We start from the raw sequence: 288,358 nt of genomic DNA, 5'->3' as shown, positions 1-288,358 counted from the left end.
CCCACACGAGACTTTGAATTCAAGATGTGGTTACTCAAAGAAGTACCACCTAAAGCCTATCTATAGAAGGCAGCAGACACATCAGCCTCTCTCCTCACTGAATTCATAATCTAGTGTGTTCCAAATAGGTATCATTGGACAACTGCAGTAGAGTGAAAGAACTACTCAAATTAGGACATATACATAGCACTTAAGGCAGATGCTTTCAGGGGAAATTATCAAGGAGGTGCTGCTTGAGTTGGTTCATGAAGGATAGGGTTTCCCAAGAGGGTAAGGAAGGAGATAGCTCAATAATTGTTACCTATTATTATTATTCTTACCAAATTTGAGCCAGACAGACATGGATTCAAGTCACAGCTCAACTGGGAAGGTCAGTTTCCTCACCTATAATATTGCCTTGTTTGGTTCAGCAAAGAATAAATAAGATGATTTAAGTAAGGCACGCACTAAAATACCTGACCCACAGGTTCTTCATAAATGCTATTTCTTTTTCCATCTCTAATTTCCTTTTTATTTAATTGAAATGCCCTTCTCTCCATTTCCATTATAGAAAAATCCTACCCACTATTCAAGTTCTGCTTGAAACACTGACTCCTCTCTCTAAAGCTATTATTTATCCAAAAGGCACAATTTTCCCTCCTTTGAAGCCCTGTTGAAGCTCATCTTGACCTCCATAATGCTTGGCTCATGGCTGGTACATGTTTGTTGGAATGAATTAAATTGCCACCATTCTGACCCCATTCCTAGTCTTTATGTCTGCTTGTTTTCTTTTTTGTAAATCCCTGCTATCTGTCTTGCCAGCATTATGACCATGCTGAAGCAAGGCTCTGAAGTGTCTAATGGTCCACATAACTAAACTACTATGTGTTTTTGATCCCAAAGTTCTGCATGCACCTCTAGTCCTGAACAGTCTCATTCCAAACTTGTCTTCCTCTCTCTACAGGATAGATCCCTCCAATAGGGGTAGAAGGTCAGTAAGCAAATAATAACACAAACAATGGCAATTATAATGATGCTACAATGGAAAATACAGACCAGCTTATCCTAGGCCCAGTCTGTTCCATGTCTTACCTCACCTAATCTCTCCTCCTACCTTTCCATCCTTTCCACTTTCATCCCATTGCCTGTATGCCCAAATTCTTATCCTTCAAGGCTTGTTCCAATGCCATCTTCTTCATGAACATAAGACAAGATAAAGAAGGGTGTACCATGTTAGCATGCAGGTAGCTTTTTATGCACGTCTTCTCACCCTCATGAGGGCAAGGCTTCCCATGCTCTATCTCAAGAGTGCCAAAGGCTCCCAACGCAAACCCAGGAAAAGAAATAAGCAGTAACTCTTTATGAAATAAACAAAGGGTCTTCTCCCTCTTTCTGACAGACTGTACTTAAAGAACCCTCACCTATGTTCCTCTTAGGAAATCCATTCAGGAATACAGTTGACCCCTGAACAACACAGGTTTGAACTGCATGCATCCATCTATACATAATTGTTTTTCAATAAATATTTTCTCTTCCTTATGATTTTATTAATAAGATTTTCTTTTCTTTAGCTTACTTTGCTGTAAGAATATAGTATATAACACATATAACATGAAATATGTGTTAATCCACGGTTTATGCTATCATTAAGGTTTCTGGTCAACAGTAGGCTATTAGTAGCTAAGTTTGGAAGGAGTCAAGAGCTATACATGGATTTTCAATTACACAGGAGCCGATGCCCCTGACCCCCACAGAGTTCAAGGGTTGGCTGTATATCCTTACAAAGGTAAACAAACACAATCCAGAGATACAAAGAACTTAGAGCATTCTACATTATGATTCCCTTGGTAACTACGGTTGTGCACAAAGAAGTCTGCCATGATAGTATTTTAATCTTATTGTTAATTCTGTGATTCTGGCTGTAATAAATGACTACCTGGGCTGCAAGCTGCTGAATGATATTCTGTATTTCTAAACCTACCGTTTTACTGCACAGATAACATGAATATAAAGTACTACTTACCAAAAGACCATCTGAGGTTGTTTCAGGGAGCCCTGGATCAAGCCAACACTTAGTGCCATCAATAAATAAGTAGGAACTTACAGTACATTAAGCTGCAATGTACACATATTTATTCCTCTGTTCGCACAGAGCTTACGGCTTTCCACCATTTTTGTGGTTTTCGTCGTGGGTGCCATGCATAAACAAAGCCATGTGCACTGCTGTGAGGGGTGGTGGATGTGCATGCCTCTGTTTACTTGGGGAATGTAAGAACTGTGGGGTTTTAATTACCCTGAGCTGGTAGAGATCAATTTGAAAAACAAACATATTAGTAAACCAAGCACTCTTTTGCTGCCAGAAGATTACAACTTGAAATCAGAGCATCCTAGGGCTTTAGAGCTGGAAGAAATGGTAGAGATTAGGAAGACCAAGTCCCTCATTTTGTAAATTGAAAATCTGAGCCCAAAATAGCATGCAGAGTGGTCAAGAGCCTGGGTTCTGTTATAAGACAGACATTGTTCAAATCCCAAGTCCACAGCTTACCAAATAGCCTTGGCAAATCACTTGACCTTTCTGAGCCCCAGTGGCCTCATTTAAAAAATGCAGACAATTGTAGAGTTCTGAGGATTAAATGAGATAATGAATATGAAATGCTCAGCACAGTACTTGACATAGTAAATAATTAATAATGCTAATATTTATCATTATTATCATCAACACTGTCTAAAGTCACCACTTATTAGTAACAATGCTCTTGCCTAAACGAATACTCTCTTACACATACCTGGGTTTGTTTATGGATAGTAAGAAATAAGTATTTCATAAGTCTTGTTCTAATAACCATATGGTCCAAATTACTTTCCAAATCAGTTTACAGTAACTCCATGTTCTCCAGCAGTCACTGAATCTTTCAATAATTGTATATTCTACATTGTCACAGTTCTGGAAATGTAGTTCACTTAGCATGAATATATTCTTGTCCTAAGTGTAGTCACTCAAGGACTATTAATAATTTACCAAGATGTTTTACTTTGAAGAGTACAGAATCTCTTAGGATATTTGACTAGAATTCTTTTACCCTTCCCAAAGGCCCCAAATTAACAAAATACGATGCTCTTTGTGGCTTGATCCAAATGAATCCGTGACTCAGAAAGAGATGATTTCAGAGCATGACATGCAAATACAGAATCCATGGCTGTTTGTTTAAAATCCAAGCCCTTTTCCTTGACTGCATTTACTATAATTAGAAGGCTGGCCGTTCTCACAAGGATTACACATACACCATTGGCAATGTCATATGTGAGATGCCAGAGAAAAGATTAATACTTTTTTGCTGAGTGGCTAGAAGCTGTCGGCCCCAACACAACTTGCTGTCTTAAAAAGAATAAATGAGCCCAGCTGGAGTGGTTTAGCTGGTTGAGTGTCATCCCATACAACGAAAGGTTTCGGGTTCAATTCCTGGACAGGGCACATACTTTGGTTGGGGGTTTGATCCCCAGTTGGGGCACCTATGGAAGGCAACCAATTAATGTTTTTCTCTCACATCGATCTTTCTCTCTCTCTCTCTAAGCATGTCCTCATGTGAGGATTAAAAAATATGTAAATAAATAAAAATAAATGAGATTCCAGAGAAGGAAAACACTGGGCATTTGGTTGACAAATAATACTTAAGGAAAGAGAAGGCTCTACTAGACTCTCCATGGGATGGTGGGAGAGAATGGAAGGACAATGTGATTATCTAGTTTAGAATAATATGGTGCTTTCAGTGGTAGATCTGAGTTTTGTGGTGCCCAAAGCTTATATAACTGAGAGGAGCTTCTTTAAGTAAAAGGAAATAGAATTATAAATAAAAACTACTGAGGCCTCTCCAAGGGTCTTGGGAAGGACCTTGGCAAGTGAGGGTCCCTGAAGCTTCAGCTTCATTAGCTTTGTAGTAAATTGGTCCTTTGGTGCTTGATAGTTTATACCATTAATCTCTGCAGTTCTCAGCAAAGTCTTTGTGTGAATTCTCTTTTGAGACAGAAAAAAAATAACTCCTGATTTACAGATTTCCAATTTAACATTTCAACACCAATTGTGTTCATTTTAGTTCTGCATTGTACACCTCACCTGACAGTAGCCTGGGTACATAATAGGTGCTCAATAAATACTTTTACTGAATTAATAAGACTTCTTTCCTGCCAGTGCCCCCATTGGGGCGTATGCGTCTGAAAGACAGATTTGAAGGATTACTCATTATTTGCTCCCTTGCCCCTTTCCCTCAAGTGATTGGCATAGTATCTAGTACATGCTAAGGGCTCTATAAATATTTGTTAAATGAATGAAGTATTAATGGCAGGACTGCCAGCCTTCATAGCTTCAAATTTCTTCTGCTCTCTGTTCAGGCCTTTTGCTACATAAATCTTTCATATGAGTGCGTTACAGTACTTGAGAATTCTCCATTTGAAGAGCTCACCAGAGAATATTTCCCATAAAGAGGAACAGGCCTTTATATTACCTTATTACTCACTAATTTCATAAGAATTGCTGTTTGCTGAATTCCCCCGACCGGCTTCCTCCTTGTTTTGCACTTTGCCTGCTACTATCTGCTTTGCTCTCAGAGAGGCTCCTCATTCTGTGGGAGCCACAGGCAGCCGCTAGGAGCCAAACCTCCTTCCCGGTGAAACACCCTCCTTCTGAAACATCTCTCTCCTCCCCGTCCCAACGTAGCACCCTTCCTGAACTTCTGTGCTGCCTTTCTCACTTTGGAGTTTCCACTTACCACATCCAGTAAGCACCTTTATAGATCAATGACTCAGCAACTGACTTTTAACACTCAATCATTATGTGCTGTGTTTCCATCATGTGATGGCTAAATTTAATTTAAGACAAAAAGATTTCTTCACATCCTTCTTCCATTTTGCTTCAGTTTCCAAAGCAGTTTGTGTTCGTACAGAAAGCAAATGTGCTCTCTACAGGCAGATGGAGGCTGGTGTGTTACTCAACAGGTACCTACTTACTGCTTACCTGCCTACTATCTACCAGCCTTCCCATCTTTCTAGTCCTAATTGTTCTGCATAAACCTGTTTTTTATTTAGTTTAAATGTATTTCATCTTATTTTATTGTATTTATTTTTGTAAGCTACCTTAATCCATTTGAAATAAGGCTATAACTCAATGGATATATATATAATATATCCATTGAGTTATAGCCATATATATATTTCGACATGCCTAGCACAGACACAGGACCAAACCTAAGCATAGCTCCTGACACTCAGATGCTTGGAGTCTTGCTAGAAAAATAAGACTTATTTGAACAATGGAAGGAAGTGAATGGCAGACAGAGCATGTATACAATAGGTTCGTAGAAGGTTATGTTTGAAGGGTCGTTCAGGATCATACAGCTGAGATCTGGGATTTGCCTGAAGTCACATGAGTATTTAGTGGCAGAGTTGAAACAAGTTCTTAGAGCTTCTGACTTTAAACCTTATGCTTATCCCAGGTCTTGATACCTCACCTGGTGCTTAGTGTTAAGGCAAATGTGTATAGTAATCCATTTAAGTAGGTCCCTCAACAGATGTGAAATAATTTGTCATCATAGAACAAACATCATGTATTCTCTAAGAGTTACCCAAGCAAATATCTGCCCTTAATCATAAAGTCTTTTTCAACATTTTTTCCTGAGTCTAATGGAACTTTGGTTACTATTTTGATTGGCTGAAAGACTCTCTACTTTGATTCAATTTAAAATATTTTTTTAAACAGTCATCTCTCCAAGAAGCATTTGAAGCAGCTTATGGAAGGAAAAATAAGATTAACAAAATAGGAACAAAAAAGGAGATACAGCCTTAGAAAACATTTGGTAGTAAGTGACAATAGTTGTACTTTAAACATGACTCTGAGCTTCCCTGGAGCCCAATCAAAAAGGGAAACACAATTAGTTGCATGGTTCTCTTTAGCTGAGAAGCAGAATTTCATTTTCTCAGAAGAAAAGAATTTCTCTTATGTCAACTTCTGATAATTTTCTCACAGGGAGCAATATATGGAGGAATGTAATAAACAATATTTTCAATAACAACTCTCAGCTAAACCAGGAACAAAATCCACTCAACTTTTTTGTATCAATTCTACCTAAGAGACCAAAGTAATGTCTTAAATTATATGAGAAAGATTCTGTGAGGGATGCAGCAGTCAACTTGATCAAAGGGGGAAATGTAGGTAATGTAGAGAAAAGAACAAATTACATGAGCCTTAAGTTATCTTCCCTCAATTTTTCTCTCATCCAGGCTCTTGACAGGTTGTAGATATTACACAATTTCAAGACCATACCCTCCAGCAAGAACACAGAGTACAGTTATCCTGAGGACTGTTAACTGAGAGCGAAGTTAAAACTTCGACAACATGTAAGCAGATGTTAAATTTGACATTGCCTCCTGCAAGCCTAGGCAATATTCTTGCCTGAGTGGAGTGCCTTCACCCAGAGACTGGTTAAACTTTCTAATCAGGAAGAAAATTTGACAGCTCCAAGTTGCCTTACTGAGGGCTTCCTCAGTTTCCTCATCTGTAAAATGGGAATAAGAGTTGCCCAACTCACAAAGTTGCCAGTGGAGAGTAACTGTGATATGTAAACATGCTTGGCATCTAGTTGATTCTCAATAAAATGTTTGTTGCATACATGAATAAATTCATAAGCTTCAATTGATACTATATATTTTCCACTGGATACTGAACATTCACCATCCCAAAAGACATCACAAAATCGATCTTTAAAGGAAATGCATGTTCTCTCTACTTTTAATGTATTGCTGTAACATATATCCAAGTATCTAGAGCAGAAGTTGGCAAACTACAGCCCTTGAACCAAATCCGGGCTGCTGCTTGTTTTTCTAAATAAAGTTTTATTTAAGCACAGTCATGTCCATTCATTTACATACTGCCTATGGCTGCTTTCTTGACATAATAGAGCTAAGTAGTTATAATAGAGCTAGTATGGCCCACAAAGCCCAAAATATTTATTATCTGGCCCTTTATAGAAAAGTTTGCTGAACTCAATGCCAAATATTATTTCAAATGCAACACATTCCAAATTAAGATTTCCTATCTGAACATGTGCATCCATGCACACACATGTGCACACATGGGGCCCACAATCCTCACCTTTCCCTTTTCAACTTATCAGTTCCGGCCTCTATAATTAACCCTCCTGTCTTCTGAACCCAGTTAATTAGTCAAATCCTACCATCCTCTTTCCCTTTAAGCACTTTCACAGCCTTTGCACTGTACTCCCACTCTACCCCTACCTCTGCTGACATAGCCTTTAATCCATCCTTTTTACCACTGCCTGAGCCATTGTCCTAAAATGCCATTTTTACACTATTACAATCCAGCTCAAGAGCTTACAATGGCTCCCACTTGCCTTCTACACAAAGTCCAAAGTCACTCTGCCTGTCTTTTGAAAGAGTCCACAATCTGGCTCCACAGTATGTGTGAAACTTCAAGTCCCGCCTGTTCACAATCTACACCGAGGACTCTGATCTGGTCCATCTCCGTTAGCATCCACCTTGCTAAATCTCACTTCTTCACTCCCAGCATGGTCCCTGTTCTGGTTGAACTGAGTCCCCTGAAATTCATATGTTGAAGTCTGGATCCCAATACCCCAGAATATAACCTTCCTTGGAAGATGGGTCACACAGATGTAATTAGTTAAGAGGAGGTCATACTGGAGTAGGGTGGGCCTTATAAGTGTCTTTATAAAAACAGAAAATTTGGAAGCAGAGACACAGGGAGAACACATGTGAATATCAAAGCATAGAGAGAGGGGTGCATCTACAGAAAATGCCAAAGATGGCCAGCAAACCACTAGAAGGTAGGAGAGAGGCATGGAACAGATTCTCCCTCACAGCCCCCAGAAGGATCCAAATCTGCCGACACCTTGATCTCGGACTTCTGACTTCCGTAACTGAGAGAGAATAATTTTTTTAATTGAATTTATTGGAGTGACATTGGTTAATAAAATTATATAGGTTTCAGGTGTACAATTCTATAACACATCACCTGTATATTGTATGTGCGTTCACCACCCCAAGCCAGCTCTCCTTCCATCTCCATTTATCGCCACTTTACCCTTTACTACCTCCCCACCCCCTTTCCCTCTGGCAGTCACCATACAGTAGTCTGTGTCTATGAGTCATTGGGGTTTTTTTGCTTATTACCTTCACCTTTTTTACCCAGCCCCCCAACACCCGCCCCTCTGACAGCTGTCAGTCTGTTTTCTCTATCTATGAGTCTGTTTCTATTTTGTTAGTTTATTTTCTTCATCAGATACTACATATAAGTGAAATCATATGGTACTTGTTTTCTCTGAGTGGTTTATTTCACTTAGCATAACAGGCCTCAGGTCCATCCATGCTGTCGCAAAGGGTAAGATTTCCTTCTATGTCACGGCTGAGTAGTATTCCATGGTGTAAATGTACCACAGTTCTTGATCCACCCATCTACTGATGTAAATTTCTATTTCTTAAGCTCCCCAGTCTCTGGTGCTTTGTTAGGGCAGTCCTAGCAAACTAATACAGCCTCCTACCTGCCCAAGGCTCAGCGGCTTTCTGGAAGCAGACAGCCCTGAAGGCCCTGAGACATGTGGCCATTTAAAGGAGAGAGGTGAAGGCAGCTGCAAATGGCAAGGGAGCAATTAATGAAGCACCAGACGTGCCTGGGTCCTTCCCTGCGCAGGAAGCCCGGGCTGCTCGTAAGTCCTGGAGGCTCTCCCCGGCCTCCTGCTGCTCCTGCTGGTGGGGGGAGCGCAGGGGGCGTGGGGGCAGCCCAGAGAAGGCAGCGCTCTCCCGGGACCTGCCTTCAGCGAATATCCAGGCTTCCTCGCCCTCCCTTCCCTCACCGAAGACTTTAAGCCACCACTTTTTTAAAGAGCAAATTCTGAGCGGGCCAAGCAAATGCACTCAGGAGCCCAGGCCTGCCCTGCTTCTGTCCTGGAAGCCTGGACATCTATCTGGAGAGGCCGCAGTCCCTGCGAGCGGCTGCCAGGGCCGGAGCATCGTCCAGGAACCTCAAGGAGGCTGGACTGGGACATACCAAGTCACACGGAGGCTTCTTGCAAGGGAGCCCGGCCCAGGGCCCGGTGAGCGGCAGCGCGGAACTCTGCAGTGCTGCTCGGCTATGACGGGGGCCCACATGACTCCGGCCCGTTGTCAGTGAGAAAATGAACCCCCTCCAAGTCGCCGGACTCCAGGAGGCCAAAGGCCAAACTAACCCTCCAGCCACCGCGTCGTCACAGACCATGTGTCTGCGAGATGTGTGATTCTCTTCCCGGAGGCCTTTCCTAAGTCCAAGTGGCCTGGTGAACTTCTTATCTAAAATGATGCAGGAGGCACAGTGATCACATTTCCTTGGTCCCAGAGAAAAAAAAAGAAGCACATGCGCTGAAGTGAGAACATGACTAGTTAGGAAGGCGAGGCCGGGCCAGCTTCAAGGTCTGCGATGTGTACACAGGCCCCACACATGGTTTCATGCTCTGTTCTTCCCACCTTAAAATTTTTAATAGTTACTGAACCAGGGACCTTGCATTTTCATTTCACTCTGATCCCTAAAAATTATGTAACTAGCTCTGGGGAGAAGCATGTGTGTATGTGTCTGTGCACACATGTGTGAGTATGTGCATGCATGTGTACATATGCATGAATATGTGCACACCTGTGTGAATATTTGTGTCTTCAGCCAGGGACGTGAGGGTGGATGATGAGAGATAAATAGAGAGTAAACAATGGGAAGAACAGTCAGTTCTCATTATTTGTGGTGGTTTTGTTTGATAAAGTTGCCATGAACAGTGAATTAGTGAAAACTGAACCATTGTTCCTAAGGAAAACAGAGAGTTAGGTTCCTGTGGGCCTCTGATCACATTTTCATCAACTTATCAACAACAAGCTACTTTTACACGTGTTTCTCTTTAAAGACGCCGAACTTCATGTATATTGTTGATTCATTAACACCGAACTCACAGCCAACAGCTCCATAACTCAAGTCTGAACAAAGCTTAACTTACACACATTTTCTCCACAAGGAACATCACAGCCTTTGTGTCCTTAGGAACACTGGCAGCACTTCAGCACTATGCTTGGGGGCCATTTTAAACAGTGAAATCACAAAAAAATTTTTTTTAAAGGCACAAAAATGTGAAAACATGGCACTAAACACACTCGTTTGCATTAGGAGAGAGGAAACAAGAAGCCAACATATAGCCTTGTTTTACCTCAGCTGGGAACATGCCCGTCCGGCAACTCGAATTTTTCACCACTCTGCACAGGTCCACAAGTGACTGTGAAGATGCCCCAAGCATTGGTTTGCAGTGACAAATAAATGTAAGCGAGTGGGCAAATTCCCAAACACAGAGCTGGGGGGTAGGGAGGGGTGAATGTATGCTCACCACTCAGTCTCTGCTCCGTCCCTCTTGTGTGACATTCGGCAAGTTATTTATCCTCGCTGTTGGCTTCTCCATCTGCTGGACTTCTATTTAACCTTCAGGACACGCAAACCCCACCACCTCCATGAGGGTTTTCCAGGAGCCTCAGCTGAGGGTGAATTGTTCCGTGTTTTCCCGAGTCACCTCCTTCCTTGGTCCCTGCCGTTCACCTGTCTCTGGGCCTCCGATGACGGCCGCTTGATCGGGGCGCGGGCAGCTTTATCCTAAACACACTGTGCTGCTTGGATTTTCCTCTTCCCCTTCTCTGGTTGCGTTGACCTCGACCTCCTGGCGCTTGTGGTCTATGACCACGGTGTGGCTGGGCGTCAGCCCCTGCTTCTGTCACTGTCATGGTGCAGAGACCTGTTTGGGTTTTATAGCTGGTGTCGATGCTGACCGTGTCTTCAGTGCCTTGCTGATGAACCGTTTCTTTCTCCCAAATATTCCTCATCATTTTGCCTGTTCTGCCATTATAATGCTGATGTAATTACGCTTTGTTATAATTCATTGCTGACCCTCTACTGTTCCAATAGGTAGATTATAAAATCGGTTAGGACAGAGATTACATTGTGTTCACTTTGATATCCACAACACTGCTGAGCCCAGTTTTTCAAAATGCAGGCGATGGGTAGAGATTTATTAACTTGAAATGGTAATAACAAGCCTGGCCTTATCAATCATCATTTCTTTATTGTGGTAAAATACAAATAGCATAAAATTCACCATTAGTAACATTTAGTACATTTATCATGTTGTGCAACCATCGCAGAATATCTCATTACTCCAAAGAGAAACCCTGTACCCATTAAGTAGTCATTCCCCATTTCCCCCTTCCCTCAGGCCCTGGCAAGCACTAATCTACTTTCTGTTTCTACGGGTTTGCCAATTCTGGACATTTCACGTAAATAAGATTATACGGCCTTTGTGCATGACTTCTTTCACACAGCATGATGTTTTGAGGGTTCATCTATGTTGTAACACATATCAGTACTTGGTTTCTTTTTATGGCTAAATAATATTCCAATGTGTTGGATATACCACATTTTGCTTATTTCATTCATCAGCTGAAGGGCATTTGGGTCGTTTCTACCTTTCAGCTTTTATGAACAGTCTGCCTTAATAATTTAATAATATGATTCACTATAGAAATGTTAGTGATAAATATTTTTGTTACATGAATGGATTGCCTGTTTACTTAATCTCCACCCCCATCCCCACTAGACTATAAGGTCCTGAAAAAAGCTTCGTCTTGTTCCCAATGGATTCCCCAGAGCCTTGGCTAGTTATGGACGAAGGACATGCTCAATAAATCTGTTGACCGATGAATGATTTCTGCTTAGAGAATTGATTGCCTGATCATAATAGATATGAGACATAGCAAAAGTCACTCTCATAAAATCATAACATATTAGACTTGAAGCAAGGACCATCTGGTCCAAGATTGTCATTTAATATTCTTGGCACCATCATTTTCTAGCTGTGTGACCTTGGGCAAGTTTCTTAATCTATCTGTAACTGAGATTCCTTATCTATAAAATAGGGCAATAACATGATCTACTTCCTAAAGCTGTTTTAATGATTAAATGACTTAATACATGTTCAGTACTGATTATTAGGAATGAAGAATTAAGATTAAAAAGGATTTAAAAAAATGCCCAAGATTGTAACAGCTAGTTAGAGGTGGAAGTGGAACTAGGACTCCTATTTCTTAGCTTTTCCATCTTCCATGTGGTCATTAGAAGGCTACTCAGAACCTGATGGGAAACAGAGCTTTCCTCTATAATGACTGTGCTTCCACAGTCACATTCTCTGGGGCAAACACCTCCTTCTTTGGATAAGTGGCCTCCAAGTCCTGTTTACTTTTGCTCTCCTTCCACATTCCAAATCTAACCTCATGTCTGCATCAGAAAGGGGAAAGATTCTGACTGTCCACCACTCAAAGCAATTTCCCCCCGTATGTTCCTCAAAATGTTTATTGTATCTAGGATAATTTCTAGGTTGGGGGGAAAATAACATTCTTGGCCAAATACGTTTGAGAAATAGGACATCTCTTGGAAAGGGAAGTGCAAATTAGCATATAGAGCCTACCAAGAAACTTTACATCTAGGTACGTGCTCACCTAGCAGTTTCAGACTGTAAATATGAAGCCTTTTCTCAGCACAATACCTATCACCATACTTGGAATGCCACTCGCCTCCATTGTTACCCTTGGCAATAATTGGAAGGGTCATATTTTGATGCAAGCTCTATGAGCAAGCAGGTTTTGACTAGTTTTTCACTGCTGGGACAGTACCTGGTACACAATAGAAATTAAATAATCTTTGATGAAGAAATAAGTACATTTTAATGGAAATCACAGCTTGTGATCTGAGGCATCAGCCACTGGTAGAGAAGAAGCCAACACATCAGCTATGGGGTCTTCAGCCTGGTTGTCCACAAGCAGAAGATCCCCATGGAATTGGCCGTCCCTCAAGGAGGAGGCTCCCAGTTACCCAGTACCGGCCTCTTGCCTTCCTGGTTCACTAGACTCCTTCCCCACCACACCAGCGTTTCCAGGGGCGCCGGTCTTCAATGACTTCCACACAAAAATCAGGTTCTCTTGCAGATCTGATCTGAGTCAACAGGCTCTAACCTGAACACTCATCAAAGAATGAGCTCCCCTTCCCTGGCCCCAGCCAGCCCCTCTGGGCTTATCCAGGCAGAAGCCAAGAGCACTAGGGACAGGGAGGGGTGCTTCTACTCTCCTGGTGAACTGGCCTTCCTTTCTAGAAACTTTAGCTCAGCTTAGTGGAGACACCTGGTGTTTATTGTTGCAACTTCAAGAACAATACAACAAAGGCTCCAGGCAGAAAGTCAGGCTCCTCATAAAAATCGTTTTGTCACAAAGACAAATGGTAGCTCATCTCACCCCCACCGGTCTTTCTTCCCCTTTCAAATTTTCTACCCTCTGTATAGTTTTCCTCCACATTCTTGCCTTTAAAACATGGAGAAAAATACAACTACAAGGCACCCCAAATCTGTGAGTAGCCAGGACAAAGAAATCTTCTCCTGGTTGCTTCATTTTGTCAGGTACTAAATCAGAGTGCTAACTTTTTGGGCAATAACTGTTTGGTAATACTTAATAAGTAGCCGGTGTAGCCTAGTTCCAAAACAGAATTTTTTTTAAGCCTATACAAGGCCAAAGGAATATTAAAGTTTCACTACAGAAGAAATATGGCCACTGCCAAGAACTGATTAGTCATAAAATCCACAGCATTATCTTCATCCATCATTGCCTTTCTTTTAATGACTGAACTAAAAAGAGAGACATCAAAGTTTTCAAAATAAGGTTATAAAAACGCTGTACGCAGATGAGGCCTCCAAATATTTTGATAGAACCTGAACAAAAAAAAAAAAAAAAATAGAGAAGAATCATTGAAACAAATCACAAAACATATGTTGTTATGTTTTGCTCTAAAAACCATGAAGTTTATCCAGAACCCTATTATGGTAACTGCTTAGCTTTTCATGCATTCCTAAATTACCATGTAATCTAAAACCTTGTTTTCAGCTGCTCTATATTGGAAAGTCCCTTAAAATAATCAGGATGATTACAGGCTAGTACTCAAAGAAACTTGCTTGTATTATTGTAAATGAAAGTGTTATTTATCAGGCAGGCTCCTTTAAAAAAAAAAAAAATCTACCTCAGAAACACAATGTATTCAGGAAATACCTAAACCAAGGACTGCATTTTGTGCTCTCTACATTTTCAAACACATGGATAGTTGGTGTAAAAATATGTTCTTTTCCTGCAGGGACTTGACTGTAATTAGTGTATGCCAAAACTCTCTCACAGAGATTTCATTGTCTTATCTACTTACATCATCTTAATGCGATTTTATTTTACTTTGTCAAAGTCATATTAATGTAAATGTGTTCTTGATAGCAGAGTTCTTTTTTATGCAAAACAGGATTCAGCTGACTCTAATAAAACAGCTTGCAGTCTATTAGACTATAACAGTAATGTGCTTATTTTGTTTCTCAAATCAAGACTGTGTCGGAAAGCTATAGATGGAGATTTGTCTTGTTTTTCACAATAATTGCTAGGGTGGGGTTACATTATGATCTTTAAATGAATAGTATCGCTTAGAACAAACACTTCATATATCTTTTATCTTCCCCTGCATACAGTTCTGAGTTTTCTTTGAAAATGCTGCGCTACTTTTCCACATAAGTCATCAGAATGTTTCCAAAGAATTTTAACTGCCAGATTAATTATATCTTGCAAACAAAGATAGATTGCTTACATTCTTTATTCAGAATTCCTGCCAGTATGGAGCAACTGGCAACAAATTAATTTCTTTTGCAACCATGCAAAATGTTTTGCTATGAAAATCTCTGGAAGGTAAATGGATCCTTTTAAAAAAATATATCAGGTTGCTCATTCTAAAAGGCTAATCTGTAAGCAAAGAACAGAGGATTAAATGAACTCGACTGCTCCCCCCCTCCCTTTTTTAGCATCTATGTTATAGCCTTTCGTTAATGTATTCAGTTAATTAAGTATTGCTGTGACCTGGTGGCAATTTTTGAAATCCAGGGAATTTTTCCCCTTTTCAATTCTGCCTCCCCCACAGAGCAGAATATAATCTGTTTCCAGTCAGTCTGTTTATGTCAGCTGTGGCTCCACTACAAGCCTCTAAAATGTTTTAATAAATTTATCAACCAAAAAATATTACAAACATTTCATTTCTTTTGATTCAGACACACACACACACACACACACACCCCAAAAAGAAAAAAGATAAAAAAAAGCTTCTGCCTTCATTGCAAATTCTTGCTGGTATGAATCATTCTAAGTAATATTTGCTTTAACTTTCGTGTGGTTCTACAAACAACCTTTATATGGCTGCACTTCAAAGCTAGGAGAAATAAAGGTTAGAAATGCGATAGGAGTAATCTATTATTAGGCATGAAACATTAAACCACTTTTAGCTATAAGTCTTAAAACCTGAATAATCTAGGTTTTTAATGTAGCGCATATTTATTGTGCTTTCACTCACACAGGCATTTATCACAGAGGACTGTTTGGAAGAGAAATATTTTCCATTGCACTATGCGCCACAATTTGGTTTAATTTTTCCTAATATTTAATTTAGAAAAACGGTAATATTATAACAGGGTTCTCATGTTTCCTGGCCAAAATGCTTGGTGTTCCTCACAGAGTAAAATTAATCTGTTACCAGCCCGCTGACCTGCAAGTCAGGTTTCAGTAAAGTAGGCACAGAGCGGAGGGGGAGGGCGGAGGAGGGGGGAGCCAGGGTGGGGAGGGAGATAAGATCTCTTTCTTTGACTAGGAGGGAAAAAAAAAGCTTAGAGGAATGTCTCAACCCACCCATGCCATCAAATGGCAGAAAATAAGCTGAACGTGTATTTGAGCCGAGGAGTGTTTGAAAACATTTATTAGCTCCATCCATAACGGCATCCACTGCAGGAATGTTAATTGTTAAAATCTGTACTGCAGTTATTTCTTTAAGCAGGGGGGCTGCATTGTGGGGAAATGCAGCTCCTTGTTTCTCTTTTTCCTCCACATATATTTGAACTTAAAAAAAAACAACCCACTAGTGTTATGAAATAAGTCAGATGTCAGATGGAGAGCTTTCTAGCACAAGGGAACGCAATACAGTGTTAAGGATATATGCATCTACAGGAACAAAAAAACAACATTGGTAACATTTTGTTCTTGATTAAATTTGTGTTCCTAATACAGTAGATTAAAAATAAGTCCAACTGTGAAACACATTAGTGTTCAGCCACTGCTGATGTGCCAGGAAAGCAGCTATCGCTCCGGCACTGGCCTGACTCTGTAGCCTTGAGGAGACGGAAGAAATCTGACCCCCAGGAAACCTGACCCCTTAGTCCATCAATGACCCTGCAGTTTGGGGATTCCTCATTTTCGTCTGGTGATTAAATCCTCAAACCTTCTTCGTATCTTCTCACCCTGTGTCCAAAGCTGAAAGAGAATTTGGGCTTGGAAAGCTGGAGAGAAAATGTTAAGAGCCAGCCACAATCAAGGCGCTCTTCAGGGAAAATTAAAGTTGTCTGTTGGACAATTATTTGTGAAACCTGTGTCCTTTAAGAAGATTGTTGTAAGTCCCACCTTCCGCTCACCAGGAATTTTATGATTGGGGCTATGATGGGATCCCCAAAATGCCTGATCTGAAAGACACTCTGGAGATCAGAGTCAACTCTGTCTTCCATGGAAGATGCCCAGGGAGGTTAAGGATGGGGCACCGCCCATGTGACATGGGGAGGCCTGACCTAGCTGGACACGGAACCCAAGTTTTGGTTTCCCCAAACCTGTCTGTCATGCGATATCACACCACCCTTTCAGTTTGTTCAAAGAGGCTGAAATTAAACCCATGAGTAAGAGAAGTAATATATTTCTTCAGGTAATTATACTAATGGCTATTTATTTAAACTGTGTTATTACACCTGTATTTTTTTTTAGAATATGTATATTTCTTTAAACAAAAATACTAGCTCTTCAATTCTTACTCCCTCCTTTCTCCCCACAAAATCCTCCCCTTCAGCTCCCTCTCCAATACTCTTTTGTGGTCTTTGGTCAATCCGGTTTAATAGGTTACCTGTGGCTGACACTCTCGTTTCACATAGAAGTGGAGCTCTCTGCTGTGACATGCTTTCTGAGAGCAGAAGGGTATGAGGCTGTGACATTTGTAAATCCAGGAAGTAATAGCTCCCCAAAAGCAATGCAGAGAGCTGCAGATATTGCCAGGAAAGGAGAGCGTTTAATTGAAACTATTTGGGGCATGCAGCATTGAACTAGGAGATGATTTCTGAGCAACACATATCTGAACATGGTTTCCCAAAGACCTGCACACTTTTAATTTGCTCTACAAATTTGGTTAGCCCAATAAAGTGTAAACATCAAACACTGGCCATGGAGAGCATTAAACATTAACCAACTGAGACCCTAAAGACTTGAGTAGAACATTAAAATTAGTAGAGAAAGATAGGCCAGGCAACTCTGGGAAATTAGGTTAAAACTCCAAAAGAGAATGTTTGTTGGCTGAGTAAAAATAAAGTAAAAACTATTTTGAGATTGGTAACCATTTGTCTCTGTAGACAGGCCTTTTCCCCCCTGAGATTATATTTTTAAAATCATGTAAACTTACTAAAGTCAATTTAATTTTCTGATTGTTCCCTAGGATGAAATGAATACCTGAAAATTAACCTTGAAAAGGGATATTTCAATTACTGTTTAATGTTGCTTAGCCTGGGGTTCAAACCTTGTAAGGGCTCAATAACTGATGTTGAATAGCAAAATGAAAATGCCCTCCAACGAGACAAGGATGGCTCCCAGGTTCACCCAACTGGACTTTTTGGACAAAGCCCAACAAAAACCTGCATGAGTACCAGATATATTCCCTTCTCAATAAGAGCAGTAAGTGCTTCCTTTGAAATATGTAGTAAGATCCAAGAAAAAGAAAACTATACCATATTCATGTACCTTGACCTCTAAATATCCTTTGCCCCAGTGGGTCTCAACAAAGTAAATTCCTATAAGGTAAGAACACGTTTTCTCTCAGGAAAAAGTGTGGTACCTTATTTTTTCAATATCTTCTAAGAGTCTAGGATATAGTAGGTAACAGCTCTCAATAATCCCACATACGTAATGAAGAGGCTGAGGTAAAAATAAGTTAAACCACCACTAGACCAAGAATTAACTCCTAAGACAATTTAAATATAGCTGCCTATCTTCATAAGATTCAAAGTATCCACTCATCACAGAACCGAAGATCCCTGTGGAGCCCTATCTTAGTTTACCTCAAAAGTAGACTCTGAGACAAGGATTTGAGTGCAAGAAGCTGATTTGGGGGGCAATAGAAACACCAGTTAGGGAGCAGGAAAATGAGACAGGGTAGGGAAGGCAGCCAGGGCGAGAAGTATTAATATGCCAGCTACCATTGTGGGCAACTGGAGCTTAATCTCAGTTGTAGAATACACACCTCGGAGTTATCCCAACAGAGAGATGGGAGCTGGGGTATTTATACACCATTTGCCACCAGCCTTTGGATGAGGTTGTTCCGTAGAGTCATTGGCTTTGGGGCAGTTGCAGCCAGCCACAGAGGCAGGCAAGGCAGGTTTTGGTAGGTAAAGGAAGGTCTCAAGCAAAGCAATGCAGGAGATGGCAGCTGTTGAGCAGGCCAGCATGCTCTAAAGTCATCAGGGTGAGGGACTACAGGCAGAGCCCTAACAAGCTCCTTTGGGGGGTATCTAAATATCAACAGTACCTTCTGAGAAAATTTAACTGCAGTTAACTTCGTAGGGACTTATCAATATTTGTCAAAGGAAGGACAGAATAAGAAATCAGTTAATAAAATTGTTTAATGCTCTATATATAGGGTTTATGTTCTGTCTAGTGTTGACCAGTTTCAACATTTCTCAGGAAGCGATGAAATATGAGCTCAGGCTTGGTATCAGACAGACCCAAAATTTAAATCCCACTTCCACCACTTTCTAGCTGTGAGAGCTTAAGCAAAGGACTTCACTTCTTTCTCCACTTGCGAAATGCCTATGTTATGGTATTAAATGATATAACACTGGACATGTAAGTAATATAAGGCTTGGAGCAGTAACAGGCACATGATAAGTACTCAATGCTAGCATAATGACTCTAAAGTCAGTTCTCTAATTTCGAATCCCACTTATGTCACCAACTATTCATATACCTTTGAGTAAGTCATGTGGCCTCTCTGGTGCAGGACTTTCCCATATTGAAAGTGGAGACAAAAATTGCCTGCTACTCATTTTCTAGAGAGTGAGATCCCAAGCAGATACCATGAGAGGGATAAGTCACACTTATTGAACATTTTATGGTTTACACAGTCCTTTTATAGATATCTTCTCATTTCTGAGCAGGAAAGGATTTTGTACTTACAAACCATTCTTGCAGTGTAGGGGAGTATGTCTCCATTTCTGCAAGTACTCCCAAGTCTTACTTGTGTTTGCATTAGGTTGTAGACTGTGAAATGATCCAGGGATATATAGAAGCGGCACATAGGTACCCAGAGGAAATTGGGTTTGACTCATCAATGCTTGGCCAGGCAGTCAGGGAGGGCTTGAGAGTCACTGTCCGGCAGGGACATGCCTAAGTGGATCTTACAGGCTCATGTTCAGGATGGAGTGTTTATAAAGATGCCAATAAATCAAAAGCAGAGTTTCTACCTGGACCCATTGAACCAATGAAGGCATGTAGCCAGGGATCTGATTGAGCCTATCTGGGATGGGCAGGTAAAGTGGGTCTCATGCATACCAAACCAGGAGACAGAAGCCTTAACTTAGCCTGAGGATGATTCCTTCAGAATGCCTGAACACTAATTATGCACCAGGCATGATAGTGGCTAAAAAGGTAAATGCCCTTTTGTTATCCTTGTTTCACAGTTGATAAAACTGAGGCTTAGAAAAGAAAAATTATTTGCCCAGATTCTGCAAAATTATAGTCCAGGTCTGCCTGATGCCAAAGAGAGGGTTTTAAACCACTGCATAAACACTGACTCTCTAGAATATCATAACATTTTTATACCATTCAATGTAACTATAATAAATAAAAACAAAATAAAGGAAATTTGATAGTATATTTTTTTAACTTTCAGTATCCTAAGGAAAAATTATTTCACAACAAAGCATTTGCAATCACTGGACTGGGCATTTGAATCATGAGTATACTCTGTAAGTGAAGACAAAGTCATGGTCACAACTCCCCAGGTGTTCTTATTCTAAGGTGTGGTTCAGCCTTCCACAAGAATTCAGTCAAATCAACAAGACCATTTTTAAATAATTGCCCTACTGGTGATCAGTTGCCTTCAAAGCACCTAAATGATCTCACTTTAAGAAAGGGGATCTAAGAATCAAATAATAATTGCTAACTTACTATTCATTTACTGAGACTATTCCTCTCAACATCCTTCTTGGGTAGGTGCTGTTGCTTTCCCCTTTAAAAGATGTGAAACTGAAGCTCAGAGAGGTTGAAGAACTTTTCCAGGATCAAGTTAAACCTAAGTGGAAGGAAGAACTGAGATTCAAACGCTGGCTGCCTGAGTCCAGGATTGAATCCATGGTGCTATGCTATCTCTGGAGTCTTAAGTCCTAGTAATGGAAAAGTACCCAATTTCATTTAGACAGTCCCTATTACATGGGACAAATATGGGCTTTTAAGAATTGTAAACAACTTTTTTTAATGTACTTGAGCAAACTTAGCTCCTAGGAATTCTTGAGAACAGAGTTTAAATTCCAAAACAAAACAAAGCTTCCCCAAACCAGCCTGTTCATAATATAATTGTACAAAAAAGTAGACTATACAATTGCATACAATATATTATTCCAATTTCATAAATATTTTTCAAAATTTTTAGTAAATATGTTTGCAAAATATGCTTTCAAAAAACATTATAGCTAATATGCAAGTTTATAATTCTTTTACTTAACCTTACTTTGTGAGTATACAATCTCTGTAATGTTCTGCATCAAAAAAATTCTAAAAAGGAATACACTGAAAGTCAAAATGTGATCTCTAATTTTTTTATCTAAAAGAACAAATGTTACACGTATCATCAGAAAAACACACACCACATTAATATTTGCTCATTTGCATGTATTAAGGGCAGGACTGGGCTTTTATAGTCATTGTCTCAGCTAATACCCACAACAAGCTAGTGCTGTAGCTATTGTTATGTCCATTTTATTAATAAATGAGCAAGGTTCAGAGAAATTAAGTGACCACTCCAGGTCATACAACTGAAAAGTGGCAGAAGCAGGATTTCAACTCTTCCTTACTCCAGAGTGAGTTTTTGCACTATAGCACAACCTATCATACAAAGCATTTATGTTGGCATCCATATGTGTCTCTGTGACAAGATTATTTCCTGAGGTATTAATTATGGCATGTTCCTGATTTTATAGATAACTGGAAGAAAAAAAATATTTTCCCCTCCCTAAATCAAAACTGGGAGAGTGCCTTCCCAAGATGGGAGAGAGTTGAGGGCAGAGATGATCTCCAAGTAGAGAACACTTGGACTTGCCGGAGGTGGGGAAAGGTGCTGGGTACCCGGGACGCTGCCCACCAGGCCCTAATCCAGACGTTTTGCCCAAAGATCCTGCTGGCTCAGATTACCTGCTGCACAGGGTCAGTGTGACTGCCCATCTTTGAAATAAGGAATCCTAGCATCTCTCAGAGTACAACTTGAAAAACTCCAAACTAAAGAATTAAAATAATGGAACTCTCTTCCTCTTTGCCAAGTCAGGGCTCAGACTTAGCAGTAAGATGGTTACTTGAACATAGGCACAAATCCTGCTTCACCAAGGCCTCGGAGGCACTGAACCCACTGGCACCATGCCAGGGAATTCATCCCCACTGGCGGCGACAAAACAAGACACAGAATGTGGTGAGTACTCCAACGGTCCAGCGCTTGTGTTTCTTTCAGAAGCTTCTCCTCGGGCCATGTGGCTGCCCTTTGGAACAGCAAGAGTTGACTACCTAGGAGAAAAGTGCCCAGTTCCACGGAGCTGGTGGGCCGCGCTGAACCCCCACCTCCGATGCCATTCTCACAGAAGCCCTTTCAGTCCCGCCAGCTACTCCTCTGGCTGTGGTCTGTTTCGGGGCTCCACTTCAATCATTATCAATAAGTAGGAAAATGCGTGAAAGCCCGAAAAAAAAGTCTCCTTTTCATTTACAACCCTGAGATTTCTTTGCTTGTGCTGTGGCTAACAGCAGGCCCCGACGTGGGCAGGCAGCTCCCCAGGCCCGCTCTGCTCCCAGGCTCGCCCGGCCTTGGCACGGGGCCTGCCCTCGTGCGTGCGTGTGTTTCGAAGCTGTTTTATGACACATTGTCAGGAACTCAGGTGCCGGGCCCCTTTAACTCCAGCTTTCAGCAGCTGCCTTTGCACTTCCCTTTCACGTAATTAAACACCCTATGGTACTTAACAGAGTAATAAGTAGCACATCAATAAAGCCATAAATAATTGTATTCAGGAAAACTCCAGAGCCATCATCCATTAACCAGCAGCTGTGAGCAATAGTTTTGATTAATCAATAAGGTGATATAATAGGAAAGCAAAAGTCGGTCAAGGCCCCGGGAAGAACCCACCAGGCTTCAGCCATGAAGGAGTCTTATCTCCGAGGTAACTTGCAGAGAGAATAGCAATTGGGAAGCACCAGCCCAGAGAGTAACTGCAACAGCAGGAAGCCCCACCTCCAGAAACTAGTTAAAATGCTAGTTAAAAACAAAGAAGCGGGACAATTGGGCTCTAAGGCAGGAGGGCTGCCCACTGAGAATATGGAGTGACAGCCCCATAAAAGAACCATGTTTCAACTTCAGAAAACAAATACCCGCAGCTAAACTGAGGAGCCAGGAGGACCACGGAGGGCCTGCAGCTCCATCTGTGTGCCCACAGTAAACTTGCTCAGGTGCCATATGGGGAAGGGGCTTCAGCCGCCGAGGGGGAGATCCTACAGGAATGTTGTTAGACCACAAGTCCGTGGGCCAACGCCAGGAAGGAACTGAGGGAATCATCTGGGTAACTGCTTACAGCCCTCAGGATCACCTGTGGGGTGCTGTTTCACAACAGTTTGCCTGGGCCCCACGCCTGCAAACAGAAATCAGAATCTCTGGAGGAGGGGCCCAGGAATATGTATTTTTAATGCACCTCCCTCCCCGCCCCCAGGTGGTTCTGCTTCCTTGCTGTTGGGGAGATCCTCTGGTCTGGCGACTTTCATGGACCTAGCGGGCTGGGTCAGCCCTGCCGCGTTGGGCCACAAGGCTGTGAAGTCCTTAGCTTGCGGTGTGAGACAGATCTCTGACACTCTCGTTTTGTAAAAATAAGTCATGAGCTTATTGGTTCATGACGCTAGACTGTGAACAGGTCCATGGTGCACAAAATGTCACGGGGTTGTGCATAGGCCTCTGCAGTGTAACATGTTCCCCCAGTGATTATGATGACACTAGCCCAATAACAGCCATGTCGAGAAGCATTAATTCATTCATTCCACAAAATACTGAGGACCTACTGTGTGCCAGGCTCTGTTCTAAACACTAGGGAGTCTTTAGGGATGAAAAGGAACAAAAATCCCTGCTCTCAGGGAGCCTGGCTCTGGTGGTGCCCAGGGATTTTCCAGGGCTCTCAGGGCCTGAGGGTGTGGGCAGTGAGCCAGTGGAGCCATGCACACACCTAATTCCGTTTTTTTTTAATCCTTACCTAAGGATATTTTTTTCCATTTCTTTTCAGAGAGAGTAGAAAGGAAGGAGGGAAGGAGAGAGAGAAATATCGATGTGAGAGAGACACAATGACTGGTTGCCTCCCACATGCACCCTGACTGGGGAAGAGAACCCACAACCCAGGTACATGCCCTTGACAGGGAATCGAACCCGCAACCCTTTGGTGCACTGGCCAATGCTCTAACCACTGAGCAACACTGGCCAGGGCCACACTTAACTCCATTTTAACAAGACAGCCATTCTTTCATTATAGAAACTTTAAAGCATATGTAAAAGTAGAGAGTAGCATAATGAACCCCCACATATCTCTCACCTTGTTTCAGTAGCTATCAACTCACGGCCATTCTTCTTTCATACTCACTTTCACCTTCCCCACTGTCATTCCCTCAACTGACTAGCATTCCCCTAACTGTCTCATCAGTGTATGCATTTAAATAAGGTCAAAATAAGGTCCATACATTGAAATTAGTCCATAGGTCTCTTAGGTCTCTTTTGCTCTAAAACATTTTCTCTCTCTGTTCTCTCTCTCTCTCTCCACGCCCCTCTCTCTCTCTGTCTTAAAATTTGCTGGAGTAACGATGTTCTTTATTCTGTGCAGTCTAGATTTTGCTGATTGCATTCCCATGGTATCATTTAATATGTTCCTCCTCTGTTGTGTGTATTTCCTGTAATGCGGTAGTTGGTTTTGATATTTTGGCAAGAGTATTTCAAAGGTCTATCGGGAGGTTTTTAATATCTGGTTGATGTTGAGCTCTTGTGATGTTAGCAGCTATGTATGGTCATTGCCTGGATCCCTTATTTCATTAGGGGCTCATGAAAGAATTCACGGACCACTGAGAGAATTCATCAGAATCATTGCATTAGATCCTTTATTCAGTTGGTGATATTCTAATTTTAATAACTTTATTATCAGATGAATACTTCTGTGATGAAAACTTCTCCTCATCAGCTTTCTGTATGCCCTGAAGTATAGGAAAGGCAGGATAAATGATTGATTTCTTTATCAGTTTTCAGAATTAATTGCTTCCTTAGCATCATTCAAAGGTGTGTTGTTGTTGTTTTATTAAGTGTCATTATAAACCCATGGATTCAAGCAATTTAATGTTTTTAATTAGTTGCAGTTATCGTCCTGGATGCTCACATTTTCACATCTCTGTGCAGTGGGAGCTGACTCAGATTGGCTCCTGGGTCCTTGTTATATGACTCTTATAGTCTCTGATAACTTTTCTCTAGTTGTATGTCAAGATGTTCTAGGTGCTTCTTGTACCGCTCCTGCCCCAGATCTGGAATTAGCCATTTTTCCAAAGAGCCTTGGTTTATTTTTAGTGAGCAGTGCTATTTAAAGACCACATTTTGCAGCCCCACTTTTATATCTATTGTATTTATTGAGCTTTGGCATGAGAGTCCCATTGAATAAAAGGTTTTGCTACTTAAACATTTCTTTGAATGTCACCTGTCTTTGGAAGAAAAAGTTAATAAAGAATCAATCAATATGGAATATATAAGGAGTCCCTAAAAATTAATTTAAAATACAAATAACTCAATAGATGTATAGCCAAAATATCTGAATAGGCAATTAAGAGAAAAGAAAATACAGATGCACAATAAACACAGAAAAAATGTTTAGCTGTCTAGCTGTCAGAGAATTACAAACTAAAGCACTAATGAGGTACTAGTTTTCAGCCTTCAATATGGCAAAAATGTAAAAATTTTAGAGTTGCACTTTAAGTGGTGCCAGAGGTAACAGAAATAGGCACTCTCATACACCAATGTTGGGAATGTTAATTGACTCAACTTTTTTTGGAAAGTGAAATTTTTAATGTGTACAGATTTTGACTTCATAATCCCATGTCTAGGAATCCAGCCTACAGAAATAAAAGCACACATATCATACTATTGGATTTTGTTGTAGCGTTGTTTACAACAAAATTAGAAAATAAAAAGCACTTAAATGTCCACTAGTAGCACACTGTTTGAAATTCATGATACATACTATAGAATGTTATGCAGCCTTTTTAAAAATGTTATAAATTTATATCTACCAATATGTAAGCATATCCACAATATCTAGTTTTAGACTAATATATGTAGAATGATCCTATATATATATATATATACTATATATATTATATATAGTAGGTAAATAGATGGATAGAGACAGAAAGACTTAAAAATATCTAAGAAACAATGCAGAGCAAATGTTGAGTAATTGCCTTTGGTAAGTGGGATGAAATGGGAATGTCATTTAAAAATTTTAATGTTTCATTTCATGTTACTGTTAATAAAAAGTGGTGACAGTATGAGTAGTTTTAAATCTTTTTTTGTTTTTCAATATATCAGCCCCCCAAATCTTATCACCAGCTAAGATAATACCATTTATCAAAAAACTTGACCTGGATGAATCAAATTTCTTCTTCATAAACCCATTATAGGTACTTATGTGAGAGCATTGTGCTGAATAGTAATGGCTACTCACTTCAACCTTAGTATTTGCACCATTACTTAATTTCTATGCCCCCAACGCCTCTGTGGTCATAGTAAGATGAGATATTCCTCAAGACACCCCTTTCCTTGCACTGAGGTGGCTTTCTGTGCTATTCCTTCTTTCTGTTCAGGTGTCTAGGAACCCATTCGCAACAAAACCATTGCCTCAGATAACTGCAGAGGCTTCAGAGAGTGGGATGCTGAGTGCTGTTGCTAAACTGTAAATTTGTAAATTGTTATTGGTTTCCTGGGGCTCTCCCATGACACACTGCCACTGATTCCCATGAAAGAGCCAAATAAGGGTTTTACCAAGGTGTTATGGAAATTGCTAAGAAGAATATAAAATGTAATCAAAAGCATTAGAAGGGCTAGTGGCTGGCACTAAGTTTAATGCTCTCACTTCGGTGCATAATAGCCTGTCCTGACTTCCCTTCTAAGTCCCACACATTTTCTGCAGGACAAGGTGGATATGTGACCCTTCATCTCCCTTGAAGTGTTTACAGAGCCCTTGGTCATTCGTGTGAGGCTAATCTAGCCCAACACCCAACGACATGGGTCAGGGTCACAACCTTAATATGCAGATCTAAACACTATACTGGCATTTCCTTGAGTCCTACAACATACTTCTGAATGTTGATCCTACCAATATTTGATCTCTTTCTTCCTGCCATTCCCAGGTCAATAAGTCCTCTTAATGTTTCCATTTTGCCTTATCATCAGTGACATCATCTCATTGATAGTCACCTCTTTTCGAGTTCCTTTTACCAAATACCAGCCACTTGCAAAATCAAACCCTTGTCTGATACCATTCCAATTCCTTTCCCAAGACTCCACAAGATGCCTCCAGCTCTTAAAGAAAAGGCCATGAGTTCATTTCTTTCAATTGATGGAGCACCTATGTTCCAATTGCTGTCTCTGTCCCAGCTCCCTAGTCCTGTAGAACACTGGGGCATTTTGGATCTAGAAGGAAACTTGACTGCAAGTAGGTCAGCCTCTTATTAAACACCTGAGTAAATAATTAGGTGACATGATTTGCAAAGTATCATAAGATCATATCAAGGATCATATCATGGTGGTCAGGGCTAGAAATCCACTAAACCTTGGTTCTCCTGACTTGGTCTAAGCACATATTTTATTCCACGGTGTAAATTCAACTCCTTCTCTGGCCTTTTTTTATTTAAACGTTTTCATGTTTTCTTCATCCTTTTGGTTCAGACTCGCCTCCAATATTTCCTTTCTTCCTACAAGCATTCTCAAAATCCAGTTTTTCCCCCAAGAAACTTTCTGAGCTCTTCATTCCTTTTAAATGATGATGTGGCTGAGGGTGAGTCTACACAACAGAAAAGGTTAGGGTTCTGGGGGATGCCTTTCCTTTTGCTTATCTGGACAACAGCAAATCCCTACTTATCCTTCAATACCCTACTCAAGTATTATGTCCCCTCTTAGCTTTTCTTGTCACACCCTTTATCTCTTGCTGGGCAGAATTCTTTTTCTTCATTTGTGTTTTAGTTATTTTTAACATGTTAGTCTCTTCTGCTAGACAGTGAACTCCCTGAGCAAGTTACCACATCTCATCCCTTTATTCCCCCTGGGGCCCAGCACAGTGTCTGGCATATGAAAAGTGGTTGGTAAATGCTTGAAGAAACAAAATTCAATGGATAGCTACCATCTCTCCTAATGAGTTCTTCATTTCCCCCAATATTTATTTCTTATCTATTTAACGTATAATCTCTCTATAGCACTGAATAGTTTCTACTTTTAAATGCTACTTGCTACTGAAACATGGTTGGGATTAAAAGCATTTGTAATCATACAATAGCATCAAAGAATGGGATGTTTCACAATAAAATTTTTAGTCTTCAGCAATATTTCCTTATTTTAATTAATTGTCGATAAACTTAGTGAAGAACATCATAGCCAGACTTCCTTGCTTTCTTGATCAGAATATAATGATTATAATGTACTGTTTTCCTGATGAGTTAGGCAACTTTATGCACAACAATTACTGTACTCTGATATCCTATAATGAAGCCCTTGGGGGATAGTAAGGCCAGTAGAGTTATTGGCCTCCATACAAAAAGATGCTAAGGTTTCTGTGTTTTTAGTACTTGAGTCTGTTATGGAGCTTCATGTTTCTTTATTCAAAGTATAATTGTTAGCATCAGGAAGTGAGATCTGTCCTTCCTTATTCTTATTTTGCTTTCAATAAGTCACTATTGAATTTGGCAAATTGGTTAAAAGGCAAGAGCTTTTTGACAGCCGCTCAACGCTTGTTCCCGCGTTCCAAGGAAAAGGAGCATTATTGATGTGAGAACAGCTAGTCAGCAACAGGGCAGGAAGAATATTATATAAGTATTGGTTGCAGGGCTCATGAGATGAGAAGCATTAGGTGAATGTGGGAGAATAAGAACATTCTAAAGGATTCTAAGGGGGAAATAAGCAGAATTAGCAAATGAACTGCACAAATGTTTTCACTCACTACGACTCTAATCTCTCCCACCAATTCCCAATTCTTACACCATAAAACATCACTAAGTCATGTTATCTTTCTTTCCTACTGAAGAAGGCCTTAAAATCTTTCTGGGCACTGGTCTCCAGAAAGCCACGATCCGTCAAAGATGGCTTTAGACAGAACACCTATTTATTCTTTAACCCAATCAGTAAACGGGGCTCATTCACTTCAGAAATATTTACTGAGTGGATACTATGAAGCAGGTACCATTCTAGGTTCTGGGGATCAAGGGATTAACAAATCCTACAGAGATATATAAGTAAATAAACTTATAGTTGTGCTTTGAGGGAATGATAAGGGCTCCAGAGAAAAATAAAGAAAGTTAAGAGACAGAGGACAGGGTTAGTGTTTTCAAATGTACTAGGGATTTTGTTTTTATTCAGATATAGTGAGGCCAACAGATCGGGAGATGGTTACATCGAAAAGTTAGTTTTTTACTCACAGCTCCCAAGAGGAAGGGGCACACCATAGCATTCAGGGCCACACAGGAAGCATCAGGGTCAGTCATGAGGCAGGAGTGAGGGAAAAGAGTGGGCGAAGGTCTTCGTTGTGGTTTTAGTGGAAATAAATGGGTGAGGCTGGTAAGCAGTTGTGCAGGTTTAAGATTAGACAGTTTGAATAATTTTGGTGGGCTCTGAGCTGTGCCGATGGTTTCCAGGACCTGGTCATGGTGAGCCCATGGAACATCTCTGGATGTCTTTCTAAACATCACCCTGGCTGCTGTGTGAACAGTGGGTTGTTGGGGGTTAAGAATAGAATCAAGAAAACTGTAAGGAAGCTGACCCAGTGCTCCAGGAAAGAGACAATAATGGCTTGACCAAGGATAGAACCAGTGGAGATGAGATAAAGTGGCCAGATTCAGGTGGAGAGCCAATGCTGATGTGTTGAATGTGGAGTGTGAAGGAAAGAGAGGAGACACAAATGACTCCAAGGTTCTGAGTAATTGAGTGGGTGAGAGTGACATTTACTGAGTTGTGGAGAACTTGAGGAGAAACAGATTTGAGTTTAGGAAAGATAGAAAGTAATACAGTGAAACAAAATCTTGATGTCTGAATTGCATCAAGAGATTTGAAACTGTTCCAGAGGATCTTAATAATCTCAAACTCAAGAGATGTCTAGGCTGCTAAAAATATCAGTCTTTTCTTTAAGTCTTTTTTAAAAATCTGTGGTTCTTACATAAAATAAGTTGACTCTTCTAAAAATTTAGAAGATGCCCAATTTCCAGCCTATCACCAAGACTACACCACCAATGCCATTTATGAGAGCTGTGACTGTCAGGACTCCAAAATGGCCACGTGAACCCATGAGGGAGACACATTAAGTCCAAATTGTCACAAATACCACATTTGCACATCTATGTAAAGCAGTCAAAGCTTTTAGAGCAAATCAACTGGGTCTAGACTATAAACTAACATTTCATGGATTCCAAGAGCAGCCACTTTTCTCCTTGTTGATGCAGTCATCCTTTCCAGGGCCACCGTGGATAGTTGTGCAGGTACAACTCTAGGGAGCACCATTCGCACTGTGGTCTGTGTTCTTCCTTCCCCACAAAATTTCACTTCCTCAAGAAAACCCAGAAGAGAAAAGAAAAGGCAACCCTCCTAGGTATAGTTGGTGGCTGTTCTCTCTGCAGCCAGAAAAGCCCTGAGCAGTTACTCTTCCTGCAGACTGCTGTCCCTGAAACACCTGCCTTTAGTCACACTTTTGTGGGCATGCTTTCAAAAACTGAAATAGAAACAGACTCATAGATACAGAAAACAGACTGACAGCTGTTAGGAGGGAGGGAAGTTGGAGGGGCTTGGGGGGAAGCTGGGTGAAAAAGGTGAAAGGATTAAGAAAAACACTCATAGACACAGTCAGCAGTATGGTGGTTACCAGGAGGAAGGGGGATAGAAGAGGGTAAGGGGGGTAAGTGGAGATGGAAGGAGATTTGAATTTGGGCGGTGAGCACACAATACAACATACAGATTATGTGTTACCTGAAACCTATATAATTTTCTGAACCAATGTCACCTCAATAAATTCAATAAAAATATTTTTAAAAATAAAATACCACTACTAATATATTCATAAGCTAAAAAAAAAAAAAAAATGCCTTTCACCCAAAGCTCATCAGAAGGCCTCCCTTTTGTTTGATGTCACATGACCTTTTGAATTTTACAGTCTCTGGTGCATTAAACCAAATGTAAGGTGTAGGGCAGCAGATATCACTAGGGGAAAGGGGGAAAGCAAACAAACTTGTGCATTGGGCAGGGCAGGTAGAATGTACTCCATTCTAGAAATGAGAAAATTGAGGTTTGGAGAAGACAAGTCATTTTCCCATGATCCCACAGCTTCTAAATCATGGGGTGGAGTTTCACAAACACATCTCCTGACTTCAGGGTCTTTGGGTATGGAGGAGCCTCTTACTTGAGGAATAGAAAGTGGTGGACCTCAAGCTTCAGTGGCATAGATATTTCAGGCCTTGGTCTTTCCCAAGGCCTTGCTGCAAAGCTGTGGTCTAAACTGCCATTCTTACCACCAGTGCAACAAGCCAAAAGTTGACTCTCCTTCCCCATGCTCTGGATGTAAGCCCCAAAACCAGTGCCCATCTTCTAAGGAACCTCTTTCCTAGAAAGTCGACATCTATCAGAAATGGCTGTTTTGGGTATCTTTTATAATGTACCATTTATTTCCTTCTAATTATAAAAATATTACAAGTTCTTTGTTTTTAAAAATGGAAAATATAGAAATGTGTTCCCTCGTTTCCAAGATAAAAGCGATTCACAATGTGCTATAAGTCATCTGGAATTATATAATACAGATGTTTCAATAACTAACTCTACATACATTGGGATCATAATGCTATTCTGTTTTATAGCCTGCTTTTTCAACTTTATAGATTTTGAGCATATTCTCAACCATTAAATATTCTATAAAAATATTATTTTTGACTTCTGCAGAGTACATTTAGCTACCATATGGAAGTACCATCATGTATTCAACCAGCTCCTTTTTAATGGGACTGTCAATTTCAGTTTTTGCTTTCCCTTTCTCCTTTTATCGTAAAAAAACCACACAGATCCATAAGCACCCCAATATTTGTCATGCACTAGACTCCTCCCTCCTCCTAATTCCACACATCTGACCAATCATCAAGTCCCACTGCTTTCTCTCCTCCCTTCTTGCTCTCTGTCTCTTCCCCTTCCACTCCTACTTCCAGAGCTCCAGTCCAGGCCCTCCCATGTCTCCCTTCTGGACCAGAGAAACAGCATCTTCCCTGGGCTCCCTGAAGTCCATCTGGGCCCACTCCTACCCATTCACCACTGCTACACAGAGTAATCTTCCTAAAACTCCAATTGTACCATGTCACTTCTCTGCTTTTAAGCTATTCAGTGGCCTCCCATAACCAAAGGATAATGCCATCTCCATTACATGGAATAGGAGCCCCTAAGTGATATGGCCCCTATAGGCATGTCTTCAGTCTCATCTCCTGCCACTCTCAGCCTCCAACTTTACACAGCAGATATAGTAAATGGCCCCCAGAACCCTCTCTTGCCCTCAGCAGTCATATTATATATTTTCTAGCTCTGTCACCTCTATCCATATCATTCTGCTGCCCAGAAAAAGCCCTATCACCAGGATGTCTCTTATTAATTTTTCAAAACTCTGATCAGGAAATTTTCCTTGGGGAAAACTTCTCTTGATACCTCTCCCCATATCTTCACCTATCTCCAAGACGGTGTTAGGAGCCCCTCCCTGGTACTCCCACAGGCCCCTGAGCATACATCTACCGAACACTTTGCACATTGTGTTGAAATAACATACACACTTGCATCCCTTGCTAGACTATAAGAAAATCCAGTGCGCAACCAACTCTCTTAAATTTCAATAACCATTGGCCTATACACAACACTTGACACATCATAGATGCTGAAGAAATGTTTAGTGAACTCAACAAATTTTTTCAAAGTAAGTTTCTGGGCGTGCTTAATCTAAAACTTGCCCTACCTTGTTTCTGAGTCCCATTTCTTGAGATTTACTTAACCTGATTATCTACTCTTGATGGTTTACTGATTGTCTACATGCTGTGCATTTTCATGTACATGACTTCATTTAATCTTCCCACGAACTGGTCATGGTAAACAGCTGGTATTTTTTGTCTCCTTCTAGCATTCATTCTCCTTTCATCTTGCACCCTTACTCCAATTTTTCTCTGTAGAACCATCCACCCCCTACTCTAGGACCAAGTGATTTGGGTGGAGTGAGTGGTGCTAACAGCACACAGCAGTGAATGGGCATGTGATCAAGACTAAAGCCAAATAACATATCACATTCCCCTGACCACAGTCATTGTTTCAGGGATGGGCACATGACCAAATGAGCCAATGAGGTGGAAAGAAACATGTAGCTGAGCTGCTAAGATAGACATACACTTTCTTCCCCCCAAAATTTACTGCCAGAACTGCTACAGCCAACTTACCCCCACCTGAGCCTCTGAATGACTCCAACAAAAAGGAAGGCAGAGCCCAGAGAGGGGAGACATGAGTCGGGATGATGCTGCATAAGCTCTGAACTAAGCTGGGCTTGGAGCCACTCCTATGAGCCGGGCCTATCATTTATGTGAGCAAATCAGCTCCTTTTATTTACTCAAGTCAGCCAGAATTAGGTTTTCTAAAACGTGCAAACCAAGACTTTTAATTTATAAGACTATAAAGGAAGTATTATTGAAAATAATTATTGTAAGTTAAGTCTCCAAAATATCACATTAGACAAATTATAGCTAATAAATAGTACAGCTAAGATTTAAATTTGAGATTTCCTAACTCTATACTTGGCTGTTCTCAGTCATGAGGTAAAAACCCTGACACAGTGTAGATAAGGGAGAAAACACACACACACACACACACACACACACACACAATCTCTACACCTTACCATGAGGTTTTTAAGTAAACTTTATGGGTCATTCCACTACACCATCTAATCAAGACATGCAATTATACTAGACAACTCTGGAGGTCTGCCTCACACAGTACAGATGAGTATGTATTCCTAAAAAATGGGAGCACTCATTATATTTTATTGCCCATTTTTATTGTACAGAGATAGTCTTTATTTAAAGAAATTTTTTGGTGATCCTTCCGCAAAGTGAAGAATCTTAATTTGAAAAGCAAATGAGTGCCCTAATTTATAGCTGGGCATTGATCAATCAGGATTTCTTAAAAATAAGTCTGGTTTATAATTTAAAGAGAAAGGGAATACCAACAGCATGTGGGTCATGTATAAAAGACCATTTCCCTACCCTCTGTTTCAAACTTTTGGACAAATAAACTATTCAAAATGTCCAAAATTCTTCTAAAGGTCTCACAGGTTAGAGAGATCCTCAACTCTGTCAGGAAAATTTGACAAAGCTTAGATTACAGCTGAGTTATCTAGTGGCCATTCATTTTTTTTTTTTTAATGTGGATGTTTATTTTTTTAGCATCCACTAAATTCCAAGGACCATGCTAGGTCCTTGGGACACATTATCAAGCAAAATCAAGAGACATTCTTCTCTTGGCACTTACGGTATAAAAAGCACCTTCTGTGTGCTGTGCTAGAAACTGGATATAAAGAGATGAATAAAACTGACCCCACTGCTGCCCTCACAGAACTTGACCAAGTACAATATTTCTAAACTTTTTTGATGGTTTCACTCCATTATTAGGAAAACTCTTAAATGTGTCCCTGATATATGTATATTTACTTGTTTATAAATTTTGTACTTGCTTTACTTTCAAATGTGTATAGTATAAAATACACACAGAGAGAAAGCAAAAAGAATGAAACCAGAATTTAATATAAATACATGCCTCTTGGGAGACCACTGGTCTAGTGGGCTGGACTTCCAATGTCCATGCATTGACCTAGCTTGAATTGCAGCTCCCTTTAGGCATGGTCAAGGATTGACCTACATGCTGGGCCTAGGGCTGGGCTGAGTATTTCTTATTCCCATCCAGGAAGCCACCAATCTATGCCTGGCCACCATCCCTGGTCCTTTCTGGGATCTGCAGACACGTAAAACCACTCTTGAAATCAAGGCAACCGTGGTCACATCAGTTGTTTGACTGAGTTTTCCCCTTTTAACCATTCATTTTGCCATTGGGTAGACATAATGCTTGAGTGAACAATCCTCACAAAATATCTCAGACACCAAGAGTAGCTGGTGTATTGACCAGTGCCAGAAAACTCAAGGACTAAGAAAAACCTCTGGTGCATTCTCTCTAGAAATACATTACCTGGACAAGGCTGGCTGCACACTCCAACCAGGCCTTCAGTTATAAAGCATCAGTATTCTTGTCATCCTTGATTTCCAAGGCTAAATTGTGCAGCCCACAAACTACAAGAAAATGTCATTTCCCTACACCAATGTCTACTCATATTTCTGCAAATTAATTTAACCAACATTTATTAAGTGCCTACCTTGAACAAAACACAACAAAGAGGAATTTATTTTTGCCAAATGACTTGAGCCAACACAGATATGTGGCTTAAGAGATCCAGTTATATACAGAGCCCCCACTTTAGGACAATTATTTCACAGAAAATGATTGCTAAATGGAGTTTGCGAGCCCATGCCCTGGCATCGTTGTGAGCATACATTAGCAGCCAACAGCATGCTTCCTTCCCACATACACTAATGAAAAATGATAGCTTGTCTTTCTAAAACCAAACCAATTATTCTTGTTTTTGTTGAATGGAAATTTAGCTTGTGTTCAGTGACAGAATAACTAAATCGGTCTTATTTGGAACCCAAGCGTCAACGTGGATCCTGTCGCTTTGCTGACAGGAAATGTAACCCAGATAGCTTAGTTGATAAAACAGGGCTATTTTGGCTTTGGAACAAAAAAACTCCACTCCTGCGACTTCAGAGCGAATGAGCCACGTGCCCCCGGCTCCATCTCTCTCTTTCCCTGGCCACGGTCCCCAACGCGGCACGTAACAAGGCAGCCTTTTCCATAACCAGCTGTATCTGCTCCGAGCTGGTGTCCAAACACCCACCTGATTGAGTATCGCCATTTCAGAACTGCTGCCTAATCACATTTTTTCAGGCTGTGTGAACAAAATAATGTTTCTTTAATTACGTGAACTCTTTAGTTTTGATATTTTAATGACATTTTAGGAGATAAAACTGCCGCTTCTCTTACACGGGGCTGTATTAATCAGGTGTGACAGCTGGTTATTTGATACATTTTTAAATCCCACTTGTGTTTTCACACAAGTAATCTGGGACTTGATTCCTCAGTCCTGGGTCTGTTATGTCGCTTGTGTTTCTGCCCATAATGATCAAAATAATTGAACCAAATTAGCACTATCTATAATTCAGTGCTAGCTTAGAGGCCTTGTTTTATTTTTTTAATGAAATTATAAAGCATCCTCCCCTCAGGATAAATGTTAATAAATAAAGGTCTGTGAGATCTGCATCCTCACTGGGTGTCGGTCCAACATACTTTTCCCCTGGGCGGCACCCAGCTGCCAGGCTGTCAACATGTAGTCTTTCTTCACTGAGCATGTGTTCTGTGCTGGGAAGTAGCTCAGACACTTGTGGGGGCTCTTTTACCTGGGTCAGGGTGCTGGGGACCATTCAGTGCATCTTGGAGGCTGTTTGGGGATCGCAGAGTATTAGCACCACATAGGACCTGGGCATGTGTTTGTCGTAAGTGCCACAATTGTTGATTCGTCTCTGTGGTGTACTGAACTGAGAGGGCCCAGAGGACTGGCACATGCTCTTTCTAAGGTAGTAGATGCTGTTTATCTTAATTTGATTGTTACATCAGAGAAACAAGGGCTAGATCTTCTGAATTTTTGGAGAAAATCTTTGTATTATGGACTTCATATTTGGAGAAGGAAAGGATGGTGAAAGATGGTTGCTATATAAGTGATAATCAGATGATGATATATAGATGACGGATGATAGATGAGATGATAGATGATAGATAGATAGATAGATAGATAGATAGATAGATAGATAGATAGATGATAGATAGATAGATGATAGATAGATAGATGATAGATAGATGATAGACAGATATTTTGGTGCTACCTCATAAGTTTTAGAGGTGGCAATTACCTAAGATGTTTTAAAACACTTTTAAGGCCACACATGAGCTGAATCCCGCCTCCAGTTTGCTACTTCTTTACAAACATGTCCTCACCAACCTTCAAAACAACCCCATGAGGTAAGTAAATATTATTATGATTACCATTTACCATAACGGAAATTGGCTTAGAACCACTCAGTACATCACTCCTCATAAGGAACTAGACAGAAGCAGAGCCTGACTCAAGGCAGGAATGGCCGACTCCAAAGTTCACTCACTACACAGCAGTGGTGATTGTTAGCAAGTCCTGCCCACATCTCCCCAGTCTCTCAAATGTACCCTGGACCATGGCTGATGTGTTCTGTTCCAGAGAAGGGGAAAAGAAAAAAAAAAAGAAACACCAATAACCATTAAAAAAAAGTTGCCCTCTAGGCAAACTCATCTGGCCCAAAAGTTCAAACGTGACACTTGGGCCTCCTGAGCGCCGTGCACTCATTCTGACCACAGGCTCTTTCCTCACATTGTTTGAAGGTAATGGAATGAAATAACTAAAAACACCACCTTGAATCTTGGAACTGCGATTCACTTAATGTATATAGGCCTTAATTTACTAAAATGCCCACCGTATTGGGCTAGTGTGAGAAATGAGAGTCATGCTCAGAAATCACTTAAACCAGGTAAGTAAGTGGCACTCAGTAAATTGCCACATATGTGAGTTCAGTCCCTGTCAACTCCAAGGCATCTCCCTCAGGACCTGAACACGGAATCTCTAATGTTCCTTGTATGTCAGGAGCTCTGATTCACAACATACCTTTCCAGGGAGCTAATCGAGAGGAAATCTCAAGACACCTGAGCAGTGCCAGCTGTCCCAGGATAATCATATCTAGTCTCCCTGCATCGTCTTCTCTGCCTCCACCACTAGCACCACCATTCTACCAGTGAAGGTAATGCAAGTGGAAAGCCTAGACTGGAAACAAGAGCAACCGGTTTGGAACCTGGTCTGGCCCTGGCAGTGCCAGCTCAGTTATACCATGAAGCTATTAGAGCTCAATATCCCCAATTGAAAATGAGAATAATAATCGCTATCTCCTAAATTTTCTTTTTGTTTTTGCAGGAATTAAATGAGATGATGTATGTAAAGTACCTGATACATAGTAACCACTTTGCAAATAAGTCTTTTAAGTGCTTTTTTTATTCCTATGTCACCTCTGGCCAACCTTGTCCCAGAATGTCCCTGGGTAAAGAGTGAGCAGATTATACCAAACTAGTTTTTCTCCAAACTTTGAAAAAAGAGGTAGCACCTTGTAAAAAAGGCAAAGTTATACCACATTCAGCCCTGGACTGGGAATCGAGAAATTAGACATTTATAAACAATCATGGAAGTGCCAGCTGTCACTCACCCCACTTTAATGATGGGGTTTAGAGAGGTCAGGTCACTTGCTCTGAAACAGGACTCAGAGTGTGTCATCCCCTAGTGGGTACACACCACAACAAACCATGTCATGTCATGGAAGTCTCAGTTTCTTCATCCATCAGATAAAGATATTGGAAATATCCAGTCCTATAAGAAGGTCGTGTTTTTTGTCCCAGTCCAGCTCTTCACTAAGCCTACACGCAGCACCAGGGATGAGGAGCCTCAGGCAGCAGCTTGCTCTCAGGTGCTCTGCTCTCGGGCAGTCGTGTTAAAGACAAGTCCTGTTTGGTGATCTGCCCAAGTCTCCTTTCAAGCTGGCCTGTGGGGACAGTTGAGTAGTCTCTCTTGGATCTAAACTATTTTCAAGTGGTTCAGGTTTCAGGATGGAAAGGATCCTTTTGATACAGATCAAGTTCAGCTTTGATCATTAAACCATTCCCTACTTCCCTGTGAAGGTCACCAAAGCAGGGAAACTGAGCCAATGCATGCCTTCCAGCTCAGAGGAGGGAGTCAGGGGAGACAGTGGTGTCCCCTAAGCTGCATGAAGACACCCCGTTAAGGCCAAAATCAAGGTGAAAAGAGGTACTTTAATTAGAAATCAAATATTGCTACCCCCTCTTTCTCCCTCTCCACTCCCTGCAGATAAACACTTAAGGTTTATGATTGGATAAAGGTTTGGTTTCATTCCAAGCACAGAAATGGGTTTAGAAGACTTCAGCTTCCTGTCTCCTAACTTTCCTGACCACAAATATTTTTTATTGTAAGCCATGAAAGCAAAGGGTTATTTAATAAATTAACACTTTAAATGCCTTTGGTTCAACCCTCAGTTAGTTCTAAGCTCCATTACTGGCCTCCCTTTCATTTAGCCCCTTCAGTCAGTCCCACCCCGCCTGTCTCTTAATTCCTTTACCTAGAAAGCTTTAGTTCCTATTCTTGCTATATTTTATGGTTTTCCAATACTTTATTGAATTGCTACATTGTAATATTTCTGCCCTTCCCCCCCTCTTCCAAATAATCCTTTATGAGGAAGCAGACACAGTCTGGAATGCAGTGAGGTAAGCACAGCAGTCTTTATAGCATTTTACAAATTTCTCTTGGCCTCAGAAATTGCAAAATAATCACTTTAAAAAAACCAAAAAACTAGCCTTTTGCCTGCAGGACAATGCATGGTTTTTTATTAAAAGAGGAATTTAAATTCCTTCTGTGCACAGACTGTTTTAACTATAAAGACTTAGAAAATTAATTTTTGCCTATAATCTCTTATAGATAATACTATAAAAATAGTTCCTCTTTAAGAAGCATATTTCATGCAAATATCAAAAAGCCTTTTATCTGTGTTCAAGATTTCTTGTTCTATTTCTGTCCCTTGTTTCCTTTTCTTAGCAGAGGATCAGACTTCTAGAGCCCTGGATCCCAGATTTTACTGCTGGGAGGCAGAGCTCAGGGGCAGCCACAGGTTAGCCTGCTTGCTGTTTTACAAGCAGAGAAACTGAGGATCCCAGCTGAACTTCCTACTGTGTGCTAGGCACAGTGCCAAGCGCTGGGACTGAGAATGGTGGGTTCAAAGGGCAAGGGGGGTAGGGGTCCAGACAGAAATATCACGAAGGCATAATGTTGGAGTAGCAGGTTGGGCTGGCCCGTGCCAAACGAGAAGAAAGGTAATGACACACCATCTTTTAAGCAGTATTACCCAAACTTCCCTCACTCGCAAGCTACCTCCAGGATTTTTGCACACCCCAGTACCACCTGTATTATTATTTTAAAAATATTTTTCTTTAGATGATTCACTATTTTCTTTTAATTTAGCCTCATTCTAAGCAATAATATTGGTGAAAGTCAGTTTAATGAGCTGCTATGTATGTTTTTTCTGAATACACATTAAATTAATTATGTAACTATTAAAGAAATGTTCATCTGGGTACCCTAAAAATTTTCTCAGGTACACCACTAGTCATCCCTACAATGCACTCTGGGAAACTGTGCTGTTCCGGACTGAATGTTTGTGTCCTACCAAAATTCATATGTTGAAATCCTAACCCCCAATGTGATGGTGTTAAGAGGTGGGGCCTTTGGAAGAGAATTAGGTCTTGAGGGTGGGACCCTCATGAATAGGATTAGTGCCTTTATAAGAAGAAACACCGAAGCTTGCTTTTCCCTGCTGTCTACCAGGTGAGGACACAGTGAAAAGACGGTTGTCTGTGTAACGGGAAACAGGCTCTCACCAGACACGGAATCCTCCGGCGTCTTGATCTTGGACTTCCCAGCCTCCAGAACTGTGAAAAATAAATGTTTGTTGTTTATAAACCATCCAGTCTATCTTATTTATGTTGTAAAAACCTGAACTGATGAAGACACCTGCCTTAAGATATAAAACAAGCCAGGAAGGGGGACCAATGAGGAACAGGTAGCTAGGACTTGGCGTCTGTAGAAACAGAGTTGCCAAATCATCTTTAGTGGTGGTGCGGGGGGACTTCCCATCCGCATGCATACACACGGAATAAAGCACTGAAGTCGGATGCTCAAGGCGCCTCCTTCCCCATCTGGTGTCCCTCTACCCTTCTGTCCCCGTAACAGACACCCCAGGAAACCTAAGGCCCAGACCCTGCAAACTCACACTGTTTGACAGGTTGGTGGGCCTGGGTAAGTCTGCCCCAATTCATCATGATCACTGGAACAAGCGTCCAAGCACATATCCTATCATTGTAGTCCATGTAGTTCCTTGGGAAGAAAAGCAGAGCTCATTGTTTCATTCAGCTGCCATTAACACAGTAAATTTATTGCTCACAAAGGATCTGATACCCTTCCATGCTCCAAGTATAGGATATTTGGGTTTGCTAATTTTCTGAAGGCAGCTATGGAATAGTAGAAAGAGCCAGGGTATAGAGTCACACTGACCAGATGTCTGATCTTGGGTAAGTTACTTAAATCTTGTGACTTTCAGCTTCTACATCTGTAAAATGGAGATAATGATACCTACATCTAACAATTTCTCATTTGAAAGGGAAAACAAAATGCTTAGTGTATGTGAAAATATAATGCCTAGCACATAACTTGAAATCACATAGCAAATATATTTTAATATGAACTATGCAGTCATTAGAAATAACAAAGTCATAGTAATGAAGATTATAAAAACAATATTTAAAAATCCTTAAGATAACTTTAAATAGTGCAAATATTCTAATATTTCAATTGTAGTATATTCCAGTGTGCCACTGTGTTTATGCATATTCACTGTAATTTTATGTAAGAAAATTATACATATTTATAGATAAAGACAGATAGAAACATGGAAAAATAAAGTTTTGTGTGTTAAGGCTGAGAGGCAGTTTGTTGTAGAAATAAAAAACATTAGCTCTTAAACTGGGCTTTAATCCCAGCTACGCCACTTCCTAAATATATTATCTTAGCTATATTACATAGTCTTGCTAAGCCTTAGTTTTCTTTTCAGAAAACCAGAGACATTAATAATAATAGCAACCTCCTAGGGTGGCTTAACTTGTATTAGTGAATTCTGGTGTTTAGTAAATTCACAATCAATAGTACTGATATTAAGGTGGTAGGATTATGATGATACTTTTTCCTTTTAATAAGGGATCTTTGTTCATAATAGAAACTGCAAGTAGCCAAATTACAACTACATTCTCTGAGTTTCTATTGTTCACCCCAAAGTTGCCCTGTGGGAAAGCGATAGAGAAGCAAAGGCATTGCCACCACTAAACTGCCCCATCAATGCTAACCCCCCCCGGGCAGCTTGTGACCAAACCAGAGGGACAAAGGTTCACCTCCCACCTGGCACAGTCAAATAGGACCTAATGATTCAAGTGCTTTTTTCTCACACAGAACAAATTCATCTGAAATATCCCTGGACTGTGCGCCTACCACTGCCACTTCCAATTTTACTTTACAGCTACATTGGAAAAATTTAAACCCTCTTCAATCGAGGCTGCTTTTATTTGTATTCAGACTAAGACAGAGTGTGTGTGCCAGGGGATAGCTTGACCACTGAAAAATATTCTATTTGACTGCATATATTTTTATCAGTTTGGGAAAGCTATCAAAGCAGGCATTTTCACTTAAAAGCTTGGAAATAAAGCTGATACCTGGTTGCGAGAGGACTGGGGAAATCACACGTAGAAAAAATAAAATCCTTTTGTGTACCCAGTCTTACTTTGCTGTTGTCCTGTACAGGATGTACATTCAAATGTGTTTGCATATTCTAAACTGACCATACATCAGAATTAGAGCTGCATTGTTCCTTTTACAGTGAAACTGTCTATATAGGAAATATCGTACCAAACATTCCCTGCCTCCACCCTGGTTTGTGACTGATTACAGAGTGAGATAAAAGCACTTATGTCCACAAACAGGACAAAAGCCGATATGCATGCAAGAAATCAAAAGAAGGTGTGATTTTAACACAAACACTATTATCAACAACAACAACAAGATTGCTAGAGCTTATGCAAATTCAGAGAAAGCAAAATGCAGGTACTTACACGCTGACAGTTTGAAAATTAGGGGTTGGATTAGATAACTGTAGAATTCAGTTTGGTTCAGTTCAAAACAGCCCCTGGATGCCCTTTTGTTTCCATGTGACCAACTGAATTAGAGTCATTTACAAGAGATAGATATGGCCCACTAAAGGGAATCCATTTCCTAATTTACTATGGGAAAAGGTAATTTAAAGCTGGCCACTTGGTTCTTTAGTGTATTTTCTGGAAGGGCTGAGTCGGTTTCAATAAGTTCAGCTGAATTTTCCCTCCTCCACAGCCAGCCATTTTTTTCCATCTTGTTCTTGCTCAAAAAGCTCGCTCCAAGTACAAAGTGAAATGGGAAGTTGGCAATTATCCTATAATCCGGGTTATGTTGTTAGGTCAACAGAATTGTAGGGCTGAGGGAGCTTAAAGGAATTTTAGAGATTATCGTATCCCACAGCTTTCAAACTTTAAATATTTTGTTAATGAAATCATGTAGAACTCCAACATATAAATTAGGTTTTAACAGTGTTTCACTAGTACAAATTTATTTAAAAAGCTAACCAAAAAAGTCCTAATTTTAACATTTACCTTTCATTAAGTCAACGAATAAGAATGATAAGACTGATTTGATAAATCCAAAATATTGAGATTTGGGATCATGAATGATAGTGAACATGCTTATATCTGCTTCATTATCTAGTTTATTTCTATTGCAAACATAATTCCTCACACAAAGAAGTAGTGGAAAATAGTAACAGTTTTGCCCTGGCCGGGTAGCTCAGTTGGTTAGAGCATCATCCTGATACACCAAGGAGGTGGGTTCAATCCCTGGTCAGGGCACATACAAGAATCAACCAATGAATGCATCAATAAGTAGAACAACAATCTCTCTCTCTCAAATCAATAAATTTTTAAAAATAGTAGCAGTTTTATATTTTTTAAACTGTGATCAGGACAATTCATTCTAAAATTTCAAATGTCAGAAGACATGCCATTCCAGGGTCTTCACAAAAACAAGGCCACTTGCTTCAATAAGATGATTGAGACTTTAATATATAGGATTTTAGAAAATATGAGTTTTGTTATTGTAGTTGTTAAAATTGAATAAAAATATACTTTAAAATAAAATTCAAATTAAATGGTTACAAAACCCCTGAATATGGTTTGAAAAACCACTTATCTAGTCCCCAACCTCCATTTTAGAAACAGAAAGACCAAGACCCAGAATTGAAATGAATTGCCCAAGGACATATTGCAAAGTAAGCAGCAAATCTTCCTCAGTTACCCCTCTTGTTCCTTTATCTCCCAATTCTCCTTCTCTATAAATTATTCCTTGAGCCCTAAAAAACCCCCCAAAAACAACAACAAAAAACCATTCTTATTATCTCTCAACTTTAAAACAAATCTACAAAAAGTCTCAATGACCCAATAGCCCAACATCCTTATCATCTTATTACTTACACCTTTCTACTCTCACTTTTCCTAAAAAAATCTACAAATACTATCTCCTCTTTAATCACCTCCAATCTGATCACCCCTCCAACTTTTCTACTAATTCCAAAGTCTAGTTTCTTTTTGCTAAACTTTATTAATCTTTCATCTACACTGGACTGCAAGCTTTATTTTGATAGAAATGCTTGTGTTTTGCTCATTAACACATCCTGATTATCTAGTAAAATGTCTCACTCATAGTAGGTGCTTAATAAATTTTTGTTGAATAAGCTAATAGGTCATATTAGAGTCCCTATCACTTGTGAATAAAGCAGATTACCAAAAATCTCTAAGGACAGAGTTCTATTTTCAAATAAAACTTGATAAGAGACTAAAAGATAAATGGTAGGTTGAAAGCAATTGCCTCAATTAATTTTTTTTAAAAAAAATTTAATTTAATAAATGGGGAAAAAAATTTTAGTAAAAAGCAATTGGCCAGTAAGGCTCACTACAAAAACAATCATTCAATGGCTCTGTAAACACTTGGATTGTTGTAAGTGACCAAGTACTAATCTGACTTTGTCTCCCAAGGACCCTCTCAGTTTTGTGTTTTATCACTGTACATGACAAACACTTCCTCTTCCATAAGTCTTGCAATTTAGAAGCTTATATATGCCCTTTTGACTTTGCCTATCAACCTGCCAGTTGATTTTGAAGTTCTTCTGTTTCTTGTCAAATGATGCCAATAGAACCAAAGCAGAGTAGTATTTTGTTTCCAAACTCCCATACTTCTAAGTAATCACAGATGATGTTTTTACCTCTGTATATTATTTTATTTCACCTCTGTATAACATAGGTTGTCATTTTTCCGTCCTTCAGTAAAAATTAACTGCTCATTAACCAGCCCCAAATAGCACATAGTTTGGCTATGCTTCACTAAGAAACTACCGTAACAATCTCAATATCTTATGATGATAAAGGCTTATTTCTCATACTACATGTCATGTACAGGACTCATGTCTGTTCCATGACTCTTTTTTTATTCTAGCATCCAGGCTCAGGGATCAGTGCTTATTAAGGACATTTCATTCTACTGACAGAGGGGGGAAAGCAGTTGTTCCTAAAGTTCTGCTCAGACATAGAGTATGACACTTTTGCTCACATCCTATTGGTCAAAGCAATTCACATGGCAAAGCCTGATGCCAGTGGAGTTGGAATATATTCCTGCTACAAAGAGGGAGGTCTTATAGAAGAAGAGATCATATAAAGATGGGAGCAATAAAGAGGACAGTAAATATTTTGAGAGGGAAAGTAATAATACTTCCCTCCACAGTTACAATATGAATATTGAGAGTGATGGAAAGACTGGAGTCAAGATGGAGCCCTATGTTTCTAGTTAGAGTAGAGCACATGATGGTGCCATTTCTCCAGTTCAGAAGTGTGCACAGAGGAGCAAGTGATGAACACAAAGATTATGGGTTCCATTTTGAACATGTTGAGTTATTAATGGCTATGAAATCTCTGAATAAAAAAATGCCTATTTGACACCTGATTTCACTAACTTAGGTTTGAGAAACAAGAACTGTGCCAAGATCTAGTTCTAGTGTCATCTTTATGTAGATTGTGGACGGAGCCACATGAGTGGATAAGATCTCCCAGGGAGTAGGAAGAAGGAAAGAGATGAAGACTTAGAAAAGTGCATTCTTAGAACTCCAAATTCAGTTGTCAGCAGTGGAATGAGAACCTACAAAAGAGACTAAGAAGAAGAAGGAGAAGTTACAAGAGAAGGCCATGCCATGGAAAGCGAGGGAAGATATTTCAGGAACTTGTCAACAATATCAAAATACTAATAACTACCTAATGTTACTAGGTACCAGTCACTGTTCTAAGTTCTTCACACATATTACCTCAATTGATATTCATGACAGCAAGTAGGTTTTATTTTGTAGATGAAAAAACTGAGATAGAAAGGAGTTCGGTAACCTGTCCACGGCCACGGTGGAATGACGTGGAACCAAATTGTATAGCTCTAGAAATCATTCTATAGCATTTTGCTATTTCTTCAACTTAGAAATACAGGTTTCATTCCCCAGCATCAACACTAGGTCTATTCCTCATTTACATATTCCACCACTCCCCAGGTACATTAAGTAGGCAAGAAACAGAATTTCAGCCAATGGCAAGCAGGGAACAGGGCCCATCTGTCTGCAGCCCCATGCCAAATCACCTTCAGGGTTAGTGTTCAACTCACCAAGGCAGCGTCATCAGCATTAGGCAGGCAGATGTCATGTCTCTAATCCTCACTATATTTCAAGGCCATGTAGAAATCTGGAACCAAAGGGCTTTACTCTCTCATGGTCACCTGCCAGTGCTACCATGGTCATTGTCAAAGAAGGTTACACCCCACCTCAGATTTTGGATCATTGAATGTCAGGACAGGGTAAGAGAGCAAGGCCTGGTTGGCTGTTCTCTGGTTCATTTTTTTCAGAAAGCATTTCAGTTTCTGAAAGAGTTTTGCTACTAAACAGCTACATAAATGTTTTTAAACCACTGAAGTCTCATGCTGCAAGTGACTTACTCTCTAATCTCAATTTTATCAACTATAAAATATAGGAAATAATATGGGGTTTTTTTCTGTCACACAGGATTGTTGTGATGCACAAATGAAATCATTTTCACAAATGCAGGAGGTATTATCATTATTATCTTTATCACTATTTTACTGAAGACTAGGTTCAAAATCATGTCATCAACAGGGCATATTGCAGGTCAACCATACTGGACATAAGACTACAATATTTCAGGTTTAAAATAGGCAGGACCTCTTTGAAATTAAGGTTTTGGATAGTAGTAAAGTCTCAGGAATCCAGACTTTGCAAATTCAGAATATATCACTCCTTGGAGGGAGCTTGAGTAAAATGTACCTTTGCCCCAATTATGAAATAACGACTTTATGTGTAAACAAGGCTTCGAGGCAAGTAGTGACCCCACTCTTCAGTTAATCTTCAAAGCATTTTGTGGAGAACTTTAAAAAGTATTTTCAGAGAACCTCTTCCTGTAAATAAGTGATACAGCAATTCTGAAATAATCTTACTTCTTTGTTATGGCAATTCCCATAAGGGCTAGTTCACTAAGCTTTTGTTAACTGAGTTTTCTTAATTAAAATCATATTTGCCAAAAATATTTTATAATTTAAACATTATACCAGGAATAAAAATTACCTCTTATTTATTTGAGTGTTCATTGATGTCAGGCCACTGTTTAAATGTTTTCACACACATAGCATCTCATTTAACCTTTATGACAACATGACAACCCCATGATGTATTGTAGAGGTGATTTTGGTTTTTTTTACCAACAGGAAAGCCAGGCTCTTGGTCAGTGTCCTAAAGCTAGAAAGTCTGATCCTAAAGCCCCTTCTCCTAACCATTTCTCTACTCTCTCTCTTCATTAAGATAACCTTTAAGATTTGATCAAGGCACAGCCGGGAGTGGCTCAGTGGTTGAGCGTCGACTTAGGATCCTGGCAATCTGGGTGCAATTCCCAGTCTGGGGCATGCAGGAGGTGGCTGATCAATGATTCTCTCATCATTGATGTTTCTATCTCTCTCCCTCTCTTTTCCTCTCTCTGAAATCAACAAAGATGTATTTAAAAAAAAAAAAAAGATTTGATCAAGGATAGGCCAACTTTATAGGGACTTTACTGCTATGAAATATGCTAAAAGTGTCAGTCTTCACACCATCAACTGGCATGTTCCTAGAAGACAGTAGCCACCCTTGATCAAATTTTTATTAAGTCCATTCAGCCTGGCTGGGTGTCATTATCTGTGGATGCCACAGGAGGTTTAATACTCATGATGACTTCCAAGTTCCTCTTTTTGCCAGACAACTGATAAGTTTAAGAACTGATGTATGTAAGATCACAAAATCACCCCCCCGCAAATGGGAGGTGGGTGTGGAAGTTTAGCTCAGGGTCTATTAGGCTCATCTACGTTCTTCCCCTTGACTCTCTGCTGACACTGCTCCATGCAGCAGTCCTAGCACTTAGAGAGAGGGTAAAGGACAAGAAGCATTCGTCTTTCTTGATCCCTCCTAGGAAAGAAAAAAGAACCAGCTGCAAAGGGCAGTGCAGTTTTTCGCAGTAATGTAGGCTTTCGAGGGAGCTGGCTCCAATATCTGGAATGCGCAACTCTATCTGCAACTGATTTTCTCCCCAACAAGAGACCCTCTGGAACGTAAACTTCAACCAAGAGTTGGATTTTTCTTACAATGTCAACAATTACTTTGTTATTAAAGAAAAAATCTGGGAGGGAGACAGCAGATGGACACATCTGACAGGGGGCAGGGAGGAAGGAGCAGTGTTCCAGGTAGTGGAGAAATTGCTCAAGGACAATTTGTGTGTGAAAATATAACCCCTATAAATCTGCCAGAGCCAACAGGGGTGAAGACAAATCACTTACAGAAATGTGTCTTCTCTCCCCAGCAAAGCTGACCACAGGCTTAATTTAGGTGCCTGCCCTGCTTGTGCTGGGTTTCAGATTTTTTTTAAGTGAAGCATGGGCAACAAAGAAGTAAATTGATATCAGTTCCCCTGCCTTGTCCCATTAATAGCATCTTTTGCCTCCTGGTATTTTTAGAGCTTTGATTCAAAATATAAAAGTCTATGCCATAATTCACACCAGAGAGCATATCATTGCCATGGCAATAGAATATTGGCCTAAGAGCAAGAGAGCCAACTTTTGTTCCCAATGCCACCTTCAACTTTCTTGTTATTGTAGGCATGATCAAAAAGAAAGGAAGAGCTAATCCATTATTTAGCCAGTTAAGAATTACCTAAACTGCTCATTCAACCCAATCAGATATAAGTCACATTAGGTCAAGAAATTCTTCTTTCTTGTTCATGCAGTATATCCCCAGTGTCTGAACCATGATTAATTCAAAGTAAGACATCAGTCATTATTTGTGGCATTAATGAATGAATTATCCATCCATTTGTACATCCTCAAAAACTAATACAAAATATGGCTGGGTTTTCCTTCTATGGAATTGCAAATGACACTCATTATTTCTCTCAACTTTCTCTCTGAGGCCATGGGTAAACATACTTCTATATTGCTTTAACTGCTGGTCCAAGATTTTGAAATAGGAACACATCTCTGGGAATATCATGCCCCAACAAATATTTCCACTTAATTTGCAAACCCTGCCCTACCAACTCTTTATTGCAGTGGCCCACTTTCTTAACTTCATGTGTTCACCAGCTTGGATAATGTAGGTTGCAGACAATTAAACAAAAAGCTGTGCCCGGAACTATTGCTCTCTAAATTACCAGATTCCAGCTTTATTCCATCATACTTTTTTAAATGAATCATCTGTCAGCTTTTCATGGGAGGTTTTAGAAGAGAGACTTTTAATATGACCTTGGTTAAGTTACTTCTCTTTTCTGGGCCTTCATTTTCTTATCTCAGAGAGAAGGCAGTTGGACCAGATCAGTTACAACAATATGGCAACACTCAGAGTGGATGGAAACCATGGACACATTTTTATTTGACCTGCACATAAGTTTTCAGTTTTATGTTAGTGTATGTGTGGCAGAGGGTGGGAGTTGGAGGATAGGAAAGAAGGTAGGGGAGGTTAGTTGTTTAGCTGCCAATAGATAAAGAAATTTTCATATAAAAATCCAGAAATCCAAATTTCTGCTTTCTCTTTAGAAGTCAGATCTTCTAGCAATACTGGGTCCAAAGTCAGTTAGGGACTGTCTCCTTTACAGATAGTTTGATCTCTCTAGTTCTCCCAGTGCCCCAGATCAACGTCGCTCCTTAAAGTTAGCTGTCCTACCCCTGACCTACGTAAGCTTTGAATTTCCTAATATTATTCTACAATTGTATGAAATACAATTGGGTCATTAGTAAGCATTTAATGAGGTCTACATTGGGTAAAACTGTGTTGTCACTATATATGATTTATTTATTTTTAAGATCATGGGTACATTTGATGTTCTGAGTCTCAGTTTCTTCATCAATAATGAGGAGAGTGACCTGCTAAACAAAGGACTATGAGGACCAGAGATGCCATGCAACCCTTTGGCCTTACCACAAATCTAAAGCTAAAGGTGTAGAATGCTACCTGTGTTGCTGCTTCTTAAATATGCCCAGATATTAAATTTGAATGACTATTAACTATAACCATTTTCTCGTTGACATTATTCTAGTCAATGAAGTAAATAGCATAAGTTGTAAGACCGTACATTTTTCCCATAGGACTCAATAAAGCTATTTTTATTTTGAATGGAAAATGAATACAGTCCATAAATTTAGTTTATTTTTTCTAAGTAAACCCTTCCATTTCTCGAATTCTGTGATTCTGTGGGTTTTTTAATGCCTTTCTCCACCCAGTACTGGAGATATTCTATAAATATCATAGTGGTAGAAAAGAAGAAAAATGAAATTGCCTAAATATGTTCTAAATGCTTCTCAATATGATTGCTTTCTGGCCTCACAGGAACCCTGAAAAGTAGATATTATCATCCTACTCTTACTGTGATAGACCAGTAAGAGCTGAAACTAACTCATCGTGGTCTGATTAGAATCCCAAGCTTTTCCTACCATACCTCATGGCTTCCTAGAAAAGTATGTTTCCCAAACTGAAGACAATTACATGATTTTAGAAGGAAGTAAGCATCAATGAGTTGAATATCCCTTCATTATTATTAATAAGTAAATATATACTTCTCATCAAGAAAGTTATTTTAGGTGTAGAAATTTATAAATCTCTCGGCTTTATCATAATTATTTTTTACTGTTGAGTTTTATTTTTTAAAACTTTTTAACATTTTTATTTCCATTTTACTTACTTTTATGGTTACGTTCTGTTTACAGCAAGTGACAGTGATTTTTCTTTTAGTCATAAAAAATTTTTAAAGTGAGTCAACATAAATAATTAATTAGTTAATAACTGGGGAGTAACCATACAGGTGACAAATTGATAAGGCAAAAATCAGAAAGGAGACACACTAATGTCTAAAGTTGGAGAAACACTAACCTGAAGAGGGAGGTATGTGGTCAAGTCTCTTGAGAGAAGCCCACTTTATCTACAGGTTGAAGTTCCTCCCCAGGGAACATCCATCTTATTGGCTGACTATGGAAAAGGGTCAGAAATAATTGTGTTGTGTCAATAAGGAAATATGTTAATCAAAGATCTCTTTATGTATCCCCAGTGTTCCTCCTCAATCCACCTCTGTCCTGTCTCCCAACTTCATCCCAGCCCACCTATTATTTTTCTATTAGGGAGCTCCTACATTTTAAAATTCAGCTTAATTGGTTGCTGACATATCTGGCTCCTCTCTTGTACACTGAAGTCACTCAACTCAAATAAAAATTTTCTTCTCTCCTCAGTACAGCAAATGGAAAGTATCTGCATACAAAAATTAACATAAATAACTAAAAATTCTTTCTGTGAGAAAGATCATCACAAGAGCACAAAGCAGAAAACACCAAGCATTTAGAAACACAGCATCAGCTTTATTTTATTTAAATGCTCCATTGTTTGTAATAAATACTTAATAGCTTGAAAATCTAATTTTTTCCACTACCAATTTTATCCTTGGCACTTGGCAAAAACTGACTGTTTTTCTTTTCTGCTTCTGTTACCCCAGTGCAGAAGCTGGAGATTTGGGTATATGAATCCTGAATTATGAACCATTACAACAAAAATATCAACTCTGTGCTGGGAGTAGCACCAAGAGGTATCAAGACCTAGACTGTTACAAATTACTGAGAGCAGACTACATCTCCACCCTGCTATAGAATAGAAACTCAGAACATGCAGAGACTAGAGATAGAAAGTCTATAGGGGTAGTTGAAATGTAATGAGGCCGTTTTATAATTTAGAGGACACAATTATATCTAAGTTTTATACTAACCACATCTTATTCATTGCATAATAATTGTGGGATTAAAAACGTATGACAAATGTACCATAAACTCCCTATCCACACCATAGCAGACATTACTAATCAATCATAGCACTCTTTTCCTGTTGGAATGGGGCTGGGAAGGAGGGTCATAAAGGGCAAGAATCTTCCCTTTGTCCTGGTGTTTCTATCTTATGGAGTGAGCACCATTAATGTAACACTTCTGGTATGGCCTTATCTCTTCACTTATACTTCCCTTGGGAAGGAAAAGAGATATAATCTAATTAGTGAGCTTTGAAAGAACACCAGTCATGGATTGCCAAGCACACTCATCCAGAGAGCATGTGCCTCTGATTCTTCTCTACCAGCTAACAAATGTATCACTGAAAGCCTTGGCCTGAAGGGGAGACTTGAAGTGACTCAGGGCTGGCTAAGACTGGATGTTGTTTATTGCCAGAGGTAAGAATGAGAAACTTCCTTGCACAATAGATATAACTCAAGATTCTTCAACATCAACTTTAGCAATAACAAAGGTGATGTTTTGACTTTTTCTTTCTTACTCTTTTGCCCAGTTTTATTTGAGTCACACCTTGGGCCAAAAAGTAGGGTGATATTTACTGTATCTTTCAAGATCCCCACAAATAGCAATTGATTAGAGTGTTCACAGGAAATTAATGTGAAATCTAATATACTTCAAGACCCATAAGGTGCTCAAGTTTAAGTTAAGAGACATAAAGTCAGTGTTGTTTAGGGCAATCTGCTGACCACCTAGACAAGACCCTACAATGGAACAGCTCTTTCATCACCAAGTTCCAAAGACTTTGCAATCCAGAGAATCAATTATGTCATTGCTGCAGACATAATCTGTCCCAATCACCTAACCCAACTGATCAAACTCTTAAGGAACTCTCATATGCTTCTCATGGAAATATAAATTGGTGCTATCCTTTTATGAGCCAATATAGCAGCATGTAGATATATTGAAATTTTATTTTCACATTGTCATGGCAATTCCACTTCTATGTATCTATCTTACAGAAAATGCACAAAAAATAATATCCAAGTTTATTGCAGAACCTATTGTAATGATAGAAAATTGGAAATTACCTAAACATCCCAACAACAGAGAAATGGTTAAATAGTGATAGGATATTATGCAACAGTTGTTTTGTTTTTTAATCCAGTATATCTATACTATGTGTCAGTGAGTGGCATGGGGATAGGTGAGAAGGGAATGTCCAATTATTATTCTACATTTCTTCCATTTTAAATTTTAAGTGAATATGTATTAATTTTATAATGAATAATTAATTAGAAAAATTGAACACTGACTTAATAGTTTTAATTCACAGCATTTTTTCTCAGTACAGGATACTGTTGCCCATTATTTAGGGTGCATATTATCACCATCCCTGGAAGCTGAATGAGTAATCAGAAGACTGGTGGGTGAGCATAGAATTGGGGCCAAGCTAGCAGTCGTCTGGAGAGAGAATTCTCCCAGCCCCAGGTGTGCCTGCTATAACATGAACAATACATTGGAGAAAATGTTGAAACTACCAAAAAGCACAAAGGAACATAATTGACTTAATTCTACTATTGACATAAACTTGTATGTTTTAAGTTAAAAATATTTTCTTTTGAATATCTTTCCAAGTCAATAAACATGTTTCTATTACATTCTTAATATGTGCATATTTTTCCTTCTTAGGGCTGCACCAAGATTTATTTAGCCAATCTTCTGTTTCAATTACTTATGTTGCTTCCAACTTTTTGTTATTTTAAACAATTGTTCTTGTATGAACTTTTATATTCTTTTTTATAAACTTGTCCAAAATCTCCCCTAGTATAAATTCATAGAAGTGAAATTTCTGGGCCTGGGGATATGCTGTATCTACAGGACTTAGTATATATTGCCAAATGTCTTTCAAAAGGACTGTGTAAATTGGCACTCCCCCCAGTGGGGCAAATTCCATTCTTTCACTTCCAACCCAATACTGGCTACAATTTAAAATCTTTGCCAAGTTGATAGGTCGTAGATCTAATCTCATTTTTAATTTAAAATTTAGTCACAAAATAGTCCCGGGAATGTAAAATATAGCATAGGGAATATAGTCAATAATATTGTAATAACTATGTACAGTGCCAGGTGGGTACTTGAAATATCGGGGGGACCACTTTGTAAAATATATGATTGTCTAACCACTATGCTGTACACCTGAAACTAATTCAAAATAATATTGAATTTAAACCATAATTAAAAAATAAAAATTTAAAAAAATTTATCAAAAGTGATAAAGAGCACTGTTTAATACATTCACCAGACATTTGAATTTGTTCCTGTGTGACATCCCTGACACTGTCCAGGAGATGGTAAATGTGTTGTTAAAAGCACAGACTCTGGACTGATTACCTGAGTTTGAATCCAGGCTCGGTCTCTTTCCACCTATGTGGCCTTTGGCAAGTTGCTTAACCTCTCTGCACCTCAGTCTTCATCTAAAATGCGGCTAGTGCTTACCTCCTAAAGTTAAGTACACGCCAGCATTTAGGACAGCGAAACTGTTATTGTTTGCCCATTTTTCACTTGGTGTGTTGGACTTCTTTAGGTGGACATGGTGAAGGAGGCAAGGTGAGGCATATCCAGACAAAGTACCAGCATAAACAAAGGCATAAAGGAACAGCGGGGGTCATGCTTGCTCCTACATTTGGACCTTTCCAATATTTTCATGTGTTTTAAAGTATGAAGAACAGGAATCATTTCATGCATTGTTTTCCACTTCATGAAACCTACTTAAACCCAATGGAAAAAACAACTTTGACAAGTCATGGACATGAAGTTTTCTTGATCTATGTATGACACTGTCCTCCTGGGTCTAGCAGCTCCCAGGCTGTGATGTCTTTCAGGTATAATGAGCCGTTATAGGTGATGTGTAGCAGGAACAGTGAAGTATGACTGCATTTGTTCCAGAATTCTATGGGTCCCAGCACCTGGAATTCAAAATGAGAATTACACAAGAATACTAGCACAAAGGAATTTTTTGAACCCAATTTTGTGCTCTAATGTTGTCCTCAATGTTGAGTGACACTAGAAATAAACACAGTACAAGGAATTTCATAGAGGGTCAAGGGAACCTCAGAGTTCATCTAGTTCAACCTCTCCATTCACAGAGAAGCCTTCTAACTTTTGGAGCTTAGAAGTCTTCTATGTAATTTGTGTTAAAATGTTTAAACTCAACCAGTGTTGATGGATCAGCAAAAGACAGAGGAGCCAAAAGTACTCTACTTCATTCGGCCCAGACATAGTGGCCTAGATGGCTTGAGGCACTTTATGAAGGTGGAATTCCATAGCATATATTTGAGAACCATTTGTCTAATGACAATCAGCCACCTTTTCCTCCCAACACCAATATACGAAACTTTTCTTCTCAGAGCTTTGCCTTAAATAAGTCACCCAACACCACTTAAGCATTTCTGAGACACTGTTTCTTCATGTCAAACAAGAGTACTGTTTTAAAAGATGCTTTCCAGAACAAACATTTCATGATTCTGTTTACAGGACTATATATTGACTCAAACAACATACTTTCCTGAGACAAAGTATTTTACAACCACAGAAAATCACCCCCGTAATTACTATTATTGAAAAATAGCCCAAGGGGTCAGCACAAATTCCAGCCAGACACAGGATACAGCTCAGGGTTCCTCATTTCCAGATCTTGACAAGCCAGGTACACTCCAAATGGGTACTGCTTCAAAAAACAAAAACATGGGTACTAACTTAAGCAAGAAGGGATTTAGAGGATCAGCTTATCCAAATTTACAAACAAAACTTTTCAATACTGAGAAAAACTTTCAAAGCTACTTTTAATATCATCTTCTCTGTGATGTCTTCCCAAGCTGCTGCATTCCCTGATCTTTCTCCATGGTACCATGGTCCTTGGGGGCTAGACCTGTGCTTTTCATCTCTGGTTGCTCATTAGAATTCTCTGCTTGGGAGAAAAGGAGGAAAATTTTCCTATGGCGTGTGTACCTACTCTCAGAGATTCTAACTTAATTGACCTTGAGGCGGGGACCCAGGGTCATATCTTAAAAATTCCCCAGATGAGCCTAGTATGCAGCCGTAGTTGACTGACACTAGTCTAGATAAACTGACTCCAAAGTGGGGTGCATAATTAATCAGCATGCTGAAATAAGTTATAATTTATTTTTATCTCATTCTTTTCATTTCTTTATACTTTGAGTGTATTAGGATATATTAGTACATTTGTAAGAGATTAGTGCAATAGTAGGTGTATAATTTATAAACAAATACACATTTACCTAGCTTGCATTCTAAAACAAGGGTTTTCTGAGAGAAGTATATCTTCCAAAGCTTGAATCACAATAATTCATTGGGTAAGTAGCCATTCCTACTAAGTAGGCATTTCTTTAATTACAGTCTTTGTCTACTCTCAGCCAACTTCTATATTGGTATTTGCCTTTCATTTGTGCATTACATCTTGTCCCCCAAATTAAGTTGTAAATGCCTTTAAGGCAAAGACTGTTTTCTGCTTTTTACTGTTCCCCATATTTCTTGGTATGGTATATGACCCATGGCTGTTCAACTTTGACCAAGTCTTAGTTTCCTATTCAAAAACATTGATAATAATAGTACTAACTTCATGGCATTATTATGAGGATTAAACCTGAGACAACTCATACCTAGTCCCTCACATACATTATGGACTCAATGAATTAAAGCCATTGTATTGCTTGTTTATTGGATTGAATTCTTATATCCCATATGGAATGCCAAGTATCATGCTAGCAAATGAGAAAAAATGTATACAATACATGGTTCCCCTTTAAGGAAGTCATAGTCTGATAACAACATCAACAAAAAACCCAGACATTTAAATATTCAATCATAAGGACACATAATAGATGCTCAGATTGACATATGTATACAGTACTATGAGAATATAGCTAAGAGAGTGATTAATTTTTTTGAGTGCCTTGAAGCATAAATAGGAGTTTTCCAGCAGACAAAGACGAGGTATATGCTTGGAAGCAGAGCATAAACAAATGTATAGAGCTCTGGCTCTCAAAGCGTAGTCTGGGGATCCGGGGGAATCCCTGAAAGCATTTCAGTTGGTTCATCAGGTAAAAATAATGACTATAATAATACTAAGATACTATCTGCTTTTTTCTCCTTGTATTTTTTTTTCCACAAAAGTATAGTGGCATTTTCCAGAAGCTATATATATGACTTAGGATATCAACAGATTAAATGTAGAAGCAGCTATGAGAATCCAGCTGTCTTCCATTAAAGAGATTTGTAAAAATGTAAAACAATGCCTCTTTTCACTGTTTCTTTGTTTTGAAAAATATAATTTTATATAAAAATATGTTATGTCAACATATAATGGATTCCTTATTGTTATTTTTAAATAAGTTAATGAATATTGTAAACTATTTTTAATATTTCAATTATACCTAATATGGTAGATATCAAGATATATATATTGTATACCTATTGTTAATATATAAAACCATCATAAACAAAAGCTCTTTGAGGTCCTCAAAAATTTTTTTAAGTGGAACGGGTCCTGAGACCACTAACATAAAAACATAAAATTTCATGGTGTGTTTAAGGAATAAATGAATAAATGAATACATGCAGTTTGCTGCCTCCAGTTCTTTTTGGAAGTAGAGAGAGTATAAATTATAAATATATACATCACACATTCACACACAATGAATATTATTATCAGACTCTCTCGGCCCATGAATAACAGATTAAGTACAGCAAGAGGCTGAAAGGGTTAATCTGAATTTATTGGTAATTTTTGGAAAGGAGGAGGGAGCAGATTTAGTTTATCCAGTGAAAGTCATCGCATATAAATTTGCAAACTAAAATACTCCCTGGGCTGAGGTCATGTGTTTAATTTTAGCAAGTAGGGTGAATATGTTTGGGTAGGTATTTATACTAAGCAGTGGACTGAGCTGGAGATAGGTTTGACAATGGAAACAGTGATATAACCTTTATTATTTTCAATGCAAAAAAAATGAACTATTAATGTGATGTTCTGGTTGAGAATTTAAACTCTCAAAAAATCTGGAAATTCAAAGTCATGGTACCCATAGCAACCATAACTCTGCCCCCTTGCATGCCCAGTGTGGAGTATTTTGTATTGCAGTACATGCTGTGAAATCTATGCCTAAATGTGCTATATAGCAGAGTTACAGTTGCTGTGGGAACTGTAACTTTGAATTGCCTGCCTTTTGTGTCATTAAACTTTCAGCTGAAGTATTGCATTAAAGGAATTTTTTTCTGCTACTGTGTTTCCTCATTTAAAAACAATTGATTGTGTATATATTTTTAAATGATGTAAATGATGTAAGAGCTAAATGGAAGGATAATACATTCTTATTTCCGAGATATATGCACTGATATCATTAGTGAATTATAACATTTACATATTTCAACCTGCAATAACAAGTCATAAAATAATCCTCTATTATATAGCACCTTTAATCCTGAAGGGTCCCATCACACACATAGACACACAGTAACTGAACCACCTTGGACGAGAAAACTCAATAAATATTTAACATTACCCAACAAAATTATACAGTGCTTTAGGACAAGCAGTAAGGAAGAAAGGCACTGTCATCCAGTGGTTGGAACACTAACCAAGGAGTGGGAAATCTCATGCTCCATTCCTACGTTGATGATAACATCGTCTCTCTTCTTGACCTCAAGTCAATGCGTTGAATTCCTCACAACTCTGGATATTCCATTTCCTGTATCTGTTTACTGAGGAAGTATTTCTAGGCCCAATATCAAGAAAAGACTTCAAAAGGTCTTTTGGTTGTGTCTACTGCTCCCAACCAAGGAATATACCTACATATTCAAGAATAGGCAACTTCTACTCCAAACTTCTACTACAAAAGGCAAAATAGTAAATATTTTAGGCTTTGAGGGCCATCTGGTCTCTATCGCAACTGCTCAGCTCTGCCATTTTAGCCATAGACAATACATAAATGAATGAGCTTGGGTGAGATCCAATAACATTTATTATGGACATTGAAATTTGAATTTCATGTAATTTTTATGTATCACAAAATATTGTTCTTCTAGTGACTATATTCAACCATTTAAAATGTAAAACATATTCTTAATTCATGGGTTGTACAAAAATGGGTGGTAGGCTATATAGTATTGGTATGCGACCCCTGCTCTAGAGAAGTTTGGGTTGTATGTCAGGCTCAGGCTACCTTTCGAGAGAGGTGTGCTTTTGAATATTTAACTAGCTCTCCACCCACAAAAAAGTATGTAATTGTTTGTTTATATAGTTATAGATGTGTATACATGTGTATATCTGTGGTGTATAACTTCATTATACATTTTGCTAATACGCAGGAAGTACACACAAATGTACAAATAATAAAATGTCCGTTCTTCACTGTAAATCCCATATAGCCAATCTGTTCCTATTGAATGCTTTTGTTAACTATTTGATGAACTCTATAGCTAACTTATGATTGCAATTAAAAAATGAGTGTAGTCCCAATTTGAATGTTGGTTGATATTTTCATTTATATTAAGGAGTAAGATGAAAGTAAAAAGAAAAAAGTGTATCCCAGAACTTCACCTCTTTTGTCAATGACATGAGCGACCTCTTTGCTAAATCAGAACATAGCTTTCAAATATTTCCTCAGTTTTGTTGTACTATTCACATATTATTGACTACAAATGTGACACAAATTTAAGTTTAATATGTGTATTAGGGTTCTCCAAAGAAACAGAACCAATAGGAGATAGATATAGATGATTAGATAGATGATAGATGATGATGATGATAGATGATAGATAGATAGATAGACAGACAGACAGATAGATAGATAGATAGATAGATGATAGATAGATGATAGATGATAGATAGATGATAGATAGATGATTGATAGATAGATAGATAGATAGATAGATAGATAGATAGATAGATAGATGATAGATAGATGATTGATAGAAAGGTAGATGATGATGATAGATAGATGATTGATAGATAGATAGATAGATAGATAGATAGATAGATAGATAGATAGATAGATAGATAGACAGATATAGATAGATGTCTCCCATGACGTATGAAGGCTAAGAAGTCTCAAGATCTGTAGTTGGTTCCCAGGAGACCTAGCAGAGCTGATGTGTATTTCCAGTCTGAGTCCAAAGGCCTGAGAACCAGGAGAGCCTATGTTGTAAGTTCTAGTTCAAAAGTTGGCAGTCTTGAAATCCATGAAGAGCCAATATTTGAGTTGATTTCAAAGGCTGGGCGGGGGAGTAGGAGGGGGACAACAAAACATGTCCCAGATCAATTAGTCAGGCAGGAGTTTCTTCTTACTCAGACTTTTTGTTCTATTCAGTCCTTCAACTGATTGGATGAGGCCCACCCACATTGGAGCGGGGGGAGCAATTTGCTTTACTCAGTCTACTGATCCAAATGTTAATATCATACAAAAACATCCTCACAGACATGTCTAGAACAATGTTTGACCAAATACCTCAGCACATCATGTTGACACATAAAATTAACCACCACAATCTACTATATTAACATTTCCTCCATCACTTTCTTAGGTCTAAGCAATCAACAACACAATAAATCAAGCACTAATTTGTAACGTTTGGTGAGTTCTATGGTCTGAACACTCCCACCACAGCCGATTTCAAGTCACCAATGTAATGCCAGTGGACATGCACTGGGAAAAGATGTACAGTAATACACCATTATATTGCATTGCAACCATAAAAATACCAAAAGTAAAAATAACCTCAAGTATAGATAATGGTAAAATAATTAGAAAGTTATAAGTTTTGAATATGTATTACCTTTGTTTTTAATTCATTTAATTGCAAGTGTATATAATTTAATGTTTAATAATAGATGTGTTTAACAGCTAACTTGCAAAATTCCTGAAAATGTAACTATCAGCTCCGATAAGTCCGTAAGAGCTGGTTCGAGCACAGTCTGAGAATGGCATTGTGTAAGTCTTGAGTGAGACTCATCTGGTCTCCTACCTTCTTTGTGAAAAGCCTGCCCAATTTCATTTTGGCTAAAGCTAATTGAAGATGAGAACAGAAACAATCTCACTATTCTTCTTGGTATTATTTTTCCTCAGAAGTACTCAGATCTCTTTACACCCTTAGTGAATTACTACATTTACATATTTCAACCTGTAATAACAAGTCATAAAATTATCAGTCTGTGGCCTGGCAAAATGTAGGTGGAAGCAGCCAAGGGACTTGCTGGCGCTTCCGTGGGTTTGGTTGATGACCTAGCACGGGGGGCTGCCCTACACAGATGACCAGTCTGGATAACTCTACCACAATTATCTGAGAAATTTCAACAAAGGCAGAATTAGGGTTTGAATTCTGCAGATAATTATAGCCATGGACAAGGAGACATAGAAAATCAGTGAAGAATGGTCCCCTTGACTTTCAGTCTAGTGATTTACCTACCATACCCACTCTGCTTCTAAGTAATGAGTTACTTAATGCTTGTCAAGTAATTTAAGATATAAATCACCAAATACAAGGCATCATTAATGTCCATTTGAAACTGCACAGAGAAATTTTTAGTAGGCAGTACATGAGTCCCCCAGTGGAGCCAAGACTTTATGTCTGTACATTTCTTGTCTTCATTTCTAAAAATCAGGTATGGCAAGATGTTTTAATAACCTCAGATGGCTGGGACCTCTGTTTTTGAAATGATTAAGATAGCTGTTCCCAGCAATCCCTTTAATACCCAGCCAGGGGTCAGTTTGATCAAATTTTTTATCATTATGTGGATCACGAATGAGTCTGAAGAACAAGGAGCCTGTATAGGTCACTACCACCCTTTCCCCGAGCACCTCACTGCCAGAGATGGAATGGTGTGGCATTCTGGATTTAAGGACAAAGTCACAACTTAGTCAAAAGTCATACATACACTACTGTAGTGCATGCACTTTTTAAAAAGTAGGAAAAAAAGAAGCTTAGTTATTCCTAAACTAAATAACCCATGAATGTCAAGGGCACTTGAAGGCAATGAATTGTTAAAATTAAAAGTTTCTTGGGTGTATTTGTGATTGGGGTGAGGGAGTGAGACTTGGCTTTAATTTACAAACAAATTAGAAAAAAATAGACTCAGCATTGTTATTGTAACTGGACATGGCCTGGGCAGATTTAATCCAACTTCCCTGGGAATACTTGATTAATCTTAGGCTTGGGAGGGAAATCAAGATAAGATAGGAAGCCTCCATCTCTAAGGGCAAAGGAACTTGGGGCTTCCAGGGCCAATAAAGGGCATCACATGACCCCTCCCAAGGGATCTATTTATCCAGCTTCCCTGCTTCTCTCTCGCTCTGGCCTCCAGTCACTAGGAAATCTGTCCCAAGCTACCGGTCTTTCCTGCCCGGGCCTTAGTTGGAGACCTACCCCCCAGGAGAGTCCAGGGAACGCGACAAATAGGAGGAGCCCCCAATTTAAGATGTAGCTCAACCTTTGACCACTAGAGGTCTCCTGAAAAGCAATGACCCGTATCACCCGGTTTAGCCTCCCTCAAACCAATCGACTTGTTGCGTTAGGACCTGGCGAGCCTGCTCCGCGGGAGGCCGCCTCGTTAATAACGCCACCCACCCCCCGCGCACCACGGCGCCAGGCTCCCCGGGGGGGGGGCAGGCGCTGGCTGACCCTCAGAAAGTGCTCGCTCCTCAGCCCACGAATCAGCCTCACACTCTAGGGCTACCCTCCTGGAACCCCACTTCTTGGCTGAGCAGGACGGGGGAGAGCCCCTAACTCGAGGTCCCCAGGTGGACATTGCGGAGCCCCACGCACTTCCAGCGCGCGATGGGCCAGCCAAGGAGCCATCGTGCAGAATCACCTCGCATCAGCCCCACCGACAGGCCAGAGCCCCCCTCCCCGCGCCTCGCCCCCCTCGTTCCTCCCCGCCCCCCTCCACCTCCTCCCTGTGCCTCGGGATCGCCAAAGTGATCCGAGTTTAACCGGTGGAAAGAGAGCAGGGAATCATTCACCGGCCCTGTTCTGATCCATGCGGTATTTTCTGGAAAAATTAGAGGCTTCTAGCTGGAAGAAGAAAGAAAAAAAAAAGGGGGGGGGGTAGCCGAGGAGAAGCAAGAAAGGAAACAGCCAGGTTGAATTCCCAGTCTTTATCAAGCCATTCGCTCACCAATGAGAGAAAGCTGCAGTGGCAGATTCGAGCCACATGCGGTAGTGTGTAGCAATTAGTAGATAAAATGCTGACTAAAGTGCTAAAACATGAAGTATTATTGTAGCCAAGGTCAAAAATGCTTCAGTTGTCTTTTGCAATTTGCGGGAGGGGAGGCCCAGAGGTGCGCAGAGAGGTTTGAATTTTGGAAATGGTCGCCTTCTTTCTCCAAACTGTACTTTTTTTTTTCCTTTTTTTTTTTTTTTATGATCCTGTTTATTATAGTCCAAGCTGCCTAATTATGTCACTGCTGGTTTTTGCAACTAACTTAATCCTTCTGATCCTTTATGAAACGATTCATAGACACTGAATAATGTGTCCACTCCTCCCTCAGCCCCTTGAGGGGTGAGGCTGATTTTTCATTTTTTACCTTTTTAATAAACCACATAGCTTAAAACAGGGTTGGATTTTTTGGCTAGCAAAGCAGCGGTAATATATGTTTGGGTAGAGGCTGCTGTGTTTCAATATAAAAGCCCAGAAATAGTGGGTCAAATAAACATACACTGCTTTCCTCCCCACTCCTCTTTTCTACGCAGTGAGTCCCAGCCACAAGCTTTTTTTTATAGATAAATAAAGCAGTTGCTTTCATGATTATAACTGTCCTGAATGGATTGTCTTCTTACAACATTCAATCTGTTTATGAGTATTTACTTTACATTAGCCCAGGGACCCTGCACCGCAGGAGTTTGCCTCTATTCCCCTGGGTGTCGGTGTCTCAAGTCTTACATCTGCTCTGTGATTGATGGAGCCTTGAATCCACGTTATTACTCTCTCACAAGCAGAAATCAAACAGGCTATTAACTACATTACTTCAAAGAACTGTTTCAATACAATCTCCTTATCTTAATTGAAACTTTCTTTGTATGGATATTTGCTACACAGATAATTTACAGGTGCCTATCAAGGATAATATTAAAGGGGTAAAATAGAAGGTGTTTTTGGGGGGAGGTTTTTTTGTAAACACACACCATTGTGATCTATGATTTTAAAAGCCATTCACAGTATTGGACCCGAGGTTTGATTTATTACATTTTATTATGTTCATGGATAGGGTGGTGGTGGTGCTGTAAAAAGAGAGGGGAGACACCCCTGTGATTCAATTTTGAAATTTAACATCCATCTGATTACGAGCCTGCAGATATTCAAAAATATTCAGACCTAGATCCCTGCAATTGTTAACATCACAAAAACCTTATCGGGAGTTTGCGAGCAGAGAGATTACGCAGCATGCTGCCTAGTTCAGCACCTACCTTGAGCAGACATAGAAACAGGGTTTCTAATTAGATAAGGTCCCTTACAGACACTTAAAGTCTTACACCACCAAAAACAGTAGAAGTTGCTTCGATGCTGTAAAGAGCTGTGTATTTTTTGAGAGAGATTTAATATACAATCGAGGGATACCCTCAGGCATTCTGTTGAGGTTTCTTGCACAAATGCTGCTGCATTGGTCATACAGGAAACTGACTCAGAGTCGATCTTATATATGATCTTGTCAAAATACTGCAACTCAAGTTTTTGAATATAGGATTATTTGAACTGAATGTATATATGTATGCTAACAGGACAGACTAACTGAAGCCTTAGGCATCTCTCATGTAGTTAAAAAAAAATATGTAAAATGCCCTTCCGTCAAGTCCATTCATATGTTAAAAAATGAACAAAATGGGTTATTCTAATCAAATGTCTGCAGTATGCCTCATAAAGTTAAAGAGGGAGAGAGAGTGGGAGAGCTGTAATTTCTCTTTGTAACCCATGTTTATAAAACAGAAAGATCAGATGAAATTTCAAGGCAGATAATTAAAGAGTGATGGGCAAGTCATAATTTGGCTAATACCAAAGCTGGGAGACTGTGCATTGTTACAGTGTCCTTCATGACGCAGAGTTGCGATATTACTTTAAATTATTAAAATAGTTTTCGACATCTTTCAGAATACCGGCTGTTTGGCACGGGCTTTTATTACTTATTGTAATTGGAGGATCTGCCATTTTCTTTCGTTTATCTCTGTGTGTATGGAAACGAGATAGATCTTGCCTTTTATTACTTCCCCATGTTCTGAATCAAAAATGTGGTTTAGATAATGTTAAGTGCCCTAATTCTTACTGCAGCGGACGCAGACGTTATGAAAAGGCATAAAAAGACACACAGAGGGTCTTTCCAGCCCAGGTCGCCGAATCTAAGGCATCGGCGCTCTGCCGGGTGCATGAACTTCAGCCATGTGAATATAATTTTCATTAAAGTAATCCTGTTTCAACTAGATGCTGTGACTAGAGGTGAAACGTTGCGAAAGCGTTAAAAATAGCTTACTAGTAATTTCAACATCCTGTAATTTTATCACAGATCAAGTTTCAACTGTCATACTATACAGACCTTATTCCCCATATAGTACATGTTTACTTTTTGAGCATGCCAGACCCACTTCGGAAAGATTGGTGCCAATCTAATAAAGCCATCGGGGGCGGGGGGGCGGGAAGGAGTGGGAGGCGAGCGGGGGGCGGGGGGGCGGGAGCGCGGGGGGGCGGGGAGCGCGGGGAGGCGAGTTCACCATTTTACATCAACACGCGAGAACGCGATCGAGCCCGGCGGAGGACCGGCAGCCGGGGCGGGCGCGAGGGCTTTGCAGCCTCTGCCTGTTCCTTGTTCTGTCGCTCTTAAGTTTCTCTGTGTTTGCATAATAGCCGTGCATGCAAACCTCGCAATCCTCCAGGGCTCCAGAACAATAAATATACACATTTAAAGCCTTTATTGTCTTACGGTTCGTGCCCCCGGTTTTCAACAGCTTAATTTCTGGTTGTATTTAACTAGTTGGCAAATGGATTTTTTTTTTTCAGTTTCAAACTATTATTGAGGAAGCTCCCCTCCCTTTTTTGGCGGGGGAGGGAGTGGGGGTGGGGTAGGAGTCGGTATATTATTCCTGTAGCGCTGGGTTATATAAACACATTATCATTTGAGAGCGCCCTTGGCGTCCATCAGCATTGTAAACACGTACTAGTGTATATACTTCAAAATTAAAGAATGCACACGCAGAACCGGGAGCCTGAATTCATATTCCGAGCAGACTCGCTGCTCGCATTTATTGATTTATCATGCATCGTTTATTGTTCCAGTCCCTAAATGCAGCCTCTGTCCGTTCAATATTGTTTGCAAAATCCTGAGATGTGTGTGCATTGCTCACTTGTCTTTCTGTTCTTTTATTTATTTATTTTTTTGCTGAGTATTTTTTTTTTGCGAAGCGAACAAATGCATTAATATTTATATGTTTATATAATCGATAACCCACTTTTTCCTTCCATGTAAATAGGCATCAAAAGATAATTTAACAGATTAGTTCTCGAAAACATGGCAGTGAGGAAGCGTAATTTAACTATCAAACAAATCTACATGTCTAATAACAGCAAATCTGCTAAGGAGCATTAGAAAGAGGAGCAGCGCCCCGGAATCTCTGCAGGAAATGTTCTTTATATTAGACATATACAAGCAGGTCCTGTCAGATGCACAGCGGAGCTCATCAACTCTCGTCTCCTCCAAAAATCTCATCAGACACCCATAGACAAGGGAGATTGGGAAGAGGGAGATCTCATCTTCACACAGTTCTAGGGTGGATTTTATTTTTACAGACCTTCCTATATGTTTTTTGCCTTGATCCATCCGCTTCCCGCCGAGATCGGACGGAGCCTTTCTCCCGGTTATGAATTTGATCAACCTACATTTGGAGGGAAACCTACACAGTTTTGACAGGAGCTTAAAATTGAGTCGTCAGAGAAATATTAGGACATATTTTCAATCATTTTGGTGCCGAGGGGGAGGCAAGAACTCAGTTTTATATTGAGACATTACGCCGGCTGAAGACAGAGAATGTTTTTCCCTGCCAGGACCTGATGCAATCCATTCAAGCCAACAAGTTTGGAGAGAATGTTGAGTTCAATCAATTCAGAACGTCGAGATGGAGCCCAACTCACTCCAGGTATTTCGCTCTCCTCCGCTCCTCCGATCCCGGAACCCCCCGGAACCCCCCAGCCCCCCAGCTCACCCACACCTCTACACCCACCCACACCCCCCCACAAACTTTTCACCAAACTTTTACCCTCTGCATCCCCCCAAATCATTTTTATTGTTTAAAAAAATCCCTGCACCGATCATACATACATAATGTAATTTTACCGCCTCAGATGGAGAGGTAGGGAGAGGTGGCGGTGGGGGGGCCCCCCGGAGGTTTTTTTTTTTTTTTTTTTTTTTTAAGGGAAGCAGAAAATTTGTGGGCTCTATTATTTTTACACCCAGCTTTATATCTGTTGGCTCTTCTGTATTAGGAGTGTGGATGCCTGTGTGTAAATGTCTGGAAATAGATGTTTGTGCTCTGATGGCTACATTATTTATTTGGTGCTTTTTTTCCCCTGCAGTGGGTCGGCTCACCGTGTGGCTTGCACGGACCTTACATTTTCTACAAGGCTTTTCAATTCCACCTTGAAGGCAAACCAAGAATTTTGTCCCTTGGCGACTTTTTCTTTGTAAGATGTACGCCAAAGGATCCGATTTGCATAGCGGAGCTCCAGCTGTTGTGGGAAGAGAGGACCAGCCGGCAACTTTTATCCAGCTCTAAACTTTATTTCCTCCCAGAAGATACTCCCCAGGGCAGAAATAGCGACCATGGCGAGGTGGTAAACTTATATCTCCCTCTCTTCTTTCTTTATTATTTTCCCCCTAGTAATGCTTATTACAGGGCAAGCTTGAAAATACTGTATTCACTTCTGCAGGCGAGCAGGATCGACTCCTTTTTTAAAGGGGTAGCGCCACTAGCTGGGGCTCGAGTATTTTGCCATTGTCAGAGTTTGGCTGTCAGCTTTACAAAGAGGATCCAACTGCTGATTTTAGTCAAGATCAAATAACTTGTTCGAGAAGGGTTTTGTTCAAGGGTGTGTGTGTGTGTGTGTGTGTGTGTGTGTGTGTGTGTGTGTGTGTGTCGCTCGCTTTCCTGCTACTGCCCCTTGAACATCACAAGCTTTTTATATTTTTTCGCCTTTTGAAAATTTACCTTCGCTTCTGGCTCGGTTGGGGCTGGGTGGATTTCTTTCGGTGGGTTTCGATATTGTTCACGTTTTTTTTTTTTTCTTGGTTTTTTTTTTTTTTTAAGTAAGTATTTGATATGTTTAAGAGGGCGGAAATTACGAAATGGAGGCAGAGTGAGATCAAAAGCTATTGAGTTGGCAAAGACGTGTTGAATAAAGTGATAAATGACAGGTACTGGAATAATACATTCAAATAACTTGCAGATCTGCCCGGGCGGATTTCAAAGCGGTCGTGTAACCGGCACAAACACGTTAAGCATTAACAACTATCTCTCGCCCCCGCCCCTCCCCCTCGGACAAGCCATTTGATGTTCTAGTTTCCAATTACTCCACGCCAAGTGGACGTCTTCCAGCGCAATCTGCGGGGATGTGTGGGACGGGGACCGGCAGGGAAGGGCAGAGGGGTGTGTGCTCGCCCCCGGCCTGCGGCGCGGCGTGCTCCGTGCCCAGACGGCGCTCCCGGGCGGGGTGGGGAGGCACCGAGCCTCCCGGCACGTTTCTGGGAGGCCGGGGGGGCGCTCGCCGCGCTCCGGGGAGGACGCCGAGGTGAGCCCGCTGTCACCCGGCGCCCGGGCGGCCGCCTCCCTTTGGCTCTGTCATTTTCTTGTGTGACCGCAGTTCTGCGGGCTCCCCTTGTCAGCTGACCGACCTCAGCGCCCTGGTACCTACCGGGGGAACTATTTGGGGGAGTCTGTGCCCACGGCGCGGCTGGGAGGGAGGGCGCACCACCCCCTGGCAAGGCTTTGTGTTGCCCGTGCGAGAGCAGGGCAATCAAACTGAGACTTTTGAGGGCAGCTAGCTCTGTGCCAGGCTCCCGAGCTTTCGAGGTAGGTGTAAGGCTCTTTTTGTTAAATGAATGGTTCCCCGTTTAACTCATCCCGGAGCTGGGAGCTGCCCGCCGGTCCTTCCAGAATTCCTGGGTCTGATGGAGTTGATTGTACTTTTGGCATCGCCAGTTCACTCCCTCTCCCCAGGATCGAATTACCCATCAGTGGTCTTTGCCAGTTAATTACCGGAGTTCGTCAAAATGTTCGCCCTTGGAGATCTGCCCCTTCGGAAATAAGCCCCGCCCTCCTCTCTGAACACCCCCCCCCCCAACCCCCACGCCCTCCAGGGCCAGCTTTGGGTTTTAAGCGTTCACGTTTCCCGACGTCTGCCTGCAATTTCACAAAGGTGTTGTTTGGAAATACTGTGAAAAATCCTGCAACCTACCAACAGGTTGAGCTCTTTCCCCCGCCCAAGGTCTAGCTCGGCCCCCTCCCCCGACCCAACTTTCCTGCGCAGCTGTCTTCCTCCTCCCCCTCTCCTGATTTCTTATTTGCTTTTCAAATTTATTACTTCAACATGGCCTGTGATCTGGAAAAGGGAAGGATTAAATATCCAGAAAAGATCTGGTGCCTAATAGACTTCTGACTAAACCCAGAAGGAAATTATTCAGTGTTTTATGGGATATTTTGTGGTCACTTTTTTTTTTTTTTTGAATTGAAATTGGAATATTTTTTAAAGACCCCACTCGGTCCAGTTTTAATTTCTGTTGGTGTAATTAAATAGTGAATTCTGATTTAAGAGTAAAAACCAGTATTAGCAGAAGGCTGCATCTATAAGAACTGTTGATATTGAATAGATGTATTTTTAAATACACGATTTAAAAAAAATTGTTCATTATGGGGAAATGAAAGTGAACCATTGTAATGATCTGTGTGTTTTGTTACTGCTATATAAGCCATACCTGAGAAAATTAATCTTGCCATTTAAAAGTAAACGCTAGGGGATTTGGGGAGGGAGATGGCTCTATTTATAATCCTCAGCTGCATATACATCGTCTAATATTATGCATGATTTGTTTTTTAATGCTAACACGGCTGGTAATTAGCTGTATGATTATACTTGTATATTTCATTAGGACTTTGGCTGATGTCATTGTGAATTATTCAGCCATATTAAAACAATTTTCAATTGAGATAATGACACGCCTCAAAATTATGCAAATACAGGCTGCATTGTGCAAAATAATTATGACAAATGTAAAGCAGGTAGAAAGTTTCCCAATGCAGATCGGTTTTCCACCCTGGTGATGTCATTTTCCCCCTGGCCTAAGTTAGTCATTCATTAGCAGAATAGCAGCAGCAGTCTCCTCTGGAGGAGATCCTACAGAAACCAGCACTTACTGCTGGCACCTAGAGGGGGCAACAGGGCCCTCTCATTAAGAAATTTGCTTTGTTTTCACTTACTCCATTAACTTGTTTATATACAGCGAAATGATTTTTATTATTGATTTTAAATAGTTTTGAATGATGCATTTGCCATTTTCAATGTATAACTGCAATAGAAAGGTTTCTTGGTGATGTGCACTGTTACTTGGAGAAAATGTTCAGCACATTTAATCAGCCAGTACAGTTTATTTTAAGTAACCAAATGGAGGTTAATAATTTCCTGATTGAGCTGACATCAGCATCCATTTCGAAAGGACAGCCAGGACTCAGTATGCTTTTTTGGCTTAAGAGAACCAGTCTGTCTTTTTATGATTTCTTGAAGTGTAAATACGTCAGTTCTAAAAGCAGGAAAATTATCATTGTGTGAGATTACAAATAGCATTCCTGTGTGGTTTGCTATGATCTGTGAAAGGCTTTTGGGAGGACTATTTTCTTATTGCCCTTTGTAATAATTGTATGAGGCTGGATACGGCAGAACTTTGTATGCCCATTTTACAGGTGAAGACAGAGGCTTGCAGAGGTTGTATGGTTTGTCAAAGGTTGCCAGGCTAGAACCTAGGCCTTCTTGAGCTTTGGGGTTGGTTTATTTTTCCACTGAAATCTACCCTTGAAATCAGAGCTTGAATACATCACAGTATGTTCTAGAAGTGCAAAATGTGGACAGTTTCTTGTAATTTTAGAACTATGACTAGTCAGTCAGCTTTGCCAAAGGTCACCAGATATTTAGGTAGCATAACTATTTTTATTCTATAAAGTTTAGCTAATTCTAGCCAGTGGTATATAACAGTTACACTTTAATAGCATTATTAATAACCATGAATACTTTATTATTAGTTTTAATAATTATAATGATTTGCATGCTTATACACACTGCTGCCTTCATTTACTTCCAAAGAGTCACATCCTGATTCTGCAACTTGCTATTTATATGATTATTGAATAATCATAAACACTCTGAGCCTCAGTTTTTTTAGCAAGTAAATGGGAACAATAATAAGGTTGACTGTGGATTGTTGTGAATATGAAGAGCCATTGTATTGGCAAAAGTACTTTATACACTATAAAGTCCTTAAATTAATAGAAAAGAGTTATGATTATAGTGATCTTTATTCTAGATAGTATTAATTTATAAACAATAAACATAATCATTTTTATGTCTGTGTGGAGGTTTCTGGGCCTAATCATGACACTATTTTAAATTGTCATGAAAGTGAATAGCAAGGCCATATGCAAGGAGTTAAGTGTCTTCAGTAATTACCCACAATTGCCACATTCAGCCAGTAGCTCTTCAGAGGAGGAAAATGGCAAAGTAGGCGGGTAATTGGTTCTGTTACTGGGTAACTTCTGATTACATTCATTTTCAAATTGCCAAGTGCTTGATCTATTGGCAATATACCCTCTTAAAATAGGTGGATGTACAAGCATGGATTTCAGCCTGACAGTCCATGGGCTGGATTCTACAGAAAGGTTCGCTGGTCTGCAACTAGGAGTGCAGATGAGTAAACTAATGATGCCGGTAAGTCAAGATCAAACACATCTGGGCATTACAGATTATAGCACACAGGCAGGATTTCTAAAAGAGGTTTGACTGTCAGCCTCACCATGGGTTAAAATTGGTTAAAAATGCATACTCCACAGCCCTCATTGAAATGAACTCAAAGCCCTGGCCTGGCAGTTCAGTTAGTTAGAGCATCATCCCCATACCCTAAGGTTGTGGATTCAATCCCCAGTCAAGAATCAACCAATGAATGCATAAATAAATGGAACAACAAATCAATGTCTGTCTCTCTCTCTCTCTTTCTCTCTCTCTCTCCCTCCCATCCCACCCTCTCTCTCAAAGTCAATTTTAAAAATTAAAAAAAAAAGAAATTAACTCAATTAGAATATCTGGAATTGGGGTCCAGGATTCTGCATTTTAAACAGTGTTACTCTAGCTGTGTGATCTTGGGCAAATTATAAACTCTCTGTGCCTCAGTCTTCTCTTCTGTAAAATGGGAATATAGTACCTACTCTCTAGAATAGATTAAATGAGTTAATACATGTAAAGTGCTTACAGTAGAGGTTGGCACATAGTAGATTTTTCAATAATGATTGAGTCATTATTATCATTAATATTAGTGTTACTGTTCTCATTGAAGTTTGAAATCTCTACCATGGACCCTCTTAAAAAAAGCTTTTCTATGAGAGGGGCATTTAGGTTAGTTTGCTAGAATACGTAGCCAATTCATGTCCCCCCAAATCAGGTTGGCTTTCATTTATATGGTAGGTTTAGCTGTTTCACCAAAATAAAAGGCTCTTTAAGGATTTACATTTTAGTATTGACTAATGCTGTCACTGGATTGGCAGGATTTTTTAAAAGATTGACTGATTGTATCACAGCTGTGGTTAGGCAGACACATTCTGAAATCTGGGAGGTACTGGATTGGCCTTGCTCTATCTGTGGATGTCCATTCAGTCTCTGGTCTGTATCCATGTGCTGAGTTTTTAGAAATTTCTGAGCCTCTTCAGTGACCTCACTAGCCTTGGACATATTTTTTTTTACTTTTCTGAGCCTCAGTTTCTTCATCTGTAAAATGAATTCAATGATCTCTGCTTTGCTGAGAGAATTAGAAATAATGAAAAGGGCCTTGCAACTAACATAGTACTCATACAAAAGAGCTCAACAAATTATGGATGCAGTTACAATAAGTTATTAATTATTTTTAGTAGTGATCTTAAGAGAAGGAATATATTTACTCTCTGACAGGCAGGACCTCTGGTACTAGGGTAAGAACTAAAGAGTTATATGGAGACAGTTTATTGGACAGTGACAAGCATTAGCAGACTAACGCCTGAAGGTCAAATCTGGTCCATTCTCTGTTTTTGTAAATAAAGTTTTATTGGAACATAGTCAGACTCATTTGTTTATGTATTGTTTATAGCTGTTCTCAAACTACAGAGGCAGAGTTGAGTAGTTGTGACAGTGACCATATGGCCCACACAGTGGAAAATATTTACTATTTGGCCCCTTACAGAAAAAGTGTGCTGACCTATAGGGATTCATCCACAGTAAGAAACATGATTGTGTACCTTTTGCTCTTTCTAGCTTGGGTTTGAAGCAAGACCAGTAATTTAAGAAATAATTTAACATTACTATGTCCAAAAGGTTTACAAATACAAAACTGTATTTCAACATTGAGTCTAGGATGTTAAAATTTGAGAATCAGTAGAATAGTTAAAAGTTATATTTTGTAAGATGAAGATCCTAACTTTAGCCAGTGTTGGTATCATCTATCTTAAGTTAACCAGAAACTGCTTGTTGAGCGCTAACCATGTGCTCAGCGCTCTGGTAGGTACAGAGGTGAGTGCAAAACAGTTCACAGTGTGGCCCTTTTTCTCAAGAAGTTCATCAATCTTGATAGAGATAAGACCAACACGTTTTTGAAAACATAAAAAACAATGAATGTAAGACGCTATATAACACATCGGTGAATTGTGCTGCCAATACATGCAGAATGCGTCCAAAGGAAGACTCACTATCTGCATGTTTTTGGAAAAATAATTTATTCAGCTTGTCAGATGTTGATTGAAAACCTAGTATGTGCTGGACTACAGGATACAGAGATAAAGGGGAATGTCCTCAGCTCTCAAAGAGCTCATAGCCTAGCCCCATGGACAGGTAGTGGTCACAGAAAAGCTGTTTGCTTCTTCTATCTGTATTCCTAGTTAAATTGGGAGATTAACTAAGGTGACTATTTGTAGCCTTTCACCATTTTTCCAAAATCAGGAAGTGCTATCTTCATCTTCATAGTCTCAGTCATTCCATGCATATTTATAGAGCACCTGGTTTGTGCCCGAGCCTGTTCTAGGCCCTCAGGATATAGCAGTAATCAAGACAGACAAGCCCATGCCCTCAGGGAGCTTACAGTCCTCTGGTGGGTTGTAACCTCCCATGGACTTTGCATTGTGCCTTCTGGGATGGTTGTCCGTGTGCTCCCCCTTTGCCTTCTCACCTATAGAGCTCTTCTCAGGAGCAGAGGGTTATGCCTTTTTCACTTCTTGATTCCTCCACAGTATTCAGCGCTACTCACTTTGTATTTATTAAATGACTTACAAAATAATTAAAATGCCCACAGCCTTCTTTCCCACAGCCTGCTTTCTTTAAGTTTGGCCCAATTTCTTTCTGGCAGAGGGCCTATGATCAGTCGGTCATTCATATGCGGGGCCAACTCCAGCACCCCACCCCACACTTTTTCTGTTTTTCTTTCTCTTCTAAAATCCAGAGTTATTTTGCACCATCAGATGTTAAAAAAAAAAAAAAAAATGAGGCCCTAGCCTGTTTTGCTCAGTGGTTAGAGCATCGGCCTGCAGGCGGAAGGGTCCTTAGTTCGATTCCAGCCAAGGGCACGTTCCTCAGTTGCAGGCTCGATCCCTGGCCCTGGTCCAGGAGGGTGCGGGAGGCAACCAATCTACATGTCCGTCTCACATCGATGTTTCTCTCTCTCTCTGTCTCTCTCCCTTCCACTGTCTCTGAAAAAGAAATGGAAAAAATATCCTCAGGTGAGAATAAAAAAAAAAAGTGAGATTTTTTTCCCTCCCTCCCTCCCTCCCTCCCTCCCTCCTTCCCTCCCTCCCTCCCTTTTTTTTCAGGAGCACACCAGAGTAATTATGAATATTTGGGACTGGATGATCAGGTTAGAGCCAGCATCTCTATCTCTTTGAGTGCTTTTCCAATCTCCAGCCATCATCCCATAAAATGTCAGGGCTTTGGGCTGGCAATCTATGAGAGGACTAGATTTCTAAGACGGAGAGTCACTCCTCACCTGAGTGTTGATGGACAGTTCCTGTGAGCCAGCATGTTGTTCTGACTGATGGCCTTAAACTATTTGATAGCGAGTCAGAATTGTAAGCAACTAAAACCTCTCTTAACATTTAGAATGTCAGGCACATACTAAGGAAGTGTTATTTTTATGAAGTACATGAGTCCATACATGTAAATACTTTGTCATTAATTATTAATAAAGCATACCATTGTTCATAGTGGCATCTAGTGATACATGACTCAAGCTCATTTATCAAAGTCTAGTTTTAACCAATATCCAGAATATAATTGCTCGAATCAAATGCATTTGCTTGTCATTTTTTTTTATAGCCAGGGTAGTTGGATATTTGCCATCTTCTACTCAGAATAATATTGTAGCGAGTGATTACCCGTTGGCTTGGCTTTTAAGGAAATTTAAAACAAATTTATCGATTGTTGGTTTAAGGATTCATTCGCCTCTCATAAATGTAGTCATGGATCCTGCAGTTCTTGAAAAATCTGTTTCTGTATATAACTCCCTTGCACAAGGATCGCTTTTTGTAGCCACACTGTGTTCTTCTCCATCTTGCTGGGGATTAGAACCTGGGTTTTAGCCTTCAGAGAGTATGGCTCACATCCTGGACTGTGAATGTCTGTATTGACAACACATTTCAAACATGCAGATGATGATTATTATTGAAATGGTTCTTTAGAATCATGCTAATGGCATCAATCTCCCAGCACATACTTGCGTAAATTAATTCTGCTTTTAAAATCAGATGCACTGTTAGCAGCATTAAAGATGGATATTTGACATTTACCACCCAGGCTAGGACGGCTGGCTTAATTACATGAATTTTCTGTAGAATCTTTATGGCTGTATGAATAGACTTACAGTGGTGTGTGTCCTTGCCCAAATGACCATCAAGTTCACAGTCCCATCTCCACCTTTGTGCCACAATGAGAAAAGAGGGGGTAGAGGTCACGTGTTGCTAGCCAATCTAGTGGCCCCATAAACATCGTTCCCCCTACCTTTCTTCTCTCGTGACTCCGAGTACAGCCCAGCTGGGAAACACACTCCCTCCTCCCCACAGTTGAGTTCCAAGCCCGATCAGTGGCACTAAACATTAAACTCTTGTCTTTGAGAATAATAGGCTTTGCTTTCTACACCCTCAAGCATGTTGAACTACTGTGCAGGCTGGAAAATAAAAATGTTCTAATTGTGTCTTTTAAATAAGCATAGGAGTGAATTAATTAGACCATATTTTGTCTTTAGTTGCTTAGTTACACAATAGTATTCCCGAACATGAGTAAGATAAATTGGCTCTTTTTGTGCCGCCTGTCCCTTAATCATAATTATTGTATTGCTTAGGAGAGTAAAGCATACATAGATTTTGAATTTTTTATTAATAGTCAAAAATATGCATATGATATATAAAGTATATGCTGATCAACCTGTTTTATATGCTTTTATGTGGGAAGAAGTTTTATTGTGGTGGTAACATTTGCATTAGTTGCTCAAAGATGTAGTTCTGGGAAATACATAATTGAAATGTTTTTGAATTGCTTTTTCTGGCCTTTTCAATCTTATTCAAAATAATAGTGCCTCCAGTCCTGGAGCAGTCATTCTCATTTGATTTAACATCTTTCTTTGCACTGCATGCGCAGCGCCCAGTTTTAACCCTGCAAAGCCTAGATGAGGTTCTGTGATTCATGGGCCTCGTACGTTACACCTTATGTTTTGGGGCCCACGCTGTCCGGGGGCGGGGCAGGGGGTGCTCAGAGCGCCTGCATCCTACAGCCATTACTCCAGTGCCCTTTGCTCTTGGCACACTTCCACTTTCCTTTCAGAAGGCTCCAGGGTTAGAGATCATAAGAATTTATTTTAGCTTGTCTTCTGGGGTCTTGCAAAATGGGAGGTTGCTACTGGAACTTGGGTTTCCAGCCCCCTACCCCCACCCTCCACTCCACCCCGAGGAGGACGACAAGACTAGGACAGCTTGATATAGTTATTGAACAATGGGAGAGCCTGGCTTACGACCCGGAATGCATGCTGGGTAAATGTATGTGAAAATTGACCCCATTGTTCCATTGTATTTGAAAAGCAAGTAAATTATTTACAGATATTTGCTAATTAAAGCACATGTTGTTTTACCGGCACAAAAGAACACTGTATGTAACTGGAGATGAACTAAGTGCTAATAATTTAAACTTGCTAATTCTGTATTTTCTTTTTAAGGGAGGAATATGTTTTTAAAATAAGTATATATGCATATTAAAGTGTGCGCGCATGTGTGTGTGTGTATATATATGTGTGTATGGAGTTTTGAGTTTTGTTTTTTTTAATCTCCTATAAGGAAAACCTTGCTAGCTACAGAGATAACAGGCCAAGGTACTGTCCAGTTACTTGTCCCTGGACCTCCCCCAGGCTCCCAGTGGGACATCAGAGATGGAAATCGTTTTGACAGAGTCCTGTTGTTCCTTTGGTCTGAGCTTTGCTTGCCATCATCTGGTGTGAGCTCAGCTCAGAGTTCCCCTGAAAAAAAAAGGAAACGAGCCAGATCTTGTACCAGAGAATAAAAGTCTCCTCATTCATTGTCTTGTCCTCAGGTTTTCCTCAATGCCGGGCCCAGTTTAGTTGTTTTTCTTCTCGGACGATCCAACTTTGGCTGGCTTTGTTCTGGTTGGAAATCTGCATTAGAGAATGAAGGCCACTGACATGCACCAAAGTGGTCAGACGCAGAGGAGGTAACTGATAACACTCTCAGAGACCTCCTGTCTTGAAAGTTGGCGTTTTCATAGGTGCAGTTGGTCCTCTGGGTCTGCCATCGGCACGGGCTCATTTGGTTTTAGGCATGACTGGCCGGAGATAGTTAATAAAGAGGACCAAGGAGACTCTCTATGGTGGTCTCAGAAAAACGCTCTTGTCTAATTTGCCACTGGCATTTTAAGACTCACAGGATTTATAGGATCGGAGCGATGGAAAAGAATGGGTCTAGCCCTCTTTATTTAAAAGATGCAGAGACTCAGTGCTGGGCATATGCTCAGAGCTAGTGAGTGACAAGCAGAACTAGAACTCAGCACCCTCAGGCTTCTTTTAGTTCTTCATTTATTTATTTAGCATCTGGTTCTTGAAAGCTTCTATCCTGCTCTCTAGGAACTTGCAGTCACATTGGCAGTTGACTGATACACAGATAACTCAGTGATAATACTGTGCATTGTGTAATGAAATATTTAAAAGGGCTCTTTAAGCCCCATGACTCCCACAGCAGGCACACGGTGCCTCTTGCACATTTTGCAGGAGAGGGTTCTTAGGCTCAGTCCTTCCAGAGCGCCTTCTCTGTGCAGGCCAACGCTGCGCTGGAGAGACAGAGGTGGGGAACCAGGTAGGCCCTGCCTTCATGGAGCTACCTTTGGACGCGGAGCACGCACATGACTAATCAAACTACCACAAATAAATGGGTGATTTTTGTGGTGCTGTCAGTGTGATGAAGAGAAAACACGGACCTATGATGGGGTGCCTGATCTTGTTAGAAAGGTCTGTGCAGGCATCTTAGAAGTAATATTTGAACTCAGGTCTAAAGACATTCTGGTAAAGATTGGGAAAAGATCTCTTGGCAAGACATGGAGGTGGGAGCAGTCTCCCTTCAGCATGGTTTCTGAGCTAAACCTAATCTTGGTGAATCCAATAAACAGATTACAGAGGCCCTCTAATGCCCACTGGATGCACCTATTTTTCTACGTCACTGAAACACCTAGATAGCATCTTCAGAGCTGATTTACATTGTCTGGCTGTGGAGATGGTAGAAAATAGAGGTCAGCAAGGCCTTTAGCCCAAATCTGGACTGCTGCCTGTTTTGTAAATAAAGTTTTATTAGCACACAGCCACACTCTGTTGTTCACAAATTGTCTCTGGCCACCTCCACACTATAGTAGCAACAGAGACTATGACGCACAGAACCTAACATATCTGGCCCTTCACAGAAAATGTTTGCCTGACCCCTGGTCTAAAAATAGCTTGATATAGGACCTTTTATTTATTTCTCACAACAATAAAATTATGAGGTATTATGGGCAGGAATGTCATCCAAGATTGCCAAATCTTTCCATTTTGCCAGAGAAGTGCAAGAAATCTATGTTTTTTGTGTGAATTTAGTTGGCAGTTCAATCGAATTAAAAAAACACACAAACTTGGTGGGTCAAACAAAAACATATCTTCAGTCTAGATGTGGCCCACAGGCCACCTTACAGTCTCTAGAGCAAAGCTTGGCCCATTTTCTGTAAATAGAGCGACAGGAGCCTGTTGATTCTGAAGGGGCAGCAAAGAAAAGAGTAGGGGCTGCCAGGTAGATGAAGCCCTCACCATTCTGTCTAGTCTGAGTTCCAAAGTTGGAGGGACAGAAAGAATGGATGTGCAAGGAAAGCCGGGCTCTGTCTTAGGGCCCACAGGTAGGCTTCAGGGAGGAGAGCCCAGGGATTGAGCTGTGGAAAGAAAGAAGTGTGTGAGTGGGCAGGTGGCCTGTAGCCATGCTGAAGTGGCCCCAGAGAAGGGAGCTTGTGATCAAGCCCTTGAGAATAATTAAGACTTTCATGGGTGGAGATTTTTGAGGAATGAGGGTAAGAGGGACAAATCCTAGGCAGAAGAACCCATAGGCAAATAGGAAGGAAGGACATAATACTGGATGTGGTCTGCATTCAGCAAGAGTGCAGGGGCCTAGTGGAAGATAAGACTGAGGCCAGACCTCAGGGAGTCTAGCAGGTCAGGTTTAGAAGAATGGACTTGAATTTGAAGGTAGTGCTGATTAATAATTTCACATATGTCTTTTCTCTTTCTAGTTAGAATATAAAATTTTAGTCTTGGAGCTTGGTAGAACCAAATGTGGATATTTACTCTGTCAGCTAGTAGCTGTATGTCATCTTGGTCAACTTTATCTCCCTGGAGCCTCAGTTTCCTTATCTGTGAAATGGGTTAAACTTACTGGACTGTGAATATCAAGTGAGATTTACATGAGCATAGAGCACCAAACCATGGACTGCTTTACCCCAGGCCTTTAGCTGATGCTAGTTATCGACCCTAATCCTAACTTTATTGGCCCATTGAAGCCTGTCATGGTCCTAAACTTTTATAGTGCTTAATAAGTAATTTATTGGTTGAGTCATTGGACTACTCACTATTATTTGAAAAAAAATAACTAACTAAATTATTAATTTAAATAAAGTTAAGCTTCCTGGTTCTCCAGGAAGTTTTTGATCCATGTTTGAGGTTTCTAGTCACTGTGAAGGGGACACCCTCAAACCCATTGTGTTCTGTTCCATTTAGGTCTTAAAGGACCTTTAGGGGCATCTCTTCCACCAGCCACAACAAAATAAAATGAGATGGGAGAGGGATGGAGTCAGGAGACAAAAATCTGCATTTCAGATATTGGATCTCAGTATGCCAAAGAAAGTGCAACCTGGTGCTTCAGGTTCCTCCCCTTTCATGATGCAACCTCCAGGAAACCTGCTGTTGAGCTGCTGATTGTGCACAACACTGAACTTATTTTAAACACTCTCACTTTCCCCTCATTTTCTAGAAGCCTCTTCTATTTCCTCTTCTTCAAAACACCCCTAATTTGAGAATGTGTTTCACCCCCTTGTCATCTCCTTCTCTGCCTCTTCTGTTGGTGGTAGTGGCAGGGAGTGTATTCCAGACCAGCTCCTTTAAGATGTGTAGCATTTGGGCTCTTTTACAAAGCAAAATGCATCAGGGAAAGGATGTAAAGGGAAGGGTCCCAGCCGAAATGGCTGGAGGATCTTAGAAGATGGATCTCAAAATAGACTGCCTGCTGGGCCGTTAAATCCTTTTGCTTTGGGTTAATCCCACAGTGTATATCAGATTACTAGAATTCAGATGAAAACACTGCTGTAATACTCAGTCTCTTCACCAAATTATTCTAAATTCTAGTGTACATGGGTTATAAATATAGAAAATAATTGAATTATGTATATCTTAAGTGAAATAACCTGTTCTGTTCTGTTTCTTGTGAATGTTCTCCATAACAGTCTAATTGTGTTTTGTGCTTCTGGCTGCTGAATGTGTGTTCAGCAACAATGCAATAGGTTGTAAATATGCACCCCGACTATCTGGGCAGGCAAAAAGAAGATTCTAGTAAAAAGGCTCAAGATGTTTTTCCTAATGCAAATTATATGAGTCACATAAATGGTAGTGTCTTTTAAAATTATCAACAGGCTCTATTTTTTGTTTTTTTTTCTTTACAGTGTAAGTCCCGTTTCCCACTCCACATTTTTTATGCTACCAGATCAGTAATTCAATAGACAGCTAAGCAGGTGTTCAAATCACTCCTGACCCCCAGAATTCCTTAAATGACCCCTCGAAGCAATGGAGTGAAAACATTCTTAGCATGTCAGAATATTTAGATATTTTAGCTGCCTCGATATTTTTTTGGTCTTAATTTTTAAAGGCTATTTTCTGGTTCCTGCCCCCCCCCCGCCTTGATTTTTAAGCAAAGAAGAGCCTTACCTGGATGTTCGCCATGAGGACTGAAGGATACATGTCTGTAGGACCTACAGATTGTGCTTGTAAGCAACAGAGTTCTAAGTGGTCAGCTATGTCAAGGCCCTTTAAAAGATGGATCTTGAAAAGGTGGGAAGAGGAAAAGAGAGATAAGGCTTGGGATTCTTCTCTGGTAGCTAAGGACATAACACAATATTGCTCTTGAAAATCATAACATTTCTATTTCTAAATATAGGACTTTTGACTATAAACTTTCAGTTCAATTCAACCAATATTTATTAGTATATACAAGGTACTATGGGAGTGATAAAAAGATTAATAAGGCCGAGCCAGTTTAGCTCAGTGGATAGAGCATTGGCCCAGGAACTAAACGGTCCTGGGTTTGACTCAGGCCAAGAGCACGTACCTCAGTTACAGGCTCATCCTCAGCCCCGGTTGGGGTGTGTGCCAGAGGCAACCAATGGATGTGAAGTCGATGTTTCTCTTTCTCTCTCTCTTTCTCTCTCACTCCCACTCTCTGAAAAGCAATGGGAAAAATATCCTCAGGTGAAGATTAAAAGAAAAAAAAAAGATTAATAAGATTAGCCCCTCTTCCTCTAGTGGCTTAGAGGAGATAAAACATGAAGTTAGCCTTACTGGGTAAGATTCTATTTTACTTTGCCTTTTCCATCCTGAAAGGTATGCTCATTTTATTAAATAGTATTCTTGGAAATTTCTATGAATGTCGCTAAAAAAGAAAAGACCTCTCGTATAGGCAGTTGATTCAGGTCTCAGGCAGTTGCATAAGGCATTTTCCGATTGGCCTGTCAACTTCTTAGTAGAAATTAATTTTCAGGCATAATTGAAACTAGTATTTAGCAGCTTATTTCATATATCCCATGTTAAAGATGGGTGTTTTAGTTATATGTTGTTGTTTAAAATGACCCCAAGAATTGTGTCTTAAAACAACATTGATTACTCAGTTTGTGTGGGTCAAGAGCCTGGGTAAGGCTTAGCTGAGTGCCTCTGGCTCTGGATCTCCCAAAGCTCTGCTGGGGAGAATCTACTTCCAAGCTCACTCCATTTGCCGGTTGGCAGACCAAAGGTCCTCTCAGACTATTGAACTGAAGGCCTCATTCTTTGCTGGTCTAGGCTTCCCCGAGTCTCTTGCAATGTCACATGGGCTTTTCCATGGGCCGACTTCCAAACATGGTGGCTGACTTCCCTCAGAATGTGAGAGAGAAACAGAATCCCCAGTCCTTTTATAACCTAACCTCAGAAGTGACATCCCATCACTTTTGTTTAGTTCTCCTTGTTAGAAGTGAGACATTATATCAGTCCCACACTCAAAGGGAAGGGATTACACAAGGGCGTGCGTACGGGGAGGTAGGGATCATAGGAGCCATCTTCACGGTTGCCCACTACCATCAGCAATGGAACCAATCACTTTAGTATAAAGCTCTTCTGATGAGGGTTGAAAGATATTCTTCTTATCCTGTCTTGCTTCCCCTCCCCCCCCCCCTTTTGTTGTTATGCATTCTCCTTGGGTGGTTCCTTCCAAACACCCATTCTTCTGGGCATATAATTATAGATGACGTATATAATAGCCAGCAGATTGCTTTAATCTTTTAAAGATTTGTTAGTCTTCGAGCATGTCAACAACTATATTGAGGGTTTTTAAGCCTAATTTCTTGATCAGTGAATTTGGAGAGTTTTGTGGAATGAGAGTAACCTTCATGTTTTAGGCAAGGAACAGAAGACCCTGAGACCTGTGTGTTTCTGAAGGGCAGCAACAGTGTCTTACTCATACTTAACTCTCCATGGCTGATACTGGCACAGAGCAGAGTAAAAACAATACAGGTTAATTGGATTAGATGGAGCTGAGTTAGGGAAAAGCTAGAACAAAATCCCTCTTGACAACAACATTGGATGAAGCTCAGCTTATGAATTCTCCCTTAAAGGTGGCAGGAAATCCTCCTAGATTTCCTCCTTCAAGTGTTTTTTCAAAATGCCAGGTAGCAGCCCTGGCCAGGTAGCTCAATTGGTTAGAACATCATCTCCATATGCCAAGGTTGTGGGTTCAATCTCTGGTCAGGGCACATACAAATATCAACCAGTGAATGCGTAAATAAGTGGAACAACAAATCTCTCTCTCTAAAATCAATGAATAAAAATTTTTTAAAAATTTGAAAAAGAATGCCCAGTAGTATTTACTCAGCCATTTAGCCATCCATTCATTTGTTCATTCATTCTTTAAGCTCCACCTAGGAATGTGTGGAAGGTAGAGAAGGCAATGGAAGTTTCAGCCTGCCTTCAGAAAGCTTACCTTGAGGGAAGCTTAGACTTTATTCTCTGGTTTATGCAACCTCTCTGAGGAGGCCAAAGAGTTGGAATCTTGGGTCTGTCCTCTGTGTTGGCTTCTGCACCACAGTCTCTGAATAGTAGTAGAAAGGTCACCAACTGTGGTTGCAAATTGGCTCTTGCTTTAATCCTGGCTTATTCATAAATACTCAATATTTTTCTAAATTGAGTTTAGGGCTTCTGATTGAAGCCCGAATCATTTACCACGACAGAGCATATCACCAGTGTAGGAAAACTAGAACTTAAAAATACAAAGCCCCTTTAAGTAATCCAATATAGGATAATTACATTATTAAATAAAGCTGTGTGTCTCAAATTATTCCTCTGCCATTGTACATGTGAGGATAATAATGCTAACTGTGCTAAGTGAACGGAGGGGGGAAAAATTGAACAAGAGGGAGCATGTCTAAATCATATGTTTATGTTTAAATAGAGGCTACACAAAACGGGAAGATTTACTTGGTTTCTACTTTAAAGCTTTCTAAATAGGCGTGAGGGTTTTGGTGATTCTCTGTGGAGACTGCTCTTCTCATTAATGACAGCAGTAGATCAAGACCCTCCGCCAGATCACTAATAATCTTGAAGAATTCAGACGGTTCCCACCATGATTTTCATACACCAACAGGGCAAAAGCTTTCTTCCTCCTTTTTAGGGTCTTTGCAGAATGTGGGCCCTGCTGGACTGCATATCTGGGCAGAGTGTCATATGCCTGTAAAAGTGGGTAGAAAAGATCAGGAGGTGTAAAAGTAATGGTTGGGTGGTGGTTGAGTTTGGGCTTTAGTATTACTGTTTTTGCTTTTATACTTCCTATAGATAACTCACCTGAGCTTGAACACTAGAATTGGTCTCATTAATGTTTTTTTTTTTTTTTGCTTATGTTTGAATAACCAGAGCTAAGTATGTGGATTTTTATCATGGCAACCCGAAAGTAGTTTAAAAATAGACTGTGGAGTTAACATCATATCCATTTGGTCAAAGGAAGGGTGGGCAGGCTCAACCATTGACTTAAGGCACCTCTACACATACCAATTGCTTGCCTGTCTAGAGAAGAAGCATCTAAGATTCTGAGATGTATTTTCTTGCTTTCCGTGTAAATTGTTTGTACTTTTAGGGAGGAGAAAAGGTACATGCATGGTAAACCCAAAAGGAAAGAAATGGAACTGGGAATTAATGAGAGGCTGTTTCTGGCGCTTTCTTTAGAGATGGCTTTTGGTCAGGGGAGCAGGCTGCAGCCCAACAGGTTTTAGATTAGCGTGTATTAAAAATGTATTTAGGAACATAAAATATTTAGGATTTTTGAATTACTTGTTTGACACACAAATGCCTTTGGCGATACCAAGAAGGATGGTCACATTACATCTGACGTATCGCGCCTCAGAGCAGTCTTCTGTTTGCTTTCTCCCTCTGCTCGTGCCAGGATAGATTTTCAAAATTCACTGAGTCACGAGCTTCGCCCAAATGGCTCCTGGAGGTGGGGAAGGGGTTGGAAGACAAGGAGCTGGCTTGGGAAATTGGAACCCAATACGCTAATGAGCCTCCATGGCAAATCCATTTGATCATGTTAAGGAGTCAAATTAAACCTCAGTGCATACTTGAGAGGATATCTTCATCACTCAGACAACAGAAAATTCTTCACATTTTTAACTGGCTCATGAATGCTGATGTCTATAGTCTTACTTTGGGGACAAAAACACAGTACAAGCTAAAAATTACAACCTTTTTTGTTGCAAAATGACTTTACATCCCATGCACCCCAGGAAATTGGAGGGAATTAGGGGAATATTCTGTGACCCTGGGCAGCAGTGGAGTTGAGTGTTACTACTGAAAGGGCTTAAGAGACCAATTTCCCAGAAAGACGATGATGCAGCCAAAGCTGGCTTCTGGTTCCACTTCAGTTTTCTCCTCTCTGAAATGGGCCTAAGACACTCAGAAAGCCCTTGTAGGGATTAGGTAAAATAATGTCTGTTAAATTCATAGATTAGTGTCTGGGTAAATTAATGCATCTCAGAGTTTCCACTGTTGTGTCCTTGAGAGCTGAGGAGAAAGACTTAGAAGCCCAGACATTCTTAATTGTTTTCTGGCACAACTTCCCTTTGGAGGGATCCAGCAGGAGCTACAGGGATATTATTGTTCCCAGACAGAAAATTAAGAAGAAGTAGGTTGCCCTGGCTGGTGTGGCTCAGTTGGTTGGAGCATCATCCTGTACACCAAAAGGTAGCGGGTTCGATTCCTGGTCAGGGCGCATATCTAGGTCACAGGTTCAATCCCCAGTCACACGCGGGAGGCAACCGATCAATGTTTCTCTATCTCTATCTCTCTCTCTCCTCTCTCTCTCTCTCCCCCCCTTCCTCTCTCTAAAATCAATTTTTTTAAAAAAAAGAAGAGGTAGGAATGCACACAGTTACTCACAGGTGACATGTGAATACCACTCACCCCTATTCTTTGATTTTCAGTTCAAATGATATTATATAATAGTAATAATGGGCATCATTTCTTGAATGCCTACTCTGTGTTGACCAGTGTACTATAACAACTTCAACAACTACCCTATGAGATGGGTTGTTTTATACTAATTCTCCTTTTTTCAGACGAGATTTTGGCAAGATGATGTCACATCCCAAGATAAACATGGGCATTAAACCCCACAGAGCTGCATTTGAGCCTGGCTGGGTCCATGGGACTCAGAAGCCAGTGCTTTCTCAGTGTCCCTTATTTTCTCCCACCTCGGATCATCCAGAGATGGAGTACAATTAAAATAAGTATTTGTCGCATGCTTAGGCCCAGCATGGTCCATGGCACTTTGAGAAGTACAAGAGAAGTAGAAGTTAAACAAAGGCACTTGCCTCTAAAAAGTCTCTGCAATTCAGATGTTTACTGGAGAAGGCAGAATTATGTAATTCAGCAGCCAAGACTGATGCCTACCAAAGACTTAACATTATGTCACAGGCAATAAGAACAGTAATTCCCAGGTCGGGGACCAACTTAGTGTTGATATCATTTTATTCTGCCTAGTAAGGATATTTAAAAAGACAACTGCCAACATCTACTGCCATCCTCATTTCAGAGGGGAAAAAAAGAGTAACACCAGACAAAAGGAGGAGGGATGAAGTCTTAAATGGAAAGAGGGTGCAGAGGGCCCCTCCAGATCAGTGTGGCTCCCTTCTCTCTGCTCTGCCCTGGAAGGCTGACCTGTATGGCCTCCATTAACAGAACTCCTGGGCCCTGTGGCCTCCAGTGGGGTTCAGCCATGGAGGTGCCCTGCTAGAAAAGGAAGAGAGGGAAGATAATGAAGGCAGGTATTTATTTATTCCCTGCTCTTTCCTGTGAGTCTCCTCCAGGCTGATAGTGTCCTTCTGAGGAAGAGTCACTGCCACTAGTAGAAGGATCTGCTCTGCCCCTGGTTACCACCCTCTCTCCCCTTTGACCCTTTGGCCTAGGAGTGGTGGTAGCTGAACTGCTGTTAGCTCAGGTTCCTATACTGTCTATCTCTTATGGTTTTTTACATCCCACCAACACTTTTGCTATTAGTCCGTTTGTAAACCCTCTTTGGATTATCATTACTCAAGTCTTCCATTTATTTCCTATTGGGATCCTGACTGATACAAGGATAGTCTTTGAAATCTAGCAAATTTAGCTTCATGAAATGCTCACTACATTGTCTTCATTTTTCTCATCTCACCACTGGCCAGTTAAAGCTTCATCTTATTGACCCACATTACCATTCTGTTTCACCTGACTTTCTTGGACCTCTGATAGGCAACTATGTGCCTATAGAGTGAAACCTTTTTACTCACTCTGTAGGTATCCTGTTAGCAGAACTCACTAATGTGGGACAGGGACAGTGATTGGGCATACAAGTAGGTACCTTGAATAACAGGTACCTGAGGGGTGGCCAAACCACCAGTTTCAATGGTGGCACTTTCTTCTCTTGCCTGAGTCCTTTGGTGCACACTATAGGCACAAAATGCCTGGCCAGAATGCTTAGGGCACTAGCTGATGTGGTTGCCACTGGTCTTTCTAAAAGTCGACACTGAACAGTTTTTTTTTAAATCTATAGTCTGTATCTAATGAAAATTTCCCACTCCTGTGGAACTAATTGGACTGTTATTTTGGTTTTACAATTTATGTAGCTAACATCACCTGTTGGTGTGTTTTGTATTTACATCATTTATCACATTTAAACTACTACAAACGACATTTTTAAAATCCAGGATGTTTGCGGAAAAATTAGGTGAATATTCTGTGTTTTCCTGTTCTCAATTCATTCCCACCCTGTTAAACCCTCTAATATTGGACTTATGTGTTTATTGCACTTTGGATTCTATTAACATAGCTGAATATCACTCTCTTCAGCAATGACCTGTTACTGGGTACGACATGGTGTTATAAGGAAGGTTCCATTCATGTTCTCTCCAGAGGAATGATAAGGGGGGATCCTTGAATACCATTGTTTTACTCAGCATTGTTTCATTGTAAAGTTGATGATGTGCCACAGGAACTTAACTTTTGTTTATATCAATTAGCCTGTGGTAAAATTGGTTTTGTTATACTGTACATCATTTTATCACAGTCCTAAGACTATTGATGACATTAAACAAGAACTTACTGTATTAGTAAAGGAATAGGTTCAATTGTGTGTAACAGAGATCCAGAATTAAAAGTTACTTAAATAAGTTATTGGTTCAGCATCCCTCATGTCGTTGCCTAGAGGTAGGTGTTTCAGAGTTAGTGTGGTGGCTCTGCCCATGAAGATGAGTAGGGACCAGGCTCCTCCCATCTTTTTCTCCTCGGAGATTTGCCCTTATTTGTATAGTCCAAAGGCACACTCATCCCCATTGAGAGCATGGCCTGGAAGTTGTACACATCACTAATACTCACGTCGCATTGGTTTGAACTTGGTCACCTGGCTGCATCTGGCTATAAGGGAAGCAAGGAAATGGTGCCTTTATTCCGTACCCAGCAATTTAGTGGTTTATTACCAAACAGAAAGGAAGAATAGATATTAGGGAAAAGTTAGCCACAGTTGGGGAGTATTAAATTCCCTTGTGTCAACTAAGATGTTTTCTTACACATAAGCCAAAAGGGCTGTGCGATTCCACTGACCTTGAGCTGACTCTGAGACATCTAACTTGGCAACGGGGGATTGGAGTCTAGAGGAATTTTTGGAACCGAACTGTAGAATGTAGTCATGGGCTAACAGGTGAACATTAGAATTCCCAGGGAGAATGACTTCTTCAAGCAATGTTTTATAGAGAAAGAAGACCTGGACCCAGACAGCATCCAAGTATACATGTTTCTTGCATTCTTCTAGCAGGGAGATGGAATAAAGAGGAAGGGGGATTCAACAAAGCAAAGAAATAGGGTGGTGGCAGGTGCTGGGCAGGTGCTCTCCAAGGGTCTCTTGAATATCTGCGCATCTTGTGAGCGGAGCCACCTGATGCCTTTGTTCTGGACTGTTTTTGAAGGATGTTTATTTATATAGTGAACAAACAGTCTTGGAGGACAGAGCTAGTGTCTTCCTCCAGAACAAAGGGCAAGCATGCTTACTGACGAGTATTAACGATTTGGGTTCCCTACATTCAGGGTCCTTCTCCTGTAATGCACCCTACTGCATGTGCAGGTATTATCTAGCCCTCTTTCCATCTCCTTTTGGGAATTGGGGATAAAGAACCAACACAAAGGCTGGTACTTTGACTACAGCTATTGCTGTAAACCATCCTTTGTATGTGACCAAGAGTCCTGTGTCCTTCGCCAGCATCCATGAAACTGTGGCAGGGTAACTTGTAAGTTTGAAAGTAGAGTAAAATCTCAGACTCTTTACAGGTCTTAATAAGAGGGAGAGTTTCAGTTCAAAGGTAGGGCTGTTCATTACCGAATGCTACTAAGAGGTCAAGGAACATGAAAACTAAGAAAAGGCCTTGGTTTAATAATACAGTACAGCGGTTCTCAAAGTTTTTGGACTCAAGGCCCTTCACACTCAAATTACTAAGGATCCCAAAGAGCTCTTGTTGATGTGAGTTATCTCTATTGATAATTAATGTGTTAAAAATTAAAACTGAGAAATAAATTTAAATACTTATTAATTCATGTAAGAATAAAAATAATATAATATCCAGATGCAAAAAAAGAATGTCAAGCTGACCCTCACAACTTATACAAAATTAAGTCAAAATGGATTATACTTCTAAATGTGAAACTATGAAACTTTTGGAAGAAAACATAGGGGAAATTCTTCATGACCTGGGATTAGGCAAAGAGTTCATAGATATAACAACAAAACCACAATCCATAAAAGAAAAAACTGACCAATGGACTTGGTCAAAATAGAAAACTTTTTCTTTGTGAAAGCCACTGTAAAAACAAAGAAAAGACAAGCTACAGAACAGAAGAAGATATTTTTGAACCACATATCTGATGAAAGACTTGTATCCAGAAAGCACAATAACTCTCAAAACTCAATGGTAAGAAAACAAACAACCTAATTTTTAAAATGGGCGAAAACTTAAACACACACTTAACCAAAAAGGATATGTGGATGGTAAATTAGCACCTGAAAAGATGTTCGACATCATTAGTCATTAAAGAAATGAAAAATTAAAACATGCTGAGACACCATTAAATACATATTAGAATGGCAATAATAAATTAATTAGCAGTGATGTACCAAGTGTTGGCAAAGATGGGAAACAACTGGAACTCTCATAAATTGCTGGTGGGGATGCAAAATGGTACAGCCACTCTAGAAACCAGTTGGACAGTTTTTACACAATTAAACATACACTTACCATATGACTCAGTGATCCCTCTCCTAGGTATTTACTGTGGAGAACTGAAAATGTATGTTGACATAGAAACCTGTACGTGAATGTTTATAGCCGCTCTGTCTGTAATCACCCAAACTGGAAACACCTCAGTGTCCCTCAGTGGATGAATGGATAAACAAAATATGACACATCCATACTATGGTATACTACTCAGCAATAAAAAAGAACAAGCTATTGATACGTGTGGCAACTTGGATTGATCTCAAAGGCTTTATGCGGAGTGAAAGAAGCAGTCTCAAAAGATCTCATACTGTAGGATTCAATTTATATGACATTTTGGAAAAGAGAAAACTACAGCAAGAACAGATCAGTGCTTGCCATGTGTTAAAGCACATAGAACTGTACACCAAGAGAAAAGGGATATTTAACCAAAGAACCCATGGACATAGGGAGCCCACAGACACAGACAATAGTGTGGGGAAGGCCTGGGGTGGGGCGGGGGCTGGGTGGAGGGGGGGAAAGGAGGAGAAATGGGGGACATCTATAATTCTATCAACAATAAAATTTTTAAAAGGAGATATTTTACTGTAAGTTAATTTAAAAAATAAAACTAAAATGGCAATATAAACCCATTATGTAAATGTAACACATTTTATGAAGTTTAACCACATTTTCAAAAACAATGGGGAATCACTGGGGAGAAAAAAGGGAAATCTGTAATACTTTCAACAATAAGATAAATGTTAAAAATATTAGTAAACACAGTGGCATTGTTTTACATTTTTAAAAATCTCTTTACTATCTAGCTTAATAGAGACAGCTGGATTGTCCTATCTGCTTCAAGATTCTCTGCTTTGCCATGCCGTATGTCATGTAGTCTCTGGAAAACCCCACCTTGAAAGAGACTAAGAGTGAAAAAAGCAAATAATGTCTGAGTATTATTACGATCATTGTTTTGACTCCATGGACTACCTGAAATAGTCTCAGGGATTCCCCAGGGTTCCTGAACTGCACTTTGAGAACCACTGATACAATACACTGTCCCAAATTTCAGTGATTTTCATAGTATCTTGGCTTTTTTTTCCCCATACCCACCTGTCCCCATGTTTACTTAATGGTTTTGTTCAAATTGGTCAAATTTTTATACATTTATTAAAAAGGAAACTTTCTATATCTCTTGTAAATGAGAAACCAGTCCCACTTTCCCATAAATGGAAAGTAACCACAAAAATAAATAAGCAATGATTGCCTTATATTTAAAAAAGATAATAAATTTACCCATAAACCATCTAAACTCATCTCTACATGGCGTGCTTTGGAAAACAGCAATGACAGCGACAGCTAACTGACTTACCACTTCATTTACGTGAACCCCTTTAATCCTCACAATTGTTGTGAGAGGTAGATAGTATTACTATATTTTTTTAAACATATTTTAAAAAATTATCTATATATAGATATATATAGATATATATATATCTATATATAGATATATATATATCTATATATATGCGCACAGGGAGGTTAAGGAAGTTGTCCAGTGCTCCACAGTGAGTTACTTGAGGGCTGGGATTAGAACCCAGGCAGCCTGAGTCCAGAACGAATGCTGTGTTGACAGATAGGAAACCTGGATTCTTGTCCAAGTGCTCAGAGAAGCTGCCACTAGGACATGTCCTTGAACCTTATTATCCTCATTAATAAGATGAGGAAGTGCACTAAATCAGGGCCTGCGAGTTCAAACACGGGGCGCCTGCCCCAGGGACCAGGCAGGTAGGGAAAATGTGGGCTGAGTGCACAGCAGTAAGGAGTGGTGGGGACAGCCGAGGCTAGAGATCTGTCATCTTGTCTATGGAAGGCAACTGCTCCTCACCCTCACTGTTTTTTTGTTGGTGGGGGTGGGTTTTTTCTTTTGTTTTTGACAGATATACTTTTATTTTCTTATTTTGCAAGAGAGGCTGGAAGTCTGGATACTTTGTGAACAATTTATCAGTGTTTAGAACACTCGCAGGAGCCAGCCATACACACGGGCTGGCTGATTTATGACCTCTTGACTATATGAGCTCCTCTGACTTAAAGGATTCCACGACTGAATAAGCTGTTTTTATACAGTGGTAGAAACAAAATCCAAAGTACAGAAAGAGGCAGTTTAAAACATTAATGAAAGGGGGTATGGATTTAGAAAGTGTCTCAACACAGCCTACATAAATATTGATTAGGAGCCAGGTTAATTGAAAAGCCAAGGTACATTAATAGAATAACAAAGTATTTCTTTGTGTTCCTATTGTGTTGTATTAGAGTAAATCAGCAATATTTATCCAGTGCTAATTCTCAGTTTGCAGACAGCTAATGTAATTATGAGACGAGCTTATTGAAATTCTTTTCTTAGACATAGAGACTTGCCCAAGAATGGTGAGTATTAGGAACTTTAGTCAGCACTTGTTCAGAACAGTAAAAGCAAGCATGTGATTTATGCCATTGTGTGTACAAAGTAATGCTTCCTGAGACATTTTCTATATATATATTGGTTGTTTTGTTTTTTGGGTTGGTTTGTTGTTTCCCCCTCCTCCCCTTATCAGATTTCCTTCTAAATCCTGGCATTTGACAATGTTGCAGGGCCAGTTTCTCTGTGACTCCACAGTAAAACATACTGGTGGTTTCACAATTAAGCCAAATTTGGGTTTATGGCTTATGCAGGTTTATGTGAATTCCTGTGTTTGTTTTTTTAGATATTGTACATATATTCAGAAGGTCTGTTTCAGAGAGAAAAAGAGGGTGGACAGAATCTCTGGTCTGAATCTTGAAAGATGAGTTTATTCATCAATGACATCATTAGGACTGTATTTTCTCTTGGTTAATAAACTATTTGTTTGTCGGCTTTTGGAAGCCAGCCAGAGCTAGTCATGCCATTTCTTGGAAATGATCTGAAGCAACTGGTAATTGAAATGATAATCATTTGATCAGAGTGAGAGCTATTTGAAAATAACAGTCATCTCCAAACTTGTCTCTTCTAGTGAACCATATTTGGTAAAATTGTTGTCAAATTCCATCTTGGCTAATGTTGAGACTGATATAGCATGATAATTATTTTCCAGTATATTCTAAACTCGATTCCTGGTGTGCCCTGTCCAGAAGCTGTTCCCATATGTTTTGAAACAATAACCCAGGCTGAATTTTTATTCTGACATTTAATAATCACCATGTAATAGCTATAAAATGCGTGACAACTACAGATCTTTTATTTCAAGAGGATAGAGTAGTGAATCAGAGTGAAATCATCCGTTGAAATGGTACTTTGTAATATGCCCCATTGTTTACATAAAGCATTGAAATATTTTTTCTTGAGCGGAGGACAAGAACAGTTTCCACTTTGTCTCCCATGTAGTGGAAGTTCATATTTAATCGTGATAAGAGAAAAGATTCCATTACGAAAGTTTTACTTTTCATTTTTGATAGAGTATTTGTTATTTTGCTACTGCCTGACAAACTTTCTTCTCATGAGCAGCTTGGAACTGGAGGAGGAGAATTGTAATTTTAGATCCTACCTTAAAACATTTTTAAAAACTAAACCCAGGATTTTTTAATTGTGTGAGGCTTATCTTAATAAACCCTTTTTTGTTTTGCTTTGGAGTCGTGTGTGTGTGTGTGTGTGTGAAGTGGAGGAGAGGAGGAAAGAGTCATGTTTAACAGCAAAATTAGCCAGAATCACTTGTGAATTCCTTTTGTTTAATCACTTAGAGACATCTTCCTGTTGTTGTTTGTCAAAAATATTTCTCAGATTTTGTAAGCTTGGGGGTTTTCACAGCTAAGCTTTTTTCAGAAATGTGAAGTAAAAGAAATGAAAGAAGTCAGCTCAAGTTGAAATGTCAAATGTTTCAAATAATTTAACTTAAAACCCAGTGAGATGATCTTAAGCTTTTTCCAAAGAATCTTTGGGTAAGAGAGGCCCGCCTCTGCTCCATGTATGGACATCTATTAAATATCTTGCTGGATTAATTCTGAGTCAGAAAAGTTGGTTGTTTCCTGGAAGCAATTAGAGATGCTTAAAATTCAAATTTATGATCCATAGGAGAAACTTAAGTTTCAACTACTTTTCTTAGATTCAAAGGCTTTCTCCTCACTCGCCCTCTCGCCTCTTACCCCATATGTATTAAAAGAAAAAAAATCAGTTCATTTCTCAACTTACAAAGTTTTTAAGAAACATGAGAATGTGTAAGTTTCTTTCAGTGGGAAGCACATAACATTTATGAAGTATTTCTTTTGGGATTACATCACAGTTTTATTTAATTTTTAGGACAAAAGTTAAATTCAATATTTGTGTATAAGCCAAGGGAAAATGTACCATAAACATAGGAATTTTAGGGTGAGTCAGAGTTCCAAGAATCCCAGATTTACTTAGACCATTTATATAGAGACAGGCTAACCATTAGTCATCTAGTTCTCACTTTTTACTTTTGCAATTAATTGCACTTAAAAATTAGCTTTCACCCAAGCGGTTAGATAGGCAGAGTGGGTTTTGGCAACTAGCATTAAAAATGGCTGTTAGAATTACTGCCCAAGTTTTGTACTTTCTGATCATATGACAAATATATCTTATAAATTATTCCTCAACTGGACAACCAGCAGTGAAAAGCCATTGAAACAAAGTGAGTTATTGAAAATTCTCTGTCACTGAAAAGCACATTGTCTACTTGCATAAGGTTAAACTGCTAAAATGGTGTTTCAGACGGGCTTTGCTGAAAATTTATCGTTTACCTCAGAACCACAGATAATGTTTTTTTGTTCTTCCCCAACCACCTATTGTAGGATGAAGTCATTGCTGTTTCTGAAAAAGTGATAGTGAAGCTTGAAGACCTGGTCAAGTGGGTGCACTCTGATTTCTCCAAGTGGAGATGTGGCCTCCGAGCTGGGTCCATGAAGGCAGAGGCCTCGGGAAGGAATGGACAGAGGGAAGCTCTGCTGAAGTACAGACAGTCAACCCTAAACAGTGGACTCAACTTCAAAGACGTTCTCAAGGAAAAGGCTGACCTTGGTAAGTATAATTTGCACTTCTAAATCAAATGTCTGGGCGTATACAGTAACCTACTTTTTTGGTTGTAGATTCTTCTGGAAACCCTGATATGTATACACACACAATGATATATATACATACATATATATATACACACACACACATATACATATCTACATATATATATAGTTCTTGAACTTCGAAGGGACCTGGGCATATAGATAGACAGATAAATTTTACCTGTTAGCTCACAGGACCTTCTATGTGTGAATCCCTGGGCCAGAAACTGGGCGCTATAACACGTAGCCTTAAGCAGCTTCCAGTTGGCATCAAGGCTTAAGGCTTACTTAGGGCACCTAAAATTGAATTAATGAAGAGTTTGAATATCTGTTCTAAGTAGATGGCATGACATCTGTGAACACGATGTTAGCGTTTCATGTTTTATGTTGGACAGAAAGCACAGTGAGGAAGACAGATGAGGCCCTTAGTGTGGAGCAGGAGAGCAAAGTCAAAGCTAGAAACTCTGGTGGGCATAGGTTTTCCTGAGCTTTTAAGCATTTTTCTTTCCTTCCTTTCCATCTTCCTCTGCAAGTTTGAAGGAGAACTTGGGATACGGATTAGTTATTCTCATTCGTATTTGAATCCTGACTGGGATGTTTATTTAGCTGTGTGGCCCTGGGCAGAATATTTAACCCCCAATCCTCAGTTTCCCCACCTGAAAAATATTGGAACTTTACAGGGTCACTGTGAGATGTAAGATATAAAGGGTCAAGCACAGCGCTTGGGGCTCCATAATTAAGTTTGTTGCTTTTTCTTAACACTTTTCTCCTCCAGTGACTTTTTTGTATCCTCTCCTTGTGTGTGTGTGTTGTTTTTCCTTTTGTCTGTGTCTCCCTGTGGCATTCACTGACATACTCTTCTAGCATTGCTCAAGACCAAAGTTGACCTCTGATTTAGACTAGTTATTTCCTCTTTAGGCAAAGAGGAACTTTACTTTTAACATATTAAGGCATCTTTTTCTTTCATTCTAACACAATGCTGATTTTCATAGCCCTATTTTATGCCTCAATGTGACAACTTCCTGTTTTTTTTAATCTAGTGTTTAACTATTACAACAAACGTAAACCATCTTAACTGGCAAAAAGAGACTGAATAAAACCAGTTCCCGACTGTCTTTCATGTGCTTCTGGTTGGTGATGAGCTGTACTGTGTTTTGGGAATAGCATTAATACATTCTTGCAATTTGAGTTTAATGATCAACAGTTTCCTGGCATCTTTGGGTAGATGTCAGACAGTAATATTTTGGACATGGCAGCCTGATCGTCATGTGCACAGTTAGAGAAAATTATTAATCTAGTGGTTTTCCTTTCAAAACCAAAAGAACTCTTTTTTTAAACGAATCTTCCTCCATATGCTGTTAGACCACTCAGTTCTGTGAATACAGACTGGTCGTCTGACATGTGACAGTGCTGAATAATACATCTGTTTTGTTACTTTCCTAATGTTTGATCTAAGTTGTGTCGCTATTGTCTCATTTTCCTTAACATTAAAACCTTTCTTTTGTTTGAATTTTTTTTTTAGTTATGGAATATACTGTTACTAATAAAAAACTAAACAGGAAGCCCACAGGGGACAAAAGGATGTGTAGATGGTTAAGCTTGATGTCACCCATATAAACAAGAGTATTTATAGCAGGGTTATTTTGCTTTTGACATTGATAGTTTATTAATGAACATGAAAAGAAACCAAATCTCTTAATTCCATCCAAAGATTTAGAGCTTTTGACCTTTTTCAATTCTAAAAAAAAAAAAAAAAAAAAAAATGTCCATGATCTACATTTTGAATAATTGATTTCAGAAGAAACTGGTTTAAAGTGAATATTCAAAGTACTTAGTGGTTTTTAAATATAGTTGTTCATTAGACACACTAGGGGAATTTTAAAAATAATAGTCACTGCTGAGTCTGCTTCCCCAGATTCTTCTTTCAGTAGGGCTGAGGCAAGGCTACAGAATGTTTACTGAGAGAAGGCATTTTAAGTAATTCTCATTTAAAAATTTTTTTTTTTTTTGTGCCGAAGCGGGGTGTCTCATTTGGGAAACAACTCTACTATTAGTGCTGAGGAAGAGAAAATAACCAACAGGAGACTTGATTGGAGGCTCATCTCTGCTGAGCAAGAAACACCATGTACTTTTTCTTTTTTTAATGTAAAATACCCCTTTAAGGATAGAATTTGGGGCCTTGAAATTCTACTCAGTTGGTATGAACTGTGGGGAATTTGAGACAAATAGCTTTTGTAATTGGAATGCACACTGTGTTGTAATAATGTGGAAAGAGAAACAAAAAGTTTCCTTAATGTAATGAGTTTCCATTATCTGCTTGATCTAAGGTTTACAAGTCTACATTGTTAGGATTTATATTGGGGAGACAGGGGGTGTCATTCGCTGTACACATTCCTGTCCCAGCAACTTTCTCTTCAACCTCTTCTCTGTCTGCAACATCAAAATATTTGTTGTCTGTACTTTTCTTTCCACACAGTGGTTTTCTTATCTCCCTTCTCTTGGCCACACTAAAACCACTTCCAATACCACATTGTTAATGGAAGTTCACACACTTATTAGGTTTTTCCTTCTGTAGAACCCTTCCAACTCCTCATTGTTCTTACCAAAGAAAGAAGATGAACTCTGAGATTACTTAAGACCCCCCTCTTTTTTTTTTTTCTGGTGGAAGTAAGCAAAGAATGGAAAGATCTCACCTTTCCGTGGTTAAAGTAAAACTGCATTATGTTATTTTTCAACTGAGTTATTTCATCATGTTAAAACATCAATAGAAACAAAATAATTAGGCTGACTCTTAAAGAAGGGATTTTACCATATAAAAGCTAATTAAAGAACTCTACTTGCTCAATGTTTAGGTAGAATAAATTCCCTTTAATCTCAGTTTGTGTCACTTCCTGTCTCTCTCTGAATAGTAAAAAAAACACACAAGAATGTTCTCATAAGTGCGTGTCTGCCAACAAATTAATACTCCACAAAGAGAAACTCTGCCCCAAATGGCAGCTTCCAATAACTGCTCTGATTCAAATCACAACTCTTTTTTTTTTTATTCCCTTCCCCTTCAAGGACAATATTTGCAGATGTCATATTTGCTTTTTAAAACTCTCTGGAGTTTTCATTTAAGATTCTAAAGCACTGGTGACTTACACGACAGATCTAGACAGTGGGAAAACAAATAATTTTAAACAACACCTCCGAGATGTGTTAGAATACGAGCGGCCCCTTCCTCTTCTTTGTCCTAGTCAAAGACAGAAGGTTCAATATGAAACCAACTCGAATTGAGACTTTACTCAGTGAGATGTTTTACCTTCTTTCAGGCAGTAGTTTCATACCGAAGTTTATAGGAAAAAAACACCCTATGTTAAAATAGAAGGGTTAAGGAATGTATTATTCATAAGCATAACGAACACAGGAACCTGTTTTTCCAGAAGAATCGGGTTGATTAAATCATTCACTACACAAGCCTCTCGTTATTTATTTTTGTCTTTAGAATTACAGTGCTTAGCTTTTGTAATAAAGTGGACTTGATGCCCATATTTGGTATGGCAGTTGGAACTCAGCAAATGAAGAATTATTTCATTTTATAAAATCTTTAGCATCTAAGGAATATAAACACTATCAGTTAACTGTAGCAAACTTTTAGTTTTTTATTCCTTGGGCAATAGTTTGTAAAAAAAAAATCAGATTATTTTATATAACACTGCTTCTTACAGAGTTCCTTTAAGTGAAGTATGAAAGCTGCAGTGTAAGCTTTATTGGCCTATAAATATGTCATTATAGTTGGACTACATTTATATGCTTTGGATTGTTGTTTAAGCCAAGAAAATATGTCTCTACAGGTTGACTTTTTATTGAAACCCTTTGAGGCATACAACAGAATGTATTTTAGGCCAAGGTTATTAAAACAGCATTTTCATTTTTTTGCAGCAGACTCATTGTCAATTATGCTGCCACAAACCGTCTGTGGATAGGCAGTTATGAATGGCTTCATCTCCAAATGTGTCTTTAGAAAAAGCAAGAAAAGATAGAGGAGTCTGAGCTGAAATCGAGAAAAGAGGCCAAAAGGTGTGGGTGTGGGCATGGCTGAATTTAATGATGGGGGTTCCCTCAATTCAATTTCTGTTTCTAAATTCCCATCAGATTGAGAAAGAGTGGCTTCCCCTGTCCACTCTGTGGCTGAGACTTTTACTGTACTTGGGGAAACAGACAGCATGGTGATGTTGAAAGAGCAGCGGATGGGATGTCAGGAGAATCTTGGCTCTACCTGTAGATCTGTCACTCACTGGAGAAGTCGCTGTGTGTTTACACATTCGGGTCCCTTGTGTGTAAAATGGGGAATAGTGTGTACCTGGCTTTATCTTATTAAATTTTTGAGACAATCAGCTGAGAAAAAATTAATATATATGAGAGCATTTAATACTGGAGTCTAAGATGGTATTATCATCATATTATTATTACATAGTACAGTGTTAGCTTATCTGTCCCTTTTTAATTTCCCTAGTGATTTAGGGCAGGGTTTGCTCTCATTATGATCTGCCTCAGTAGAGCACTGTTATTAAAATCCTTCAGATCCTTCTTTTATTTACATATATTTTTATAATATATAAAATATAAAATATATACAAATATGTTTTATATATGTCTTTATATAGAGATATATATCTATATCTTATATTAAATAACTTTTCTCCTCTCTAAAATTCTGTCAAAATAAGCTGGGCCGTAAGTGGCCAGTAGTATAAGTAACTTCTCAAGGACCCACAGTTAGAAATTGACTATAGCCTTTGCTTGGAAATTCTGGAGGCCTTGTATTCAAACGGCCTCAGATCACTTTTGAGTTTGATATGTCAACCTGCTTCCTGGGATGTGGCTGTGGGAAGGATTCTCACTCAGTGTTGAAGTCAACAGACTAAACGTCTCTAATAAGAAGCAGACAGTTTGTCATAATAAGGCTTCTCCACCTAAGACAGCCGATGAACTCGTTAGGCTTCTTACTAGGACAACCTTTTCTTCTTTCCTTCCCTCCTTTATAGATGTAAATTTTCTGTGTATATTAAACAGTCTTGTGAGGGTATTTGTTGCTTATAGTTTAACTTCCATAGCTATACTCTTTTCCTTAAGATAGAAACTAGGAAGGTTTCTTTGAAGATAAAATTGTTGAATTACCCAATTCATGAATATTCTGAAGAATCCCTACAGGGCCTCCTTACTGAAACAGATTTGGCCTTGATAGTATCCTTGAGTTCAAAATAGAAATCAATTACATATGGGGCTTATCAGAAATTTGTGAAGATACTTTCCAAAGTATTTTCTCGCAAGGTTCTCTGGCAATATTGTTGTGCGAACCATGCATTCTTTAAAAAACCTAATCGTAGCACAGTTGACACTGGAGAAGCATGCTGTTCAGGTGCCAGCGTGGCTCTTGCTTCAGTGCTTGCTTCGTGCCATTGTGGAGTGACGGCCCAGAGGACCTCTGACAGGAGCAAGTTCACACTTCCAGGAGTCTGCATCCAAGACTCTCAAGGCTTGGAACAACTTAGCGACAGGATGTTTTCTAAGAATCTGGGAACACATCAGGGAGATTATACTATGTCATTTGAAAGTTAAAATTCAGCTTGGCCATCTAATCAAATAGTTGAGCATTGTCCTGCAGTAATGGTAAAATGATTGTGTAAAAACTGTCTTTAAAAAATAACAGCCACATATGTTGTCTGCACTCAGCCATCTTGGCTATTGCTGCTGGAAGGAAAGTCTTTGTAAAATCGAACAGTGTGTGAGCCATTTAGCAGCTGGTCATCAATACCGCTGTCTAGATATTTACGCTGCCATCACTCACGAAGGGCTCAATCTAGCCCTTTCATTTGGAATTTCTGTTGACTTTTGGGTCTTCTAGTTTTTCTAGAATGAAGAATGTTTTTTGGAACTCTAAATTGATACATGCTTTTGATGATGGATAGTCATCTGAAGAGAAGATTATAGAATTTAAGAATTTATTCTTACTTTTAGAATTGGAGATGTCAGGACAGAGGTTGGAAAAAAGTGAGATTAGAATTTTCAATGCTATTTTGATTATTCAGGTTGCCAGTATTTACCTCTTGGATGCAATGTATAAACAAGATAAGAAACTCATGCTTTTTTGGAGCTCGATTGATGTTTCCTCCCCTTTCCTTGAAATAGTACTCGATTCTCTCGTTGTTTAGCTAAACAGCCCCAATTTTTAAATTCTTCCCCAATATGTGGTTTCAAAATCCCTCACCATCATGGTTATCTATCTCAGGACGCACTTTGAGTGTTCGTTTACACCAGTTTACCCATTTACATTGTACGAGCTCGTCTTTGCTGAGAACTCTAGAGCCAGACTAGGAGTAGCTTCCGGCGCAGAAGCCATGATACATCCGTCCATCAGTCTAGACAGCCTCCAGGTAGGACATGACACAGGCAAAATTATTAGCCTCTCTTTCTTAGAGTTGTATGGTCTTTTTCTCCTCCTCAAAGCAAAAAGTTATTCAGCCACCACACCTCCTAAAGTTTAGTTACCTGTTTGTTTTTTTAAACAGTAGTATTAAATGCAGAGTGTTAGCTAATGAATATCATTGTGAAGTAATATGGCAGGAGCCACTGTGACTCAATATCAGTGCTATGCCTTTCGGGCGTCTGTAATTCCTGTAGTTGTATAATGTAGCATTTAGGGTAGAACTTGCCCAAATTGGTTTTTGCCTCAATAAAGTTCCACAATTGAATACCAGCCTGATGTCTAGCTTGTTTAAGCTGCTCCAATCAAGTAAGATAAAAACCAAAAGGTCTTCCCTACATTAATATATGTGTTAGTTTAATTTATTATCATCCTCTTAGAGTCCAGCTGTTTTATGTGAGGGTTTTTATTGATTTTCTGGTGTTTTGTCTTGATCGTATGGCCATATCTATGATAAAAAGACCATGATGGGAAGGCAACCAATCCATACTTTTTTTTAGCTTCCTTAATGAGAAATGTTAATTTTACAATGAATTCTCTGTGGGGTCACTATCTGATAGGGAGATAACCAAAAATGGAAAAAATTCAGCTGTAGTCTGAGTCTTATGCTGTGTATGTCACCTCTAGTTTCTGGTCCCATACCTGGGGTCTCCTGGAAAAAATCTTTTAAGTGGCCTTGGTTTCTCACAAGGTCATAAATTTCTGGTACCATATATAGATTAGCAAACTTGGAGCAATAACTCCATCTGCATTTGGTGATAGGAGAAAGTCTACTGTGAGGGGCAAACCCTGTCGGTCCACAATGGGCTATTAAATAGCTCTTGAAAAGTACAACATTGTGCCTTAAATTGCTTTAAAAATGAGGTTTGATTCAACAGTCCTCCTTCCGGTTGGAGGTGCGTAATGCTCTTCTGTTTTTATTGCAGCTCCAAAATGTTTTTGTTTGCCTTCCACTTCTCTCTAGCCACTGCGTGACTACTGACAGTAGGCAGTTCCTACAGCTGTTATCATGATAGCATTGCCTAGGATCACAAAGCACATATGTCCTACATGTGAATCGATTTGGCTTTTCCAGAGGGTTTTGTGAGCAGTTATTTGATTTGGGCATTTAGGCTTAATTCTCTTTAGTATTGATGCTGATTCTTCCAAACAGCTCGTTTATCTCTTAGAGTACTTTAAAGGTGAGGTTTTATTACAAAACATTAATTTTCCTTAATGTCAAAGATTCACTCTCCTATCTTCCTCTAACATTCTGTGTTTTAAATCTGCAGTTTGTACAGGTCACTACAGAGGAAAGCTGAGGTTGGACTTTTACCCCATTTTAATAAATATATTTATTTAGGACAGACTGGAATAACAGTGAGTTTTCCAAAGCTTTACGGAGCGCTTCATGCACAGTAGGGGGCTGAGCAAATAGTGCTGCTGATGTGCAGTGTTTCTAGCTGCCTTGCCCTGTGTGTTTTCCACTATTGTGCTGGGATAAAGTGGTGTCTCTTCTTTTCCCTATAATTCCAGAGCCATGCATTGCCTTGAACTTGCTTCCTTTGGACCTCTCCGCTTACTTTTTTCACTTTGTAATCTTTTCTAGCATCTTGTATACTTCTGACTTTTCTTTAAATTTGACTTTCAGCCTATAGCCCCCAACCCTCGACCCTGTCTTCGATAACCTCATGCCTGCTGGATAAGATACAGATGTAGGCAAGCACCCAGGGAACTGTTCAGTCCCAGCCTCCATTCCTTTTCTTTTCTATTAAGTAACTTTCATTGTTGTTGTATGTTTTTGTCTTACCAGTATTATTCATGCTTGTATTACAAAATATAGGCAATATAGATGAATATGAAACAGAAAAATATAACTTGCTTGCTTTCCTCCCACCCAGAAGTAACTGCTGTTAGCATTTTTATATATCCATATGCCAATGTATATGAATGTATGTATAGGCAAGAATTCACATGCATACTCTTTTCCCCCACAGAAATGAAGTCTAATGTTTGCCCCCCCAATTTAAATTTATATGAATGTATGTGACAATGCTTCCATGTTGTAAAATATCCTACACTCTTTCGCTCTGTCCGTATAATGTTTCATCGTATAGGCGTTTGTGTTGTTGGGCATTTCAGTAGCTTCTGTTTGCCTACAAACTCTATGAAACCCTGGTAGCTCTGCACACGTCCATGGCTGTTTTTTTGTACGGAACATCTGTAGAGGTGGAACTGCCAGCTCAGAGTGCGCCCAGAATGTTAGGACGGCCCAGCTCCCTACCTCATCTCCTGTCCCCTCTGTGCACCTTCTGCTGTGGCCTAACTAGTCTGACTGCTCCGTCTTCTTTCTCTTTAGCCACATACCTGCCCCCCATACCCTCCAGTGTGTTTTGAGTGGCTCATACCTTGAGTCATTCCTGGAATGTCCCTTTCAGGTTTCTTACCTGTAGAATTTCTCTCTTTTATTTAAGACTCGGTTGAAGCCCCTGAAGCCCTTGTTAGCCATTCAGCTCAGGATTTTCCCTGCTTAAGGAGCTCTTATCACACGATCTCTCTACCACCTTATTGAGCACCTTCCTCTATAACAAGCAATATAACGCGGTATCTTTTTTTATGTGTTTATCTTATCTTCCCGGTAACAGTCTTAACTCTATTGTGTAGGCATTCTAACATCAAAGCTATACCTAGTAGGTTAAGTAAACATGTGACTTTTATGATCAGCCTCCTGAGAAATCTCTGGAGTTCTCTGTTTTGAGTCTGTTGGGGACGCCTATGTGCGTCTAGTTATTCACCTGACTTCTTTGCCAGCACCTCCTAGGACCCCCTTCTAGTGGAGGGGCTGTCTCATTGGTACCTGGTAAGAAAAGCAACGTACTTGCAGTAGTTAGTTTCTAACTATTCTTGGCTTAATTCATAGTCAACCATCTATAAACTCATTCTGGGAAACTCATGGAGAGAGATTTTGAACATGCTTTAGGCTAGCCTGATAGGCTGAGGATTGTTGGTGTTGGTGCAGGGTGGTGTCGTGTGTGGCCATTATTTTACATGTTAAAACACACTTTTTAATTCCTCTCTCCCTCAAGGGAAACTTTTTCATATTTCAGGATTATAACAATGACAAAAATGTGCAGGGGAATAAACCAATCCAGACTGGACTTGCTCTGCCTTATCTTTTTCAGTATCAGGTTGTTTGTAATCTGTCTTTTTTTTTTAGGTGACATGTTATTAAGGAGATGGCTTTAGCAGGATAGCTAATACTTCTTATGCGAGGCATTTGCACTGTTTTAATCCTCAGCTCCCTTAAAATGGTTACTTGCAAATCATGGTGTAGGTATTCTCCACCTTCCAACTACCCATTCTAGTTCTTTGGTTCACAAAGAAAGTATTCTGTTAGGCTCTACAAAAACAATGCTTCATGCTTGGCCTATTCACTCAATAAGAAATAAATCATTGTTTTCGTAGCCGTGCTGATAATAAGGCAGATTTCAAAGTATGATGAAACGTATACTTTTCTAGCAGAGAAAAACCTATAGTTACCTGTCTAATTACCCATCACGTGATGCCTGTGTGTAAATATAGGCTTTTCACATGTGCAGCTTCTGTGTGGGTTGCTGGATTTTTTAATTGAAGATGCTCATTTAGTTCCCATTGTTTTATATTAATGTTTTCAATCAAAGATTTAGAAGAATGAACAAACATAAAAGCTACCATTTTAGGGTGGCTTCTTTTTGACCTATACATGGACTTTGAAATAAGACAGATCTGGATTGCAATCCTTGCTCCATAAACTGTATGACTTAAAAAATAGTAATTCTACTTTGATGGCTTATTTGTGAAACAGAGTTAACAATACCTGTCTCATGGGACTACAAATCATCTCTCCCTCTCTCTCTCCCTTCCTCCCCCCTTCTTCTCTCCCTAAGATCAATTAATAAATAAAAATTTAAAAAAGAACATTAGTTTCCTTTCCTCTTTCCTTTAGAAAAGTAAACCTGACAAAATGCTCTTTTCTCCCCCAAGAAAGTTAAGTGGACAATTCCAACCTAAAAGGATACCGAGATATAAATAACAGCAGTATGTGAGTTCCGGTTTATTCACAAACATTTGAGCGTCTATTACAAGGCACTGAAATTAATTCAGGGTTAAATAAGCCACGACCCCAGTTTTCTAGGGGTCCGAAAAACCTCACGGACTATTTATTGTGAAGAGCTTTTAATGTGATGTTTTAAATCGAATTCTCTATGCTTGAATTTACTTGTGTGTATTGTCCTGCAAACCATCTGCTTGTACTTCCTCTAATCACTCTTCAATCATAATTAACAGCTAATTCTAGTTGGCTAGAAAACTCGGTGCCAGGAATTCATATGTACTTTGGGATATCACAAGTGAAATATGTGAATTACCGCCTCATCCGCTTCTCCTCTGGCTGTGAACTGGCTGTTCTTGCAGTTTATTGGGTGTGTATTGGTAGGTGTGTGATGCTTGTGTGTTTTGGGGATGGTCCAAACTGGAAATCCCGTTTGTCCTTGAGGTGCTTAATAATTCCAAAAGAAACCGAACCACACTGCTAAGGCCATGGTTTTGTGTGTCATTTTCTCTTGGAAGTCACGAGCAAGAATTTTCGATGTACATCAGGACAGGCCGCATTATGCTCCAATATCACGATGACTAACACAAGAAAGGTTAATTTCTTGCTAGGCACAGTTCGTTGTGGTGTGCAGGGTTCTACAGAACAGGCTTTCCCCCTGTGAGAGGCACACTGGACCTCCGTGTCAACATGCGCTTCGGTGCTCAAAGGCCGTGGGAAAAAGACGTGGAGAGGTGCACACTAAATGTTTGCACTCAACAGTAACGTGAAGTAACATGCATCGCTTCTACTCATGTTTCATTCGTCAACAAAGTGATGAATTCCAGGGTCATGTCTTACATCAAGGAGGGCCTAGAATCCTAAAGCACCCTTAGAAGGAGAGGAAAAGTGGGCATTGGGTGAACATTTGTAATATCTCACACGTGCCCTTAGGATAACGATAAATCTCATAGAGTAATAACATCTCAGGGTTGATAATCTAGTTATAAAATTCTACGTATAACACCTTTCCTGCGCTTAGTACTAACTTAAATGACCTCTGTAGAACTCTTGACTGTTTGACTTTGTAATATTTTCAGTGATTGGGAACTCAGTACTTTATAAGGCAGTTCCATTTCATCTTCGATCTGTCTCTGTGTTAGAAATTACTACTTTTGATTAATTAAATTTGAAAAGTATGGCTTATAGTATAAATGACTGTAGTAATGTTGTATGCTATTGCTACCAGTTTTGTTCCTGTAACAACAGAGAACAAAGCAAATTTTTCTTGTTCTTGAAAGTGTTTCAGATATTTGAAAATAGCTACCTCTACCCCCAGTTTTCCATTCTCTGGGTCAAAACATCAACAGCCTCAACCCCACGTGCCTTATATAGCATGACTTCCAGTTCCTTCACATTTTAATTTTATTTAATGCGAAGTAATTGCTGTTTAAAATTAAAAACTAAAGCGGTATAAAATATTTTTTGTTAACCATAACTTTATTGTTTTGGCAGGACTATAGATCACTTTAACTGTTGAATATTTAGCATGCAAATTGGATACACTATAAATATAAAACATACATTAGATTTTTAAAATTTAGCATAAAAACAATATATATCTCATTAATAGTTTTTATATCAGTCCTGCGTTGAAATAATATAAATATTTTTGATAGGTTGGGTTAAACAAAATATGTAATTGCAATTAAATTTACCTTTTCATTTACATTTTTAATGTGGCTACTAGAAAATTTTAAATTATAGATGTGGCTCACAAAATATTTATATTGGACAGTGCTGATCTAGAGAGATTTAGACAGCTGTGAGGTTTTGCCAACACTTTTTTTTGAAATAGAATCACTGTTGTATGCACTGAGTGCTTAAGAAGGCTAGGGCACTATCCTTGCTCTGGAAGGAAGGTGAAAATGAAAGGCATGCAGGATTGCCCTCAGGAACTCATAGTGGAGCAGGGCGGACAGACACAATTATGTTGTAGGATAGAGTTTAGCCAGGGCATGAATGAAGATACAAGCAAAGTGCACCGGGAGCACAGAAGAAGGTTCCTGAGTGCATGTGTCACAAGTGAACAAACTTGTAAATACTTAAAGAACAGGGATTATGACCCCTTTTCTTTGGCAGTAGTTTCATGTATATGATTGTTGAACAAACGAGGAGATTCCCATCCCATATGATCTCTCTGTTGTACCAGGATATTACTAGAAATGAAGACTCTCGTGGTCATCTCTGGCTTAGATCTTTTTGAAGGGTCTACTCATCCCACTAGGAAGTTGGCCTTAGTTCAAACTTGGCTTTCCAGACAGAATTCCTGTACTTGATGTTAAGTGCTGACCTTTCATTGTCTCCAATTAATACACAGTGGTTCCTATCAAGCTTGTCTGGTAAACAGAAGAAATACGTATATTATATATTCCTCGTTAAAACTCCCACTATTTTACCAAAGATTTACCACTTCCACCCAGAAAGTGTTCTGAGATGTTGAAAGGAAAATACTTAAGCTTACAGCTCTTTATTTGCATTTATAGAGTTTCATAACTCTGAAGACTTTTCATGCCTATCAATGCATGTTCTGTCAATAAAAGGATATCAGTTGAAACTCAAAATGTTATACCTTCATCTTCTCATTGGGCGTCCTTAATTCAACAAAGCAATATTTTCATATCATATTCTTAGCTTGCATTACCTGTAAGCTAAGAAAAAAAGTTAGCAGTTGTAGATTGCACACGATAGAGCTTTTCCATGAAAACGTCAGCTTTCTATCTAGTTACATTACCCATGGTTACAGATGGGGCTAGTGTGGTTAATAAAATCAATTCATACAAAACAGTTTCTCCTGAAGACAGTGTTAGTGGTGGATTTCACAAAATCAGAGACTTTACCTTGGGCAGAGCTTTCTCACTGAATAAAAAATTTCTCCTGTTGAAACTGTTCTGGGAGTGAAGATAAGGTGGTATAGAATCTATACTGTAGATGGCAGGCTCAGGGTTTGGCAGGAGGTGTACTGATAATTCTCAGCTTTCTTCCACCTCCCCCAAACTTTAACTTACGCTATAGGTCAAGTGCCTAAATGTTCTGCTGGGGAATCAACTGAGTCATGGATTCTAAATTAAGGACTGATGGGTAAATTTTTGTGGGGGTTGTCTTGGGAAATACACATTGTCTTGGGAAAACATTTATAGCACTCATCTGATTTTGAAAGGGGTCTGTGATGATAAAACAATTATGAAATACTTTTTATGCCTGATTATCAGTTACCCTTTTCCCCAAAAGCCACCCCTCAGGGATTTCCGCCAAGTATATTTACTGAATTTTCCTAGTAATCCATGTACATGTGACGGGGAAAGACAGTTGGATTCAGCTGATCTGATGATGCTTAACCTTTGGGGTTGGGAGGTAGCATAGGTGACTATGACAATCTAAAGAACACCATGGACTCCCCACCCAGAATATATATACATCCTCAAAGGTGGAATGACATTTGAGGAATTCATAGACATCCTCCTGAAACTGGTTTTTGAACTCTTGGTTGAAGACTGCTGCTTGATTCCTTTGAAAGTACAGAATCCTCATGCTGTGGAGAAGAAACACGAGGGTGCTGTGTGTCCATCCACAGGGTTGGTGGGATTCTACTCTCCCATACAAGTATTTTTGGGTTTCAAGCTTGTGTGGGAAGGAAGCACATGCCTTTCTCATCCAATGTATTTTTCTTTTATATTTTCAAATTAGAAGTTTTGACAGCAGGGATGGACAATCAGTAATTCTTATGTTCTGCTGTCTGGATAATCACGATATGCTATGGACACCTGGTATGTTTATTAGTTATTTTCTGTTTAGAGTGCTTGAAAGGGGTCTGCAATCATGGGAAGCCCTCTGAAAACTCCTTCTGGTGAAGTAAAGCACCCTTTTGTAATGTCAATACATTTCATATGGCTTAATTTTTATATATCACATTTTTCTAATATGCAACCTGCCTAAGGATTCTTTTGAAAGCCTTTTTGTCAAATTGACCCAATGGCCACTTCTAACAGCAATTTATTTATCATATGAATCAATCTCATGCTCAATATTCTAAATATTTATAAAATGATGACTTTTGTTTTTATTTCGGGAGCTCTGCATATTGTTCATGGATTTAGGTTCCGTCTGTTTCCTGGGAACATGAGTTGAAGCCCAAGATGAGAAGCCTTTTCTTTTTTATTCTGATCAAGACCTCATCTGCCATTTACTATCTAAACTACTTACAGGGAAGGGAATGAGGGTCCCTCCCATACTCTAGCCTTTAAGATATTGTCTGGCATGTGGTAGGTGCTCAGTGCATATGTTGGATGAATGGAGGGATGACTGGGCTTTGAATCTTATACTTGGAGGCATCATAATGGTAGAAGTCTGGCAGACCTGGACTTGAACCTTGGATCCCCAACTTAAAAAAATCTTCTGAATAATTCCTACCTCAAAGGGATATATTGTAGGATTTCATTGAATTCCAGGTGCTTAAGACAGTGTCTGGCATAATAAAGCACTTGATAAGTGGTAGCATTATTTAAGTGTTAGGCCTTAAATTAGAATAGCCTAGGCTTTAGTCATTTATAAACCAACACCACAATTTTTGTCATATCAATAACTCCCTATTTTATTACTTAATATTTTTCTTTAAATTAACTGCTTTTTTACTTAAACAATTTTATGTATTAGGAAATTTTATATTATAACTGTAAATGGAAAACATATCACTTGCTATAAATAACAGTGAAGTTAAATACATAATTCTTAAAATAAAAAGAATATGTTTATCCATGTACCAGCTAAAATTGACTTGGGTACCACTAGTGTACCCACACTTAAGTCATTTCCTTTGAGGCTTTTCTCTTGGGCAATAGCCCAGCCTAGGTTATTGATAGCAATGAGACCTACTGGGGCTGTGGCGAGCCTCATGTCAACAGTGGGCTGGGAAGGGCTGGAACCAGTTGCACTGAATTAATCTATAGGCTTAGAAGTGTAACTGCCACACAGATGTGAAGTCTGAAAATAACCACCATGCACCTGCCCTTTTTGTGTGTCCGTTACAGTGTTAATTGAGCACCAATAGATGCTGTAGGAACAGTAGAATAAAGACATGACTCTTACCTTTGAGAAGCCTTGACTCTTATGAATGGTTTAATGCCCAGCCCCAGAGTGGGGATGTGGGCTTAAGAATCTCAACTCTGGGCGGTTTCTGGATGATCATGGATCCTAATGGGGTGAGGAAAAAGTCATTGTTATTATTACCTAACGGCTCCAAACAGTGATTGCATAACCTTGAAAATTGAGTCCTGGGTAAAAGTAGTTTCTTTAGAAATTTGCCTAACCAAGGTGATTTGCTGAGATTGAATCCTTTGGATTGTCTTGATAAAAACGACTCCCTTGCCTAAGCGTTGGGTTCAAACTAGTAAAAAAGGAAACACACACTGCTTTAAATGGAAGTGTATTTTAGCAGCACACAAAAAACAAAGGTGAAGGCTCACATCTGTGTTGTGTTGTAAAACGTATAGAAGCTGAAACAACACTAGAAACAGGCTCGTGGTCCATACCACTCTCCTAATCATTTGCGTTAGGATGCTTGTTAATGACTCTACCAGCGCGTTACTACTCAGAACGTTACTTGTGGTTTGAGAAATATGTCTGGATGTGTTTGCCAGCAACCTGATACCATCAGTGTTCTAAGACCATCCTCAATTTGACTATGCTCGACTCTGTTATGCTGCGAAAGAAAAAGACAATTCAGCAGGGCCTTGCACCATTGCCTAGAAACACCACGGTTCTGAATACAAATATGACTCAAGGTAAATGAGTCATTAAAAGAACAGTAGCATAAAATATTTGACAAATGAACTCCTGAAGTTTGGAGTATAATAAATTTTACCCTCCAAGCAGTTCCTTCATCCATCCACCAATAGTATTTGTTGTCCATTTGAGTCGCCAGAAAGCATTTATGGTCTTAGGGTAAATGATTGGTAATTAGGACTTACAAGGCTATAAATACATAGCAGGGATTCAGTGATATCATAATAAACCACAAGAGAAGCTAGAGTGGTTTCTAATGTTAGTAGAACCTTGAGAACTATTTAGAGCCATGTTCTCAGCACCACAGTTGGGTATTTTTTTTACTGGTGGGTTGGGAGGGAGACAGCAACTAGTGTATTATCAAAAAATGTGCAGTTCTTTTCCATGAGGGCCAATGGGAGTAAACGGGCTGTCTAGAGGAGGTAAGACTAGTGGTTTTAAGTAATGCATGAATCTTTTAACAAGCAGAATACATACTTAGAAAGAAATTAAATAGTCCCTCCCATCCCTATCTTAGTTCTCTCATTTCTGGCGCCTTTCCTTTAAATGAGTTTTATATAAATGAAAAAAGACAGCAAGGGAGAGGTCCCAGGCCTTTCAGCTCCTTGTCTCCAGTTTGTGCAGTTTATCTTCCGTTTCAGATTCTAAGACGTGAAGCATTCATCATTCCAGCCCTAGACTTTGTTTCCCTACCTTGTTACTTGCTGGTTTGCTAGCAGCAGAGACATTGAAAGAGATACCTACCCACACCTGCCTCCTGGCTTCGTTCACAGCCACAGGAAGGGTGGGTGGCCTGTCAGTGGGACCGCAGGAGCTAGGCTGAGCCCAGAACCACAGCCTGGTGACATTACAGCAGTGTCTCAGTTGAAGATCCAGCCTGACAGCCGCTCTGTAGGTCACTGTCACTGCCCAGCAGGACCAGAGCATCTTATATTTGAGCAGGAGCAAGATGATTGTTTGTCAAGTCCATTAGTCCCACAGGAAGTTCCAAGGAAAATGGTGCACGCGGAGTGTTGGCAGATGTTGAGAATTGCCTGCTGCCTCTTAGCTGCACTCTTGATTTCTGCACCTATATCTTGGTTTCAGGAGACTTTGATCGTTCTTGACTATGCTTTTCTTGAGCCCCTTCTGTGTGCATTTACTATAATTGTATCTAGTATGTGTAAAGCACTGGGAAAGAAATGGCCTGTGCGGTCTGCACACCTATATTGATGTCATTAGCAACAGTTAGTAAGCGCAGTTCAAGGGCAGGGACAGATGTGTCTGGTGTGAAAAACATTGCCAGGGTCTGCCCCAGAATGATTTTATTTTCACACATTTCTTGTGGCCCTCAAATCCCTTTTAGATTTGCACCTTTCTTGATTTTGAAGTCTGGAATCAAACACAGAGTGCACCTTGCTGGATAATCGGATCGAATCAAGGGTGAAAATGAGCACATTAACAACTGAAGGGCACATGCAGGTGCCGGTCAGAGTAGACACACACCTCAGGGCTGGAGAAGCAACCGGGGACTCCTGGTGTAGCCAGGAGTTAACCCTGACATACCTGGACTGTGAGTGGTAGGGGGATCTCCGATCTCCCAAGGAAGGATCCAGGGATGGTGAGGAGGAGGCAGGGAGCACTGCAGAGAGGGGCTGCGGGGTGGCTGTTTACTAACCTGCATGAAAGTCTTGATATTTCACCTGGTGAGGACACAGTGGTGGGAGCCAGCCCCCTATAGTCCAGTGCGTTCACACAGGGGCAAGAATCCTTCCAGATTCTGCTTGTAACTTCCTGAAAACCCACCCTACAATGCTTAACTGAGTAGTGCTCTTCAAAATGCACCGACTAAAAATAGTTTCATCTGCAGTGTGAACATAGTTTCATATTTATACTAGCATCTGGCCTAAGGAATTGAATACTCCATTCTTTAAATAGCTTCACTCCAGCTCTTGAATACTCTGAGAAGAAAATGTCCCCCAGTCAAACACCTTGTTTACATAGCCATGCTTAAATGCAAACAAGTTCCCTTATTAAAATGCAGAAGAATACTAATTTGGGAGTTAATGGTGCTTTGGGGTATTCTTTGGGGGTGAGGGGGAGAGAAGGAGGGATTGAATAGAAAATGAATTTCAAATATATCCATTTGGGGGGAAATTCCTGAGATATCTACACTGTTAAATTTTTTGTATTTTACTAAATTTAATTCACAAACATGTAAGTAGTCTGTGTGAATTTGGGGTGCCTTCTTTACTATCACATCATATGTGAAGCCAGTTAGAGTGAAGTTCTTGGGAAGAAAAATTTATGCTGTTGCTAATGCCCAACAATAATAGAAATACAAGCCTAGATATACTTTAACTTTTTCTACCAGCAAATGCTTTGGGGCCAGAAATCATTTGCCAGCAGGCATTGGATGTACTTTTGTTAGTCTTAAGGGGATACTAATGGTTAGTCCCCATGAAGAAAAACGTGAAAATAACACACTAAAAGGTAAACATTACGAACGGATGGCTAATGATTAGCTGTTACAGTCCAAAGGGGCAGAGTATTTTTTTTATAGTTTTATGACCCTTGCCCAGCCTTTATTGAAAGAACATTGTATATTCAGTTATATATTTCAAACTTACACCTCCTTTGAACATCCTTCTTTAAAGATCATAGCAAATATTTTCCACTTCGTATGTTACAGGGAGGAGGATTTTAAATGTTTACTGGCTTTAATATTATATTAAAGAAGAAGAACAGATGATTATTTTTTAAATACAGCGCATGAACCCAGAGAATGGGCTATACTAATTTTCACCCTCTCATGAAAATTAAGTAAGGACAGTACAATTGTTTTGCCTGGTAAATGAGTTAGTATTTAGCACATTATTGCTACAAGATAATCAAGATACATGATACATCCCTGTCTGAAGTGAACAGCTTTTGTGCACATAGGTCAGTTCAGAAAAATAAAAATGTTAACGGGTTGCATTTTTTCCCTTATTTAAAACAAAATAGGCTTTTTTTTTTTTTAGCCCCTGGAGGCTCTAGTTTTACAACTTAGATTAACTACTTTAGTAAATAAAAGAATGTCAGTAGAGCATTGCCCACTAAAATGTTAACATGTGGGTAAATTTGAGGAGTGTAACAGAAAGGCAACTTTTCAGTCATTGATGTTGAAATTAGATTTGAGGACATGGATTGTTCTTCACGGTCGAGGAAAGTAAATGCTTTGGCTGAATGAAAACTATGTATATTCTCTGGGAAACATTGAAATGTCATAATTTAACCACTTTCATTTTTCACCAGTGGGACTTTTCTAGATAAAAATCTAATCTAATTCTAAATCATCCTTCTAAAATGTTTTTCCCCATCACAAATGTAATATCTTTTTTTATTACTGAAAGTAAAGACATGCAAAAAGAAAAACTAAAATTCATTCGTAGTCCCACTACCCAGAGGCTAGCACTGTTAACAGTTTAATTCCAGTTTACTATATTTTCTTGATCCTAAGATGCCACTGGTTGTAAAGATGCATCAGTGATTTTCAACAGCTTTTGGAGATGAAGAAACAGTTTCATTCCAAATATAGACATAATTTTTAGGTACATCCAGAGTTCAGAAAATTAAAAAGTGGAAGAGGTGGGCAAGGAGTGCATTTTAGAACTGAGTGTAAAAAGCCCAGTTCTGGCCTTCTTTCCCAAGAAACCATACTGCTCCCTGGGTTCCCAGCTCGCCATGAATCCTTCCCTAGTCCAGGATCTTAGAATCGTAAGGAAACACAACAGTTCAATGGAATCATATCTTACATCCGTGGTGATAATTCTTTTTTGTTCTTCCAGTGATTTGAGTTTACTTACTTTACATAGCCATGGATTTTTTTTTTTAGTCATGGATTTTTGTTGTTGTTGACATGCTCTGAATTTTAGAAAGTTCTTTGTTTTTATATTGGACACAATACTCTGGCTCTGCCACATTTACCTGTTGGAACCAGTTCCCTTAAGAAACCATATAAGAGGACCGTATAAAGCCTTCTCCTACATAAAAGTCTTTTAGATACTTTAAAGGCAGTTTTCATGTTGCTTTCAAGAGCACCTGAAATCTTGGTCATTCTGACATCTTTTTATTTCTAGGTTAAACATCCCTGGTGCTATCAACCTAGAGTATTCTGTATATTCCTCTTCTGTTGATGTGCTTCAGTTAGTTAATCAATGCCCATTTAAAAATACTGTCTGCAGTATTATGAAGTACTTTCTTTTGACTCTTATAGAAATTTTGGTTCAATAAAAAACTGGATCTTTTTATATGAAATATTAAGATAGTCCATTACCATCCTGTACTTGTGCAATAATTTTTTAAAACTACATAAAAATGCAGTTTAAGACTGCATTTTCCCTTATCACATTTAGCATTATTTGCTTTCAGCCAAGTTTCAGCCCTTTATGATTATTTCATCTTGACTCTTACACATTTGTATCGTATCTTCTAACCATGTCATCTGCACGTTTGAGAAATCTCCTATGTCTTTACTCAAGTAGTTGATCCAAACAGGCAACATCAAATAAACACAAGTCATTATTATTGCTTATGTGTGATGGTTTTCCTCCTTGAACGTCTTTTTAAGGTATATCTTTCTATCCTGACTCCAAGTGACTTACAGAAAGAAGTTGTCTTATGGGTGGCTGTTTGTACCGTCCAGAGCTTCTAGTTCAGAGTCAGGAAAGTTTTGATTGGCCTTTAGTGAATCATGTGCCTACCTTGCCTTACCTTCAGCCACAACCACAAGTCTTTGTGCATAAATAAAGGGGATATAAGTGGTGTGAGATGACACAGTAGACCTGGGTAGATGATAGTTCACACACACTGTGTCATGTATCGTAACGCAAAAAAAAAGGCCTTTTCTTTCATCCATGTGCTTTCTTATACAGTGATAAACAGAGCTGGGTGATGGATAAATGGTCACCTTTCAGCTAGATGATTTATATTGTGCAGACAAACTGCCTGAACATTTAACTCAGTTTTTCCCCTTCCAAGCAGATGTTTTGGTAGAATGTAGACACAGGCTCCGCAGATACCTTCCTGGCCTGTGAAGGTTAATGTCTCTGTTAATATCTTTGCCATTTACAACAGAAGAATGATGCTGGTATTGCATTTTGACAAAGTATTGTAAATATAGCTCCATGTAGTAAAGGGGAGCTGCCCAGGCCCTTAGAGTAGGTCATGTAACCTTTGGTTTGGATATGCTTGTATTCATGTAGATAACCATCTGTTTATACATTCTTATATTTATTTATTCATTCATTAGTTTATAGTGTATAGTTAGTTTGTAGCATATAATATATAGTAAATATATAAGGGCCTATATTATATTCAGGCTCCATGAAACTTTAGCATTTTTTTAAAGATTCTTGAAAATATTAATTTGTTTATTGCATGGCAGTGTTAGGTATAGCCCATTTCATGAAAATTAGCTAGGAAATAATTTGTAGGTACACAAATACACCTAATCTAATGTTCAGTGATAAAAATCATAGAAAATTTAACATGGTGAGCTAGTATACAGTCACAAATACTTACATATGTATATGAGCGGGTGTGTAAATATACATATATAAATATACAAATTTATTTATTTGAACCAATTGTTTCACATAACAGTACTTACCCCTACTATGAATGACGCACTCTAGGACTTTCTTTAATCTTCTATATCACTTATTTAATGTTGGTTGCAACCAACCTAATAGGGTTTGTAATCCTACTGATGGGCTACAAACCTCAGTTTAAAAAACACTGACCCTGAAGTAATCATTTTGCATAATGTCTCCTTCCTGGTTAAGCACACTATTTCCAAATTTAACTAAGTGTTGATGGGTCCGAATTCGACCAACTGTTACATAGGTTCTCCCAACCTGGTAACAATCACTACAGAATTTGTGTTTCTTTTCCAAAGTCTAAAGTGAACCCTCCCAAGGTATCCTATTTCTAAGGCTGTTACCGGTACAGTTCTATACTCTTTTTGGTCATCTAATATAAAGTATTGTCCTAAGTAATTAAGCTGCACATGGCTAAAAGAAAAAAGAAAACCCCACAATATTGTTCATTTATAACACAATGCCCTTAATCTTTCAGAAAATGTGGGCAGGTTTGCAGTTCTTTCCATATACAGTGTTTTTAAAGAATCCATTTTTTAGGCATTGTCTGTATTGGTGTGTTACTCCTCGGCGGAGAAAAAGCAATAATTTCCTGCCTCTTCGCCTTGGACCCAAAAGAAACTGCTTTCAACATCCCAAAGACAAAGAAAAGCTTCTATTTATAGGCTTCATGTGGTTTCTAAAATTTTAACCAAAGTGAATAGAACAATAATAAATTGCTTTCACATTTCTGCCCATAGAATTGTTTATTTAGCATTTTCTGTAAAACAAGAGACCTTCCATCCGCATGAAAAGACTGTATTTTGATTGCCTGGGAGATTTGAAATGATTTCTAATCTTGCCACAACTGTCTTCTGCTGTATAAATGAAATGTTTCATTTTCAAAGAGACTGTCAGGATATTCTGAAGACAGTTTCTTCACTGCTCTGCAACCTCCCTCATCCCCCACCCCCCAAAATAAAGTGCTTTGCTTTGTATTTTCCAAAAGAACAATGGCATTATTTTTTATATTGGGAGGTATGATTTTCAGCAATTCCTAAAATGCTTATTTTCTAGCAGTTTCTTTGTTTTATTAAGCTCATAGGATTCTTTTTTGATTCACTAACTATCAGTAGTTGCCAGTTTTGTGGGATGGTCAAATAGGACAGGAGCCCTTTGAAGATGGAGCTAGAATTGAACCTAAAATATCGTCTGTCTGCAAACCATTATTTCTTTTTTTGGTGGTGGGGATTGGGGGTGGAAAGGTCCGAGCAATAATCTATAACAAAATGTTCTTCCTTTAGTGAAATTAGTCTTTTCTTGATAGTTGGACAAACCATACCATGGGACTTGCTGTTTCATCAATTAGCCTTCCTTTACCCTAACGCTTAGCATTTTTCAAATTATTTCTATTTTCATACACTCTGCATTGCTGATCTCCAGACCTGCCCTGAGTGTAAAATAAGCTCGGTTTTTGTTTTTTTTAAAAATATATTTTTTTTTATTGATTTTAGAGAGAGGGAGGGACAGGGATAGAGAGATAGAAACATCAATGGGAGAGAGAAACTTCGATCAGCTGCCTCCTTCACGCCCCCTCCTGGGGATGGGGCCCGAAATCCGGGGGGATGCCCTGCCCCAGAATCAAACTGGTGACCTCTTGGTTCATGGGTCTATACTCAACCACTGAGCCACTCCGGCCAGGCTAAGCTCAGTTTTTTAATGACACTTGACCCAAACAATTTTCACATGAGAATCATCATGTTTTATTGTCTCATTACTGGAATATATCAACATTTTCCCCAACAATTTACTAGATGCTTTAATTTTGTTTAGAAATAGCCTATGATTCTTTGGATATTTTTTTGTCCTAAAGTTTTGATCTCCATGCTAAATTACCTGACAAGACTCCCTTTCTTCAACTGATGCATTCAATTAGGAGATTTTTTTCATAATTTGCACTTAAAGAACTAGAGTCAAGTTTTAAGCATATCTTATGGCTTGCCTTTACCAGAAAAATGACTAACATCAGAGCAGAGAAAAATAGTCGGCTGGTCCACTAATTGTGTTAATATGATCAGATCTCCAAGCTGCACTTAATCAATATATTCTGCCTTGATTAGCTATACTGAAATACTTGAAACCCTGACTTATAATATAAAACTCAGACATACTTATAAATGCCAATAGCTTTTATTTACTTACAGTCAACAATTGATGAAAAAGCTCTTACTTAAATATATTGACTTTGAGAACAAGGGTGCAACCAGAAACATAATTCATTCGTTTTATAAATTTTCCTCCCTGCTGTGGACTTTAGCCTTTGGCATCTGACCTTTAACCATAATCTATGGCTAGATAGAGCCAGGGCATTGTAGGAATGCTAAGGTGAATTCAAATTGCATAACGCTTGAGAATTCCAGTTAAAACAAGGTTGACTGAAATTTAAAACACACTGTAAAAGAGACAAAGGAATTGTTATCAGAGATGAAATGTATGTCGAAGATATAGGAGGATTATTGTGTCTGTTTCAGATGTAATTTCATGCCTGAGAATTTACATTGAAGGAAAAATGGTCTGGATCCCATTAGCGAAAGGCCCTGTTTTGCTGTCAGTTTAATTAAATGGAAACTGCTGGCAAGAGCGCTGAGGAGGTTGATAGAAGCAATACTATTTTGTACGTTGGAACAGGAAACTGTTAGGTCTTCCAGTTTGAAAAGCATACAAAAATGAGACCTGTGATTCATTTTTGTTTACAAACTCCCTCCTCGTTTACAGTGACCTGAGTGATAAATTAACTACAGTAAGTTATACACAGTGTGCGAGACAATGGCTTGATCCCAAGACACGAAATGCTAATCTCTGATGAAGAAGGTAGAACTTATTTTAATGTGACTTCTCCCCTAAACAAGGCATTATTCAACAAAGTAATTGTTTCCTTTGGTTTATTTTTCTGTAAGTAGATTGAGAAGAGGGGGAGGGGCGTTCAGTTTACTTTAAAGTGTGTGTGTGTGTGTGTGTGTGTGTGTGTGTGTAGCCAAAGAAAGAAAGAAAAAAGAAAGCGGGAGAGTAAAAGAGACCTTGGAACAGTGATTTATCTGTTAAGTGTGTTTGGCATCCTGCCTTTTGGCTGGAATTTTTGAGAGAAACATATTTGGTTTACTTTAATGGGCAAAAGCTCTGAACCTCATTTGTAGGGGGAAAAAAAGAGCATGTTTTCTTTCCCCTTTTTCAGTTCAGTTTATTATATCTTGACATTCTGTCTTGTAATTGAAGAGTAATTCTGAATTTAGAGGGAAATGCGAGCGGGTCTTCCTCCCCCACCTCCTCCTCGTGTTTCAGAGAAAAGGGCCAGCTGATCCCTAAGTTTTATCTTTTCACAGACACCCTTCGAACTGGCACCAAAAAAAAAAAAAAAAAAAAGATTGTTTAATTTTGCTGAGACCACGTATCTGTCTTTGTACCTTGGACTGTGCCGAGGTTGTTATGTTTGTGTCTATTCTAATGATGTGAAGTCAGTATGTGTTTTTGGAAGGAAATTTGCAACCTCCCTTAAACATAGGTAGCCCGTGAAAGTATCGGATACGATGCTGTCATGGTGGATATATGACATTACGCATTTGGCAGAGCCCAGAAGCGTACAACACAGAGAGTGAACCCTCATGTAAACTATGGATGTGGTTAATAACGTATCAGTATTGGTTTATCAGTTATCAACAAATGTACCGCACTAATGCAAGATGTTAAAAATAATATTTTGCATGAAGATACTAGCAAAATAAAAAAAAAAGATTTGTCAGTGGTTTGCAAAGTCCAATTTTTCCCCTTAGTTTGGTGCAGCTGTTTTATCACTAGTATTAACTAATACGTTCATTGGATTGTCATCACCTTACTAAGTTTGTTGGGGGGATATACCAGAGTTACAAAGACATAGAAGTTGGGTATATGATTTCAAAAAGGTCTGATGAAATATTTGGGCCATCCAACATTGGGGAATTTCTGTGGAGCTGTGTTCTTTCTCTATGTTCACATTTTGTCTTCAACTCTTTTAATTATGCTTATTTTTTTATATTGCAAGTTATGTAAGCCTATCGTGTTAAGACAATACAAAGAAATAAGAAAACATTTAAATTTCCCATAATAGGTCATGCTGAACTAACTAGTACTGTATTTATTGTCATAATCATTCCTGTCTTTTTTGTCTCCCTATATATGAGGGGTTTTTATTTATGCAATATCTTCGTTTTGTGTTTGTTTTTGTTTTTTTAAATTCTCACCTGAGGATATTTTTTCCATTGATTTTTTAGAGAGAGTGGAAGGGAGAGAGAGAGAGAGAAACATCAGTGTGAGAGAGACACATGGGTTGGTTGCCTCCCGCATGAGCCCGAACTGGGGCAGGGATCAAGCCTGCAACCGAGGTACGTGCCCTTGGCCCAAATTGAACCCGCAACCCTTCAGTCCGTGAGCTGACACTGTAACCACTGAGCAAATGGGCTAGGGCAGTATCTTCAGTTTTATATTGGATTTTTTTTCACTAATGTGCTCTTTTATACACAACAGATATTCATCTACAGTATCATTTTTCGTAATGGACTCTACTATATTTTATTATACGGAAATGCCATAATTTATCTGGCTGTTCTCCTTCTGACTATGATAAACAGTGTTCTCAGGAACATCCTTGGAGTTATAACATTGTTTGTATCCTTAGGATAAAAATCCTAGAAGGGAGACTTGTGAGGTCAAAGCAGGATTTTGAGATTTTTGCTAGGCTAAATTGTAAAGAACACTTTTGGAGTATGATTGGTTAAATTGTAAAGAACATTTTTGGAGTATGATTGGTTAAATTGTAAAGAACATTTTTAGTAGAATTACGATATCATGTATATTGGAAAATCCCTCAATGCTTGGCATTGCTGAAGCCAATATAAAATGAAAAATACGTTATTAAGTTTCAAAAGAAGCTGGGAAAATTTAGATATAGCCAATCCTGGGCAGACTTGTGCTTTGTGTGTAGAGCATATTTTTATACCCAGAATTCTATCTCCAGTACTCATACTATAATTAGGAATAACAGCCCCACTCTAAGAGGGCCCCCAACCATTCCCTTCTCCACCTGCCCAAACCTCTCACAATAGCCCTTTGGGGGCCATATTTACACTAAGCCTTCCAGTGGAAGATACATACCCCCTGCATTTTTTAAAAAATATATTTTTATTGATTTCAGAGAGAGAGAGAGAGGAAAGAAGAGAGAGAGATAGAAACATCAATGATGAGAGAGAGTCCTTGATCAGTTGCCTCCTGCACGCCCCCTGCTGGGGATCCAGCCCACAACCCAGGCACATGCCCTGACCGGGAATCGAACCTCGATCTCCTGGCTCCTAGGTCGACGCTCAGCCGCTGAGCCATGGCCCCCCTGCTCTTTTTCCTGCTTGTGCTGTGCCTGTGTGTGTGAGAATGTTCATCCCCATTCTCTCTGTGCAGTCACAGGCGAATATAGGGGGCCCGCATTAGAGAACTAACCTGCGATAGGCTGGGACATTGTCGAAAGGGTTAATCTGAAAGGCTGTTGCAGCCAATGAGCATTTATCCTGATGATGTCACGGTGGTGATATCAGAGGCTCCAGGGAGCTTATTATGAAATTACTCAGAACTGGAAATATTCATTCCACTCTTAGTGGCTTTTTTGAGTGCGACAAGAACAAGGATAAGTGGGAGTTTTAATAAAACAGGCCTATGTGTGTTACCCCAGGTTCCTGAAGATCATTATTCTGAGTACAGTTAAATTAACACACAGGCACATACACACACACCAGATGCTGGTGTAAAAACGGGGAGAGGAGAAGCTTTTAATCTTTGTTATTGATTTTCCGTGTGTACAGTTTTATCTAAAGAGTACAGTTTCACCAGCCATAGTGAGGCTGGCTTTGAGGCCAGAGAAAAGCTTTGGTCCTTAGAAAATAAAATGAGATATTCAGGCAGCTAGTTTATTTTAATTTCTTTTTTTCCCCACTTCATGACAGTATTTCAAATAATTAGGTTGATTTATGATTACGGATAGTTTTAAGATGTAGGATGCTTTCACAGTGCAGTCAGTGCTGGTTTATTGTATCTGGCCTGATCCAATTATAAAATTGAGTTTAGTCATGTAATGATTCTCTAACTAAAATATCAATCACGGTGAGTGGACTTTTGCGATGTATATACTGGGAGTCAGTCTATTTTGAGCTTCTCCAAGGCACCCTCGAATGTGAATATGCTTACTTGGCTTTACTCTTTAACATGGAAGAACACATGAAACTCCGGCTAAATTTAGCCTCCCAGCTAATGCACATGCTTAGTGACAGCAAAGGGGGAGGTTTTGATGCCGAGCAGGATATGATAGACTAGAGTAATTATTTCTGCAAGACAATGAGCTCCCTACATTATTTGTACAAATAACACAAAGTGATTATTTGGCTATGTCCTGGTAATGAAACAATAAAGATCATATTTAATTTAAAACAGTATCCCCCAGGGTCTTCTTTTTTTTTATTCAAAGCATTTTTGGCTACTAAAACAAACATGATTTGCTGCTACAGTTAACAACAGCAATTTTAAAGGAGACAGAGAGAGAAAGAGAGATTTTTTTCCCCCTCCCTTTCCATTAACTCTAGCATTCCAGAAATCACGATAAGGGCATGTGGGACAGGAATGTTGAAATAAGTCGCTTATTGAAATAAGTCGCTTATTTCACTATTCTTTCCATATTGTTCACATAACTGTTTATTTACAATAATTTGAGTAATCTCAGAGTTCCTCCTAGAGGCTTTTTTTGGCCTGGATAGAAAGTGCAGCTTTAAGATATTTCTCCTAAAATAAATTTGAGACGGTCTCATTTATAGTCAGCAGTGCCTTGATTACTTGCAGACACACTGGAAATTTACATGCGCTTTTCTCCTTTATAAAACACTGATCTGTTCATATCATTAGTTCCCTCATGACTAGCGCTTGGCTGCTTGCCAAGTGGTCTAAATCTGTAGTTGTAAATCGTGAGTTGAAATAGCAGAAAGTGGATTTGTAACTTAAAAAGTGTAAACAGTTTGGAAAATGAAGTAATTTTGGAGTATGATTGATTGCCTTGTGATTGTACTTTAAATTAGCCTGGGGTCTCGGGGGCAGATATGTGCTCTAACTGCTTATTATACATTTTCAGTTTGGGGAGGAATAATAGCATTGTTGGTAGGCTTTTAAACAATGTATGCATCTCCTGGAGTGACCTTTTAGGAAATGAATAGTTTTATTGTGTGTCCATTACTTTGCCTGAAACAACATTTTTGAGTTATTAATTTGACTTGGTTCTATAAATAAAGAATTCAAAATGCAAAGCAGCTGTGCAACCCAGAGCACCGTATATCACGCCTGTGCTACAGGACCCCTGTTTGAGATTGATAATTCACAGAACAAACGGTTTCTTGGGTGATAAATTAATAATGATTTCTGAAGCCTATGGTTACCAAAGATTAGCCTTTCAATATTGCAGAAGCCAAAAATTATTATTAAGGAGGACAATCGATTCGTTGGCCTTCTGGGGCACTGGAAGTACAGGTCTGCTTTTGTTAAGGGATCTCAAATCATTTAATGGCATAGATAGAAAGTGGGAAGAGCCCAGTGGATAATTTCTGGGCAAAAATCGCAACTGTGATAGACCAGAAAGATCTGGAGTAGGAAAGCCTGAGCCCAGATATCTCTTCCCCTGACTTACCAGCTGGCTCATTCTAGGTAAGTCACTGAGTCTCCTCCAATCCTCTTTTTTCCCCGCCAATAAAATGGGTATAAGAATTCCAACCTCAGAAAATTTTTGTGAGATTCATATGAGACAAGATATGAAAGGGTCCTGGAACTGTAAAATGCTCTATATTGCATATTGTCATCGTTATCACCATTACTATTGTTATTATTGCCACTACTATTACTATTGTATTATTATTACATTGGCTTTGGTAACTTTGTCTTTTAATAGCGTGAATGGCTCACGGATGTAAATTTTGAGCATCAGTCTCATTCACTTTCTGCTTTCATAAGAGAGAGGTCTAGGAATAGTTCTTGTTTTGTTTCGTTGTGTTTTGTGGTAACACTAGAATTCTAGTCTTAGTTTATGGGAACAATTTTCCCAGTATAGCTTTTCTTTGTATTTTTTACTTTTTTCTTGTCAAATTCAGTGTTGCTTAGGGATCACATTTTGTTCCCATGTTTAGAGATGAATCTTAGTTCCTTAAGCATTTATTAGAGCTTGTACTGCATGCCAGGCAGAGCCTGTTAGGCATAAGGGGCGTATTGGTGAAAGAGTGTAGTCTTTGCCTTTGCAATTGTCCCAGCCTCAGGCAACACTTTCCAATAGAACTTTCTGTGATGATGGATCCGTCCTGTATCTGTGCTTTCAGATCAGGGCCCGCCAGCCACATGTGGTTACACGGACCACTTGAAATATGGCTAGTGTGACGGAGAAAATAAATTTAAATTTTTTTAATTTGAATTTATTTTAATTCATCTAACTTTAAATAGTTGCATGTGGCTAGCAGCTATTGTATCGGACAGCCCAGCTCCAGAATAAGGATTGGCTAGTTTAATTGCCAGGTTGCAAAGTCAACCTAAATATTTAGTAAGCACATGGAGACTACATTGCCTGTGTTTCTGTTCTCCTTAATGAGACACAATGCCAAAGCTCAAATAATTGCTGTTTGCGTAATTCCAGTGGACAAAACAGATGAATTGCTTTTTAGTGTACATGTTGTTGAAACAGGGAATTGGTATGTATCGATGGGGGAAATGAAAAAAATACTCAAACAAGGAGAGAATGGTGATGATGCTGAAACAGGGCTACTGGCTGGGAGGAAGCCCCAGCCAAGCTGGGGATGTTCATTTGGCTGCCCCTGGTGAGCGAAAGTGATTTGAGGGCATCAATACCCAACAGTCGTAAGTACAGGATTTACGAACATCGAACTACAAAGGACTCCCTGCCCCACAGAGAGAACGTAGCACTTCTCTTTTTCATTTCCAGTTGTCAAAATCCATTCATGTCCATGGGACAGAAATGTCCAAAGGTATCGGGTGTGGATTCAGCTATCCACGTCCTGAACGCACAAACCTCTGGGAGAGTGCTGGACGTGGCCAGAGCACGTGTGGCCTGCTCCTGGGAGGTGCTGCCTCCAGACCTCTGCAGCATTGGACCACGATGCATCTTTGCAAGCGATCAGGTTCCTCAAAGTCCTTTCTCGGTTCCTACATGAGCGAGTTTCCTCTGGGACAGGAAGCAGCTTTTGGCACTGTGGAATAGTATTTAAATACTTGTGGTGAAAAGTCTAATATTAGAGTGGGAACAGAAAGACTTTAGACATCATGGAATACAATCTCCTGATTGTGTTTTTATTTTTTAAATTCAGTGTTCCTGGTTGAGCAGTGGAGATCTTACTGAGAATTCAGAGTAGATGGGAGACACGGAGGGGTTGGATTACATCCCATGCCTCGTACACATCTCCAATGTCACCACTGCCACTTGACACTTCTCCTCTCCCCATCTCATTCTTGTCATCGGGCCACCAATAGCAGGTCCTCCTCTCCACCTTCTCCCACCCAGGACCCTTTTTTTGCAGAGCAACATTGCTCAGGCCCAGTCCCTCCAACTTGCTTCCCCATTTCCAGGCCCTTGGCAAACAAAGGGCTTTCTCCAGGGCCAGGTTCTCTGGTAGCCACAGCAGGCTCAGTGCCTAGGGCCCATGATACTTTTAGGGGCCCACAACAATGTTTCCATTCCTTTCAAAAACAAAGGAAAACACAATGTCCTTTTCAGTTGAAGAAAATGTTTTAATATATAATATTTATATATTCATCTTTATACCAATGCAATCCTAAAGTATAATTTTTAATATTTTCCTGTGGAGGAAGGGTCCCAAAGAGGCCATCATGCCTAAGGTTTGAGGGCAGTCATAATGCAATATTGTCTTTCCCTGGCCCACTTTCCTTAGAAGGCAGTGTCCCTATCATTTTACAGAAGAGGATTCTGCAGCCCAGAGAAGGGCTGGAGTTTGCCAAGATTACCAAGCCAGTGCCCAGTGTGCCACTCCTTCTGAATGCTCCTTCTTCATAGGGCATCAAGAAGACTGCTTTTCAAAACCATTTATTCCAAGGCTGGTGTTTCCAAGCATAATGTAATTGTACTTTAATCAATAACAAATTTCCTGTGGCACAACTGGGAAGGATGGGGAGGAGAGAAGCCCAGTAACTGTGAACTGTTGTTTATTTGTCTCTCTTAAACAATGTTTCACGTTAAACCAGTTGCAAATGATATGAACTGCATTATAACCATCTTGGAAAAATAGCTGACGATTTCATAAATTCATCAGGCTTCCTGGTTCCAAAGGCCTCTCTTAAAATAATAATGTGTCCTGTGCTCAGAAAATACTACCTGCCTCCACTTACTGGGCAGTGAAGGAATTATAATTGCAAAACCAGAATGGGCCCCTCCTGCCTCCTCCCAGGTGGCAGGTTCTTTGCTGACCCTGAACCGGAAAGAGGAGGATTGTGGCTTCCCAGGACGGGGACTCCTGTCCTCCGTTTTCTATGATCCCTGGGTCCCAAATGTCGTCACTCAGCTAATAGGTTGCTCCTCTGGGCATCTCCCCTGCCCAGAACACAGCTCCCAGCTCCATCCTTTGTGCTGCCTCAGTGGCACTCCCATTGTGTCCTGGGTTTAGCTGGGTGTAGGCCTCTCTCAAAAGTCCTAAATAGTGGTTATGACCGGGGCCTATGGGATCAGACAGAACTGGGTTTGAGAGTGACCTTGACCAAGCTGCTTAATCTCTCTAAGCCTCAATTTCTTCATCTATTAAATGGAAGCAGTAAACACCCCTCACAGGGTCGCTGCAGTGATGAAATATGCTTCAAGGGCTTAGCGCCTGCCTCTCAACAGGGTACGTTCAATAAAAGGCAGTTGTACTCTGGCGGGACAGTGTTTGATGACTGAACATTTGGACAGGCAGCCTGAAGATTTTAATTTGTATTTTTCTTTAGTTTGGCATCAAACGTTGTAATCAGGAAGTGTGCTTGGCATTTTGCAACTTGACTGTATTTTACCTGCCCAGGTGTGTGAGATCACCTCAAAAAATGGTTCCAAGTCAGTTGTACTTGAATGTTGTCGGAGATGAAGCAAGTCTGTGAGGTTTAAGATCTCAGCCTGGCCGGGCGTGGCTCAGCGGTTGAGCGTCGACCTAGGATCCAGGCGATCGGGGTTCGATTCCCGGTCAGGGCACATGCCCGCGTTGCGGGCTCGATCAATGACTCTCTCATCATTGATGTTTCTATCTCTCTCTCTCCCTCTCCTTTCCTCTCTCTGAAATCAATAAAGATATATAAAAAAAAAAAAAAAAAAAAAGATCTCAAAGCTACAATGTCTGTTCCTCGGTGCGGGTCCCTTAACACCTGTCTGTGGCATGGTGTGGGGCACACGAGGGTGCATCGGGCAGGAAACCCACACCTGACGTGGGTTTGCTGGGCTCCATTACCTCCTGTCAGACATCCCAGCCCCGGAGGTGACTTCAGACTCCACCAACCTGAGTTTCTGAAGGGTTTCACCAACTGTCGTTACAGAGCCTTGTTGGAAACAAATGGCATTTTAAAATGTTTTTCTTTTTGCAGGTTTAGAAATCTTATTTAAATCAATGTAATGAGACACTTCGAACAAACTGTAGTCATTCTCACTTCTCCATGTGTTGGAAGGAGCAGCATCACAGCTAGAGAGCTGGGGTTAAATCGAGCTGGTTATTTTCACACAGACGCGCATCCTTGCCATGTGCTCTGACTTGTCACAGTGTACCATGTAGGTAGAGTTTTTTTTGAGTCTGTACTAAGTAAATTATACTCTGGAGGAATTAAGAGGGCTGTTATTTCACTGTGATTTTTGAAAGAGCCAGAAACCTCAGAGCTGAGCAAAATTCCTGGGCCAGGTCTCGCGCCTTCTCTTCCAGGCCGTCTTCATGTTTAGAAAACAAGATTCTCTAATTTTCTAGAATGTTCTACTGAAGCAAAAGTGTAAGGTTCTATTAAAGTGCAGAGGTTGCGAGGTCAAGGGAGTCATCACTGTATCTTGTACAACAAGGATGTATTTATATTTTAGCTTTGAAATTAAAAAGGAAATTTTTAAAGAATGTGAGTAAAGATAAGAGAATTACCTCATTTCTTCTGGCCTCTTCATGGTTACCCATAAAAGAGTAACTTATTGATTAATACTTACAAAAGAGCATTATAACCCAATAACTTGTGGTGGGAAAATTTATTGGAAGAACCTCTTCCACTAACTTGTGCATGAGAACATCCATCCCAGCTCTGAAGCCCAGGTCAGCTAGAGGAAGGTGAGAGAAGACGTGCCCACGGGGAAATGGGAGCCGTCGAAGCCCCTCGCTTTGGTTCTTCCTATTGTGCATGGGAAGATGAGGTTTTCCTTCCAGATTTCGAAGTATGAGCAAAACAATAACAAGAAATAATCACCCAAAGTGGTAGATTATATGGCTTTTTAACCTAGAAATGGGCCCCCTCAGCAGAAAGAACAAGGATGACTTTAAATAATCTAATTTAGGGGGGAAAGAAGGTGGTAAAGGGATCTGGTGGATCTCGGCTTCTTTCTTTGCTGTATAAGACAATAGATTGAGGTTCCTTCCATGCTGCTCGGGTGTTTCTGACCAAATCCTTAGGATAACTGGTGTTGGAAGTCGTCTAAGCTTCAAGATTTGTTACTGGAGCAAGGCAAGGGGGTTTGGGGTGTCCTGCTGGACTTGAAGTAAGGACCTGAGAGCTTAACAGCCAATAAAATGAGAGCTGGAAGCTAATTTTAGACAAGAGCAGACCTCGGTCTCCTAGTTCAAGCCCTTCGCCCCCTCCTCCCATTTACATGGAAGAGTGCAATGGCTTTGTCGTAGGTGGGGTGAGAGAGAGGTGATTTTCCTAAGTCAGAGAAGGAGACAAACATGGAATTTTTATAACATGTAATATTTGCTGGTATTTAAGTATACTTTGGTGGCATCTTGGCTGGTGTTCAGAGACTCTTAAAATCATCTTGATTGTGAAGAGTCACTAAATGGGGCTGTTAAATGGTGCTTCGCGAATTACATTTAGCTACAAAGTGTTGGTTGCGTCTTGGCCTGGTGAATGATAGCACCTATTATTTAGCTGTTCTCTGTCCTCATCCCACCTGAGGAACAGAAACAAATTGGGTTTGAATTTCAGTTGAGGCAAAATATATTAATAATCTCCTTCATAATTAAGAAGGGATCTCGACTGCTTCTATGCACGGAGTGTGAAGTCCTTGCCCAGGTGAGCATGAGGGTTATTTTGCAAGACAAGTGCCAGAAATAAAAATGAAAAAGGAAGCATTGAAATTGTAGGCGATGTAATTGATGTACCCATTTTTCTTCTGCATGAACCTGCCCATAATCCATATTGCATTTTTTAAACACCCTTTTGTTCAGACTATTTCACCGAGTGCCATTCTTGAAAATTTTCAGACTTAATATGAAATAAAAAAGCATGGCTGCCAGAGCTGGGGCATAACACCTCCAAAGAGCAGAGCTCCGTAATGTGCTTTGCATACTGACTCTCCATCCCTTGGCCTCAGTAGTTCCTTCTGGAAGCCAGAGCCTTCACTCCAGCCACGGCACCTTAATTCGAGCCTCTTCACTCACAAAGATGCGTCTCTCTCCTTTTGAGGTAGTGGCAGGCAGACCTGGGCACTGGGCTCAGATCCATTCTCCAAGCCTCCTTAGCAGTGTAACTGCTGGCAAGTCACTCTTTCTTATGCATCAGTCTCCCCACCTGGAAAATGGGGGTAATAACTGCTTCCTGTAGGGTTGTCTAGAGGTAGAGAGAGATGTGTTCATGACCAACAGAGAGAAGGGACTCAGTGAGTGATGGTGTTTTTGTCTGTTCACACCTTGTCTGTGCATCCTTCCAAACTCAGCTCGAGCTGGCTTTGCCTAAAGTCTCTCTTGACACTCCTTTGGTACCAAGAACCTGCCTCAGCCGTGACTCTTGTCAGAACACTTATTTGTATATTTGCGCACATGCCCACCACCTCTACCAGGCTGTACATCCTTGAGGGGAGGGGCATTGGCTCTCTGATATCTTTCCTCCTGCCACCTGCCACCTCCTAGTCCACAGGAAGTGGTGTGTGACCAGTCGATGGAAGGCCATTTTGAGCATCCATCAAAAGGTACCGTCAATGCTATCTTTTCCATGATGCAGAGGGAACAGTCGTGTGAGCTGTGTATGTGAGGCGAGGGTCCGATGGCTGTGGGTCTTTGTCCTGGGATCCAAAGTGGAGAGGTAATAGAAATAACACTGTTGCTTCCACTGAGCCTACAGTCTGCTTTCTAAGGGGTTAAACGTGGAGAAGTGTGCTGATGGAGTGTTTTATACAATGGCAGTCTCTTGCAGAGGTTATCTTCCAAATAAGGCAAAAATCAAGCTTCACTTTGGGGATTGTTTTGAACATGAGACTGGAAGGGATACTTTAATAGCACAACCTGAAACGAGAAGTTTGCTTCTCATTAGTTCATAAATTCATGAGGATTCACAAGGCCACCGGCCCACTGGAGCGTCTCAGATTCTCAGGCATCTGCCAGAGCCCCTCTCAGAGGCTTGGGGCAAACAGAAGGCAGCTGGGGTGTAAGGAGGACAGTGTGATAGTGAATGCCAGGTGACCTGGCCCTGCCATGAGCTGGCGACCTTGGGCAAGTCATTCACCTTGTTGAGCTTTCAACGTCCTCTTGTACAAAACTGGGGTATTTATAGTAGACTTCAAGAGGTGGCGTGTTCCGGGAGGGTTAAGTGAATCTAAGCACATGAAGGGGCTTTATAAATTGTTAAATGTTATTCAGATGAGTGATTATACTATGCATAATAACCTATTTGTAATTATACAGTTAATTAAGGAGGGTATGCATGCAGGAACAGGAATTGAAGGGCGTAGGGGATTACGGTATCAACATGTGGGTGAGTAGTTCCCAAAATGTGATCAGAGAAGCACTAACCTGTTAAGGTGAGCCATGAATGACCAAAAAAGGGGGAGAGAGGGGAGGGGAGGAAAGTGGAGGAAAGGCGCAAGAGAGAGGATTCCACCGCAGAATAAATTCAAGGGACGGAAGCATATTCCCTCCCATCGATTAAAATGCCCATTTGCATGGTGAAGACCCTAAAGAGACCACCCGTGTAACTTTGTTAAACTCGGTGTTTTCCATACTGTGGTATCCTCTTTCCACTAACACGTGGCAATGTGCTCCCTCCTCTCCCCAGGAACGAGTGTTCTTTGGACTACATTGGAAAACAGCTTGCAAAGCAGTAATAATAGTGGCTATCTGTCGAGTGCTTACTATGCCCAGTACTAGCGCCAGTCCTTCTCATCTTTTAACTCGTGTGTCCTCCCAGGAAGGCTCTATTTTTTATGTCCATTTGGCAGATTAGAAAGCTGAGGCTCTGAGAGGTCATCGTTTCCCAGATCTAGTGAGTAGCTGGTGAGCAGCATGCCCTGCTCTGCGCTTGCCCGTGAAAGCACATGCTTGCCCACATGCGACCTTACTGGCCCTTCTAAAACAATGCTTGAACTGCGGGGCTCAGACTTTCCAAACTCTCAAAGCAGCTGACCCTCCTGGTCACCACTGTGCTGGTACCGATGAGCAGGTAGACTATTGAGGCCAATGCTAAGGGATATGTGACTTTTAAATATGCTGCTTACTTTAAAAGGCTCAACTGTGTTACCAGGACAAGTGGGTAATTCCCGCTTTTAGTTTCCGTGCCACCTGTGGCTTTCTGGCAGGGAGACAGCTCTGACCCCGTTTTTCCCTTAATCCTTTCGTGTTTATACGTCTGACTTCAGGACCTTTCAGACACTCTGCAGTTGCTTCAAACTGGTTTTGTTTCTTATTTTCATCCTGTCCCCAAACCTGAATTTCACCATGTTTCAAAAGGTGCATTGGCCCCTGGGGTACCTGTTAGAAAGCATTAATCCAGAGACTCAGCTCAGCCGTCTTCATGCAGCGTGGCCGGAAGGGGGCCCAGGAATCTTTATTTTAAGAAGTCCCTTGGTGGTGCTGATGTGGCCGGTCCATAGAACACATATCCCCGCTTGGTTTTCATTTAACCTCTGAGTGTGGGGACGCCCTACTGAGTTGCCACTTGCCAAATGGGAACCCTGGAGGAATATCAGGCAAGGCTGAGGCAAAAACAGATTTCCGTTCAGAGGGTTCAGCTGGAGAGATGTTAACAGAGGGAAGCCTTATAGAGGTGTGGTTAGGGCGAAGAAGACCACGAAGGGAGACTGAGGCACCCAGGGTCTAGTAATATCAGGCAGCAAGGGGAGGAAACTTGCTACCTGATGGAGGCTGGAGCCCGAAGGAACTGTCTGGTGGAGAGGTGCAGCCACAGCCAGAACCGTGGTGCCGAAGCTGAGAGGGAGAGGGAAGAAGCACCCCAACTCTCTTTCCCTCACCTGACCTCCTGCTGGCCCCTTCCCATCGCTGAACTAGGCAAAAGCCACAGTGTGAGGAAGCCCTGTGACAGAACTCTCAGAGGCCACACAGCAGGGCAGAAAGACAAGGCAATGGAGCCGGGGGGGGGGGGGGTCGGAGTAGGGGACACCAAACGGGACAACCAGAGAACAGTCATTTGAAGTATTAACTGAACATTAATTGGCATTATCATTAATGGAAAGCCTCCCATGTGCTTCACTTGTATCCACCACGTTAGGGATTCAAACCTGCTAGAGACCCAGCTCCTGCCCTTCCAAGGACCCACCGTCTAGAAAGGGGAGCCTAACGTGAATAAGTTCACTGAAGTGTAGCAGGATGACTGTATCTCAGGAGCTACAGTTATGGCTGTATTGCAATAAAACTTTATTTATAAAAACAGGCATCAGGCCATATTTGCCTATAATTTGCCAACCCCCGTAGCACAGGTAACTCGTGGTGCGAAACCGCAGAATTAGAACTGGAATTAATGTATTAGTCACCAACAATGTGTTCATTATGGCTTTTATGAGAAAAGGGAAGTAGGCTTGTATATTAGAGACTGGGGAAAGGAAGACTTGTGCAGTGGAAATGCTTCTGAGCGGATGATAGGTATTACGGGAAATGTGAATAAACCGGATTCCTCCTCCTGTCTTGCATGGGCTTCCTGGCTACTCACACTGTACAAAGGGAGTAAAAGAGCGTATCCATATCCTTGGCCTTCAGTGGCGCTCTTCCACGAAGCACGGTGCGGACACATTAGAAGGTGCCAGTTTTTATATGACTGCGCTGCCGTGAGATTGAATAGTGGTTTCAGTTTCCAGTAGGTTTTATAAGTATCTCTTTCCTTCAGATGTTATACTAATTTTTGTATTGTGCACACTAGAGAAAAAAAGAAGAAAGGGGGAAAATACCCATTCTGAACGTCTGATGTTCTGCTGGCGTTGTGACGGAGCAGAGCCGTTTGTGGAATCGGCACCAGGTGAACTTGCAGCCAGCTACAGCAGGAGAATAGATATAGCCCAGAGGACAGGGCTCCTACCAGGTTTTAGAGTTGAAGCTTTATATGTATTTTTAATTTTACTGTGAATTGATTTTTATCATTCACCTAACCAAAGGCAGTGAGCAAGGATCTTTCCTAAAGTAACAACACAGGGTTGCTTGCTGCCTTTTGGCCTTTGCTGGGGTTGTTTATCAGCACAATGAAATAACAGCCAGTCTAGTGCCTTTTCCACCTGTTTCGTTCTCCCCTCCCAGTGGTGTTTCTGAACATCTTTTCTTAGGATCATGGGAGTCCAGGACTGAAAGGCACTATGAAGACTATGCCAAGTGCCCAGAACAGCCCATTCCTACCAACTGCCTCTCCAGGCCCAAGTTGTCTAACACATTGGTCTTCAAATTTCTTTTCTGGTGGACTCTCTAAAGCCATCCATCCAATGTGATAAGCCCTTGATATGTGGCTTGTCCGAATTAAGAGATGCTGTAAGTGTGAAATGCATACCAGATTTCAAAAACTTAACATGAAAAAAATAATGTAAAATATCTCACTACTAATTCTTTATATCACTCATTTGTTGAAATAATACTTTGAGTATATTGGGTTAGATAAAATAGCTTTATAAAAAAGAATGTACCCTATTTTATGGTAGCCTTGCAGAGCATTCCAGCTATATTTAAAGGGATCAGCATCATTAACCTTTATTGCTCTGGCTTTTCTGAATTCAGAACATCTCAACACAGGCCAAAGTACCCTATTTGTACTGCCAGGCTTCTCATTTAACAGAAGTATGTGGAAAAAGGGAAATATCAAAAGCCTGTTGTTTAAGATGACTTGAAACATCAATAAAGGAGGCTTATCCGAAACCAATATTTTTATTTATCTCTAGCGGTTATAGTAATGCTGGGGTGGGTGATGGGTAAAGAAGGAGATTGGCTGTATTGAATGCAGGCTCCTTCTCCGCCAGATGCTTTGAAGAGTGAGTGATATAGATGTTGAGGACCTGTCCCATTCCCATGTCGGTTGCCCTAAGAAAGTCTTCTTGTACCCTTGGGGTTAGGATTCTTCAGTTTGAAGACCACTGCCTTCAGATGAGTCACTGATAGAAGATAGAGGCCTTTACCCTCTTTTGCCTGGTGAGCTGCTCTAGGAGCCCTATGATGATATGAGCTCTTGGAGGTCAGCGCAGTTGTTTGGAGATGGCTCAGCACTTTGAGGGTGGTCCACAAACTCCTCAAGTGGTAAGGTTACTCAAAAACAAATTTAACAAAAAGGAGTCACAAAAACGAGATGACTGCCTACACTCATGACCTTTCATCTTAAAAGGTCGCCAGCCAATGACTGCAGTGCTGTTTGGTAGATAACTTTGTCCGAATTCCTTCAGCCTTTTAGGGAGACCTGTTCGTTCAGAGCCTAGAGTGAAGGAATGACATGACTGCTCTGACTCTAACGGAAGGCTTCATATGTTTATTGCAACACTGTCTTTTAGCAATTATGTTTATCAATGCTTCTTCAGAGATCAAGGAGAGCGAACGAGAAATTAGGACACTGATTCTGTGCCCTCTGGAAGTTTATATTCTCGTTGCTGGTTGAAGAGATACCTCTTTTCCTCCCAAGAAGTAACTAAAAGCACATCAATACAAAAAATATAACCCTTGCCAGTTAGTCTTCTCTTTTTTTTGTATAAAGTAAACATAACATAGCATTTACCATTTTAATCATTTTTTAGTGTAAAATTCAACGGCATTAAGTACACTCACGATATTGTGTAACCATCACCACCATCCATTTCCAGAACTTTTTCATCACCCCAACAGAAACTCTGTACTCATTAAGCAGTGACTCCCCAGTCCTTATTCCCTCCTCCCTGCCCGTTCCCCACCCAAGCCCCTGGCAACCTCTGTTCTTTCTGTAAGAATTTGCCTACTCTAGATGGTGCATATAAATAGAATCATACAATATCTGTCCTTTTGTGTCTGGCTTATTTCACTTAGCATAATGTTCTCAAGGTTTATTCGTGGTGTCCTGCTTAAGAAAACATTGTGAAATCAAGGTCATGAAGATTTCCCCCTGAATGTTAGTTCTTAAATCTGAGTCTTTGATCCATTTTGAGTTAATTTTATATATGGTGTGAGGCAAGGGTTCAACTTCATTTTTTTACCTATGGATATCTAGTTTTCCTCCACACCATTCGTTGAAAAGATTCTCTTTTCCCCAATGAATGGTCTTTGGCATCCTTGTCAAAAATCAATTGATACATATTTGAAAGTTCATTCCTGGACTCTATCCCACTCCACCACATTTTCTCCTTATGTAACTTTGTAGTGAGTTTTGAAACAAGAGGTGTGAATCTTCCAACCTTGTTCTTTTTTAAGACTGTTTTGAATATTTGAGATCCCTTGAAATTCCATATAAATTGGCAGATGTTCCCACATTTTAAAAAAATTGCACAGTTAAAATGCAGGCAAACAAAGAATTAAACAACATGAGATACCACTTCACATTCTCCGGGATGACTTTCAAGAAGACCAATAATAACAAGTGTCGGAGAGGATGTGGAGATATCAGAAACCTCATACTCTGTTAGAGAGAATGTGAAAAGGCACAGCCACTTTGGAAAACAGCTGGCAGACCCTCCAAAGTGTAAACATAGCGTTAGCATGTGATCCAACGATTCCTTTCTTAGGTGTATATACACAAGAGAAATGGAAACATATGTCCACACACATTTTTAAACAAATGGTTTTTTTTCCTGATAGCAGAATTATTCATAATAACCAAAAAGTGGAAACAACCCAAATGTCTCATAACCTGATTGAATGGATAAATAAAATGTGGTATGTCCATACAATGGAATATTAGTCAGCAATAAAAAGGAATAAAATGCAGATATACTCTGCAATGTGTGTCAACCTTGAAAACATGCTAAAGGAAAGAAGCCAGTAACAAAGAGCCACCCACTGTATCATTCAACTTGTATTAAATGTTCAGAATTGGCAAATCCATAGAGACAGAAACGATCGGTGGTTGTCTGGAACTGGAGAGGGGCGGGAAGTGTGGGAGCAGGAGGGTTCCGGGCTTCTTTTAGGGATAATGAAAATGTTCTAAATTTAATTGTAGTGATGGATGTACAACTCTGAATATACTAAAAGCTTGTACACTTTAAATGGATGAACTATCTGGTATGTGAATTATATCTCAGTAATGCTATTAAACAAAGGACATGAATGGGGCTGAATATATTATTTTATACGTTTCCTTTCTTTTCGCTTAATATAACAGAAGCATCTTCATTGACCTGAAATGTTATTTGATTTTATTATTTTTAATAGCCACACAGTTGTGTGTGTGTGTGTCGGTGTACGTGTGCTCATGTAAAATGCCTCCAAAATACTAGGCAAAGGGTAATCACTATTAGTCAGTCCTACAATGTGTGGTGTTTAGTGTTCCACACATGTTTTTTCCCCCTGATATAAACCATGTTGAAACTTTTGAGATTTATTTAGCCTGATCAGCGTTGACTACTTGTGAAGTAATGTCCATGAAAGCAGTGGTTAGTCACTTTGTTAAGGCACACGTTTGTATCTTACGTGCTAGGGAGACCGAGGTGTGGAAGCTGATCATTTAGCTATTGATCTGCCCACTATCACACCGTAAATACATGTGTTCATGAATTTGGGGGTTCAGGAGGATCTCTCAAATGTAAAGCGTGCATACAGCTGCTCAGTAATGGGAGTGCAGCGGTGGCAGGCATAAGGTACAACTTGAAAAATAAAAGGCCGGGTAGATATTCCAAGGGAAAGATGGCAGAAGGTACTATGATTGAGGCCAGTCGTGCTAAAAATGATCCAGTTTGCTTCGCTTAGAGCCCCTTTGGTTTATGATAACCACGGGGCCGACTGGAGTAGCTCCTTGTAAACCAAGAAAAGGTTGAGTTTAATTAAGTTCAAATCCAAAATAATAGCCTTCCCTGGGTCACTAGTAAATAAATAAATGTATAAGTTGATGTCTGAGAAAACTTCTGGCACACTTTGAGAGTAGGAGCTTTTGTCTAAAACCTGGCTCCCTAGCATTTTCATGGGCTCTTCATACTTTCTCCTTCAGATAGTGAAACTCATCTATACTAAAACGAATGGCTGACTACAGCTTGCCAGTTAACCCTGTGAGGGGGAGGCACGTTAAGGTAGGGTAGGCCCCTTTTAGTCACACCCTAGATGTGGTCACCGGTTCACCTACATGTCAGCCTGTAAGTCTGTCTCACCAGTAGATAAACTTATTGCATAAGCCCCGTCTTGTGTGACATTTAAATTTGGCTGAGACCAGCCATGTGGAAATAAGATGCAAAATTCTCAAAATGAGATCTCGAGTGGCTCCTGAGTGTGGCCGAGAACCCAGTGACCATTTGGGAGAACCTCGGAGGTGGAGCTGGCTTGCCTCCCAGTGGGATCATCTGTTACTCAGAGTGAGGGCAGCGTTTGGTTTTAGTTTAGCTGCCTTGTTTTCTTTTTTTAAGCAAGGAAGCAACAGTGAGGGCAAAGCTGATATTAACATATTAATACATAGTTTTATATTTGTGTGTTCATCTATTGGAAGTGGCTCGGTTTTGGAAACAGCTGGTGAAGACCCCGGGCCTTGCATTCAAAATGTTCTTTGTTCTGTTTGCAACCACGCACTGATATATTTTCCCACATTTTCTTTTTTATAAGTTCTCCAGTGATGTTTTTGTTGCCTGTCCTGGGAAGATCTGTCTTTCCATTTATCAAAACAAATGGCAAGCTGGGGACCATTTAAAGTAGTTTTTTTTTTAGTTAATAAAGCCAATCTTCTTGTTCTGTTATGTTAAAAGTACATTATCTTTTTATTGCCAGTTCTGTATGGTTGGGTCTGTTTTCTGTCTTAGCCATCTCAGGCTGCCCCATTGCTTACTGTGTAGAGAATTACAAAGTCATTAAGGGTGGAGCAGCACCAGCTGACTTACAGTACAAACCATTTCTCAAAATAACCACAACAGTGCAATACTGATGTGTAATTTACGTCACAGTATGTTTTTATGAAATAGTTTGTGGCATTTTCATTTCTATTCCGGATGGAATCTTGTTCTCTCTCCCTTTTAATCAGGCATTTAATTTATTTTCATTATTAATATTTTCCACTCCTTGCTTTGGCATGCGTCCAATTTAACAGCTTTGATGAGGAAGAAAAAAAACAACCACCAAAAAAAAAAAAAAACAACTGATCTTCCCCCACCCCAGCTCCTCAACATCAGTTTAACTGCAAATGTATTTTCCCCTTTGATGTATACTAACTTTGGGGACTAAGTTTACTGCCTTGAGAAAGATTTAGAAATATGGTGGGGCACATTACACATTTACATTTACACGGAGTGGTAATCAGGAATTGATAAAGTTGATGCACAACTTTGGAATTTTAAACACTTTCAACCAATGCAAGCTATTTAGTCATATGTACTGATGCATTTTCCTTTTACAAATGTCTTTCTGTATAATGTCCTGTAATTAGAACAGGAAATCATTGAGTAACTGTAAGATGAAAAAGAGCACTTAGACTGAAAGGAAAATTACCTTCCGAGAAATTATATTCTTTTTTTTTTCTCTTTCTTTTTTTTACTGCATGCTACAATGTTGATAATGATAGTAACAGCTGTAGCTACTCTTATCTGTAGAATTTTTATACTTCAGTTTTCTGGAACAAAAAAAATTATTTTCAGTAATAATCAAAAATGAATAGACGGAAAATAGGAAATGCCTAATTATGACAAATATTCAGTGTCACAACAGAGCAGCAATTAAATGGAAACTTCATTATCATTGTCAATAGCAGTAAGAATTGGACTAGTGCCAGGTATATATAGTTGATGCTTTGCGGTTGGTTGCTAGGAGCACCGTGAAAAGTATAAAGCTTCGAGAAAGGAATGTCTAATGTAATAAAGTAACAGAAAGAAGCATAAATCATTGCAAGAGGCTCTCATATTGATATTATTTTACTTAAATTGTCTCAAAATCAGACATCAAGTTTTATAACAGGAACAAATTCATATTTGCTTGGAAAACAAAAGAACATTTTATGTTGCCTTTGAAGGTCGAGGGACATTCTGTCTCAAAAGTAGCCTTCATACATATTTGGAATCTTTTAAGTGAAAATCTTTAAATGTTTGTTTCTATTGGCATCCAAATGCATTTGCCCTAATACGATTAAGAGAACTAAAGGGCAAAATACTTGGCAGATTTTTCACTTGAGGTAATTAGGTGCAGGAAGGAACATGCATACTTTTTCCACCAGGCTCTATAAAATCCTGGTGTGAAGGGGTTTTGTGTTTTTTTTTTAAGACTTTTTTTAAAGCTTACTGATGTTAGAAGTAGATTATAGTGGTTTTCAGTCAGCATAATAGTGTGATGTTTCTGAAACAAGCCCTGCCTCCTCCTCCCAGAATGAAAAAGAAAGTTACATTTCTAAATTGCCCTGGAAGAGATAAAAGCACATTTCTCCTCTGGAATTTATGTTTGCAGCCTTCTGTGCGTTTGGCCACCATTATCTATTTTTTAAAAATAGCATTATGGATATTTGAAAGTCAATGCTCCATTAATTCATTGTGTTTGCTATTTCATGCATCTCTCTTTGTACAAAGACAACTTGGGCAACAAGCTACTGGGAATGAATGCCCGCTCGTACCCTTCCCCTCCCCCGCCCGGCCCAGCTCTGCGCACTAAAGCCCTGCTATACGGTTACTGTTTGAAGAGCCTGGGTGGGGCCTCACGTTATAATTACAGTTTCTCTGTGGAATTCTGTTTTGGACTTTGAAAATATATAAATAAGTGAAAAATTGACACTGAGAGAGGTTAACAAAACGTGTAATTATGATATAAGCGCAGGATTAGAGTAATTTTGGTTGAGCCTTACACGCGGTGTACTTTAGGTATTAACTTTTTTAATAGGCAGAGTTCTTTTCGCTGGAGTTGAAATGAGGTTTAGTAATTTGAGTTCTCTATTCCCTTTGAATATTTCATTTAAAAATAAGCATATTCACTCCCCCCCCCCCCCCCCGGTGGAGGGGGGAATGAAAGGATGAGATGACATTTTAATAGAATATTACAATTATGGTTTTAAATGTCAGTCTTTGGTACCAGCAATTTATTGCTGATCGTTTTCTGTTGACAGAAATCGAGTAATGTATACATACCCCAACCAGCTACAACCGACTAGCGTGTGTGAGAGGGAGATTCCTTAGAGTAATGCTTTGATTTCTTTTTCTATGAGGGTGTGGTTGAAAGAAAATCTTTGTTCCGAGAACACTTTGTTTGTGTTTTGCTAAACAAACGTGCAGTTTATCCATTCTGAGCTGTATCTGCTGGGCCATTCTGAATTGGAAAGGGGAAAGTGTCCCACACAGCATTTGCAGGCAGCCCTGTTTCGTGGGTAGCTTCGCCTAGGAGTGTCTGTTTATGTGTATCTCAAATGCGTAAGGAGGAAAGCAGTAGCTGAGGAATTTCAATAAGAACTCTTGAAAGGGTTGTTTGGTTTTTTGTTTCTTAGTGTACTAGGGCAAAATAAAATATGACAGCTGTTGAACACTTTAATATTTCTGTAGCTGTATCAGGAGGAAGTTAATCTAATGCAAAGGCTTAGGAGGGACTTATAGGATCCTAGAATTTTAGATCTGGAAAGCTCTTCCAAACTCATAATTTTATACTCTGGTATATATACATTTTATATTAAGGTGACCACACTTTGTCTTGAGAGGAAAAAAAAGTGTTTCTCCACTTAAATAAATATGTCTGCTTAAACCCCAAGGAAGAGACTCAAGGTGTCTTCACTGGGTGAAACTTTGACCTAGATGAGTTGTTGGTTTTTCCAGGTCTCACCTTTTCCCTGAAACTTCTCTTCACTCTCACCAGGAATCATTTGTTCACCACCACAGGAGTCCCGAGGGTCTCGTGGGCTTTCTCTGGTTTTTGTAAATATGAACGGCAGCTCCTCTGGGAAATCTAATTGTAAGGTTGGAAATTTGCCTCTGTCCAAATAATGCCAAAATTCTGGTCTAAATGGGTGGTTCTGTTCGTGAGCAACAAAGTTATCATAATTGATGTTTTGGCATCACTACACATGGCCACCGTAGATGCCTCTGGCCTCTTAGTGTGGGGAGAGGTTAATGAGGGGCAGGGGTTCTAGGCTTGCGCAATGAGAGTTGGCTTTATTTCCTATCACGTGGGTAGAAAGCGGAAAGTTGATATGCGTAAAAGGTGTGTCAATGTTAAATCGTTACAATGGGAATTGCCGCGTTCCAAGATAATAACAAGCTAACTTAACCAGAGCAGAATTCTGGCTTCTACAGCTCTTGGTGAAACAGAAGTCTCATTTTACTTGATCAGAGGCCCCCATCCTCATTCCTAATGTTGTAAATAAGTGAAACCCCTATTTATTATTATTATCATCATTATTATTATTTGTGCTCATCACGCTTAGAGTTAGAAGATCGGGTTATATTCCCACCTCCATCACTTTCTAGTTCTCGGAGATCCTGGACTAGTGACTTGGGTGTCTGAATCTCAGTTTTCCCATCTCTAAATTGGGAGATATTAACAGGTAGTAGTGCTACTAATAGGGTTGTGTGAAGAACAACAGAGATAGGCTATGGGAAACACATTTGTAAATTTTAGTGATTTATCAGTAGTAGCAGAAATCACAACAGGGTTTGTTCTGCTTCGTAAACAGGAAAACAGTCCTTTGGTCCCTCATACTTTCAGTTGAGGGCTTTTTCTCATTTGCTGTCTTCTGTGATGCCTGCAACAATCCTGGGACAGCGGCAAAGAGAAGGGACTTTGGCCTTGCATTCTATCCCAGGTACAATGGTGGTTTGGATAAGAGCATGTACCTGAAAACTGAATTTATATAATTTCTATATAATTCTCTGAGAGAGACCGAGAGTTCCAAATGCAAGCTAAATAAGTTACTATAAGTCTATGCAAAAAGCTCAACTCAGAATCAGAGTTTCTGGGCCCCAACCTTAGAGATTCTGAATCGGTGGTTTCTGAGGGGCCTCTGGAATCCGTCTGCCTTTTTGCAGGCGCCCTGTGTGAATCCGACGTGGGCAGTCCCAGGAGCACTCGGAGACATTGTCTCCAGAATGAATGGACATCATAGGTCGTGCTTTCATGACTGAGGGTCAGAGGGAACTTGCTGGTTTTCTCCCAACCAGAAAGAGAAGGATCTGTGGCGTGGCTAGTGTTTTAGGAACTGTGTGAAGAGGGAGGGATAAAGGTTTCAAGCCAGGATGAGGCGGAGAAGGGGGGAAAAAGAAAGAAACTATTTCTAAGTACAGAAGATAGCCAGGAAACCAATTCCATCCAGAACAGAAAATTGGAAAGGTGTTAGAGATGGCATCGTCATGAATAATGGTAGAGAAAACCAGAAGGGGAATGAAGGGATAGGACAGAAGTAGAGTGGTCCCAACAGGCCAGGTGACAACTTCTGCTATAAAACTCTGAAGCATCCAGTCTTTCTCCCTCATTCAACTCGAAAAGCTGAACTTTCTCATTTCATTTCAAGAACACTTGGATAAACTAGTGTAGCTTTCGCCCCATCACTGAAAGCCAATAACGCAAACAAGACAGAATTTTGGAACCAACAAGTATTTATTTGCACAGTATTTCCCATGCACAGAAGATGGTATTAGGAGCTGAGCATGCTGAAATAATCCTGGGGCTTCCTGGTTACAGCCCTCTCTCTCACCTTGACCAGTCTTGGGCAGATCTTGATCATCTTGGACAAATAGAGTATAAAAATACACTATGGAGGTCTGCTTCTACAAATAGTACTTAGATACTCTGGAATTCTGATGATATTTGCTGACTATTTCCACTAAAACTTTTTTTGTGATTTAACTCTATAGAAAGCACAGGTGCCTTGGTCTGCTGTTAAAATCTCACATTGGCCTGTCTTGGGACATGTATCAACATCTCAAATTTCTTTTCATTTGGGGACTTACCTCCAATGTAAACATATTTCATTTTCATTAAGTGTGCCAGCTGACAAAGTGGCTACCCACAAACTAGGCAGGAGTCTAAGAAATGTAAACTGCTAAAAGATGTCATCTTGAAAGCAGCTAAACATCTCCATTCTCAAAGAAGCCTGCAGCCCGAGGAACTAAGTGAACATAATTAGAAATACATCTGGGCATTGGCCCCCTATCTGAAAAGGTCGCATGCACACCTTCCATTGGTACTGGTTGTGTTCCATCATTATGTTCTGCCCTCGCTCAGCCGTCCCCCACTGGTTACCAGATGGCCACGATAGTGTTGGTATCCTTAACAACTGTCTGGTGCAATTCCCTGCAGCCTGGTAAGGGCTCGAAATACTGAGCATTTTCCCCCTTCGGATGAGGAAGTGACATATCTGGGAATTGCTCACAAACGCCCTGATGGTGTGGTTATAGAGAGTGATGGCAAACTGGGCCATGGAACCTAAATTCAGCGTGTCGTGCAGGTGGCAGGCTACCAGCGGGGGGTGTTTACCACTTCTCAAGCCTAAGATGAAGGAAGGGTTCATCCATGCAGAATCTGGTTTTCATAAAGAAGCACTTGATACAGGGAGGTGTAAATAAGCATTAAGATCATTGTAAGAGGGAGCTTCATTAAAGTTGCTGAAATGGTCTCCTGAGTTAAGTTGGTTCTGATGAACCTCTTTGACAAGGCTGCTTTGGGGAGTCCTCTCAGCGTGGCTCCCTGAGATGTGCCAAGTTACCAGATGGATCTGAGGAACATTAGAAGATAGGGGGTAAGGATGGGGGGAGGGCAGAGAAGGTGGATGTATCAATCAAGTTGGGATAGATCATGCTGCAAAAGCAGATAACCCCAAGGCACGGTCTCACTTAAAAGAATAAAAAAAGGTTTCTTTCTGCTTATATATCCACTTAGGATCAACCAAGGACCCTCCTCCATGTTCCTCTCGCTCTAAGACCCAGACCGGCAGAGTTGCCGCTATCTGAAACATTACAGATGTTCAGAGCAAGGAGAGGGGAGAGTGTGCTCAAACGCTCGCTCTTAACGGAGACGCTCACTTCTGTCACATTTCGTTGGCCAAAACAAGGCATGCGGACGCTTGACTCCAGTGGGCCGGGCGGCACGGTCTTTCCACAGGACCATTGAGAGAACCAGAAATACTTGTTGAACAGCACTAACAGCCGCCAGAGCGCACAGCGCTGCCCGTTGGACCCATGGACGTTTCTTGGGGGCCAGATGGCCTCTTCAGAGCCTTCAAACATTGAAAGATTATATAATAAAAAAATAAAAAAAGGGAGCCATACCAGACCTTGGAAATAAGCATAAAGAGACTCAACAGAATTCTGATTTTTCCTAAGATGATGACTTTAATGCTTGAAATAGATATCCGATTCTTTCCGAAACAGTTTCTTTGTTTCGCCTGCTTGCTGATGACCCACAAATTGCTTAAGCCGTCTGTAGGGCCATCCCCCTCTTTCTTCATTTTCCCCACTTTTCCGCTTCTCGGCAGGTGGCCCGGGGCGTGTGCGCGGAGCTTGAGGGGCGAGGTGGGGCTGGGAGGACGGCAGCCTGCAGGGAAGGTGACCGGCTACCAGGGCCCCCGAGGGCTCTGTTCTTAGTACAAAACCGGGAGGGGTTGTGGAGGTCTCGCCGGGGCCACGGCGGTGGGAGGCAAGAGGGTAACGCAGGTGTCCTGCTGTCTGTCTAGGAGAGGACGACGAGGAGACGAACGTGATCGTGCTCAGCTACCCCCAGTACTGCCGCTACCGCTCGATGCTGAAGCGCATCCAGGACAAGCCGCCTTCCCTGCTCACCGACCAGTTCGCGCTGGCCCTGGGGGGCATCGCGGTGGTCAGCAAGAACCCCCAGATCCTGTACTGCCGGGACACCTTTGACCACCCGACTCTCATAGAAAATGAGAGCATATGCGATGAGTTTGGTGAGTCTCGTTTTTTTTCTACGTGAAACCTGTGCGTGCCTGTCTACTTGTTTTCACTTCTTGCGAAGAGCAGTGATGGGGAACAGGGTTTATTTTCAAGCCCGATGGGCTACCCCACCCCTGCCATCCCCCAGATGGTTGCGGCCTAAGGCATCGCTGCCTCCTTGGCAGCCTCTGTTTACTAGGGTAAAAGATTATTATTTAGAATTTGTTGTTCAATATAGACTCTGAAGTTGCTTGGTCGACCTTGAAATTGGACTTTAGGACAGGAAGCGTTCGTGTTAGTTTTTTCTTAAAAGGCTCTGGCTATTCAGAATCTGATTTTTTATTTAACTGATCAGTGTTATAAGGAACTGTGAACATGCACCAATTGTAACCATTTCAGTACTACAAGGTGAATAAGCAGGAAGTTAGACAGATGAATGGATAGATAACAGGTCCCCACACCCATGAATTGTTTTCATATATATGTATATTTACATATATATTCATCTTTGGTGGGCACAGCGTACAAAGAAATAGATCTAAATCTTTATATATATACATATATCTTTATACACTGTGCCCACCAAAGATGGATACATGCGCACTTATCTTTGCCTGCACCTCTGCCTAGCCGATCAATCATTTGCCTCTGTAGGCAGAAGGGAAGGAGGAAAAGATGTATCATCAGTTTGGAAGACCTTGCACAATACAGTGCAGGACTGGAGGCAAGCCAGCACCACAGCTCTCACAGCTCTACCTTCTCATCTGTTGGTTGAAGAGACTGGATCATAGCAGTGGGCAGGGATATTAGAATACCGTGGGGGCACTTTATCAAAATACACACAATCCCCAGAAATTCCTATACTTACAGAGACCTGAACAACCCCCAACCTCACCTGCTCCCTTCTTTGGGAATAGCCACCACTGAGGCACCAGGTGATGACTGCCCAGGCTGAATCCCTCATGGGTACCTGGGTAGAGAAGAGATTGAGACTCTGGCCTACAGAGCACATGGGGTCCCTTGAGCTGGAACATTTCGTAACTCTGTTGGCTAACATTTCCTCAAGGATCCCTAGTGTGCAGATTATTGAGATTCAGATTATTCTGCTTAATTGCTACAGGCATGGTGATGGAAGTCCACTCGTGCCTCTCCAGTCTGATTATTCATGACTCCAGCAGCCCTGTAGCTGCTGTGGGAGGCATGTTGTAAGTAGGTGTGTGGCAGAAGAGAGGTGAGGATGAGGGGATGGGATATGATGATCCAAGAAGGAAGGGAAGAAAGAGAGAAAGGCGACCTAAGTTAATTGGACATGATGTTTTTTTACAAACTATTTTTACAGATGACTTTCACATTGTTACAGATGCTTATACTCTGGCTTGTCAAATGACTGTCAATCTGTAATAGTGTCTATACAAGTCATTTTTCCTTCTTCCAAGAATAATTTATTGTCATATTTTTCGTTTTTTTATTTATTGATTTGAGAGAGAGAAAAAGATTTGTTGTTCCACTTACTGATGCATTCATTGGCTGATTCTTGTACATGCCCTGACCAGGGGTCAAACCCACAACCTTGGTGTATCTGGACAACAAGCACTCTAACCAACTGAGCCACCTTGCCAGGGCTATTGTTATGTTTTTAATATTCAAAAAACCTTTATATTCAACTAGATGAATGTATCCAATACATTTTTTTTAAATACCCTCTCTTTTCACATCAGCATTTGCAAATCTTTCGTTTTCAATACTTTGATCTTGAGTGTTTCTTCTGTATCCCCTGCGCCCACACCCTCCATCCTGCTTGGCCCTAAAGACGTCTCTAAATTCCTGACACGAAATAAAACTCAAAGAATGCTTTCCTTCCTTTAAGAGTATTCAAAATTAGAGTTCCACCGTGTAATATAATGAAAAAAATGTTTCAACCTTTTTGGCTAATTTAGGAGTTATTAGTCATTGAGTTTCAAAGCTGTTGCATCTAGAATTGGTAATAGAAAGAAGTTCCAGTGTAACTGTGATCACAATGGTTAAGTTTCTAAATTGGTTTTAAATGTTCTCACGAACACAAGCATCTGAGTTTTCAGTGTTTTCCTGAACTTTCCTCTGGTATAGCTAATTTTAATGTTCTTTTTCTTCTCTAGCCTCTTAAAGTGGAAGCTTTCTTTTGGAATAAAGGTACCTTTAAAGAGCTTCTAGATGGCTAGTTTAATAATTAGAATATTAGATTTTTTTAAGTTACATCTGTACTTCAAATAGTTTGCACTTAGAGTATTGCATTTTAGTAAGTGAGCCAAATAAATAAATAAAAGCTTAATTTTGACCTGATTTGAGCACCTTCACCAACATCCCTCCCCCACCTTCCACTTTTGGTCACACTCTAAATTTCCAGAGAACACCCATTTAAACCTCCAAATGGTTGTATTAGAAATCAACATGAGTTAAAGGGTTTGTTAAAACGTGGGGTTGGGTTTCTCCAACCAAGTAACAGTTGGTGGAAGAACATAAATTTAATTAGTGACTAGCATTAAACAAATGTTCCTAATATTAAACACTGCCAGATGACTGAAACACTTCTGTCAGATTACCGCGAGTGCCAGGGGGCCCGCAGATGAATTTCCACACAGTATATATTCTGTACCACACGTTCGGTGACTTCAGTAATTGGTCAAATGTAATTTAGGTAACAGTATGCCTAGGCTGTAAAAATCAAATTTTATTAGCCATATCACCAGGTGGATGAATGGTGGAGCTGATGGCAAGGAGTTTATAGCATTTAGCAGCTACACCTTTGACACATGAAATTCATAAATTGTCATAAAATACCTCCAAGGCCCTTCTCAAAAAGGACAGTGTCTACTTTCCTATGATTAAATAATGTTTATTTTATTAACTAATATATTTCTTGCTTTCTTCTATTAAATAGGATTATGGAGTAGGGCTGAGAGGGGTGTTCAAAAGATAAATAAAGCACAGTCCCTGCTTGTTTTGAGGATTTAAAATCTAATTGGGGAAGACAGGATTAGCACACCTGAAAGGTTCACTAATGTTACAAGAAAGGCAGTGAGTAAGTATTTGGTGAGTGTTGCAAAAAGCGAGTGCAGTAGGAATTGAAGTGGGTTGGGGGTGCGAGAGGTGAAGTGACTGGAGATGGTGGTCATGGGGGGAGGGGTCAGGAAACGCCTCATGGAAAAGTCAAGGCTGGATCTGGATTTCCAGAATAGAGAAAGAGGTTATTAGAAAACTTTTAGAAATATCTAGATCATTTAAAGTTCCATGTTAGGAATGGCTGCCTTCACCCTGGGTCAACTGTTGGCCTCTCTTGGGGTTCTTTGCCCTTAGCACCCTCAGTGAGCCTTGCCCTCTAGGTGGGTTTCATAAATGGCCAGATGCTCTCTCTACCAGGGAGACATGAATGTGAGTCCTTGGACCAGGGCTGGGGGGAACCCAGGCAGTGGCTTTGGAATTGGAACTCAATGTCCTTTCTTGGGCCCAGACGCCCCACATTTTCTTCGCATGCTCTGCAGCTTACTTGCATTCCCTGGGGTTCATCTTTGAAAGTGGGCTTTGCTCTGTGTGACGGCCTTGCCCCACTGCCTAGATACCTCCCCGCTCCCCCGCCTCCTCACTGTTGTCCACCGAAGAAACAAGTTTAATTGAACAATAAAAGAAAGGCATTGAAATCTATCCTGAATCCCTAGAAATAAATTCTCCGTGGAATTTTATGAAGCTGTTTAATGAAAAGTTTGATTAGAAACTATTAAAAAATAATAATATAGATGAAATTTTATCATTTGGTCTCACATTACAGTAGTGTCCTTTTGATTTTTATTTACATTGAGATATTCCGGATAGAGTAAATAGATCCTGGTTTTAATTAACTAGCCTTCTTACTCGGGAAAGGTTATTTTAGGCTTGAAGGGTTTTGATAGCATACCATCTGCTTTCTTCACTGTTTTATTCAAACCCTTCCCTTGCTTACAGCACTGCGCAGTGTCTAAACCTATGACATAAGCATAAATTGAATCATATTAGTGGTAGGTGATTGAAAAGCTTCGGCCTCCACATCCTGCCCGCATTCTTCCGTCTTGTCAGTCACAATGCTCTTAAAGGCAATGTGCTCTCTTCTCAGCACAAGAAAACTGACTATATTTAAAACTAAAGCAACTGGATCCCTATTAAAGCATTATGAAAACTGGTTGTATTGCCCATGCAATTAGGAAATGAGATTATAATAACATGTGGGGAAAGTGACATTATGAATGACAATTTTTCTCATAAAAATCTTTAATTCCTGCCCCCACTGCCCTTCTAGAATCTCCTAACATAAGGCATTCTCCCACAGCCCCCCCCCTTGCTTTTACCTCTTTTTATAATTCAGTTCCCTCTTTTGTAAAACACATTGTCATTTATATTGTGTTATTGTCTTTGCTGCAGAGAAAACGCACACATGCAAACATATTGTCTATTTTTCCTGTTAGAACAATAAAAAGTCCACGAGTTTGTAATGCACAATGTTTACATTAATGTCACACAGATTGATTTCACATGTGTGAAGTGTTGACAGCTAACTCCAAACAAAGGCAAACGCAGTACAGTAGGTAAATGGATAACTTGAAGGTACTGGCTTCCATCAGAGAGATGTAAGTGGACCCAATATATATAAACTAGATGAAACCAGCCCTTAAAAGTGGGCGGGACTGCCCTGGCTGGTGTGGCTCAGTTGATTGGAGAGTCATCCTCCACTCCAAAAGGTCGCGGGTTCAATTCCCAGTCAGGGCACATACCTACGCTGTGGGTTTGGGGTGTCAGTGGGAGGCAACGAATCGCTATTTCTCTCTCTTTCTCGCTTCCTTCCTCCTCTCTCTAAAAATCAATGAACATATCTTCACGTGAGGATTTTCTTAAAAAGTGAGTGGTACTACATGGATTAAGATATGTTTCATTAAAAAAATAATAAAAGATAAAGTTTATTTCAGTCTGCGTTTTCAGCTGCAAAGAGATATATGTTGTGCTTCCAAGTTCTTTGGAGTTGGGGTGTGTGTATGTGTGTGTATTTCTCGATTAAGAAATGGGATACAGTTGAAGAAAGGGGATGGTAATTTGCCAAGGATGAGCTGGACTGCCATCTTGGTGTTTGGTCCATGTGTAGAACACCTTGAGCTCTGACCTTCAGGGAGAAGAAGTTGGCTATGTCAATATTAAAACATATACTCTGCAAATGGGCAGAGGGGACAGAATGGTAGAGTGAAAAGAGTGCTAGGTTTTCAAAAACAGCCCAGGTTTAACTAAGGCTCAACTGTCCGATTTGCTATTCCTCTGAGTGAGTACCTAGGCCCCTCACTTATCCCTCTTAAAAGCAAGTAGTAACAGCTCACTCACCAGGCTCAGAAGAAGTCTGGATACACTTGATTTAAAAATAAAAAAATAAAATATCCTCTTGATAAATGGAGATTCTCTACTGTTTCTATAGAGTGTTAGACCTTGGACAACTTGTAGTCATCTAAACCGATCTTGCTCATCAAATGATAAAGGAACCATTTCCTTAAGGCTCCGGACTCTTATTAGGACCTTGATGGAAAAAGAAAAGTTTCCTACTTTTTATAATGTTTTAAAGAAGCTTTTCTGACTGCACTGAATTTTCCCTTTCCCAGGTGAAATAATGACATTATAGACAAAAGAAGAAAAAGCAAAGGGAGGGAGGGAAACAGAAGAGGGGACAAAACCCTGATTTGCAAAAGAAAACGTAGGGCCTATAAAATTATTTTGAAGCATAAAGGATGAGCTAGGCTCAGCCTGTTCCCTCTAAACATCACATGTTTTGCTGGAAATGAAAGGAAAGGCAGTTGTTTTGTTAAGGATCATGGGAATTTGTAAGTGAGTAAACATTTTTTTCCTTGCCAAAGTAGGTTTCATGGTCACAGTGGATTTCGATGCTCAAATGGCTTTGTTCCTGGCCCCGGTCCACATTCGGGCTTTTGCTCCTGCCTGTGGTGCCCACCGATCTCCCAAAGATAACTAGGCAGACATTTCTCTTTAATTGAAGCCAAGTGGGAAAGGAGTTGTGCTTCTTGTATATTGCTGTTTATGCAGAAAACTTAACCTGCAGAGGTCTCACTTCGGAGGACTGCTTGGTCCTGGAAATTTTCTAGAGGTTCTGTATATCATTAGAGAGTAATTTAACCAAGACCACTCTTGGTACCTTCTCTTTTTTACGTGTGCTGCCAAAGTAGGGACAGAGAGAATGAATGTTAAGTTCATCATACAACACAGTAAACCAAATCCAAATAAATCTGCCGGTGGAGGTGTGTTGGATGTGCTTCGCAGTATGTGTAATGATTAACATATGGCCTTGGCTTCCAGGACAGTAAGACACAAAGAGGGCTGGAGAGCAGGCTTCCTTGGGCAGAGGCGTTAGAAGCTAGGGTACCATCTCTTGGGGGTTAGTGAAAGGAATTTTTATGTTCCTACTATAAATTAATTTACAGAGTAATGATATATGGAATGGGTAGGATTAGTAGATTTCTTTTCTATTTTTAAGACTGGAAAGGATACTTTAAAATAACTCTGGACTCCTTTTGTAGCTGAGTGGACTCAATGGGCTATTAAAAACTATTTGGACTCACGAGTACAATAAACCCTTGTTCACCCCAGAAGACAGGATCTGTGTCTATATTGGCTAATATTTCACCTAGCATTTTCATCTAGAAAAGCAAGAAAGTTATATCCCGTTGCATTAGCAAGATCAACATATTTCTCTCTAGGGTGACACAGATATTTTTGTCAATTAAAAAACACGCACTATAGGAAAGAGCCTGACCATTGAGAAAAATCACAGGCAAAATGAGGTTAGGGGTAGGGATGGTGGGATGAGGTTGAGGATAAGTCTGTATTCACTTGATTTTTAAAATCCTCTTGATACGTGAAGATTCTCTCTAACCCCCTCATTCCAGGCTGTCAGGGGAGCTGGACTGATTAAGTTCAATCCAGTAGGTGAACTGTAGGTTAGGCTGTCCGGGGATGCGTAGAGCCCAGCACATTGCCTAACACTGTGTTCTTAATCCATTCATGCATATCACCAATGTCTATTACATGCCTACTATGTGCCAAGTACTCCTCTGGTCCTTGTGCACACATTTGTGAATGAGAGAGAATTTCCCCCTCTTCAGGAATTTACACTGTGGTATGTGGGGAGAGGAGTGACACAGTTCAGGATAGCCACGGACCAAACCTCATACATATAGGTCATGCCTGTCAGGTTGAGAAGATTAAGTGAGTTAATGACTTAAAGCACTGAGGCAGTACAGGGTAAGGGCTACTTTAGTAGTTAGTGTTATCTAGATCTTCGTGTACCTCTTACACCACCCAACACAATCGTAACCACGTATTGGGTCTATAGTGGTCTTCAAAACACACTCACAAAATTGTTTCGCATCTATACTACTGGGAATAGTGAGGTATCATTGGCTACTAAAAATCATTCAACATCCGTTCATTCTAGAAATATTTGTTTGTCCTTCTGCGTGGACAGATATCATGGGTCTGGCTCCTTCCTTCCATCCAGCCTCAGCTCAGATGTCTCCTCCCCAGGGAAGTCTCTGACCTTCCCCTTTCCGCAAACCCAGCTCTATCCCATCATGCAATGCAGAGTTATCTTCCTATAACTCATAGCTATCTGAAATTAACTCCTATATTTGTTTCTTTATATGTATATACTCTGTGACCCCATCCCACCCATACTATAAGAGCTGGGAACTTTTCTGTCTTGTTGACACCATGTGCCCAGCGACCAGAATAATATTTGGTACTGAGTAGATGTGTAATAAATATTGGTGAAATGAAAATGGATACATGCATGCTGTGGATACATTGCTCGCCCCCATTTTGCAGATAAGGCCATTTAAGCATGGGCAATGTCACACAGTTATCAAGTAGCAAAACCAGGATATGAACCTGGACAGTCTGGCTCAGCATCCATGCTCTTAACCAATTACACTAGACTGCTCTCAGACAGTGGACTCAACTAAGAAAGAGCTTTCAGGCTTCCTAAGATCAGGCTGACTGGAAACCAGTCACTGATCACCAGGCTTCTTGATAATGAACGCACAACAGGATTTAGAGAGATCGGTGTGTGTTGCGAGTGGTTAGGAAGAGAATGATCATAAAGATTAAAAATCTGAAAACCATTGGATTGGGATCAACAAACTTTGATGCTAGCCGCTGTCCTCTCTTGTCTATATTATAACAGTCTCCCTGCTTTAGCCCGTCTATCCTTTGGTCTCTTTTCAGGGCACCAGCCAGAGTGGTCACTTCCCTGCTCCAATCTCCCAATGGCTTCTCATCTCATCAGAGAAGTAGATACGAATATAGAGCCCTTTAAGGGCTGGAACTATTTAGAAGTTGAAAGGGACAGATAGCGAACTGCCCTGTGCTCTCAGGGACTCTTTCTAAGACATGGGGTTGCGATGCTGACAGGACTTTCATTATCTACCTCTCTAATTTTCTGCTTAGGACGCATTGACTTTCCCAACTTGGCATCCTCCTATAATGAAAAAATTATAGGTTTAATTTCAAAAATTGAAATGTATGCAAGCTTTCCTGCTTCTGTCACTTCTTTATAACTGTAGCACATAAATCATTTCCCTTTTCAAAATTAAATTTTGCTTGCCATGATTTGGTAATGGGTTTTCAGAGGAGGCAGAGTAGCCAAACTCCTGGCACCAGTGCCGGCTGTACTGCCTACTCAGGAAATCTTCTCATTGCTGGCTGGCCTGGGCCTTGATGCCATCATCTGGGCTTTATGCTCCCTTTGGAAGTTGCCTAGAAATTCTCTCCCTAAGAATCTCTTCTGTGAATGGCCTTTTTGGCTCTCCAGTCTCCATTTCGGAAGACTAAAGAACAGATAGGACTTGGGCAGAAAAAGGCTGGTGTATCCAAATACTTGGGTGCTTATCCATTCATTCGTTTGTTCATTCATTCATTCATTCATTCATTCATTCAGCACTGACTGTTTAAGGCACAACTGCAGGCTTTTGTTGGGATATCATCTGCTCTCAAGATACTTAAAAATCAAGTTGGCTGAGAGAGGACCTAGAACAATGGCCTACTACAATTATTACCCGTGATCCTCTTAACAATCCTGCATCTTATCATGAGCAACCTTGTGGTGGCACAGCTACAACATGGTCACAGACTTAGCCCGTTGCTGAAGTGGGAGTTGGTGCCTTCACAGCCCAGTCTGCTGACCCCAATGGGCAGACTTTTCTAGCGCAAAGTGAGAGGAGCATGGAGCTAGGAGTCAAGAGTTATTCTGATGTTCAAAGGAGATGATCTCTGCCAAGCCTTGTAAATGGGAAAGCTTTGCCCTATAACGGACGCTAAAAGACAGTCAGCTAAGGGCTCACTGAGGAGGCTGAGAAGTGTGAACGAGGGCCCAGATGTCAGGGGAGGCCTCTTGGAGGACGTGCCTCTTCAACTGAACCTTAAGGGATTGAAAAAGGAGGGAGTTATTTCAGGTGAGGAGGTGGAAAATAATCTGGACTTTGAAGCTCAAGGAAAGAGATTGTTTCCTTGACCATTTTTAGCTTCCAGCATAGATGAGAAACAGCCTCCACAAGCAAAACTTTTTTTCTTCTTCCTAAAAGATGTTACCTTCCCTTGAGAGAGCACATGCTCCTGGGCCCACAGGTTCCACTATGGTTAGGGCCCAAGAGAAGCCTCTTGGAGGGAAAATCAACTTGTCAATTATTAAATTGGAAATGTCCCCTTGGGTATATAAGAAACAAGAGGATGGATTCACCAACTTTTCAGAAGGGGGTAAAAGAGTGAGGTGCCTTCTGTGTTTCCTGGCTGGTTAAAGGGTTGCTTCTGGGCTGAAAGAGTTGCTTTAGAATAATCATCTTTAACACCCTGCTCCTTGTTCCTTCTGTGTTACTCGGTACTTTTCCAAAGTTGGTTTTTCCTTCTGTTTGGTATTTAAGTCAAAGGTTTCTATTGCATTTCTCTTCACTGGATTCTAAGCTCCTAGAGGGGTAAGAATCATGCCTCACTCATCTCTGTATTAACATGTGTTTGTTGAAATAATATAAAAACCCTGCTAGATTCCAGAGCGCATCAAATCTCCACAATCTTATCTTCTTTCTTAGAGACAAATATTTCTTGACCTCAATCATCAAGCTTTGATTAATTGACAGTTGATTTAATTCTCAAGGGAAAATGTCCAGCTCAAAGGAACTGTTTCTTCCTCAACATTTACTCACCTTTTCAAACCAGAGGAATGTTCTAAATAAGTTGGTCAGTATCTTTGGTTGAAGATTGTCCATTTGTTATGATGCTTTACAGACCCTGGAATCTACACAACCTAGAAGGGTGTTCTTTCTGAAGAAGCTGAGGAGCATCCTTAAGTTAGGGAAAACTGTAACCAGAAGTGTCAACACATCGACCTTTCCAGCCTTTAACCCACAGATATCAAAATTCATTGTGGAAATCAAGAAACAGTGGTAGGGCTGTTAGCATACAATATATCGACAAGTTTTAATTAAATATGGGCTCTATGGATCAGGAACATAATATAGATCACAGTCCTGAATCATATCAGAAAGTGTTGGGAAAGAAAAGGCTTGGCCAGTATAGTGTTCATTATTAGGAAGACTACTTGGTGGATGGCATTTATGCCCCAAGGATTTTTTATGGATCATTGACTTGCCCTGTGTTATTTGTAGGTGAGGATGAGGCCTTCTGTCTCTCAGAAGAGTTCGGTAGAGGATCCTGGATAAGACATTTTCACAACACACAGGGTTTAGCAGGTCACACTTTCTTCCTCACAGTTTCAGACATGAACATGGTTTTTAAGATAGAGAATAAAGTATCTTAATGAAGATATCACACACAGGACAAGGACCTACATCAGGGCACCGATTCCTGCCCATCTCCAGAACATACGCTTTCAGCTAGCTGGTACTAGTTGGTTCTTTTGAGGTTTGTCTTTACCATAGCACATATGGCAGATCCTGTGTTACAGAGAATGCATTTCGTCCCACAGTTCTTGAAAGAAAGGAAGTTAACCAGTGTCAAAACTAGAACAAATCAGGGACCATTGTGGAGCCCCATCAAATTGTCTTGTTGACCCGGGGTGCCAATGCCATTTGTCTGAGCTGAGGAGGTGGATTCAGAGATGTGGAGAGCATGGCCTCACCACTCCCAACCCTGGTAACTGCTCATCCCACACTCAGGCCTGACATTCACACCTTACGAGGGGAACGTCCTTCACATGGAAGAGCACCCCTCACTTTCCAAAGAGCCTTCCCCTGCTCTTCAGTGTCTTGCCTATGAACAGTTCTGTAGCCAAGAGGACCGGTATCATCGACCCCACTGGGCAGCTGAAGAGCTGATCAGGAAAATCAGTGCTCACACATTAGTGCAGCAGTGATGAGACCAGAATGGGACTTGGCCATCAGCTTCTCCACCTGTGTTCTCCATGCCATCCCCCGGAACGTGGCCCAGTGCTAAAGGACAGGACATCACAGCTGCAAGATTGTATGCAGCAAACCCTGATTAACTAGAACCTTCAGTTAACCTGATGCCCCTCCCCATCCCTCACCCCCTTTGTACAGTATTTCAAAAATGAAAACAGAGTAAATGGTGAAAAACAGTTCAATGTTTTCCAAAATATTTTTCTCATTATGAAATTATTTCCATTATGGAAAGTACAAGTAGATTAACAACAATAATAACTATTGTCACTCTTCTCTGAGCATGTGCAGTACGTCAGGCCTTACGCTAAGTTCTTCACACATATGACCTCACTCCTGAGGGTGCCTCTCTAAGGAAGCTTAATCATCACATCACAAGGGAAGAAACAGAGACTGAAAAAAGTTACATGAGCCCAGAGTCACACAGCTAGTAAGTGGTCGGGCTGGATTCCAGATCAGGTTTGTCTGGTTTCAGAGCTGGTATGCTTATCCAGGCTCGGATACTGCCTCCTGAAATAGTACACATAATATCATCGCTGTTTATCTATTCCGTTGTAGTCCTTTTCCAAAGCATTTGTATTTACTTGAGCATGTTTTCTATATGCAGTTGTTTTATCTTAAAATTTTAGTTACTCTAAAATGAACATTTCCCCATATTATTATAAACACCATTTTAATGGTTGCATAACACTGCATAAAATGAATTTATCGGGGATCACATAATCCTTTTCTATTAGAAGCTTATATTTTTCCTCCAGGATTTTGCTTGCTGCTTTAATGTATAATGTGTAACTAACACTGCAATGAACATCCTTATATGTAAAACCATCAGCATTCTGATGGTTTCTTTAGGACAAATTCCAGGAATCCCTTATTGCCAAAATTCTTTTCCTTCTAAGCAATAGCAGAGATATCAGATAATCAGAGCCTGCTCTAGGCTTAGTTCACAATCAGCTCTATCTGCTGAACTTTTACAGCTATGGTTGAGGACACTGAGAGCCAGTGTTCGTAATGAAGATCCAAGAGTTTTTACTTGGCTCTAAAGCTCAACAAGAAAAACATTTCTTCAGTGAATATTGGGCTTAGGCGACAAAGTGAGCTCAGGCAAAGATTTTCACATCAGTGTCAATCTCCTGAAGAATTTACTAAAATTTTTATTTTTAGTCTCAGACCTCCTGAATTTGAATGGGTGATGTCCTATTACCAATATTTTAATCACACTTAAGATTACGACTCAGTGCTGTAGGAATGCCTAAAGTCAGGGTCAGTGGTGATGGTAATGGAGAATGACAGCAGACAAAGTAATTACTACCTCCAGCAGAAGTAATTTTTTCCTTTTAAAAAAAAATTTTTTTTAATCTTTATTGATTTTAGAGAGAAGAAGGGAGAGAGAGAAATAGAAACATCAATGATGAGAGTCACTGATCGGCTGCCTCCTGCACGCCCTCTACTGGGGATGGAGCCCACAACCCGGGCATGTGCCCTGACCAGGAATCGAACCGCCATCTCCTGGATCCTAGGTCAATGCTCAGCCACTGAGCCACACCCAGCCGGGCTAAAAAATTTTTTAATCTTCATCTGAAGATATGTTTTTTGAATTGATTTTTTTTTTTTAGAGAGGAAAGGAGAGAGAAAGATAGAAACATCAATGTAAGAGACTGGTTGCCTCCCCTACTACACACCCTGACCTGGGATCGAACCCACAACCTAGGTATGTGCCCTGACCAGGGAATCGCACCCACAACCTTTTGGTGTATGGGCCGAGACTCCAACCAACTGAGCACCCGGCCAGGGCTCCTGCTTCCTTAATTGCTTCTGTCCAGGTGTGATGGAGAAATGACTGAGCAGCCACTGGTGGTGACATGAGTTTGTAGAGTGTGGCGAGGAGCAGCAGCAGATGGCAGGGTGTGCTGCTTGGGTGAAATGCCTTGCCTTGAGTAAAAGCGCAGAGCCATGATTTTGGAGGGATACACTCCGTGCTCTTAATTACCAAGAAATCAAGAAAAAGCACAATGCACTAGAGAGGGCACTTGCCTGGGAATCGGGAGAACTGGGTTCAGAATTGGACGCTCATACTGAGCATGGAGGTTAAGCCCCTGGGTTAACTAACCCCTGTCTCCATGTCTCAGATGTGAAACAGAAGGTTGGACTGGATATTTGAGCTTTCTTTGGATCTCAGTCCCCTTTGAGAATCTGATGAAAGCTATGAATCTTCTTATGAAAATATGCATGCAAATACCATCATCATCATCATCATCATCATGGCTTTGAAGAATGTTATAAGCAAAAATTAATATACCAAGCAAATATCGCAAAGTCTGCGTATATTTTTCAGGGTTTATAGGCTATGTAAAACCTTCCATGAAGAACCCCTGGTCTGAAAAGTCTAAGAGCCCTTTCTGTTCTCACACACTTGCATTCTGTGAAATAAATAATGATTTGTAATGATTCTCTGTAAACTTTACATTTTCTTAACTGTGACAGCTCATTTCTGAGAATTCTGGTTAATTAAAAAACAGTAATAATAACTGTAGCTCATACCTCTCATTGAGAGTGGACTGTAGTCAAGCACTCTGTTAGGTGCCTAAGTGTAGTTAGTGTTTCTCCGTGGTATCCCTTTAATGAATTACGTGTATTTAATAGGATTAATCCCTTCAGTGATAGGCTTAGTGAAGCCAACTTTAACATTTATTGAGCACTTGCTAGGTACATTATCTCCTTAAATTCTCATAATACTTTGAGGTAGGTTTTGTTATCCATTTGGTAGATGGGGAAACTGAGGCTCAGAGCTGTTTAAGAAAGTCCACCAACAGAACTAGTTAAGTGGTGGAGCCGGTATTCTGACTATGGACTTTACATTCGGTACTCTTACAGTGTGGGCTGCGCTGTGCTTTTTATTTTTATTTTTGCTCTTTTTAGTCACTTGTTAACTACTCTAATTCATTTAAATAATGATTGCAAGAATCAATGCCCAAATTTCTGGGACTTTTGTCAAATATATAAAGCGGTGTTTCTACAGGGGTAACTGGGCATTCCCCTGTGGTCTCTGCTTTCCCGGCCCTCAACAATGTCCAGTTAGTGATTCGTGTGACCTTAAACATGGCCAATCCCCTCAGCCTTATCTGACGAGTACTGAGCACGTGCTGTAGGTGACTTATTAGGCTGGGGAGACCCTCGGGTTTGACAAGGTTTGTGCCTTCAGTGAGTACAGCATCAGGCCTGAGGGGTCCGTCTGCGTGCACCACCGGGTCTGCTCCCCTAGGTCAGCGCGCTGATTACAATCTAGTTTCCACAGGGCAAGCTCTGGCCCGTGGGCCACATCTGGCCCATTGCCTTTTTATAGAGTTGGGTTGGGACACTGCCACGCCATACTCATGTGCTTATGTCTTATCTTTGCCTGTTTGGGAGCTGCAAGGGCAGAGGTAACTTTGCTCCACAAAGCTGAAAATATTTATGCTCTGACTCTCTGCAGAAAAATTTGCTGACCCCTCTACAGACCAAACAACTAGGTAGTATATTTCATCATATCTAAGACAACATTGTAACACACATCATTTTTATTTGTATTGCTAAGAAATAAAAAGCATTCTAATTGTAAGATGCCATCAATTAAGGGACCACCGATTCTGGAGACGTCAGAATGTGAGAAGAATTGTGCGTCTTACAATCAAAACTTGGTACTTTTCAGAGATGTTTTAGAGGCATTTAAAAAAATGTAAATATGGATTGTCTTAAAGATTATTTTCCCCTACCCATAAATCAACCAATCTGTTGACTTCCCATGAAACCTATAATAACAGACCATGTGATGGGACCCAGTGAATTAGAAAAACGCTGGCTTTTTGGCATCTGTCTTCCCAAAGACTGTTGCTATTAATGAGTGGAAAAATATTTTGGCATTGTTCTCTGAGACTATTTTCAACTCCTGTTAGTATAAATATTTAGGGTGTTTTCAGCACAGTGGCTTGTGTGGCGGTAAAATTGTTAGTTCTTTTATCTTAGGGCTGGAATATTTAAACAGTATGCTTGTTCTTAAAATGTGTTATGAAGCTACGTATGAAAGGCTTTGTAGTACTTTGAAATGGGAAGCTTCTCAGATGCTGCTTATGGTCAGATTTTTACCAGTCTGAAAAATATGCTAATTACACACAGGGCTCTGAACAAAGAAAGTGAACTCAATATTACAATTTTAAACTTCCTCAAAACAAAAACAGGACACTACTTAGGGGGAGGTAGCAATTAATGTGTAAACACTATGTGCCTGGTTTGTGAACACAAATTGATCATTATGTGTGCACACGGTTGTGTATTCACATAAACTGCATGCAGAGTGTCCATTTTTGAGGATATAAGTCATGGCATTCTTTCATTTTTTTCTTCAAAAATAGAAATTTAGGAATTCTGAGTCAGGCCACTTATTTATTTGGCTAATTCGACTGCAGAGTAAATTATTAATAACCCCCAGATGTTGTTTATAGTAATTAGGTATTTTCAGTTGTGAAATCGTATTTTCTTTTTTGGTGCACAAGTGATATTTCTTAACATTCTGTACAGCCTCTGAATAAAAGTTTCACGGCAGAATAGTTTGCATGTCCTATGTCATTGTTTCTAAGTGAGCTCTTCATTCTGCACATTTTTAGCTCTAATTGCCTTTTTTCCCATATGTCTAAAAATAAATATTTGCAAGTTTTGCATTCTGCTACTCATTGTAATACATAAAATATTTGTACACTGAGCAAACTTCACTGATAATGTTCGCAATGAGCTATTTAGAGAAAGTAAGGTTTGTGTGGTAAGAGGAGATAAATTACATTTTTATTAGCATAAATGCCAAAGAAAGCCTTTTATCATATTTTGAAAGAATATTTTTAAAGGAGTGGCCAGATTATTTGACCTCTGGGACTATTTAAATAGAATCATTTGGAAAAAGAGATCCAGACTCAGAAATAGTCAGTTTTGCTATGTAATGGATATTTTAAATGCTCTTTGGAAGGTGGCGATTAATTTTTGATTATCAGGGACAGGGGCCCCACTATGTAGGTTATCCAAGGCCCTGACTTCCTGGGCAGGTCTCCTCTACCTTCATTTGAGTTTATTCCAGTTCATTAGCACCTCCACCAGAAGGTTGGCAGAGAAAAGGAGAGGAAGAAAAAATGAAATCACTTCTGCTACTCTTAATGGCCTTTGGAAAGAATGGATCATGAGTGAAACAGAAACCAGTGGGAAAAACAAGCTATTGGATTTTCTGTGTTTTCTTTTATCCTTGCCTTTCTTCATCGACACAGATAATCAATAGTTGGCTTAAAGACTTTTAAATGAACTCTACAGTGGAATGCTTTATAGTTATAATAGCAATATCATTATTCTTTTTACACTCCCAAAGACTGGGTGAATTCCAGAGAGGTAAATATTGTCCAGTCTCCATGTTGGGATGCCCCTGAGCTGTTTTTCTTTTTTTTTGGGGGGGGGGGGGTTATAAAAAAACCTTCCTCCAATCAGTTTTTATGCACAAAATTTCCCTCCCCACCCTCATATTAAAGGTAACAGTTATCTGTATGTGTTCAGATATAAACATCTACTTGGTCACCACTTTATCTTGTGGTCATTTCTTATGATCCTGACCTAGCAATACTTCGCATTAATGAAAACTGGCAGGTTTGGTCTTCCTCGCTGTGTTTGCTTCTTAATGTGTTATATTTACAGTTCACATAGAACAATCTGTAACAAACGTTCCCTTTTATCAGAACAGCTGCCGGATTTATACCGTCTCTCAAGGTTCTAGGAGACGTGACAATAAAGTAATTCTTCAGTGTTTGCATTACTCAGCCATCTTTTTGATATGTATTCTTTAAGGCATCCTGGCTACATGCATCTCAGATTTCAGCCCCTCTTTTGGACCACCGTGCAGCCCAGAGCTTTTGAGCTTTGTCTTGGACGCTCCTTCCATCAATCAGAATACCAAATTTACATTGTTAGGTTCCCTGGAGGTGTTAGAGCTCTGGATTCAGCAATTATTGTGAATAAGAACCTTGCAGCCAGGGTGAGTGCCAACATTCCAAGTGCTCACACAATGGAAAAGAGAAGTGGTTTATGTTAGAGTATGGTCACATTCTTCTGATTAAACCCACTCAAAAAAGACAACATTGTAATATTTTCCAATGACTGTTTATCATGAATTACGTCAGCCTGCGTTTAAATTGCTATTATTTCTCCTTAATGCTTCTTGGTGCCTGCATAATTTACGGCACTGGCAGCCTCGGGACTATGAAATAACCTTTCACAACCAACGCACAATAGTAAAGAACATGGCGTTTTTGTTGTTAATTATTATAGGACTCCTTTAACTTTTACAAAGTGACATAAAATATTGTTGAGGTATTTATGGCTCCAGCTACTTTTACATGGATCTATTTTGCTTCTGGCTAGTTCTTAACTAAAGCAATCATTTGTGGTTATTAGGCCGCCGGAGATATTATGTCAGAACTGGTTTAAGAGTATTATTATGTATCACATGTCATACACTACATGTCAGCACTTGAGGCTGTCTTTCAATAAAAACAAATGTAATTTTAGTTTCTGCTCTTTTAGGGATCGGCGATTTGTAAGTTAACCTGAGTTCACTCAAAGGTGTCCCAACTGCTGGGGAGGGAGCCTGTCTCAGCCTTCCACCATACACTGCTGGTCTCTTTCCTGTGGATTTAAGACCTTTCCAAAACAAACTTTGGCAAAGGTTTAATTCAGAGTGAAGATTTGCTTCTGGGGAGCAACAGAATTAGCAAGGACTGGTTAATTGCCCGTGGCTGAGCTGGTTTTCATTTCCCCATTTTGTGGTTTTTCTTATAGGTTTTCTAAGCACTAGGTCTTCTCCTTATGGCTGTCTGAAGGGAGGAGAGCCCCCGGCCCATGGAAGACCTGCCTCACACATTCTAAGACCCTACCCCAACATTCTGGGGCAAGGTCTTGGGGGAAGGGTGATAGAAACAAAAGGATAGAAACATGTTTGAATTTCCACAAAAGTACACTTCCAAGCAAACTTTGAATTAATATGTCACTCCCCTGGGTTCCAAATACTATGCATATTTTCCAGTCCTTGCTTATTTAAAGCAAGAAAGGAAGGGTGTGCCAGAAAGTTTTACAAAGAATGAAAACACATTAATGACTCATGTGAACAATTACTGATTTTCTTAACATATAATTTCTTAATTACTGTCAACCAAAATAATTTGCATGATAATATTTCCCCCCTCCCCTCCCCCATCTGTGTTTCAGAGCCATAAAATAGTGATCAAAGAGCCTGTTTGATCAATAGTAGGGAAATTTAATTCCTTAATTCTTAGTGGATTGATGAGACTCTGACATTGGATATTCTTTAGAAGAATCACCTCCAACACAATGGGCAAAATGAGCTTTCCAGTAAAACAAACAGCTTTGAAAAGAGCTCAGGGGCATTTTCTTTAGCTTGAATTCAAGGAGGAAATTGTGACTTTTATGAAACTTGCATAAATTTACATGTATCCTGTCAGAGTTTTAAAATTAGACAACATGCCTGAATGCCCTGGAAATGAGTCTGCCATCCAGATTTAGAGTGCTTTTAGCTTTTTTAATTAAAGACATTTCACAAGCCAACCCCAGAGAAGGAGAGAGAATTAAGCATTACATAAGAATGCAGCAAAGTTTGAGACTTAATGAGTGAATATTACCAATTTATAAAGGAGATAAAAGGTGTGAAAGGAGCAGTTATTGGGAGTTTTCTGCTTTTTTTTTTTTTAATGTAAAAAATGGAAGAAGTGAAAAGGCCAGGCTGCCATTTGCTGGAGCCCTCATTCTGGAACTGGTTCAAAGCTCACAGAACCGACTGTGGGGCTGTGAGGCTTGTTAATGAGCGCTCGTGGCAGTGAACTGGGATCATGGGTTTGTCACATAAATATATCTGTATGTGTATATATATGTATGTATATATATATATATATATATATATATATATATATCTCAGAAGATAGAAGGCAAGAGTGGTTGCTGCCATGTGGTTGTGAAAAACCCAAAACAATTAAAATCATCCTAAAGACCACGTGTATGAGTACTCACTGCGCAGCCCTACAAGTGCTCATTTTGAATTCTTTAATAACTGCTGATACTGGAATATAGTTATTGAAAATTGTTTTTAGCTGCACATGTTATACCATTTTAAAAGACTTAGACTAAATACTGTCAGCCTGTGTTTGCTTTCCTAGCGTGTTACTCATTTATTGAGAAATTCAGAATGTAAAACATCTGGGGATAACTCGGTGTGTGCAAAGTCATCTTCAAAATGTGTATATTTCAGAACTTCTTTTGTGTATTTATTTAGAAATATGGGAAAATTCTGTAAACATGTTCTGGGATATATGTAGCATTTGAATATGAAAGGGAAAGTTGGCATAACTGAAAACTCAAATTTCATTTTCTATAAATATTTCTCTGTTAGAGGAATGGGTTTCTGAAATTAGAAGATTCAGATGATGGTTAGTGATATTTAGAGGGAAGAATCTCTCTTTGCCCCGGACTGAATGCGTGAACCGGCCACGTCCTTTCTGGCCCTTTCTGAAGTGTGATGTGACGTTTATATCTAAATAAAAGAGTTAATTTTATTTCAGCATTTCAAAGCCTGAGCTGGAGCTGTACAAACCCAATGGCGTAGATATAATAGAGTACAACCAGAAGGGCTACACTGCTGCGGTGGTAATAGCTCCCTGGTTCTGTTCAACAATTAGTTCATGTATTTTATAGCTGGGCCTTTAGGAAACTAGTGCCATCAGCACAATCACAATAATTGGGAGATGACACAACATAGAGAGGAGTCAGAGAAGGGAAGTTATTAATGATTTGTAGTTTTCTTCTTTTGGGAAATGTAAAAATAAGACCCAATATCACATAGCTCTTTTCAGTTCTTATACATTTTACATTTTGTAACCATTTTAGTAGCTCTAAAGCCCCAGGGTCATTCCCCTGCCCCAGGTTCTCTAATTCTCTTCTTTTTCTGAAATAAAATGTGTTCTTTGTGATATGAACAGAGCTTATAAAATTAACTTTGTTGGCGTAGTCCAGTGCGCTGGACTAGATGAACTCGAAGATCCTCCAGATATCTCTTTCTTGAGATTCTAAAACCCATTCTTTGGATGAGGTCCTCTAGACAGCACATGGGTTTCCAGCTAAGGGACATTCTTGCTTTATTTTAACGCACTAGGACATGGAGTCCTTTGAAAACCTCACCACTTTCTTTGTGCCTCACAGCCACCATGATCCCTTATTTGTGGCTTTGGCTCTGGACTTGACAGGATTTGAGGGCCATCATCAAAGAAATATTAAAATCAATGTGTTTTCCATGGGCAAATATTTCCTGGTCTTATAAAGAACTAAAATGACAGCAATGGGGTGGGAGCATACTTTATGGCAAGGAAATTGACCTAAAATTTAAACCAAACCCCACAGTGTGAATAATCCACAGAGATCTCCTATAATTGGAGGACAGGGTTAAATTTGTTCATTGACCAGGGCAGCAAAACCCATTTAGCCAGTGTCACTCACTTCCCATCTAGTTTCTTAAGAGTTTAGATAAGGTCTCTAGATCAAGGAAATACTGGAAATAAGCCAAGGAGACATGCCTCTGAGTTTATCTCTTTCCCCTTCCTGGACTTTCAACACACTGGGGCAAGTCTCCCACCCCTTCCGTAGCACCTAGTAGGTGTAGCAGAACCAGGTGACAGTGGATGATTCAGAGATGACTATTTTGAGGATTTTACCCCTTGATGATGACCAACTCACACCCATTCCTTTGACTAACTCTTATCTGTTCATTAAAATAACACTGCTCTTTGGACGTGCTTTGTTAGCAGAATAGTTAAATGTTTGAAAGTTACCTAAGTGCTTATTAGAATATTCATTAGTTCATACTGCCCATGGGTTTTGCACCTTAAATGTAAGTGTGGGATCTTTCCCCAAAGTGCCTCCTTTGGCCATCATTCATCATTAATTGAACAGCCCTGAAAGAAGTACTGCTGTCTTAGAGTTCCATATATACACAACAGAGTCCTTTTCAGTGTATTCACACCAACTAGACCAAGTGCCATATTTATACACACAGGGGCAGGTCATTGCCAAACTATGAGGCATATTCTTATACCAGAAGAATGAAATACTGATGAGCTGATGGGACTGGTTGGTTTAAGGTGGATTTGAAGGGGTAAGAGGCTAAAGATTTAGAGCAGACCAGCAAATCAGAAACAAAACGGTGAAAAGTGTGTGTGTTGAGAGGGAGGTAGAAAAAGAAGGACGAGAGAGCTGTGACTCTGAATAGAAAGACTGCGATGTGACAGTGATCGAGTGCAGGGAAGCCTTACTTATAAAACTAATAAGAACGGCCCTCGCCTGTGTGACTCGGTTGGGTGCTGTCCTGTGCATGGAAGGGATGCCAGTTCAATTCCTGGTCAGGACACATGTCCAGGTTGTGGCCCTGATCCCCAGTAAGCGGTGGTGCAGGAGGCAGCCGATCAATGTTTCTCAGGTTGATGTTTCTGTCTCTCTCTCTTTCCCTTCTTGTCTCTCAAAGTCAATTTTAAAAAATCTTTTAAAAATTAAATTAAGTTAATAATAATGGTACTTTTGGACAAAGTTAAGAGGGATATTCCTGATCTCTCAGTCAAGCCACAAATATTTATTGAATGGCAGCTGTTTAGTTTCCAACAGTGCCCTAGGCATATTGGAGGACACAGCCTATTTGGGAAAGTAAGTAAATGTATTTGAACTGATTTAATAAAACAAATTGTACATAGAAGAATAAAGAGCTAGCTGTTGCTATGAAGACTATGTGGAATTGAGAAAAGATAATAATTATGTCCTGAGTGGTCAGGGCAACTTCCTGGAAGATCCTTAACTTGGAAGAGGTCAGAAAAGGCTTAGGTATGTCCACACTGTTCGGTACACTGTGTTGACAACTTTGAACCTGAGGAGACTTTTTGTCATACCTCTAGGGAAAGGCAGTCAGAGCAGCTGGTCTTTAAAGCCTGTTGGGATTGGGGGAGTTGTGGATGAAATAATCTACAGAATATAGCGCCACTAATCCATGGAGATAAAAGATTTGGTTGGAGATTATGAGGGATCTATGGGTAATTTTTCATCAATGCCCCACTTGCCTTCCAAATTGTCACAGTAACATTTACCTGGTAAAAGTGGTTCTCCTTTTTCTTCCAAGCAAAGGGCCCTTTGTTGATTCTCTTGTTGTTCCTTAAGTTAGTTAACTTTATTGAGTTTTCTAATCTTGTGTACAAAAATAATAACACTTATTTCCTGTGGTTGTCATAAAGATTGGCCAAAATAATATATGGGAAACCTTCTCATTATAGTATAGTAGTCTTAAAATAATAACAGTAGTGATGATCGAGGTCACACAGAGATGGAACTAGTGGTATACCCTCTCCTGCTTCACTCCTTTTGTGTCTTGGGTAAAGAAAAGAGACTTCTTATCACCCTGGGGAACATCCACCCAAGGATACAGCAGACATTGACTTAAATGCCACCCCCCCCACCCCACCCCACATAACCAGCTCCATGTTCAAGCCTTGGTTTTCTTAGCTTTAAAATAAGCACGATGCCCTGGCCCATGCTGCTCAATTGGTTGAACGCCTTCCTGTGTACCGAAAGGTTGCCAGTTGGATTCTTAGGGCACATGCCCTGCTTGCCAGCTTGATCCCCGCTAGGGGAGGTGCAGGAGGCAGCTAATCGATGTTCTGCTCTCACAGCGATGTTTCTCTCTCCCTCTCTCTCTCTCCCCCTCTCTCTCTAAAAAAATCAATTTAAAAATATTTTTTAAAAGAAATTTAAAATAGATAGATAGATAGATAGATAGATAGATAGATAGATAGACAGATAGATAAAACAAGCATGACAGTCCCTTCAGCACAGTGCATTATTCATCCATCCATCTGTTCTTCTGTTGGTTAAGGTCATCGCTTGTCAGTTCAACAAATATATTTAGGAAGAACTTATTATGTACCAGATATTGCATTAGACCCTGAGTCAAACTTAGTGAATTAAACAGACATAAGTCCCCTGCCCTCCTGAAGTCTAAAATCTAGGGATATGAATAGTAATCAAGTAAATATACATTTTTTATATATAGTCACACACACACACACACACACACACCCCTACAGGCCACAATAAGAGCTACAAGCCCCAAATTATTGCTGTCTGGAGTCAGTGAAATAATGTATGTGAAAATGCGTCGCAGGCTATAAAATGTAAAACTTCAGCGACTCTAAATTTTGACTGATGCAACGCCTGCTGTCTCCGTGGCACCCGTGTCCACTGCACATGCTCAGTGCCTTCGGCTTAATGGTGATACCACCACTCCTTGTTCTTGGAGGCTTATTTCAGAAAGAAGCGTGGAAGGGAACCTTTCTGTTGGGTTTATAATAGCAATTACAAGCTGATAAGGGCAAACCATTCATCAAATGATCATACCTCCGGACTTTATCTCTTTGGGTCAAATGTTTCCTGATTGATATTGACTCCCATATCTTAAGCAGCTTAGAGTAGATAAGCTAGAAAAGAAATTCCTTTGAAGGAGATTTGATGAAATTATGTTTTCTGATTTTTTTTTTCTTTAAGGAGAGAGATTAACTTCTCACTGTTCTTCTTAAAGAATACAAAAATTGCCAAATCACTGAATTGAGGAAAATCCAGAAAAGTTTTCATGGGTAGATATTGACCAAGTTCCTACTATACCCATATTATCATCCTTATTAATATTCTGTTTTTGTTCTGAAATTGTTTGGAAAGAACCTTCAAAATATTGAGAATGACCCTGTGCCAGATACTTAGGAATGGACAATTATTCCAAGAAGAGATAGCCCCTTGATTACTATATATAAATGCTGTAAGTAAGAATCTTGTAGGTTAAGTATAATTCATTTTCATGGAACATTATTTGTAGAAGGAAATGTTTTAAAAGTAGGGAGGGTAGGTTTCTGACCATGGGCCTGATATCCAGCTTTTAATTGAAATAACCATTGTAATTAATCAACTGTGTACTCAATTATAAAGTATATAATTACATTCTGAACAGTAAAAAGCTTCCTAAAGTGTATATAAATCACTTAAACAGGGCCATATAGTAACTGATCACATAAAATTATATTTAATGAGATGTGTCATCCGTCGCAGTGTTTTCCACACAGTTCTTATCTTACATCTTTGTGATTCATCTGTGCCTTATTTTTTGCTGCAACAAATCTCACAGTCAAAGAACTTCTTTATCTTGGCCATAGGGGTTAGTGACATTATTTCAAGCAGATTTACATGGGTATCTTTAAAGAGGGTTTACAGGGGGTAAGATTTTGGATCACTTCTAATAATTTTTTTTGGAAAGGTAATCTGGATTTATCTGTCTGCCTTTACTTGCTATACATTTCCCTGTAACAAGCATGGGCATTTATACTGAAGTTGTGGTCTTGCTACCGTATCCACAGTTGGCATCTGTTGCCTTCAAATTAGCTAGATGACCTATGTTTGCTTGTGTACTAACTGCAGTAGCTGCTAGATATTACAACAGGGGTGTAATTAGAAAAACATGCTAAATACAAATCGCTCTTGATCAAGTCACTGCATGTTGAGAAGTATAGGAATAACTGGTGATTATATCGTGGCACCTATATTGATGTAAGTCCTTCAAGTTTTATGTATACAGTCAATCAAGTCATTTTAAGCAGGCAGACCCAGGGCCATTGGAATTAAAGCAAAGGAAAAGCATATTCATATTTTTAACTTTGGAAAATTAGAAAAATTTATATAATATTTTTATAAATATATTCCAAAATGACTCTCATGAATGTATGCTCTAGAGTTGTTTGTTATCTGGTAGAGATATACCAAAGACCCTGGTCTTGCAAATCTGACATGTGCTTCAGAACAGATAATAAAGAAATACCTGAGTAACTGCTAAAGGGCTAGTTTTCTAATAAGATGGTCATACCGCTCATTTACCTCCTTTTCACTTTCAGTTGGGTCCAGATCCCTAGTGCCTTTTCCATAAGTGAAGTCAGACTCGTGTTGAGCGATTATACCCAATCCTTGTTGCAAGAAACAGAGCCAGACAGGACAACCAGCCAGGGCAGGACTGCTGAATGGGTGACATGAAGTCCTCTCCTCTATCTCACTGGGAGCTCATGTGGTCCTTTTGGTTCCCTGCTTTCCTGTATTACATACTGGCAGATACTTACCGTGTAGATAGTCGGTTGGTTCATTTCTTCCTGTGTTCAATGGACATTTGTTGATAAGTAACCATGTAGTTTTATGTTGCCCTATGTAAGGATACAGAGCTGGTACAATCAAGGGCGCAGCACAGTGCTGACCGTTGAAACACTCACATGTTACTGAGGTTATGCTGGAATTTAACAGGCACTCATAACATTATTGAAGTAGGGTGGTAAAGCTCAGTGAATCCTTCATCTCACATTCAGTGGACAGAGAGAAAGATACTTATCATTTTTTTATTTCAATGATTCCCTTGAATATTTTACTGGAACTGCTGTAATTGAGGGGCTGGCAAGTTTTACAAGTGACTAATATATTAATCCCACTCTTCCCTTCTGCCTTAGGAGATTGTCAGTTGAGTCAGGGCTTAAAAATGGAACTTGATGAGATTTGCTCTAAAGATGTTGACTAATACCAATTAAACTCCTAAACATCACAAGCAGACTGATTATGTCTTTTTCACTCTTTAAAAAAAACCCAGAGATGCACCTACTTAATAACCTGCTCCATGTCCTTAATAAAGAGCAGGCTAATTAAAAATTGGTTGCTAGCTGAAAGTGAATAAATGAAGAATCACATATTAACATAGGCATCGGCAACCAGCAGAAGGAGCTGAGCAGGAGCTGGGGGAATGAAAGAAGTAATTGTGAGCCTTTTATCACCGAGGGTGACATGTACTAATGTAAAGTTGTGTCATGGCGACAGGGTACTGGGGTAAGGAGGCTCTTGGTGGGGTGGGTGGCCAGGTTGGTCTCTCCCTGTATCTGCAATAACAGAATGAAAGAACAGGGAAACAGAGTCTGTTTTTCTCTTTCTCCTTTCATCTCACCCAATCCTGCCTATCCATCCAGCCCTATCCTACCACAAGTCCTGCACCAACCTTGAATCCCTCTGTGTGTCTCCTGAAGGCCTCAGCAAAGAAAGTCTTCTCCAAAGTGTTGTGTCTGTCTCACGGTGTCTGGTGAGAGGATACTGGTCCCTCTCTTGTGCTCAGTATAGCCCAGCAATGTGGGACTTTTTTTTTTTCTTGACCTTACTTTTCTATCCCTTGAATCTAAACCTTTGCATATGCCCTTCCTGGAAAAGAAACCACCCCGTTATGGTCTCACCCCTCAAACTGATCAACTTCTCCCATCCTGCAGATCTCAGCTGAAACATTTTCACAGAGAAGTCTTCCCTACTGTTTCCATGAGTTCAACAGCCCCGTGGTGCTCCCAGAGCTTCTACTCTTGCTTATTGATAACACCTACCCATCCATTTTACCATCTCTCTCAGTTTTCCATACCACAACCTCAGATTTGTGAGAGTTAAATGCAGGGATGTCTTGGAAATCACTGTGTCTCGAGTCTGCAGCCTCCATATCCTAGGTAACCAGTAAACGTTGAAGGGATGTTTCAGTTCTGACTCCCCACAAACTCTATGATACTTCCCTAGAAAGCAAGAATCCTGTCTCATGTTTCTTGGTGACCCCCATAAAGCTAATGGGTGTCCAAGAAATATTCATTCAAAAGAACTCTTAATTCTGGTGTTATATTTCCCTGAGCTGAGAATGAGAAGAATTGGTTTTTTGTGTGTGTGTGTTTTTAACTTTTTAAATTCTGTGTAGGACAAGGAGAGAAACGAACAAGCTTGGGCTTGTTTCTTTCTTAGTTGGAAGGAGTTCCATAAGCACAAAAATACTAGTTGATAGTAGTGAGTGAGCAATCGTATGTTGAGTGCATGCCAGTTGTCACTGCAACGTGCTTTACAGTCTGTCTCTTCCTTGGCCCTCTCAACTCAGGGAACCAAGTCTGTTCCCCAGGAGGATCTTCGAGCAGGCTGCTCTGTGTAGGCAGTTAGCACAGCGCCGAGAAGATGAACTCTGAAGGCATATGAGCCTGGGTCTCGGTCTCCACTCACTCTCACTTACCACCTTTGTGCTCCTGGGCAAGTACTTAACCTCTCTAAGCCTCAGTGTTCTCATTTTTAAATTGACGATAATGATACCACCCACCTCAAGGGGATGTTATATGAGGATTAAGTGAAGTGCTGCACATAAAGCTCTTAGCACAGTGCCTGGAATGAAACAGTTGTTAGCGATTTACAAGATATACCACAACTCACCGAAATCAAGGGAGATCTGCTAGCCTCCATGCGCTCTCCAGAACTGTTCATGGGACAGTTGAGGTAGCAGTAGGTATACAGAGAGACCTAGGATTTATCTGTGCAGAATATTCCAGAACCATGATGTTCTTGCCTGCATTTTTATTTTCTTCCTCGCCTCCCTCCACCCTAACACTTGTACGCATCATGCAGACCTGCCTCCGCTCTAGGTAGGCCAGGTATCTCTGTGGCTTCCCAAAAGTGAACTGGAAAGTTTTGTGTCATAATGTATTTATTTTGATATATTTTTTATTTTGTAAACAACCTCTTTTTTTTCTTTCTAAGTATTATCCTCAATATTTTTCCAAATTGATTTCATAGGGAAAGCATAGTCTTTGATTGGAGTTAATCAAAATGAGAATATATGGCCAAAAAGTAGTGGGAAGTCAAATGTAGGAACCATGAGCCAGAAACAATAATGTCAATAATAATAGTAATAAGTAATAATAATAACAATACTTATATGCCATTTATCATGCGTCAGGCACTCTTCTGAGCCCTGAGTCATTTTCTCCACTTTGCAAATGATGAAACTAGCCATGTGAACCATGTGAAAGAGGGTGTAATTAGACCAGTTTGCCCTTAGGACTCTCTCCTGATTGAAAATTATTTTTCTCCACTTAATATTCAACAAAAGCGGGAGGTGACCTGGCCACAAGTTCAACTCTTGTTTAGTTTAGACATTTGACTCAATTTATAGATGTCTGTGCTTTTCTAGCTTGATCATGATATTGGAATGTCAAAAAAAAAAAAAATGTGGGGAAAACACACTATAAAATAAAATCTACATTTACTGGTAAGAAGCATAGGGCACTTGGCATCAGCGGAAAGCTTAGTCTTTGATGTGGAAATAGAAGAGTTCTTACTGTTTCCATTTGGGTCAGAGAAAGAGATGATTGCTCTATGATAAGTTTAGTGGGTTCTAAAGTTAGATGCAATAATTGATGAGCCACAAGTTGTCCTGCTTTGAGGCTATGCAAGTATGAAGTACTCATCTTGGGGAAAATATGGTCAATGAGGGACCACACAACAGGAAAAGCAGAAAATATTTAATAAGACAAGTCCCAGTTATCCTGTGAGTGAGACTTTGTTATAAGATGAGGCCACTTATGTATCTGAGTGTGGGCGCCTGAATGAGGATGATAGAAGAGACAATGCAAATGAATCATTTTTGGTGAATCATCTGACTGCCTGACTTACAGAAGCCAGCCGCTTGCAGTGTCCCTAGTCTGGACAGCTGCCTAAGGAGGAAATACTTCATTTTAGGTATGGCAATGTCCTCAGTTTTAAACATAAATTCCCCTGTTTTTGAAAATATTCACACAATGCCTCTTGCATGTATTCAACAATAGTTGCCTAGCAACCACCAAGAAGCATTTTTGGAGTGCAAGAGGTCTAAAAATGAATGAAGAGCAAATACAGTTTGAGTTGCAGCTGAGATGGCCAGGTTTCTGACACCAGTTTCAAAGCAGATCTTCCAGGAATCAGGCCACGCATCTTTAAGAGTAATGAGATCTGGTTTGGCATCTTTAGAGACCCACCAAAGTGCCCAGTTTATCTTGGACACATGTGAAGAGGGAATATGTAGATTTAAGAGGGACCTCTAGTGCAGCATGATCCACTTTTCTCCCTTGAGGCATAACTGCCTCCTACCAAATCCCAAATGGATGTGTAGATAATGGAGTTTTGGAAAACTCTTAAGAAGAAGGATTATAACACCTTCTCTGGTAATCTACTTGATGATCTTTCAGCCTTCGGATGAAGACCGCTAGATAAAGACCATGGGTTAATCAAGGAATTAAACTCCTCTCTTCAGATTACTAATTTATACCATTGATTGGGTCTCCCAGTCATACTTTCTTTGAAACGAAAAGAACCAAAGAGTTCCAGATCAGAGATCACAAACTCAGCTACCCAGAGATGCCAGCAGGGAACTTAGAGGAGGAAGGAAACTTGAGGCTTATAAGAAATCAGGAAGCAATAGATACCCATGTTCTGTCTAAAGGAGCAGCTGTTTTTCAGCTCCAATCTTTTGTAGGCATAAGAGCCCAGTATTATCAGATCTCTCAAATCTTTAAGAAAATTCAGACATACTGATTTTTAAGTAAAACTCCCATGATTTTCAGTTGATGACAATAATTAAAAAAAAATGTTTAAGCTAAATAAATGAGGCCACTGGACAAATTTGGTCCATGAATCTTGTCTAATGAACCCCTATCTTTTTCAGTGAGGGAACTGAGTGAGACCTGGTGAGTGAGAATACTTATTCAAATTCAATGAAAATGTGAACTCCTTAAAGGCAGGAACTGTATTGTCTACTCTATTTTATCCCCAGCTGGACTAGCACAGGGTCAGGCATATGATGGCAATTCAACAAATATTTTATTGAATTGACAAATATTAGATATGAGAAACAAAACCAGGACCGATGACCCCTTTTTTCTCCTAAATGACCTTCCTGTCTTCTATATAGATATAATTTGCTATTCTCTTTTGCCATGTAGTGGCTTATTTAAAATGAGATTTGATTAATAGGAATGTTTGAGTGAAAACCCCATAAGAAAAGCCTTGGACCCTACCTGGGGTTCAACCTTCCTATAGATTTGTCTATACTGAGACTTCTACAAACAATAAGTTGCTTTTTCTTCTTGGCTGACCATATTAAATTCCACTTAACTTATTGTCTATTTGTTGAGTTCCTACAATGTGCAGAGGCCTCTGTGTGGTGATTACTGATAAAAGGGATTCAGGTGAGCCTGGAGGCTTCAGAAAAGCTCAACAATTGATTTCAGAGAATGAAGATACTTGGCATAGTCTCTTTTTTATTTTTATTTTTTGGGACCTATTTAGGCAACACTTTATGGTATGGTAATTTCCTTTCTTTGCTTTTCATTTTGAGATTTAAAGTTGCCCAAAACACAGAATCATCACAAAGACATGTTCTCCTCTTTTAACCACCTAGTTATTGCCTCTATGTTGGAAGGCTCTGCCAAAGTAGACAACAGTCAGCTTCGTAGGAGGTCTACCAGATGCTGTGTCAAATGATCCACTACCTTTCATTCACTTATTCTTTCTTTCTGGGTTCTTTCTACAAGGTGCTTACCTCTGTGCTGAGGATTCTGATGTTTCCAGAGTGTCAATAACTCTCCCACCAGAGAACTATTGGCCTCTTGAAATGCTTGAAGTGGTGTGTTACTTCCATGTGTCTGTGCATATAATAGTAATAATAACGGCATCAACCACTTATTAGTGTCTCTGAAAACTGAATAATGTGCTAGGTAGGCTGTCTTTTCTTACCTCATTCATAATCTTTCTTCATCATAATCTTTCAAGGGAGGGATATAATCTGTTTTTGATAAATGGGCAAATTCAACCTGAGAGAAATGATGACTGTCCCAGGGTCACACAATTACCCGGTTTGTGAAGTTAACGAAGATCTGCCTGCTCTCAAAGCCTGTGCCCTCTTTACTTCCTTGTGAAACTTGGGTATCCAGCATCAGTTTTACCAACGTCACCAGCATTTGGGCAATGAAAGGAAAGATGCCGTATCTTTTTTCAGAAGCAAGCTCCAGGGACATTTTAAACTAAGTGGATGATTTTGCATGATACTGTGTTTAATTTCAGAACGGTGTCCTTTGCTGGCAAAGATAATCAGATGTAATGTCATCTGCAACCTCTCCGCATGCGTGATTTCATAAAACTGGTGTATCAGTTTATTATTATAAAATTAGTATAGCATAGAACAAACCCGGGATGCAAGCCAGACGAAATAGACAATGAATAGTTATATAAGGTTTTGGAAGCACATGCAGTAGAACACAAGCTCACTGTATTTTCTTCTCAATTGTCTGCTGTTTGTTAATGTTTCCTTTTCAACATGATTGCATCTCAGTTTAATAGCACTTGCCATCTCAGGCTTTATGGTGCCAGGCCTGACATAGTTACATCCCCTCTCTGCTAAAAATATTGCATGTATATATTCAACCGCAGCCTGACATGTTTAGCTAATGGTTGTTACTCAGGAGCTGTGCGCTTATATAATTAAGTGATGTATGTAATTTTGTGTTAACACATTTGCAATGTGTGTTTCCCTGGTGATTGCAATGCTTTATTCTGTGTAAAGTGTGACATTTTAATTCCCACTGAACAATTTCCTACCTTGATTCGCCTTGTTTTTTGTGTAGAAGGGGATTATTTTGCAATCAAGATAAAAGCATTATTTATGAAATTTCTAGACTATCCCATTACTGGGAACTTTTAACTTCAGATCAATCTCCTATTTTATTGATCTTTGTTAAAAATCTTTATTAGAATTTAAATTTAATCTCTACACTATGGATTTGCTCAGACTTTTGTCTGCAGGCACCTTTTTTTTTTTTTTTTGGGCAGCTTTGTAGGGATGGGGTTCCTTAAAAAGTAATTCTCACTAGACAGTCTGCCATCTTCCCCAGGGACCTTTATTTCTCTTAGGTATTGCTGACCTTTCCCTGTTTAGGGTTCTCCAGGAGAGCAAGCTTCCCTGTGGGTTGGAGGTTCTTGGCAAAACAAGTCAGATCTGTAGATCCACAGGCAGGGCGGGCTCCTGTTAAGCATTTAGGAGGTTGATGATGCCTGGGTGTCAGAATTACATAGTGGAATTAAAATATAGATATACATTTCCCCCTTTACTAATGGCAATTGTGAACGAGGGAACCTCCAGCCACCTTGCCTTCTTCAGAGGTATTTCTTTTCTTCATTGGGATCAGCAGTCAGTGCAGTTTAATAAACATTTACTAGATACAGAGAGAGTGATATGTTCAGTCAGTGTTTATTGAGCACCTACTGTGACAGTGCTACCATGACCAAGACAGACATCTGGAGATGAGGGAGAATAAAGAAGCTTTTCAGGGGAGATGATGCCCAATGCTAGTCTAAGAGAGTAGGCTCCTAGAAGTAGGAGATGGGGCAGGAGGGGCAAAGGCCAAAAAGGAAGGGCACTGTGGCAGATGAAGCCCCCCGAGCACGAGCACACAGGTGTGAGCGCAGTGAGGTGCTCAGGACCTCTGTTTGTTCCTGTTGGAAGGCAGCAAGGATGCTCCAAACCCAGGTAGGCTGCGGTCCCTTTCTCCTGGTCCCCAGAGGTCCTGAATTCCCAAGGCCTCGCTTTAGCCCCTTCGTGTCTCAGCCCAGCCCAACAAAAGCAAGCAGGTGGCAGGCACCGAAGCCAAACGCTGGAGTGCTGCCCTCGTGGCTTCGCTAGTGCTCTCCTCAGTCCCTGCCATTTGGGTCTGAGCAAACAGCTGGGAGTGTGGCGCACAGAAGTCCCGCCAGAAGGACCCACGGCCCGTGCGCTCCAAGTGAGCTTTCTCAGTTGTATGTTTTGGCATTGGAGCACAGTGGGAATGTCCTTGTCAGCTCCCATTTGCCTTTATTAATTACAGTTCCTTGGAAAGTGTGTTTTAATAACGTGGTCATGGGATGACACATCTCACCCTGCAGAGACCCAAGAGGAGGTATCCAGGGCCCATTGAAAAGCCATCTGCTGCCAAGGCGCTGCTGCTTGTCCCATGCGGCCAGCAGACACCAGTGTCTGTCACAGCTCTGCCGCCCACTGGGCCATTTGGGGCAAATGGGAAGGAAACTCCCTGGGCCGCCCTTTTCTGATGTGTAAAGTATGGGTTCGGACTAGATGGCACCTGAGGTTCTCCTTAAGCTCTAGAATTCCATCACTTTATAAATTACTCAAGTGAAGACTCCTACTGTCATCATAGCTGCAGATTCACCAACTCCTAGCATCCATCTTTGGTTCCAAATCCCTTTGAAAAGCCAGGAACCACTTTCTGCACTTCATGTCTTGTAATGATTCCCTGGCTCTAGTATTTTAGGAGGCCGTCTAGAGGAGCGCTGGAATCTAGATTTTAATTTTTCAAAATACAAAGGGAATCGTTAAGCCTCTGAATATTCCTAGGATGGATCCAGTAATCCATTTTATTAGCCGGTCCCAAGAGGCTGTCACCTAGCAGCCCTCTATTGTTCCCAGGCCCCGCCCCCACCCCCACTTCCCAGGGCCCTGAGGCTGTGGTTAATAATGTCAAAAGAATGTTTTAAAAATTGCTCTTCTGTTGATTCCAAAGAGTCAGAACCCTCACGTGGTTAGAGTCCTGGGCTAGGAGTCAAATTCTAAATTTAATTCCAGCCTCTATGAACATCTTACTTCTTTCCTTTCTCACCTTTTATCCATGTTTCAGTTTTCTCATCTGCAAAATAGGCATAAGATGCCACGCTCCACAGAAATATTTGCAAACAGCTCTGCTGTACCCCAAGGACTGGCATTATATTGGGGCAGAATATCATTTTCCATTCCATAATAGGCATTAAACAAAAGCCCTTTTCATTGTGCACCTTGCGTAAACGCCCTGTGCTTAAATGCTGATGGATTTCAGAGGTCAGCAAATACCGGCCCCCTTCTTTATTATTATTTTTTTAAAGCTAAACAAGGCTAACTAGGGAATTCATTTTGGAATAAAAAGACATGAAAGAAAGGGCATTTCAGCTTGCACAATAGTACAAAGGAGAACAAGAATCGTCATGTTTGCTAAAGAACTCACAGCTGTTTAATTCTGTAGTAAAATTACTTTAAGAACTTTGCTAATTCAAAGACAAAACCAAACAACTGTTGTTGAAAAACTGAACTTGCGTGTGTGAGTGGAAAAGCCAAGTTAAGATTAATCTGCCCTTAAAATCATATTAAAAATACAGAGCATTTTTTTGTTAATGCTGGTTGGAGGAACGGCTTTTATCAAAAGAGAAGACACATAAAAGAGGGAAATGGTACATTTACTGGTAATAAGATGAAAAATAGTTTATGATCTCATGTACTTTGCCCCCAGCTTTTTCTTAAGCTGCTCTGTCTGTTTTTATACCAGGTTTGTTTGCTTTTTGGGGATGGGCCTGGTAGGCAGGAAATTGTCAAAAGGCGTAGAGCAGAAATTTTAAATGGTGTTTTTAGAAATTCAAATTAAATACCAAATTGGGTAACCAATTATTAAATGTGGAGTTCAGACTTTTATAAAATTTAGTGTTTAGAGGTTATGGATAAATTCTGTACCTACACTTGGTTCTATAAATTCCAAGTTTCCATATGTTGCCTATTGTCTGAAACAAATAAATTGTTCCTTTTTTTAAAAAAGTGGTTTCTTCCATATTAGGGAATTATTCAGACTTCTTTCTTTGGTTCCTATAATTCCAAACCAGTTGGAACATCAGTCTATTTTGGGTTATGAAGGAACTTTTTAAATGTGGGCATGATTTTTTTTTTCAGGGTTCTAAATCTCATAAAAATCAATTTGCCACATATATAGCAGTTACGGTAGTAAACATAGTTAAGTCATTGTATTCCAGAAAGACAAAGTTCTAATTTCCATATTATAAGTCCCCCCCACACACCCCCTTTCTTTCTCCACATGGGAGGGCTGCTAAACATAAATTCCAAAACATATAAAACAACATAAGGTTGTGATTTGTGACTCTTTCTGTCAAAGATGGGCGTTCTTACCTGTGTTTGATTAAACTCTCTGGATTTTTATGGTTTTCCCACGACATCACATAGACTCGCCACGAGAGGGCAACCGAGAGTTGACTTTCAGCTAACAAAGCTAGAAAATGGTTCTAATATCAGCTAAGTGTTTTAACTTGCTAAGGATTTATCTTCCCCGCCTTCTGATTGCCACACAAGTAGCCTCTGAGTTTTCACTCACAGCAATAATAATCCAAATAAAGTCCTTCAGAGGGAAAATATAGACAGGCTGGTGCAGACAAGAGCTTTTGCCCAAATAAGGATCCCTTTTGTGGAGACCCCATGTGCTAGATAACCATCAGCTGACAGTTGGTCATGAGTTAATAATGTTGGATGCTGAAATATGCATACCATGTGCTATAAAAGAGTGTGAGGGACAAAGACAAATACTGCTATAGTTAGTATCAGAAGCATGCCGTAGGTGTGCAGACTGCCTCGCTGGGTATAGGTTATACCCATCAAAATAGTTCATAACAATTATCATGTTTTAATTATTATACAGTAGGAGGCATAATATTCATTGCCTGTTTTGTTGATGTTGTGGGGATTTTGGACTTGGCCTCTCTACATGTTACTGCCTAAAATACTATAACAACTTTTGCCTTCTGAGAAAAGAAAATATTTCCTAAGCTTATTTCCGTTGCTACTATTACTGTTCTTTTATTTTTACAATGGGAACCTTAAAAGGGGGTGAGGGGGCTCCCTAAAAGGTGGGTGTGTAGCCCTTTGATTGACATGTTTATCTGGAGAGCCGTTAGCCCTCTAGTTATATTTTGGTGTTGTTGCTGCCACAGGAATAAAAAAAGTGAGGGCCTGGGGGGTATAGACTGTTTTCACCTCCTGAGACCAGTTATTTGGGAGGATGGGAAATTGGGCCAAGCGGGCACTGAGAGCCATCCTCTCAGAGTGATGCCCCATGGTCTTTTGGTGCTGAGAATGACAGAATGACTGGAAAAAGAATATGTCTCTTCCTCTGACCCCTGGAGTTCAAATCTTCTAGTTCTATCAACTTTTCTGGGCTTTTTAGAGCCTGTCTTCAAAGAGTAATCTCACTTTCTCCCTGTAAAACTGTGGGACTTGACGCACGTTGGCAAAAACAAGAAGGCCATGCCCTTGCCCCTCCGCCTGACATAACTACCTCTCTCCTTACTTGCAACTGAAATCTCCAAAAAGGAAAACACAGCCAGACCATGAATGTATTCAACAATTTGTGGTTAAGAGGCTTCTACCTTCCAAACTGCCAAAATCACTCAAGATCTATTTTCTCTTACTCAGTTTGCAAATGGCTTACATTATACCCAATCCATGTGGGTAGCAGAAAAGAATAATTAGTAAAATAACTAATTAGGCAGCCTCTCTTTTTCTCTCTCTCATTCTCTCTCCCCTCAAGTCTGTTGTCCAGGCTTAACATTTGCTTTGACATCTTAGTTAAGGAAGTTAATGAAATAACATCTTCATCGGGGCCATTTATTAACTTTGAGTCAATGATTACCAGATTTGAATTTTACAAAGAAAACAGAATTTTCAGATACTAACGTCTACATGTGACTATCCTGCATAACAGTGAATAAAATCCTTAATTATATTGAAACTTCCGAATCATCACTTTTACTGATTATCCTAACCACAAATGTTAATCTTGTCCTGTCTACACTTTACCACATATTTCCAAGGACAGATCTACAATTGTAACATTGAATTGTTGACTAAACCCGCATCACCCAAGAGAAAGGTAATGCAAGCCACATGTAACTTAAAATTTCCTGGTAGCCACATATTAAAAGAAAGGTAGAATTCATTTTAAGATTAAATATATTTTATTTAACCGGCACATCCAGACTATCATTTCAATATGTAATCAACATAAAATGTTATGGAGATATTTTACATTTTTCTGCATTGTCTTTGCAATCCAGTGTGCATTTTCCACTTAGGGCACGTCTCCGTTTTGGACTCCGCCTATCTCAGTGGCCCCATGTGGCTGGTGGTGTTCATGGTGGACACAGCAGCTCTGAGCAGTCACAGAAATGATTTATCTTATACTGACAAAAAAGGGGAAGAAGTTCTGACTTTTCCTGTGTAGTCTTTGTTCATCATAAGATTTACGTTAGGACTTCTGATGGTATCCGGCCGCTGTTTCTCCACGCTCACTCAGACTCACTGAGCACCCTAATTGTCCTTAATTCAGTATGCCACTGAGTGTTATGGACTCTGTCACAGCCTCTCCATGCACAGCTCTGACCCTTTCTCTTCTCACTGTGGACCATCACTCCACCCTATTCCAGATCACTCCCTTTTCTACCATGTGTGCTCGGTATCACAGTAGAGCCTTTAAAGTCATTTTCTAGTATGTGGCTCTGATATATCCACAAACAAGTGAAGCTCAGAGATAGTACTGGTAGCTCAGGAAGGTGGAAGGGAAGAGAGGGCTTCATCTGAGCAAAGAAAATTATCCCAGAGTCTCAGACAAACAAGAATTGTTATCTTTTTACTGTTAAGTAAGATAATCTCCTACTTCTTTAAATTATTCTTTCTGAAATGTAGAAAAACATAAACAGAGCGAAAAATCCCCATTAAGTACATATTTCTTTGGGGATTTTTAAAAAAAGAAATCAGCAGTTTATTACTTGATGACCTTTTACTTTTTATGTGTTTGTAAAACAAAAATGTGTCTTGTAACATATTAGTCCAGGTCTGTAAGAAGTTAAATATCTTCATGTTAATACACACACACATACACACACACAGAGTCTCTTCTACTTATCTCCAACTAGGGGATTTTTTTTTTTTTTTTTTAGAGATGTAGCAAATCAATTATCCTCAGTGTTGAAAATGGAATATCTCATTTCCAAACCTGGAGAAATGGCTGAACAAGAATGTTCTGTTTACATATGAGTTTAAAAACTGTTCTGATATTTACTGCTCCTTGCCAGGCTGTTCGATACAAAAATGGAGCTTTCATTTTTTTTCTGTCATGTTCAATAGCAACGCCACAGAACTTATCAATCATAGGCCAGAATGAGCAGGTTTATTGATTGTAACAAAACAGAGAGAGAGGGAGAGACAAAAATTAACTCTCTTTGTTTAAGAGGTCCTATTTTTATAAACTTTATAAATTATAGAAATCAAAATGTCCTTAAAAAGCATTTCCAGGATGGATCCTTCAATAGCCTTAAAAAAGGCAAGTATCTTAAACCAATACTCTATTCTTATTATAGACAATCATCCTAAGATAGACTAAATCTGTGTTTATTAAATAGTTCTCAAAAATGGAAACATGAGTTATTTTAAAGTCTTAAGAAAAAGTACATAGCGAACATTGAAACAACACACCCATTCTAAATGGAACCGCTTTCGCCCAGTTGTTTTCTCAGCAGCCTGCAGGATCTTCTCCGTTAAGGGAGGGCCCTGGGATCTGGGGCCTGGGAGCGGCCGGGGGTGGGGAGGGGGCCATGGGCACTGGCATCTGAGGACTGTGGATGTGAAAGTGGAAGTTGGAGCCACTGTGGCATTTTTAGAGGCCAAGTTTCTTGGGTTGAGTTTGAGACTTTATGCCAAGGCCTTGCAGCGGGGGAGGAAAGCAGACCCTTTGTGTGCAGTATGCACATCTAGGTGGGGCTGCCACTTGTACCTAAAGGACCAAGATAAGTCCTCCGGTATCCACTCCGCCCTGATGTCTCTTCACAGAATGTTTGGAATTCTAAGGCAGAAGAGTCTTCCTCCAGGCTCCCGATGCCATGGCAGATAGACCTTATTACCTCAAAGACAAATCAGCCTTTTCGAAACAGCCCTGAACCACCTCCTCCATGCCCGGAGGAGACCTTTCCCTGGGGATGGCTCCCCTGGGGACTTCGGGGTTAGCCAGAATAGACCAAAGGGGAGCTAACAGTCTGAATGGCCTGGCTTGGATTTCAGTTCCAGAATTCTTCTAGAGAGTCAACCTTCTGGAAACCCAGACTCTCTCCTCGCCCTACACCTAGATTTAGCTCCCAGATTTCCCCTTACTCTGCAAATGGCAGTGAAAAGTATCTATAATTCCTTCTTCTTTGCCAGTGCCCCTGTGGACGAGCCTATTTCTAGAACATTTCTGCATTCCTTTGGAATTCACTACATATTTCAGAATAATATACAATAACATTCGGTCATTTAAATTTCTCTCCCCCCTCAAGACACAGAGATGAAATAAAGATAGAAATCCGCCCATCACAGCTGGTAAGACCTAATGAAAAGAAAGGTTTGCTTGTGTTTTAATGGCAAGAATGCACGGAGTCACATGCTTTCAAACCAATTAGCGGTACAGATGAGTTAACAAATCGCATTCCATTTCCAGGGTGGGGGGAGGAGAGAAGTCATATCTGTACTTTTAAGTGTTTCTGAGAAATGAAGACCTCCAGGGCAGAAAGAAGGCGGGCCAGGAAATAGCTATGCAAATCACATGCCTGTAAAATTGCTAAAATTTTGATCAGGAGCATTAATAATTGCTCTAGCGTTTACCAGTAGGAAACAGGAGTGAGTAAGACTGGGCATGTTTTGGAAAGGATTACATGAGTGTTTACTTACATGGTTTGTTGAGCAGTCAATGAAGTCCACGGCTGTTTTGGACTTAAGCTGCCCAGGCAATCCAGGTATGACAAATGCGGTCACACATTCCACTCTCATTAGTGACTTTGGGGGCTCTCAGTTATTTTGACAAAGAGCCAAAGTGACTAGACCTCATATAAAGCCTGTTTCTCTTTTTTTTTTTTCCAACCTCTTTCTAATAACACAAGTGCTTACCCTTCCCCGGGAAGTAGGAGGGCACCTGGATTCTGTGAGAGCAGAGTTCGTTGGAAATGCTAAGTTGTAGGGAGTAGGAACAACTATGGTTCAAGCAACGCCGGGGCATGGCTTGGGCCAAAGCAAACTTGGGCACTCAAAGTGGCGACATCCAGAAAAGCCAGAAGTGATCACTGTTCAGGGCTGCGTGGTCTTGGTGGCATTTGAGTGTAAGCGTGTTTGAGTTTGGCTCTAGTTTCGGTCCACAACTCTGGGCTCATCTTTTTAATGCTTTTATTTGAGAAAAAAATTACATTGAAAAATGGAACTGTCAGAACAATTACAGACAATGATATAACGCAGAGGGTTTGGGGGGGTTTTCTTTTTAACGTGCCTATTGCTTTAAATTCATTATTAGGTTGGAATGTTCTACAAGATGGAGTTGTGCTTGATAATGGCCCTGTGTGCTCATATCCCAGATAATACAGTTGTTTCTCAAATATTTCTCTTGGGTATAAAGGGCTGTTTATAGAAAAACAGAATGAAACTAAACTTTAATATTCTTCAGTCTGTATGTAATTAATGCTTTGTCGCTTCATGGAAAGACTCAACCCGTTAAGAGATGTTGAGTCCCAGCAGCTACAGTTTTCTGGCACCATCCTGTTAGGTGTAGCAGAGTGAGTATACGGAATAAACTGTGGATTTAAAATAAAAATTTCAGGAACTCATTTATGAATTTTTAAAGTAAAAATGTTGTCTTTAAGTTAAAGCCAAAATGGGGGCTGAGAGCTTCTGTTTTTCTTTTCTATTTTCCCCCCCAAGTATTTGAAAACTGAAATTCTGTAAGAGATTATCTGTGAAATGCCTTTCTTTTATTACACCCATAAATTTCAGGAGTGGCTTTGATCAAGCCTTCTGCCATTCTTGGTTTCTAATCTTTTATTCATACGTTAATAACTTTAAAAACACTCGTCCTATTTTTGTGGTAGTGAAAGAGGAAGTTTCTAAATAGTCAAAAGGGAAACATTGAAAATAGAACACAGTAAATGATAACTAAATTAGGGTAGGTTTTTTTTTTTTCCTTTCCCCCAGAAAGAGCAATGCTCCATGCTGAAACTTGCCAGAGTATTTTAAGATTATTGTCTATAAAGAAAATGTTCCAGAGAATTGATATCCTCAGAGGAAAGGCATTACAGAAATGCAAAGTATTATCAGTAATGCATACTATACATAGAACAATGTTTGTCAGTCCTTAATACTTCAATCAGTGGAGTTTAGTTTTCTGGCTTGTGTTTAGTGTTTAACACACACACACACACACACAACTTGCAAATCAAATGAGTTAACGCTCTGCCGGCTTCCTCTAGACATTGACCCTGAGGGTCATACTCTTAGGAAAATGATGCCTGGTTTTCCATTCTCCTAATTCCAATCCCCACCAACAAGCAAGTCCTTTCTCTGAGTGGAAGCTCACAAAGAATTTCTCGAGAGAATATGTAGCTGCATTGGCAACAAAATCCTCTCTGCAAAGCGAGAAGAGAGAGTTGTTAACTGATGAGTCAATCCAGCTTTTATAGCAGTTTATCTTCGTGGTATTTCCAAGAGTATAAATGTTACCAAAAAAAAAAAAAAAAATAGACGGTCATGACAGGAAGTACACAGTTGAAAAAAACAGGGACAATTGAAGCCAAAAGCAATTTACTTTGCCAGTAACTGGTTACATTTCCTTTGTTTTATTATTATTATTGCAAGAGTGGGGTTGAGATGAAAGTTTCCCACACCTGTGCTGACACATAACTTGTCAGAACCCATTGTGAAGTAAATATATAAATGAATGCCTGCGACTCTTGAGTTTCAGATTCTAAGAAAAAAAAATTTTATTTTGCTATATTGTCTTTAAAAAGAGACTATAATTATTTAATATGTGATGGAGTTAAAAAGGGAATTAACTAAACAAAACACAAGGGTTAGATGTCAAAGTAGCCTGCAGCCCTGGTGGTTGCTGTGTCTCCTGGGATTAGCACCTTAGGAACAGCAGTGACTTCTCCAAGGTGAATGCTTGTTAATTTCATGGCCCTGAGGAAGAGGGACAGATGGACAGTCGTAGAAGAAAGAGTTTTTAAAAACCACAGGGATCTTCCACTGATTGGGCAGACGAGTCAGTGGCCCACTGCAAGGGGCTAGTGTGCATGGCTCTCTAAGTTGTATTGGAACTCTGTGGCTTTAGTGGAAATCTTGTCACCTGCTGCTGAGTCAGGACCCATTGGTGGGGACCCTGCTTGCTGTCAAACCTGTAGGATGCCGTTTGTTGCTTGAGGTGGGCCGCAGCACCCTCATGCCATGTGGTATTCGGGAATATTTTCATTTGGGGAAAGCTCCCTGGTGACTACCAGCCCAGGTTAATAATATAAATACCTCATTATGAGACAAAGTGAGTGTATGTGTGTCCGTTAGAAGTTCCTTAAAGCAGAGGCTCTGGATAAAGTCTGGTTGTCTGGGCTGGAATCTTTCTGCTACCAGTAACCTGTTGTATGACCTCAGACAAGTAATTTCATCTCTATCTCAGTTTCCTGGTCTGTAGAATGGGATTCATAATTGCACCTTCTGTTGGCTTGTTGTGAGTTTTAAATGAGTTATTGTATGCAAAGTGCTGGCTGGCACAGAGAAAGTGCTCAGTAAGGATCAGCTCTTATGATTATTATTCATGTATGACATTAAAAACATTCATGCAAAGAACACTGACTGAACTCTATGAGTGAGCCAGGCCAGGGATCCCTAGTGGATTATATACACATGGAAAAGTAACTGTGCATTTATTGCTCCATACTATTTTTTAAGTAGAGCTCACTCCAGTCAGTTATGCTGTTGGTAAGTGTACTGCTGGCTTCCCAGAATGGCTTTGCTGGTAGGGATCAGTCTCATATAAAGCGCTGGAGCTGGTGTTAGTTCGGAGTCTAGGATTTAGTGTTTTCAGTAGGTCCATAACCCTTAGCTGTTGGGGGGTGGGAGGGCTGGAGGGGCAAGGGGCAGACTTGGGTTGGTTCAGGGCAACTGCGACCAGGTAGGACTGTTTTTTCCACCTGACCCTTGACCACTATCACACCATAAAGCATTTATTTCCACTCACCTACCTAGCAAATTATTTGTTTTCTTGACCCTGTAGGAAAAAAAATGTAGCTTGGGGGCCAGAAATTTTGCTCTCCCCAAAAGCCAGACACTCCATCTCAAAGCATCACCTTGGATCTGTGGATCCAAAACGTCTCAAATTGTATTATGGGCTCTGGGACTTTGAACATTTGCTCCTCAGTGCATTTGCTCATTGCATGTGCGACAAGCTTCTGGCCCCAGAGAGATGCGAGGCACAGGGGCTTAACAGGAATCAGGCACCAAAGGCTGTAGGTCTCCTGTCTCAATTCCCACAACAAACTCAAGCCACTAGTTTATATTCCTAGAGCTCAAGGCTAAGGACTAAAGGTGAACACAGTTTTACAGGTGACCAGTGTGACAGGTGCACCCATGGTCAGGTGGGCAGGCCCAGCTCATGAAGACACAAAGGAGAGATATGTGGGCATCTTTATTTCTATTAGTTCCTCATTCATTCAACAAATTCATATTATGCAATGGTGCCTCCTGGGTTGTGTGCTGGGGCAGATGAGAGATGAATCCGACCCGGTCCCGTCCTTACGGACTCTCTGGTATAGTGTAATAATAATAAGCCATAAAGCACAGCTGAAGTACAAAGAATAAAGTACAAAGTGATACCAGCCTAAGAGAAGGTCAGGAAAGGAGTTCAGAGGGCAGACTAAAAAAGGAATTTGAGTTTGAGACTTGAGCGATTGGTGGGATTTAGCCAACATACCTGAAATATCAGCCTGCTTGCCTTACTAGGAACAAGAGGCTTTTTTCTCTTGATCAGATCCTACGTACAGTTGAAGTTTGTGTGACCAGAATATTAGGTGCGAGTGTGTTCTAAATTTGTAATTCTCAGAATCTGCCGGGGAGGGACATGTGCTCCTCTGGTTCTGAAAACAGCTCAAAGAATGGAGAAAACAGACCCGATTTGGGGATGACTTATTGTCAGTTCCCGGAACCTTTGTCTTTATTTAAAACAGCCTGTTCAATGCAAGTTCTCTCTATCTAAAAAGCCTTTGGGATTTGAAAGCTTTTCTGGAAATAAATGCCTTTTAGGTTCAAATGCTTTTTTGCCAAAATGTTAGGAAGGAAAGATCACAGTAACAAGTCTTAGAACAGAGGCGGCATTGTTTTGTTCCTTTCAGTGAAATGCCTCAGATCTACCCCAAGTTTGTTTGTCAGCTCTCTGCTCTGCTATTATTTTGATAAGGGGACATGAAAGTACATCCTTTCCCAGAGATCATTAAAGCTTAGCACTCGGGCAGTTGTGGAAACACTTGTGTGCTACAAATCTTCAAACCAAAAGAGTCCACACCCTGGCTCCAGGCTGAGGACCGTGTCAGTCCTGGAAGGTGGCATCATGCTCCCCGAGGGGAGCAGGAGGTCAGGATCCACAAAAAGGCCAGATGAAGTCACCAAACCCCGCGCAGGGAGGTGGAGAGAGCTTAGCCCTCTCTGCCAGTCTGGCAACTCCAGCAAAGTCCTCGGAGCTCATCCCACACACTCGGTGCTAGTCACTGCTGTGTGTTTACATGAGTAATGAAGCTGCCGGGGGAGGGGAGTTGTAAGCCTCGCGCGGAGCCTCGCAGCTCTCATTCGGAGGGAAGCTGACAGCCAGGCCAAGCCCAGCGCAGACGCCCAGGCCGGCGGAGCAGCCAGGCAGCTGAGCTTGCATGAGCCCGGGCATCGGCAGGCAGATGTGTGTCGACTGGAATGGGTAATCGCCACTTTCTCTTGGCTTGATTTCTGTTTGTGAGCTTGTTTACCTTCCATAATTCCAGGCTGGCTTTTCGGGGGGTGGACTTTCAGAGGATCCTTCTGGGGAAGTGGGAGAAGGGAGAGTGGATTTGGGGGGGGGGGGCGCGCTCTGAGCTGGAGCCCCAAAGCCACTTTTTTAAACTTTTGCCTGATTGTAAAGGCAGCTCTTTTGACTAAGCTTTAGGAAGAGCCAGCTGTTATCCACAGTAGAAAATCAAATTAATGGGATTAACTTTGTTTGGAAAATGAGTACAATATAAAATGTCCTAAAACCACTGGTTAACTGCGTGGCACGAGTGAGATTAACCACAATTAGGAGGGTTTGAGTTGTTCGTATTTGGCACTGTCATAATCATAAAGAGTGTGGGTACCTGGAAAGGTCTGAAAGGAACTGCTTGGGGTATAATTCATTCCTTTGGAATTCTTCAAGGGCTAGTTGGTTAGTTGGTTTGTTTTACTTTTGTTTGACTTGGGTGACTGATGAAGTTAAATGTGAAAGCTGATGCCGGACAGCCGTAGCCCTCAGTAAACAGCAGCTTCCCCCCCCCCCCTGCTTTCTGTATGGACCTTAAAGAGATTCAAGCTCAACATCAAGGTTGAAATATAACTTTGATTTGCATCTTGTCTGTGGCTTTTAGAAAGTATAAATAATCTCCCTTGAATCTGGCTAACCCCAGTGTGATCTTTGGAAGTTATTTTAAATAACCCTCAAGATGGTCATTAAAAAATATATTGAAAAGGAAAAAAAGAGCATGCTGATTTAAACATATCTGCCAGATATGTTCAGATTTGAAACATGCTGGTCGCAATGTTATTAGTAAATACACGTAATGCTATTTTTTTCCAGATTGTTATCGTGAATGCCTCTCTCTATAGCTCTCTCTCTCTACTTATTTGTATAATTTGAGAAAAGGCTCATGCCTCCAATTTTGAAGAGAGATGTTTTCCAACATAACATTACTGTAATACCATAATGCGCTGGCATATAACCTAGGTTTCTGAAAAGATACAAAACAAAACAAAGGATCATCTCGGAGCCTGGCTCAGGCTGTTTCTTTTCTAACAACGAGGAAATGCATCTTCCTCTCACCATACTTTAGAGCTGAGGGCTTCATTTTATTGAGATTAATTAGACATATTAAAGTGTAATAGATTTGCTCTGGGGAAGAAGTACAGAAGTGTATGGTCTTCCAAGATGCAACCCCTCAGAGAGAGAAGCGTAAAGGAAGGGCTGGCTACCACAGATGTGTACATTTCCCTGCACACGTGATGGGGGCCACTGTATAGTAAGATGCTCGGTTTTTAATAAGGGAACCCATGCAAATGAAAATGTATATCAATCGTTTTCCATTTGTTTTCAGCGCCAAATCTTAAAGGCAGACCACGCAAAAAGAAAGCATGCCCACAGAGAAGAGATTCGTTCAGCGCCGTTAAAGATTCCAACAACAATTCGGATGGCAAAGCCATCGCCAAGGTACAGTTGTTTGCGGCGTGCTGTTCATTTTCCTGCACCTCTCTGTTTCTCCTTTCTCTCTGCATCTCTCCGCTCGCGGGTCCTGGCGGCAGTTTGCAATTCCAGATCTAACTTTGGTATTCACAGCTCGCTGCTGCGTCGGCTCCCGCCACCTCCCCTGCCTTGGGGGCTGGGAGTGGGCAGTGTGTAAGCATTTTGATTAGTCAACAGAAAGACTTCCCACCTCCCAGTTTGGCCTGTTGGGTGAAGGACAGATGATTAAGCGCCCACGTCACTGAGGCTGAGATTTCATAGTAGGTGACACAATGACATAGTTTACTCGGCTTGTGTCAAAAATAGAGCAGCTGAACCATCCTTTTTCTGAATGTGTTCAGCCAAATCTGCTTCAGAGATTAACTGAGGAGGAATTAGAAATGGCTAGAATTAATCCTTTTAGCTATGTGGTGTGTTTCTTGTGTTTTTTTGTGTGTGTTTTTTTCAAAATCACCTCTAACTTACCTGAGAGTAAAATTAAAGACACATAGCAAAATTTTTACATTACACATATACGCATCTGTACGTTTATATGTTTTTAGAGATCTCTCTTAACGCAGAGTGAGGGTCCCATTTCTAGGCTGATTTTTGGGGCCCCAGCCCATGCTCATGCTGCCTAAGCATTCTTTGGAATCTTGAAAGTCCGTCCGTGCCTGAAGCATTTAGCAGCCGGAAGTGTGAAGTGTCACTTCATATTTTTAGACTTATCATTTTTCCTTTTGTGAGCTCGGATCAGATTTCCATGGCTCCGTTTATGGGGTGTTTGCGTGGAGGTGTTGTTTCTGTGCCAAAGGCAGCAATCGCCCCCCTGGGACCTGACTTCAAGCCTGGATATCAACTGATACCACATTTCCAGGTTCAAGGACTAAACTTGTGAAAGTGGGAACATTTTGATTATTGGTGAATTTGGAAGATTCTAATGTTGAAAAACATGAATTCAGTTCCATGCTGAAAATCCACGCTTTTTCTGCCATGTACTCCACTCCTCCCAGTGTAACAAAGCAAGCCCTAGACATTCACATTCTGTGAGTCTTATCTTCATTGGGAATTTCTGAGGATCATTTCTTCATGCTTCCAAGATTGCAAAGGGTTAAAAAGAGATCAACCAATAGAAACGTGTATTTTCTGGCTAAAAAAACCCCACCTCTTTGCCTTAAGTTACTTTTTGTTCTGTTCATTGAACCATCTGCAAGTGAGTCCACCTGAATACCAAGTGTGACATTTTCTAGTAATTTGGACACCTTGACCCTCGAGCTACCTACCTAGGGTTTCGGCTTCCATGGTCTTGAAGGATGTCAGCAGGAACAGTTTATTCCCTATGAATGTGGTTTACAAGATACTGAAGAATGGAGCGAGAAGGTTTGAGGATTGTAACATTCAGCAAAGCTTGTACTGCCGATGTCTCGTGTTGGCTCCCGGCCCCATACCTCTAAGATGGCATCACGTGTTTATCTCAGCATTTCCTCTACCTGAGCCCAGCAGGGTGAAGCTCCTTCTTATGTCACTTGGAGTCACTACCAATGTATGCCTCTGGGAGTTTTATAAAACTCACACAACTGACCTGAGAGCACAACCCTCCAATATCTCTCTCCCTGGAAAACAGAGACTCACACTAAGACCCACAAAACTAAAGAGACTAGGAGCCTGTTCTGAATTTGCTGTTCACTGACTTATCCTTCTTAGGAAGGATGGCCTCCAAGCCTGGGTTTTCTAAGTGACCATTTCTACCCCACTGTCCACCAGTGCAGCCATTCAGAACTTTTACCTGGAGGAGGATTGTCCATCGTTGGTTTCAGTGGTGAATGTATGGATATCCTGCAGCAGCCAGCTCCTGGGGACTGTTCTAAATGTCCAACTCTTCTTGGAGTCTTGGGTTATAGTCCTGCTGTTCCAGTGGTTCAGGCAAGACCACTTCATATAGAAGAGAGACTGATGGGTGTGATGGAGGTTTATGTGCTGGCACCAACAGACTGATGTAAAATCCCTACAGAATGAACGGCCACATCTGGGTCAGAGCTACCGTTAAAAAGGCACCTATGTCATCAACTGGTCTTTTCTCATGAAACGCTACAGTAGAGATTACAAACCTGTGACCATCTGATCCTTTGCTGAGCTGGGAACAGCATTTCAGGTGACAGTTAGTTTGCCTTTATGACCAAGAGCTGTGTGATTTTTTTTTTTTTCTTCTTCAAAGTTTCTCAAACAGACCATTTCTAACTACAGGTAAGCACCAGCTTTCCGCAGCTCCACATGGCAGGGCGCTCAGCATGAGAATCCACTGGGTTTCTTGGGTACATGACTAGGAAAGCAAGTCGAGTAATCTGCCTGTCGCCATCAAAAAGTTGTAGTTTCTCAATGCAAACATGAAAGCTAGCTTTACAAGACTGAGAAGTCCATGGCTTTCCGAAGACAGCAAAGGTCACATGGGAAAAAGGCCACCATTTCTCTAAAGATACAGTGAAGGTGTCCAGCTCAAGTCCTGCTGTTTTCTTTGGGATCATCTTGCATCATCTTGGGGCCCAAGCCTGTTCTTATGGTGACCTGCACAAGAGAACTCTTCTCAGCTTAGGTCTCTAATGAAAGACCTCCACTGACAGTAGGCAAAAGACTTTTCACATCCTGTAAGCACTTTCCAAAGGACAGAAGTATATAACAGGTGGTTTATATTCTAAAAGGAACATGAAAAGAAAGCCATGGTATGCAGTCTCTTCTTTCATTTAAATCACAAGCATACTTTCAATATTTTACAAATAGGGTACTTTCATTGTTTTCCACGTGTTTCACCCCCTTTGCTTCTCAGAACTACCTCCATGGCCTATCCTCCCGGGTTCCCGGGGAAGAAAATGAGGGTCTCCTAGCACGTTAGAGACTGAATTGAGATTACTCTAGCTTCTCTCCTGCTGGTTCAGCACACCTCACTGCCCCAGTTGAGAGCTGGATTAGTTATCACTCAATCCAGTGAAAGGATGTGGTTAATATCAAATAAGTGGTGGCTCATTGAAAGCATTAAATGTGGATTCTTTAATTAGCACTTTCTCAATCACTTGGGAAACCCCAAAGCTCTTAGTGAACTCAACAGTATAAGACACACAGGTCGGGAAAAACAGATCTAGTAATTAACTGTTACCCCATCAAAAGAGTGGGCTTTCTCAAGGTCGCCACGAAGACTAGCTCCCATTTAATATTCCAGTAGATTAAAATGCTGAGGCTGTTTTGGGTAAATGTGGGAAGGAATTTGGCCTGTTTCAACCCAGAAATAGAATAACACCTTAAAGGGCTCATTTATATGAACTGGAGAAGGGTATGGAGCCAGTCTGAGAAAGGCAGCTGCTGTTCACTTCTTAGGAAGCACCTGGTTCCCCAGGAGAAACCTGCTGGGAAGCCCACTGAGGTTCAGGATGGAGTTCAGTAGGTGGCAGCCTGGCTTCGCCTGGACACTTTTCTGGGATGCAGGGAACCTGAATGACGTTAGGCCTGATTTGGGCACCCCCTCAGTGCTTTCCTTATGCGTCTGGGTGTTTCTGCTCAGGTGAGGCAGAAGGTTCGGCAGCGATCTAGACCAGGAGGGACAAACCTCCTACTCCCATAACAATGGCGTTTCTGACCTAATAATATAGGTGATTGGCCCATTATCACTACAGATTGGAGACTCAGCCTGTTTTATGTGTAAACCTTACATCTACTCTTGTTTGTGCAAGACTGGGGTATAGGGTGAGGGAGACCTCTAAGCCCAGAGCCCTGCCCCATGCTAGCCAAATGATAATGCATAACCTCACTGAGCTTCAGTTTCCTCATCTGTAAAATGGGGCTAAGCCAGCCTTTTATGATCCTTATGTATAGAAGGTGGACTGTATGAAGCCCACAGCACAATCTCTAGCTCATTGTAGGTGCTCAGTTGATAAATCACCTTTCTAAGCTGTAGGTTTTGTAAAAACTAGTCATTAAGATGTGCTTTTTAATTGAAAGTATGTTTTCACTACCAATTTAATATTTTTATAAGAGTGTCAATAGTGTTTAAAACCACAAGCCTTAGAATTGAGACTACCTGGGTTCAAATCCCAAACTCACCACTTACTAACTTGGATGTGATCTTGTGATCGTGTACGTGGTGCTCACCGTCTCTGTGCCTCAGTTTCCTCTAACATGAAAATAATAAATTGCCTCCTTAGAGTTGTGGGCCTGGATGAGATAATACCTAAAAAGTGCTTTGAGCAGAGCCTGGCTCCATAGTAAACACTCAGAAAAGGTTGGGACCAATACAGATTAAAACCTGAGTAATTGTATGATTTCGAAAAGCCCTGAAATTATAGATTTCATCAGAACTTTAGACTCAACTATCTAAAATTTGGCAATGAAGCCCACATAAAAGTTTCACTGGGTGTTCGCCTTAATATCTACTGTTACAAGGTACGAAAGTTTGAAGATGCAGTGAGTAAAAATTCTACATGGAAAAATGTTTTAATACCATTTTCACGGGCCTTTAAAAATTAAAATCTTATCTAGAAGCCCAGTTGAATGAGTTGTGCAGGAAGTTTTATTTTTAGCCGAACCAGTCTGAAGATATGAAACGATCATGTTCACTTGAGAGGCTAAGCAATAAAGAAAACCTTTTAAAAGGATACACTTCCCTTTAATAAATAAGCATAGCCTTTTATGTTCTTAGTGCTCGGGAAGGAGAATCTGAAGGGAAGAAGGAGAGAGGTCAAAAATCTGAAATGGAAAATGTTGTTGAGTATGTGGGACATTTTTATTCATCCCATTTCCCCAGCCCTTGCCCTCGTCTCTTCCATGTTAGATACGGAGATGTAAAGAATATTGGAATGTACACATTCCCCACGGGCGCACTTGAACTTAAAGTTTGACCCTTTGTACTTCCCCCTTTTACAATTAAAATAGCTCAGCAACTTCGCGTTATATTTAACAACCATCAAAGGCCTCTTGTAGAACATGGCAGTGGGGAGGGAACATTAGGTTAGCCGCTCGGTGTGCCAAGTTCCGTCTTCGCCTCCAGTATGGACGGAAGAACATCTGGAGCATTCACCGCCATTTATTTTTTAATTATGGAGCTTTTCACTTACTCTTCTTGGGTTTTTAGCTGACCTCTCCTCCTTCCTTTGTGGCAAGTTCACATTTCCTATTATATCCTCAGAGCTGGCTGAAAAGCAAGCAGCCTCCTTAGTGAGTGGGATCTTTCCTTTCCCACCAAGGGAGGGGGGCTCTGGCTTCACCCTCAGGTGAGACAGCAGAGGCCTGGCTGATGTTCCTGATGCCACCGTCTGCTGGCAGCCACATGTTTTTCCAGGTTGCTGGAAAGAGTAGCAACAAGATACGTTTCCTATGAAGAGATCGACTTGTCTTTCATTTTGATACAAAGTACGAAATATTAAGAAGGCGGGGAATTGTTCAATGACACGAACAGATGGTGTCCCTCAGGAAAAGTATATAAAGAGGCAAGAGCATGGTCCCACCAGTTGCAAACACTGTTTCTGGTTTCACATCAACATACTGGTGAGGAGTCTGAAAGAGGCTGACATCGTTGGCAAACTATGGCCCCCTGGCTTCCGGTTTCTATAAATAAAGTTTTATTGGGACACAGCCACACCCACTCGGTTACATATTATAAACAACGAGTGCTTTCACACTAGAGTCGAGTAGCCTGCAGCAGAGACTGTTATGGTCCAAAGCCTACAATATTTACTAGCTGACCCTTTACAGAAATTCACCATCCCCTGGTCTAAGACAATTCATATTTAGTGATGCTTCTAAAAAGCTATTTCAGGGCAAGGGTAGCTTAGTGGTTCACTCTTCCCGCTCCATAAAATGTGTCACTAGCTATCTCTTTGTAAACAGTCCAGGGCCGTGCTCGATTTGATGTGGCATTTTCCCCCCCTTTTCCAGGTGAAATGTGAGGCCAGGTCTGCCTTGACCAAGCCGAAGAACAACCATAATAACTGTAAAAAAGTCTCAAATGAAGAAAAACCAAAGGTTGCCATTGGTGAAGAATGCAGGGCTGACGAGCAGGCCTTCCTGGTGGCACTTTATAAATACATGAAAGAAAGGAAGACGCCAATAGAGCGAATACCCTATTTAGGTTTTAAACAGAGTAAGTACACTTGTTTTCATTTTTGAATTATGAAGACTGCTCAGATGCTTTGACTTGGAAAAAAAATATTTTTGACTCAGGATTATGTTGAAATCCTAATCTGGGGGTGATGATGTTCTCTGTTTATACTAAATCTACAAATTGTCCAAGCCAGGAATTTTTTTCCCTTCCTCTTTCCGCCACATTGTTCCCTTCTGGGGCAGTTGCAGTGAGATATTTATAGGCTTGAATCCACTGATTATGACTGGAAATAGACATGTTGAAAGTTTCTCATTTTCTGTTTTGTCCATCTTGAGTGTTTGCAACGCCTTTCTTCTGAGATAATAACATGACGTAGCTTTATCAGGCACAGATGTTGCCTTTGAAAAGACAGCTTTTACAAGGAGGACATTTAAAGGTGGGCAGAGCAACCACAAAGAAAAAACATATTTACTAAGCCCCAGATTTGTTAGGAGATGGCAAAAACCTGGTGACTTCAAAGGAAACAAGAAATACACAAATTTGAACCGAGGACCCAATTTTGAATTACTTTGACAGGTCCACTTAACCATCCTCGGTATATATTTATGCAGATCAGGGAACTCGTAGCTGAGCAGAATTCCATATTAAAAAAAGAAGAAACCCAGATCCCATCTTGATTTCACAAATGAATATATATTTGGCCTCTGTCTGGATTTTGTGGCACACAAAGCGTGAGCCCCTGGCTTGAAATAGTATTTTCTCCAAACGTATCTCCCTAGATTAAAACCATGTGTCATTTTGATGAAGAATGTCAAACCTGCATGTTTTACATAACAATTTACATACCTAATAGCAACTGGCACTGATTGCAAGAGAACACTCGCAGCCATTATAAACTTATATAACTACGAATGATTACAATGTTTGTCTGAAAACTGGTTGCTGGAAATAGAAGTAAAATTAATGTACTATGAACAGCTTTGTTGCATTATGCATTGGTTCAGATTAAATCAAGGCCGAGGCAGGGCTCTTGATAGCTTTGAAACAGTGCAAGGTTCAATGAGGCTTTTCGAACATGTTGTCAAAGACCATTTTAAATTTTTTTTTTTATTTTGTTTTTTATTTCTCTTACCAAGGAATTACCTGAAGTCCAATTTTCCCCTCTTGTAAAATAATCGAATCCATAGCAGCCCCATTCCACAGTATTTGTTACAAATGAACAGGGTTGCTAGCCATTTGGCATAGTTGTTTTAACAGCATAAACACATGCAAACCCTGTAAAAGAAATCTGTTTAAAAGAAATATTTTTTTGCAACACCACACAGGGCCAGTTAGGGGACTAAATGGACTCATTTCCTCTGTGATCGAGTATCTTCCTTCCCTTTGATCTGTTGTATCACTGATGCCTCAAGGGTGAAATATTTTTCCTGCTCACTTTGAGGAGCCACATGTTAGTGAAATACAGTATGAGCTTTTAATATAGTGCTGCCATCAGACATTCTATTAAAAAGATAATCACATGTTAACCTGGCTGTTATTTATTGATTATGGAGAGTTCTTGTCCGAAGGAAGCATATATTGCCCTTTAATCAATGGCTTTTTTCTAAGGGTTGAACAAGACCAGCCCCAATTTGGAAAAATTCCAGTTTCCCCAAGGACACTGTAACTTAGCTCCTCACGGTCTGCTGATGGCAACAGGACACAAACTGTGTTGTCCTTTATCCTAAAAGTAGAATCATTTCCGTATTGTGACTGTTCTTTAGAAATATTTTAAGTGGTAATAATATATCCTGCTATTGAGTGCCCTTTGGCAAATTGTTTCCTAAGAACTTAGATCTCTGGGGTATGTTAGTATTTCTTTTTTTTTTTTTTCTCTTTCTCATTGAAAAACAAAACAAAACAAAAAATGTTTTAATTGACATTTCTTGGAAATATGTTAATGCAATGCTTATCTAAATACTTATTGTCCCTCTAACAGTTAACCTTTGGACTATGTTTCAAGCTGCTCAAAAACTGGGAGGATATGAAACAGTAAGTGTTTAAGCAACTTAAATGAAATAATTTTGCAATCTAAACCCCTCCCCCCCTTGACCAAAATAGAGACAATGCGGAAGCAAAGCATCACCGACTGCCTTTTCAAATGGCTCTACACTTTTGGGGGTTTATTGGGCCGCTTTTGGAAACAGTCCCAATTAGTTCCAGGTTTGGCAAAATTGTAAACTTGTCGTAAAAACTACAAGTGGAAAACATATGTAACTCTCCCCTGTCAGGGAAATTAGTTGGGTCTGTAATTTTTTCCCATGTTGAGAAAGGGCTATTATTGTACAACAAGCCAAGATTGCATAAAAGAAATTTCCCTTGGCAACATACCTGACATCTGCTCATGTCTAATATGGGAAATGTATTAAAGGCTTTCAAAAGTAATCAGTATTGGCCATTAAGGAATAAAATGCAGCAGAGTCTCCTCTCATTCGAGGGCAGGGAAGCTTTATTAGACAGGGGTCAGTGCCGCGTAAACAGGAAGTTATCAAACTTATTCAGAACAGGCTCTGACACTCTTTATCAGCTAATTCTAACCGACAGGAACGGGCTATTTTTAGCACGCAGGACAATTTGATGGCTACGGATTTTTACAGCATGTATTTTGAACCAATAAAATGTTAGAGCAACAAACTAAGATTAAAATCTTGAAAGAAGAAGAAAGAGCTGCATTAATATAGTGCGCAGAGATGACATCTGTAATAAAATCAGTTGACATAGGAAGATGTCGTCATTGGAAATATTTTCCCCTCCACACAATGATCAGATTAAGTTGTGCAGTTTCTTCTGCAATTGAATAAGAAATTGTTTTTTCTTTCCTTACAAAGTAACCTGGGATATCTCTGTATCGTAGTAAAATGACAGTAAGAGACACAAAGTCAAGAAAATGAAATTCATTTTAGCCCAAACATAATAACTAGTGTTTCTGGCCAGATATAGCACATTGTTCCACAAACTAATAGAATAGTTTGATGTCAGGGGCTTGGGATGGAAAAAGATGGCAAGCTCTGTATGATTCAGGTAATCTAGTATTTACTGTAAAGATATCTGCTGTGAATTCTGACTAAAAACTCTTTAATGTGAGTATATGTGCATGTAATATGTTTATTTACTATATGGGCTATACATTTATGTTTGTGAGGAAATATAATTCTGATATGAACTACATGTAAAATGTGCATTTCATAGACATGAATTTACTTAAATACTTGTTTTATCAAGTGCCCTACGTAAAAATAAACAATGTTATTTTTCACTTGGTTGAATCTGTAGATGGGACAAAGAGACTGACTCTTTGCCACTGTGGCTCATAGTTTTGCAAAATCTTGAACTAATTATAGCTTTCATCTATATGAAAAAGATGATAACTTATGTGGGGTTAGTTTCATAAATTTAGGAGTCAATCCCATAGCCGAGACTTTTAAGTCTAACTTTTAGTGTTTAGAATAGGAGTACACATTTTTATGAACTGTGACTACAGATAAGTTCATGATATTGCGCAATATTATGAAATGTCTTTTTAAACCCAGGAACTTGTTGTTATTCACTGATAGGGAAAGTGCCAGCAAATTTCACAGAATCAGTTTTTCCTGCTTTTGTGTCTTCTGTATCTTCACAAGGATTTTTTCCCATGCACCAGCAAGTTGGTGTAGAGTATACAAAAGAAACTTCTGATAAGTTTCAGGGCATTGGCAGTACTCTTTGCAAAGTAGTATTGATTTTTTTGTTGAATGAGTGAATGAATGAATGAATGATCACACAATTAGAAAATCACTTAAACCCATATAGGGTGGGGCAAAGTAGGTTTAGAGCTGTTCATGTGGAAAATACTACAATAATTAATAAATAATAACACAAGAATAAACTGTGTTTCGTGTACTCACAATTATAAACCTACTCTTGCCCCACCCTGTATTTACTGAGTGTCCTACGTGTACAAGGCATTGTGTTGGACACTCTAAGAGATGCAAAAGTATCTAGGCCAGTGGTTCCAGTCGCTTAGCATTCAGGAGAGGTGGGCATTGTAAGACAAGGTGGAAAAAGATCAGTGCCCTGTTCGGGTAAAGCACTTCCTCATGTAGAGATGAGGGAAGGGAAGGAAGGCAGATTGCTCTGGTGCCAGTTGAGCAGAATTTTGGAGAATGGATGGAATTTAGGCATGAAAGGTCGTGGCCTTCCAGGAAGAGAAAATCAAATGGGGAAATAAAACGTGGAGGTAGAAGAACGTTGGGCATAGAGAGTTCGAGTAACTTAAAGTTGAGGGACCAGGTGGCTAGGATGAATGACCATGAGAAAAGAACGGAGCCCAGTGCGGAGAGATCTTGGGCGCTAGACCCCGGAGTTCTTCAGAGGCAGCGGGGGGGCGGGCGCCCCCGAGACTGATGACAAGCCGAGTGTCATGCTTTGCCACTTGCTCTGCTTCGCTGTGTGTGAAGGCGGAGTGAAGTAGAGAGGCTGGGACGGAGGGATATGGAAGGCCAGGTTGGCATCTGCCTTTTATCTGGCTATGAGCTTCATGTCACTTCTGCCAGTACAAGAGGACTCGCGACCTCTGACCTCTGGGATGGCCCTTTTCCCTTCTTTCTTTTCCATTCACACTTCAGATCCCTCATTGTTCGTTGGGTCCCTACCATTCTTCATAACACTCCAGATTTTTTCACCTCATTTCAGGCAGTGAATCTCCATAGCCATCTTTCTATAAAATCTTCATCTAGGGCCATAAACTGGATGAAGCTAATTGGTGGGATTTTTTTCCCCTCCCTCCCTCCCTCCCTCCCTCCCTCCCTCCCTCCCTCCCTCCCTCCCTCCCTTCCTTCCTTCCTTCCTTCCTTCCTTCCTTCCTTCCTTCCTTCCTTCCTTCCTTCTTTTCTTTCTCTTTTTAAAAATGCTTCATACTACCTGTTGGCCTTGTGGGCACTTAAGGTTGCCACTCCCATTCTACATTTAAGCTTTTGAATCTCCTAAGTAAAGAATACATTTTTCTCTTGGTATATTTTGGCTAATAAAACTGTGAGACGTTCGGTGAGAATTCAGTTTTGAAGTTAGTCCAGAAGCTGAATGAATAATATCCAAAGCCTGGAGACTTAAGTTGTCATCACAGTGCTAGCAAAGGACACTTATCTGTGAGATTATCTGATACCAGAGCAAGTGTAGACTTGTCATTTAGAGCTCAAAAGAGATCTTAGAATCTTCTAGATCAGTGGTTCCCAAAGGCTACTCAACAACTGGGGTTCAAATTTTCAGTGAGAACTTTAAAGTATAAGCCATTGTCTAGGCCTCCACACTGAAATACTAACTTTGTGGTGGGGCCTGGGCCTGAGAACCTGAGAATGAATCCCTGTTCTTAAGCTGTCCAGGTGAGGTTAATTCAAAGCTAATTGTAACAATGATTGTTAACACTTCACCTACTGGCCCTGGCGGATCATAGCTTCAAAATGGGGACCCCATTTAAGTCAAATGCCAAAGATTAGAAAGTTATCTTCATGCCATTACAAAATAAACATCGAACATACTGACATTTTGTTGGCCCAGAGGTAGCCCAAAGTTTCCCATGAGTGTTTTTCCATTTGGTAAAGTGATAACCTAAATTGGGAGTCAGTAAGCTATTTTCATTTTGAATGAGGGAAAGTGTAACACTCTATAACATTTTTATTTTTCACAAATTGGCCTTTGTGTAGAAAAAGATTCTTACCATATTCCAGTCCCTACCTTTGTTTTACAAATGAGGAAACTGAGGCACAGGAGGTGAAACGAGTTGCATGGGTCATCATGGCATTCTTCAAATTCTGACATGCTGAGGATTTTGTGCACAATTGTGTTAACCTCCGTGGTCACTGGAAGTTGAAGGAGATTTGAAAATGATCATTCTTTGAGGCTTCCTTTCTTAGCAGTCTCTTATGTATCTAGAATGCGTTCTACATCTTTGGGATGATTCTTGGAAAAAGTATCTAATAACCTACCTTCGTTAGTAGCATCTTTCAGTCAGTTCTTTGTATTTAACACTATCCATAGCAGATAAACTATTACTTGCTGAAGCTTTATCTGATTGTTGAGAAAAATGTGTGAATTTAGGAGATGGGTCAAGAAGTCTGGATGATGTAAACATTCAGCAATAGTAAAAAATTTCAAATCTAAAATTTGTAAATGTATCTCTTCTTCTGCTAACTTGTGATTGGATAAAGACATCCCTCTGGAATTCCTTCTGGTTATAAAAAGAGTCCATCTTAATTGGTTTGTTTTTGTTTGTGGTTATAAACTATTTCAAACCTTCTGGTTTGAATTGTGGATTATGGATTATTTCATTTCAGTTCTTCACAACCCTCAAATTGAATTAAAAAAAAAAAAAGAGCAAAAGTTTTATGTTAAGACTTTATAACATTTGACTAATGGCTGTATTCAGTTCTCTTGGGCTCCTCTGCCTTTGCTGGAAATGTGTACTGTGTGTCTCTGCATCCTTAGATTTAGAGATCATAAATGTATTGAATGGATTTGATTTCCTAAAAAACAAAATCCTGGCATTTTGATTGGTTGGCAATAAGGACCTTTTCAGTCCTATATCCAGCTTTAAACAGTATGGGCATCTACAGTTGAAGAGGCAGAACTGGATAACATTGCTGATGAGCTAAGAGGCCTGCACTTCAGCTTCTGGTGAAGCAATTAAAGCTCGCAGGGTAGCTCGGGGTATTAGCAGGATGCAGCATGCTGAAGGTGGTTTGCTAAAGTGATTTCCATTTGGCTGACCATTTGATGGCATGCCAGAGGCAGGATTTGGAAAGAAGGTAGTAGAGCAGGCAGATGGGACTTAAGTAAATCTTACCCTAGAGGCAGAAGACCATGCCCGTGGTGCCTTCATAGAATGTCAGGTAGCAGCCCCATCCCTTCCCACGGGTGAGACAGGACCGTTATTTCTCATCTGGAGGAAGTCACTTTTTCTTGCTGGAAGGATTAGGCTTTGACATGAGATTCTGGCTTTGAAGAAAGATGACAGAAAATGACAAAAATGACAGAAATTCTGTCATTTCAAGACATCCTCTGAATCTACTAACCCTAGTTCTCTGGACAGACAAAGCCTCTTGCTTAATTCAGAGTTTTCGAGGCCAAAGATGATGTCATGTAGTTTTGAAAGGCTCCAGTTCCTGGAGTACTACCAGGAAAAAAAAGTCATCTTCCCTTAATTCAGTCCGCCCTCAAGGTGTCCTGAGAAAGACGCTGTTTCTCAGGGCAGCCTGGGCAACACTGCTTGCCGGAAAACTCTCTTCTTGACTTCATATTTCCTACACATTCTAAAGCCATGGAAACGCTGAAGTCCTCAAAGACTTCTGATTGCTGTTTCCTCACTAGGCCACAACAATGCCAAGGTTATTTCATCCCTGCATCCTCAAAGTGTAGTGAAATCAAGGCTCGAAGACTGTGTCTTGGGTTAAAACAGTTTTCCAGTTTTTTTAAGTGACAGGATATTTTTATAAAGTAAAATTGTGGAAGGGATGATTCCGTTCCCACTCACTGGACCTGTTTTCTTGACAGGGGTGGGCATTGTGGAGAGTTAGTCTCAGGCCACCTTTACAGCACCATATGGGCTCTAAAGAGCAGTTTGAAAACCACTATATTTATAAGCGATGAAACTTCATGAGCATAAAAGGCTTGTGTGCTTTCCACAGAATGGCTTGGGTCTTACCACACTAGAGAAAGAGGTAACTGTCAGTTTCTTCAAAGTGAGATTAGGTCGCACACACACCTAGACTGGTTTCTTTTACTTGGGTGTGGTCTGCTCAGGTTTTCATCCTGCTTTATAGTTAATGGTATGGGGCTGTGTTTTCTGCTAAATTAGGAACCCTTGAAAGATGTAACATCTCTTTCTTTTCATGATACCTCCCACACTCAACCCTCCACCTCCGTGCCTCTGTGCCTGACAGAGGGCCCTATGACAAGAAGCAGTAGAAGATGGGCTGCTGTCCTGAATCTCTGTCAGCTGAGTGAGGACCCTGAAGGAGATGACAGGGAAGCACAATCCAAGAGAAATAATTGCCTGATAAATTTGGCCATTTTCTTTAGGAAACAAAGAGCCAGAAGTTCCTTGTATCCTTACAAACCTAAAATACATAGAAGGTCAAGTTGAAATGTGAACGAGACCAAGAGGCCTGAAGGTTAATGAGAGAATTGATCAAACTAACCTCTTGACTGGATCAAACTTTCCAGCTGAAAGGGGTAGGGGCCTGGATACCGGGAAGCAGACGTTGGTTCTGCCCTAAATGGGGTTTAATGCTAAAACATCCAGAAGGACATTGGGCGACAGAATAAAAACCCTAAGCAAATGCATAAGTAGGCATGACAAAGGCATATTAGGCCAGAAGGCCGATTTATGCAGGTGGGAGCACGATGCCTGGTGGCCGGGCCAGGAGGAGTTCTCACGCCCTTTCCTCTCCTTCAAAGGACTGTGTGACCCATTAAAAGTTTGGACAATGGGAGGATTTCGATATTTCTTGCTTTAGAGTCCGTGGTCAGCATTTGTATTAAAAGCGCACCTGGGTACAAAAGATAGAAATGGAAGCTCGGTAAACAGAGAGACCACTTCCTTGGAGGGCCAGCCCTTATCTTCACTCTAGATAAGTCCTCACTAGCCAAAACTGTATTGAAAGATGGGAACCTGCTGTGGCCTGCGTACTGAAGGGTCCTGGGTTCGATTTTGGCCTAAGGCAGTACCTCGGATGCAGGTTCGATCCCTGGCCCCAGTCAGGAGGCAACCAATCAATGTGTGTCTCTCACATCAGTGTTTCTCTCTCTCTCTCTCCCTTCCATTCTCTCTGAAAAGCAATGGGGGAAAAACAAAAACAACAAAAAAAAGATGGGAACCTGCTAGCATGGGGCCAACATAAACCCTTAGCTTGTTGCTCATGGCTTATTAGCACCAAGCTCCCTGCTACCACAGTTTCGATCCTAGAGTGAGGAAGATTTTTTTTTTTTTATAATTCATTATTTATTCTTAAAGTTTTGTCACCTCTGTGATAGGCAAGTGTTTAATAGGGCATTCCCTAGTCTAGATGATAAGTTGTGGGAGGGGAACATGGTCAGTTTCCACACATTAAATATCCCTATCAGCAGTGGTCTCTTCTTCATTACATTTTTCACAATCTGTATTATTTTGTTTAGGGATTTGGTCAGTTGTTTACTTCTGGTATCCCCCCACAAGGATGCATTCATGTTGGGTGTTGGGTCTGGTTACCACTGTTGCATCTCAGCTGCTAGCACAGTACCCAGCAGATGGGGGATGTTCAATAAATAGTGAATGAATGGATGAGTGAATGGATGGACTCAGATATAATTGGAACTTATCTGTGGTGAACATAATAATAAAACCTCTGTTCTACCTAGACACACAAGTAGTCAGGGTAGAAGGAACCATAATTTTACTTGGTTCTTTAGGAGAGTACAATTTCAGAGGACTGTTAACCTAACCCACCTCCTTAGATTCTTGCTAACCTCATAGTTATGCTGTTTGCCCACGAGCGAGAGACTCAAAGGTCAAAGTTGAGAATTTGTAACAGAAGCTGTACTTCCCATAATCATCGACCTCACTTAGAGCAAAAGGCCTCCCGAGTTCTCTATTTTCACCCTGCTACACGCATGGGCTATTCAGGAGGTCCTTCTGATATGGAGGCTGCTTTGATGAAGTGGGAGATGGTCTGCGCTTGGGACCATAAGGCATCAGTATGAACCTTGGCCTTGCCGTTCTGCTGCTGTGTGTCCTTGGGCAAGTCATGCAGCCTCTCTCAGTCCCTCTTCCTTCTGGGAATGAGATTCCTATAATCTGCCTCACAGGCTGATGGTAGGATTAAATGATATTATGGATGTGAAAGCTCTTTATAAAATATGAAATACAGTGCATATAAGACATACAAGATGACAAGAGTGATTGTCTGTTCTGAAGTGATGGCAGGGACATACACAGGCTCCTTTCCGACCCTGCTGGGCTCCCCAGGGCCCACACTCCTCATCTGAGGTAGGTTAGAGGAGGGGATCCTGTTTCTTCTTCCCTGATACACCAGTCTCACGTTGATCAGCCTGAATTTGTATTATTTAAAAGGCCAGAGGGAGATTGTAATTAAATGTAACATAATTAACAAAATATGTATTTTGAGTGTTTTGAAAGGGGCTTGAAACCATTTATTATCATCGAAACCAAGCCACAAATAAAGGAGGATTTTATTTTTAGTTATACCGGCTATTAGATGTAGAGGTGGCTCTGTCTAATGAGAACCATTGAAACAAATCCATTCAAGAACGCTTCGCAGGAAACTGAACAATGCCGGACCCACATTGTCTCAAGGTCCTGTTGGGCCTGTTGAGAAGGGTTTATGGAAATGAAGGGGCTCTTTTTATTGGAAATGGAAAAGGTACCATTTACCTTATAATATTTAAGCACCCTGCCCTCCTTAGATTACCATTTCAGAGCCCCTGGTTGCAAGTTGAGATTTTCCCCCCACAGATTTCTGCCTTTAGCCCCTAAGTGAACTCCGCTGGCAGCTCTGGGGTATTTTTCACAGGAAGCCTCCTGCTCTGATTGTATTAAATGCCACTGGCTCCGATGCCACGCCCTGCCCCCTGCACATTCCAATCGCAGCTTTCCTGTGACCCTGTTTAGAAACTTTCACAGGGACCTTTTATTTAACTTGTTCTGTCTTCCTAGTTTCAAGGAAACACTAGACTTGCTGGGATGTCGCAAATGATGGGGTTTCCTGCAATTAATCATCTGCCAGATCACGCATCTGTTATTTCATGAAATCTTAATTTATGTACAAACATAAAATGAAAGAAAAAAATAAATAAAATAAGACCATAGTGTGCCATTCAGTATAGTGCAAGCTGTTTGTTTTTCTTCGCCTAGCTCAGTAATGCATGTAGCTTGTGTGCATTTTAACTTTGGAATATGTTCGTTTTCATAGGGTTTGATTGATACCCCATTTCCCTGACCTAAGTGAATAATAAAAATAAACAGCTTGCGTGACATGGACAATTGTAGACTCTGATTTTGTGTTGGTGGTTAGAGGAGCTGTCATAAAAAATGAAGCTGAAATGACTGCAGATTCCATAACCAATTTGATCAGTTTATGTCGCGTTTAAAGTGGGCAACGTAGCACATAGTTCAAAAACCAGAAGATACAAAAGCATGTCTGCTACCCCTTTCCACACCCATGTTAATTCTGTTTATTTAAACTGATGTACTAAGATGCATTTTAGGAAAAGTTTATTTTATTTTGATGCTTTATCACATGACATAAAGGGACAGAGTACAAGTTGGGGACCTTGAGGGGTGGCAAATGACGACATAAGTATCAAGGGAGATGAAACTTGGGTGAAAACGCACTAAGGGAGGCAAAATCTAGAGCCAAAAGCAGAATTCCATTTTTATTGTAAAGAAAAGTGCTAAAAGAGAGATCTCACCGTAGGACCACAAGTCTCCCCATATCCTCATTTGGACTTCTCTGTTTCTGGGTTCCCGGAACAGACTGTCCTGCTCTGTCTGTCGCATATGCATTGAGGCATGGCCCTGCAAATCTCTTCTGATGCGAGATTGACTTTCCCGTTGCCATTTTTTCAGATAACAGCCCGCCGCCAATGGAAACACATTTATGATGAATTAGGCGGTAATCCTGGGAGCACCAGCGCCGCCACTTGCACCCGCAGACATTATGAAAGGTAAAAACAAACCTCTTTGGAATTTTGTAAAGTCCTTGCTTAATTGAAAGTGTGTTCATTGGAAGACATTTCTGGTCAAAGATAAGACCAGAGGTAAAGGACCTTTTAGGAAACAGAAGATATCGCTTGTGGCATTAATACTTTGCATACCTCCTTGTGATTTTTAAGGGGCATAGCTTTCTCTGGTTACTGGGGCTAAAATTAGATGTTCCTTTAAGTTTGCTTTTATCCTGTGACCACTTGCTTGACAATACCATTTTCCACCCCGCAAGCATAGACTACTCAGCAAGTTCTCTGTGGGTTCATTCACTATGAGAACCTTCAGAATCTGGGAAACACAGGTCTGCAGTGTTACTATGAGGTTGCCATGTAACTGTATTAACATTGAAATGTATTCATGTTGAATGTATTATTATTGCAAGGTAAGCATTTCTTTAATAAGAAAACTTGCCCCAGATAAGATCTGCTGTTTTCTCCCATCTTGGTATTTTTCTTCTATGGCTATGCTTTTGACCCGGGAAATCCCTTCTTGCCAAGCTCTATGTGGTTTAGTTTTTCTAACGATTAAAGCTTCTTCAGGAAGTTGATAATAACGCCAACAAGAAGTAATGCCAAATTAGATTACTCTGAGGACTGTCTGCACAGGAATATTTCCCGTTTGTGTTAGGACTGTGTTACTCACAATACCGAAGACCAGTGAGCAAATCCATGCGTTATCCTTGCTCTGTGCTGCAAGCCCAACTTAATTTGTTTAGGTTACACCAACTTCCCTATCAATGGCATTTCCCTCCCAAAGTATTGACTGACTCAGCTTGTGAGATCCAAGTAGAGGTTGCGTGTGTGTGTCTGTCTGCCTGTGTTTTAATAATGGCCATGGAAGGAGAAAAGCAAAGTCAGCTGAACAAATAGGCCAATTAGCTTGCTAGTGTGCAAGTTAAACACAATTGATAAATTTGACTCTTGCTCTCCACAAAGTCAGTTACCATTCCAACTTCATCCCAGATGCTTAACACCAGCCTTTGGAACATACAAATGAATCTTCAGATAATGTCGTCTGACACATCAGCCCTGAGTCATACTTCTTTACAGTTGAATTGTATTCTTATCTGTATTGCATTTAACGCAGAGCTTCTTTTAGTATAGCCATCCAAAGAAACTTACAGTGTCTTTATAGTTTATAATGATAAGAAATTGATTTGGGTTTAGTGCCCCATGAAAAATTCCCACAAACGTTCCCAAGAGATTGCCTTGCTTGATGGTGTTATAATCCAGGAGGATTTTAAAAAATTGGTTACAGGAATTCAAATTATTCTTCTTCATAGCATTGTTTCCAATATAGTACATCAATTTCTTAAGTGTGTTATTTCTCTCGGTATTTAATACAGAGCCCACATTCTCACTGTACATAACAGGTACACCACAGAAGCACTAGCACAAAGTAGCATTGTTATCTCGGGTGAGTGTTTTGTAAATGGCGTCCAAGGTATCATAGTCAACTTGGTTTTGACTTACGATTCAAGGCTTTAAATCAGAACATTTTCAGTAGAAACACTGTACTTTCAAATAGCTTCTATTCTGATGGTGAAACTTCTTTACCTCCAGGTGCAAATGTTCCCAACACGTGAACCATCAAACTTAAAGGATATCAATTAAAATTTGGAAAAGGAATGTATCTTAGCTGTTGGCTAGCTCACCCAGTTAAAGAATGAAAAATTAATCAAACGCATTACAAATATCACATGGTCAAAAACAAATAGATAAGGTTTGGGATGGAAAAAAGATTGAATTTATTAATAGGTGTGTGAGTGTGTGTGTGTGTAATTTACTCAAGCAGTTGTGGATAAAAATAACCTCAATCTTAAACGAAATGGCAAGGTATATTCTTTTGAAGACTGTGTACTTTGTTTCATGATTTACCTCTTCCTGGAGTAGCAGAATCTCAAATGCCAATCGAATTGGAAAATTCTAGTAGATACACCTCAAACTTTAGCAAATAAGAAACGTTATTAAAGATGTTTAAAATTTCTCTTCTCTCTTCATTTTTGGGAGTAGGATGGATATTTCATAAAGGTTTGGCTTCCCACTGGATTACATTTTTTGAAAAGCTATGTATTTGAATTTGAACTGTGAATTTGTTTGGTCAGTGTGTCTTAGTAAAGAAAACAGAAACCACACTAGGTATTCAACAAAGAGAATTTACTGTTGGAGTTGCTTAAACAGGTGTCAGTGTGAAGCACTACATTGATACGATGGTAATAACCATTTTCCTTAGGGCTGGAAGAATAGAGAAAAGAGGTATTGCCACCCAGGTATTCTGAGAGTGGGCCTCACAGAGCTGGGGTTCAGATCCCTCCTGGGGAGAGGACCCCAACCCGTGCTGGTGCTTCAGAGGAGGAGCCCTGGGGAGCTGGGCCCAGACCTAGAAGGCTGTGCTCCCTGGCAGGTGCTAGACCTCACAGGAGAGGCATTGAAACTGCTCTGGGATCATTGAAAGAAATTACGGGCTAGAACCAACCCCTGCAGCTGAGTTACTACTGTTGGGTTGGCACTGAAATGAAAAGCAAGCGAAATACAAAGAAAGAAGCTCCTCCTCCCCTGATCGGGTAGAACCCCATTTGCACAACCCCAATGGGAAGAGAGCTGACAAATGAGACGTAATTTACAAAGCCCTAGTCCCAGTGTCACCAAACAGAGCACAGAGGGTGGAATTGGAGTTGAGAGACAATAGTCCAGCCACTAAGTGGGGCCCCCAGCATGGAAACCCCTGTGCAGAGCCTGAAGCCCAGGTTTGAGCCCCGCTGGCCCCTGGTGATTGTCAAGGTCCTTAACCCTTCCTTGGCATTTCCATTTGCCAAATGGGCCCCTCACGTTGCTGTGATCAGATACAAGGGTGTCTTGAATAATTAGTAATTGATAAAAGTTAAGTGCCCAAATTTGCAGATGATTGATTCTTTTAAAAATAATCATACTCTACTTAAAATAACGCCACTCTTTCTCATTGGAACCCTTCATGACCTAGAGGAGTCGGCTGCACTCCTGTGTGTTGTGGAGGGAGAAAAGTTTCGGAACTGTACTGCTCTGGACGGCTTCCTTCCTTCCCTTCGATGGTTTTAGCAGAACAGGTCAGAGGACGCTCCGACCTGTCCCGGGACCTGAAAGAGTTCTACTTTGGGCAAAGAAGAGCTGAAGCTCTTGAGTAAAACTGTACTTAGTGCTTATGGCTGATTTCATTCATTCTTGCTAGTTACAGGCTGTGCTCCCACAACTAACACAGGAATAGATTGGTGAAGGACCACCGTTTGCAGGAAAGTTCAAGGAGTTGGAGAGAGTCAGATGTGTGGGCAACCACCTAGCTGGCGATGTTCTTGGAAATTCGTAAAATCCTTTCAAATCAGACCGGAGCCAGAGGGGTTTTTCCTCAGACACTCGGTCCTTGCCCTGTTCCCCTCCCCCCAGCTTCTCTGTCCTAGAAGATGAAGAAATGAGCGATCTACTGTACATTATCCACTGATTTATTTTTCATGCATTGTGGCTCATGTTTCCCGTAAATGTTTTCATTTTCCAACCAGAAAAAAAAAGAGGCAGTTCCCCAGTAAATGTTGCTTGTGTATTAGTTGTGCACTTTTGGTTTATTAATGAGTGTAATAATGAAAGTGCGGGTTGCTGAAAAGAATCAATGGGTGTTTTTATTTAAGGCATAGCAGGAATGGTACAATGCCTGTGAATGCATCATTGTCGCTGAAGGCCTGACGCGTCCAAACTTGCCTCTGATTGGTTTAAATCAAATAGGTCCAAGCACTTCATAAAAATGTCTTTGTCAGCCTGGTTTTGCTTCCAAACCTATTCATCTCTGTCAGTTTTTAATATTAGTACCAGGCTCCTGGCCATAGTCCATTAGTACTGTACTTAATTGCTCATGTTACAGATGATCACCAATATAAAAAGCATTAATGTCTCCCCATCGTGAGACTGTTGCTATGTAGACGTCTCAAACTGAGCAGAGCTTATGAAGTGTGGTTATTCTGGACATTTCTTGCTCAGGATTTATAAAGTTACCATCGAGGATAACGCAAAGGAAAAAATGCCCACCTCCTCCTGGGCAGGACCCTTCTAAGGGAATATTTTCTTTCTTGTTCCACTCTTTATTTAAGGTGCCCCAGATTGCTTTCTTCTATCAGTAAAGGAACAGAAAGGAAAATGGTTACTTTCATGGAATTCTCTTGGTTCGATTTTTCTGGAACAGTAATTCATTTTGAAGGCTTTGTTTTCACATGCAGATTTGTTTTCCTTTTAAATGTTTTTAAGCACATGCAGGGGGGAAAAAAAGCTTTACACAGAATACCAGATTACTGGTTTTGATTTTCCTGAATAAATTACATGGTCTGTTTCTGTGGAGCACATGAAGTTGTTATTAGGGACTGAAAAGGAGCATTAAGGCGAAAACACTTTATGCTGTGCTTTTCTGAGTATTTAGAAAATCAAAATCATAAACAAAGTGTTTGTTTGGGGGGTAAATGAGCAATTACATTTCATCTTCTTGCAGACTTCATGCCCAATTTCAGATTCTAACCTCTTGCTTTTCCCGTAAGCATTCCTCGGGCAAGACTGTCCTTCCGCGTGGCTCAGGCAGCTGGCTTCCTTTGCAGTGACTTGGGGTGAGCTGTACCCAAGCCAGATGCATTCGGGCAGAACCTGGGTGACAGTCAGCTGGAGCTTCGGACTTTTTTCTCTGAAGTTGGAAGGCAGGGTGTGGGAGGTTCATGTTTTGAGGAACATTAGTCTGTGCTTTAAGATAAATGCCAAAAATATATCAGGTTCCAAGGAATTCAGCTAATTATATTGTTGGAAAAGGCCAAGGGAAAGTAAGGTGCGTTACAGTCCTGTTCATGTCTGTTCACGCCCAGGACATTGGTGTTTTCTTGCTCATTTTGACACCCTTGAGGTTAATCAATACACAATTCAGAAAGTCACAGACAAGATTGCAGCAGTTTAGATTTGAGGGGTCCCTCAGCCACCTTCTAGACCAGTGTAACCCAGTGAAATTTTCTGACCCGTCTGTAAACTGTTTGCTACTGGGTCATGGTGAGCCAAGCACAGCAACTGCAAATAAGCATCAATACACTTGCATAACAACCTGCCAGAATAACTTTATGTCTGTTGCATCTAATAAAAAATTGAGGCTTGTATTTTGCATGTCTTTTTAAATATTGCCTTTTTCTAGTAATTCATTTTTATGGTATTTTACAAGGATCAGTAGATAACAGATGGGACATTTAGGAAATCAGTCCTTCACCCAGGGCACTGGAGAAGCACTGCTCCGCACCAGTGGTCACAAGCTCAGGTGTTCACAGGAGCAGTAGCCTAGGTAGTGCAGGTGGCCAGGCGGGAAAGTGGGAGCCTGGCCCACACAGCGCAGGCCAGGCAGGCCTGGAAGGATCAGCCAACACCGTTGCCTCAGGCGGATATATTCCCTGTGCTTCCAGACCTTCCTTGTTTTCGAGATAATTTTTATGTGAAATCACCTGACTTGCAAATATTGGCTCCAATGTTTCTGAGAAGATTTTACATAAGCTAAATGAAACGTGCCCATGGGCAAAATGTAGCCTACAGGCGGCCAGGTTCTGTGAGGACTGAACTATCTTTGGCGTTATGCGAATCCAGCCTCTGCGTAAACGCCCTGCTGTGGGAGGGCGAGGGAGATGCGCCCCGCCGCTGCTGGCGGTGCTCCCCAGCTAAACGCGTCCGCGTGCTGAGCCCAGTGCCCCCCGTAGCTTCCCAGGACCCCGCCCTGCCCTTCGGTGCTGCCTGGCTCTGCTTCCTCCCTCTGCCAGGTGAGGTGCCGCCATCCGCTTGGCAAAGCTCCTCTCTCACTCCAGGTCTCCCTGTTCCCGTCATCCAAGCCCCAGAACAGGATTTAGGGACTTGGCCCAACTTGGCTTGCTCTTGTGTAGATGCCTCCCATTTGTGTCACTTGGAATACCCAGAGCTGGTCCAGATGTGGTAAATAGTACTCCTTGGGACGTGGGCAGCGTAGGCCTATCAGTGGAGCCTAAGTTGACGTTTGAAATTGGCTAAGAAGCCCCGTCCCAGTGGCCAGCTTTTCTCGGGCAGGGTCGATTTGCCATTTGCTCGACTGCCTTTCTGTTTTGCTGCTGCCCTTGAGGGGCAGTGGTGTCTTTTGAACATCTGCCATGCGCAAAACATTCTCAGGGATGATGAAATCGTATGAACCAATAGTTCAGCCTAGGATCAAAGAGATTTCCAACTAGAATGAGCAGCCTTCTAGGAGGATCCAGAATGTGAACTGGATCTTAAAGAGGTTACGTTAGAACTTGAGATAGGTCATCATAAGTTGCCTAAAGTAATCCAGTTATAGAACTCAAGAACAGTCAAGAAACTTTTTTGAAGGCCAGGACCATGTAGTATGATTTCTTTGAGACTCTCCAGGGCACCCAGTACAGCATCATAAACATATCAGGGACTCAGGAATTAGGGGTTGAATGAATTAAGTTAAATCCAAACTAAAAAGGACAGTTTCCACTAGGAAATGTGTGAGGAGGTCGGAGCTAAGTCAGGTGGGAGGGGCTGTCAGGAGCGGTCTAAAGCTGAATTTCCAAATTAAATACACCAAAGACAGGTATTATGGTTTATCTTCTCAGTGTCTTTTAACTCGCTTGCCCCGAGGTCCAGTGAGTAGATCGTGCCCCATCCTCACCCATGGTAAAGTTGACCAATCTGTGGACTTGCATGTTCCTTCTAAACTTGGTAATGGGGGCTCTGGCCAGTGGGCACCCTGTTGGGAACACCTCTGCAACACTGCCACCCGGGCACTCTCATCTCCCCTTTCCCCAAAGCCACAGAAGGCCCCGTGGCCCTTACCAAAGACCAGCAGCCCAGGAAATCTAAGACAAGGTGCTGAGATTTAAGCGGGCTGAGGCTGTGCTGCTGCTCCCCCGTCCACACCTCCCCGAGCTTGTTCTTACAAGGGACCCGAGTTGAGTGGGTATAAGCACACTAAGCCTGGAGTAGCTTCTTATCATCTGTAAAGAAATTGCTCCCTAAAGGACATTCAGGTAATTTCATAAGCAAGAGCCCCCCTCCATATCACTCAGCATGCCTAACATGCTCTGATAACTTTCCAATGCCTGGATATTTCCAGAAACTTTTAAAAAGGAAAACAAAACCCTAGCCAAGCCCTGGAGTAGAAAAACTGGTTTCTGTTTTAAAAAAAAAAATAAACAACAGCCTTTGAAAAAAAAAATTTCTATTTAAAAATTCTTAAATTTGTCTCAAAATGCAAGTTGTAATTAATAGAAGTTGGAGTTTACACAGTTGAGTGTAAAAACACCCTCAGGCACAAACTAATCAAGTGTGTATGTCATGCTGTAAACTACAGCAAGTTCTTTGTTTGACCTAAAAAAAAAAAAAAAAAAAAAAAGCTCGCCAAACAGCAGTTTTTCTTTGTCTAGCTCCTTTATTGTCTCATTTTTGTTTTCACCCTATCTCCCCCACCCCACTTCCCTTTGAACCTTGCTATTGTATTTAAGAAACTTTGCAGTTCCCATGTTTTATTGATAGTTTTCATCAAGCATGAATTTAAATTTGAGAATAGATTAGGTGTCTTAGCCCCATTTCTTTTTGATAAATAACAAGAGGTTTCTACTTATGATTTTCTGTCCTCGGGGCTTTATCATTAAGATTAAATAACTGTACTCTCAAGCATGCCACTGCACAAACATCTTTTCAATTATGTGAGTAACAGATGCCTTCACAAAGGAACTATTGAAAATTCAGAAAGCATGTTTCCAAAAAAGAAAGGGGGGGAGAAAAGTATCAGATGACAAAAGAATGGAATTGTTTACCATTAAAATATATCCTTCACTCTTCCACCAAAAGCCTCTTGGAACATTTTGTTTTTGTACAAGTTATTACAAAGTTTGATCAAAATAATAAATGTTTGAGGGGATTGTTGAGCATTTCAGAAGCTCTGGAATCCATGGTATCTTCACATGCATGAGACGTAAATGCCATAGCTGTTGGCCTGTTTTGACACACAGACACTCCTGCCTTCACTCGTTGGATGCGAATCACACTGCAAACACTGTAGTTATATTTGTCTGTTATTCCTGACATAATGTTCATCTGCTCTTGAAGCTTGAATCTGAGTTAGTCATTGTTTTCTTATTGAGAAGAATTGCTGCCATCTCGGCTGGCTGGCATCGGGGAGGGAGGGCTAGGTCTGTTTACGGTCCATGCCCTCTGTTGTGAGCCAGTGTTTTAATCCCTGGGGCATAAAGTCAGCCTTTTTTTTTTAATAAGCATTCGAACTTTCTTCAGTGTGGTCTTCATTAGAAAGGCATGGGGCTAACATCAATCTGCACATTCTTAGAAGTGGAAAGGAGGCGTCATAGGAGCAGAGCCCCCAAGGGGCTTCCAGTCTAGCTGGGGAGACAGTGGGAACCTCAGGCTTGGTCAGAGTAAGTGCTCCAGGCTGGACTTCATGGAGGATACGGTTCTTGAGTTTCTCTTGCCATCCAACATCAAGTTGGGCCTGATCCTGAGAGCTGAGGCACATTGTAAAAACATTAGTGTGCCCAGTGCCCAAGCCATAGGGCTGCCTTGGTTGTAGGGGGGTGACCCTTTGTTTCCACGCAGGTCCGTGGCCTTTGAGAACAGGAGAGTGCTCGCTCTTCGAGTTCCTTAGGAGCTTGGACTTCCCTTGACCCAGGGGTGATCATTTCAGTATCTCCCCTGCAACGGGGCTTCTGAGAAGCGTACGAAGATGCACAGCCGCCTTGCTGAGCGGAGGGCAGCTCAGACTAGCCGGGGCAGGCAGATCTGTGTTTGAGCTCAAATTTTGGCACTAGTAGTTGCATGCCTTTGACTAGTCATTTACTCCTTTAACTTTGAACCTCAGTTTCTTCATCCATAAAATGAGGTTGAAATAATATACCTGTGGGTATTTCCTTTTGTAAGGGTGGAGGTTATGTCTCAAGTGCCTGGTGTTAGTAGGAACTTAATACATGGTGGCTGCTATTGATATTGTCATGTTTAACCAATGTGGAAGAACAGCCTGAGGTTTTCCTCCCCACTCTCCCACCTCACCTTTCACCCAGGCCTCCGAAGCCCGTGTAGCTCAAATTCAAGGGACCCATTGTCCCTGAGCTGTCCCTTTCACTTTACACCTTGGCAGAAGTCAAGCTGCCATCTTGCTGGGTCTTAGCACCATGGACCTTTCTTTCCTCTTTGCTTAATTAGGGTCACAGTCACTCCAGGACCCGGAGATAGGTGTCAGAGTTATCAAGGGGCCTAAGAGACAACTCTGCCACCACTTCCAGGGGAAAGTGGAATTAACTCCTCGAAAAGGTTTTTTTGTTCATATTTTGCTGCCCCTTGAGTAGGTAAGGAAGCCCCTGGTGAGCAGGTCATTTTCCCAGGGAAGGGCTCTGCCGAAGACAAGTGTCCACGTGCTATTGTTGATAATAGTCGTCCACATACTTTTTAGGTATCTTGGCATAGAATACAAATGATGCTTTGTAAAAAGCTTGGTACGCTTTGCCCTTGGTAGCATTCTCCATGTTGCATTCTCCCATTTTCTTGGCCAACGCCAACTTTATTTCCCTCTGCTCCCAAAATATTCTGCTCCCAGTCACCAGCAGATCTTCAACCCTGCATTTTTTTTTTTTTCCCTGGCTTGGTACCATAAAAGTACCTATGAAGTAACTAGGGTGAGGTTCAAATACAACCCTGAAGATTTCCCCCTTCTTTCCCCTCAATCTCCAGATTGAATCAGTTCCAGAACATTATTATAATATCATTTTTCAGAGCTCTATAAATAGATGGATTCTCATTTCTCCTCTTAAGTACTGTTTGCTAAATGTTTTGGCCCAAAAGTTCAGTCATTCCACGCAAGCATTAATCAATACAGGAGACATTAGTGGTTACTCGCTCAGATGAGATTTGACATTATTTTTCCTCTGCCTATGGGGAGGGGAGGGCAGTGTTGCCAATAAAGATGAAGGGTCTTTTCTTCTTTTGTATGAAATGCAAATGACGAGGACATGGACGGTGTACATTTCTCAAACGTGAGGCTGCTGCTTTTTGTTGAGGAACAGAGGAAAGGCCTCGGAGGATTTTAGAATTTGTAAATATAAAATTATGTGCCTTGGTGTTTAAAAAAAATAATAAAAGAGAGAAAGAGTTGGCAGGTTGCCAGATTACTTACATTACAGTAATAGATTTGCTGACCCCTGACTTCTGCTGTAGAGAAATGTATTGAATTTTTCATAATATCAGATGAGGCAGATCTAAAATCCTAGTACACTGAGCACCATTATTTAACTTGGGATTTAACAAAGCCGAAATCTTTTCAAACCAGCAATTTCTTGTATGATGATAATTCAGTGGCTCAGACGCTAATAAATCAAGGTTATAATGCCATTGATTTGTTCATTTTAATTTGGGTTGATTTTAAGTTGTCTTTATTTAAAAAAGAAAAAAAGAGAGGAGAGAAAAAAGCCTTGCTTTTCACAGTGACTGAATTTAATAAGAATCTCCTTGATAGCAAAAGGCTCCCCTACTGTTTCTGCTTTGGGGTGGAAAATGTTATTCTTGTATTATTTCTAGGGGGGGAGAAAATCCCATGCTGCTACCAATCTTATGCCTATGGAAAGATGATATTTTTTAATACATGATGGCTTACCTATTTCAGATCCATTAATGGCATCATAAATAAGCATTTTGCTAATCTGAAATGTGAAATCTGGATAATAATAAAGACCCATTTATCTACCGAGCTTTCAGTCCCCAGACTAGATGTAGATCATGGCGGGGGGGGGTGGATATCTCTCTAATGAATATATTGCTGCTTTTCCCCATTACTTCCACCCACCTAAAACCCAACCCGCATTCTCAGAGTTGCAGTCCATTGAAAAGATTTCTCCCTGGTAATGAGTTCTTGGGGGCTGAGGTGCATTTTTGCTTTTATCTGTGCAGATTAGAAACTGATTAAATCTTTGGTGTACTACAAATATTTGAGGAATAATCATCTGCAGGCACAGGCATTTTGCATTATACCGAATTCTTTATATAGTACAGACCTCAGCTTCCTGCATTGGGCAATGTTGACCTTCTATGGGCTAACCTGTTTTCAATGCTATCACATGTACATTAAACGTTTAAATGCTCAGAAACCTATAATAGCTTTCGTCCCTTATGCTGTACAAACTCTTAATAATCAAATGATAAGATCATATCCTGTGGGGTAATTGTATTGTACCATGACAGGATGACTGAAAAACATTCAGTGAAAATTGCAGCAAACGGAAATCACTACACGAACAGCGATTGTTTGGGTGCCGTGCGAGACCATGCCCTGTTCTTCAGGGGCTTAGCTGGTCATATTTCTACTTGTTTCCTTTTAGCTGCTGCCTTTCTTGTTTTATTTTGGGAGTCTTTTTTCCCTGAGCCGCTATAATTATCTTTCAGTGATTTAGAATGGAAAAAAAACACTCAATTGACCTTTACACACACACATTCTCTCTCCCTCTCTCCCCGCCCCCCCCCCCCCCCCCACACACACACACACTTTCTCGGGCTCTCTCTCTCTCCCTTTGGAAGCCTTGAACAAGCAGGACTTGTGTTTGGATTCAGTTTTACCTTAGTCATGCCTCTTTCCAGATACAAGAAGCATTTAATTCCAGATTTCCTGCTTCTGGCTTTAGGCCTTTGACCAGCAAAGTGCAATGTATTTTTTACTGCAGTCGGCCAGCCAGCTGCTGGATTGAGTGAAGGTGGAAAAAAAAAAAAGAAAAAAGAAATGAAATGGAAATGTTGCCCTGCCTTTTGAACTTGCAAAATTGTATAAGGAAATTACAGCCTCCTTAGCACCTATCTAGAGAGCTGGGTTGGCCTAGGACTGCCGAACCCGAGGCGAGGGATCCTTGAGGCCCACTGAGGGTGTCTCTTCAACCCCAGTCTTTGCTTCTGCTCTCCTCCCCCTCCCCACACTCTTCTTTCTCAGCGAAGAGGGTCTCTCATGGTGTGACCATAGAGAATGGAGTTGGGAGAAGGGTGATAACCATTGAAATATCCAGACTTCAATGCTCCTTGGATTCCCATGACAACCAAACAAAAGTAAAACAAACCTATCTGCCCCAACAATAAGAAAATGTTTTCATTGACATTAATTTAAAATATTCTCTCCAATTTAAACTATTCAATGCATTTTGCTCCCGGATAAAAGTCCCCAACTTGCCGATGCTGAAGGGGATCAAGTCCCTGGCAGAACCACGCAGATAAAAGGAATTGGGGAGAAAGGTGGGACTTTACAGATGAGACAAATAAATTCAAGTATGAACAGGATTGCTTTTTTTCTCTCTTCTCTGCTTAGTTATGCTTTTTATTATATAAACATTAACTGTAATATTACAGTGGGAAACAGGTATTTGGCAGCCATATATTATTTTAGTAAGTCTACATGGAGAGAACAGTTTCCAGTTTTAGCAGCTGTAACATGTTTAAACTCAGTTTGTAATGGGATCTGAAGATAACTATTCCCCATGGGCTGTGTTGATCTTCATGGCTGGCCCACTGCCAGATGTAGGGCTCGGAACTATTATTCACGCCTCCTTGCACATACCTTGTCCGAGCATGCTCAGTAAATGAAATTTGTTCCTAATATGCTATAAATTGGGATTTGATTTTCCCATCATCTACTTGGTATTTTATTAAAGAGTGAAATATTATGATCACAAATGTCCCCATGTCTGTACTCGCAACCCTGAACAATTGTGTATGTTTAAGTAGTTGAGATCCAAATTGCGTAGGTAGAAACCAATCTCAGGATAGCTAACAAATACCCAAACCAAAGAAGTTTCTGCCTGGGAATCTTAGTTTAAAAATTATTAGGATTCCCGATACTTGAACAGATTTATGTTGTTTATAAGCCAAGTACATTTTCGTCATTGAGTCAACTTGTCTTGTTTAAAACAAATTATGTTTGCTGTATTAAAGTTCATATTTTTAAGGCTGAGTCTTGTATTAATCCCACAGTGAGTCATTAATCATACCAAATGCATTATAAAAACTTTAATCACTGAAGTTGAAACTGAGATTGTAATGCAATCCATCCCTTTTAATTACATCAGCTATTTTTTCCTTTCATATCAAGCACTACGTCGCAAAGGGGAAACAGATTAAAACTAGAGCCTTTTGATGTTTCTCTTTTTAGAGCAATTTTATATGCTTTGTGTAAAAAGTTATGTAATTAAAATGTTTGAATTTTTCAGCCCTCTGATTTTTGTGGCCGGAGCGGCCTGTCCACCTTCCTTCTCACTGGGGCCCTCTTTTACTTGGCTCCCCTAACCAGAGCTCCTCATGCTGAAGTCACCTGCCCCCTCAGAGCTGCTGCATGAGACAGCTGTCTCTCAGCCGTGCTGTGCCTGCCTCCCTTTAACACCTTCATCTTAAGGGTCTGGTCTATATTTTGACGTGATGAAAATAAAAACTTTGGAGATGGGCAAGAGTAGGTTCAAATTCTACCTCTATCAAACTGTGTGTGACTCTTAGGCAAATTCTTTAGCCTTTTTGGCCCTCAGCTGTCTCATTGGTTAATAATAATAATAGTAACAATTATTATTATTACCGGTATGATTATAATAAATAATGTTGTAATTTACTTCATAGGGATGGTATGGAGATTACATGAAACGATATATATTATGTACCGAGGACAAATACTAGTACATACTAGAATATAAGGCTCATGAGGTCAGAGTCATTGAATCTTTTGTTTGCTACTGTAGCGCAGTGCCTAGAACAATGCCTCGCACATAGTAGGTGTTCAATAAAGAGTTGTTGGCAGATTGATGAATAAACATCAGCTGTCGTTATTGTTGCTGTTATTGTTGTGATGTTGCTGGGACTTAGCCGAGTTCCATGGGCAGCGGCGATGATGTAAACTTGGATGCTTCCATTGTTATCCTTGGTGTGTAGACTCACAAAACCAGAAAGCGGTCTTGCAAAGAAGTGTGTAAGTCAGCAGGCGCCGGTTTTGAGTAGGGAGGTGACTGTGGACTAAGCTTCTAGAAAAGCATTGGCGTCACTGGAAATGAAGTCATGCAATAAATTGCTTTTATTGGGAAAAGAAAATAAACCCATAACGTCGATGCTAATGGAATTACCTGATTAATCACCCCCTGATTCATCATCTCTTCTGATATCTTTTTAGATTAATCCTGCCATATGAAAGGTTTATTAAAGGGGAGGAAGACAAGCCCCTGCCTCCAATCAAGCCTCGGAAACAGGAGAACAGTTCACAGGAAAACGAGAATAAAGCAAAAGTATCAGGAACCAAACGCATCAAACATGAAATCCCTAAGAGCAAGAAAGAAAAAGAGAACGCCCCGAAGCCCCAGGATGCGTCCGAGGTGAGTTGCTCTCCTCCACGGAAATGCCACCAGGGCGTCCTGCCTCGGGGTGTCCCGGAGCCCTGCGCCCATAGCTGTGACCCTGCACAGTTGCAGTGCTAGCCTGAGTAACCAGATCATCTCAGCTTCACAACTCTCCAAATAGCGGCCCTTTCCCTTTGCTCCAGAGCTGAAGGCAACGCGTGGTGTTGAATGGGATGGGCCAAGGGTGGTGCCCAGAAAGATGCGAACACGGAGGGTATCCACCGACTCTGAGATAGAAGGAGCCAATTTGAAAGCTGTGACTTCTTTCCCGTTTCACAGCCAGTCTATCTGAGGAGGTGGTGTGACTTGAACACATGCTCCATGGCATCTAGCAGGGAGGGACGTTGAGATTGATGGGCCTGATCAAGGAGGCTGATGTGTCTCTGCAGGACCTTCCTGGAAACTTTAGGGACTCCTTTGCCTCCTGTAATTGACCTGTGAGCGGCAGCCTTGGGTTGAGACCAATTCAGAAACAGCTTAAGTACATATTATTTATGGGGAAATTTTGAAATGGTTCCTCTGAAACCATTATTATCTCTCATGTTAACAGGTAGTTTCTGAACCTTTTAAAACAAGCCCCGGCTACCCGCAGCCCCCGACAGTTCTTTGGTAGAAGCCATTAATGTCAGCACACAGCCAGTCATGGAGGCTGATCTGGGCTCTGTTTCAACATGAATAATAAAAACCCTGCTGCCCATAAAAAAAAATCTTAGCAGCCACATTTGGAGACAGCATGTTCTAGGATTCAACCCCAGAGGGAATTTTGTTGCTGATATTAAACACCCCCTAAAAAATCAGGTTTATAATGAACACATAAGAGACTCCCTAATTAAACACTGCTTTAAAAGACACACAACACAACACCACAATCTCCTAACTAGAATTCAATTTACCCCATTGAATCCTGTGTAATAAGATAGTAGTAATATGAAGATGAAATCTATTTTTGTTTTAATTTTTGTTTAACAATTATTTTAAGCTCTAGAAATTAAAAGGAGGGGGGTGGCTACAGAGATTTCTACATCTGCAGGCTTGCAACATAAATGGCCAAAAGCAAGGAAATTCCAAGTTATGTCTCATCCTTCCTCTATCCTGTTGACCTGGTGATTTGTTATAGGATTTGGGCTCAGCAAGTGCTATTAGATACCATACATACAGCATTGCCAAAGCACCAGGGGGCAGACTGAGGACCAAGAGGCCAGCTGACCTTTGAATGGCTCCACTTTGGGGATGAAGTTTAACATGGTTAGTTTATAAATTGTGTAAGGAACCCTCAGCCCATGCCCTGAGCCCATCAGCTTAGGAGATGACCATTGTCAGGAGTAGAGCCAGACATCCTACAGTCCATAGAAACCCTTAAAGCCTTCCGGCTCCCTTTGTCCTATAGATCCCAACAGTTTCCTTCAGGGAGCTGTTAGTGTCTTGAGTGTGAAAGGTTATTATGATCAGGTTATCTAAACAACCCGGAATCTGCCCTGGCCAGTGTGGCTCAGTTGGATGAGCATCATCCCATGCACCAAAAGGTTGCTGGTTTGATTCCCGGTCAGGGTACATGCCCAGTTGCAGGTTTGATCCCCAGTAGTGGGCATGCAAGAGGCAGCAGATCAGTGTTTCTCTCTCACATCAGTGTTTCTCTCTCTCTCCCCTCTCCCTTCCTCTCTCTCTAAAATCAATAAAAAATAAAAAACATATTAAACTACCTGGATTCTCACACCCTCTTCAAGGTTGACCTTGTAGTAAGATGTGTTGCCCACTTCCAACAGAGACCCTTGTTATTGTCCAGGTATATTTCTTCTCACTAATCATGTGTCTGGAGCTTTTGGTCAGGGTTTTATCGTTGTCATTACTTTAATTGTTTTTAATTTTTCGTGTTTTCAATATGAAGTAGTGAACTCAATGGCGGTAAGAGGGCTTATAAAGCCCTTCTAGTCAAACCTGACATCTTCAGGTAATTGGAATGCAAGTTTCCTGGTGGGAAGATACCATTTAACATACTGAGGGCAAATCATAAAATTCCATCCTAGAAAAAGCATCTTTTACCTTTTCTGTCTAGCTTTCAAAGACCTCTCAAATCTATTTTACAACCAAAAGCGTAGGACTTCGTGTAACTGAAGGCCTAGGTCATTGAAACTTCAGTGGAACTGAATATCCCCTGTAGCCCCCCGTCAAACTACAGTCCCATCAGAAACTCACAGTTAAATGCAATTTGCCTTTTTCCCTTGCTGTACAAATTTTCCTGTATTTTCATGTAATGTAAAAGCTCAGGAGACCAATGATGATTGTTAATGTAGCACAAGTAATGATATTTGCCCTGGAAAAGGCAGTTATTAGTACAAGAAAGTGAAAGATGGCACGCAAAGGCTCTTAGGTATAACACCTCTCTAAAAAACAAGGATGTCTTTAAGTGAGTTTAAGGAGAAATATCTATTAAATAGATGTGATTCCTTAAAATTTTTTGTTCCTGTGCATCCCTACACCAGCATCCTCAGTCTTACCGGAAAATGATACTGTGGTTGAAGCTTCTTTTCTTAACAAAGAAAAACAATGTTCGTGGGATGAGATGGAGGCGGGGGGGGGGGGGGCAGGGGGCGGAGACCAGTTCAATACAACTGTTTTGGGACTGTTCTCCACTAAGACATGTCAGGGCAGGATGACAGAAGTTTTGAAAGAGCTTGTCAGTCAGCTGGGTCACAGATGGAAAGTTAAACTGACCTTCCAAGGTCAAAGTTTGCACAGCTACATAATGCAATGAATGGGTCGAATTGTGCCCACGACTTCTGTCAATAGGGACACGTAAAGATCGTCCATCTCATTGACTACAATTTATTTCAGTGAACAGAAGAGCTGTCTTTGAGGTGGTTCTCACTGCCTGAATTTTGACAGCTTCATTTTTAGATTTAATAGAAACGTAGTTTGCTGCAGCCAAGAAGGATTTAGACCCTCCTGTCCCTCAGGTAGACAGGCTCATGTTGCATCTGCATCGTTTTTCAATATTTCAGCTTATCTGCATGTCACATGGCACTGAGTAGAAATTACCAACCCTTAAGCATCGATAATTTTATGCCTCCAATTGGACACATTAGGACCAGATAGGCTTCCTCAAAGAAAGGCAGGGAGTTATAGTGAGTTTGTTGTTTGTTTGTTGACATGGGGGTGGTTAGATTTTTGAAAGAGAGATGCTTTAAAAAAAAAAAAAAATTCTCCAAAGTGTCATAAAGCACAACATGTAATTTAAAACCCATTTGGATAATTGACTGATTTGACAAGAAGACAACCTCAGAATTAAACTATATATTAGACTCAAGGAGTGATACGATTGTATACCGCCAGAACATAGCACTTTGCTATTTTGATAAGTGTCTCATGAGGGACTCGAGTGAATATGCATATTTCCCCTAATGTTTCTGTAATTTAGATTTCTTTGTTTGGAGCTGTGATTGGGGAGTGATAAAGCTTTTCAGAAACTCCGTGAACTGATTGACAAGCCTGTTTTCAAGAAAAACCGCTGTGTGTAATATTTTCTCTCGCAGCAGACTGTGTCCGTGCCCTCGGCGTCCTTCTGACTGCCTTGCAATCTCTCCCCAGGTTTCATCAGAGCCAGAGAAGGAGCCAGAGACCTTGAACCAGAAAAGCATCCCTGAGCCCCCGCCGGCAGCGGACGTGAGGAAGAAGATGGAAGGCTACCAGGATTTTGCAGCGAGGCCCCCGGTGTCTGCAGCAGACGCAGAAAAGGACAGCAAGACAGACCAAGGTGCCAACGGCGAGAAGGTGGCGGAGGAGGCGGGAGAGAAGGGGCCCTCTCCTCCCCTCTCCAGCGTCCCTGCGGCCCCCGACAGGGACCCGGGGGCTGCCAGACAGCCTCTCACCTCTCCCGGCGCCCTTGTGGACGCCAAACCAGAACCCAAGCCCTGCTGTTTTACAGAGAGCCCCGAAGATGAGCTCCAGGACGCATCCTTCCCCGGCTTCCCCGCCACGCAGCCGCCGCTGGCGAACCAGAGCGAGACGGACGATGACAAGGTGCCCGCCATGGCAGATTACATCGCCAACTGCACGGTGAAGGTGGACCAGCTGGGCAGCGACGACATCCACAACGCCCTGAAGCAGACCCCGAAGGTCCTGGTGGTCCAGTCGTTTGACATGTTCAAAGACAAAGACCTGACTGGGCCCATGAATGAGAACCATGGACTCAACTACACCCCCCTGCTCTACTCCAGGGGCAACCCCGGCATCATGTCCCCGCTGGCCAAGAAAAAGCTTCTGTCCCAGGTGAGCGGGGCCGGCCTCTCCAGCAGCTACCCCTATGGCTCCCCTCCCCCTTTGATCAGCAAAAAGAAACTGATCGCGAGGGACGACCTGTGCTCGGGCCTGTCCCAGGCCCACCACAGCCAAAGCGCGGACCCCACGGCGGTCAGCCGGCCTTCGGTGATCCAGCACGTGCAGAGCTTCAGGAGCAAGCCTTCCGAGGACAGAAAGAGCCTCAGCGACATCTTTAAGCATGACAAACTCAGCCGATCGGATCCCCACCGCTGCAGCTTCTCCAAGCACCACCTCAGCCCCCTTGCTGACTCCTATGTCCTGAAGCAAGAGATTCAGGAGGGCAAGGAGAAACTCTTGGAGAAAAGGGCACTCCCCCACTCCCACATGCCCAGCTTCCTGGCCGACTTCTACTCTTCCCCTCACCTCCACAGCCTCTATAGACACACCGAGCACCATCTTCACAATGAACAGTCATCCAAGTACCCGTGCAGGGACATGTACAGGGAGTCGGAAAATAGTTCCTTCCCTTCCCACAAACACCAAGAAAAGCTCCATGTGAACTATCTCTCGTCTCTACATCTGCAAGACAAGAAGTCGGCTGCAGCCGAAGCCACCACGGACGACCAGCCAACAGACCTGAGCCTTCCCAAGAACCCGCACAAACCCACCGGCAAGGTCCTAGGCCTGGCCCATGCAGCCCCAGGGCCCCAGGACAGCAAGGGCGTCTCCCAGTTCCAGGTCATGAACAGCCACAGTCGAGACTGTCATCCCAAGGCCTGTCGGGTGTCCCCCATGACCATGTCGGCTCCTAAAAAATACCCCGAAGCACTCTCAAGGTCGGCAAAACCTCACCACGTGAGACTGGAGAATTTCAGGAAGATGGAAGGCATGGTCCACCCTATCCTGCACCGGAAAATGAGCCCCCAGAACATCGGTGCAGCGCGTCCCATTAAGCGCAGCCTGGAGGATTTGGACCTTGTGATCGCTGGGAAAAAGGCCCGGGCGGTGTCTCCCCTGGACCCATCCAAGGAGGCCTCCGGCAAGGAGAAGGCCTGTGAGCAGGAGAGCGAAGGCAGCAAGGCGTCACACGGCGGGCACTCCGGGGGCGCGTCCGAAGGCCACAAGCTCTCCCTGTCCTCCCCCGTCTTCCCAGGTTTGTATTCTGGTAGCCTGTGTAACTCGGGCCTCAGCTCCAGGCTCCCGGCAGGGTATTCTCACTCTCTGCAGTACTTGAAAAACCAGACTGTGCTCTCTCCACTCATGCAGCCCCTGGCTTTCCACTCGCTTGTGATGCAGAGAGGAATTTTCACGTCGCCGACCAATTCTCAGCAGCTGTACAGACACCTGGCCACGGCCACACCTGTAGGAGGTTCGTACGGGGACCTTTTGCACAACAGCATTTACCCTTTAGCTGCTATAAACCCTCAAGCTGCCTTCCCATCCTCTCAGCTGTCGTCGGTACACCCCAGCACAAAACTGTAGGCCCAGCTCCGCCCTGCAGCCCACCGGCGTGGCTCCGAGAGCTTCACTCCTTACCCCGGGGTGATGGCTTGTAGAATTAGAAGCCAGTGTTTCTTCTAATCGGTTGCAGCCAAAGCGGCCGGAGCGGGAGGTGAACAGACCGGATTTTTCTGGGACCACACCAGCCTTGGCTGGTCAGTCTTGAGTCCCTTGCAACACGGACGCCCTCGCGCCCCAGATGGTTCACTTCGCACGGGGGTCCTGTGGAGGGATTTATGCGTGTCCAGGAAGAACTTAGAGGACCCCGGCTGAGTTCCGATGGTCAGGAAACAATCTGGGCAAAAAAAAAAGGGGCAGGCATTTCAAAGGAAGGGGCCAGGAAGACTGGCAAACGTATGCCAAGGGAAGCCCCTGTTTTCATAAAACTCTCCAAGGTTCAATCAATGCAATGTATAGTGAAACTTCAATAGATCTTTCGTTTTGACACTATTGAACAATCCAGAGAAGTAAACACTGTTAAATTGACTGTATATATTTGCTTCTTAAAACTACCCGTATCACTGTTTGCTCACCTAATTTATATACAGGTAGTTCCATCTTCTCCCAGTTCCTCTTTGTCTTTTTTTTTTTTTAATTAAACAGTATCGCTTTTGTTTGCAGGTCTTTTGTTTTTGTTTTGTTTTGTTTTGTTTTGTTTTGTTTTAAAGGCTGACTGACTGTCTTAGTTTTTGATGTGTGTTTGTAATTCTTTTCCCCCACATCTTATCATTTTGAGCAGCTTTGGGTGGTAAAGTTAATTGTTTACAAATTGAAGCAACTGATTCTAGTGGAACAAATGAGAAAGAAACAGTTGAGCACGCCATAGTGCAAAGAACGCTCCTTTGCAGATCCGCAACTCACGGACTTTGTTCCTCATAAATGGCATAGTTGAAAGAGCTTTATACACTGCTTACCCGACCAAATGCTTTGCTTTGAAGTATTGGGTTATGTGAAAATATTGAGCATTGTACTTACCTTATCTAGGCTGTGAAACTGTCCTACATACCAGAGGAATCATAAAAACAAAAACCTCACTGGCAGCAAGCTGCTGAATAACAACAGAGTCTAGAGGACATACTTGTGGGCTGCACAGATATTCTAGGAATTTCAGAAATTAGAACAGGAGCCAAAATGATTTACATTGGTGTTGGCCCTGATTCCTTTGAGCAGCAGGGGAAGGGGGGTTGGTAAGAGGATAGACCTCGACTCTGCGGAAGAAAAGGAGCAGCTGGAGGCCATGCTCCAGGTACCTTCCCTGGGCCTCGGTCTTTGGAATAATAGGTAGTCACGTTGCCTTCAGCAGATTGGTTTCTTGATGTTCCCAAGAAGAACCTTCCAGGCCATACCTTGGGGGATAATTGGCATACTGGATTACCCATTTCCAAAGAAAGCCATCCTCTTTGGGCTTCTTGGGCGTGACTTTTACGTATATGCACGCACTCACGGTGGTTGGTGTCATGTTCTGTAACCACCTGGCAATACAGCCCGCTTTATAATTTATTTCATTGTTGGAAAGAAACCGTCAAGCTGTTCAAGCAGTCAAAAAAGATGTGGAGAATGTATATTGTCATTCTTGCCACTCTGTTCCATTTGCTGCCAAGAGGTAACATCAAAATGGATGCATTTTCTAAGTGTGTCCAAGGTCGGTCGATAACAGAGAGTGGTTTTCTTTCCAAGTCCCATCCCTGCTGATAAGAATGCTTTGATGAACTCCCCAGCCAACCCTCCCCTCCCCCAACACTACCAGTAGACATTAGAACCATAGTTAACCAAGTCTTTTACCTCTGAGATATTTAATTCTATGAAAACTGATGACAATTTTCAACCTCTAAATAGGTAACTCGACTGCAAAATACTCAAAACTGGTAAACAATGAAACTGCGGCTCTTAAACGAAGCCATGCATGCCGTGCATTTGTATTGAAATGTCTCCATGATACGAAGCCAAATATTCAATGTAACATACTTAATATCCAAAGGTGGAAACAAAAGAATGTAGAGATCTAGTGTTAAGAGTTCCATTTGCTTCAATTAATTATTTACCTTCCTGTGGAATAATATATATATATTTAATAGAACCATAGATAGACTAGTAGAATTTAGATTATAAATGTGTGAGTGCAGATTATCCTGCTATTGCACAAGATAGAGGGGGGAAAGAATCTCAATTCCAGCTGGCGAAGCGCTAGCCAGGACCGAAAGAAGAAAGTTGCACTAGATTGGATGGTCACACAATCAGAGGACATGCAAGATAGAGCAACCGCCAGTGTTTCTGCAGCGGACACGGGCTAGATCGCACGTGGTTTCTATGAGTCTGTTTCTCAAAGAAAGCGGAGGGCCGTCTGTCCCTGGTGGAGCTCACCTATCCATTTGGAATATGGGGCATTTGTTTTCCCCACTGGGATGATTTCAGTCTGGTTTCATCATGTTGGAATTCGATCACACCATTTTCAAACAATGTTAACATAGTCCAGCTTTTGTTTTTCTCATTTCTTCCAAGAGGAGACTCACTGTTTCTGTCTGAGGAAGCTCATACCCTCGGCAAAAACATCAGGACAAATAAAGAGAAATGGGGGCATGCATTCCCAACAGAAGCAGTGTGTTATTTGTTTTAAAACTCTGAACAGAGATCTTGGAAATCTTTCAAAAAGACCATTGAATTCTTCACTGGCTGAGAACTACATTTTAAAAAGTCTTAAATAAGGCTTTGTTTGCATTGTTTGAGTTCAAGGGGCCTTATTATTGAATGGAATTGCACAAGCCTTTCTTTGTGCAATCAAACCATTGTTATTGGTAGTTCTGCAAAGGAAACTGTGGAATCTAATTGGCAGTGGAGTCATAAATCTATTTACTGAGTGTGGCTTCCAAGAAATGTTGCAATTCAAAATGCACTAACTCCGTGATTTACTGGAGATTTGGAGATTCTAAATAATGTTTTTTTAAAAGCTTTTCCATGCAACTTCTGGTTTAACTTTTGGCAACTCAACATAAAAAAAAAAAAAAAAAAAAAAAGAAAGAAAGAAAAAACAGCCAGAGTTTCAGAATTAAGTATTCTCCTACTAAGTGATTGGAACTTGTAATATTTGCCACAGGACTGACTTATTTATTTACTAGCTAGAAGCTCTTAAGTTCACTTGTTTATCAGGGCATATACAGAAGGGTTTGTGAAAACTCAATGTTGACTTTACAACTTTCTGACCTGGTGCATGAATTCTCAAGTACTGTATTTCACTGTGTTGGTGTGTCTGATGGAAATTTCGAGGTGATCCTACAAAAATATTTTATGTAGTGTGCCTTCAAAGAGAACCATTTCTTTCTCTTCACTTGTGTCCCACAAAGTCACATTTGGTGGTGGTCAGCCAAGTCCCATCTGGTCCAGTTTTACTCTTGTCCCAATTTTAAAGAGAAATGGGAACAAGTTTTCCCTGGTGAGACCCACACCATTGCAATGATTATCTTGAGCACTTAAATTCCAGTGTTGGCTGTTGATGTATTTGATATTCTGCTTGTCTCCCCATGGTTGAAATATGTCTGAAGAATAGCAGCATAATCTCTTGGCTGTTTATACTTTTTTAAATTTTCCTGTGTTGTAAATACTGTATACTTTTGGTGATCCCAGCTATGTAACCTCTGCTCTGTAAGGTGATTATTTGTATATAGCAACATGGCCCAGTGATATTATATAGTTTCCCAATGGAGAGGTTATTGAGTAACCTTTGCATTAGTTTAAACACTACCAGAAGAATGCTGAGCCAACTATAAACACTCAATTTTGTATGTTTTCCAAATTGTACTTATTACTGCTTTTGATACTGTATTACGTGCCAATAGTTTCCCAATCACATAGCAGGCAAGAGATATTTTGTACTTTTTGATCCACTGTAATATTTAATAAAAAATGTTACTATCTGTTTCCTTTTGTGTCTGAGTAATCTGTCACTTCTTCCTGAGAAGCTCCATGGCCTTGCCAGAGTATTTTCTACCCCGTTGTCTCCAAAGTGGATCATAGTAATAATAATGGTGGTGGTGATGGTGAGGTCTGTAGTTTGTTGAGAACCTACTGAGTGCCCAGTTGGCACACAGAATCTTTAATCTTCACAATGCCATGTAAATATGGCTATGCCCATTTTATTGCGAAGAAAACTAAAGCGTAGAGAGGTCAATCAACTTGCCCAAGATCACCTGATAACAAATTGGCAGAGTCAGGATTTGAACCCAGGGCTCTTCCGTCCATGGCTTCCTTTGTATACCATACTCCTCTCCTGGCAGATAACAAAAATCACTATTTATTCAGTCAACAAAGATTTATTCATGCCTCAATTGCCAGGCATAGCAGTAGGAGCTGGGAATACAATGGTGAGTGAAAGGTGAATATTGCCTCTGGAGCTTAATCTTACGGGAAAGAGAGAGAACCAAATAGTCACCTGTATAAATATAAAACCTCGGCCTGACCTAGTACTGGGGAAAAGGAGTGTGATGACTAAAGTGATACATGGAGAGGAAATGGTGACTCAACTGATACATTAGGAGTAAGTATCAGTTGACCAGATGAGAGGGAATTGGAGGAAGACTAATCCAAGTACAGGGTACCATACGTGCAAAGGCCCCGAGGCAGAAACAAATGTGGCTTATTACAGGAATCGAAAAAAGAGCCTGTGTGACAAGCATAATTACAGGGCCCAGGGAATGAGATGGAGGTGAGGGTAGGGACTGTAGCAGGGCCAGCCGGATATGTCCCACTAGGCCAGGTTGAGCGTGTTAGACTTTATCTGAGCAAGAAGAGGTTTACCTATGGAGGTGACCTTTTCATATCTGTCTCTCTCAGCATTGTTCTCTGGCTGCTGTGCGAAGGCAGATGGAGAGCGATCTAACACCAAGGAGGTCATTTCAACCGGGGTGGTAGAAAGGGAGAGTGGACACATGACAAGGGCACCTAGAAGGAAGGACTAACAGACTTGGTGGATTAAATGGGTCAATGGATAGGTACTCGGGAAGGACTGAAAAGCTAGGAAAGCAGCATGTTCTGATGTCTGGTGATGATAGACAAAGACTTCTGAGCTTTCATCCCCTTAACTTTGTCCGTCCAGGCTTCCCCTGGGTTTTCCTCAGCTGATTATTAGTTGAAATGAGGCATTCACAAAGTAGCACCCTGTGCGCTCCCTTCTCAGTGTGTCCCAATGCCTGGGGGAGGGACAGGTGGGCAGACTCTGATGAGTGTCTTGGTTTAGAACCCACACCATCTGGTCAGGATGGACTTTGAATAGAGAGAAGAGAGCAAGCCACTGGCAAGCATGTCACCACAGCTGGGCGAGGGCGCCACATTTTGGTAAACGACACAAGACCCTTTTTCTTACTGAGGTTGAGCCCCTTAAGGCCCCTGCCCACCCTCAGGCCTCCAGGAGTGGCTGCAACAGGCCAGGGGCCTCACTCTCTTCTTGGCGGCTGCCATCGCTTTGTTAATCCAAACTCAGCCAGCACAGGAAGAACCCCGGGCCCCATGGTGTCCTTGCTGTCATTCTGATTCATGTGCGTTTCACCATCTCACGTGACTTGCCATGAGTACATCAAAAGAATGTTCTTCCATCTATGACACATCCAGTATATACAGATCTGATGCTTGAATCATACATAATGGGAAACATCATGATAAGTTATCTATTTTTACCAGGCCCAACTGGCAAGCTCTGTTGGGAGGAGGCTGCCGTTGCTAAAGATGTCACTCAGAGTGCAAAGGCAACGAAAATGCCCAGTGATTTATTATAGGAAAGTGGCCAAAGTTGACAAATGTTTCAGGGCTGATAGTGGCCAGGAAAGGGGGGATCATTGACATCAATAAGTTGTAAATGGCAGGAGGGGGAGGTGTGGCGGAGAGCGACCTCTGGCCAGGAATAATGTGAAGGAAGGCTGAGCCTTCAAGATTGACCTGGGGAGTACAGTAAGTCACATTAATTTGGGCTTCACTATTTCAGGATTCCTAAATTTTGAAATCTCCTGGCTAATTCCTGTGATAAAAAAACATTTGTTTAACCTTCTTAAAAGAACAAACTATTTTTAATCATGCTAGCCATAACTATGAGCATTCAACCAGCCTAGCAAGGACAAGGTGATTTGCTCCCTGAGGCATGCATACAAGAACCACCACTACTTTAATTACTGCAGAAACTCCTTCCAGAACAGAGATGTCCAGTGGAACTTCCTGAGATGGTGGAAATGTTCTGTAATTCAGAGTTTTCCAATACTGTAGCTACTAGAAAATGTGGCTACTGAGTCCTTGAAGTGTGCCTACTATGATGAAGGAACTAACTTTAATTCTATTTCATTTTTATTCATTTAAATTTAAATAGCCACATGTGGCAAATGGTTACCATATGGAACAGCAAAGCTCCAAGAAGGTCCAATTGGCCAATGTGCATATGTGGACAGACTCAATTACAGGTAGGTCAATATCTGCCCATCAGCTTGAACATAAACACTAAAGCAGGCAACATGGTGTCTTCTTGCCAACACTTCATTAATTGATTAGGGGTAACTATAGATTTAGCACTATTTTTTCACTCAGGATTTACACATTATAGGCATTTAAGTACCAACTAAACTCACAAATAAATCATTGAGAAAGCATTAAGAAAAATGTCTGCAGTTATGGCATTTGGTAATCCAGTCCAGCCTTTTATGTTAAATCTGATTGTGTGAGGCTCGAATGCAACTTCTAGAAAGTCTATGCAATGTCGGCATGGCCGTGTTCAAGCCACACTGCTTCTCTTCAATATTTATCTCTGGGGGTCAGAAGAGTGTTCAGCTTGAGGGAGATGGCCAGGTGGAGAGAGGAGGACCCTCGGACCAAGGGTGGAAGAATCCATGACAAACATAATTTCAGTGTCCTGGCCCTTGTACTTCACACCTGGGTATGTCCTGCCACCCTGGCCCAGAAATTCAAGTGAACAGCCAAAAAACGTTGGCAGAACACCCTGAGGTTGTTTGTAAATTAATGAAGCAAAAAGAGACTCCAAGAAACAGTATTAGGAAAGAAAAAAGAATGCAGTAGAGACTTTTTGAAGTATTAGAGAATAGCATTAACTTTAAGCCTATGAACTGGAAAATTTCAGATGAAAGAAGCTATTTTTGACAAAAATAGAAATTGACAAAACTTTCCCAGGAAATATAAAAGTTAAATAATGATTAAAATTTGATCAAGAGTCAAATAGTTCTCCACAAAAAAAGCACCAGGTCTAGGAGGTTTCAAGGAGTGTCAGAGAATTGAAAAGGAGGAAAAGCTACTCAGTTCTTTTCATGAATTTATTTTGACCTCATTACCAACACTCAAAAAGGACAGTGAAAAGTGAAATAAATATAGACCAAACTTACTTGTAAAGCAGATGCAGAAATCCTAAGTAAAATATCAGCAAAATATAAGTTTATGTTTAAATATATACATTCATATATAAATATGCACATATACATATGTGTACCTACATACTAAAATAACAAACGTATTTTAAATGTATTAAAAACAATATTTTATAATGACCAAGAAGAGTTTATCTGAAAAATATAAAGAAGGTAGAACATTACATGTAAAAACCACCTGAAAAAATATGACTTTGGATCCACATCTCAAACAATACATAGAATACTTTCAAAAAAGAAAACATGGGAGAACTGTTTTGTAATCCTGGAGTAGAGAAAGCCATTCTATCATTCAAAATTTAGAAACTATAAAAGACTGATTACCTACATAAAAATTAAATTTCTATATGCAAAATAAATACAAAGTTGAAAATGCAAACATTACTTTGGTAATAAATATTGCAATTCATACTGTAAAGGGCAGATCTCTCTATTATATAAAGGGTTCTTAGAAATCAGGAAGACAATGGTGAAATAACAGTCAAATGTACAAATCTTAAGTGTACAGTTCAATGAACTTTGACAAACATGTACAGTCATGTGACCATGACAGAGAACAAAATACAGTTCACCTCTATTTTGGCAGAATATTTTTCTCATGATACTTTCCAGTCAATTGACCTACTCTAACCCAGTAGGCAATCACTGTCTTGATTTCTATCATCAAATTTGTTTCACTTGTTTTTAGCACTCTTTAAAAAATTGGGATACACAGATATTTACCATCACTCCACTGTTTTTACTTAACATAGTACTGCAGGTCTTTTTCAGTGTAACATGATGGAAAGAAAATAAAAGGCATAAAGTTTGGAAAGCAAGAAATAAGATTGGAATTTTCATTAACGATATGATTATTTATGCAGAAATCCAAGAGTCTTTACAGATAAATTATTATAATGAATGAGAGAGCTCAGCACATTGGTTGGACATAAGATTAAAAGACCCAAGTCCATAACCTTTTCATCTACCAGCAATAATTAAAATGATACTTTAAAAACTTTTTCATTCACAGTGGCAATAAAACCAAAAGGTACATAAAAATAAATCTAACAAAATAATTGGGAAAGCAATTTGGCAAAATCCAGTAAAGCAGCAGACGTGGTTACTATAAACTCACGAGAATACTTTGAGGCATATACTAGAACCTCACCCTTGTGTTAAAAAGTGTAAATGGGGGGCTGCTCATTGCCACCGATGCTCATCCTACACACAGAAACACAGAGACACAAAACAACATGAGAGTCCATAAATGGAATAATATACAGTCATGAAAATGAATATTTAAAATGTCTATGTATCAATGCAAAGAAACAACCAAAAAGGTAATGTTGAGTGAAAAGCAAAATCATGTTGCAAAAGGGTTCACACAGTCTGATAAAAATTCAAAGTATAATGGTAATCCTGTTTATGGATATATTTAATGAATACGTGAAGACATAAACAGCAGCACTTTAACATCAAGTTATTCATGGGAAGGAGGAGGAGAATCTGGTGGGGAAGGAGGAGGCCTTGAACTGCCTGTAAGATGTATTTCTTTTGAAATCTGGAGCAAAATGTTCATATTTATTGAATTTGGGTGGAAAGAATATGGTGTTATTATGACTATTTGTGCATATGTAAAATTGTTCCTACTTTGTACAATAAAATAATTGACATGTAACTCCACACATGGAGTAAAGACACATGGGTTTACAGCCTCCAAGCCTCAGTTAACTCGCCTGTAAATTGGGGATAAATAACCCCTGCCTCGTCTTCCCTCAGTGTTGTCAAAATACGAAGATGTTTATTTATTCATTTTTAAATATATATTTGTATTGGTTTTCAGGCAGAGGAGATAGAAACACCAGTGATGAGAGAGAGTCATTGATCGGCTGCCTCCTGCACAACCCCTGCTGGGGACTGAGCCGGAAACCCTGGCATGTGCCCTGACCGGGAATCGAACCAAGATCTCCTGGATCCTAGGTTGAAGCTCAACCACTGAGCCACACCAGCCAGGCAAAATATGAAAACACTTAATAAGCAGTGAGGTTCCATGCAGCTGACATTATTATTATTATTATTATTGCTGATGTCTAGGACTGTTGCACCGCACTACTCCAAGAATCACCATTCACGGAGGAAGTGCCAATTCCCTACCATTGGCCAGCCCGGTGCCGAGAATCTCAAATGCTTTTAGCCCACGTATTCCTCATAACAACCTGGAGAGATAGGCACTGCGCTGTCATCGTCCTCATTTCACAAGCAGATGCAGGCCTAGAAAGCCTAATGCATGACCCAAGGTTCCTGGGAAAATGAGTAGAAGAGACAAGTTTAATCCAGGTCCATCTCATTCCAAAACCTGTGCTTTTGATCACTAGGTGACTATTTCCCAGCCCAGGCATGTCAGCGTGCATACAAAGGTATCTCCCATCACTCTAGCCTGTGTTGTGGGGACTCCTGCCTGCCTCCTCCCTTCCCCCTCACCCCCTCCACCTACCTTCAGGGCAGGTGGGACTTTTTCCTGGTTGCCTAGTGCAGAGAAACTCAAGGAATCTTATTAGAAGGGTTCAGATCCCTCAAGAGTACATCATTCTGCCCCTTGGATCTGCTCCCAGTTCCTCCCCAGCTGAGAGCCTCCACAGCCTGGCCCTTGGCCTCAAAGCCAAGAGGGGCTGGGAAGCTGTTATTTCACTGGTGCCCGTGGATTAAAGAGGAGCAGCTCTCTGTTTTTCTTTCGGGGCAAAGTTTTACAGATTTCAGGACCACGATGGGAATGATTTACAACTTAAGCTTCTAATCCATGTGTGGGTGGGACGATGCCATGCACAGAGCAGCAAACAGGCCTGCCCAGAGTGAGAGGGTCAGGACAGGGGCAGGGTGGGTCTCCAACCTCTCTCCCGAGAAAGTGAGGCTGCAAAGTAATGGGACTAGTTTCAGGAGCCAGGAGGATTCCCTGTACAAGCCCTCTTCCGTGTGTGTGTGTGTGTGTGTGTGTGTGCTATTTCCACATACTGTATATAGCCTCCTTATGACAATCCTGTGGGGCTATGACACTATACTTTGCATATTGATGTAGTCAAACAACTTGTCAAAAGTCATCTAGCACATTTATGGCAAAGGCCCAGACAGACCTTCTGGCTCTAAGAATGTGTCTTAGCCCATCACCCATTCTATTGCATAGTGGCCTCAATAGGGATGAAGTTTTGTTGTGTAGGAGAAAAGCATCCTGTCGACTCCCTAGCCCTTGAGCACTGGGTTTACCCCGCTCCCTCACTTGTGTGTCTGATTCCTGAAAGGCGCTCCCTCCGTGTGTGTAAACCACGTCATAGTCAGGAAGTAAGTCAAGCTTCCTTTCATTTGGGGAATTCTACACAGGAACCAAAGGCAATGGTCTTCCCCAGCCTTGGCATCTTCTTAATTACCAGGCAGCTCAGATCTTAGGAATCTCAATGTTGGTGGATGAAAAATGGACTTTTTTATAAGCTCTAATTCAGTGACCTTGTAATAGCAATGTTTATCAACATTTTGTTGCACTACAAACAAGGCTCTGAGTTCTTCGTACGCAGTGTTTCGTTTTTCCATTAAAACTCTTCATAGATGAGGAAATCGGGCTTTAGATAGAATAAGAAACTTGCCCATTGCGGTCCAGCTGGTAAGGGTCAGCACTGTGCTTGTGAAATAGGACTGCTGGCTTCAGCCGCCAAGTGCCCAGCCTCTACCTTGGACCGAAGAAGTTGGACTTCTCCCTTCGGGCTTTGCAGCTCTGCCACCAGCTCCCAGTCCCGGAGTGAGGCCTGCCCACAGCCACCATGGGCCCTCTCCGTCTTTTTCAGCTTCTCTGAGTCTTTGGATGGGCATCTCTGGGAAGTTCATCATTTATTCATCATCTCTTCTTGCCCTATTGCCTCCCCTCTCCGCCCCCACAGTAGATGGCATGTTTGTGCCAGGCCACAATCCACCCACACTCCTAATTTTCATCAGAATCAGATCCTGGGCCCTGCATCCTGCCTCCTGAGGGTGGCCTGGAGAAGCCCACAGAAATGTGGCAATGATAAGGTTCCTCCACCCAACTCAAACTACAATATGCTGGTCCCCACAGCAAGTAATTGGGGGGGAAATATCCTCTTCATAACTGCATTGGGAAGCTAAATCATCATTAGTGTTTTAAATTGAGGATGGAGAGTTTAAAGCTCCTGCAGGTCTCAGAGGCATGGGAGAACCATGGGCATATCCTATGGTGCTCATTTCCCCCATCATTTAAAAAAACCTTAATTTTATATTGAAATTAACACCAAAATATAATAAAAGCAAAATTCTTCTGAGTTTAAGATAAAACCAAAGACATCAAAAAATGTCATATTTGCAGCAGGCTCCTTTGGGCTGCAATCCAGTGAACACTCACTGGGTGACTCCTATGTGCCAGGCACAGTGCAGAGCTGCCAGTGACCACACTGAGGACGGCAGCCTCTTCCTGTTTCTTCCAAAGCTTGAGGTCTAGCAAGGAAAACAGATGTAAAATCAGTACTTCTAAGTGTGTTGAGTATTACAAAAGATGACAGTCAAAGAGCTTTAAAAACAGAGCAAAGGGAATAGTAAATCCAACTAAGATTCAGAAAAGGCTTTTTTAAGAAAGTGACTTTCAAGGGGCTGGGCAGAGTGGGGCAAAGGGTGGGGGGGTGGGGGAATGGGGGACATCTGTAATACTGTCAACAATAAAATGTCTATTTTTTAAAAAAGAAAATGACTTTAAAGCAGAGATGTAAGAAGTGATAAATGGGGAAATAAGATATATGAAATCTCACAAACAAAGAGCATGGGGTGTTCTAAGAACTGAGAGATGGGTCTGTGGTTGCATTGGGGAAGCAAGATTTTTTGGGGAAGTCCCTGAATAAAAAATATTCTTATATTTAAGAAAAACACAGACTTAGTGCATTATAACTGTAGCAACCCCCTACCCCCACCCCCCACCCCTCGGTAAAACAAGAATAGTCAAATATTAGTCAAATAAATGATTTGACAGAATTTACCCCTTATGAGATACTTTACATTCCAAAAGAATGCCTGGCCCCCAAAACCAACTGGAAAACAATAAGAAACAAGAGAATTCAAAGATGAGTTGGAAAGTAAATATACAAAATCAATACTTTTCTTAAACCATTACTTGTTAAAAATTGTGGTAAAAGAAAAGATCTAATTTAAAATAACAACCAAAAATAATCCTAGAGATAAATGTCACAAGTAATTTGCAAGGCCTTTATTAGAAATTCTTTAATAGACTATTGACAGATCTAAAGATGACTTAAGACGCTGAAAGAAAACTACTATCTTTGATGAAAAGACACCAACTTTTCTTAAATTAATTTATAAATTTAATGAATTCCCAATTAAAATAGCAATCTTTTAACTTAACAAAAAGTTTATTTGTAAAATAAATAATGAAGGTTAATCAGAAAAACTTTTTTTTTAAATTTTCCTTAGAAAATAATTTATTCTATTCATCATATCCCCCTCCATCAAACATAGTTTCACATATTGAAACTGACCTTAGTATTTCTTGCAATGTGCACAATTCTGGCAAAGGATTTATACAAATCACTCTGATATTTTATTTTGTCTTTTTAAAAAATGTTCATCGTGACTCACAGAATTGATTTCATGACCTAACGGGTCACATACACAATGTGCAAAACACAGAGAGACATTTTCCACCGTTGTGTTGGCTGCTTGATGACCAAAGAAACTAGCTGATCTGTTACAGTAGCAATTTTCAGCCTTTCTCATCTCATGGCACAGAAACTAATTACTAAAATTCTGCAATACACCAAAAAAAATTTTTTTTTGCTGATCTGACAAAAAAGATCATTTTGATTCATTCACACAAGACAGCTATTGTTGTGTTGACTGTTGTCATTTTTTAATTTGACAATCTGAGGGAAAAGAGGTCAGTGCCCTGACTAAATAGTCGGGAATTGCATCTTTTAAAATTTTTTGTGGCACACTAGTTAAAAATTTCTGTGTTAGACTGTTGACTGGTACAGGACCAGTCAACAGTAGTAGATATATATCTTACATTGTCATTCCCAATCCTTTTTGGTGGGAGGGTTTTTAAGAGTGCCAATTATGGTCTGATTTAGTGAGGCTCCAATGAAGGTTTCCATGGCTAGGTCAACTATTAGGTTGGAGCTCGTGATACATTTTCAGTACTTTCTTGGAATGCACCTTTGACCTCCAGCCCAGCCCTGTAGGCCTCACATCTGGCCCTAGGAGCAGCAAGTGTCCTGGCCCCCCATTCCCTATGCCTAACCTCAGCATCCACAAATATCCCCAGAAAGCTTCTTGAAAATAGAAAACAGTAACTAGCCCAGTCTGATACTAAAACTATTTTAAAGCTATAATAATTAAATAGTTTGTTACTAGGGGAAAATAGATCAATGAATAAGAATGAAGAGTTCATAAATGAAACCAAATTCATATGAGAACTTAGTATATAAAATGGTAGAACTTCAAAACAGGTAGGAAAAGGTAATTAGTCAACAAATGGTACTGGAACAACTGACTCACTGGAAAGGAAAAAGGAAGAGCTGGATCTCTACCTCACTTATTACGCTCACTACAATTCCAGATGGATCAAAGGTTTAAATGTAAAAAGGAAACTATAAAAGTTCTGGAAGAATAAATGGCTGAATTATACACTAGCAACAGAGGGTGCCTTTCTAAGAGGGACCTCAAACCCAGAAGCCATAAAGAAAAAGATTGACAAGTTTGACCAAATAAAAATTGGATTTTTTTTGTAAAAATATACTATAAACTAAGAGAAAAGATAAATGACAGTTTGAAAAATATTTAACTCATGTGACATGAAAGCAGCTAATTTCTTTCATTTTTAAGAAGCTCATGCAAATAAAACAGAAATGATGAACAATGCCTATCAGTAGTCAATTACCAAAGAGTGAAATAAAAATATGCAATATGAAAATATGCTCAATATTACTCATAAGGAAAGACATGCAAATTAAAAAGCAACAAAAGACTGTTGTGTTTTTTTAACTCATTGTTTGAAACTAAAATGATGAGGCCCTGTTCTGAGAAGGCTATGGAAAGGGAAGCACTGAGCCGTGGCAAGGGGTAGTGAGCTGGCTCATTTCTGAAAGGAAACTTGGCAAAAATAATCTAATTTTAAAGATTCTGCTATAGACTGAAAATTTGTTTCCTTCCAAAATTCATGTGTAAAATCCTCATATCGCCCCCTCCAAGTGATTGTTTTAGGAGGTGAAGCCTTCAGGAGATGATTAATGGGATCAGTGCCCTTTCGAAAGAGACTCCAGAGAGTTTCCTTTCCCCTTCCACCATGTGAGAACACAATGAAATGACAGCCGTCAATGAGCCAGGAAGGGGTTTTCACCTGACACTGAATCTGCTGACGCCTTGATCTAGGACTTCCCAGCCTCCAGTTCTGAGAAATAAATCTCTGATATTTATAAGTCACCCAGTTTGTGGTATTCTAACAGCCTGAATGGACTAAGACAGATACATATCTTTTCACTTAGCAATGACTCTGCTGGGAATTTACCTATATAAATATAGCTGCAGGTGTTGCTCAAGAAATGTGTACAAGTGTGTTCATTGTAGCCTTGTTAATAATAGCAAAACAAGGAGAAGAAACCCACCATTTAGGGGTTACCTAAAGAATGGGGATCCCATATGATGGAATCTTATGCAGCTATGAAAAATAATGAAGTAGTTTTGTACATAGAGAGACGGGAAAAAGAGGTGCAAGACTGTTTATACAGCATCATCAATTTTATAGGCATCGATAGGTAGATAATAGGTAGATTATGATGATAGATACATAGATAGACAGATAGACATGCACACTGGTATAGGCATAAACAAATTTTGTGAAATTCTGTGGCTACCTTTGGGCAAAGGCACAGGCCTGAGGGATACAGCCTTTCACATTTCTTTTTATATTTTTGTTTACTACTGGAAGTTTTAAATATATAGATTAACTATGTTCATGAATTAAAATATGAACATGGGTTATCTGGGTGGTGGAATAATGGATTTTTTTCCTTCTTTAAATGTTTGTACTTTTAAAAATAGATTTTGGGATAAGCAACAAAGAAAACGATACCAGGTAAGGTCTTGACCCAAAGGAATAAATCTCAAATGATGGCTTGTCCTACTGCTAGGGCCCAGGGGGAGGTGTTTCCAGAGGAGGAGACTTCCAGCATCTCACAGATCTCCCCACCAGCCTCACGTGATGATGGGCTTCCCATACATAACCACCAGGGAATTCAGCTTCAGCATCAACAGGGTTAAAATAAATCAAAGGAAATCAGGCTTAAAAAGAATGTCGTTATGATTTATGCAAGCATTTCCTCCCTATAGATAAAAGTGGGTGAGATGACAAAAACAGATACAGGCTCACCTCATGTCTTTTCTCCCCCTTCACATAGTTGGGAGACTAAGCTGGCTCACACCCATCCTGCCTCCTTCTGGGCCCTGCATGCCCCAGGGGCCTAACCATGCAGCAGGTGTCAGCTGGATTCCAGGACCCCAGGAACATGTCCTGTGCTCCCAGCTGAGTCGCCTACCTCTCACTGCAGGTTTCCAAGGCTCTTTCTCTTCATGCTCTTCCTGAAAGGCAATTCTGCCCGATCAATCGTATTGAGACCAACTCTGCGGGCAGCACCACACAGGGTGCAAGAGATGGTAAAGCATGGCCTCTACCTACACTCAAAGCAGGATGCTTCTGAGGAACGTCGGGAAACAATTAGGCAGCCTTGGGAAAATAGGCATTTAAAGAAAGAATTTCAGCCAAGAATTGGAGATGGAGTAGACGGTGTTAGTTGACTGACCCAAGCTCCAGCTAACCTGTTCTTTATCCATGCAGCCAGGGGCAGCCCCTTAACACTGTTCAGGGAAAGAGATATAAGCAGAAATCTTTGGGTGAAAAAAGAAAAGATTTGTAAGGACAGACTCAGTCAGTACGTTCCTCTGACCTTCTGGCCCTTCGCCTTTTTGCTTCATTTGGGAATGTGGTCACGAGGCTGTAGGTGAAGTAGACATTGTACAACCAGTGGCAACGCGCATGGGGGTGAAGCCTACACAAAAGAGGGCAGAGTGGAAGAAAGAATTGAGTCTCCGCTCACATTGTGGGGACACTGCACCATCCCTGATGACCCACATCTGGATTTTTCATTATGTGAGAAAGATAAGCCTCCCCTTTGTTTAAGTTACTGCTAATTGGATGTTCTGTTATTTTCAGACAACTTCATTATTAACTGATTCACCTTGGTCTTAAGAGGAAGTAGCTCTGATATAGTGGAAAGTGCATTGACCTTGGAATTGAAGGATTTGGCTTCAGGTTCTAGTACTAAGGTTTACCAGGATAAATTATTACTTGACTGTTCTGGGTTTCTATCTCCATAAGTATAAAATGGAGCTATAATAAAGCTATTCAGGGAGAGAATGGAGGACTCCATAAAAAGGGAAGGCAAACGCCGCTGCATATAATAGAATAGGTCTCAATTCAATAAACATCTGAAATTTTTTTTGTTGAGAACATGGAAAAACATCCAGGAGGTGAAGCTTACCTGGAATACAAAAGAGCAAGGTGAGGTGGATTGTAATCCAGAAGGAGCAGATAAGGGGAAACCTCAAGAAATGTCAACGAAAAGGCAGTGGGTAAGTCATCTTGCCTCTTGAAATGGACCTGCAATCTAGTTTCCCATAGATGCCTTGGGGCAAATGGAAATGCTTATGAACAGAAGATTTTCTTTTTCCCTTCCTTTCTTCCTTTCTTCTGCCCTCCCTCCCTCCCTTCCTTCCTTCCTCTCTTTCTTAAAAGATAAAATCTATTTCAAAACCATGTAGAGAAGCCCAGCCAGGTGTGGCTCAGTGGTTGAGCATTGACCTAGGATCAAGGAGATTGAGGTTCGATTCCCGGTCAGGGCACATGCCTGGGTTGCGGGCTTCATCCCCAGGAGAGGGCTTGCAGGAGGCAGCCGATCAATGACGACTTTCTCATCATTGATGTTTTAACTCTCTCCCTTCCTCTCTCTGAAATCAATAAAGACATATTTCTAAAAAACCATTTAGGGAAAACACAATATGTTCTGATTCACAGTGGAGAAATAATGGGGCCTAGTTTTTCAACCACTGAACCCACAAAGAAGATTTATGCATTCTTCCTTTTCCTTCCAATGGGACAAAAACACAAAGCCACTGTGTGTTAAGTAAAGAATTAGGAGCTCTCCATCCTGCTCTGTGTGTGTTCTGGGATGTCCTCCTAACCTCTCTGAACATGAATGTCCTCATCTGTAAGATGGAAGTGCGTGGAAAGGGGTGGTAGATAGAGAAGTTGCTTAGATAAGCTCTTGAATACATTCTTCTATTTATTGGTTTCTTGCTGTCTCTGGGGCCCAGAAGGGGATGTACGACTGCTCATTTATCCCATAAATGTCTATTGAGCACTTACTCCATATCAGGCACTGCTTTAACCACTGGAAATGTCATTGTGAATGAAACAGACAACATCCTGTTTCCTGATGCAGGAGACAGACAATAAAGGAGCAAACAAATGAAGAATTGGATCATTTCAGAAAGTGATAGGAGCTGTGAAAAAAAAAAATAGGATGAGGTAATGGAAGAGAGCCTGACTAGGGGTCAGGGAGTGACTTGAAAGAGATGGGTCAGGGCCTGCCCCTCTGAGATTACACCTTTGTGCTTAGCCAAAATAGGGAGTCAGCCCCACCCAGCTCCCTGCAGAATTCCTGGCCTGATCCTTTGACTGGAACCCTGACTGGCCTCACTGCAGATGTGTTTCCAAGGTGGCATGCTCCAAGTCCATGATGGCATCCTAATGAGCCTAGACTGGGGGACTTCATGGCCCATTCGAACCATCAAAGCAGGTACAGGCAAATCTGATGGTATCCAAAGGAGGTCAAGAGCTATGGAAGCCAATCCAAGTGTAGGCAGAAATACTACACTTCTATTTTATCTAGTTTTTAAAACGTTATTTTCTTCTTATTTTATGGGGATATTCTTTAAAATGAATATGATATATTATTGAGATAACAATAGTAGCGAACACTTAATAGTGTCTGCCATGTACTTAGACATTGTTCAAATGCTCAGATATATTAACTCATTTAATCTTTACTACAACTCTATGAAGTACATACTGATATTATCTCCATTTTACAGGTGGAGAAATAGGGGCCCAGTGAGGTAACTGACTTTCCCAGCTCCTGAGTGACCAAGTGGGACCTGGAGCCAAGCAATCTAGTACCATAGTCAGTTCTCTTATTTAACTATTACACTGTGCACCCTTTGTGTACACAATCTGTTTGTTTTTAAGCATATGCATGGTTTTATTGGAGGTTCAAGTTCAAATTTTTTAGAAATCTTCTGTTAAAAGGTTGAAGACCACAGCACTGTCTATGATATCAGAAAAAACTGGGTTTAAATTCTTATTTTTAAAAAAATGTATTATTCATGACTCTCATCAGATCTTACTCAAGGGAGGCTACTACAATGGCGTTTAACAGTTGGGGAGAGAGATCAGGCTCCAGTCTGAATACAAGGGCAAGAAGAGATTTATAGCCAACAAGCAGAGTGGGGGGTTACTGGATGGAAAATTACTAGAGGAAACAGGGGAGTAAGGGAAGTTCTGGGTAAATCAGCTGATGGGAGTTCTACTGAAAGCAGGCCAGGGTGGGTGATGAGGAATTTGATCAGATATCAAGGTAGTGGAATATTCACTAAACTGCCCCAGCAGGATTTTGGCTGAAACTGGACTAAATGGGCCAAGGACAGAGCTCAAGGCTGAAGACTAGTCAGATGGAAGCCTTGGAACGTGCCTGCCTCAGGTTTGATTAAGGAAAATCTTTGTCATCCCCAGTGCTGTTACTTCCTGGTTGGTTTAATTTAGATAAGTTATCTAAGCTCTCTTCAAGTTTTTCATCTGAAAAGTAAAGATAATATCTTCTTTATGCATGATACAGATTAAATGAAATAATGCTCAAAAATAATTCACAAACTCCTTGGTCTAGTAAGTGCTATTAATATAATTGTTATCAATGTTATGGGTGGAAATTAGGCTCTTCCACGGATCTCGTGAGAAACACTTCAAGGCTGTCCGCATGGGAGATTGTGGTCTCTGGGCCAAGTGGTTTATTTGTGATGCAAAAATCAAAGGAATTCCCCTCCTGGTTTCCCAGTTTTTCATCTCCCTCCCTCCAGCCATGGAAAAAGTTCAACCATGTCTTCAGCAGGGCCAAAATAAAAGGCAGTGCCCAGAGTTTCTGCTTTATATCTAAGCTTAGTCTTTTCGGAGCCCAGGAGGTCTGCAGGCCCTGGTTGCTGCTAGATCTGCATGGTCACATGCTCCGGGGTGGGAGAGAAGTGTGGGTCAGAGATAGAGACAGAGAAAGAGACACAGAGAGAGAGAGAGGGAGAGAGAGAGAGAGAGAGAGAGAGGGACCCAGGAGCTTTTTCAAAATAACCAATTAGCTTCCCAAGTTTTCCCAGGCTTGCATTGGCGCCACCCTCCTAGCAAATGGTCTTTTTCCCAAGTTAGCGTGACAGGCCTCTGTGGTCTAGTGCCTCCTCCTGCATCATTTTGACTTCCCTTGCTTTCTTCCTTTCCATAACTAGCTAACATGGAGAATTAAGTCATTCCTGATGCAACCAGGCTCTCGAGACTCTTAAATGCCACTGAAAAGTGTATAACTTGGCACGATGTTATTGCAGTGCAGTTTGTAATACATGTCAAAATATAAAAACATGGCATAATTTGGGACTCAAGGATTTCATTTCTGCAAATGTATCCTAAGGAAATGATAGTACAAGAGTAGAAAGACATGTCTGAGGGTGTAGCACTGTTTGACACAGCAAAGCTTGGACAATAACCTAAATGTCCCTCAGTAGGCTATTGGTTAAACACATGACAATCTTTATATAGTAGAATGCTATGCAGCCGTTAACTGTGTTCAATGATTAGTAAAAACCATGATATATTAAGTGCAAAAAGCAGGGTACAGAATAATACATATAACACAATTCTATTTTTGTAAAAACAGAATGAAAATCAATACAAAATGTCTGCTTATACGTGTGAATGATGTGTAGACACATGTGCATAAAGAGTAAAGCCTGGAGGGTAAACGCTTAAATGTTAGCAGTGCAGCCCTACTTGGTCCTGGTATAACAGTCATTTGCACTGCTGACTAACTAGTTCCAGCTTCCAGCCTTCAAGGCACATAGTAGAAATGCGCTTCCCAGCTCCACTGTGGTCAGGTGGGACTCAGTGAGCGCTCTGGCCAATGCTGCAGGCTGAAATACGTGTCACTTCTGGGTCAAGTATTTACTTGTTGGCACGAGACTTTCGACGGCTGTCTTCCTTCTCCCTCTGCCAGGCAACCAGCAATGTTCTAAATGGCAAGTGGCAGCTCTGTCTACCTGAGGCCCTGGGTGAGAAAGATGATGACCTTGGAGCAGGTGCCCAGGCCAGCTTTCTGAAGTGATGATCATGTAGCTTGTGGAAAAGATATCAGTGGTTGGGAATTATTTGTCACCTCAGCAAAACCTAATGTATACCGATGTTCCTTGACTTATGATGAGTTTACATCCTGATAAACCCATCATATGTTGAAAATATCTTAAGTCAAAACGCATTTACTACACCTAACCTATTGAACATCATAGCTAGCCTAGCAGATCTGAAATGTGCTCAGAACATTTACGTCAGCCTAGAGCTGGGCAAAATCATCTCGCTGTCGCTGCCCAGCATCACAAGAGAGTATCTATCCTACGGCATATCACTAGCCCGGGAAGAAATCAAAATTCAAAATTTTAAGTATGGTTTCTACTAAATGCATATCACTTTTACTCCATCTCAAAGTTGAAAAATAATAAGTTGAACCATCCTAAGTCTGCACTCCCGATAATAGGTATTATTTTCCTCTTTTACTTTAGTTATGATAATTCCTGACGTTTTTGCTAAAGCCAAAATATGGGCAATATTTGTGGGTCAGTCCAAGGCCTTGGTGCCGAAGCATCTGGACTAGAGGACTGGTTTGCGGCCTCAGGCCAACCATGGACCTGACCCCCACCATGGGGGGGGTTGCTGGGGACGGAGAAGGGAGACACCAGCATGAAGAGGGGCAGGCAGGGCCGGATGCACACAGCAGGCCGTCTCACCCGAGCTCAGGCCGCGCTGCCAGGAGGCTGGGGGGTTAAGGACCCCCCCCCATCATAACAGAAAGTACATGTACAAAACGGGGCTGTGTTTAAGGGAAATCCTTAGTGCTATCGCCAGTCTAGTCTGAAGTTTAGAGCCTCCCATCACAGAATAAAAAAAGCCTTCTTGTCTGCATTCTCCCCTGCTCCACACCCTGCTACCAGAATAATCCTAAACAGCAGTTAGATGGTATCACTTCTCCTCTCAAAAACCTCCCCCTTGGGTGTAAGGTAATGTCAAAGACCTCTAGGCAGCCTCTAATGAGGCTATGAATAGCTCAGACTTATTTCCTCCTCTCTTTCCTCAGGTTCTTACCCTTCCCAGGAATGTCCCCCCCTCCCTCTGACACCACACTCTTCTCAGACCTACCCAGCCCTCAGGGTCCCAGGTGCGGCCCATCACCTGCAGGCAACCTTCCTAGATGACCACAGCTCCAAGGGGAGCCTTCAGGGCCCTGAAGCATTTATTTTCTCTGCAACCTGGACTGCAGTGTTCACCTACTACTTTTGATGCAATTCACCTGGTAGCTCTCCTTGAGGGCAGGGATCACGTTGGATGCATCTGTGTTCACAGGCCAATACTTTGGACAAGAAACTGCTCCATAAACACTTGGGTCATAGTCAATGTCCACTACCTATGAACCACCTCACCCAGCTCACCTTCAGAAAACCTCCCCAAAAGCAACATTTTCAACAGCGTTTCAGAGAGGCTTGGGAGACACATGGAATTAGTTCAGGGTCATTCTTTGGGTCAGTTCTTAGAAGCTGGTAGAATTGTCTGATCAGATAGTACTATTAGAAAAAAAAATTAAGTATATTTTAAGAAAATGTGGTGTACTCCATCTAGTGCTTTACCTGAAGAATTATAAGATGATACTTTAAAATTAAGGGAAAGGAAAATCCTCTACATAAAGATTCTATGGCATTAGATTTGCCACAAACCTTTGGGAACAGCTAGCATGATCTTTAAAACCCAAATTGACCCATTAGGATGGCTATTATTATTTTTTTAAAACATAGAAAATAGCCCTGGCTGGTGTGGCTCAGTTGGTTGAGAATCACCTCATGCACCCAGAGGTCACTGGTTCGATTCCTGGTAAGGGTACAAGCCTGGGCTTCCGGCTCCTTCCCCAGCAGGGGGTGTGTAGGAGACAGCCAATCAATGTTCTCTCTCTCTCTCCCCCTCTCCTTTTCTCTCTCCCTTAAACCAATAAAAAATATTACAAAAATAAGAATAAAAAGCATAGAAAATAATAAGTATTGGTGAGAAATTGGAATCTTTGTGCACTACTGGTAGGAATGTAAAATGGTGCAGCCACTATGAAAAACAGTATGTCAGTTCTTCAAAAAATTAAAAATGGAACTACCATAAGATCCAACAATTCCACTTCTAGGTATGTACCCAAAAGAATTGAAAACAAGGACTTGAAGAGATATTTGTACATCCATGTTTATAGCTGTATTATTCACAATAGTGAAAAAGTGGAAATAATCCAAACGTCCAATGACAGATGACTGGATATGGTTTATATACACAATGGAATATTATTCAGCCTTGAAAAGGAAGAAAATTCTGACGTACACTACAACATGGCTGAATCTTGAAGACATTATGCTAAGAGAAAGAAGCCAGTCACAAAACACCAAATACCATATGCTTCCACTTATGTGAGATACTTGGATTAGTCAAACTCAGAGACAGAAAGTAAAAGTGTGGTTGCCAGAGGCTGCGTGGAGGGGAAACAGAAAGTTACTATTCAATGAGCATGAGTTTCGGTGTAGAAAGATGTAAAAATTCTGGAAATGGATGGTGGTGATGGTTCACAACCTTGCGAACACACTTAATGCCACTGAGCTGTACACTTAAATATGGTTAAAATAGTAAATTTTGTTATGCATATTTTATCACAATTTTTTAAAAAAGAGATGGTTATAGACATTAAAATTCAAGATGTTGCAGAGGAACAACTTGTATTTTCACTAAACATTTTTGAAATGAAATAGGAGAGGAGAGAAACTTTCTTCCAGGTTGGATAGAACATGGTCCTGTTACTTCTCCCCTTGCCGTGGGAAAATTCCCCGAAGTCCTTCTCCCAGGAGTTGGTTGGGTCCACCGTGGGCACCTCACCTGGGGCCTAGGAGCCTGAGGGTTAAATCAGTCTTTCAGACCTTGTCTCCTTCCTATTCTAAACGGGATGAAAAAGGCATGTTCATTTATCGATTCAGTAGGCACTGTTCTCGTAGGCCAGGGCTGGTCAATCATGACCTATACTTGTAATTCTTTTTTTTTTAAATGTTTTTATTGGTTTCAGAGAGAAGAAAGAAGAGGGAGAGAGAGACAGAAACATCAATGATGAGAGAGAGTCATTGATCGGCTGCCTCCTGCACGCCCCCCGCTGGGGATCGACCCCGCAACCCGGGCATGTGCCCTGACCGGGAATCTAACCATGACCTCTTGGTTCATAGGTGGACACTCAACCACTGAGCCATGCCGGCCAGGTCTACATTGTAATTCCTTACTGCTTTTCCAAAAGCCAGCATTGCTGATCAATCACACATTTTTCCCACTGAGAACAGATGCAGATGCAGAATCCTTCTCAACACACCTGTAAGCGTAACTAGTAAATGGGTGTGAGCATGAGACGAGAGTACTTTGCCATCTCTAGGTATGCAGGCCCTCCCTCGGGGCTTGCGGGCAGCTGGCATCCCAGTCAAACCCAGGGCGCGGCTTGCTGTTGAGAACTGGGGCCTACTGGGGAGGAGGGTGAGTGGCGGCTGTTGCATTCGGTAAGCAAGTGGTGGAATGTGGCCTCCGAGGACCCGAAGCCGGGCTCGGCCATGAGCCAGCTCTTTAAGCAAGCCTCCAGCGGCAGGCGTGAGCCAGTGGCTAAATGAAGGTATGAATCAAAACCAACATTAACCCGATTTTCCCTCTGCAGTTAGTATAAGATTATGTAATGTAGAACTTAAGGAAGAAAAACAGAAACGCATAGAGCCTGCTGTGTGTTGGTGTGGACCTGCTCTGCTAATATTTTTCTTGGTTTAGAGAAACTCGGAAGGCTCCTATGGAGCTTCCATCTTCAGAGCTACTGGATTCTCTTTTTCTCTAATCTGGTTCTGAAGGCACATCCCCACCCCCCTTCCCTGCGTCCCTGAAATTGCCCTTGAAGTCCTTTCCCAGTCATCTTCTCCACCCAGAGGGAACCACTATTCTGACTTTTATTACCATTGTTTAGTTTTCCCTGTTGTAGATTTCGTATAAAAATCAAAGTGTATGAGCTATTTTGTTTTACTTCTTTCGTTCACACAATTCTTTGATATTCACCCATGGTTTTCTATGGATCCATAGTTTGTTGTTTTCTCATTGTTGAAACATTCCATCATGTTAATACACCACATTAAATTTATTCATTCCCTTGCTGCTTTCTAGGTTTGAGCTATGATGAATGAAGGTGATACAAACATTCTTGTACATAAATTGTTAGTCTTTTGCTAATTTTTAATTGTGAAATTTTGTCTTTTTTATATTTATTTGTAGGAGTTCTTTATATACATGGTGTCCTCCCAAAAATGTGTACACACTTTAACAGCTGATAGCTCAATTTTGAAAATAAAATGTATTTTAATAAACACTGCCTTTATAATTATTCAAAGTGTGTGTATGCATTTTTTGGGACACCCCATATTTGGGATTCAAATACTTGCCCATTTGCTTTCCTGATGAAGTTTTTAATACACAGAAGTCCTTCATTTTAATAAATTCCAATTTATTAAAATTTTATGATTATTAAATTTTTGTATCCTGTTTAAAAATATATTTACCTATCCCAAGATCATTAACATGGACAGAAATCACACATATTTTTTCTTCTAGAAAATTTCAGCTTTAGGTCTACATCCACTTTGCATTACTTTTGGGACATAATATGAATAACAATTAAGGTTCTTTTCTTTAAATACAGATATGTGCTCCAATACCATTTATTGAAAAGGTGAACTTTTCTCCACTGAATTAAAAAAGGACTTTTTCCGTAAATCAAATGACTGCATACGAGTGGGTCAATTTATAGCCTCTCTATTCTGTTCCATTAATTCACTTTTCTATCCTTGTGCCACTATCACAATATCTTAATGATTGCAACTTTATAGTAATATTCCGGGCAGTGAGCGGGGGTGAGCTAGAGATTGAGCTCAGTCGTGTGACCAATGATTCACTCTTTCGTGCCTCCGTAATGAAACCCTGATAAAAACATTGCACACTGAGGCTTGGGTGAGCTTCCCTGGCTGGTAATCATACATCAATAAGCTGGGTGGGGGACATGTCCTAAGAACAAGGTAGCTTCATGTCTGGGGCCCTGCCAGGCCTCACCCCATGTGTCTCTTCATTTGGCCGATGCTGATTTGTATCCTTTATAATAAAACTGTAATAGAAAATACAGCACTTGCCTGAGCGCTCTGTGCAGCCTAGCAAGTTACCTAACCTCGGGGAAGGGTGGGAACCTTGAATTTGCAGCCAGTTGCTTATTAAGCGTGGGTTTCCTGGGAGCTTGCAGCTTGCTGCTGACTGCAGAGAGTGGAGTTTTGTGGAGAACTGAGCCCTTACTCTGCGACGCCTGCACTACCTCAAGGTGGTCAACATCGGGACTGCGTTGCACGCACATGCACACCGAGGACTGGCATGTCTTTTTAGAGAAGTGTCCCTGTTAGCCTTATGCAGTTCCCCTCTTTATCCCTGATAATTTTCCTGGTTTGGAAGTTGGCTTCATCTGAAATTAATATAGTTACTCCGGATTTCTTTTGATTAGTGTTAATATGCTCTCTCTATCTCTATCCCTTTACTTCTAATATTTCTTGTTGAAAACATGGAGTTGAGTGTCGTTTTTCTGTTAAATCTGAGAATCTCTGTATTTTAATCCATGTATTTAGACCACTGACATTAAAATTGATTATTGACATAGCTGGATTAATAGCTACCGTATTTGTAACTATTTTATATTCATTTACCTTGTTCTGTTTATTATTTTTTGTCTTCTATTGTTCTCCTGCCTTCTCTGGTTTTAATTGAGCATTTCATATGATTCCGTTTTGTCTCCTGCCTTAGCATATCGATTATACCTCTTTTTAACATTTTTTAGTGGTTGCCCTAGAGTTTGCAATATATATTTTCAATGAAGAAAAATAACACTATACCACTTCACAGGTAGTATAAGTACCTTGAAATAGCATATTCCCAATTCCAACCTCCTAGCCTTTTTAATATTGTTATCATTCATTTCACTTATCCATTGCTATCATCGCCCAATATGTTGTTGCTATTATTTTGAACAAACTGTTATCTGTTACATCAATTAAGAATTATTTAATGAAATGCACTGTAATTATATTTTGGGTGGCTACTGAGAATAATCACTGTTTTCTCATTACAAGGATTGTCCTAAAAATTACATTAATGAGGGTCAACCATAATGGCTTTAGGTATTTAGCTACATTTAAATGTTACATTTGCTTCTCAGCTTTGTCAGTTCCCTATAAATGGATTGCCATAGGCCAGGACCTTCTCGTGAGCATTGCATTTAATGGATATTCCTTGTACTGATGTTTTAGTTAAAGTGAAATGTGTTTGCATTAAAAGCGTATTTATTTCCCTGGGGAAGGGGGGGAGAATTTAAAAATTAAAGGTTTTATTTTACCTTCATTTATTTCTTCCCTAATGTTCTTCTTTTCTTGATATAGTTCTTTTTTTTTTGACATAAAATTAAGGGAAATCAATTTTCCTTCTCTCTGAAGAACTTCTTTTTAACATTTCTTGCAACACAAGTCTACTGGAAACAAATTTCCTCAATTTTTGTTTGTCTGAGAGTGTCTTTATTTCTCTTTTACTTTGAAGGATAATTTCACTGGATTCAGAATTCCAGGTTGGTGGTTCATTTTTTTTTTTTTTTTTTAACACCTTAAATATTTCACTCCACCTCTTTTTACTTTTATGGTTTCTGAAGAGACGTCTGTTGTAATTCTTATCCTAAGTCTTCTGTTGGTAAGTTGTTTATCTTCTCTGGCTTCTTTCAAGATTTTCTCTTTGGTTTTCTGCAGTTTGAATATAATTTGCCTAGATGTTGGGATTTTGTTTTGTTTTTGGTATTTATCCCGCTTGGTATTCTCTGAGCTTTCTGGATCTGTGGTTTGCTATCTGTCATTATATTGGAAAATTCTCAGCCCTTATTGCTTCAAATAGTTCTGTCTTTTTCTCCTAGTCTTCTCTTACATGTATGCTATACCTTTTTCAAAGTTCTATATAGTTCTTAGATTCTGTTTCATTTTTGCATGTCCTTTCTTACTGTTGCATTTCAGTTTTTGAAATTTTTATTGACACATCTTCAAGCTCACTGATTGTTTTCTTGGCTGTGTCAAGCCTGCTCATAAGCCCATCAAAAGCATTCTTCATTTATTTTACAGCATTTGATTCCCAGCATTTTCTTTTCCCAAGAGCTTTAATATCTCTGCTTACATTACCCATATGCTCTTGCATGTGTCCACTTTTCCACTAAAGCTCCTAACATATTAGTCATAGTTATTTTAATTCCAAAATCTCTGCCATGTCTGTGTCTAGTTCTGAATCTTGCTTTATCTTTTCAGACTGTGAGTTTCTCTTTCTTTTGCCTTTAGCTAGCTACATAATTTTTTATTGAAAGCCAACATGAAGTATTGGGTAAAAATTACTGAGTAAGATAAGCCTTTCATGTGAAGTTGTATATTTATCTGACTAGGAGTTAGGTGGTGTCTATGATTTGCTATAGCTGTGATGTCAGAGGTTAAAATTTCTTCTAGTGTCCTTGTTTTTTGCCTCCCCTGTTGTTTTGTGTTTTCCTAGAAATTTCTTAAATAGGGCCTGAGGCCTGCAGGTCTTTTAGCTGCTATCCTCTACTATTACACAGGAACTGGATTGATGTGGTAGTAAGGTGGGGTGGGGGGAGTTTTCTCTAGTTCTATAATTAGATATCAGTCTTTCAGTGAATACCAGTTGGGTATTTCCCTTTCCTTGGAGTGGCTGGGCTTTGGTAAAACCTCAGCAGGTTAGACACTTGTAAATTAGTTTCCCTTGAGAGGACGTCTTGTAGAGGAGAACTGAAAACTCTGGTCATATTTTGGTTGCTTTCCCCTCCCCCTGCTGGAAGCCTGAGGGGATTTTTCTTCAATCCTCACAGTGACAAATTGATAGGACTCCTGGAAATAAAACTCACAACTGTGTGAAGGCCTCCTTAAAACAGGGCCACCTCAGAATTTTTAACTCTCATGCTTGTCCACATTGCCTTCAGCAGCTTGTCAGTATAAAGTGTCCTACCAACACCGGCCGCAGTGAAGGGTGTCTGCTCCTGGGTTTCTGCTCCATATAAGCTGTGATCCTCTGTCTGTCCTGTTTTCAGGGCAGCAGTTTTCTCTGTGACCACAATTCTTGAAAGGAGGTCAAGGAAGAGTTGTTGATTTTTAGTTGGTTTAGATTTTTTCTTGTCATGAAGACAGGCATGACAACTTCCAAGCAATTTACATGTTGAACCAGAAACCATAAGTTCACCAGGTCTATTTTTGAAACTTAAATTAAGAAAGTGAGCCACCATATGTTCATATTAGCAGAAAGTAGAATGTCTCTATCTTGGAAGCCCCCACTGTATTGTTCTTGAATCCCAGCACTTCATCTAGTTAGTTAAGTTTTCAAATACCCTACAGGGATGAATTGCAGAATCTGACCAGTCCACTTACAGATTTCCCTTTTTAGCCCTTGTTTCTATCATTGCAATGACTATGTTAGACTCTGTCACCATTGAAAAGATAGGCTCTCCCCGATCAATGCATCCCTGCCTACTACTGCCACAATACTACTCGCAGCTGAGAATGTAATAGACGGTTGTTGATTTTTAATCTCAGTGTCATGTATGTGTACTTCACTCTTGGACTCCTGAGTTTATAACTGCCCCACTCACACATTCAGCTGGTGTTCCAAAGTGAACCTACAGTGCCAAGTAGATAATTTAATAGAGGCATCTACAAAACCACATATCCTTATCTTCATGGTAAGTTCCCTCTCATGTGAGCTTCCTTTCTTATAAGTAAGCTTTACTTAGGACCACCTCAGTTCATCAGATCTTCAAAAGAAAAGGGTTCGGGTCTAGATCCATTTGCTTGCCTCACCTGCTATGGAGAGTTTAATTCTGTATTCCAAGGAAGGTATGGAAAGGAAGCACAGTTAAGGCACCTGTAGATCTTCATGGACTCTGATGCTAGAGCCAAATGGCTTGCATTTGCACAGAGCTAGAAGAATTTGGGAATTTACAACCAGCATCCCCACCAGCAGAAGTTCCTTTACTGTGCCGAAAGCCAAGTTCCCTTGCCTCAGGTTGGATAAATATGAGGTGTAATTTAACAACCCAAGGCTCCTCTGTGGGTTCAGGGTGAAGCTGCCTTGTATCCTTGCTGGTTTCCTTCCTTTCCTTTCCCACCACATTCTTATCCATCTCCCTGGGAAACACTGCCCTAAGCAACCACCTCCTGATGGCTCTCGTCTCAGAGTCTGCTCTTGGGGAAACTCAACTTCAGACTCCATCCAAAGGGTTCAAGGTGGTGAGTGCCTTCTGCTCTTACATTTTCATAGCCAAAAGGGCCCCCTTAATTTATTTCAGAGTGATCTGCTTTCTCCAACAGAAGTGGCTGGCACCATTTAAATGGCAGCTGCTCATACAAACAAATTTTCTATTCCTGCCTAACCAGATTCTTTGCTATTGGCTGTTTCCAATCTTTTAACTTAATATTTTTCTTGTGACTCGCTCTTTAGAGGCTGAAAAGGTCAGGGCCCACTTTAGCCAAATAATTAATTTGATTGACTGCTGTATTTAAGGAAGCTTGCTTGAATATTTACTCTGAAATTGGTAAGACTTTCTGACTCCCCCTTTTCCAGCTTCTCCTTTTCTCTCTCAGTGCCTCACTCAGGCAAAAATGACACTCATCTCTCTCCCCAGTTGCCCCGTCAAAACCTATTCATGAGAAATGGTTAAACCCTTCAGTGGCTGAACTGAAGTTTCTATTTTTCTTCTCTCAGTATGGGATGGGGAGGGTTGGGTCAGGGTATTTAATATATACTGTTTTTTACATAATGAAAAGCTTTGGATGGTGTTTAAGATATTTCAGGGATCAGACAGTTAGTATAAGGAGCATAGGGGCTTTGAAGATCCCCCAACACCTGTCCCTCATAAGTGAAAGTTGGTTGTAGGCAGAGTTTGTAGATTAATCACAGTGCAAAGGGGGGTAGCTCTGTTTGGTTGAACCTCCCTCTGCCCCCATCTCTGTGTCTCACTGCTGCTGGTAAGAGCTCAGGAACAGGTAACTTCAGCCCTTGCTCAGCAACTTGGGTGGCCAGGGGAAGTCTACATGGAGTACTGGACAAGGCATCAGGTTCAGCAGAAGGCAGCCTTAGTTCAAATCCTGGCTTTGCACTTGCTGGTTGTGTGACTCTAAGAAAGCCACTTAACCTCTCTGTGGCTCCATTTTTCTGGAAATAAAATGAAGGTAACAATACTGACCTCCAAGAGCTGTTGTAAAGCATAGAAATGAGAGCAGGTGTGTGCAATTCCATCAGGTAAACACCTTAGAAATATTCATCCCTCCTCTCCCCTGTACTGCAGTAAATAATATTGGCTTTATCTGAGATTGTTCTGCTTCCCTGGTTCAAAAACTGACCCCAATTAACTCCCCAAATTAAGATTATGGAACCTCAAAATTAGAAGGCATTTTTTATTATCTCATTCAACACATCCCTTTTGCAGATGATGAAACTGAGGCCTGGGGGTTCTGTGGCCTTGTTCAAAAGCCTGTTCTCCCTCCTCTATTGCTCTTTGTCCCACACCTCGTTAATTATCACCTTTTTGAAGTTTGTGTTTACAAATCCAGGCTAATGTTTAGCCGTTTGCATCTCGGGTATTATTTTGTGAGGAGTTGCCACATGGGGTTATTTCAGGTATTTAGCAATGGTTTCCCAAAAAGCCAATGCTGTGGATTCCTCACAGCTCTTCAGAGGTGCCAAGCCAGTGCATGGCCACTGGCCATAGGGCCCAGGTGCTTCTTTCCTGAGAGAGGGCTGTTCTCTCTGGAAACTCTGGTAGCAAATCATTCTTCTATGGCCATGGTGGTGAGGCTGGAGGAGAGAGTCTCAGGCTGAAGACAATTCCTTTGGCTTTCTGACCTTTAATGGGTAGCTTTGCCAGACAGCTGTGCTCTGGGAAGGCAGCCTGCTCTCTGTCCCAAACCCAGGATTTGTTGGAGATCCAGAGATTCAGAGGAGTATCTTCAGGGCCAGAGACCTCAAGCAGCCTTGAGAGTTCCTTGCCAGCCAGCTTGCCCTTTTCTGCAATGTAGCCCCACCAGGGCTCAAGGGTTCCCCAGCGCCTCCTTGGAGACTAAAACTATGAAAACAGCTCAACTGGAATACAGTCAGGAGGGCCCAGCAACTTCAGAAAGAGTTGTCCTCACAGTGTGGAAAGCAGTAAGTTCCAGCAGGCAGAACAGGAGACACATGACTGAAACATCCTGGGAACCTTTGCAGACCTCAGCACGCTGAGCTGCACAGCACCCCACTGCAATACCTCCCTCGCTCCCCAGCTTCTGGGAGAACCGGGGGAGGAGATTCCAGATTCTGAATGTTGGCAGCAGAGTAGGTAGACACATCAGGGTCTGGCTGGGGTTGGGGACAGAGGACAAGTTTAAATATACCCCGGAGATGATTCTGATGTGCTGCCCCCACCCCCTAGGGTCGCCAGATGCAGCAAATAAAAACACAGGACACCCAGTTACATTTAGATAAACTTTCAGATAAACAATGAATACTTTTTAGCAAAAGTATGTCCTATGTGATATTGGGGACATATACTAAAAAATAAATTGTTGTTTATCTGAAATTCAAATCTAACTGGGCTTCATGTATTTTTCTGGCAACTCTCCCATCCTCTCCACCCTCAAACAGGAAAGTGACATTTTCAAATACCGTTCTAAAAAAAACCCACGTACTCGCTGTCAAAATGCAGAGAAACATGAAAAATAAAGTTAAAAGCAGTCATAATTTTACCATCCACAGTTGTTAACCAATGTTAACATGTTAATATTTTGGTTTATTAAAAAATACATGTCTATACACACACACATCTATGTGTGTGATTTATTGTCAGTCATGTATTTATAAAATTTGTATTATACCACACATCCAAATATTTAGTTTTATATTATGCTTTTTCCCTATAACATTATATGTATGTATATATGTTTATACATATAATATTATATGTGATATATTTTTATGTAAGTATATATGATTATATGTGTACATATATATGTAATATGTATAATATATATAAATATATAAATACATACATAAATATATGTAAAATGCTTTATTTCACAGTACCTGGCATAAAATAGGTGCTCAATAATTATTGGAATAGATGACCTGCTTTTTAGGTATTTATACTCCATCCAGTTCCAAAAAGCTTTGAAATTGTGCACAGAGCTATGTATATTATTGAAACATAAATATAAATGAGAAAATCAGAGGAAGGGAATGTGAAGGTAGGAAAATAAGTTAAAGTCAGGGTTAAAGTGAGTGGTTAAAAGTCCTTAATGAGCAGTTTTGAATAAAGGCGAATTACAAAGTCTTCCAGCAGCCAGGGAAGAGAGAGCAAAGGTCAGTGGCTAGAGTCACAGAAACAAAATGAAGGTTAATAACAAGAAGCCAGCGGCTCAGGGAAAGCTTAGCTCTTTCTAGCACGGAGTCTAAGACATTTTTCTGGGTCTTCTTGAAGAGATTTTCTGGGAGAGAGTGTATAACAACCTCCCTAAAACAGTACAGTTGTGAGTCTCAACTGGCTATTTGAAGAAACACCCGTGGAAGCATTATCGGGGCACATCTAAGCTTAATCCCATCAGGGTGACCGGGCCAGGGAGGAGAGGGCACAGCCTGCGACTCTGATCCACAGCTTGCTGGGGACCACAGTGCAGGGCAGTAGAGGGACCAAGGTGGAGGTTGAGAAGTGGAGGGTCAAGTTGGCTGGGACCCCCCAGGGCTTGAAGCTGGTGGGCCAGGCACGTGCATACACTTGCACGCCTTTGGAAAGGGGGTACCAACCCCTTAGCCTGTGTGGAGCAATCTGCTGCCGCCTGGAGCAAAGTGACGGGAGGGAGGCCCCACAGAGGAGGGGTTTGTGGAGGGGAATCTTCAGGAAGTGCTATTGCAAACACCTCATATTTCAACTCTGAAGAAAGCATCCCTGGGCAGACAAGCTCACAAAATGTTCACAGTTAGTGGTGGGGTCGTCCTGGGCCTACATGAGGCTCAATCATGGCCCCCATTTCCTGGCCCATAGAAACATGCGCCTGACTGACGGCTGACATACGAGGTGACAGGCAAGGAGATGGTTTCCTTGGGCTGCGTGTGCATCTCAGTGCACAGCTCCCCTGAAATGAGCCAGGGCAGATGCCTCCACCGCTATTGCATGAACTACAGACTCCCAGTGCCTCGTCATGGAGGAGGAAACTTGGCTTGGGAAAGAAAATCACGATGAATTCAAAACAGAAAAGTAACATCTCTTTTAAGAATATTATTTCTGAATGATCGTAAGCACAGTGTAAATTCACTGGATTTTCTACCCAGATCAGTGTGTGCAGAAATAACTTGTGCTGTGCTCTTGAGAAGAGAGAGTTTTATGATTTGCCAAATGCATCGTCTTGTTGAATCCTGACACAGCTTTTAGAGGGGAAAATGATGGCTTGGCAAAGGTTAAGTGACAAGGCCATGCAAGGTATCTCCTAAATCCCCAGTTTCCCAACTCCTAGCTCTTTACATGTGATGTCGATGGAGTACCTTAGCCCTGTGCTTGACACTAGTAGCAGGAGCTCAGTAATTATTCATTTCCCCACCTTTCTCTTCTCCACCAAAAAGTAAGGATATTTTTTCCATTGATTTTTAGAGAGAGTGGAAGGGAGGGGGGAAGGGAGAGAGAGAGGAAACCATTGATGTGACAGAGACACATCGATTCCTTGCCTCCCACAAGCCCCCAACCAGGGGACAGGGGTCAGACCTGCAACCCAGGCATGTGCCCTTTACCAGGAATCAAACCCACAACCTTCTGGTGCATAGGCTGAGGCTCTTAACCACCGAGCCGCGAGGCCAGGGCTAAAGGAATGCTCTTAAATTGAAGGCTAAGAGCATAGCGGCTTCCATGGGCTTATCTGCCATTTCCACTTTGCCCAGGTATCTGCTTTTCCATGCATCCCAAGTGGAAATGCTCTAAACATATGCGCTTCATAAAATGCCTCAGAAACCAGTGAGAGTTGTAGAAGTCTTCTGAGGCTCAAATGTATAAGATTGGTGTTAGAATCACTTCCTAAACTTCTGACCCAGGCTTGTCACTGACTCTGTGACCCCAGACCTGTCACCATGTCTCTCTTTTCCATATAGCATTACCAATGCCACAAGGGTTTTGTGAGTGCTCACATCTGAACTGAGGTACTGGGAGAAATACCAGTGCCCCAGGCTGTGCATGCTAGTGAGAAGTGCGAGGCAAGGAAGACACCTACAAATTCTCAGCTAATAAGGTCAAGGAAATGCTAAAGTCTTTAGATGACAATAAGGGAGTAGTGGAATTTATAATAATAATAGCATGATTATAGTGCTGGATTTGAACTGTTTTCAGCTTAGATTGGAAAGTCAATAACCATGCACTGTATGGGGTACTTTCTATGTGATCAGGCTCCTCCCATTAGGTATAGAATTTAAGAATTATTTCAGGCTTAAGAATATATTCTGACTTCAAATTCTGTATATATTTGTTTTAGGTGCAATTGTAGGGGAGGGGGAAGAGGGGATATAGGGTAGGGGGAGGGCAGGTACACAATGCCAACCAATGCTGACCCTAAAGAGATTACTCTCTAAGCAAATGTCTCCAGAAGGTCCACCTGTGGAGTGAACAGACCTAGACCAGGGCAGGCTGCCTGGTGCTGCAAAGGACTACAGAAGACATATATTTATAGCCATTTTTAAATTCAGAAGACCACACATATCTATAGTGGACACAAGGTGAACAGGATGGGACATAAATGCAATTTGATCAGTGCCTCAGGTACAGGAAAAGAGACTAAGGTGCTTTCAAAAGATTTCAGTATTAAGGGTTGGAACAAAGGAGGTTTTGCTTTCTGGTAACAAGAATACTCTGTTAACCAGATTGGGCCATTCCCAATTTGTCTATTTGCAGACTCTCGTCCCTATGCCTCCTTTTAGCCAGAAAACTCCCCAACTATGAGTACCTCCAATATATGAGCTCATTTCCCCGCACTTACTCCCAAATGGTCAACATCTATTTGCAACGTTAATGAAGTAAGGACCCAACTATCCTTGTTCATGAGCTATTACCTCGGTATTGATTGTAGCTTTAATTGACAATTACTTGAATGGGTCGGGCTACACCGAGCTTTTATTAATTTTCTTTTGTGATGCTCATTACTAAACTTCATTGCAATCATGTTACAATGTAAACTCCCCACTGTGGCTAACTGAACTGGAAAATTCCACTGGCCATTTCCCAAACCTGGAAAATAAAGAATTTGGTATTGTTAAATTTGATATCAGGAGCCTAGACCTTGATTCTATGGGTAGAGAATTATGACTATGGCAGTGAAAATAAATAGAATTTGCTGAATTATTTTTCCTTCACTGTTATTTCAGAGGACATGTGTTATCCAGAGACTTGTTTTCCCTCTCCACTTGCTGCCTAGGGAAACAGTGAACTTCATGCTGCTGTAAAATTATATTCATTCTTCTAGCTCGATTTCTTTCTTTCTTTCCTTTTTTTTTTTTTTTTTTTTTTTAAAAAAAGGGGGTGGGGATGGTGGGATGGTGCAGTGAGGTAGGGGAGATTGTGTGGTTTTAGGAATTTTCATTTCCTTTAGCTGAGCCCTATAAATAGAATTTTTGCCACTCTCTAAAACAAAATCTCTGATTTCAAACCTTCTTAAAATAATAACCGAAATATAAATATCAAGACCCTGTTGGAAATGAAAGTCAGAGCATCATCATGGGAGTTGTTGTGAAAAGGGCTTGCTTCTCAGAACACATTTAGATATTATTTCTCCCAGAGACACATTTGGATATTGTTTCCCTCTCATAGCGAGACTTCAGAAATCAGAAATAGCTCTGGCCTTTGTTTCTTAGAGAGCCTTACACTAGCCTCCTTTCAGTGCCCTAATTGTCCTTGACCCTCTCTAAACATGTTGGAATTATAAATGTGCCTGTTAGGCTAAATAACAACCACATTTTGAAAATGGGAAAATTGTAGGGGTCATTCTTTCTGGTCTGTAGCTAAGACCAGGGGGCATACGATGGGAGAAGATGTAGGGGAGGTGAAACATTTTCTCTCTTAGGTTCTGTAAATCAAACTAACAAAGGACAGATAAACAGGAGAAAATTAATACATATTAACTTTTCCTTTTATGTGTATGGAAGCCTCACAGAAAAGAAGTGAATACCCAAGGAAGCCGTTAGACTTGGAAGCTTATATACCATTTTAACAAAGTACAATAGATTGTGGAAAAGCGACTAGACAAAGGAAAGAGGGATTTTGGCTCCTAAGGGTGGTAAATTATGGGAAGGTAAGTGTATGAAGAGAACTAGTAGCAGATAAGGGTTATTTAGTAAGGTTTGTTTATGCAGACCCTTCAGTGCTGTCTCTGTCCCCAGTGATAAGGGCTGCTCTCCCCTTCCTGGTATGAAAAGTAAAGGGGAGAACCTTCAGAAGGAAAATGTATGCCCTGCTCTTAGGCAGATCAGGGAGGGCAGAAAGCTCCTCTTGTGCCCATCATTTCTCAATTGCTTTCAGCTCAAAATAATCTTTATACCAAAGTAGCATATTTGGGAGTGGAATATTTTGATCCCCTTTAGAGGTGATTCAGAAATGTGACTTACGACACTGGATTTAGCCAAAGCAATGAATGTAATGTGATACAAAATTGATCAGAGTTGGAATTCACTTTGTTATGAGTTAATAAAATGAAGCCCCTCCTGTGGTTTTCTGAAAGAATAACTGGTACAGCATAAAAGAGTGGATTCAAAGGTGTATCCATAAAGGAAACTCTGACTTCTTGGGCCTGTTGCTCTAGAAATATATCCAGTGAGTGTCTACAAAAATTTCAGGAAAAATACTGATTGGCTTCTAACAAATCCAACTTTCAATTAATCAGATTGGTGCAGTACTTCTTTGTTTTGTTTAGTTGACGGTTAAACACTCATGGGAAGTCAATGATAAGAAAATTGGCTTCTATTAAAGAGGATATTTTGAAAGAAAAAAAATAACAGAGATAAGTTTACTTTAAGTACAATCATTTCTGTCCTATATGAAAGGCTATGAAGTGTGATGGAAAATGCCCTTCAATAGGAATCAAAATTCTTATGGCTTAATGTCTCTAGACTTCATTATAAAATGAGGGGTTTGGTCCATATAACCTCTGAGGGACTTTCTGTGCTCTTAAATGCCATGATTTTTGTCTTGCGACATTGAGTCACATGCAGGAAAAATAGTAGGAAAAGTACTACACTGGGAGACCAGTGTAGTAGGAAAAGTACTACCCTTTGAGTTTTTGTTCCCTCAGCCAGGTGTGTGACCTTGGACAAGTCACTTCACCTTCCTAAGCCTCACTTTTCCTTCTCTGTACCATGAAGTGCTATTGAGAAAGGTAACCTATACGATCCTTTCCACTTCTCAGCGTCTTCAATTCAATGTGGGAAGCAATGGCACCTGTTATAGTCACTTCTATCTGTAGACTCGAAGAAGCTATAGTACCCAGTTACTTAGTTAAACACGAACCCAGGTGTTGCTGTGAAAGTTATTTTGCAGATATGATTAACATCTACAGTGAGTTGACTTTAACTAAAGGAGATTACCCTCAATAATGTGGAATGGCTTTGCCCAACCCATTGGAAGTTCTTAAAAGCAAAAACTGAGGTTTCCCGGAGAAGAAAAAATTCTGCCTCAAGACTGCAGCATTAACTCCTGCCTGAGTTTCCACTTTGCACTATGAATTTAAAACTTGCCAGTCCCCACAATCGAATGAGTCAACTGCTTAAAATAAATCACATATATCTTGTTGGTTCTGTTTTTCTGGAGAACCCTGACTGATACAGCTCTCCAGGTGAGATGGGAAATTCATGGCTGTCAAAGGAAGATGCACTGGCATTTCTTCTACTTTCTACGGTAGGAGTAGGGATAGAAACATAGAGCACAGGTTATCTCGGTGGGTATATTCAGCTCACAAACATTTCTTTCTTGGGTCTGCAGAGTTTGTTTGTTTTGAATTAGTTGACAACATTAAAAAATACGAACATATCACTTGAAGTGTAAATTTGTCATCTCTTAAATAATTGGAGATCTAGCCAGCTGAGGCCTGCATTCCTCCTGCAAGGAAATAATCAGCTTGAACTAAATCCTCAAACTGGGTTACTTGTCACCCTGGGGGTATGCAAAGACTTTCCAAGGAGCATCAATTTCCAGACACTCAACTTCCATATGTTCTCATTTCTAAAGCTGATGCACTTGGCAACCTGCTTGTCTTCTGAGCCTCAGGTTTGTCCCCTTTTTCTACTCCCCTTTACAATCACCCTTTTCAAACTTTACAAAATCTGGTAGATACAAAATGTGGTGTCTACCCCTTCAGCAAAGGATTTGCTGACTGTAGTGGGTTGAATAGTGACCCCCCCAAAAGATAGATCAATGTGGAACCTCAAATGTTACCTTCTGTGGAGTAAAGGTCTTTGTACATATAATTAAGGTAAGGATCTGGAGATTAGATCAGCCTGGGTTAAAGTGGATCCTAAATCCAATGACCACTATCCTTTTAAGAGACTGAAAAGTATGAAACAGCCACAGAGACACAGCAGGAAAGGCCATGTGCTGACAGAGGCAGGGACACTATCTACAAGCCAAGGGGCACAGGGGGTGCCAGGAGCCAGCTGAAGCTGGGAGAGAGGCATGGAACCGACCCTCCCTCAGAGCCTCCAGAAGGACCCAACTCTCAGGACACCTTGCTTTTGGACTTCTGGCCTCCAGAACTGTGAGATAATGAATAATTCTTGTTACTTTAAGTCACCAAGTTTGTGGTAATAGGTAATGGCCGCCCTAGAAAACTAAAGACAACTCTAATGGGCAGTGCTCACTTCAGAGCGGCCCACTGACTTGGTCAAGGCTTCACCAACCTCCCTCTGTCCAGGCTCGCCCCCTCCTTTCCTTCTAAGGTGTTGATCCCTAATAAACATCTTGACCCCCCATTCGGTTTCAGCATCTGCTTCCAGAGAACCCAACCTGCCATGCAAAAGAAACGCTCACCTTTTACCCACCTCAACTCTCTATGGTGGGTTGTCTCGGGGTATTAAACTTTCTGGGTAATGATAAAACAATTTGAAATACCGATGCTGTTACTGCTGTTATGAAAAAGTTCCTATGCCCATTTACTTGTTTTTATAAACCTATCTCATTCTAGCATCAAGTAATATTCATCCATGCATACATGAGCTAATTGGAAAAAATAAAACCCCATCTCTCTCATATAGGTATGCATTTTAAATAAAATTTTAATTTTATGTTTAATAATTATTCATAAAAAATTTACAAGTGTATTGAGGTTGTTGTGATCAATATTTCCAGAAGAAAAAAATGTAATACCTATGACCTATGGTCACGGGAAATAAACTTTCAATTTGTATTTTATTTATGTTGTAAAGATGAATGAAAGTGTGATAAAACACTTTAAATCAAGCATTATATTTGAATAAAATTTCAAGGGGGGAAGAGGAATTAAAATGTGAGTTGAGGAAAGAAAGTAAACTTTCTGTTTGCCAAAGAAGAACTTGTTTGTGTATTTTCTTATGGTTGATGGTGGTTATCAGCTTGCTATGGGGTTTAAATTCTATTGGAGTGATGTAAATTTTTTATTTTAAAATGTTACCATTTACAGCACTACACTAAATTATCTTTTAAAAATAATTATTAAGCCTATGATTAAAAAATTTTAGATGTTTACCTAAAATCTGACAAGGGGTTCATGATTTTCCAAAAAGTTTTTGGGTGGTTTATGAGCAAAAAGCTTGACTACCACTGATCTGTGTAGCCTGTGGGCATTTCAGTCTCCCGCTTTAGCTCAATAACTGAGTATCTCTATGCTAAAGCCTGTGTCAATCCCCAAGTGCAGTTTCTGGGAGCAGTGTCTCCCCCAGGTCTCTGAGGAACCAACATACCTGCCAGGGAGGAAGGGGCTGAAATACAGACGGGTAGTTTTGTCTAATTCCCACATAAGCTCTTTAATAGAGCCAAGGGCCACAGGAGAATGCTCGGAGGGGCAAGAGAGAGACTGACTTACACATTCCCCCGAAGGAGTTTAAGAGAAGCTGCTCCTTTTTACCCCTAACTCCCTTAGCCCTCAGCTTGCTTTCTTCCCCTTTTCAATGAGATTCCATAATGAGCTGAGAAAATGAGATATCTGAGGAGAATGTATAAACTTTGTACTATTGCTATTTCTTCCAAAATAATAAATATGACTATAATAAACACCACCATTTATTGAGCGCTCACTATGTGCCAGGTGAAAAGTGAATGAGCTTAATAGCTGATATCAGAATTCCTCACAGGAAGGGAATTGTCTTTTGATGTTGTCATAAACCCTATTAGGAACTAATTCTAAATATCATCCAGGGGAGGCATAGTAAAGCAAGAAAATTTGGGGGGAAAAATATGACAAATAATAACAGCCAACACCTTTATAAATGTTTGCTATGTGCCAGGCATTGCTTTAAGTACTTTCTATAAAGAAATTCATGAAATCCTCACAATCACTGTTATTTTCCTCTTTTTAAAGATGGAGAAACTGAGGAATAGAGATTTAGTAACTTGTCTCAGTGCTAGTAAGTGGTAGAGTGTGGACTGTCTGCAGAGTCTGTGATCTTATCTATGCTATATTAAGACATTTTTATAAAGTGATAGCAATTAAACCAATATGGTGTCATTTCATCATAGAGTGAGGACATAGAACAGAGATCAGGATCAGACCCATATATAGAAAATTAACATATGATAATTAGGCATTTCAAATCAGTAGCAAAAATGAAAATAAAATTTCTATTTCACACCTATGCCAAATTATATTCCAGATGGATCAAATGTATAGGAATGTAAATGTATCAAAAATTTTAAGTTCTAGGAGAAAATATTGGAATATTTTTATAATGTTGGCATTTCATCCTAGGCATATGAAACTCAGTATCTATATATTTTTTAAAAGATTTATATCTTAGCTACATATACAGTAAAAACTTCTGTATGGAAAAAATACACTACGAGTAGGAAGAAAAACAATACTCTGAGAAAATATTACAAATATATAATAAACAAAAACACAGAAACCATAGTATATAAAGAGCTTCTATAACATTAGGATAAAAACAAAAACAAACATGAATTCACAGAAAAAGAATGCAAATGGCAAGTAAACATAGGAACAGATGCACAATCACATCAGAAGCCAAACAAATGCAAAATTGAAAAATACTGGATATCATTTCAAAGAAAAATATTAGCAAATATTAAGATATTTGAAAATACGGCAGCTGGAAAAGGCTGAGATCTTGTTGGCATTTTGGTGTAAATGGCAAGCCTTTGGGGAGAACATTGATAGTAGCTATTTCAATAGAAAATGTATATTCCCTTTGCCCTAGTAATTATAGAGAGAAATGATCATGTCTCCAATGTTCAAGAACATAGGATGAGTGCACATTTCCCTCCTGGGTCAAGTTGCCGTACCTTAGCCTGGTTTGCAGGGCCCTTCGTAATGCGGGCCCACACACCCATTCAGTGTCACTGCCCCACACGGGCCTGAAGGTCCCAAATAGCATCCCTTCCGCCATGCCTTCCCTCATGCTGTTTCATCTTCTTGAAGGACCTTCCCTCCTTGCTTCCACCTCTCCTCACCTGTTTCAGGGCTAAGCCCAAGCTCCATCTCCTTCGTGAAGATAGGTCCTTCGCACAGCACACCACCGAGTAAGGGCTCAAAAAATTCAAGCTTTTGTTACTTTACTATAATTGACCCTTAAACTCTCAGGTGACTGGGTATGTTTTCTTCACAATGTGGTTAACAGTTTCTTGAAGACAAGAAATACTTTGAGCTTCCTGTGTGAAGGCAGTGCAGTTTATAGGGTTTTAATATCAGGCAGACCTGGGTTGGACCTAGATCTGTCATTTTTTACCTATAACACATACTAAATCAATTATTACTATAATGACTATGGTTGCTTACCGGTTCTCTGCATCATCTTGCTCCATCTCATCAATGTCAAAATAGAATCAAACCCATGGAAAGCGGTCAGCAAACTCTTCATGCAAGTTGATTAGCTAGAGGTTCAAACTGTCGTGTGTTCCAGATACATGTAAAGAAAGAAACTGGACCACTTCTTGCAGGATATACAAAAATAAACTCAAAGAGGATTAAGACTTAAATATCTGCAAGACCCGAAACCATGAAACTTCTAGAAGAAAACATAGGCAGTCACTTTTTTACATCAGTCTCACAATTATCTTTTTGGATATGTCTCCTTGGGCAAGGGCAACAAAAGCAAAAGAACAAAAACAAAAATAAATAAAAACAAATGGGACTACATCAAACTTAAAAGTTTTAGCACAGTGGAGGAAACCATTAAGAAAACGAAAAGACAGCTTGCTGAATGAAAGGAAATATTTGAAAATGATACATCCGATGAGAGGTTAATATCCAAGATACATAAGGAACTCATACAGCTTAACACACACACACAAAAACAAATAATGCAATTAAAAATGGGCAGAGGACCCGAATAGACATTCTGCCAAAGAGAACATACAGATGGCCAACAGACATACAAAACAGATGCTAAAATCACTAATCATCAGGGAAAGCAAACCAAAACCAAAATGATACCACCTCACATGTGTCAGAATAGCTATCATCAAAAAATCAGTGAGCCCGGCCATCGTAGCTCAGCGGGTGAGCACTGACATGTGATCCAGGAGATCGAGGTTCGATTCCCGGTCAGGGCACATGCCCGGGTTGCCGGCTCGATCCCCAGCAGGGGCAGGAGGCAGCCCATCAATGACTCTCATCATTGGTGTTTCTGTTTCTGTCTCTCCCTCTCCCTTCTTCTCTCTGAAATCAATAAAAACATATTAAAAAAAAAAAAAATCAACGAATAACAAGTGTTGGTGAGGATGTGGAGAAAAGGGAGCCCTCGTGCACTGTTGGTGATATTGTAAATCACTGCAGTCACTATGAAAACAGCATGGAGATGCCTCAAAAAATTAAAAATAGAGCTGCCATATGACCCAACAATACTATTTCTGGGTATTTATCTGAAGAAAATAAAACTACTAAATTGAAAAAATATATGCATCCCTATGTTCATTGCAGCAGTATTTACAATAGCTAAGATATAGAAGCAACCTGGATGTCCATCAACAGATGAATGGGTAAAGAAATCGTGAGATATATATATGTATGTGTATATATCTGTTAAATGAAAATGAAATGTATTGTAATAAACACTGCCTTTATAATTATTCAAAGTGTGTGTATACATTCTGAGGGACACCATATATATATGGGACATATAAGAATATTACAGCAATAACAAAAAACAAAATCTTGTCATTTGGGACAACGTGGATCGACCCAGAGGGTATTATGCTGAGTGAAATAAGTCAGACAAAGACAAATGCCATATGATTTCACTTATATGTAGAATCTAAAAACAAAACAAAACAAAAAACAACAGAAACAGACTCATAGGTACAGAGAACAAACAGATGGTTGCCAAAGGAAAGGGGTTTGGGGGAAATAAATAAAATAAATAAATAAATGGAAAATAAATAAAAAATTTTAATTACAAATGAAATAGTCATGTGTTCTACCAAATACACTCTAAGTGACACTGTGTGTGCGCGCTCACGTGTGTAGCCTCTCACCCATTCATTCACTCACTCACTTACCTAAGAAGAATTCCTTTTCGTTTGCTCTTAAGCAGGCTAGTAACATTCTCAGTTTAGAAGTAGCCAAAGAATCAATCTCGACTCTGTTGCTAGGAAACTCTGTCTTTGGAGCAGAAGTTAAGAATCAATTTCCCCATGCTTTAAAGAACATATATTTAAGTAAATGACTTCCTCAGAAATATTGATTCATTCCAAAAGCATTTAAATAATATGGAAAACAAGAAGATTTTTATGTGGAAGCTGCATCTTGAAAGTGAAGTAGACACGCGCGTAAGAAAAACATCTTTACACATAAAATCCACATCTTGTTCACAGAGAAAATAGGCCTTAATGCAGTAGTAGAACTATTTATGTGATGAACTTTCACGGGCTATTGCATAAATAATGATTCCTGAACTGTAGGAACGTTTTTATGTGAAAACTGCCTTTGTGAACTTTCCTAAGAATTTGGTTTTGTGATTACATCAAAGGATGAATTTATATTAGCAAATGAAACTTTGTGAAGACATGAAGACATTTTCTAATGGAGGCATCATAATTAGAAGCACATTTTCTCAAAAGATGTGTTTTGAAAGTGCTTGTGCCTCTTCATGGCCTCGGTGTCTTGCCAAGGATTCTCTTGGTCGGCAACTGGTTTCCCAAGCATTCTCGGACATCAGCAAGCCCTGCTCCAGGGAGGGGTGCCAGCCAGTCTGTGAGATGTTTCTGCAAGAACTTTTGGCTGCCGTACCCGCCTAAAGCAAATGTTTGTTTGCTGCAGTATGTGAATCAAATGCTTTTGTGTGAAAACACTTGCTAGAGAAACAAATGTTTGTTTTGGTAATCCACATTTGGACTGTTGGAACATTACCACTTAAGATATTGGTTTGAAAAATATACATTTAATTTGCAAAGCACCGGTTAGGATCAAGTATGTGACACAAATCTAGGCTGTAAGGAAATGAGGTTGAAATTGGACCCAAAATTTTCACTTCCCCTTGTCAGAAGTGAGTAGACAAATGGTGCCTTGTTTTACGTGTTGCTGTATGTTACTGAGCAACCGCATAAAAGAAAAAAGTGATTTACTTCCTCCTAGAAATGTACGACATAAATTATCAAAGATAGCAGCAAGAGTGTATTTATCTAGTATTAATATTTAAATGCCATTTTCCTATTGAATGTACCACATGCTCCATATTAATCTTTAGATTAATCTTTTAGACTTTGTATAAATTGATGTCTCCTAAATGGAAGATCTCTCCTTACAGGTCAGTTTTGATTACCCAGGCTAACTGGCAGGAGGAAAGGTACAGACCCCCAAAACAGCAGGTGATGCAGAAATAAGTTTTGGCCTCAGAGAACATTAAAGTTTTTAGTAGCAGAAAGAAACTAATTACACTTTAAGGGAGAGAGATGTTCAGAAGGGAGCTCAAGGGATAAGAGGGTTGTTTTTGTTTTAAATATATTACACATGGTCATAGATAATCCATAAATAGAAAATCAAACTATAGTATACTGAGGCTAAGGCTGAAGTTTTTTAAATTAAATATTTTTATATCTTTTCTGTGCATATTTTTAGTTCTGATGAAAGCCAGGAGTATATGTAAATTTATTTGACCTCCCTCCCTCCCTCCCTCCCTCCCTCCCTCCCTCCCTCCCTCCCTCCCTCCCTTCCTTCCTTCCTTCCTTCCTTCCTTCCTTCCTTCCTTCCTTCCTTCCTTCCTTCCTTCTTTTTTACAACTAAGAGTTGTGTACCACTAATTTATTTTCTCTTGTGAAAATAAATTACAAGATCTAGGTTCATCTGAAAATTTATGAACTGAAACCTATAATCAAATCACTGTGTACTTAATAATAAAATAAAGTTACAGCCCAAATTTTTTGCTGCTGGCCTTAGTCCTATTTGATCTTTGGCTGAAAAAAGAAAATTAAAAAAATCGTATTTCGAAGTAGAAAAGGAAGCCAGTATCAGTTCAGAATAGCCAAATAGAAGGATTATTCATTAGAATGTTGAGAAACAGGACTTCGTATCCTGAACCCACCCATGGCTGTTTCCAGTTGTAAATTTCATTCCGCTATTGAGAAAGATAAGTGATATAATTCATGTATTTTTGAAGTACTTTGAGTTCCCCAGAACTTAATAATTCAAAGTATTACAGTAAATTCCCATTTATTCTGAATCCAAACTACCAGAAAGCTGAAATAATGAGAATTTTTTGTGCAATTTATAAAATGGTAATATCCCTGGAGCATTAAAAGATTCTAAATTCTTTTGAATAGTCACAGAAAGATTAAATTTTGTCCAGCATAATTTTGTGGTAAGAATGTTTGATAGAGTTCTAATTCTCTGAAGATAGTAATTAATCCATGTGTAGCCTATGGTAATTTTTCTTTTCAGCTTCAGTTTAGAAATAGTATCTTTGCATTTCCAGGGAACGATGGCTTTGTATTTCTAGCCTAATCGTACCTTAAAACGTACCTTCCAGTTTGATAACGGATCACATGTGTCCTACTTTGTCAGCTATAAATGACTCATGTGGTTTCAAATAAGAAACACCCACTCAAGCTAGCTCAGGAGAAGATGTTATTTATTGCGACGGCACCCGGCTCCTTCGCAGAGCCCGAGCCTGAGCTCAGGCATAACTGGAGCTGGGATCTGGGGGTGCGTGGGAAGCCTGGGAATTCATGTTTCTCTGCCTCTCGTCTCTACTTCTCTTTGTTTATCTGCCTCATCTTCGCAGTCTGCAGACCAGTATCTTGTTCCCTCCACTAGATGGAAAGTGGGCCCTGTATGGTAACGACGCCACGCAATATGGGATCAGGCATTGGAGAGACACCAGTGCTCTGGAGGCCTCGCTTGCATTGTACGGGGAGAATTAGGCCTGCTGGAGCCAGGCACCCATTCAGCCTCTTCACCTCCCAACCCTTCTGTCCCCCAGGACGCTGATGGGGAGGAGGGGACAGATACAGCCTAGGGAGCTAGACAGAGCTCCCTCTAAAGCCACAGACAGAGGGAGGGGCAATTACTAGAGAGGGGGGCTCAGAGTGAGCTGGAAGATCTACACCAACATTTCTCAAACTCTTTGGCCTCAGAGTCACAGTATAGTCTTAAAAATTACTGAGGACATCAAAGAGTGTTTATGTGCATTATAGCTATTCATATTTACCATGTTAAAAATTAAAACTGAGAAATTTTAAAACATGTAACGTTTAATTCGTTTTAAAAATAACAAACTCATTATATGTTAACATTGATAACATTTTTATTTAAAATTATATTTCCCAAAATACAAAGAAATTAGCGAGAAAAGTAGCATTGTTTTACATTTTTTGAAATCTCTATAATGTCTCTCTGGCTGGAAAACAAACAGTCTAATTCTCATATTTGCTTTTACATTTAAACTGTTATGTTATTTTGGCTGAAATGTATGAGAAAGCCGGCCTCACACAGATATGGATTTGGGAAAGAGAGGAATATTTTAGTACCTTTCCATATATCCGTAGACATTCTGTTTTGACAATATACCAAAACCTGATGAGATAGTTGCAATCTAGAATCTGAAATCATATCAATGAACAAACATTTTGTTTTCTGTTGCAAAAGTGTGCATTGCTTTACCTCACACTTTCACCCAGGCTTGATTTTGTAACATGGTGCATTGGTCATTTGGAAAATGTTGGTTGACTGAGTTATGCACATTTTCTAAGTGCTGATGCATTTCATATGATATACATAAAATCACATTTTCTAATATCACTACCAATCTCACCAGAAAAGTTTTTAAGTGTTGGGAAGCTGTCACATTTATTGTGACATATAAGTTTTCTAAAGTCTATTTTCACTTGAAAGCTTACATTTTAGCATTGGCAACAGATGCTGTCAATTGCATGACTTTTAGTGACAGGCTGACTTCACTCATTTTTGAGGAAACATCTGCCAAATAACCAAGTATAAATAACCATAATTTGTCTAGGTAACCAGTTGTTCTTTTAAGTAAAAATGTTTTTAAAAAAACAAAACAAACCCAGAGGCTAGTTGAGCTCACAACTCAAGCAACCACACAGTGCTTTTCCTGGAGCGAACCATCATATTTGGTCTGCAGTGCTTTATTCATATTTCTTATTTCATCAGACAGAACACTAAAAACACATGTAATCAAGGATCAATATTTAATAAAATTAATAATTTTAACTGATCCATCAAGGACATTAAACAAAACTTGTTTTTCCCTCCACCTGACAGTTAAGAACACTGTAATGACTGCTGGAACAGCCTCGTGTTTCTCCTAAGATGACAGGAGTTCCATCCATTATTCCTTTTTTACCATTAGTGAAAATGTCAACATAGTGAAAGCAAATTACCTTTTTAGTGTTATTATAAAAATAGTTTTACTTCATCATATTGCTGAAAGGATCTCAGAGATAACATACCTCATATGATAAAATATAATAATAATAACAATATTCAGTTAACCTAAAAGACCACCACTGCCAGGGATCTGTGGTCCTCACTTAGGTAACGCCTGTTATACGCCAACCTGCTAGACATGCATCCACATTAGCTGAAATCACTGAGCAAGCGAATCTTACTCTTTTGGTATAATACCTCTTGGTAACAAAAACAACAAAATATATATCCATATTACAGAGCAAAATATCACATTTTAAAAATGATGACTTTTTAGTAATTAGTCCTAGGGAGAATTTAAAACTCAGACCAGTAAAGTTGGTAAAGATCATCCAGTGGAAGAATATTCAAAACAATAAATGCTGTGGTTTCTGTTTGATGGGTTACTTTGCAGGAACTGAGAGGGCCATGCGTGGAGCCATGTGGTATGGCAATTTTCCAAATCACATAAAATTAAAAATGCAAGGAAATTCTTAATGTTTAAGTGACCACAAACAGGTTAGTGAGTTAAAACAATAACAATAAAAACTATAACACAAAACTAAATTTCAAAGGAGGCAGTTACCACATATAGTATTGATTTGAGATCACCACTGTGAATTTAACTAAGATTCAGAGATTCGGGGCTAAAGAAAAAGTGATTTAATCCAGGCTCGACAATTTTCTGGCTGTGTAACCTTAAGCAGGTGTCACTGAACCTCCTGGGCCTGTTTCCACAGGTGTAAAATGGAAGCAATAGTCCATACCTCATTGTTTTCGTTGTAGTGCATGAGCTAATGTATTTAAAGTGCTGAACAGTACCTGGCATATGGCAGATATTAAAAAAAGTTATTTCTATAAAATTTTTAAGAGGTAAGCATTGATATAGCAGAGAAATCCCACTGCTTATCTAATAAGATAGTATTTACTCTAAAAAAAAAACCTTTAAAACAACAAGAGTGTTAGCTAATAAGCCAACAAAGGTGATGAAATGTAATAATAATAATACTCAGTTAATCTAAAAGGCAAAAAAAGGAAGCGGAGAATAATGAACTGATGGAATAAGTAGAAAACAAATAGCAAGATAATAGCCTTAAATATTATCATATCAATCATCACATTAAATGTAAATAATCTGAATAAACAGCCCAATTAAAAAGCAGAGATTGTCAGGTTGGATTAAAAAGCAAGACCTTAATTATAAAACGCCCAAGAGAAATTTGCTCTAAATATAAAGAAAAAATAGGGTCAGTGTAAAAGACTGAAAAGAGATGTACCAAGCTAACATTAATCAAAAGAAAGCCAGAGTGACTATATTAATATCAGATGAAGTTGATTTCAGAGCAAAGATAGTGACAGGCAGTAAGAAGGTCATTTCACAAAGATAAAGGGATCAGTTCAGCAAGAAGACATGAAAATTCTATTTATGAACCTAATAATAGATTTTCAAAACACATGAGTAAAAAGTGATAAAACTGCAAGGAGAAATAAATAAATACACAATCACAGTTAGGGATTTCAATATCCTTCTCTCAATAATTGATTAAACAGGTAGATTAAAAAATTAGTACAAATATAGAAGACTTAAATAGCACAACTAACCAACTGACCTTAATTGACATGTATAGAACATATCACCCAGTGACTGCAGAATAGACATTCTTTTTAAGTGCACTTGAACGCTTACCAAGAGAGATGTTCTGGGCCATAAAAAAAAAATCTCAACACGTTTAAAAGAATTCAAGCCATACAATGTATGTTCTCTGACACAGTGATATTAAATTAGAAATCTGTTGAAGATCTCCAAATATTTAGAAATTAAAATAACACTCTTCTAAATAACCTATGATCCAAGAAGGAATAAAAAGGGAAATTTAAAAGTATTTTGAGCTGAATGAAATGAAAACAGCAAATCAAAATTGGTAAGCTGATGCTAAAGCTATGCTTTTGCAGGATTTCATGCACTAAATGCCTGTTGTAGGAAAGAAGAGCAGTCCCAAAATAACAATCTCAGCTTCTACCTTAAGAAACTAGAATGTAGAGCAAATAAATTCAAAGTACGCAGAAGGAAAATAATAGAGAATATAGTGGAAATCAATGATCTTGAGAACAATAAAGAAAATAAATATAATAAAAGCTAATTTTTTGAGATCAATAAAAGTAATAAATATCTAGCCAGACTGATTAGGAAAAAATAAGAGAAGAAACAAATTATCAATATCAAAAATGAGAGAAGTGACACCACTACAGAGTCTACAGATATTAAAAAAGATGACAAAGGAATATTACAAACAATATTATGTGAAAAGTTTTACAACCCAGAAGAAATTCACAGATTCTTTGACAGATACAAACTAGGAAAGCTCTCTGAAGAAGAAATAGAGAAACTGAATAGACCTGTATCTATTAAAGGAAATAAATTTTTCAAAGAAACTGTTGAAAAGAAAATCCAGGCCTAGATGGCTTTATTGGTGAATTTTACAAAACATTTGAGGAAGATATAATACAATTTTATGCAAGTTCTTTCAGAAAACTAAAGAGAATTAACTACTTCCCAACTCATTCTTTGAAGCCCTCAATCTATATATAGGTTAAATGTAATTCCACTTAAAATGCCAGCAGGAATTTTGTAGAAATTGACAAGCTGATTCTAAAATTCCTATGCTCTCAAATAGCCAATACTTTGAAAAGGAATAAAGCAATAGGACTAACAAACCGAGTTTAAGACTTATTATAAAGCTGGAGTAATCAAGACAGTGTGGCATTGGTTGGTGTAAAGGCAGAAAAATAGACCAATGACCCAAAATAGAGAGTGTTCAAGTTTAAAACTGACTTTCAAACACATGGACAACTGATTTTCTATAATGAGCAAAGGCAATTCAGTGAAGAGAGAGTAGTTATTTCAATAAATGCTACTGAAATAATTTCAATAAATATTGCTGAAATAATTGTTCATACAGGAAAAAATAAATTTTGATTGATGTATCACACAACAGACAAACTTAAACCATAAAATGGATCACAGACCAAATGTAAAACCTAAAAACTAAAACTTTTAAAAGGAAACAGAGAAGAAAATCTCAGTGACTTTGAGTTAGGCAAAGACTTAGATATGATACCAAAAATGTGATCCATGAAATTTAAAAAACTGATAAATTCCACTGCATCAACATTAAAATTACTGTTCAGAGAATGAATGGACAAGTCACAGACTGAGAGAAAATACTTTCAAACGATATATCTGGTAAAGAACTTGTATCGAAAATATAAAAAGAACTTTCAAAATATAATAGGAAAATAATACAATTTTTAAAGGAGCAAAAGATTTGAACAGACACATGGCCAAAGAAGGTATACTGATGGCAAGTAAGCACATAATAAGATATTAAACACCTCAATAAGATACTACAGCCTACCCGTTTAAATGACTAAAATTAAAAAGAGTGGCCACCAATATACGTGTACGATGGAATTGAACAATTAAATAAATGGATGGTGGTGGTGGGAGCCAGGTTTTTCACTATTCAAGATAATCAAATGGAGGTGGTTGGACTGATCTATGTAGTAATGGTTTAGAGTTGAAAAATTAGTTTAAACTCATGTTTAGCTTAATATAAATACATGATTACAAACAGAAGTATTTATGGATATGGAAACGCACATGTGTTAGTGTATACATGTGTATTTTCTCGTTCCGTCAGCTAGAAGCAACAGTGTGCAAAGTGAGCCACGTGATCCTGGTTTCTAACACCATTCTCCAATAAAGGGAACCAGAGCGTTTCGGAGAAATGGCTGATTCTAGAATTTGTGCAGAAAACACATAGATGAGCCCAGAGAATTTTGATGAGCTTGGAGAATTTTGTAGTACCAGAAAGTAAGAAGCTGCTCAAACAGAAACTCAGAGATTGAGGTGCGTCAAGGCACCCAGGGAGCAACTGAAAGCGCTCGCCTGGCTGGGGTCAGGTGTGTCAGGTCTTGTCACGGTCAAGTTCGTCTTTTTTCATCCTTTCCATACGGTGCTCACTGGAAGGCAGTCACTAGGTGTAGCCCTGGCTTAAGGAGTAGGGACTTCTTACATATTTAACTCATATATAAAGATAAATGGGAATCCTTCTCCGCTGTTATTTATTTACTCCATCATTTTTATGGCTTCATGAATAGCTATTTTACACTTGGTGTTATACTCCAACACCTCTTCATATTGTTGCTCAAATTGTTCCAGCTTTGGCTATCGAAAGCACTTACTTTCCGGTGCAGCAAGATGTTCCAGGCTCATCTTGTTCTGTTCCTATCCCAGAAATAAAATCAGCCATTCCTACGAGGAGCTCTGGTTCTTTTTAGTGGACAGTAGTATTGAGAACCAAGATCTGAGATCGGGGACACTTGCTGCTGGTGGTATGTCAGTATATCCAGGCCTTCTCGGTGGACAGAGCTAGGATATAGACATGCCATAAACGCGAGTTCATAGTGATACTTCAAATTTAATCCAACCCTGCAGGGCATGTGCCACTCTTCCTCTTTCCGTCCTTGAAACTCCCTTCCCCAACAGTGGGAACCTGGCTCCCGTTATCCTCAATATTATTACTCATTTGCTCAAGCCTAAAATGCACAGGAGCTAGTTTCAGAATTGCTAGCTTGATTACAGTGAAATACAACAGTGCAGCACTTAGAGAATAATTTTGATCTCTGTGGCAGAGGCAATAAAGAAAGGGAGTTAAACGTAGCTCAGGATTCAGAGTCTGAAGCTATCATTTCCTCAGGTTCAACCTTGGACAAGCTATGTCACTTACTCAAGCCTCAGACTTCCTCATCTGTACAATGGGAATAACAATGGCATCTACCTTATCGGGTCATTGTATCCTGGCTGTAGGAAGTAATCAGTAAATGGGAACGAAGTGTTGTTTTAGATACATTGAGGAAACCCTTTTAATATACTATGCAGAGTGAAAACAACCAAGGATGAATCTCAAGGCTCCCCTTGTGCCTAGACATTTTCTAGACTACTACCAAGGAGCTATTAATGGAGCGATAAAAATGAGACTCACTTTTCATCACACAACTTTCTGTGCTGTTTAAAAGTTTTATCATGTATCTGTATTACTTTTATATTTAGAAAGACAAACTTCATCTTAAAAGATTATTTGGTTTATTAAAAGGCTGACTTAGTGTCTCAAATAAAAAATTTGAAGACAATGTCTGTGAAACTGGTTTTCCTGAGATGCAGCGCTGAGCATCCTCTGTCCTGGCCGGCCTGGGAATCGGCCCCACAGGCAGCATCCTGGCTACTGATCCCTCCTCTCATCGCCTTAGTTAGGGTCCGTATCCTATTCTTTCATAGTATGAGAGACACAAATCCATTAGTAAGACTCTCTTCAGTATGTTCTCTTTCATTTATTTATTTGTTCATTCAACAGATGTTCACTGAGCATCTACTTTGATCCAAGTACTACTGTAGGCGCTGGGGATATAGCAGTCAATAAAACCAATAAAGATCCTTGTGCTCATGGAGCTTACATTCTAATATGAGAATGTTGCCTGTATCTATTGCTGCTTAATAAACTACCCCCAAGATTAAATTAAGAATGAAAGGAAGTGTGGATAACTGGGGCAAGAACATTCCAGGCAGAGGGAACAGCAAGTGCAAAGGCCCAGAGGCAGGAATGTGTCTGGCATGTTTAAGACAGCAAAAAGGTCATTATGTCTGAAGCCAAGAGAGTGAGGGGAGGTCTCAAGAATAGTAGAAGATAAAGTCAGAGAGGTAAGGAGGGGTCAGCAGATCATGTAGAGTCTTACAGGTCATTGTAAGGACTCTGGCTTTTACCCTTAATAAATGCAGAGACTTTGGGTGTTTTTTGAGTATGGAAGAGATACAACATGACTTGTGTTTTCACAGGATCCCTCTGTCTGTTATATTGAGTATAGACAGGAAGCTAAATAGAAGTAGGGAGACCAGTTAGAAGACTATTGTAATAATTCAGGCAAGACATGATGGTGACTTGAATTAGGGTGGAAGCAACAGAGATGGCAATAACTGGTTGGATTCTGGATATATTTTGAACACATACCTCTAAAGATTTGCTGATGAATTGGACATAGAATGGGGAAGAAACAGAGAAGCCAAAGATAATTTCAATATTTTTGACCAGAGCAATGGGAAGGATGGAGTTGGTATTTACCAGATAAAGAAAACTGAGATCAGGATTAGGAGAGAATAGATGGTCATGTTGAGTTAGGAATGACTTTTAGACTTTAAAGTGTAGATACATAATAGGAAGTAGAACATGTAATTAATTGTATGTGTATGTTTTTATACATGTATATACCACACACTTTTAAATGCATAAATAATTTGGTAATATGTATTAAAAATTGTTAACAGTTATTACCTCTGGGTAATTGGAATCTTCAAAAGTGGCACTGGGATGTGAGAGGGGGAAGTAATGATTTTTTTTTCATTTAATACTCTCCATACGGTGTAATATACATATATATATATACTACCATGCCCTGTATTACTTTTATTACTAAAAATATTACATGAAATTTGAGTGGTTGGAGAAATGAATCAAGTCACCACAAACAAATGTTATGAGGAAAGCCCACACTGGAGCAGGATATTGACAATATTCTTTCACGCTCTGACACTGACTTCTACAACAACTGGGGATTAACTAATTCTTACCCTCACTTCTTCCTGGGGCTTCTGTGAAATTTGGAGTGTGTAAACAGCCTCTCTAATTCACTCTCGTCATCTCGAAAACAGTACCAAGAGCTCTCAACGCTTACCTACCTCACAGGAAATTTGAGGTTGGCTGAGATAAGGTGTTCAAATACTTTGAGCTACCACAAAGACAGGTGCTCATGTAGGCAGGATATTACGGGTCCTGGAATATCAAAAGACACAGTAAAAAAGGCGCTGTTTCTGCCTTTTGATCACGTAGGAATTTTGATACTCTTGAACTACTACTCTTCTTTTAGCCTGCTGAGGAATGAGTGTCTCTCCCCCAACAATATTCATTTGAGCATTTTTTTCATGCCTTCTGTCAAACAAGCTTTCCTTAGCCTTTGATTTTTATCAAGATTTACTTGACTTTATTCTTCAAAGCATTTAATTCAAAGTTCGCTCTATCAGTGGGTGGATTAGTTGAGTAACTGAAATAACAGTGTTGAATGCCATAATAGTTTGTTATAATATTTCTCTTCACAGGAGATATGCTTACCAAAATCATGTCCTAATGAACATGAAGTGTCTAAATAGCAGA

General features: G+C 40.4%; 1 protein-coding gene across 4 annotated transcripts; it reads left to right on the top strand.

Moving 5' to 3' along the window:
- Positions 1–66,932: 66,932 nt before the first annotated feature.
- ARID5B (AT-rich interaction domain 5B) lies at positions 66,933–235,926 on the top strand. 4 transcript variants are annotated; one of them, XM_016220763.2, is made up of 11 exons: positions 66,937–67,208; positions 67,645–67,899; positions 95,725–95,950; positions 147,191–147,421; positions 193,862–193,974; positions 199,906–200,110; positions 202,050–202,102; positions 211,707–211,804; positions 226,035–226,233; positions 229,843–230,008; positions 230,180–235,926. In XM_016220763.2, the coding sequence occupies exons 1-11, from the start codon at positions 67,188–67,190 to the stop codon at positions 231,994–231,996; spliced, it is 3,384 nt and encodes a 1,127-aa protein (XP_016076249.2). In that variant the 5' UTR covers positions 66,937–67,187; the 3' UTR covers positions 231,997–235,926. The 4 variants fall into 4 exon arrangements, with proteins under 4 accessions (XP_016076248.2, XP_016076250.2, XP_016076249.2 ...); XM_016220762.2 differs by having other exon boundaries at positions 66,933–67,208; positions 229,843–235,926; XM_016220764.2 differs by lacking the exon at positions 147,191–147,421 and having other exon boundaries at positions 66,935–67,208; positions 229,843–235,926.
- The last annotated feature ends 52,432 nt before the right edge of the window (positions 235,927–288,358 follow it).

This window comes from Miniopterus natalensis, chromosome 14, assembly GCF_054644295.1.
Source record: "Miniopterus natalensis isolate mMinNat1 chromosome 14, mMinNat1.hap1, whole genome shotgun sequence".
Lineage (NCBI taxonomy): Eukaryota > Metazoa > Chordata > Mammalia > Chiroptera > Miniopteridae > Miniopterus > Miniopterus natalensis.
Note: the sequence above shows the minus strand (reverse complement) of the source record. Positions and strands in the feature narration are given on the sequence as shown.

What these genes read in the sequence shown, in the direction of transcription:
- ARID5B (XM_016220762.2), top strand. Translation starts at nt 67,188, where the DNA reads ATGGAGCCCAACTCACTCCAG. An exon ending in AACTGGGAGGATATGAAACA is followed by an intron (nt 202,103 to 211,706) that starts GTAAGTGTTTAA and finishes CCATTTTTTCAG; the next exon opens with ATAACAGCCCGCCGCCAATG. An exon ending in AGCCCCAGGATGCGTCCGAG is followed by an intron (nt 226,234 to 229,842) that starts GTGAGTTGCTCT and finishes ATCTCTCCCCAG; the next exon opens with GTTTCATCAGAGCCAGAGAA.